This window comes from Magallana gigas, chromosome 2 (assembly GCF_963853765.1).
Source record: "Magallana gigas chromosome 2, xbMagGiga1.1, whole genome shotgun sequence".
NCBI classification, from domain to species: domain Eukaryota; kingdom Metazoa; phylum Mollusca; class Bivalvia; order Ostreida; family Ostreidae; genus Magallana; species Magallana gigas.
Window position 1 is genome coordinate 33,905,444 of NC_088854.1, and position 288,358 is coordinate 34,193,801.

Genomic DNA, 288,358 nt, shown 5'->3' on the forward strand with positions numbered 1-288,358 from the left:
TTTTGTGCGCCGTAAATTGCTGGTGGTTTTTTTTTAGTATGGGAGGCACTGTAGCTCCCAGGTCGTCCATCCGATTTTTTTCAGACCGGGAGCTACAGACCTGCAGCTAGATGAAGTTTTGAGTATGTTGGAGTAACTAATGTTTCGGACCACAGAAATTAGGCGCGTAAGCACCGGTCCTAGCTATGAGTGACATTGCTGGAACCATGCACAGACACATCAATTACGGATGCTCGACCCCAACTCCCTGGTTTTTTTTTTCTACTATGGCCCAAAGCGGGGGTATATATATTGGATATGTGTCGATTCATTGTCTATCTCATCCATATTTCGATTGTAATACAATCAATTTACATTTTTGGCCTCCTTTATACCAATATAATATTTTTGTAAACAGAAAAAAGAAGACTCTGTAATAGTGTCTTTTACTAATTAACAATTTTTAATTGTCAATGAGTCCGTGACTCATTGACAATTAAAAATTGTTAATTAGTAAAAGACAATAGTATGCATAAACATCACAGAAGGTTACAAAATATCTTTATACAGCAAATAGTTGAAGCATAAACATAACAAGTACCTGACATTGTCATGTTTAAATTTTCAACTCTTTTCATTGCTTTGACAGTATCAAAGCATTTTCGCCTGCCAAGGGTCCGATTCACTTTTAACGATCTCCCAAGGGGTAGATGAGATTAAACGAAACGCACCCTTGGCTAGCAAAGTTGCTTTCGAAGGTAGTCAAGACGAAACCGAGACACAATCGCTTGATCGACTTTTTCTGGTGTTTTTTTTCTCAATTATTCGAGTTGCTGTTCCTTTTCTGTGAAGATTACAAAGAATGTTCACAATCAAACAAAAAGTATTAAAGAAATCTTTTGCAAAAAAATGTGGCAATATATTAATACTAAATTTTGTTTCATTCGAAACTACATGGTGCTGCTACAATGCAAATCTACAAGTATGTTCACCCATATCAAAAATATATTACTATATGATAATTTTATATTGCTATCAACCGTATGTACGATATATTATGATACACGTGCTCGTCCTTTGGCTGATAATTCTTCACAACACTCCTCTTTCAAAATACAAACGTAACATACCATTTTCATTGTACATAGCGAATGGGCTCATTTTCGTAGCTAAAAAAATTCGCGGATAAACGCGTAACTTTCACTACATTACATGAAACTTTCACGAAACAACGCGTGTCTCTCGGTATCAAAAACACAATAACATTTCCCAAATACACGCGTACCGAAGAAAACGCGTACTTTCGATATGTAAAGCGTTAGTTTCGCAAATAAACGCGTATCTATTGCGAATAAACGAGAAACATTCGCGAATAAAAGCATAACGTTTGCGGATAAACCCGAAACTTTCACAAATAAACGCGCACTTTGCATACGGAACGGGGAACAATATATAACGAATATTTTCGATATGTAACGCGTTATATTCGCAAATGAACGCGTAACTATTGCGTATAAACCAGAAACAATCGCGAATAAAATCGAATCAAAGCATAACATTTACAGTTAAACCCGAAACTTTCTCAAATAAACGCGTACCTTCGCAAATAAACGCGCAAACTTTGCACTTTGCATACGAAACGGGGAACAATATATAACGAAGAATTTTTGATATTCTATTTCTTTTTTTTAATTGGCTTACAATTAATAAACACCAAATATAAGGTTTGATTCACGTTATATTGTAAAATGTTCTATGATCATGTCATTAAGGATAGATAAATTAAATTATTGATATTTAAGCATATTTCCCAAATTAAAGATATCTATATATTAGTACACATCCACAAGTCGGCGAAAATATCGAAAATATTGCTACTATGAATTCATTGGCTTGATATAATTATCTTTTTGAAGTTTTATCAAATTTTATTTATATCAGTTTAAAAAGATAGAAGGTTCTATCGTTTTGGTAGCGTTAACGAATCTAAATACTCAGTATATAAATCAACGGAAAACGGAAATTATGACTTTTGTATTATTTTCGCATTCGTTTTCATTCAACGTTCCTGATAATGGTTCCTGTTTAAATTAACAATATTTATAATATTGTTTTACCGATAGTTTTGCGTTCATTCGCGATAGTATCGTATTTTTTGCCCCCCCCCCCCCCCCAAAAAAAAAATCCATCATATCGCGATAGTTTTGCGTTCACTTGCGAAAGTTACGCGTTAAAATTTGAAAGTCATGTGTTTACATGTATTTGATTACCTAAGAAAATGAGCTCAGTGGGTTTTCGCATCATTGCGTGTTTAGCGCACAGGATTTAAAAAAAAATGCATGAGCTCACAATATTTGCAGATATTAATTATAATGAGATAAAAATAAGGAAATAATCAAACAAACTATGGGCTACTAGTAAATAGGCATGTACGTCATAGAATGTCAATTTTTGTCAGAATGGATATAAATTTAGTGTTATAAGCAAAAGTATAAATCATGTTTATTGTTCTAATAAATAATTCATCAAAAGAAAACATTACTATGATTTGATGGCACATACTTCAATCGTTTGTTAGTTGTACAAAAGATACGATGAATTATTTAAAGCTCTGATGTAAGTTATAAATAATAAAGTTTTAATTGTTAAGTTAGGTAAATAAACATGGAAAGTACACGTAAATATGTATATTTTATATGAGTTTATCTTACATCAAAAATCCCTGAATCATTTTCGATATTGATCCTGCTGTGTCCGGATATTAAAAAAATTGTATACAGTACAATTTATTCACCTCTAGGAAAACAAAATGAACATAAATAAACAATTCAATTCTTGAATGATGCATGTGTAATTTACGATTTCAACATGGATTGAACATTATCAACAAAGCATCGGCTTCGAACAATATAAAATATAATAGAGGGTTCGTAAGAAAACATACTAATTTTTTTCAAGTCATTTAATAAAATCACAAAAAATCATAAATCCAATTAACTAAAAATAATTACTAGTATCATATCGATATTCATATAGTTATATCATGTTATATCAACATAAATCCTTGACTTGTCTATCGGGAAATACAATCATGTATTAGATTAAGTTTTGAAATTCATAGAATTTAATACAATCCACATAACTTTTTAAATAGTTATAAATAGATAAAGACAATTTTAAATTCTCAGAATTTTACAGCTTTCTATATCTATAACAAGTACGAATTTCGAGGGTTTTTTTTTTTTTTTGCAAAGTTTTCAAAGACAAGACAACGTTGGCGCTTCGAGAAAAAACAGTTGCTTCAATTCTTATATTTACCTCACTACTTATTTTAATAAATTATCATTTTATGCAGTTTCATAAGAAAGTCTAGACAGTAGTATCACTGTGTGTGGTTTGAGTGGAAAAAAATATCAAAAGGCAACCATTATTTAATTTATTCTTTGTATCATTTTCTTCCTACAGGGGTACTATGTTTGTTTTTAAACCATTTTAAGCTAGCTAGGTCACTCTATTGCCATTTTTCTTAATGATCATGCTTGATTGGTTTTCGAGTATTCAAAGATATGCAAATTACAATTAACATGTACATTCTATAACCTACCGCGTATTGTTTATAGTGTTTTTGCAATAATTTTTTGGTTTGTTTTACTCGCTTACTTCGCGCAATTTTGTTTCTCTACTTTCAGGCGCGTAGCATTGTTTTGGAAGTTGAGTTGGGATTTATCCGAAAAACAGAAGAAAGAAAAAAATGAATCCCAAATCTTCAAAATCCTACTCCGTGGTGGTTGTGGTTTATTTATTTCATCAATTTGTTAGGGCTCCCAGAAAAGTGGGAGGGGGGCTCCTTCATATAAATTCCATTTCTATATAAAAATGCTAGAAAATAGTTTGCATTAAAGTAGAGGGGCCAGTCCCCCCCCCCCCCCCCATGTCATTTTTTAAAGGAAATTCCCGATGCGTCTATTTTAAAATACTGTGACGTAAGTTCAAAATAAAAAAAAATCGATTCGAGGAGATTCCCCGAGTATTTGCAGCAGAGCTGAATGCGTAGACAAAAGACGCGCTGAAATTATTCGGGATAACTTCTACAGCAGAATATGGGAGTGAAGTTCAATTACAAGACATATCATTTTACAAGAAGTCGGTTCTGATTGGTTCCTATGGCTGATATCACATTGAAGCTGATCTGGTATCGGCTAGGGGAGAGTTTCGACAAAATGGCGAATGCGGGCCAGGGAATTACGGCTTGGTTGTTTTCAGACTGGGACGATAATTTGTTGGATGTTTTGCTTTTCGGATGGATTGGATGGGCAGTATTAGTCGTTATAATTGTCAATGCAGTGTTGACATTTTTCGGGCCCCTGAAACCCCGTGATAGTTGGGACCAGAGCACAAGAGGGGTTCCAGGGACGATTGTAGTAGAGAAAACCGGAGCGGAATCCTGTCAGTGGTTGAACTCTGCTTTAAATTGGTTTTATTTACATTATGACAAATTTCCAGAGTTCGTGGACGCCTGGGTGTTGGGTTTGAACGAACAGACAACAAAACTTGGGGTAAGCATGCTAAATTCATGAATGAAAGAAGGAAAACCGTCTTGCATTTTTCATGGGGACTGTCTCAAAATTCGAAATACATCTGTCAAGTACCGATAGTAAAAAAAATTATTAAAGTATTGTGATTTTACCATTCATGTTGGCGTATTGATTTTCTGCTATAAATGTTTTCCAGCATCTGCTCGTTTAATTAGAGATAAGGGTAGGTGTTAATAAATGTAATACTAGTAACTGTAGGCCAATGCAGGTGTAGTATCTGCATATCATACATATTCTTTAGAGAAAATTGGCAGTTGTAGCCTTCATCCATAGTGTTAGATGAAGGTTATCCCTGCCCACTGCTCCAGAGTCCGAGAAAATATCTAACATAAAATTAAACTACAACACGTCATGTCAATGCAATCTCTGTATTTGTAAGTGCTACAATCGTTGTATTTATGAATACCAACAACAGTTAACATATATAGTTAAAATTTACTGATAAGCATTTCAATTGAATTAATAAATTCTAGTTGATATAACAATTCAGACTATGCAGTGTACTATAGCAATAAGAAGAGTATTCATATTTAGATGATTTTGTAATAAAATACATCAATTTGGTAAAGAAAAATTATAATAATTTTGATTGTAGCTGACCAATAGGTAATTTACCTCTATGATTAGATGTGTAAGATTTGATCTTGTAAAAAATTGAAGTTTCCATATTTTTTATTTAGAGTTCAGGGATCTATTATAATACATCTTTCTCAGAGAGAGAGAGAGAGAGAGAGAGAGAGAGAGAGAGAGAGAGAGAGAGAGGGAGAGAGGAGAGAGAGAGAGAGAAAGGAAGAAGCCCATTCCCTGGTATTTATTTATTGTGTGGCAGCAGGTACATTCCAAACCTGCTGTTGAAAATTAAATCACATTTCATCCTCTCTGACAGAATAATTACACAAAGTTTCCATGGAAACAGTGATGTAGGATGCATTTGTTTGTAATTGTTTTGTTTGAGGGATTTTTAGGGTAAATTTCTCTTATCCCTTTCATGCCAGATTTTTATGACATAAGGCAAGAATAGGTTGATCATCCTGTTAATTAGAGAGGAATTTGTTAATGATTTAGAAAAAATATGTGCATGCAGTATTATTCTTGTGACTTTTGAAGATGTTCAGTTGCACAGATTCTGGCCCTTATAATGTTTAATAATTTTGATGCCATGTTTATACGTTCAATATGTTATATTTTTGTTTTCTAATGTAACCACAAAAATAAAAAACGCAGAATATGATTTTATACCTGTAAGTGTAAAAAATATAGAGCTTAAGAAAATACCCTTTATGCAATAGCCAGTTTAAGTTTTATACTGGTATTAGTCAGAGGAGATTAGCTATATTAACCTGTAAATTAACTTCTGTTTTGTGCAAGCTCATCAACAGTGGCTTAGAGAAAGAAGACTTTTGTTTAAAAATACACTGTAGTGCAATACACTAGCAAAGATTATCTTAGTTCAGTTACGACATGCATCTGCATGATGAAGATGACTCAAGACATATATATCTGTAGGATATGAAATAAGGACGTTTCATCTGGTTTTTCTCTTTAGTAATGCATGAGAAGATAATGACTGTTCAGTTCATAAATCAATTCTTTGAAAATTATATCTAAGACTAAAGCTGCCAGTTATAAAAAAAAAACCAACTTCATAAATGGGTATTATACATATAGATATAAAAAATATATTTTGTCAGAGTAGTGCCAGCAAATTGCATATTTCTGTTAGCTGTCTTGCCTGTAAGTTTCGATCTACTAGTATATTTGCTAAGTCATCTATCAAATAAAAATGTAGTCAAATTTTTAAAATTTTTTACCCCTCTATTGCTGTAGTTTGTTTCTGTAACAAACAAGCAAATAGACTGATAATGACGATTGATTCTTATTACATGTAAATAATGTGATTGTACATATATGTATATAGATCAAATGAATCAGATTAAAAATGATTTGCCAAGGACATGGAACATTTATTTTCAATGTAAATGGACTATATTAATAAAAATTTGCAAAAAATCAAAATTGCATAATATATCATGTATAACTAAGTACATGTGTTTATGAATCAATGATCATACTGCCCGTACTGTAGTACGCGGCATGATCCAAACTATAACCTTTGATCTGAGGTTGACCCCATGTTGTGAGGATATTCATTAATAATGAATAGATAGTACTGTTTGCCAGCTAGTATAAACATCAGTACCAGAAGACTGAATATGATATATATGTACCGGTATATAAGTTCCTCATTGTCTGCTCATCAAGGTATATAAGTTCTTCATTGTCTGCTCATCAAACGTCTGCCAGGGAGATCTTGGCCCATTATTGAGGAGCAAGCTGTACCAAATGCACAACTGTGCAAATTCCTTGGGGAGATAGAGAATTCAGAGTGTTTAGATAGATGAGGAGGTGTTTCTTCTATTAAAAGGAACTGCACATGGTTCTGATGCAACCCAAAGGGTATCTGGGTTTTGGGGTTATTTATTGATCAAAGAATTTTGGTTGGAAGCCATGGTTTGAGCCTTTAATACAATTACATTAATGAATCTATACAATGTATATGGACTAAATATTGTACACTAGCTCATATTGCATCTTTTATTTTCATGTAGAAAAAACATCTCTGCATCTTATTGCCCTTTTAACTTAAAGAAGAGCAATCAATACAGCAAAGGATTTTTTTTACATTAATTACTAAAGAAAATGATACCTATGGTTTATACCTAATGGTCTGATCTTGCTGGTACTCAGATAAAATTTATTAAGGCAAAATTACCTTCATATCCATTAGCGAAAACAGAACAGTTGGTTTGAAGTGGTAAGAGATGAGATAGTGATAGCCTATTATCATTAAAAGTATCATATATACCAGCTTTATGTGCAAATCTTTAGCCATTTACACATTTTGGCTTGGTCTAATCTTATATCAGTTTCTTTACTCTAGCTATACATTAAAATAGTGCACAGTATTTTAGAGCTGTTCAATTTTTTACTCTGAAAGTCTGCATCAGTATACTGTATTGCAGGCTTTGTTTTTGTGCATTGAAATGTTTTGTCAACTCACATAAGAAAATGATACTATCACCAAAATACAGTAGAATTTAAAGAGTCAATCAGTAGCTAACCGTTTCAAATTGGCCCTGTTTGAAATTCTCCCACTTACAATGGAGGAGAATGGAGTGAAAACAGAAGAAAAGGAATGAAAATTTTACTGTTTATGAAATTATAACATATTGTTTTACTTGCCCGAGCACTTTCAGTACTTTGATTTTCCTTTCAGGGACCAGTACAGTTGAGGTTTGAGAGAGTCAAGTCCGGCAGTCTGCCACCTAAGTTCAGTGAGGTGACTTTCCAAGCTGGCCCCGAGGACAAATATGTGAGTATATTTTAGGCTTGTTTAAACAGAGGATCACAAACTCAGGGGTGTGTGCATCTCTGCTGACCACAGCATGTATATATAGTCTGTAAGCCTACGCAAATCAGTGTACTCAAATTTAATAGGCATCTCTTAAATCAACACAAAAGGAGCTAAAATACAATTTGCACTAGATAAATTATTTATACAGTGTCTGACAGTGACCAAAGGTTCCTTAGGAACATTGGCTTCCTTAAAATAGCACTGTGTAACCCACCTGTTAAGATTAAGGAGAAATTGTTGTTTAAAAAAATAAGCAAACCAGTATTTTCAATTTTCGGTGTTACATCATAGATTGAAGTACACAAACCTTAATCTAATGAAATAAAAGATATCTACGGCACATAATGGATTATATTTACCCACTGGGGTTGTCTTTTAAACTGACAATGAAAGACGAATCAATAAACAGCAAATTCAAAAAACCTAAAGACTCACTGTATAATAATTATAAAATCACTTGTTTGAAACTTTAAATATTAATTACATGTATTATGAAAGTGAGATATTTTAAAATATATATATAGCTTTATCCTCTGACCAAAATAATGCATGACTAAGAGAAGTACATGTAATTGACAAGTCATAATTTGGAAATGTATATATATGTATTACATGTATGGATTCATGCTTTTGACCATTTACTAATTCACCATTTTTGTACATGGTTATCTTTTGTTAAAGTATACATATATACCTTAAACCTGTTACTTATGGTCATTAAGATCTATCATTTGAGTACAACTGTATCGAAAACCTACATGTACGTAATGTATATACCTGGTACATGTATAGACTTATTTAAGGTCAGATGATTTTATAACAACTAGCATTTATACACATCATACCAAAAAAAATGTGTTATATGGGAGAGTTATTGAACAAAACATCTGTGTCATGGATCCAATGGCCAGTGGCTCAGCTTCATCATTAAGCTCTGTCTAATCCCCCAGGAATCCCCTATCTGTCAGCAGATGTGTGACATGTTTTGTAATCTGTACACATTGTAGAAGCCTTATGCTGTCAATTTTCTTGGCTTTTGCCATTCTGACAGACATGATCAGATTTAAATTGCCACTTCTCCACTGTCAAATGAGTTTCTCCGTACAAAGTAGACAAAAAAAAACCCAGCTTGTTGTTGTTGAAACAGTTATTGAAATGTGTCACAAATTGTAGAAATTGTTCCATCAATTTTTAATATTTTGCATGGATTTTGCACAATTTGCCCTTATGTGTTTGTAAGTGAATAAAGGCATTTCTTTTCTACTGGGTACTTTTTAAATTATATTAATTTTTACTGTACAATATAAATGATGTTAATTTTCCGTGGTTGTCCGCAAAGAGTCGCCAAAGTTCTCTTTCTTACTTAAATGTTGGAGAACCTTCAAGTACAATGTATTTCATAGCTGGAACACACAGTGCAATGGTTACATTATGATTAAAGAAATGACAAGTCATTGAATCTTTTATAGGACAGTCAGGTGGAAGGAGTGTTGTCCTGTACTGTTATGTGGTTTGTTTGTAGGTTGTCAAGTGCAAGGTGGACTCCAAAGACCTGTCATTTGCCATTTTTGCTTCCCAGCAGACTTCAGAAGGCGTTAAGCTCACCAACTTGACCACGAGCATACTCAAGCTGAAAGGCTCGGTGAGTGAAGGGCCAGGGACAAATTTCTATCAATCGTGTTCTGCTGATGTTGTTGTTCTATCTATATGAGCTGTATTTTTTAGAATTTTATTTTGCTGTAAAAACCTGCTAGTATGATAAGTCTGCATATAACTTAAACTTTTATGATAAATAAGGTTGGAAAAAATCATTAATTTTCGTCAGAGAAATGATATCTCTTCTAAGGAACATATAGCAAATCAATTTTTGTACAGGACGACAATGAATAATTCAGTTTTGCTCCAATTAAGGCTCCTTAACGGCCTTTTTTCACAAAAATTTGGCGAAAAGAAATTTAAAAACCATGATAGTATTGTCATTTTAGTAGAAAATAGCATTTTCGTTAAAAAAAAAATTTCATCATGAAAATTGCAGCTCATATTGCTTTAAAATTCTTTGTCCCTTAATTACATTGTATATCCTAGCCAAGTTCTAACGAAGTAAAGGAGTTCTTTTGATGATTGAAACTACAATAGTGTTTTACCCCATGGTAGATATTAAGACAAATAAGCAAGTGAACGTCACAATCTATCTGGGCTACAAAAGATCAATTTTGTTCTCAAAGAAAAGTTCTCTATCAATGCAAACAAAGAGGTACAAAGATTTAATTCTTACAACAATGCAAGCCTCAGATCTCATCTTGTCAGAGCTGTGTATCTTGTTAACTATAAACAAAGTGCTCCAAGTAGTGCTCATATATATATATCATCTCCTGTTTTTATAATTACACAGCTTTTGAAATTACATAATTTGTTGGGAGCTTTTCACTTGCTCGAGAAAATAGAGGAAGATAACGCTTATTTTTTTTCAGTGTAGGATTATTAGACTTGGCTTTCAGTGAATAAATGAACTTGAACAGCCAATTTCAGATTGGATCAATTTAGATGTATGGTAAACGTTGAAATGCATCCTGACAGGTGTTATGTAATTTATCCCATATAACACCCTTTGAGTTATGTGCATTTGGCACTCGGCAAATATTGTATTTACTTCCAAGAGATATCTTTGTTTACTGCTTTGATTTTTGCATTTGCCTGTAGATTAAATGCATTTTCATCAATAAACCCTCTTGGGCTCCCAGTTTTTCATTATGGCCCTTTCTGATAATTTTACATTTATATAAGATAAGACTTGTCGCTTAGACACCTTAAGACAAAAATACACTTCTCAATCATAATGATATTGTTTGGTAGTTTTGTTACCATACTTATAGAAATTAAGATATTGATTTACTTGTTTATTATAAACTAATTTTTTGTAGCTTCGATTGGAATGCTTCAACAGAGGAAATGATATGATGGCTAAGGTCGCGTTTGAAGGTCGTCCTGATGTTCGAATCGTTGGAAAACCTGTGAACCCTTACCAGGTATGCACATACCGGTAGCTACTAGAGCTGTAAGATGCTTGCAATTCTTCTATCTCAAAATGCAAGGGAAATATATAGCCTTATGGCCGCCCATTGCTCCCAGCTATTCTGATGTAGGCAAATTCTATCTAATTATAGAATGCCTTATCAGCTGATGGGCTGCGGGAAGGAAATTTTGAGTATTTATTTTTTATGATAGTAGATAGGTGCCACACTGTTAGATTACAGAAGTTAGGAGATTCTGAAGGCTAAAAGAGTCAGACATCAAGGAGACCATGTTTTTCTATCAGCTTAAAGATCCGTCTTGAGTAATAGCTCATCAAAAGTCAGGAAATTTTGACTGCCACCCCGCTAAGTCTCCGAGATTATTTAATGTATTCTTCAACAGCTTTACTGTTTATAACTGTGTCATTTGACATGTTACATGGATATGATTTTTATGTTTTATGTGTTCAACTCACCATTGTACTTGATTAAAAGCAAATTCTTACCAAGTACATATACAAAAACAACACAAGAGAGCCTGTTAATTAGTCTTAATTCTGACACTAAGAAGAGGTGATCACTATTGATCAGGGTGTATTGTTGTTGTACTAAGCACAAAGGGAGGATGAGGTGATTGGAGTATGTGAGAAATGAGGAACTGGCTGGTGATGGCTTACAAGCTTCTCTGACACAAACAGTGGACATTCATTCAATTGGATCAAATAATTGTTTTCTTAAGAGGATACAATACCCTTGATAATTATGTATTATGTAAACATATATTGTGTTGGATTTTGCATATATTCACATGAATTAGAAATTTCTAAAGAGTCTTCCAAATTGCAATTTTTGTGTTGTTTTTCTGGAATGATGTCTAAATCCCCCAGATATTATGTCAGACACTAGAATTCTAATCAGTACAAAGCAGGTAACCATTGGGAGGGTTACCATGGTGATGTGTAAAGAATTGATAGCAGCAGGCGTTCTGTGATGAAGATGTCAGATATGTATATCATTTGAATAGATGTGTTTTCTCACAAGCTGGGGAAACTTTATGTCGAATACTCAATGTTTTTCACATTAGTGGGAAAAAATATGTCTTCTTCCAATTGCCTTGGTGTTAATTAGCTTACATTAGAATTTGATGCTACAGACTAACTGTAAGATCAGGCTATATTAGCTTTCAAAATCCTCGATCTTTCCACAGGGTTTTCAGATTCAGTGGTTTAGGTGAAGTAGATCTATTGAAAATGCATTCAACATGTACAAATAAACTTCAACTTCCCTTAATGTTCACAGACACATCATGATCAGTGTTCAGTGAGTTGTGAACTGATGCAATGTTCATTTGCAGGACATATGTTCTATAATGTGATGATTCATTCTATTCAAGCTAAATAGAACCTGATTGAGTGCAGACCTTTGAAATGAATCATATATCAATAAAGATATATAAAGCTGTAGCTAAATAGTCAAAATTAATGGATGTCGTACCAATATTTTAATGAATTATTTTTTCCACTGAGATCAACACTATTATTAATAAGTTTATGAATATTGCATCAATAAAAGTTATAGGATAATCTTTATATATGGATGAATAATTGAGGTATCATTAATTTCAAGGTGTCTTTTTTTTTTTACAAATATTTCTGGTATATCCTTAGCTTAATGTTATATGCTCTTTATTTACCATAATTACAAGCACATATACATATAATCTTATATTATATTATTTATATTACATATAAATTAGGAGTTATAAACAAATTATTTAAACCAACCTTTTGGGTTTTTATACATGTACATGTACCCTCTGCGTTTTGTAGGACCCCTCAGACCTGGTGGATATTGAAGTGGTGGAGGAGGTGGTTAGGAATGCCATCTGTCTGGCCACCACCGAATTCAACATCACCAAGTGTATAACCGGTCAGTCCCAGAACATCCCCCGAGTGTGTGGTGGGTCCCCAGCCTCCTCCCCCGTCTCTCCCAAGCCCCGCAGCGAGGAAGTATTCAAACCCATTGAGGCCAAGCAGACTCAAAGCACAGTGAGTTCCTTGCAGAAATGATTAACTTCTGCTGTGATCACCTAAAAAAAAATCTTTTACCAAAGCCTGAAAGGATGGGTTTGTTCGTACCTTAGATCATGTCAATTAATTCATGTTTATGAGATGAATGTAGATGAATGTCTATAATCCATCCCAGATAATCCTGAAAGAAAGGAAAAGAATGAGCACATGTGCTTTCGTTATTTTTGCTTGGCATATGTTAGCCACCATTGATGTTATGAGTGATTATAAAAAGGTATAAACTTCTGTTAAGTAGAATTGAAGAGACCTAACACTTTACATTCTACACTAGCTGGTAATAAAGTGTGAAAATGGAGAGTTTCGGCATCATTAGAGGCTTAGTTACCAGAAAATGAGTTTAGTACATTTTCAAGCTCTTGTAATTTACAATACATAAATGACTGCTTTTCGTGATGAGTTTTGATGCTGGATCATTCTTATCAAGATACGCCTACTAGATAAATTGCCCCTAGAGAGCAGTAATTTGTACACTTATTGTGTGTCAATTTGTTTTACAGCAAATTATTGATTTTCAGGGGTGAGGTTCTCAAACTGCATGGTATATTGCTAGTATGTTATTGTTAATGTCACCTAATGAAAAACAGCTAGCTAGTACAAACAATACACATTGACTGTTTCATATCCTAGAAAAGTCTGTGTGTAATCATTTGAAATTGGTTTTCTTGAGTTATATTGTATTACTAATTGAAAAAGATTTTCAAAAATTTCAATTGAGATTTCAGAAATGAAAAATTCCAAAGGATTATTATATAACTTGACTTATAGCTTTGTTGATGAATTCCTTATTTTCAAACTTGCTTGTTAATTTGTAAATTTTCAAGTCTGTGGAAAAGATTCTGTAACTTGTCAATTGAACTTCAATATACACTTGCATTATTAGTAAGTCATTTTTTTGCATAACATGTCTGATATGTTAAATCTCAGATAATTTCTCATGGCTTAGTGGTCCTAGGCATTTTGCCAGTAACTGAAAGGGTTGCTGGTTGAAATTCTGCTGTGGGTATTTTATCCTCATAGTGAAGATAACCAGTAAACATGACATCTGCCTTAACTCAGTGTTATTCTGTTCAAAACAACAACAAAATAAACTCTTTGATGTATTAGTTTCAGTCTCCAAACTCAAGCTTTGCAACCCCTGCACCAAGGTCAAACAGAACTTCGGAGGAGAAAAGACTGTTGGTCAAGGTCATTAAAGCAAGTGGACTGGCTGCCAAAGGGGCCACTGGTAGGATTAAGCAAAAGAACATTTCAGTGATACATGTACATTTGAAGCCTGATGGTATATGTTTGACTTGATGGATGCTAATTTCTCCTTTGCTTTGATTTCCCGCAGGCACCATTGACCCAGCCTGCGTTGTGTTCATGGATAATCCTCCCCAGAGTCAGATTACCAGTGTTGTCAAGACTTCCCTCAATCCTTTCTGGGATGAACAGTTTTTGTTGTAAGTAAAAGATGTATGATACATATATGTGTAATGTCAAAAAGCATGCAAAATATCACACTACGATGGGCAAATGCAGTAAAAATATTCTGATGCTGAAAGTCTACTTTTGGATGAAAAATGTGAAAAGAGCAATAAATTTATAGAAACAATGAAATAACAGAATAAAACTTTAAGCAATTCTATCCTAAATTCTAAAGTATGTGATACATGTTTTGAATTATGCCAGCTTATTACCAATCACCAATTTTTTTTATGTCTCTTTTTATTAGTGAAATAAGTGGAAATACTAAGGAGCTTAAGTTTGAAGTCATTGACAAAAGCAGACCCACTGGAGGTAATAAACTACACACTTATAATTCAACTCTGGGTATGACAAGTTGTCTTCTTCTTCTTCTTCTTCTTCTTCTTCTTCTTCTTCTTCTTCTGATGATGATGATGATGATGATGATGATGATGATGATGATGATGATGATGATAGTGATGATGATGATGATGATGATGATAGTGATGATGATGATGATGATGATGATGATGATGAGAGAGAGGAAATAGTGGTTATACTTATATCATAGTGTTACAGATTGCCTTCTGACTTTATCCTATTTCAATAAAACTTTTGTATATATAGAGAATTTCCTGGGCGAGGCGACAGTGTATTTTGAGGACATTAAGAGAAATGCCAGCAGTCGACAGATCATCCCCCTACAGGGTGTTACAGATGATGGCACCATGGCCAGCGGCTCCATTACTGTGGAGGTGGGTCCCCTGTGATGTGGTGTCTTTTTACATGTTTTCTTGTGTTGATGTACATGTTCAAAATCAGTTTAAGATGTATTGGTCTTTAGAACAATTTAGGACTTTAGGACATTAGCTTATAGTTTGTAACAAGAGATTTGTATCTTGTTATTGTATGTTAACATGCTCAGCATTCTATAGCTATTGGCAAATAGAGTACAAATGCTATCATGTAATAAATGCATATAAAGTATGAAGCACTAGGTAAGGTATATCATCCATTAGGTAGGAAATGAAAAATTGCTTCTGCATTTTCACACACATTTCAAAGAAACATCACAGTAATGTTTTCAATTTTTGTCAGAGATATATTTTTTTTTAATTGAAGAATATAAAAGGTCTTCAGAAGCATAGAATGACATGATAATTAATGAACAAATAGAGCAATGCATTGCTCAGACACATGCACAAAATTTGATGTAATTTTATAGGAACAATGTATATGCATTAACAAACAGCATTTATCATAACCAGATACTGTGGATTTTACAAGCAGTGTTCAAACATAATGCAGTCATCTGCTTTAAAAATTTGACCATGAAAAAATTTATGATATTTATTTTGTGAAATTTTTTCAGTTTCGCCACCCTCAGAAATAGATCTTTTCAACCAACCCCTCCCTTTGATGTATATATGTGTGCCATATTTTTCACGTGTGGATTTCTAGACTCTCTAGTTGTGTTTGTTTCCATGGTTTCCAAGTTCGTCATTTTGAGGATATTTGTTACCTTGACAATGGGTTTTAGTTTTGTGAAGGTGAGCTTGTGATTTAAAGGGATTTGGAATGCTCAGTGTTAAAATGTGATTCGTGCATATCTGCAGAGTAGATGTTAATAGATCTAGATCTTCTGTCCAGTTGTTTTAACAAACATTGCCAATACTTCGTGATGGATAGTGGCAAGAGATGGCTATTAACTTGGTTGCTTTTTGAATCGTACTGTTGACTGGTAGCCATACTTAAAGATGGCTGACTACTGGAAAACAAATCTGAATGTGAAATTCAACTTTACCTTCAGGAAAGAAGCACAGTTTATGTGTTGAGGTTTCTTTTTTATCTCTGTATGTAAAATCCACAGAATCTCTTCTCCATTTATTAATGTACATGTTTGTTTGGCATTTGCTGTTTGTTTGTCCTTATCTCCCCTAAATGTCAGATAAATGAATTCCCTGTGATGAAATTTCACTTGTCTAAAGGCTATTAGCCACAAAATCTTCCACATTTAGCCAAAAAAGTAATGGTTAGCCAAAAAACTCTAACTGAAATGCTCAAAAGTTGAAATCTGCCAAGTTTTTGATTGGCAAATGTCAAACAAAGAATATATTAAGTGTGGCCGCGTTAAAACTGAAATACTTTAAAGATATTAAACACTGCGAAATAGAAACTTGCTGACGCTTCTTCTGCGCTCTTTTCTGTCTTACACATGTAGTCGGCCTTCTTTATTTTAGCAAAGCTCGCACAGATTCTGTCAGACAAAATCATATCTCATGGGCTAAATCTGTTTGCATCTGCTGAAGTGCCAAATAAAAGCGCATCAGAGGTGTATATATATCTAGGGAATATCTTGATGCTCTGCATTTTAAATGCTTGGAATGCTCTATAGAGATCGTGAATGCAGTCGTCGTATTGTGATGAAAAAGGAATGTTACTCTGCATGACAGGAAATTAAAAAAAAACTGCTGATTGTATGGAAAAATGATCATTGGCGCTTTGTTTCTTGATGAGTTCTGAAACTAGTCAAGATAAATATGAAATTGATTTGTAACACTGATAAAAGATAAAGGCATGGAGGGTGTGCCTCTTTGTTTACTTATAACCCTGCTTACGAGTTAGAACCATTAGAGGTCAAGTTCAATATCACAGGTCAAGGTTATACTTATGTCGAATGTTAACTTTCACAAGACATGTCATTATAACAGGTGATTTGATAAGACATAGTCCTGAGTTGATTTATTTGTGTCTGTCACGTCTTCATAAGTTATTTACGCTATGTTTAGTTCAATAGCATGTCTTTTCTAGCTGCTGGAAGCTTCTACATGTATAAAGCTTTCAAAATTATGATGCTTTGGTACATGTATCTCTGTTGCACATTCTGCAACATCCATGGTTCTGTAAACACACATGCAATCCTACACAAACTGACATCATTGGGTAAATACAAAAAATCAGATGTCAATTTAAGTTTAAGTTGGAAATTATCATATTTGTTTACCTTGTCAGAATGAAAATGTTTTTAGAAAAATGTCAGCTGATAAACATTTTTGGGTTGTTTTCAAACCATGCAGACTTTGACTATTTTAACAGAACAGATTGAATGTAGTTCAAAAGGATAAAAAATGTCAGTGCTATAGATTATTGATAACCATTGGAATGATATAAATAACATATGAGTGTATGCTTTATATGTGTACATATAGTTTTTGGCGTCGTTCTGTATGCATATGCTATCTATATACCACCCACCCAATGATAATTGTCATTGCATGACAAAGTATTGAAATTTCTTGTCTGAATCATATAGCAAAATGTGCTTTTATCTTAATTTAATATCACGTTGAGTAGAGCTTGGAACAGATTCTCTGGCCATGCACTTGATACAAAGATCGCGTTCAGTGAACAGTATCTAAATCTACCAAATAGAAAGCACCACATTCTTGTTAGGCCTGTAGTTTAAGAATAGAAGTTTTTCACTTCCATTTATATCAAACGTTAATGAGTTTTTGTTCTGAACAGTTTCTGTTTTTGGACCCCGTTGATACAAATGGCTTAGGCCCAGTACTGAACCAGCAGAGGAATGTCACGTCTCCAAAGAGAACCATCCAAGTGAACCAGGCTCGGACACCCGGGGGCACTCTGGTTACCACGACAACAATGACAACAGAAAGACCAAGAGATCAGAAGCATGAAGCTCCTGTGGATGGTAGGAGAGTCACATACTTTTATTTATGTATCACTAGCCTTGATCAAAACTACATTGATAGAGACTGCACAGGATAGAATACTGGTATTTTCACTGAAAAATACAAATAAATCACAAGATGTAAAGAACCCTCCCAATATTCAGGGAAGCCCCTCATTATGGAATATTGACTCGATGTTCTATGCTATAGAACTTGATGAATATGACTGGATTTCCAAAAAAATATATATATATATTCTTTCAAGTTCTTCCATTTTTCGATATTGAACAGTAATTCAAGATTTAGGCTCCTATTGGTTACCTCAGAAGGATAACAGATATCAAATATCGTAAATGGACACAACTTGCACTAGTATGACTGATATCTCCTGTGCAGTGTTACATATGCGAAATTGTTTTTGTGTTTATTTGATCTTCATTTAGATTGATTGTTTGACTGTATTTAAAGTTGTACATGATGTGTACATTTATTGTATATGTGTGATATTACCCTCAAAATGAAAGTTGGAAAGAGGTTCCACCAAACTAAAGTTAGCAGAAACTGATTTTTTGCCCCCTTTTTGACACGTGTTTTATGACAAAGCATGGTACACAGTCGTAAGATGATCCCAATAGACATTGGTGTTTGACATTGTATTAATAATTATGATGTTAAGTACATCATAGAAATATATGTACTGGTACTAAGTTATGAACAAGATGACAATTATGGGGAGTTTATCAAAAATTTTGTTTCAAATAAATTAAGACTAACTTAGAGCATTTTCATCAGCATGTGTGGTGTGTGTAGGTGTGAAATTATCGTAAAAGCAGAATGTGTGAAAGCTTTGGGTATCTGCAAAGAATGGTTGAATGTACTATATACTGCTTATGATAAAGCTGGCAATATTTTAAAAATGACAATTATTTTGCATGATGTCGTCCTTTTTTTTTCCAGCATCCCCACATTATATAGAGAAGCAAAATGTTTTTGATTTTGATATGTCGGAAAACACAAGTATAGACACTTTGAACACGACCAACGCCAGTCTGAATCAACAGAATTTGTCTCTCTCATCTTCAGGTAATTTTAGACCATCAAGTATATCTTTTTTTTCTAATATAATCATAAGTACTCAAACAGAAACAGGTAGATGTGAAGTTTTTGCAGTATGCTACTGGGATCTTTTGGAGGGGGCTACAATGGGTCACCTTGCTTTTATTTTGCTGATGATCTGTGCCAGCAAGGGATCAATAACTCATGGGTTTAAGCTGTAGAGTTTGAGTTATCAGGTTTTGGAATAATTGTTCAGTAAATAGGCATATATTTATGTCTTATGCATGCATGATTCTGGTTTGAACTTGTAGCCAATATTATATTATTCGTGATTGTGTCCAATCTGTCAGAATGCCATTTTTGTGTTTTTTAATAGAGGTGATAGACTGATGTTTTTGAAAACGTTTGTAGCACTTAATTTTATTTTTACTGTTTTCACTCAATAAGATTCATTCAAAGTCATAAAAAATTAACACTTCCTATGAGTGTAAACAGACATTTTATTTTTTCACGTTTTATTTTTTTTGGGGGGGGGGTGACTCCTATTCATGTTTTTGGTCCATCAATCATTCTTGAAATCATCACCGAGTTTAAGTTTTGCAATAAGTAAATGCAAAAATTGACCTCTTTCCAACTGCAATTTTCAATATGCCCCCACCCCTCTCTCTCTCTCTCTCTCTCTCTCTCTCTCTCTCTCTCTCTCTCTCTCTCTGTACTGTTGTCAACACTGTGTGTAGCACACTGCCTAATTTTCAGACTATGGACATGGCGATGTTCATGTAAGTACCAGAAGAACGATTTGTGATATAAAACATGACTCTGTTTGATGCCTGTTGCACACATACGCACACCTCCCATATGTTCATGCTGTGAACACCCTGCATGGAAAGAACCCACTGCAGCTATAGGACTGAGCCAGCTGAAGTGAAAGCACTCCTTGTTTACTTGTATGAATGATTCACTCAATATGTTAGTTCATAGTTATTATTTTCCCAAAACTAATAAGAATGTTCTAAGGTTTCTCCGAAGAAATTGAAAATAACTCTTAAACTTCCCAATTTTTTCCCCATTTTTGATGTGGAAAATATTAGTTAATTTTGGGGTGAAAGTGGGATTTCATTCAGTTTTTTACATTGATTTAGAATAAAACCCAAACAGTTTTATGTATTATCTGAGGCAAATTTCAAATTTGTGGAGTATTACAACCCATGAGTTAATATGCAAGTTAATAGGAATCAAAATATGAAAGTAAAGAGGAATCTTAATAAGTAACAATATCTTATTGAATATTTCAAAAAGTATGTCAATCATGCATTGTGCATGATGTCCATACTAATCTGGATGTGACATGTTGATAGTACATGTATTAGCTTGATTTGTTTTTGGGGTTTTTTGTTTTTGTTTTTTTATGAGCATGTGTTTTTCACTGGCCTTGCTTCATGTGTTTACAGCAGAAGTAGTAACAATGAATGGGGTGGAATCAGTGACTGAAACAGCCATTAGAGAGTTAAAGAACAGAAAGTTCAAATCTAAAACACCATCTAGGACTAGTACACTCATCATTACAGGGGTCAAAAAGGTAAGACAGAGGGGTCAAGGGTTAAAGAGGTTTAATCATAAAGGTCAAAGGGTTAATTGTAGATGAGGTTTATGAAATAAGGTAAGAGACTGGGCAATGAAGCTTAGAGGTGTAAAAGGTTTTTATAGAATCACCAGGAGATAAAATGCCTGGAAAAAAAATCTAAAATAGTCAGATTTTTTTAATGGTTAGGTAGTAATTTAAGATTGGGCATATAGGTTAAAAAAGGGGCTCACAGCTTGTATAGTTTATAGTAAAAAGTGTAAGGCATGTTGAAAAGTGAAAAGGCAAAAGGACCAAATTAAGCTAAATATGACCAATTTCAAGCATGCTGTAGTGACAATAGGTTTTTAATTTTTTTAGCTCTGAATGACTGCTTTGTTTCTTGTTAATTTACTAAGCAATTATAAATTACAAACAATAAAATAAAACAAACTTTCGAAAAAAAAATTCCTATAATTTTTAATGGAAATATTTGCTAATACCCTTATTGATTGAATTGTTTGCAAACCTTTGAATAGATATATGTATGATGACATCCTTTGCTCTGATTTAGAGCCCTGATGAGGTACAGCAGGAAGTTCCCGTTGTAACGACCCAACCTCCATCACCAGGTCAGCACGATCAAAAAGGTAACATTGGAACACAACAAAATAAACCTGGTGTATCGTATTTTGTGTAAACAGAAGGTCAGATAAATACAGAGATAGTTCTGTATAATGTTCCAGAAATATAGATGTTTCATTTGTATTTTACTTCAATTTCAGAGACACTTCTTTAGTCTGTAAATGCTTTTATTTTATACTTTCCCCCATCTTTTGCTATACATTTGATTTCTTTACCAATCAGCACATGCTGCTTACAAACCAGCGGTTTTACACGTATTACAAACACCACAAAACGTAGGGCACCTTCATTACACTTGAGTAGTACGTAGAACACTAAAGGAGCAAGGCTTAAGTTGTTTGCTTCCTGCTTTGCAGACCGAAAGAAGGGCATGTCCCTTGCACGACAAATCAAGAAAAGGTTTTCTCGCTCAAAGAAGCGCTCACACAGTGCTGAAAGGTCGAGCAACTCTTTGAGAGAGGGCTCGAACTATCTGCAGCCACCTGACTCTGGCCACGGGAAACCACAGTCCAAAGGTTCATCTGCATCCCTTTTTTGTAGTTCAGCCATTGTTGTTTGTGATGTAGTAGATATTCATCAGAGTCCCTTGTTTATACATGTAGTTGGGTGTTGATTTTATGTTTTTGGCTCTCTCTTTTTTATTGGCTCTTTTATTTTTTGCTTGCAAAATCATCCATGGTATAGTGTAATTTTGATTACAGGAAGTTAATTTGATTTTTTAAATTCATATGATAGGTGTTGTTAAAGTCCATTTTTTTTTCTCCATCAACATAATTATAATAAGCATGCAAGCTTATGTTAATAATTGTGTGTGTATGTATTCTCCATTGCACTCAGGTAGAAATATAGTACTAAAATTATTATAGGAAATGACATATATCTATCAAGACATATGGTAACAATGTCAATTTTGAGCATTGATTTAAATGTGAAAGGTTATATAGTTTGGCAAGATTTATCTGGAAGGTCATTGTTTGATGAATTACATTGCAACACAAAGGCCATTTCCAATATTTCTTTTAACATTGAATTTGATCAGAGTTGACATGGATGTATTTTAGTTAGTGTAGTTTAATTGAAACCTAAACAAATATTTGCTCAATATCAGTTTTATCAGTCTTTCAATTTTTTAGTGTTATAATTCATAGAAAAATCATGACAAAGGAAAAAAACCCAGCAAAGAACTATATATGATATTAATCAAATTTGGCCCCTAAAATTCGCTATTTTTAAAATGATTCAGGTACATTAATTTGTTGTGTTATTTTATAAAAGAGATGACATGAAATATGTGTTTCACCTATTTATTTGATTTATATGCACTCACTGGCTGTATATGACGTCAGAAGTGACGCTATTTTTATAATTCAATCAAAATCAATCAAAAATTTACATTTTTCTTATCTTTTTTCGAATGGGAAATATAGAGCGACTCTTTGAACAAGAACGAACTTTTTGTCACTTATAAGTATTGGGGAGATACATCTTTGGTGAAAATATTTTGTTTGTTCAAGCAGTCGCTCAATGTTTCCTTAAAGAAAAACTGCCTCAAAACAAGCCGTTTTATGCTAAAAATGAGAAAATGGCGGGAAAAGGTAAACTTTATAATGTCATATTTTTAAATTGTGGGCTTTAAAATCAAAATAAAAATTATGAAAAAACTCCAAATGTATATTTGTACAAATAAAACAAAGAATTACAGTAAAATGACAATGTTCATTTTAGGGGGCTATTTTAGGCTCAAACCATATATAGTCCTTTATATATATAAAGGTTATAGATTATTTCTTCAATGTATCTGATGTTTTTGTTCACGTAACAGTTAAGTTGTCATTCAATATGAGGCTCTTCCCTTTTGAATGAGCATGCTGATGCTGATTATTTTGGCTTTCTGTGCTATAGCAGCTACTAAAAAAATTGCATTTGAGAATTCTTTTTCAAAAAAGTTATTTTGAAACATAAAAATCAGTGCCCTTTAGAAGTTCATGTAATATATCTACCAGTAAATAAAGCAAGAGGAAAAAACCCTAAAATTATTGTCTATCTACATTGCTCTATTAAAGAAGTGATAATATACCTATTGCTTTAATGATATATCAAACCTGGAATTTAATGCTGGTATTACTTTCTAAATTTGGACCTTGAGAACAAAAGTTACCATGCATGCATATCATGCCATAGAAATTAGAGCAATTAATACAAATACATGGAGAGTGTGAATCATTCACACACATTGTGAGATTCTATTGTAAGAAACACAACTCCCTCTGCTTTATAGCTATCATTCCGTCTGCTCCTTTATTAAAACTTTTCCCCTATATTTGTTTTTCAACACATTTTTTACTGGTATTTAATAAATATTAAAACATTTTTTTTTTTAAGTCAAGATAAATATTTGTTCCTTTAAAATCTACTTTAAAAAAATTAATGAAAAAGGCAAGTGGCAATTTACATCTGCATGCCCTAGAAAGAATTTATGTTTATAACCTGTTCTGTGGTGATTATACAGATGACATAGAATTGGTGAGAGGGAAGGCTGAGTCGCCAGGAACACCTAATCTGAAGAAATCTCGCTCCCTGGGAGGAAGCCTCAAGAAGCTGTTCCGTAGGGGCAGGAAGCAGGACAGATCCCAGGGCGAGACTTCCAGGGAGAGCTCATTCTCGAGATCCTCAACTCGAAACGTCTCGCAAGGACCTTCCAGGGATGGTTCACTTAGTAGAAATGCTGACCCAAAGGATATGCAATATCAACAGACATTAATCTCATAGCATTATGTCATTGTCAATTAGAGAGAAATTTTAATATTTATTTTCTTAAAAAGTGATTATTTATATTAATAGATTAAATCTTTCATGGGTATGTAGCTAGAAAGCTAGTATTCTTACACATTTTGCCTCAACTAACTTTTGATTTGTGATTAAAAAGTGAGACAAGAAAAATATTTTATTTCACCTCATAAATAACAACAGCTATTTCATGGTGTGATAGTTTATTCTCATTTCCTCTGAGCAAGATAAACGAAATTTGATTAGAAAAAAATATGTGTTCAAATGATAGTCCCATGGTATAGAAAATTGATGTAAATACATGTACAGCCAATGCAAAAAACATTTACCAGGGGGTACATGTATCATATTAATTGTATGATGTAATGGATAGATATGAATTTTAAGCTTTTTCATTCAACTTAGCATTCATCCACATACATCTAATTGTCTTGCCGATGAGGTTAGTGCATTATGAAAATCAACAAGTAGCCAGGGTCTTCCTTTGGTTTTATTGTTTAACTGGTTCAGCTTACTGTGAACATGCAGCATACATTGTCCCTTTTAAGGTGGTATGGGGCAACTCTATATTGTGACGTATTTCCAATTGAAATGTACAAAAAAAATCAATAATTATATATTATTGTATTATTTCCAAAATTGTGACTTAATAGCGTTGCACAATCAATTAGAATGCTGACTACAACTCTGAAATTCATGAGTTTGAATCCTGCTGGGACTCTTAAATTTGTTAAATTTTGAAAAAAAATTTGGGCAAATATTGTAAAATTTCAAAATTTTAAATCAGTGAATGTATTTTGGTTATAATGAACATTTATCCACATTACTGTAGTTTCCTAATTAAACGTGAGGAATTAATATCCATATAAAATCGCGAGAAGCACATCTTGCAAATTTTAAATTTTGCTTTTAATTTTCGGACATATGTAACCTACACTAAACTATGATAAACATTCGGCATTCGCGATTTACGTTAGCGCGATTTGATAGGAAATGGTTGACTTGCAGAATTAAAAGTGCTCGCGTAAAATAAGGAATCTACAGTAATATCGGCAGGTGTTCCATACCACTTTAAACTATTTTTTTGTCCTATTCAATGAATGGCTTCAAATTCTAAATTAAAGAAAAAAATGTAAAGAAAGCATATTTTTACCCTTTTTAAGTACATTTTTATTACTCCATTTAGCTTTCATAATCTATGTACAGGTATGAAAAAAAGAACATAGAAAAAAAAAATATCAGTTTTCACATTTACTTGATCCCTTTGTCACCTCAAAATGAGACCATGAGACACTTAGAACATATATTCCTGGGAACCTATTTTGTTTGTTTTTATACACAATTGGGCTGTTTATGCATAATAACTTGTATATAAATGTATTATACTTTGTTTTTATTTTGTTGGTTGCATCCTATTGTGATATCCCCATCCGTTACCTCTGGTATTTCTTTAATTGTTTTGAGCTTTAATTTGCTGTAAGCTAGCTTCCTTTTTTTTCTGTTTCCGTTTCATTTATTTAATTTTTGTTTATAAGAAAGTGTTGTAATCATTTAGAAAATTGTAAAGAGCACTTAAATTTGACTGCATGCGCCTCTCCTGATGTGATCTAAATACATACGAGGGTTGTCCCAAGATAACGTAGACAAGCTGTATTTGTCCTTAAATTAAATTTAAGTCACAGAGAAATGAAACTTGTACTCATAAAAAAAAAAGGACAATATTTTAGTTTTAAAGTTATGAGCTCAGTCTACGGTATTTTGGGATAACCCTCGTATTACTAACAAATTGAATGGAAAGATTTTTTTTTCTTATAGAGAAGAAAATATGCTACAAATTGTCAATCTGCTAGTGAAAAAAACTAAGTTTTTTTAAATGTCTTTATTCTGGATGTCTGTAGAAGCACATTTATTAAAATGAATGATCTCTTTTGGTTTTTTTAAAAGGTTGTTTATATGTTGATGTTGTGATCAGTAGAGTATGTCCTGTGTACTTTATTCACATTCTATTGGGAAATCCAGATACCATATATGAAATTGGTGACCAATGGTGGTGACCAATTCTATCTTCTTTAACAAAGAGCTGTAGTTTTATTTAAAGTATATTCAGATGCACGTTATATAAAAGGTAAAGGGAATGAGATTTGTAATATTACAGAGTTCTTAATTTATCTGTAATAAACAGTATTTTGATTACAATCTAGTCCATTTTAAGTTATAATACATTATTGTGATGTGAAAAGTATACAGGGTTGTGTGTACGTGTTTCTGAACATTTTTTTTTTTGCATTTCAGGACTTGCAACTGATTATTTTTTTAATTGTCCTGATATTTCAGTCACTGGGAAATTGCTGAATAAAAAAAATCAGATTTATTATTCTACATTTGATATACACGGTACTTTTAAAAATGTCCTGGTCCAAGTTGTATTTATACAAGGATAAAAACAAATAATAATCTACCGGTAGGTAATAAGGATAATTGTAGATCTGTTTTTTTTCCCCCAAAATATATATATACCTTCTCTGTGTTTTGATTATTTTTTCCTGACTTGGGTATTTTCTTTTTTCAAAATGATTGATGTTTTAAACTAGCATTTCTTGCTATTGTAATAACTTTAAATAAAACGCATCAAGAATTCTTTATGCTTTTCCTCACAACGATATTTTTTTAAGTATTGCTTCTAACCCTTCTCTGCTGTTTGAATTTTGGTTTGTCAGATTATCTTGCCACTGCATGTGTAGAGGAGCTGACCTTTGTATGTGAGTGTGTGTAGGACCAAAGATAGGTGAATAAAGATGCTATGTACTGTAACCAGAGTCTTGTTATAATTTTGAATATAGGCCTAGATATATTTACACCTACCGAGTAATTTCTTCAAAAAACCTATTTTGATTCATAGCTCCACAGAAACTGACAGAGCTGAAATCTACACGATCCAGTTTTAACAAGTTTATTGATCGGCATAAACCTATGCAACATCACGGACTGCACGAAATAATCATGATGATGTCAGGCTTTAATTCCCATAAAAGCGATTTGGTTATTTACTTTATTTAACGTACTGGTGTACATTAGCATTCATTTTTCAAAACTTATTTTTAAAGATAGATTTATTATTTCGATAAAAGACAGAAGTAAATATAAAGAATAAAATGCTTTATTTGATGGTTCATGTGGATTATGAAGGTAGCGATCATGCAGAAAAAATCAACATAAATAACGCGGGTTATGTATTTTTTCTGCAATGTTGCTACCTTTATATCCCGCATAAATCACGGAAGAAAGCAAAGGGTTGAGATGCATGGTAATTACCAACATGGGAAGGGTGGATCGTAATCAAACTTCTTGGACGTTATCCTTGCATTTTTTGATTTGGTTATGGATACCCGGTACGATAGGATAGACTAAAAATTCAGACACCATGCTAAAATAATTATTTCATTTAAAGGTTATTTTCTTCGGGAGGCCACACTATTTCAGTGACTTTAAACCTTTTTGCGCCAATAACTGCTAATTAACATAAATATTTTTCCCGAAATTTATTTTTAATAAAAAAGAAAATTCGGCCTTCCAACGATATTTTGGTATATTCGAGAAGTTTTTTGTTTGTTTTGGGTTTTTCTTGGTGTACAGAATTTTGCATTGCCCTAGAATTTTATAAAATACATTTTGGAATTGATAAGTGAAGTAATCAAGCTTATAATATGTGAAATGAAGTAGAGTGAACACTATTATGTTTTTATATTTATCAATCTCCGTCTCCTCCCAATAGGAATGGTTACAAATGACCACGTTTTAGCAGTCGATGTAGCTGCTGGTGATGGTGACGTTTTTAAATCAACTGTTGATTTATATGACGTTGATTTCACAGGTGTTGTCTTCAGTGTTGTTGTTCTTGCTGTTGACGGCTTTAATGTTGTTCCAATTGTTGATTTAGTCGTTGATTCTGTAGCTGGTTTTGTTGTCACGGGTAAAGGTTGTGTCGCTCTAGAACTCGACATTGCCACAGCAGACGATGACTGGCTTCCGGTCTGGGCTTGGTGATCTTTGAGTAGAGAGAGAATAAAATTAGAAGAGCATCTCTGCAAAAAGTTTAATAATACATCATCAATATGCGATTTTTAAAAATTAGAACAGCACATCGAACAGAAATCAACTTTTTTCGGGTGTTCAAGGTTTTTGTTATGCATACGCTTATACGTTCGTCATTTATATGCGAGTATAATGTTTATGTCATTTGATATTCTTTAAGTATAATATGCTCTCATGTCCATGCCAAGTCCATGCACACGGACGTTTCATAAGGATCTAATATATTTGATTTAAAAAATGAACATGAAATAATACTTCTGATGGCCTGTTGTATAGTTTCGGTGACACAGTCATTAGTTCTGCAGCAGCGAGTCGAGCTTCCAAAATGAAGAAATTCGTTTTGCTGTGAATTTCTGCATTCCAGATCCTACATATATACATATGTGAAAAACTTGAGTTCGTTGTATATGAAGCTGATCCACTCAGAGACGTTTACAATGTACAATTCTTTAATCAAAATTCCTCATTCATGTAATCGTATTGTTATGTTTTACGAAATTACTACTCTTACCTCAATTCCATCAACTTACACACACTCAGTTCTGCGCAAATAAGGCTCATTTCGTTAACTGGATTTTGTCCTTAAATGCACATTTTCAATACAACATCTTGATTGTTGTTGTTATAAACTTACCATGGTGCACTTGGACTCTAACTTTCCATCTCTGTATCGGATCATACATGTGTTCACACACTCGGTTGCAAATGACTTGCATCGAAACGTCAGATAATCTTCACAAGTAAAACATGAGATGGAGGAAGGTACCGAATTGGTCACGTGATATGGTAACGTTGACGGCGTCAAGAAATGTGGTGTTCTTATTGTTGGCGGCGTCACGTGATGTGGTGTTCTTATCGTCGGCGGCGTCAGTGTTGCTTGGTTAGGAGCCGCACTTAATCCTTGAAAACAATAATCAGAGATAATGGTTTTGAAGGATATATTTTTTTTAAACATATTAAATAATTTTGTGTGTGTTGAACAATTTACAAATACTGTACCATGATTGTGAGTTTTACAAAAGCAAGCGCATTGGACCTCCGCCCAACTTCTGTACACAACGCAAATGATTGGATCATATGTGTAGCACATGGACACTTTGTCCCTACAGGCGCCAGAACCTAAACAGAACACTGAACAATTTTCGTTTCCTCATGATATTAAACTTCCTGTATGCAACATGAATAAATTTAATTTACAGACGATGTTTATCTACAGTATATATTTTACTATGTATATTATAGGATTCATATACATTCTAAACTATTAATACAAGAAGTAGCCTTTACCTGTAAAGTGCTGCTTCGTTGAATGAAACAGAACACAGAGAACCCATAGAAAATTATTAATATTCATAGCAACGGGTCACAAAAAACGCAAACCAATACAGCGCTTTCCAGGACAGACCAATAGATTGGACACTTCTCAGACACCACTTCCAGGGAATAACAGTCCCACGCCGTGTAATAGATGATAACGGTAGCGGTCATCCCCTCGTGTCCAGTCGGTGCGAACACAGAGTTATCATGCTTAGTCCTGTCTGTAAGTACTATAACTGTAGTGCTACTAGAATCGTGGTTATACTTCGCAATGGACGTGTGTACATGCAATAAGAAAAAATCGTTTTCACACAATGAGAGGCTTGTAGACCAAGGTTTGTTATTTTGAATTAAAAAAAGGGATATAATTATCTCTTGCTAGAACTAAAATCATTTATGGTAAATCCATCTAATGTTGTTGGTGTTTTAAACAATCACTTTAAATCATTACTAAACATACATGTTCCTGGTGAATGCGAGTTTGCAGTATTTCATTTTTCTTTAGCTGTTGTTACTTAACAATTTGTTAACTATAATTATCATGTGAAGAACTATAAAAGGGACTAATAAGGCTCGATTTAAGGTCTTAATTTTCAATTTTTTTCCCCGTTTTTAATGTCTAGAATGATTAATGCTTCGTCAAAATTTGAAGGTCAAATACTGACTGACAAGCAAGATACAGAGTTTAATCAAAGTACTGAAATACTGACGGGAGTTGATTTTATCGATTATCATTTATTTTAAAATCAATTTATCTTGCATGGCAATTAGTTTCTAGTTTGTATTTGAATTACGCACTTTTTTATAATATGAATTTTTAGACTTATCCGACAAGAATTTCGAGAAACCCCATCTGAATCATGTTGTGTAATATTTAAAGATAGATTTCAACTACTAATATGTATTAGTTATCGAAACAATTCTAAAAATTGTATGGATCCAAGCACAATTGATATCGAACTCTAGTCTCGTTTAACTAGACGCTCGGCTGTCTCCGTTAATATCCGACAAGCAAGAGAGCACCCTCTCTGCTTGTCGCAGATTTACGAAGACAGCCGAGCGTCTGGTTGAACGAGACTATATTAACTCTGGAGTAGGAATACATGAGACTACAAAAATATCTAAATTGTTCGTAGTATATAAAATCTAACTATTTTCAAAGTGTTTATAGATAAGTTTCCTTGAAAAACAATGCTTCAGCATACATTACATCAAAAAATTTTCTATTATTTTCAAGAACTTAGTCTTGTCAGCGGTGATGATTTGTGCTTAGGTCCAAACACTGTTTCACTTCCGGTTTGCCAGAGTATTTGCATAGGAGAGTTGATTAAAATCAACTCCCAAAAATTCCTTGTTTTGTAAACAAAGCCCGAATCTTGTTATTGTTTTCATATGTGTTTTAATGGCGTGAGTTTCAATCAAATGTTGTTTCTTAAATCTGTTGATGATATTATTCATGAACAAATTGAATCAGTTTATCTTTTCTTGCCACGAGTCATTTGGTCAAAGTATGGCAATTTCATGCATATGCTTTACATTAAATGTGTTTGTAAACAAAGAATTCTAACATCTGTATCTCTCTTGTGACTTCTAACATTCAAATGTTGGTTTATTATTTAAAATGCAGAAGTAAACCTTTCATTAAAAAATATGAAAAAAAAAATTGGATCTGAAATCGTGTCTAGGTCCCTTAAAATAGTATATTGAAGTTTATAATTAGGAATGCTAGTCTAAATTATCTGTAATTGAACGTTTACAATATATTATGCTGATAATAAAGTTTCACATATGTAAAATGTAATTTACATTTTTTTAAAATATCGTTTAGAGTAAATAACCATAGTTTCACAAATTGTGACACTATATTATTAGGTAATATCTGTTCTAGTAATTATAGTTTAGAGTTGTTAACCATAGTTTACAAATCGTGACACCGTATGCATTTCTGTATCAATTATAGTTTAAATTTCTGAAACATACGAAGATTTTGGTTTAGAGATGTGAAATAGAAGTTAACGTTGTTAACTATAGTTTACTGTCGATGAAAATACGTTTAGCTAATTTTTTGAATTTAGCATGCCATATTCATGAATTAAATTAACTGTTTAAAAATATATATCGTCAACAAAAATATTTCAAACGTAAGGCTTATATAAAACAACACAGAATTTTATATTTATCATCCAAGTTTATTTGTGATAGTGATCCAGATTTTGGTGTTTGTTGGTTGAGTAACTGATCCGTGATCTGTTTTGACTGAAGTTGAACCTGAAAAATATAATTGTCTGGGGTTTTTTCTGATTCTTTGGTTCTGATGCTCTCAGTTTTAAATGGCCTTTTTTATTTTATAGAGAAATCAAAAAAGATTGCTCAAGTGATGAGTCCTACCCTGGTCAAATTTACAGAAGCAGGGACATTGTTTCTCGGCCCAAGATCTGTAGAGGGTACAGATTTCAGCCCCGTAGCTCGCGCATCTTGAGATTCTGTCCCTACAGGCTGAAAAATACATGCATGTTGTGCATAAACATACTGTGTTTGTTAATAGCCCCGGTATCTCCCAGAAATTTCATAAAACTTTACCAAGGCTTGTTATTCCGAGACAAGAAAAGCAAGAGTAAGTGTGTTGCTTTAACCAACAATATGCGGGTATATTGTCTTATACTATATAAATAGTGCCTGTTTGGGAGGGTAACAGTTGAAATTGACACCCCGAGAAAACCATTGTCAACCGACGCGAAGCGGAGGTTGACAATGGTTTTCGAGGGGTGTCAATTTCAACTGTTATCCTCCCAAACAGGCACTATTTATTTTGTTATACTGAATGTCTTTTTTAAAATTTTTAAGAAAATTTTACTGCTTTTATATAGGAATAACGTGAATTCTACAGCGAACCGTACGCGCATAATTTTCGCGCATGTAATATTTTTTAATGTTACCCGTTGCCAAGTGCGTTGCTAACGCTGAGGGTAATAGTAAATATTATTAACTGCGTCTTAACCAATCAGATTTCAGTATTTAACATGAAAGTATAACAATAATAAATACCGTAAATGATATTATTTGTTGTAGAATTTTAATTAGGGTTTATTGCATGCAGAAATTGTCAAAATATTAATTTTCATCAAATTTCTCTTTCCCACGTCTCTATGTGAGTGTTATCATTAATTTGTGTAGTACACGAAGAAACTTTCCCTTGGTACGGGAACAGGCCATAACAGTGCCTCATTAACTGTGTTGTCTTTCGCAACAATTTCGATGCGGACTTTCGGGAACACTGGCTGTTGTGTTTCATACAGTGGAATCTTTACCTGGGTTTGTTGTAAACGGAATTGTTGTGGAGATCAGCGGTGGAACAACCTCAGTTGTCGTCGTCGGTACTCCAGTTGATGATGGCGGGACCACCACTGTTGTATTGGCTGATTGCGTAGAAGTGTCTAAAATTCAATCAATTCAAAAACTTATGATAGAATAACTATCACAAAACAAATAATATACATGCGTGATGCATTAATTTAACATTCCTGTACTTCTACAAGTACTATGTAGATATTTAGGATATGTAATGACCTTTTGATGAATATTTATAAATGACATGGAATAATATGCACACTTACTTGGACAAAATAATTCCAGCGGTTCAAAAGTATCCCTTGTATAAGTATTTTTAAGGTCTGTAATACTTTGTGCGTTGTTGGTTAATCTATCAGTCATATTGGTTGTAAAAAGAATGAGAACAATTTTGACGCCATTTCCCAAGAGTATTTCTGCTGGTTCAGATGCATTTTCTGGATGGAATATTCCATCCGTCATCAGTATTAGCACATTATCAACATCCGGGCGATCACCGCCATCTTTCGTGAAACTAATGTTGGTGACAAAATCAAAACCATTCTCTAAACGGGTGAATTGTCCACTCTGTGTTATTTTTTTGATTGCGAGAATTGTATCTACACTCGATGAATACTGATTTAAGTTAAATTCTAGTCTGGCTTTGCTTGAAAAGCTAACAGCGCCAAAGTGCGTGTCTTTATTGTACAAGCCAGATGTTTGCACAATTTCTTCCATAAATTCTAATTGATCTCGAAAAGAGTCGTTGGTTTCACTTCCACTGCCATCAATTAGAAAAACGACATCCAGAGGTCTGCATTCTACAGAAAACGCAAATTGATAAAATATCAACACCCCCTCCAACCTTTAAAAGACCTTGGAATGCCTTTGTTCAGTCCTTGAAAACGAAAGGGTACTTTATTATTGCTAAAAAGTCAATTTAAGTTTATATAAAGTCTGAACTAATCATTTTATTAAAAAAAATTAAGCTTATATATCTGATAATTAAAATCAACAGTCTTACACGCTTGACAACTTAACTGAACTCTTGAAATTACAGTACATGTATATATGGGCAATTTGTGTCTTATCTAAAAGTCAATGATAAAAGATTTGTGTCCTTAAACTATATATCGTTAAGTGATCATGTAACCTCTGGTCATATTGGAACTAGTTTTTTAACGGTTATTTTAACACATTCTTGAAACTTGGTTATTACTTCTTTATTGCATTTGTGATAAAAGGTTGGTAATTTTGAAAACAATACACTGCATAGCTGTGTGAACGTAGATTAAAAACTAAATGCATTTTATTTGCCATAAATGAGAGTCAAATACGTATATATCGTTAAGTGACCATGTTACGTACCTGATGTGAGATTCTGAGAGCCTTCCACCCACAGAAATAGGGGTGTAAGGGAGAGAAAGAAATTGGGTCCAAAAATAAACATGCTATAAAGCAACAGGAAATACATGAAGGTCAAATGATATTCTCGGTCTTGATAGCAGATATTCTATTCCGGCGATAAGAAATATCTATGAACTAAATACACATGTCCATATGCGTATAATTTTAATGAACTAAACAATGAAATGTTGTTCATGAGGTTATGAAGGTTGCAAACATAGCACACCAATCAAAAAACCAAGAATCAAACAGGTATTTATGTTCCTCCTGTGATCTGTTTCACCACCCACCCCCCAAAAAAAACAACAACAACAAAAAAAAAACAAGTGTTTGCCATTGCCAAAAGATTCCTAAAGATTTGCCTTTTAATTAGCAAAGTCAAGATCAATTACGTATAAGTTAAGCATGTACAGCTGTTCGTAGTAATTGCATTGACATGTGATGTTTGACAGGAAGGAATAATTAAAGTTTTATCCAATGTTCCTATCGGAGAACACCGAGCAGACCATTAGCACACTCGGTGTCGTCAGATTGAAATTGTAATTTCCGCAAAATTTTCCCCCAAAACAAACTTCGTCCAGTCGCATCGGACTTCGACCAAAGAGCATAGTCGTATGACGTCAACAAGACTTTGAGGGTGTTTGATAAATACTTGTAGCTTATTTCTTTCCAAACCGCCACAATTATGTTGTTTATTTTTTCATCCAAGCACCTGTTATATGCAAAATTCACCTGAAATTCACACCATTTGCTTTTGGCAAAACTGTTAGACAGAATCAATAAAATACGTCTGCTGAGATTCATGTTGTCAACTATGTTGTCACAATACAACTTTCCTATCTCAAAGTCCCGACATCTCACACACAAACTGTAGCCTTTTCCTTCCAAATATGGCACAACGATTTTAAAAACAAACTTAGTATCCTCATCGGCATAAACTAAAAATACGTCATATTTAAAATCGGGGTCGTCCGGTATGATTTCGTACCCCTTGTTTTTATATTTTATGACGTAAAGCCAGTGACGTATATGCCATCTAAGCTTGTATAAAGCTGCAAACGTGATGAAAATCACCAATAAGGCGGTGCCTGAACTTACGATAGCAATGAACACAGCAGGATTCATTGGACACAGTTCTTTTATGGTGAGATAGAACAAATTTCTCGTGCTCGCATCAAGAGGAACATTGAGTCGACATGTTGTATTTTCAACATGTGATAACTTTTTCTCATTGGCATGCATCCAATTGTAAAACCATAGCGCGTCATCGCAATTGCAAGAGAGTTTATTATAGCTAAGATCCAACCCGCCCTCATCTAATCCATTCAATAGAGTTAGTGGAAAGTTATGTTCAGTGATTCTTTCGATGTTATTGTCCGACAAATCCAGATATTGCAAAGATGGGACGTTTCCAAATACAGAACTCCCGTCCCATGATCCGTTTAAATAGTTTTTCGAAGCGTAAAGTTTCCTTAACATCGGCAAATGACGTGTCAAATTTCTCGGAAGGTAGTGTAATCCTGTATTTCTAATAATAAGTGTTGTAAGATTTTTCAAGTTTTTTATCATCTTTGTGAGTTTGTTTTCCTTTAATTTAAGATGGTTTGCTGAAATATCTAGTAAGGTCAATTTTGGGCAGTATTTGAACATAATGAGGGTTTCTTTGGGGAAATCGGAAAAGAAAAATCCATTATCAGAAAACCTGAGTTCTTGAAGGGAGTTGCTTTTAAACGCTTCTGGTTCAATGTGGGAAAGTTGTCCAGCCAACCGCTGTATGTAAAGTTGACGCAATGACGTTAGATTGGTAAATGTATTGTTATACAACTTTCTTATTGCATGCCCATTTAGATTCAAGGCTTGCAAATTTGTTAAACATTGGAAATATGATGATCTAAATTCAGTTAATTTATTATTCTTAAACGAGATTGTTGACAAATTAGAAAATTTATAGTCACAAAACTTTGGAAATTCTTTAAACCAGTTTCCACCCAAAACCAATTCGTTGATATTTTCAAGACCAGTAAAATTAACCCCATTTTCCGTAATTCCATTGTATGATACGTCTAACTTGCGAAGTTGATTTAAACTGGAATAGTTAGAACCTTCCAATGCAGTGAAATAATTATAGGACAGGGTTAAATTTCGAAGTGATGCATTCCACAGTCCAGCAAAATCAGGCAGTTGGTCCCAGGCATTATGGGAGAATTTGATAAACGTAATGTTGCGAGTGATGTAAGAAAGCATCTCTGATATTTCTCTCCTATTCACTTGGATTTCCCAGCTGATCTCCAATTCTTTTAAATGTTTCAATTCGGATAAAGCATCATGGGAAATGGTGATGATGTTATTATCCAGTAAATTTAATACACGCAGGGAAGAAAGTCTCCTCAAATTACCGAACGTTTTCTTAGTAAGATTTATGAATCGAAATCCTTGAATGATTAACTGGTAAGTATTGTTTGGCATCGAGGGAATAGTATCACTTCGTGGACTTTCTCCTTTATTCACGCACTTAATTGTCACGTAATACTGTTTACCTTTATATTTTGTACATGTACACCCAAGGGGCGGCTTTTCATTTCGCTCACATGGCTTTGGATGTACACTTTCGTACACCAACACAAAAGCAAGGAACAACATCTGTGCTCTGGTCATGGCGATGTTCTCAAAACACAAATATTAGTACTCTGTCTAAAGCTAGCGGTCTTTATAACTTATATATATTTCCTTGTCGTCAAAAAGGGATGTTTTTGATGAAAGGTTCTTTGGCCTATTAGGTAATTGTATTAGAGATCGAAGGATGGTCAAGTGGCCAATTACTGTAGATTCCTTATTTTACGCGAGTACTTAATTCTGCGATTCAACGATTCTCCATCAAATCACGAGAACATGAAATCGCGAATGCCGAAATTTTACTATAGTTTCATGTAGTTTACATGTGTCGGAATATTAAAAGCGAGATTTTAAAATTTGCGAGACGAGCTTCTCGCGATTTTACGCTGATATTTATTCCTCGCGTTTAATTAGGAATTTACAGTAATTTCTTTATTTGAACAGGCTGGCAGATTGCGGAACTGCTTTCTGTGTTTGATAGCTAAAGATCTTACAAAAGGAAACTTTTAACATTTTCTGCCGGGTAATATATTATTTAACTGGATATCAGTATTTTAGCATGAAATCTACGTGGTTCATTTCATGAATTCGTTGGAATATCAGATAGTTTGAGGCCCGTTATGGCTGAAAAGTTGAAAACTGTATGTGTTTTTTAAAAATTAAAACAGAAGTAAATATGATGCACATATCGTACTTAAAATATTGCCTTTAAAATATTATTAGTTGAAAAATTGATGTACATAATATAATCCTTTCCAGTTTTGAGGGATAATAGTACTTCAACAATTTGATATTACATGTAATTTCAGGCTGATAGAAAGGCTCGTTAATATCGAACTGCCAAATGTAAGTTTTAGTCTGCAAGACAAGGGAGTGATATATCACTACAGTAATTGATTGAAATGAATTGAATTATTCATACATACAATTTATAAATATATTTTATTTATTAAGAGGAATGGCCATTGAATCTTTTTTCTTTTCTTTTTTTGAGTAATAAATTTAAGGTCGTAAACAGATTGAACACCGGTTAACAATTTATTCTGTTACGAACTCTCATGTAAAAGTTCAAACATAACTTTTATTCAAATTTGGCTGTAGATTTTGAAAAAAATATGATTTCAACCGGATTGTATTAAAATGTCACTCAAAGGCGTGTTTAATATGGGGTTTTGAAGCTCTTTTATTAGTTCTTTTAACTGTGGGTAAAGAAAACGACCGCATAGATGTACGTATACACTTTTTTTATGGACCTGGAGCCACTCGCCAATGAACCTTTATACATGCACTCACCAAAAGACCTGTATACACTCATTGACAGGCTTGTCTACACTCACCGACAGACCTATATACACTCACTGATAGACCTGGAGGCACTCATCGATAGGTCTGTATGCACTCATTGACAGACCTGTATACACTCACTGATAGACCTCGGGCGTAGCCCTGGGGAAATAGGGAATAAATCTTCACATCTCCCTCTTAATCATGCAATAATTCGTGCAATAATTTATTGTATGATGTGGAAGGTAGGCCCCGCTCTAAATAAGTTTTACCACCCGGTAAAATGTTGGAAATTTTAAATTATATTATTATATCATCGTCATACACAGTGAAATACAAGGTCAAGCTTTAGCTGAACTTTTTGGATACCTAACAAATGAAACTAATTGATCTCAAATAAAAGGCTGTTACACTAACCTGGGGAATAGAAGGAGGCATTTATTAATATAAATAAGTGGCACATGTTTAGTATAAAACTATGAAATTTTGGACCATTCAATTGTTTGTAAAAATAGGTATCCTAAGTTTTATAATTGCTTTTAAACGCCATTGCTGATTCTATTCATTAAGACACTCTTAAATGTATAGCAAAGAGTTCCAGGCACAGCAATCTTGACTTGTTATAAACGTTATTTGTTGTAACAAAAATTATAATTTATTACTTTTGTAATCTACGAGATGGAAAGGTGAACATTGCTACAAGCATGAGTTCGTTATACTGTGTGCGCTCTGACTGTTTATACATTTAGTACTCATAACCGGGTTAAACATGCGTGCACGTCAAAAGACGCTTTGTGCTTTGAAGCACTTTATAACACATCCTCAAAAGTAAGTGTATATGCACATCTTATTTACAGTTACTCATAACCAGTCAGTAAATTTGAATTTACAATACAGCAGTTTCACTTAAACAATACAATGCTTTCTATGGTGATTCATTCTGAATATGAGGGTGGCGATATTTCAGAAAAACTGAATACATAACCCGCGTTATCGGGTGATGTAGTTATTTTTTGCAATGATCGCTACCTTCATAATCCGCATCATACATCAAAGAAAGCATTTGCATTTTATTGTTTATATTTACATCTTTTTTTAACAAACTTGGGAATTCAAGCCTGACATCATCATGATTATTTCGTGCTGTCCGTGTCTTATGTCGCTGTAGGTTTCGATCAATCGGCAAACAGGGCGTGTCAGTACTGTCAGTTTCTATAAAACTATGAACTAAAAATAAGTTTCCGTAAAAAATAGAGGGAATCATACATAGTACTCGGGTGATGTAAATATAAAAGTATATTTAGACCTACCAAGGGTTATTCCCTTAAGGGCTATTTTTACGAAAACTTATAGTTATTTCATAGCTCTATAGAAACAGCGAGACTGAAATCTACTTGCCCCGTTTATCGATTGGTCAAAATCTACAGCGGCTGAAACTAACAGGACTGAAATTGACACGCCCTCTTTATCGATTGGTCGAAACCTACAGCGACCTAAGGAAAATCACGTACTGCATGAAATGATCATGATGATGTCAGACTGAAATTCTCACATGAGACGATTTGCTTTTTTTCGTTTAGCTAACGTACACTACTTGTGTACATTAACAGTAATTTACTGAATTTTACTTACTTTTCATAATCAGTTTATTAATTAAATGAAAGAAAGTTATTATCATAAACAATAAATGCTTTCTTTGATGACTCATGTGGGTTATGACGGTGGCGATCATTGCAGAAAAAAATTACATGACCCGCTAACGCGGGTTATGTATTTTTTCTGCAATGTCGCTACCTTCATATTACGAATGAATCACCAACGAAAGCATTTTATTGTTTAAATATTAACTTCCAATAAGTATGATTTCCTCTAGATCTCACGGAAATTGATCGTAATTCACACGATCCAGTTCTAACCAGTTTATCGATCGCGAACCCTCAGTAACCGAACAAATATCACGGACTGAATGAAATACTCATGATGATGTCAGACTCAAAATCCCATATATCTTAGGCACGTAGGGTCGGAGGGGGGGGGGGGGGGGTGGGGGGCATACAAAAAATATACAACCAACATTAGTGGGTTATGTATTTTTCTGCAATGTTGCTACCTTCATACCTCGCATGAATCACCAAAAGAGAGCATTTCACTGTTCACTGCACTACATTTGTGCGTCAAATTCTGATGTACACTTTTAAGGGGTTCTTTGAATTATTGCAAAGTGTTTTATAATATCTCATTCCAAACTTCAGTTTCATAACGAAGCAGCATTTCTCCTATATTACCCTCACCTCCCAGAAATACTGGTTATCTGATGAGTTTTTCCTGTGGTTTCTTCCATAGTAGAGTTATGAAAGATTATCAAATATTCTTTTATAGACTCACGACTGGCCAGAGTTTGATTCTCGTCGGTACATAACATAATTCTAAAAGTTGTAAGCAAGTTGTGCAAATATCTCGCGAGCTAAAACATAAAAGACTAATGACACAAAAATAAGATTATGCGAAACAAAAGTCGTTGTACATATAAATTACTTCAGATCCGTCATAAATGATAGCGATGATTACACTATAATATAATGACTACATTATACCTTCTGCGTCGGCGTCAGCATCCGGACCTGGTTAAAGTTTTTGAAGTGGGTCCAGTTTCTAAGTTATTTCTTCTCTTATCTTCACAAACATTAATCAATCTAGGCCTGCTAATAAACTTAGAAGACTTGAATGCTGAATCTTGGCCATTCATTTCGGGATGCTGGAGGAGGTTAAGGTTTTTGGAGCAGATATAAACGTTTTTGGAGCAGATGCCCTTTGATGGCAATATCCAACTTAATATTGCTTTCATCTTCACTAAACTTGCATGGATGGCGCATCTTGTGATATTGATGCACTTGACATGCTTTGGTGCTAGATCTGAGCCATAGAATACGGTATTGGGAGGTGGTTAAAATTTTTGGAGCAGGTCCCCTTTGATGGCTTGTCATTTGATAGTCATATCTAGATAAGTTATTATTTGTTAAAGCTTTATCAAACGAAGAATAATGATATGATACTATATTGCATTACAAGTATATTATATGATACTATTACATATTGTATTGTGTAGTATAAAAAAGTATCATACACTTTGTTGTGCATATTTTACGATACCATGATATGATGCAAGATAATACCTCCGCAGAGGCTCTCTAGATAAACATCACCTGGGGTGCCAGGGGCCCCCTGGATCAGTAAATGAATGCTATTCAGCGGTATAAATGAATCATACATCTATATATAACGTACAAATTATTTGTTTTCTTCAGTATTTATAATTGTATTTTTTAAAGCGTAATTAAACGTAAATATGAAATAACACATTTTAATACAAGTAAAAGTAAAGTAAAATAAGAGTACTATTCGGGGAGGTATCATACATTCAATTGATATAATATTCGTATCAATATTGTACATATATTTGTAGAGCATTTATATATATTGTACAAGGTATTTGTTTTCTTCAATATTTATAATTGTATTTTTTAAAGCGTAATTAGACGTAAATATAAAATAACACATTTTAATACAAGTAATAGTAAAGTAAAATAAGAGTACTATTCGGGGAGGTATCATTCAGTCAATTGATATAATATTCGTATCAATATTGTACATATATTTGTGGAACATACCTGTTCATTAAAATATTTTTAGCAATAAATATACAATCGGAACATAAAGCAAATATGCGGCAGGACTAACAACAACATCACAGTCCAAAATTGCCTACCGCATATATGTGAAGAGGGGCAGGTCTCCCTCTTGTACATTACAATAGTACATTAATAAAGTTTATAATATTTCATTTATCATATACTATTTGATAATTTTTCAAGAATGCTTAAGTTAAAATTTACACATTTTGATTTTTTTACAGTAAGATACAATTGCATTAGCGCATTTAAAAAAAACCCCAGCGCATATCTTCAGATGACACGTTTAAGATTCTACGTTTCATTTTATATTTGTAAATTTTGCATGCAATGAATGACAAAGTGTTGTCTAAGATAAGAGTATAATTGTTGCTCGTGAAAATAAAACCAATGACAATCAATTTCCATGTAACATCAATATTTAGTATCAGAGAAATTTTCCGCCAAGGTGGCATTATCAAATCACACTTGTAGATTAAATGTTTTATCTTTTCTGGCGTATTGCAATTATTACAGTTCCCATTAATGTTTTTATCCCATTTACTAACCGATAGATTCATGGTCAACAAGTTGTGAAGTAATTTATAATTAAACTCTGATATAGATTTATCAAATAATGATCGAATCTTGTTCTTGTAGATTACATTAAAGTAGTACTTGTCTATTTGGAATTCCTTACACCATATATTTTCCATAATAAGTTTTGGGGATTTCTTGTTTATAAGAATATTGTAGAAAAATTTAGACTTTTTATTTTAAGTATCTTCTAGCTTTCCTTCAAAATAGAAATGTAACTTAGTGAGCGAATTCGTGAAATTTATGGTTTGTAAATTTATTCTTGAAAGGTGCAACTTTATTGCATTTTTAACTATGAAGTACTCACATAAAAATTACTTGTTGATGCCAAGCATTCTTTTATGTCGTTTATTGTTTTGAAGTCATTCTCATTAAAAAGGTCTTTTACTAGTAATAAACCACGTTTAGTCCAACTTGAAAAAAAAAAAGATTTACCCTTAAAACATATGTTTTTATTGAACCAGATATTTTGATTAGCAAAATTGGTTAATGAAATATCTTTGCATTCGTTAAAGGCCACGAGGACCTCTTTATAGAACACAGGAGGGGAGTCTAATTTAAATTCTTCATATTTTGTAATGCTTGAATTGATCAAAAATGGAATATCGATATTATGTTTAGCTACACAAGCGTTTAAGAGTGAAGATAGAATACTTCTATTTGGAATAATTTTCGAAACCCATGAAGATTTTATAACTTTGAGTTTTGATTCAAAGTCTGTAATACCAATGCCGCCTTCATTTATGTTTCTAATTAAGGTGTTACGCTTGATGCGCTCTCGATTTCCCCAAATAAAGGAGAAACTTATTTTATTAATACTCTTTATGAAAGATTGTTCAGGGTTTTCTAAAATAGTAGCCGTGTACAAGACCTTGGAGATTAAAAGAGAATTTATAAGCTGGCATTTTCCAAAAATAGTTAATTTTCTACTTCGCCAAGAGTCAAGTATTTTTTCAAATTCCTTAAGTTTACATAAGAGAACAAAGATAGAGATATATGAGGCAATCACGTGCTATGTTTAAACCAATGAAAATGTGACATTTCAGTCCAAGGGAAAACAATATTGCATCATTTCATATGATACTGTTATATATTGTATTGTGTAGTATAAAAAAGTATCATACAATTTTAAGTTGTGCATATTTTACGATACCATTATATGATACGATAATGTGTCATATCATGCAATATAATATTTGATTCATATATTTAAGTATTTGGTTTTCATATAACATGGTGAGCATCATCCTCATAAGGGTGCTGCCTAGTCAGGGTGAGCTCTGTAATCTTTAATTACCCATGTTTTGGGGGGTCTGTTTTAATTGAGTGCAGTTTAATTAACATTCAGGTAAATATTGAAAGATAACGAAAACAACCCATCCCTTCAAAAAAAAAACACCACACAAACAAGATAGCTTGAAAGATTGCGATTTTTTAACTGCAAGAAAATGTTTGCACAAATTAGATATGTCCATTATTTAGATTTATAATTTCTATCAAAAACGCACATACAACAACACAACAACAACTTTTTACCCAATTGTTTTGCGATCCACGGATGTAAATAAAAAAGTATCTATAAGTTTTTAGTATCTGTCTATAAAAGCCGGTGTCATGATATTTCCTGTAAAAAAAAAAACGTTACACACGTTTGATGGATAATGTAATCAAATATCAAAATGAATAACATTAAGAAAAATACACATGCATGTATCCGACCCGAGCACTACCTCCTCCCCCTTCTTATATTTGGTAGGATTCGTTAAAAAAATAGTTTGACATGACTATGTTTGTATGTGCGCTAGAAATATCATGGCAGATTTTGCCTTTATTTAAAAACACATCTTATTCGTTATCCCTGGAAATTAAATGATAGGTGTGGGCATGAGATACAAATAGGTACAGCATACAGTTTGTAACCACAGATATTTAAGGACAGAGAATTACGCAGACTTTTGAACGCATTTGTAAATAGGTTTTATTCCATGTTCCTGTTGGAGAACACCGAGCAGACCATTAGCACATTCGGTGTCGTCAGATTGAAATTGTAATTTCCGCAAAATTTTCCCCCAAAACAAACTTCGTCCAGTCGCATCAGACTTCGACCAAAGAGCATAGTCGTATGACGTCAGCAAGACTTTGAGAGTGTTCGATAAAAACTTGTAGCTTATTTCTTCCCAAACTGCCACAATTATGTTGTTTATTTTTTCATCCAAGCATCTGTTATATGCAAAATTCATCTGAAATTCACACCATTTGCTTTTGGCAAAATTGTTAGACAGAATCAATAGAATACGTCTGCTGAGATTCATGTTGTCAACTATGTTGTCACAATACAACTTTCCTATCTCAAAGTCCCGACATCTCACACACAAACTGTTGCCCTTTCCTTCCAAATATGGCACAACAATGTCAAAAATAAACTTAGTATCCTCATCGGCATAAACTAAAAATACGTCATATTTAAAATCGGGGTCGTACGGTATGATTTCGTACCCTTTGTTTTTATATTTTATGACGTAAAGCCAGTGACGTATATGCCAGCGAAGCTTGTATAAAGTTCCCAACGTGATAAAAATCACCAAAGAAGCGGTACCTGAACTTATGATAGCAATGAACACAGCAGGATTCATTGGACACAGTTCTTTTTCGGTGAGATAGAACAAATTTCTCGTGCTCGCATCAAGAGGAACATTGAGTCGACATGTTGTATCTTCAACATGTGATAACTTTTTCTTATTGGCATGCATCCAATTGTAAAACCATAGCGCGTCATCGCAATTGCAAGAGAGTTTATTATAGCTAAGATCCAACCCGCCCTCATCTAATCCATTCAATAGAGTTAGTGGAAAATTATGTTCAGTGATTCTTTCGATGTTATTGTCCGACAAATCCAGATATTGCAAAGATGGGACGTTTCCAAATACAGAATTCCCGTCCCATGATCCGTTTAAATAGTTGTCCGAAGCGTCGAGTTTCCTTAACATCGGCAAATGACGTGTCAAATTTCCCGGGAGGTAGTGTAATCCTGTATTTCTAATAATTAGTGTCGTAAGATTGTTCAAGTTTTTTATCATCTTTGTGAGTTCGTTTTCTTTTAATTTAAGATGGTTTGCTGAAATATCTAGTAAGGTCAATTTTGGGCAGTATTTGAACATAATGAGGGTTTCTTTGGGGAAATCGGAAAAGAAAAATCCATTGTAAGAAAACCTGAGTTCTTGAAGGGAGTTGCTTTTAAACGCTTCTGGTTCAATGTGGGAAAGTTGTCCAGCCAACCGCTGTATGTAAAGTTGACGCAATGACGTTAGATTGGCAAATGTATTGTTATACAACTTTCTTATCGCATGCCCATTTAAATTCAAGGCTTGCAAATTTGTTAAACATTGAAAATATGATGATCTAAATTCAGTTAATTTATTATTCTTAAACGAGATTGTTGACAAATTAGAAAATTTATAGTCACAAAACTTTGGAAATTCTTTAAACCAGTTTCCATCCAAAACCAATTCGTTGATATTTTCAAGACCAGTAAAATTAACCCCATTTTCCGTAATTCCATTGTATGATACGTCTAATTTGCGAAGTTGATTTAAACTGGAAAAGTTAGAACCTTCTAATGCAGTTAAATAGTTATAGGACAGGGTTAAATTTTGAAGTGTTGCATTCCACAGTCCAGCAAAATCAGGCGGTTGGTCCCAGGCATTATGGGAGAATCTGATAAAGGTAATGTTGCGAGTGATGTAAGAAAGCATCTCTGATATTTCTCTCCTATTCACTTGGATTTCATTGCTGATCTCCAATTCTTTTAAATGTTTCAATTCGGATAGAGCATCATGGGATATGGTGATGATGTTATTATCCAGTAAATTTAATACTTGCAGGGAAGAAAGTCTCCTCAAATTACCGAACGTTTTCATAGTAAGATTTATGAATCGAAATCCTTGAATGATTAACTGGTAAGTATTGTTTGGCATCGAGGGAATAGTATCACGTCGTGGACTTTCTCCTTTATTCACGCACTTAATTGTCACGTAGTACTGTTTACCTTTATATTTTGTACATGTGCACCCAACGGGCGGTTTTTCATTTCGCTCACATGGCTTTGGATGTACACTTTCGTACACCAACACAAAAGCAAGGAGCAAAATCAGTGTTCTGTTCATGTTAATGTTCTCACAACACAAATATTAGTACTCTGTCTAAAGCTAGCGGTCTTTATAACTTGCATATATTTCCTTGTCGTCAAAAAGGATGTTCTTTGGCCTATTGGTAATTGTATAAGAGATCGAAGTTTGGTCAAGTGGCCAATGAATTTCTTTATTTGAACAGGTTGGCAGATTGCGGCATTGCTTTCTGCGTTTGATATCTAAAGATCTTACAAAAGGAAACTTTTAACATTTTCTGCCGGGTAATATATTATTTAACTGGATATCATTATTTTAGCATGAAACCTACGTGGTTCATATCATGAATTCGTTGGAATATCAGATAGTTTGAGGCTCGTTATGGCTGAACAGTTGAAAATCGTATGTTTTTTAAAAATTAAAACAGAAGTAAATACGATGCACATATCATCCTTAAAATATTGCCTTTAATATATAATTAATTGAAAAATTTATGAATATTATATAATCCTTTCCAGTATTGATGGATAAAAGTATTTTAAGAATTTGATATTACATGTAATTTCAGGCTGATAGCATGGATAGCAAGGCTCGTTAATTTTGGACTGCCAAATGTAAGTTTTAGACTACAAGACAAGGGAATGATATGTCACTACAGTAATTATTTAAACATGTACATACATTTTATAAATATATTTTATTTATTAAGAGGAATGGCCATTTAATCTTTTTTTTTTAGTAATATATAAAATGTCGTAAAGAGATTGAACAAAGGTTAACAATGTATTCTGTTACGAACTTTCATGTAAAAGTTAAAACATAACTTTTATTCTTAAACATTTTGAAATTTGGCTGTTGATTTTGAAAGTACATATGATTTCAAGGGGATTGTATTAAAATGTCAAAAAAAGGCGTGATTAATTTGAGGTTTTGAAGTTCTTTTATTAGTTCTTTTAACTGTGAGTAAAGAAAACGACCGCATAGATGTACATACGCATACTTATAGACCTGGAGGCACTCGCCAATAAACCTTAAAGTTTATACATGCACTCACCAACATACTGTATACACTCATTGACATGCTTGTCTACACTCACCGACAGACCTATATACACTCACTGATAGACCTGGAGGCACTTATTGAAAGGTCTCTATGCACTCACTGACAGGCCTATATACACTCACTGACATACCTGTATACACTCACCGACAGACCTGTATACATACACTCACTGACCTGGAGGCAATCACCGACATCCTGTATACACTCACAGGCATACTGTATACACTCACTGATAGACCTGTATACACTCATCGATAGGTCTCTATACACTCACTGAAATACCTGTATTCACTCACTGATAGACCTGGAGACACTCATCGATAGGTCTGTATACACTCATTGATATATATATATATATATATATATATATATATATATATATATATATATATATATATATATATATATATATATATATACACACACACTCATCGACAGACCTATATACACTCACCGACAGACCTGTATACATTCACCGACAGTCCAGTATACACTCACCGACAGGCCCATATGCACTCATCGACAGACCTGGAGGCACTCACTGACAGACCTGTATACACTCACTGATAGACATCGGGCGTAGCCCTTTGGAAATATGTTTTCCATGGGGGAATAAATCTTCACACATCACTAACAATCATGCAATAATTCGTGCAATAATTGAATTATGTGGAAGGTAGGCCCCGCTCTAAATGAGTTTTACCTCCCGGTAAAATGTTGGAAATTTTAAATTATAATCATTATATCATCGTCATACACAATGAAATACAAGGTTAAGCTTTAGCTGAACCTTTTGGATACATTACAAATAAAACTTATTGATCTCAAATAAAAGGCTGTTACACTAACCTGGGGAACAGAAGGAGACACACTTATATGTATAGCAAAGAGTTCCAGGCACAACAATTTTGACTTGTTATAAACGTTATTTGTTGTAACAAAAAATTATAATTTATTACTTTTGTAATCTTAGAGATGGAAAGGTGAACATTGCTTCAAGCGTGAGTTCGTTATACGGTGTGCGCTCTGACTGTTTATTCATTTAGTACTCATAACCGGGTTAAACATGCGTGCACGTCAAAAGACGCTTTGTGCTGTGTAACACTTTATAACATCCTCAAAAGTAAGTGTATGTGCACAACTTATTCACAGTTATTTATAACCAGTCTGTAAATCTGAATTTACAATACAGCAGTTTCTACAATGCTTTCTACGGTGATTCATTCTGAATATGAGGATGGCGACATTTCAGAAAAACTAAATACATAATCCGCGTTATCGGGTGATGTAATTATTTCCTGCAATGATCGCTACCTTCATAACCCGCATCAATCATCTAAGAAAGCATTTTATTGTTTATATTTACATGTTTTTTTAAACAAACTTGGGAATTCGAGTCCGACATCATCATGATCATTTCGTGCAATCATTGTCTTATATCGCTGTAGGTTTTGATCAATCGACAAACAGGGCGTGAAGATTTCAGTGCTGTCAGTTTCTATAAAACCATGAATTAACAATAACTTTCCGTAAAAAAAGAGGGAATCAAACTTAGTACTCGGTTGATGTAAATATAAAAGTCTCTATTTCTTACCGAAACTTATGGTTAATTCATAGCTCTATAGAAACAGCGAGACTGAAATCTACATTCCCCGTTTATCGATTGGTCAAAATCTACAGCACCTGAAACTGACATGACTTATATTGACACGCCCTATTTATCGATTGGTGGAAGCCTACAGCGACCTAAGGAAAATCACGTCCGACTGCACAAAATAATCATGATGATGTCAGACTCAAATTCTCACAGGAGACGATTTGGCTGTTCTTCATTTAGCTAACGTACTTATGTACATTAACAGTAATTTAGTGAATTTTACTAACTTTTCATAATCAGTTTATTAATTAAATGAAAGAAAGTTATTATCATAAACAATAAATGCTTTCTTTGATGATTCGTGTGGGTTATGAAGGTAGCGATCATTGCAGAAAAGAATTACATGACCCGCTAACGCGGGTTATGTATTTTTTCTGCAATGATCGCTACCTTCACATCCCGAATGAATCACCAACGAAAGCATTTTATTGTTTAAATATTAACTTCCACTAAGTATGATTTCCTCTAGATCTCACGGAAATCTATCGTTATTCACACGATCCAGTTCTAACCAGTTTATCGATCGGTCGAAACCTTCAGCAACCGAACAAATTCATATATCTTAGGCACGTAGGTTCGGGGGGGGGGGGGGGGGGGGGGCGTACAAAAAATACTCAATAAGCGTTAGTGGGTTATGTATTTTTCTGCAATGTTGCTACCTTCATACCTCGCATGAATCACCAAAAGAGAGCAATTCACTGTTCACTGCATTACATTTGTGCGTCAAATTCTGATGCATACTTTTTAAGATGTTCTTTGAATTATTGAAAAGTGTTTTATATTATCTTTTCCAAGCTTCAGTTTCATAACGAGGCAGCATTTCTCCTAGATTACCCCCACCTCCCCAAAATACTGGTTATCTGATGAGTTTTTCCTGTGTTTTCTTCCATAATAGAGCTTTGAAAGATTATCAAATATTCTTTTATAGACTCACAACTGGACAGAGTTTGATTCTCGTCGGTACATAACATAATTCTAAAAGTTGTAAGCAAGTTGTACAAATGTCTCGCGAGCTTAAAACATAAAAGACTAATGACACAAAAATAAGATTATGCGAAACAGAAGTCGTTGTACATATAAATTACTTCAGATCCATCATAAATGATAGCGATGATTACATTATGCTTATAATGATTACGTTATACCTTCTGCATCGGCGTCAGCGTCCGGACCTGGTTAAAGTTTTTGAAGTGGGTCCAGTTTCTTTGTTATTTCTTGTCTTATCTTCACAAACATTGCATGGATAATGCATCTATAGGCCTGATTATGAACTTAAAAGACTTGAATGCTGAATCTTAGCCATTAATTTCGGAATGCCGGAGGAGGTTAAGGTTTTTGGAGCAGGTATAAACGTTTTTGGAACAGGTGCCCTTTGATGGCCATATCTAACTTATTATTGGTTTCATCCTCACCAAACTCGCAATGATGGCGCATCTTGAGATAGTGATGCACTTTACATGCTTAGGCGCTAGACCTGAGCCACCACTTTTGATCGCTGGAGGAGGTTACTGTTTGGGGGTGGTTAAAGTTTTTGGAGCAGGTGCCCTTTGATGGCTTGTCATTTGATAGTCATATCTATATAAGTAATTATTGGTTATAGCTTCATCAAACGTAGAATATTATTTCATGATACGATACAATATTGCATTCTATCATATGATGATATTAAATATTGTATTGTGTAGTATAAAAATGCATCATACAATTTTAAGTTGTGCATATTTTACGATACCATGATATGATACAATATTGCATTATATCATATGATAATATCATATATTGTATTGTGTAGTATAAAAATGTATCTTAAAATTTTAAGTTGTGGATATTTTACGAAACCATGATATGATACGATATTTTGTCATATCGTACAATATAATATTTTGATACATATTTTTAACTATTTGGTTTTCATGTAACATGGTGAGCATCATCTTCATAAGGGTGCTGCCTTGTCAAAGTGAGCTTTGTAATCTTTCATTACCCATGTTTTTGGGGTCTGTTTTAATTGAGTGCAGTTTATTTAAAATTCAGGTAAATATTGAAAGATAACGAAAACAAACAACCACTCCATTCAACCAAAAAAATCACACAAACAAGATAGCTTGAAAGCTTGCGATATTTTTATGCAAGAAAATGTTTGCACGGGTTTTTTTTTAGCATAATTGAAGTACATGTATTAACAAATCGTTTACTTACAGGTATAGGAAATTACTGCAGCTATTTTCTATATAGCGGTACTATTTATATAATTATACACTTTACGATTCTTTAGTCTTTGCAAAATCACAACCTTCCACGTATAGAGTAAAAATAATCACAAGTGATATGATTTGTTACAAGAAACATAGTAGATATGTCCATTATTTAGATCTATGATTTCTATCCAAAACGTACAGACACCACAACAACAAACACTTTTTACCCAATTGTTTTGCGACCCGCGGATGTTAATAAGTACCTTAAAGTCTATACTATTTATGTGTCTTTAAAAGCCGGTGCCATAATATTTCTTGAAAAAAAAAGTTACACACTTTTGATGGATAATGTAATTAAATGTCGAAATAAACAAAATTAAGAAAAATACATAGAAGTATCCGACCCGAGCACTCCTCCCCCTTCTTATATTTGGTAGGATTTATTTAAAAAAAATAGTTTGACATGACTATGTTACATATGCGCTAGAAAAATAATGACAGATTTTGCCATTTTTAAAAATCACATCTTGATCGCTCTCTCTGGAAATTAAATGATAGGTGTGTGCATGAGATACTAATGGGTACAACAAACAGTTTGTAATCACAGATGTTTTAGGACAGAGAATTACGCAGACTTTTGAAAGCATTTGTAAATAGGTTTTGTTCCATGTTCCTATTGGAGAACACCGAGCAGACCATTAGCACACTCGGTGTCGTCAGATTGAAATTGTAATTTCCGCAAAATTTTCCCCCAAAACAAACTTCGTCCAGTCGCATCGGACTTCGACCAAAGAGCATAGTCGTATGACGTCAGCAAGACTTTGAGAGTGTTCGATAAATACTTGTAGCTTATTTCTTCCCAAACTGCCACAATTATGTTGTTTATTTTTTCATCCAAGCACCTGTTATATGCAAAATTCATTTGAAATTCACACCATTTGCTTTTGGCAAAATTGTTAGACAGAATCAATAGAATACGTCTGCTGAGATTCATGTTGTCAACTATGTTGTCACAATACAACTTTCCTATCTCAAAGTCCCGACATCTCACACACAAACTGTAGCCTTTTCCTTCCAAATATGGCACAACAATGTCAAAAATAAACTTAGTATCCTCATCGGCATAAACTAAAAATACATCATATTTAAAATCGGGGTCGTCCGGTATGATTTCGTACCCCTTGTTTTTATATTTTATGACGTAAAGCCAGTGACGTATATGCCAGCGAAGCTTGTATAAAGTTCCCAACGTGATAAAAATCACCAGTAAGGCGGTACCTGAACTTATGATAGCAATGAACACAGCAGGATTCATTGGACACAGTTCTTTTATGGTGAGATAGAACAAATTTCTCGTGCTCGTATGAAGAGGAAGATTGGGTCGACATGTTATATTTCCAATATGCGCTAACTTTTTCTTATTGGCATGCATCCAATTGTAAAACCATAGCACGTCATCGCAATTGCAAGAGAGTTTATTATAGCTAAGATCTAACCCGTTGTCTTTTATTCCATTCAATAGAGTTAGTGGAAAATTATGTTCAGTGATTCTTTCGATGCTGTTGTCCGACAAATCCAGATATTGCAAAGATGGGATGTTTCCAAATACAGAATTCCCGTCCCATGATCCGTTTAAATAGTTGTCCGAAGCGTCGAGTTTTCTTAACATCGGCAAATGACGTGTCAAATTTCTAGGAAGGTAGGCCAAACCAGTGGTTCTGATTCCAAGGTTTTTAAGCTTATTTAACGGTTTTATCATCGTTATGAACTCGTTTTCCTTTAACTCAAGATTGTTTGATGAAATATTCAAATCGGTCAAGTTTGGGCAGTATTTGAAAATTTCGAAGGACGGTTCTTTAGACGAATTCCGAAAGAAAAATCCATTGTTTGTGAAAATTAGCCTTTGGAGGGATTTGCTTTTAAACGCCTCTGGTTCAATGTGGAAAAGTTGTCCAGCCAACCGCTGTATGTAAAGTTTACGCAATGACGTCAGGTTGGAAAATGTATTGTTATACAACTTTCTTATTGCATGCCCATTTAAATACAAGTCTTGCAAATTTGGAAGACATTGAAAATACGTAGGTTTAAATTCGGTTAGTTTGTTATATTGAAAGTGGAGGAAGGTTAATTTTTGAAGGGTAAAGTTACAAAACTTTGGAAATTCTTTGAACCAATTTCCAATCAAAAACAAGTTGGTGATATTTTCAAGTCCAGATAAATGACGAATGTCTGTTATTCCATTGAATGATACGTCTAACTTTCGGAGTTTCGTCAAATCGGTAATCCAGTGACCATCCAAGAACCGGAAGTAATTGTTAGATAGGGTCAAATCCTGAATAGGTGCATCCCTAAGTCCGAAGAATTTTGGCGGTTCATCCCAGGCATTATGGGAGAATTTCAAGGAACTGAGATTACCCGAGATATTAGAAAGCATCTCTGATATTTCTCTCCTACTCACTTGGATTTCATAGCTGATCTCTAATCCTTGTAAATGTTTCAATTCGGATAAAGCATCACGGGAAATGTTGATAATGTTGTTATCCCGTAAAGATAGTCTATGCAATGAAGAAAGACTCGTTAAATTTTTGAAAATGTCTTTGGTAAGATTTGCAAACCGGAAACCTTCAATGATTAATTGGTCCGTGTTATTTGGCATGTGGGGAATTGTACTAAATGGTGTCTTGTCCCCCTGATTTTTACATCTTATCGTAACATAAAGTTTACTATATTTCGTGCACCTGCACCCATAGGGTGGTTTTACAGATGGCCCACATTGTTTCGTCGTTACACTTCCAAGTGCCAACATCAAAACAAAGAATGAAATCCGGGCAATTGTCATTTTGGCGATTTCTGCAATGAAAGAATACAAAAATACATGTAAGTAATATGTGAAGAAATGAGAGGTATTAAGGCTTTAAATTTCTTTCCTTGTCGAAATAAAAAACAAAGAAATTTGCTAGCTTGTTAGTACATGTATTAGTATAACTTTGAGGCCGATTCAGGTATTTGTGTGAAAGATCCAAGTTTCGCCAATTGGCTTATAACCTCGCTTCTTTGATGGTTACCGTGGTTTGCGGAAGTGTGTGAACGTGTAGAAGTACAGGGGGAAATGAACCTCGGTCGATAAATTTTGTAAAGGGGAAGTTACGGTATGTTTTAATATGTGAATGGTTTATACAATTGTGTAAGAAGATGATTTGAATAATTCAGGGAATATGAATGGATGCACTTTAGAATTTAGATGAATGGAAGCAATTCTGTTTTAAAAGAATTAATTAAGAATATCGTAATTATATATATATATATATATATATATATATATATATATATATATATATATATATATATATATATATATATATATATATATATATATATATACTTCGCAATAGATTGTTAATTATTAGCATTATTGGTTTTTGCATGGGACAACTAATAAGTTATATCTAAGGGTGATAATTAATTGATATGATACCGGTATTGCAAACAAACTTTTTATCACTATCAATCAAAATCTGAAAATGTCCGTTGGTACACTTGAACTTATTTCCTTTTGTGTAAAATTAAAAACAGGTGTGATCACTCGTTGGGTTTTTTTTAAAGAAAGATTTGCAGAATTATAAATGTATTTTATGGTCTACGGTATATGCAGTACATTGAGTTTGTAATGTTTATAAATACTTATTTTGTATTATTACTACACGTTATGTTCTCAGATCTGACAAGCCATTTTAAAACGTCATATCGCTATTTCTGGGTGTATGTATTGTATACATGTACTTGCAGAAGGTATGACATTGAGTTACAACCACAGTAACCTATAAAAGAACATCGGCTTTACAGCATGATAGTAGTTTCACAATCAACACTATTGCACGTCAATGTGTTAATGTTAGAAAATGACTGTTAAATTAAAATATTCGGGAATCTTCAGAGTGACTTACCAGATATGCTACAGTTCCACCATGTTTACAGTCAAAAACTCGGCACAAATTATATTACAATGTCAGACTTTGTACCACTACCATGAAATCCTGCTTTGTAATTTAGGTCCGCGTATCCATTTTATTTTGTTCGAAGGTTCTGATACAGTTGTCAAGTGATGAAAATATTTCCGATCAAATACTAAGTATAGAAATAGACGGCATTTCATCGTGTATATTGAATTACAAGTGCATGCATGATAAATGACTCAATCTGTTTGAACATATCTCTTTATATAATGATTAAGAGGGTGCTGATTATGATGTTTTAGTGATCATTATAATTGTTTTTCTCTCACCATTGCTGAGCTAAATCGACCAATAATTAGTTAAGTCTTCCGCATGTAGGGCCTTTACGCACATCATTATAGGGTAAGTGGGAATATTTCCCCGTCATAGTGCGCCAACCAGAACACATGGACAGATATATGAACCAATGGCGCGTCTTCATTTCTTCCTCCTTCACATTCACCAGTCAAAACATGGTTACGACGAGACAAACTGAAAGCACTACAGGCCCGAAACATCAGTTCTTAAATTGAGAAGTGTATAGGCATAAAGAGTTTGTAAGCATCTTTAATTCTGAGAAAGGTACACTAATACACTGTAAGTTTTAATTAATGTCAGTATGGTAAACAGACAAGAGTGAAGAGAATGCGCGTTAACAAAAGACTTAATTGTTTTATTAACTTACTGTATAAAGTTCATTTTTTACTTAAAAGTATGAGTGCCCCCCCCCCCCTCCTCACCACCACCACCACGACCTCACGGGCGTTCTACAAGTCTGTGCATTATTTGATCTGAAATAGACATGATCATCTACCACTTAACATTAATTTAAGATACCGCCTCGTTCTCATGTTCCTATTTAAGTACATTATTAAACAGTTAAAACTCCTGTCTCAAGACTGGATGTTCGTGAGTTCTTCAGAAGGAGTCACTTGAAACCCTGACACAGTCAGACACACATATGGAACCCTGATCTGATGTGTCCCAGTCAGGATCTTTTAAGCGATATCTTAGATATTGAGTACTACTAATTAATATATATCATATCATTCAAACAGAGACATAAATAACCAGAGTCACATTCTCTTAAATAACCTATAAATTATTTATGTCTCTGATTCAAATGATTCAAATGAGTGCAATATTTTTTTTCTATAAATGAGAAAATAATTTCAAAATGATTCTTTGTCATTTACAACATTCTGCTTAATTGTCTTACTAAACAGAGGTCTCTAATAGAAAATCACACAAAAATACCTTGGACAAATTGACTTTGTTAATGTGTAGGCCCCTGCATCTCCGGAATCGCGCATTGTCATCGGGATCGGTCTTCTAAATATCCAGTCCTCTGACCAATCATCTTTCTTTGCGCCAAAATCAAAAATACAAAGTTAGGGAATTTTGCCAAGTTTATTTATGTATAAAGAAATGTACATCCGGACGACATCTCAGTGACCATGGAGAAAATTAATGCAGCGAAAGTAAAGAAAGGTAAATTTTATGATAAGTGATATGTATCAACATCTACGCTCTAAAGCAAAAACTAAAAAAAACAAGTTGAATCACAGGGGCTCGTCACGAAGTTTTTTCAATCTTTTATATATACCACCTCTATACTATAAAATACATAAAATACATATGTATTTTATAGTATAGAGGTGGTATATATAAAAGATTGAAAAAACTTCGTGACGAGCCCCTGTGGTTGAATACTAAGCCAACAGAGACATAAATAACATTTATTTATGTCTCTGAACGATTATGGAATTGTCAGTCCCTTTAGCGGTTAAATTTTTAAAGTTACTTGTTGTTCATGGCGTCTAGATAAGACGACATATATCAGATGTAATTTTGATTCATTTTCTGATTATCTATTTTAGCTGTTTAATGTTTTATTTTCCCTATAAATTACACAGTACGAGTTGTGTGCAAACACTGAACATGTATAATGTATGAATTGATGACAGTGAATCAGAATTTTGAAAAAAGAATTCATTTTTCAGCTACAGATTTCCTTGAGAAATGGAAGAAATTTCAAGATGAAAAAGGTCAAAGGAGAGTATCATTGGCAACCAAACCCTCATCTCAAGATGGAAATGAGTAAGTCCACAAACCAAAGCAGATGTATTACCCCGAAGTCCTTTTAATTTATCTTTTTTTTTCATCTCAATCTGTTGGAAACAAACCAATCTAACCATCAAATTCCTTCCCCATCTTTTGCCGTTGAATATCATCTCTAGGCTCTGACAGGAGTTATAACCTGTCAGTTTCAGGGGGTGGCATGGCACCAAATGTAGTGGGATGGAAGAAATAATAAACAGGATTTGAACCTCGGCCCCCTGAATTTTATTCAGTCAGGTGCTTTACCAACAGCTAGAGCTATCTGACTGGCAGTATTCGAATTGATCTGACAATCACTTAAATGTACACAAAAGTGAGAACGAAAAATGTCGTACAGAATCAAAGTTATTAAAGCAGGAACTAGTATTTATATCGACATAAGTTCATATGTGGATATTAATGATGTTCGACCATACTTTGAGTCTTTGCATCATATAAACATGCAAAATCAAAAGGTTTACATTTTTTTAATCACTTATTACCAAGAGGGAAGCTTTCAACAACTTACATATTGTATGATGCAAGTGATAGATCAAATTTAATACTGATTCTCATGTGTAAGCAGAGTGTTGGAAACTTTTTGTGTAAGTACTACGGAACACCAGTATATAGCAGGTGTTACCCATAATTTACAGCAATGTAAACACAAAAAAAATTTCAGGTAAAGAAACCTATCTGAAACAAACATAAACCAGGTGGCAAATTTATACATTACCGGTACTAGAATTCAGGTCTGCCATTCAGCAATTTTTCCAATTACAGACCAATCGACAACAAAGATGTCTTCAATACAAACTTAATTTAAATATAAAACCATTTGCTATTTGAAGTCTTATTTCATGATTTTTTAAACAGATGATTTTACTCATTGTGAAAGTACAATGATGAACCTTTTTTTATTGATAGAAATTCTTTACAGTAGTAAAAAGGCAATACTATTTAAATGTCTTTATATGATTTCTCCACCCATGCATTTTCACATGTAATATCCCTGTAAATTTCAGGCTTAAAAAGAAAGCAGGGAAGAAGGTTGTCACTTCACGATACCTAAGTCACAAAACAGAGCCCAATGTACCGAAGCAGACAACAGCCCAGACCAAACCAAGCAATCCACAAAAGAGGATATCCATCTTACCACAGCCGCGACCTAACGGAACACCCATGAGGTAGCCAATGGTTCACTCTTATTGTAATGTATGTACAAATTGGGTACTGGTTAGGTAATTTAAAGTGAATTAGAGACTGTCTGTATTTACTTTATACTCCTTTTATTGCATTTGGACTTGTAAAACTACATTTACATGTAATGCAATGCTTCAAAACCCAGGGACTTAGGACTATTAAAGTTTGTTTTGTCTATTGATAAAATCTATTGATACATATATATGAACATAAAATTTCATCTGTAGCATCAGATTGGAACGATGGAGAAAGCAGAAAGAGGGCCAAAAGGAAAATATCTTAACAGCTAGTAGTGCAAGGTGAGAGAGCTTGGTGAAAAACAGTAAAACTTGAAAAAGTACCAAGAGCACACATACACGTATGTACTCAAGGCTGGTGTCAGTTTGGAAAGTGATGGTAACATAGTAGTCCATACAATCGAAGAAAGAGTGCAAGCTTAAATAGAATTTGGTTTTACAATGTATTTACACTGTATTGTACAATTATTGTACAATAACTCATGGCGAAGTTTTATCTTTCAGAAAAAAGACACAGACACCATTCAAAACAAACAAGAAATATACACATGTGAAATCAAAGATAATGACTGCAAGTACACAGAAACATGTTGAAAAACAAAATACAGGCCAAACAGATTCTGTGAAAAAAATGTTGACATCTACCACGAAACACAACAAGACATACAAAATCTCAGGGGCAAAGTCCAATGCATCGAAAACAACCTCCTCCTCCCAGATCAGGAAAAACCATTCTACACCAGCTGTGATTAATAAGAAAAGCAATGGCCAAGGACCTTCAGTGCAGCATAAGTCGAATCGTTTTCAGTTTAAGGTTAGTGAAGCAAAAAACAACAGAAGACATTCAGACAGCCAATCGCGGAATACCAAAGCTACGCGGAGCATTCTGAAGAGGAAGTCATGTCTTCCCAGTTTGTCTGATGAAATGATGCTGCCAGAGTCCGAGGCACTGAAAATGCCAGGTCATAATGTCAGATTTATCTCCCCTATCCTACCCCACCCCGAGCACCAGTCATTCAGGAAAACCCCGAACCGGCTTGTTCACAGATCCATGAGGTACAGTATTTAAGACAAAAAATTCCTCTACATATTGCAGTTTGAATTCTTACCTTTCCAATGATTTTATGTACTATGAGTGTTTTTGAATAGTATTAAAGTTGTGCTTTTTGAATCGAATACTTATGCATGATGTTCATGAATCTTTAGGCCAAAGAAAAGCTTGTTTCTGCTTTCCCGACTGACCCTAGCTTATAAAGCTGACTCAAATCTTTCTTAAAAGATTTTTGACTGAAGAATTGTAAATTTTGGTATTTGTCCTATCTGAAAAAAAATTAACTCCAAATTCAGGTCACCAAAATGCTTGTAGAGTTTTTTTTTTTAAATCAGTGTAACTCGAACATATTGTTTTAAAATGGCTGTACATCTCCACATGTTGTAGATATTATAAAAACTCTTAGTACTTGCTTCATCCATGGAAGAATCTGATATAAGATTGTTTTTTGTTGTTAGGCCTGCTAAATAGTTAGGCGACTCGGGTGACATCCATGAGAAGATATTATAAAAAGGTCTTGCATATCTGACTATCAGCGTACATTTCTGCCAACCCTCACACATTATGTTAGTCACTTGCTGCAAGTTGCACAACATTACACAATAAACCCTCAGCCCTTATCAAGTGATCAACAGTCGTGGTAGATGGGGTATCGATATATCCACAAAATCACCAATGACACCCTCTTTTTAGCCCAATAATTCTTGATTTTTTTTAAAGTAAAAGTAAACAATGACTTCCTTTTTAATAAACGTTAATCTGACCATGTCAGGGTGTTTGTTGTAAATTTATGTACATGTAGCATGAATTATAATGAAAATAAATATCAAAAAATTCAGGCTTATTAAAGAAAGATAATTTTTTTAATTTTATATACCCATCAGTATTAAACAGGCATGTATAACATACTGCAGTAAGTGAAGAAAATTGTTTGAAGAAAGTATTCAGACCTACCAACCCTACTTTTTTTTCTTTTTTTACATGAAAGCGGAAACCATATTTATCTTAGACCCTTCTACATGTACCAGTAAAAGAAACAAATATTGGTGCTGTAATAAATATTCATATTTAAGATATGCATACATGTACAATTATTTCTTTTGTCCTACTGATTCCAATGTTTGGTCTTTGTAGTAAATAGCATCTGATATAAACATTCACAGGTCTGAGCTGGAAGAATGGCTTAAGAAGAGAGGTAAAACCCCCAGTGGTTTCAGACATCTGCGGTGCTTCGACGCCACATTATCAGCCAAGAAGAAGTCAAGCAACCCAGCATGTAACACAGAAAAGGAGAGTGAGGTAAAATCAAAAGCATACTTTCTTGTTAAAATTACGTTTACTAGATTATCTAAAGCAGAACGTGAGTCGTAAATATCTATATGCTATATTATTATTTTTTTCCTGTGTGACTCTCTGATATCTGTACCGTGGAAAACATGTACGTTTTGCATCTATTCTACCTGAATGATTGCTGGTATTAAAATTAAAATCTTGAAGACTTGTATTATGTAATCCCATTGATATTTGAAGGTATTAGGATAAAGTTTTACCTACTCAGGATTGATTTGTTCATCTCTGAACAACTTGTTACTTTCCAAGATGTTCAGAATATACTTTATTTCACAAACCCTCAAGGAACTATTGATTTGTTTATGTCTTCAAACATAAAAAAGTTAAGCTATGTAGATGAATATAAAAGAAACATGTGACATTGACTTTGATCACAGGCAAATCCTTGGACAAAGATGTGTTTAATGGACCCTGTCACTGGATTATCTTTTGTTTCTCAAATCCATCATACAAAATATGTTACCCTTGATCTCATCATATAAATGTTTGATAGTGTTCATAAAAATACAAGACGACATATTTAAAGTCCTACTAATAATTCATTAAAAAAAAGAAGAAGAAGAAAAATCATACATTGTACAGTATAGGTATTTGAGCGGGATTCGCTGAAATACCTATACTGTACAATGTATGATTTTGTTGTTTCTATATAGAATGTTTCCAAGCCTCTCCGGTCATCAGTTGTACTTAACCTGGAAGACCAGTTTTGTGTGGAGGATTCAATGAACGCCGAGGATCCGGCTGAGGAGGACCTGGACTCCATGCTGGAGGAGTGCTCTACCCTGTACGAGGCTGTAAGTACTCTGTGGTTGGACTAGTTTGTTGACTCATTGGCCCAACATTGAATTTTATTTTTTAAGTTTGCCTGTATTTTGGACAAAAGTTGTTTAGCTTTAAATTCCAGAGTTGTAAAGACTATTTCATCAGGTAATTTCATGTTGCCCATACAAGGAAGAACAAAATTTGTAACTTAAAATTCCTCTCTTTTTTTAGGGTTGTCCCCTTGAGGATACAATGAAATGGCTAGATTCAATTGAAGAGAATATCGACATAGCGAAAACATCTGCCAGGTTTTACATCTGTAAAGCCAGAATTCTCAAGTCTACCAATGACCTTGAGGAAGTCCTCCGTGTGTTTGAGAAAGCAGTTAAGAACTGTGCTCAGGTAGAAATTTACAATATTGTGAACGCGCATGCTTTAATTTTCTTATTTTATATATCTTCATTTTTATATATTACTATCTTTATTGTAGAGTAAATATTCCAACATATGTGTCCATCTTTCTCTACTTTAATTGTCTCCTTGTTTTGTTATATGTTCAGCCAGCTGATGAATTAGCAATGTCCTTGACCCAGATAATCACAGAAATCAGTCTAGAGCGGGAGAGAAAAGCTCGAATAAAGAGTGCTCTTACTAAGGAAGTAGAGGATGGAAATGTATTTGACTCGAGTGCAATTAAGTACTGTGTGAGACAGCTCACCCCACATAAAAACAGGCAAGACTTCATCCAAGTATACATTAAATCAAACATTTATTTTTCCTTGAATACATTACATTTATTACCCTTATTTCATGTACATGTACTTTACAAACACGAATTGTGATCATAATTCTATGAATAACATTCTTTAGGAAAAGGTTGAAATGTAAATTAATAAGGAATAAGGAATCATTCTTTGAGTATTATGAGGTGATAATTTTGGTCGGGGCATGATCAAATCAAATAAAGCCCAAAGGGCTTTATGATAGATTTGATCATGCCCCGACCGAAATTTTTACCTCATAATTTTCAAAAAATGATTCCTTATTACTTATATTTATATAATTCTAAGCCATCGTACGATTAAATATTTAAATATAGATATGCAAACCCCGCTGGCGCCTCATTTATACGTTATTTGAAGTTATGGGTTATATAGTATAAAATCAATAAGTATTGTTATAACAGGCAAAGACACTGGTAAATGTAAATGTAAAAATTTACAGTTCAACCTTTTCCCAAAGAAGTCACAATGCCTTTATATTTGTCATGAATATACCAAGCAACATTTTGGCACTGACCAAAATATTAAAGAGATTATTGGGTGCAGTACCTGTATATCTACCTGTATTTTGTCTTAATATTTATTGTTGTGATCATTTTCAGAAAAAGGCTATCTGGTGCCCACAATGACCTTGAACCTTCACCCTGTAAGATGGTGACCCCGGTACGTAGGTCGACTCGTCGCAGTCTGAGCAGTCTACCAGAACAACTCCAGGACCGGACTCCAGTCTACAGGGCGCTGGAGGACATCCCCTCCCCTGACAGGAAGAGTACTCTGTTCCTGTCCAACCCGGCACTGGGATACCTCTTGGATGAGGAAGGGGCCTTGTGAACTGTTATTGTTATAAACCTGTGTTTTTACTGCACAGAGAAATATTACCATGGAGCTTTGTATCTCTCTCATTGTTGCATGTATAGTGGATTCATAAATTATGAGGAGAGTTTTTTTTATACTCACAGAATATTTATAAATAATATGGTATGGTATGCCCCCTAAATCATTTATCTATGTGAAAACAATATTCTGACTGAAATTCATGCTTTCTTCTTATTTTGAACTTTGTTTTATATATATATATATTTTTAATTTTAGCTATTTAGTATTTTTTTTAAAAAAACATTTCTTCCAGATCATTAGTAAACTAATTAAGTACAGTACTGTGTAATGGTCAATCTTTATACAATCTTGTAATGAGACAAAATAGAATTTGCTTTATTTATTTATGTATGCTAAGTTTTTTTCTCTAATAAAGCTTTTAATTGGCTCTAGTGTTTTACATATATTATTGGTTTGTTTATATTCATTACACCCCACGCAAAGAAGCTGTGGTGGGGATATTGTGTTTGTTGGTCAGTCAGTCCTTTAGTCCTCTGTCTTTTTGGAAGTGCAACTCTTCTTAAACTGCTGCGTGGAATTTAGTGAAACATTTTAAACAAAATAAAGTACAGTTTATTCCCGTGAGTTTAATAGTTAAGTACAAGTTTACTGATAAAATATACACAGAAACAATGTATCTCATTTAACTTTCAAAGCGAAATTGAAATCTGAGTGGGAAAACCCGTTTAACCCGTGAAATGTCTTCAATGTAAGAGATATTGATAAGATATCAATCCATACACGTCTGCAACCTTAACTTTAATATTAAACAGAAAAATCGAGTTTTTTTAATAAAATTTCAAAAAATATATAAATTGTATATTATGCTCCATTTCACTTATTCAAAGCAGAGTTTGCTCGTCGTTTGATAGTCTTTCTATTTTACACCCGTAATTAGTGACGTCAGATTGGACACTCCCTGAGATTACACGTCATTGCTGATACGTCTTCCGGTCCGATGAATATGTGGATCGTTGACGGAGGATTTGTAGATGTTGAAAATATCATTGTGACTTTTGACTGGTTTTAATGTGTCTGTAGTCTCGGGGTGGGACATGAATATTGGCGACACCCGAGCTAGGGGCAGCGGCCGACCCTTAGTGGAAATCACATGCAAAGGATGGAGAGAATTTCTCGCAACATTTATTTTTTCGTCGACTAGTGGATGAACGGAATTTCTTTTCATTCTTTTGTCTGGAAGAGTTACGTCTGGTTTACGGGCGTTTGCTTCTTGGTCGAGATCTGTGGAGAGGGCGTTGATTTGGCGTATTTGTTTTTGATGATAACACCACCAGCACGCAGCCAAAAGGAGCGACAGAAACAAGAAACTCCCCACCACAGGTACCACTATAGACCACGCCTCGGGAGAACTGACGTTGACTCGGATATCCTGCAAATAGGTTTATAAAATCTGTAACTACTGAGTACATGAATGGATTCCGCATTCCTGTTATCTCTCTGTTTGGCCTTTGGCTGTTTGGAGGAGAACAACAGTTTGAATTTTGAGAAAGCCGCCATGTTCAATATGGGGAAAATACAACTCAAAATATTTTTTACTAAGATTTGTAGATCTATATACGAGTTGAATCACTTTCATCAAACTTATAAATTTGAATGCCAGTTTTTATTTTTTGGGTTTTTTTTCAATAAAACAAGATTTGGGTGCTCTTGTAACAGAGTCTAATGACTATTTGATTGAAATATTATACTATTATTAGCTAAATTTGTTTTTGCAAATTGTATTAACCGTCAAAGAATGGAATAAATTAAACGACCTTTTTGAAATCTTCGACAGATGAACGGAATCGAATCTGATGTAAAAAAAAAACACAAAAAAACAAAGAAACAGGTATAAGCTACAGTTGGATCACTTACCGGGTTCTTTGGTGTCTGCATAGAGCAACAACTAGACCCTCTTTTGATTTGATTTGGTTAAGGTTACCCTGCTTTTATGACCAATGCCGGAAGAACCAAGGTTCTCCAAGGCGCCTTGTCTTCCATTCATTGCCGAGTCCCCCTCTAATGGATCTGAATTTCATTTATCATAAATCCCCCATTTGAAGAATTATAAGGGGTGTTGGAGACCTCTCCTATTGTATGACAGGTGCCGATCTTCTAAATCTCGATTAAAGAGGTTTTCATCATTACGATACAATGAATGGTGACGTCATTCTGTTTTTGTGCGTTGTTAAAGTTAATGGTGGACATGACGACCAATAAGATCAAAGAAAATATAGGCTATAATAGAAATGACCATTAAGACCAAATTCTCCATAAAGCTCTAAACTATTGTTCTATTTAAAAGCGATGCCTTAAACTAAATTCAACATTAAAACAACATGGGAATCCGTTTTGAAAGAGGAAGTTGGAGTTTTGGACCTAAAATAAGTAAAAATATATCTGATATATTGAAAGCCACGGTGCTTGTTCATTGATAAATGAGAATCCAGGCACAGATACATGTAATGCGTCAAGAGTCCAATAGTATTTTCTATAAATAAAAATCAATGAATACATATCATTCAGTCTTTATTTTGGTTACATTCTCGACCATTTTTTTTTTGCATCACTTAGGGTGGGGGGTTATCTTATTTGTTTACAAAAGAGAATTGCAATTGCATTATGTCACACCTTTCAAAAGGTCTCATTAGTGCTTTTGTAAGCAATTAAAAGTTTGGATCTGTTCCTGGCAACGAGATACGGTTTCACTTTCTTTACTGAAAGTGACACAGATCGAGACCTTTACATAGTACCCAGGTCTTTCGAACAATAGAGTGTTCTTTACTGTGCAAACGTTTAATCCAAGACATAAATCAATTCAGTATCTTCAAAAGTGCAACCGACTTCGAGCTGCTCTGACTCGTTGGGTCTTTGTATGGTGTACCAATCGTAATCGAGTTCCAACCATCTTCTCCGTTTTTTTGCAGTTATTTCCAAGTTGCCAACCATAATCCTCCTCCCACTTTTCTTGCAACTAATGTTTGACACTTTGTTGTGTTTTGCTACGTCGGTAAATCTAAATCAATTTTTTGGAGGAGGGTCAATCATATAAAAATGTTTAGATGATAAATGGACATCATATGCATGGAGAAAATTATATTGTAAGAGACGGGTACAGATTCACGCGAAAAAAGTGTTATGGAAATTAATGTTCATCAGATTAAGCATGCATGTTTAACATGCTTCTTTGGAAAATACTGTAACCTATGAACGAAGCCGAGAATAATCAAACAGAACAAAATCATTGATTTTCGATATCAATGATTAAAACTGCAAAGACTGTTAAAAAAAAACCAAAACCTTTGTTGGCGTCTTTTTGGACCGCTATTTCTAGAACCTTGAATACTCCGCATTCATTATTTCAGTGACCCTTCATCCCTTGATATAAAACCTTATCTAAAAGATCAGCATCTCTTTGGTTCAAAAATCGAAAGAAAAAGTAGTCGACTCTAGTATATTGCAACCAGAGACAAAAGCTCAGAATTCTTGCATCCCTGCCTTCGTCTCATTGGCCTAACACTTTTTAAACGTACATAGGAATAGCATTCTAAAAGATGTGGCAAGTTAATGAATTTATTTTTTAAAAGTTTCTATTAAAATCATCAAAAGGTTTCAATGAACAAGAAAAAGAGAATCCCTCATCCTACCCCCATTAAAAAAAAAAATTAACAGAAAAGAGCCAACAAAAACTTTCACAACAATAATTTATCGTATCAATTGATGTAGATTGACTAATGTTGGAGTTCGAACAAAGCTTATACGATATAATGAATCCAAAAGCAGAATTCCATATTGACGACTGACAATTAGTGAACCTAATTTCGGGCGACTTTGCGCGAAAACAAATTAAACACCGAGTTTCCAATAAACTAAAATATGTTGGCTCTATGGTCCACACTTTCACCTAATAAATCACTTTCGTGATTCTACACAAGCAAATATCTTCCACCATACATGACTAAATCTCTCAGTTTGGCAGTTATCTTCAAGTATTGAATAATATAAACCGATATCACTTTTAAAGGCTTATACCAGCATTCGATACCATACAAAGTCGCCCTGCAATTAAACTTTGGAACTGCTATGTGCGCGGACACCGCCGACTTTCAGCATGTTTTGCGAGAAGTGAAACATACATGACAACGGACCATCGTCTGCAATTCACGGAAGCTAAAAACCTCGCCCTGTGATTTCTACCAAAACCTGACATCTGTTTTCCTTTTTTTTTTCCTATGCTTGATTTTGCAACCCTATATTATTTGGCAAGTCCTCTGTAATAGAATCGATATTTTGTGGAGTGAATATTGAAGCAGGTAAGAAAGTTTAGTCTGTAGAGAATTGACAATTTTAACTCAGGAATTGTTTTATCACCAAAACGAAAGACCGAGGTTCAATAGGTTTTCCTCTTGTATTTAAAACAATTAACTTGGTACCACGTACCACAATGTTAATAAATATTCATATTACTTTGAAATATACATTTGGATTTAAAGATAGCATATTTTGACCGTTTGCCAGCGATAATGGATTTGAGTTCAAAGACAAAGGCCCCAATGAAAAACGATGCTTTTTAATGTTCAAATGAAGTGTCCAAACCTTTTAACGTCTTAAGAATATTTTATATACAGTAACAATGTTTTGCTTTTTGAAGCTCTTAAGAATTGTTGTATAGAATTAACTGCCTGGTGTTGATTCAGCTAATTTGTAAAACTGACTAAATGAAAACCGATTCTAAATATCCTATTCTAAATCCTTTAATTCTGGTAAAAATCGTCCAACTTTAGATCAACACGGCGTTGTATGTAACTGTTGATATTACCACATCAAAATTCAATACATTCGCTCGGGAACACGAATTTTACTTGCTGAACAACAGCAGAGTTTATTAACATTAAAATTGACCAATGTAAATACTGTACATAACGTGGTTTGCCATTTGTTGACCGATTTTACGTACATTCATGCTAAGATAATGATTATATTAGCAACATAATATATAGATACGGACAAAATACCGTTCAAGAGACAATGTATACTAGCAGGATTTATAACAATAAATACCACTGACATTGTGTCCCACACACAAAATACTATTGTACTACTGACATTTACATCTCTCATTTACAACATTTTTCAAATTTTTTTTTTGGTTAAAAAGAATTTTTAAAAACCCTAATTTAGATCTGACAGTAGGACACAGTTAATTATCACCCTTGTATTTCCTTTTTCTTGTTTTAATATTTTAGATTTCAATCATAAATTCTCCTTAGGAATTGTTTTTCTCCAAGAAAACTTTTTTATGACGTTCTAGAGAAATTCGTGTAAAATGTAATCAGTTATCTAATTTTACTTGATGACGGGTTAAAGAGGTTTAAAGGTATTTTAGTCCTCGTTTTCAAACCACTGTGCAAGTGTATAATTGGGTGATAAAATATGCAATCTTTAGTACAAAGCATAGATTATTTTCATTTCTTATTACACACATAATTTGTGGTCTCGAATTAACTGAACCTTTTGATGTTGTTCAATACAAGACAACAGTTAAATGTTCAGAGATCTAAATTGTGCCGCAAAAAAAACCTCTCAAAACTTTTACCAATTTTATCTCAGAAAAGATTTCAGTTGAAGTAGGCACTTCAATTCCTAATGGAGAAATGTTTTTATATTTTCAAGTTTATCGTCGCTTTCGAGCCATTTATTGGAAAACGTTTTAAAAAAAAAAAAGAAATGGGTCGTTTGAGTCGCTTAGAAGACGAAAATTGTTTCATTAAAAACCGAATGCACAGGTCTAAAATAAAATGGCCCAAGGTTTTTTTGTTAATGACATTTTCGTACAGTAACCATGTTAAGGACAGATGACGCGATTTAGGACATGTAAGTATTTTAATACTTTAAAAAGAATATGCAATCGTTATTTATAGACGTCCAGAGATCAATGAAGCATACACTTGTCCCTATATCATTGATCACACTCCGGCAATCTTTTTTTTTCCTCATGATAACCTCAATACCTAAAATGTATATAAGAAATGTTACGCCGATCATTTGCTTTTCTGTCGTCCAATCTATTTGCATGCCCTCTAATGACGCCAATAATAATTCGATTAATTTTTCGGTCTATCCACTTAATTTTCACCCAGTGCACTGAGTGGCATTTCTATTGAAAGTATTGAATGTATCGAACGCATTTTGTTGTTCGTGGGGCGAGTGTCAATCGTTACATGTGTTCTGGGGACTTCAAACAAACTAATCACCAGATACTTCCGTACTTAACCGAAAATCGACATTTTAATCTCAACGTTTACATTGCCTTTCATTGCCAAAATCTCTTTCTTTCTCTCTCTGCCTCTCTCTCTCTCTCTCTATTCTCATACATCTCAGAATTCCTTTACTTTGGTAACCACGAGGGTTTGTTTTATTAAACTGGAATCTTTAACTACTTTTATGAACTACTTAATACATGTATAAAAGACATTGAGTGTTGCGTTAACCTCAGCTGAGAGAATCAACATAATATATAATTTACATGTATACATGGTTTATAAATAGACTGAGCATACCACCTGAAATTTACTCAATTCATTTATCGTACAGTCATTACTTCATGAAACCATTATTTGAATAAAAAGAAAATCAATTTTAAACGTTAAGCTAAATGCATTTTTCGTGTTTAAAAGGTCCACATATCTTTCCTCCCTAAATATCTCTTGTTGACATAAGGTTAAAAAGGGTACGAGTATGGCCGTAATTCTCTGAGTCGGTATAATGCCTCCCGCCGGCTCGTTCCTTGCTAGCTGCCCTATTGACAGTGGACAATCCCTTGACTTGCCAATTCTTTAACATCTCCGTGGTAAACATTCTAAATCAGGAACAATCCATTCCAAATCCCCCCAAAAAAGTTAGACCAAGGTGTAATGCATTTCCCCGACTTAGATCTACAAAACTTATGCAATTATGAAGATTTTTTCCCCCCTTTCAGGTATTCCGCACTAAAAAAGTATTAAGCCGGCGCACCTGCTTACGTTCTGTCGTTTTCTCAAATATTGTTCGGCGAAAAAGAAATTCGACTTGCTTATATCGATTCATTCCATTCTCAAGGCCGATATATATAGACGAAAGCTATAGAAGAAGGTCTGAATAGGTAAAACTCTTGACTATGAATAAAAACCCGGAACGGTCGCTGCTAACTGTGATATAGTAACAACCCCTGTCCTTTAAATGTTCGGCGATACTTTAATGCGTGAAAAATTTTGATATTAAAATAATCAGACACCATACGAGTCACGGGGGCTAGCATCTCTTTTATTACGTTCGAAGTTACTGTGAAATTTAGCATTTATTTCGGTAAGTATGATTTCTTCTTTAGGATGAGAGTTAAAAAATTTCTGAAGTCGTGCTGAAGTTGTATTTTTTTAAAATACAATATAACAAATGGAATATTTGGATGTTTACTAATTTCAAAACATAATTTCGTTAACAGTTGTTACCATATATCGTCATTAACCAAGATGATTGTTAAAACTTAATTAAAAAGTGACATTCAACATTCGATTTTCAAGTTCCTTAAACGCCGAAAACCGGCCAAAGAAAAAAATCAATTCTTTTGAAAGAGACTTTGAGTTTTGGAATTATGAACATGGGCATAAATATTAAATGTGAAAACATTCGTTTACAGAACATCGATTTATTGATTTCACGATTTAAATACTAGTATACCATGTGCCAATCTCCGTCATACATTTAATAATTTTCGCCATATTCCTAAGACAAAGAACACGTTCTTTGGTTAACTCGTAGACCAGACGTCAATGAGTTTGCCGAGACGTTATGCAAGAGGGAAAATTATGAATTTGTTGTGGTAAGGTTTCAAACAATATTGTTTTTTTTTTTTACACCTGTGTTATCTCCTAGTTAAACATATCAACATGATTTGGTAATATGCGGACGTTGCCATAGAAAAGCAATGATGTTGTATCGGTTTTCAGTACCTAAAGACAAATAGGATCCTCGATATTTCCAGGATCACTGCAAACAGAGATTTGTGAAGACTTCCTAATCCCACGCGCGGCGCCGCTTTCCATAGATAACCGTTTCCCCTTTTCTGTCAGAAAATCACTGCTTTCAAAAATTGTAACACGTGGATCAATCGAAATTCATCTCGAGAAAGAAGTGTTTGACCAATGTTGTTAATTGGTACTCTCCGTAAATATTTTTTTTCTAGAATAAATCTTTATTCAAAACAATTTTTTTTGCCCTGTATCACAAAGAGTGTCCAACTACTCGATCTGTGCTTTCCCGGCTCCTACAAGAAACAGATCGATAGCTATTATACGGGAACGGCAAACGGGGACACCCTTGAATTGCAATGGTGTTAAATATTAATGTGTCGTGATAATTCCTGGATAAATCACGAAGCATTGCGACTCGTTTTAAAATATTTATATGTCATTATTAAACTACTGATTTATTCAATTGACAGGAAGGGGGAGTTGAAAAAATCAAAACACGAGGTCGCCAGGATGCTGAATCTAAACAGTGGAGGTTTGGGAAATAACCGTTTATGATACAAAGTCTTGATGGGAAAAAAGACCGGATGTGAAATGTGAAATTGTGGCAAAAAAAGATAGAGGATTGAAATGCCGTCACATTCCCGGAACAAGAAACGAAACAACCGGCCCCCACCGACCCGAGAGGCCGAGTACAAAGTCATGATAGATATTGTGAACGATGTTTGTCTCGAAATCAGAAAGTTCGCGAAAAAGTACATCAACGACATTGTGCTGAAGTATGACAGCTGTGCCACGTGTCTTAACGAGCTGTTGGCGAGCTGGCAAATGGACTCTTCGCAATTCTCAACCTCCAAAGAATTCTGGGAGAAACATAAAATCAAATTAGTGGACGAAGATATACGGAAAAAGAAAGAGTATAAAGAGTTAGTGTTTATTTGTGAGAGGGCTCGAACATTCGAGCGCATGATACCAAACTTAAGGGAGAGGTTGGTTGAATGTGCGAGGGATCACCTTTACAAATACTGTCGGAGTTTTATCGAAGAAACTTACGACGAAGTACAAATTCGACCCATTATCGAATATGAGGAATTGATAACGACTAGCAAAAAGGAAATTGATCAAAAAATAGACTCCTTGAATAACAATATTCTAAAATACGGTGAAATGAAATCGCCATTCAGTGAGTTCATATCAAAAGGCCATATCCATACGGCCTTGATGGAAGAAATATGTGTTCTGAATATTGAGATCGCTCACGCCATAAAAAAATGGATCGCAGACGATTCATCGTACCCAGAGCGATTGCTTCAAGAAGTCTTTTTCAATAATTCCTACAAGGAAAATCTAGTCGAAAACATTAAAAAACTGGAGGAAGAAAAACAAGTGGTTGTCAAAAACCTGGATAAAAAACATCGAGTGAATTATGCTGTGATGCGAGATCATGCTTATCATAAAAAGGAAAAACACAAACTGAAAAACAGTTTAGAGACTGTCAACTTAAAAATCGAAAAACTAGAGAAACAAATCGAAAATAAAAATGAAGAAATCTCTGAATTAAAGGAGGCAGTGGCGGATAAGACCCCCATGGCTCCAAGGGACCGCCAAGAATTGCGACGGAAGCTAGAGAAAGCAGAGGCGGATCTAGACCGTTTCCATGAGCGAAAGGATGTGATGGAAAGACAGCACGGGCGGCTGGACAAAGAACTCAAGCAAGTCTCGGACAGGACGTATGAACTCAAAGTAGAGGTGGTCACCAACAGGCATGACCAGGAGGAGATGAGACAGGGAATTCTGGGAATTGAAATCGAAATGAAATCCATCTTGGAGCGGCTGAGTAGCATTGACGAAAAGCAAGAAATTCTGAAAAGGGTGAGGGAGCTGAAGCTATCTCCAGATACCCTGAGACGGATTAACACGAGGCGACAGGAGGTTACTACAAAAGGTAAAGGAGTCCAATAATTTCCCCCTGGCGCCCCACAAAAAGAGAAAAAAACAATGAATATGATGTCGATTTTCCCAAAATTTCTTAAAGACTCCGTCTTCAAATACATTTAGTACTTAATTTGTAAAAAAAAATATATATTCAGTTTATTACTTTTAAATTCTAGACCCACGTTCTGCAATATAAATGTAATATCCTGGCTCATGAATGTTCAACACACGACAAATATATTTGTTGGGCAGTATATAGTCTTGTTAATTTCCCTATATATTTGACATTTAATTGGTAGTCAATCTAGAGTGTTTTTCAAAAATTAAAACCTGAATTAAGTGCTTTGTACCTTTGCATTCCTGTCTCCCTTTGGCCTAAAATGTTATATCCTGCATACGTAATACGTAATTATTCTTTCTCTCTGATGAAAGCTCCTATTTATATTTATTAATAATTGCTGGATGATTATCAAATTTCATATCGTCTATCCAAATTATTTAAGCTAGAAGACTGAAAGGTAAATAATAATGATATCTACAGAATTCTTCATTCTCTTGTCTGAAGTCTCTTTCTATATATATATCAGAATAGTTGGATCCAGACTATTATGTATTTATAACATGTCCGTTGCATGCATGAGAGACAGACATAGTTCCAGACTTTCATATTCTTTGCATGCATAGCTACTCGTCACCATATAATTACTTAGCAATGCTTTTTTGGGGTCATGTCTATTAAGAGGTATGAAGCATTCGTGTAGCCTACTTATAGGAAACAAATTTTTACTGCAAAAATTAGACCGAAGACCCAGCACATATGTATAATTCTCTAAAACTTCCCTAAGAAGCTCAGCCGGTAGCATTCGCATTCTGGACCAAATTGAGGGCGTACATTTTTAAAACTATTTGACGATACATATTTTTAGAAGAATTTTAATCCGATTGAATGGACAATATTTTCCCAACATAGTGACCCGGTTTTTGAGAGTTTAAATTGTTTTACTATAGCTATAGAGCGACGCGATCTCCAATCTCGTGTTTAATGTAGGTATGGTTTGTAAATAAAATTGGACATGTTCGAACCCCTCTGTTTGCCTTCAGAAAAGACAAATTTGCACAAGGTTTTGTTCCCTTTCCGACGTCTACTATATAAAGCAGACGACATGTAATTTCTCTACCCTTTCCTAAATCTAAACAAGTTTGATTTCTATCAGTTAAAAATCACCTTTATTGACAACACGCAGAAGTTATAGCAATGATGAATGTAAAACTGAGTCCACTTCGAGACTGCAGTAAAACTTCGGACCAGATTTTAAAAGTGACAGCTTGGTTCTGAACTGAAGAAATCGAGAGTCGATTGACACTTAAGCGCACTTCAAATGACATATCGATTCGGTTCATAGTTGTCACACGCCCCACAAAAAACACAAAAGCGCTTGTCTCTAAGCCGTGGTAATGACGCTTCCAATACACAACACGGTCTGATTCGGGCCGTGTAAACATTTCAGCAGTTTGTTTTTCTTCAAGACTTGGAGAGAAAGAGATAGGGAAATCAAGAAGTTTCACTCTCGTGTGCGAGAAGGGCAAATTCCTTCAGACAACACGGTCTCAAATCAACTTTTTGTACTGTATGTCGGAATCAAAATTGACAACAGGGACATTTAATTTTTAAAATATTTTACCCTGCACTATTTTATCAAAATGTATATATTCTATTGATGTTTTCGTTGATAAGAGAGGGCTTCAACATTCTATTGCATTACTAGTATTTAAACCTGCCCCACATTTCATCGTGGAATCACAATGCCAAAATGTCCAATTTAAGAAAGCATTCCTAAATGGAATATTCAACCTTTTCAGACCAAGAAAATTTTGATGAAGTTTGTTCAATTCTCCGGAATGCTTCTTGCCTTTTTAACAAATACATTTACTATTTTTGTAGAGAAATCGCCATCACCAGTAGTGCATGCACATCATAATGGGCTAGGTACTCTATCTTTATGTAATTATAACGGAGTGCTACGCCTAACCTTGATCCGCTTCCATCCTTATTTAATGCTTCTTGTTTTTGCTTAAATAAGTATATGTATTTTATATTTGTCTCTGTTAACTCTTGTGTGTTGTTTGTGAGAGTTTTTTTGTTTGTTAAATCTAACATAAGGAAGAAAATTATACACCTTTTCAAATTCATTAACTCGAATTTTAATTTGAATTTGAATGGACTGCGATATTGTATGAGTAATTGACATTCTTTACCATTAAGTAACAAAGTAATTCAAAGATTTTAGCTTAAAGATGACAAAAAAACCGCAATATAATAAGTTTTCAAAGATTTTATTGCTTTATGTACACGGATACTTCAATTTATACATGTTTCTTGATAAACTATTCATCAGAACCGTGAATGATAAGTTGATAACATACTGTGTGACTTTTGTCAAACCCCGCGTATAAAGTTAAGCTCAATGAACGGGTACCAATCTACGGGCTTTTGTAATTCATTTTAACGGCCTTCTTTTTTAAAGTACAGTTTGAATAACGATACAGGATGATATCAAACGGATCTTTCATCGAACAGATTCTACCCAGGGGATCAGAGTTGGGGTTGAGGGGGGTCGATTAAGACTGATAACTAGCAAGTCGGGACTACACATAACTATGTTCTACCATAGGGCTTAGACGTGATGATTGTCCGATAATGGCTGACATTTTAGAATTGATATTCATTAATTGAATCGACAGTACGGAACTGTAAAAAAAAAAAATCTTCCTTTGACACAATGATCTTGCGAAACCGTTAGGAAGCGGGCCGTGTCTAACGCCATGTTACAAATGACTGTTCAAATATTTTCTGTAGAGACCAATATCAAATTATCAATATTCTATTTGATTTCTTTTTTTATTTACATCTCTTCCAATTCCGTGTCAATAACTCAACTTTTCTATTGCAGTTCAACTGGACGACGCCTGTCGATATGTCGCCTTCCACATCGGCAAGGACTGGAAGAAACTGTACGATCGTCTGCCTTTCGTGCCCCCACGTGACCCCGACAGACGACAGAAGGACGTGGAGGTCATAGACAACATTTCGGCCCGTCAAGACAGAACCCCCGAGGAATCAGCATTACGCTCCCTAGAAAAATGGCGCTCCTTTAACAGACAGGGTGATATTATCCAACTTATCCGAGGACTTCGTAAACTGAACAAAGTCGAGCTGGCACAGAAACTGGAGAGCAGATTCACTATACAAAATGTCTACGGATAATAAAAAACAATCTCTCAAAAGGCAAAATCAATCAAATTTTACTGTCTGCAAATGAGTGTCCTACCAGACACAACGCGTGCCTTTTGCTTTGTTGCCAACCATCTTGTGATGTTAATTTCTAGTCTTACATGCCATCACGCATAGCCTCCAATTCTTTAATGCTGTCCCTAAGTCTTTTTATCATTTCTTCTGTGTCGGAGATCTAATAAAATAGCCAAAAGCAAATCAAAAACTACAACACAATGCGCATAAACGGAAATGATAAAAAAGTGACATTATATGGAGACACAAAATATTTTCGGAAAGATGTACATGCGTTGTATAATATATATATATATGCTGAAGATGTTTCATGTATATATAATATTTATTGATTGTACCTTGCTCTCTGATATTAGTTGTGGATATTACCTAACTCCTAAGAAACAAAAACCTTGTTCTGATTACCTCGTTTTGGAGTTTCTGGTGTTTCTCTGATGTCATTTTGGACGCTTTCTCTGACGTTTTTATCAGCTGGGCGAACTTTTTCTCTAATTTTCCAAGTTTTTGGTTAATTTTGTCTGTTTCCACGTTGACATCAATCATGCCCTGTTGTTACAAGCCAATAAAACAGTAATAATGAAATGGAAATATATTCGTTTTTATTCATCTTAGAAAATTCTAGAACGCTACGATTTATGATGAAGAAAAATGCATACATCAAGAAATATGAACCGGGTAGCAATAAAAAAAAACCCAAACATTTGTACCATAATAATTTATTTACATCAACTTAGTATATTTTCACTATTTCCAAAGAAACCGGAATGTGTTCATTCTGCTACTGACAGAAATTCCTGTAATCATGTTTGTTCAAACAAACTAAATTTCGTTCACCTATGCATATATACACTTTCCTTGGCCTAATCAAAAATGCATTCTAATGTATTATGTATTGGTGTTCTCTGCATTTATTATTAATTTACCCAAGTAGTTAAGTGAAATCGTTAATAGTTTATAATTTTGAGGTTTACTATGCGAGGTTAATTTTGTAGTCGATCGAACTATATAGGTGTTGTTTTTTTTTTTTTGCACTTTCGTTAACTACAAACTGACTTAAACCATCAATGAAAGAATTGCATTGTTAAGGAGGCCATATATAATATTTAAGAACACAAACTGTTATTAAGTAAAGAAAAAACTCCAAATATTTTAGGTTTAAAATTTGAACATTTTCCTATATCTCTATACAGAACCCTTCGTATAAAAGACGATTGCAATACCACCACCACGAATGAAAACAGAGGCTGGGAATGCTAAAAACAAAAAGAAAGTTCTCCAACAAGATTACTTTGGGTTTTCCCCTCACTTATAAAGGGTATCACCAGTAAGCCCTCAATAACGGACAACCTAACCGGCTGATTTTACAGATTTGAAAGTAGGTTGTAACATGGTCCGTTTCTTTCCCTGACAGTTTAAAAACCTAAAGCTAACGACAAAAGCCAAGTTTTCCTCCCGCGTATCTGACATATACAATAAGTGGATCTTTTTTTCCCCCGTTTTGTCGTTATTTTGACAGTCAAACCAATTCGTGATTTATTATTAATGACACTCGGCAAATATACGTGATGGCAAATGCATAAACAGTTATTCAACTAGGTAAACTTTCAACACAAAGTTGTTTCAATTGATTTAAATAGACAAAACATTTGTTCCGTTTGACGGAATGGGCTCCCAACACTCAAGATATTATTGAACTGACAGAAACTGAGCTCTTATTGAAAGAAAGAATGGTTGATATCGGGTTCCAAGGGCAACATGCAAAAATGAAAACGAGGATAACGACAGGAATTCAATCCGCTCAAATAGGGCGACTTTTGAACCGAATTTCTCCTGGCTGGACGTGATAGCCTATCAGAGCTGGTAGAGGAATAATTGATATGAATAAGATTGTGTACTCCAAAGTAGGCCAATGTTTTTCAATACACACCCAGAGTTTATTTAATTTCTTAGTCATATCTTTCTAGGCTCATTCTCCTCAAAACAGCCTTTCATTTACAACAGTCTTCAATGAACGTTTATTTCATATATCTGTCAATCTTCAACTAGTATTTTGTTCCTTTTATAACTGTGCTGTTTTTACCGAATCTTTCCTTCAGTTGGTTTAAATGATGGTAGAAAATTATAGGTCTCAATAAAATCATATTGGTATTTTAAAGTATAACCGCAAGTATAGCAAGTCTTAATAAAATCATATTGGTATTTTAAAGTATAACAGCTAGTAAAGCAAGTCTTAATAAAATCATATTGATATTTCAATCTCAATATGCTCTTGTCTGTCTGTTTGTCTGTCTGCCCCATTGTTCAGCAAACACTGTCATATTATCTTCCTTGAACATGTTCATTGGTGTCCTATCTAGCGTCATACCCAAAAGGTGGCAAACAAGGCATCGACGAAAGAAGCTTAATTTAAGTACCAACAAAAGAAGCACACTGTTATGTATGTAATCAATAATATTTTATAATATTCTATCCTGACTACCATTCTCCCTCCTCGCTGGGCCCTAATTCCTATAGCTGCCTGGTCAAGTAGGTCTATGTGAGCACTTAGAGATAAATCAACACTCATTATCCCCAATATCAGTAGCCCTTTCCCAGCAACCCTTTGAGCTTTACTGGGTGCATTTCTCATTATGTACTTGATAGTGATTTACAAGTACCAACACAAAGGAAGGAGAGAGAGCAAGAGAAAGGCACTTTAATACTTCAATACAGAGGTAATCTCTTTTTAAAGCGCTAAGCATAGCTCAGCGCTTTATTGTCGTTAGACTTCTATTTCCGGTGCAAGGAATAACTGCCCTCTATGAGCAGAAATATACATCATTTAAACTGGTAAGAGGTATAGGGAACCAGTTATCTGGGTGACGGAAATGGCCGAGTAGATACGATTGGTTTGCGGGGCTTACGTACATCAGCACGGGATGCTACGCAGTGATGAAAAAATATAGTGCGTATTCAGAAGCTAAAATATAGAAAAAAAAAATCGATTCTTTGCCAGAAAATGTCAAAAACTGTGATAAATTACTGTTCAAAAGGTATAATTTGTGATTTTAACATATCTTTTTTCAGGCAAGTATCCATATACAAGTCGTGTTCAGCTTTAATTCACATCATCTTAAGAAAGTAACATATATTTATAAAAATCTGGCCTTCGATACTTTAAATTGATATTCATTAAACATAAACCAAAATTTCAATAAGGCTCATTTCCGCCTACGCTTGCACACAGTAAATTTTCTTAGAACCAAGCTAGGTTAGCGCTTTTCAGTACTTTCAGTACTTTGATTTTGTCAAGATTTTTAAACACTCCCCCCCCCCCCCTCTTGCTCTTTGCTAAATATTCCAACTTCTCTATTTTCTTTTTCTAATTAAGATATCCATACTTTCTCCTGCTTTTTAAATTCCAAATTGATTTCTGTCTTCCTTCTCCCCCCCCCCCCCCTTTTTGGCCATACCACATGGCATCTAACCGCAAACAATAAAAATTGAAATTCTTTGAATGAGTCACTTTCAATTTTAATCAAAATAAATTTATGTAAGTTTAAATTCGTTGAACACCAGAGCTGAAGCAAAGATTTTTTTATGGTGCACTGCAAAGTACATAAACAATCCTATGGGATCATTCTGGTATCTTAAATCGTTTCCTAACCCCAAAACGATTCTGACATCTGACCCCCTATAGAACAAAAAGTGTACTCTAAATGACTGGTGGTGAGTCATTCTGGTCACTTTTCAACTCGAGTCAAACGCCTGTAAAACGAGAGAGATAATATCCCTCGGAGCTATTGCAGAGTCCATTCCACATGTGTTCCCCGGTTGTTGCAATATTACTAATACGGGTTATCAGAACAGTTAGAAAACTAAATATAACTAGAGATTAGGCCGTTTGTACAGTAGTCCCCGCACTGATTGTCGTTGTCAACTGTCGCCCAATGACACAGCAACCCTGGAATGCCATCACCTCACCGCCTTCACTCACCACCCCTGACAACATTTCTCCCTACTCCCCTTGGATTGTTACACCTTCTCTAATGAAAGCAAAGTTTAAAGAGGGCTAAAGAACAAGTGAAACGCCAAAAATGGACCTCGATATTGTAGAAAGGAATTAAGGAGACAAAATCCCGGACTAAATGAATGTGAAAAGATGAAAAGAAATCTGTTTTCATTAATACATCCTCTATATATAGCTATATTAATTAAATCCTGCTATTTAAAGCAATGCTTTATAAAAATAAAACCATTATTAAATAGAGGCTCTTCATATCTGTCTACCATTTACAGATTACCGGTATTCCCCCGTTAGAAAAAGACAGTTGAAAGACACAACTCTTTGAATCCAGCTCGTGGAAAAAACTGGACCAGACAAACAAAATCACATGGGCATGTGAAACGGAAAAGAGACATAAAGTCTGTATTTAGATCGAAAACCTTATGTCAACTTTTCTTTCTCTAATTCTCACTTCACACAATCGCTAGATATCATATCAATGTGTATTTGTCTATTTGCACAGAACCAAAACTAATAAAAAAACACTTGCAAAGGGGGGAAAAAAGGAGTACCAAAGAAAATTATCAACCCCCTTGGTCTAAAAGACAACGTATATATATCAATCAATCTCAAGAATCAGGTGTTAGATGAAACCAGGCCCAGTATTCCTTCTCCATTTCTCACTGTATACAAAGTCCCCCCTTTGGTCTGCTCCCGGCAATATGGCTCGAAATAAAAGTTGCCTCCTTGAGCAGGCCAAGTTGTAAAAAGATTTGAAAGGTTGACAAAAACAGCGCCAGTGAAATTAATTGCCATGATCTCTTGACATATTTGTTTGCAGTGGTCGAACCCTGGAAAGATTGAAATCTCTCCCCATAAGAAATTTCTTGTAACAGGTGAAACTATGTGAATTGTTTGATGATAAAAAGAATTTTTAGTAAATACAAGGCATTTTTTGGAGCCTTCAAATTTTGTTACAGTAAATCTTTAAAAATAAAAACGCTAACAATTTTAGGTCAACATTCTCAAAGGTTTACAATGATAGTGCATTTTTTCCAAACAATCCATTAACTAGGTTTGAAAACTTTTAAATTGACTACCAATACAAAAAAGCATGACTGTCATTTCTTAAAAAAATATTTGGAATTTGGAGAAAAAAATGAACACTTTTACTGGTATGTACACAAATGATAAACTATAAAATCAGCTACATTAGAATATGTCAGTTACTTCTTTAAACCATTCAGATTTAAAAAACAAAATCTATAGAACAAAAGGAAATTTCACTCTAATCATGCTCAGCCTAATTATTTTTTAAACCTCTACCAATTTAGATTATTACTGTACAGAAGAATTACTTAATGACAACGAACTTGAGGTCAAATAATTCTATGGAGGGGCAACTGAAAATGCATTCAGTCTTGCAGTAATCATTTTGTTAGTCTTCTTTTGTTATCCAATCCATACACAATTATAATTCCTGCTTTAATTTACTCATTTCATTAACGATGAATTGCCATTCCATCACAAACTAAAAGATAATAACCCTCAGCTGGTCCAAAAGACACGGCTTCATTTTTATAGTTTGCAGGAAACTAAGAAAGACAAAGGCAGGAAACGGAGATCAATATTAAAATAAAACAAAAAGAACAACTACCTTTAAAAATAGGCCGACATCTGTTTGGTTGTCAAGGTGATACACAGTGTAGTCTGCTGGGATGTTGGAGGATACTACGATTTCTACCGACTGACACCGAGTCAGGATCTGTACCGCCCGGACCAGACTTGGATTGGTCAAGCCACTCTCTGGAGACACTCTGATGCAAACTTAAAACAGAAAATCTATCAAGTTGAAATAAAAAATTGCAGACTATATCAACACGCAAGAAAGATTAAAATTCTTGTAATAAAAGATGATTATAAGTTGTCATTTCCTTGTAACAAATCTAACCCGGCCATGCTGATGTATCAGTTAGTTCTGGCAGAGAAACTCTTTATCAGGGTAAACTTTCCTGAGGAAACTAATAAATTCCTATTAATTATTTTGGTCAAATTAAGGATTTATTGATTAAATTTTCTTAAATTAAGCGCACGTTGAAAATAATGATAAATGATAGGTCATATTTCTTGAGAATTCACATCCAGAAAAATTGATGAGTAAAAAATTTACTTAGATTCTTTTTTTTTTAAACATTTCATTTCAAACGTTACAGAAAACAAGCTTTCATATTACCATAAAACAATTAGTAATACTGCATGCGCAGCTTTTGAAGAATTTAATGTCCATATTGTCAAAAATTGTCAAAAATTGTCAAAGCATTTCAATTACTTTTAATTTGACAAAAAATCATCAGAAAAGGCATGAAATCCTTTTCGTCAATCTGCACAATGATGTATTTTGACCGGTCATAACTACAGTTTTCTTCTTACACGCGTAAACTGATCCATTAAAGAGCTGTCTGTTTCAAACAAAGCAACTTCAAGGGTAATAATCAATAAAAGGGCAATCGGGCCAGATAATGAAGAAATTATGAAATCAGTCGGCTTCTGTTTTCCAATTAAACGGTGCTGGTAACGCTATCTTTCTGGCTGGTGAAATGATCTGTTTGTCTTGCCTCCAGGAGGCTTCTTGTTTGTGAGATTCATGCTCTGATGCTCATATTTCTCTGTGTACTTAAATTAGCCAACACAATAAATCAGAGACAGTCTGTGTATACTCTATTATCAATCAGGAAGAAAATTAAATCTGAGTACCGGTAATTCTAAAACAAAAACGTAGATGAGCTTGGATCTTCTGTTCATAAATTCTTGCTTAATTGAGTATTTGTTCTGAAGACTTTAGATACAGCATGCAATAACACCCAAACCAAGCATCAGGAAGATTAGCTTTTCGTATACTCATCTACATATCATTGTAGACAGTCACACAAGACTGTATGTACAGTAGCATCCAAACTGGTGTTGAATTGTCCATAGTTCAATCAATTTTTTACATAAATGGGGCAAGGGATTGTGTGAAAAGAGTATCAAAGTTTTATTCAGAGTAGGTATGTGTACAGTAAGTAAAGAAATGTCACTGAATAATTTTTCCCAGACTATATACTTTTATCATAGAGGTCTCACACCACAGTTCTATATCGGGGCCAGAGCTACTGTGGTTTCATCAATATTCGTTGAATACTAATTTTCGTGGATTTCGTTGTTAAGTTGATCCATGAAATTAAATGTTCATTGAAGTGCAATTTTCATCAACATTTTATATTGTTTAGGCATTGGCCATGAATTTATGTATCCTTGAAACTGTGAGTTTCACTTTATCCACGCAAATTAATACCCTTGAATATTAATGAAACCACAGTATTGGAATTGGATATTGGAAATGGGATAATCAGTGGCATTTTGGGTAATATTGCATGCATGTATATTAATATTAAACTCATCATAGTTTTCACTTCTGCTTTTTGTAATAAATTATACAATATGTGTTCTTTATTTTGAAGCATGACATGATGTTTTATACTGACCTTTCAGGAGACTGCTCCTGACACTGTAGCGGCTTGAGACAGATAAAACTTGGGTCACTATAGTCTTTACCTGGTCAACAAGCATCTCTGTCTCCCTATCTCTGTATGGAAACTGTAAAATGAAAATCCAAAATTACCAAGGCATATCTTAGCCAACAAATTCAAGGAAATAATACCCCCACCACCCCCCATTGAGTCTAAAGGTCAACCCACCCATTAAGTGTACCTGTGTATCTATGCATATCTTATTTGTTTTAAAAGTATCCACTCCAGAATTCTTCAGAGATTATACATGTATGCACATGCATATTGTCAGATTTTCTCAATAATTGATTGAAAGAAGAAAAATGCCTTAATTTATGCAAGTCACCTCTTGTACAGTAATCTACTAAAATTATCTGAATTAAAAACCTTAAAATAACTAGAGAACTTTATAAAATTGTAGGGGCTGATTTTCTGCTCTGTATACACTTTCTACTGGTAGGTCTGAGTATATAAAGGATTATATATCAAGATAAACAACCGTACGGACACTGCAAAGCAGAACATCTCCTCAGTATAGAGCATATTTCTAAGAAATGATGCAAGGACAGAAAGAAGAATTCAAAACCATATTGCACAGAACTTATAAGTCACACTGGCATCAACCTGACTTAAGCCAGTATGGAAGGGAATGCATTACCGCCAAAAGTCTGTGTATCTTGCTTTTATTCTTATTATGCTAATTTCTTTATTCTTCAGTACATTTATGCATGTATATCACTTTATTGTTTTCATATCCATGCTTGCTTATCAAATTTCACTTTGATTTTTTTTATTGTGCTTGATTCTATGTTGCAATATTATCATCTTATCAGTGTAAATTCTTACATATGTACTTCTTTCTTTTATATTCATGCTGGTTCATTACTAGTAAGATTTTGGTTCTTTACTAGTAAGATTTTTATCTCTATTATCAAATATAAAACTGAATTCATTACTCCTAACCCTGTTATAATTGATTAATGAATGATTGGTATTCAAGCTTAAATGATGTGTCCATTATGATTTGGACGCAATTTCATCAATAAGGGGTACCCATGCAGGGATGATCATGTGATTCTGAAGCCCATAACAATTGTTTATAAATAGTTTTTCACATTGAAAAGACTGAAGTTAACCAAAAAATCTTTGGTACATTTAAAAGTTATATAGAATGCACTTGTTCAATAATTACAGGGACAGAATTTCTGGTACCCTTTAAATCTTGAATGAAACCTAAAATATTCCTTAAATAGGAAAAAAAGCCTTTGCCACATTGTGTTTAATTAAGCACCTTGTAAGATGTACATATAACATGACTTATGATGATCTGTGGATGACCTCACCTGTGTTGTGTCTGGGTAGCGGGCCACACAGATGCTGACTGCCTTGTCCTTGACCAGCAGTCTCTGATACAGTTCCTCTGACAGGTACGGCATGAAGGGACTGAGAGCCCGCAGAAATGTGTCCACGCACAGACACAGTAGCTGAATGGTGCTCTCCTTGTGAGCCTCATTGTCACCACTCAGAATGTGCTTAGAATATTCCTGTATCAAAAAAAAGATAACTTGGTACCTAATAAATCATATATTGAACAGGGGAAAATATGAAAATTAGGTTTTGGTACCTTTGAATGAATTTAAGCATAGTAAGTATTTATTGATTATAAATCAGGTTCTAATTTCATAACAAAACTCAATCATAAAATCCCATTTATGATGTTTTTGTTGGCTGGATTAATTCTAATCTTTAAACAGATTTTTACGTTAGTCTTTAAGGAAAAACTACACGTATTGCACATACCAGGTATATATCACAGAAATCTCCCACCCAGAAATTCTGTAAAGCTTTAGTGCAAAACTGTAGATCATAAGACACGAATCCCTCATGGCAGAGGTCCACTAAGTTACTGAGGCGACTCAGGATCCATTTGTCCATCACATCCACCCCCTGGGGCAGCGGGACACGGAGGTCCACAGCTGTGTCTGTATAGCTGGTCACAAACTTAAAGCCGTTCCAGATTTTGTTACAAAAGTGTCTCTTAGCCTGGACATGTTCTACATTCATTGGGATTTCATCATCTGCAAAAATAAAATTCTGCAATGATGATGTTTCATAAAAATATACTACATGTAACTACTGTCCCATGAAAAAGTAACAGGTCTCTCAACTCATGGGTTTTGAATAATGAAAAACCAGAGATATGCTTCAAAGAACCAAATACTTTTTTAATAAGTGGGGGGCATTTTATGATGTGGATTGTCTTGCTTTCTTTGACTTACATTGATTATCCCAGCACTATTTTTTCATAATATGAATTTGGCTTTTATGCTGAAAATGTGATTCAGAAGTAATCTTGTTGTGTTTAGCATAACAGGTACCGTACATTGTATGGTGATTGACTTTGACTCAGTGATATCAAAGAGAACACCAATACTTTATGACAAATGAATGTGAGTAAAATGTAATATGATAGTAGAAATAATGATGGACCAGACCGGAATTCGAATCCAGGCCCCCTGAATCTTTCTAGTCAGGTGCTCGACCAACTGAGCTATCTGGCCCCAGTATTTGAACCAGTCTGACCATCACACCCCCCCCCCCCCCCATTTTCAAAGATCACTCCAGGCTCTTCCCTGGAAGGAGTTAATCTGTAAGTTCCAGTGGGTGTCAAATGTAACGGGATGCAAAAAATAATGATGACCCTGAACGGGTTTGAACCCAGGCCCTCTGAATCTTTAGTCAGTGCTCTACCAATTGAGCTATCTGGGGCTGGTATTTGAACCATATGACCATCACAATGACATAGAGGTTGGAGAATTGAAAAAGCTTAAGTTAAAATAATATTTACTTTTGAATTTTCAGATAAACAAAAATCCCTTGTGAACTTGTTGATAACTGTACATATATTGAGACTGTTTCAGTGAAAATAGATGTGACCAGACTTAGTATACAGTTTATAAGTTACCATAAGTGCACACCTTTAAAGTTGTAGGAACACAACATGAATCTGAGGGCATCTGTTCCACAGGCCGGGATTCCGTTCGGAAAGTCCCTCCTCTGACCCTCCTTGGCTGTATCCACTTCATGTGGGGCCAAGTTGCTCTCCTCCACCTTCTTATGCAAGTCCTGGAAATAAAACAAAGGAATTTATATAACATGTTCTCCAATAAAATCTTTTAAACATTTTTAAAAAAGAACTGTGGGAAACACTCATCAAAAATTTATGTCCACTTAAGTATGACAGTGAAAATGGAAAGAACAAAATCAATACATTCTATATCAATGACATTGTAGTTCAAATATTCATTGCAGTAAATTACTCATAGCAATTTTCATCTTTTTTACAATGAATATAATACTGTATTATTTATTCTTCATGACAGTAGACATATATCAACATGAGTCATTCTTCATTAGATTGTAAATGCTGAAATATATTGAGAGTTAAATGTTGTCTATCATTTAAAAAATCATATTTCTCATTTCTAAGGAAATATCTAAGATAATAAGTGAAGATGAGAAATAAAATATTCACATGGTATTCAGACATTTGTAACATTTTAAGCAAATTCACTTATAAAAAACACTTATTATATAAAAGAAAAAAAAATCTGATTCTTCTTATGATTGAACTCGACAATCAACTCAAACTTCATTAGAAAAGTTCCTTGATCCAAACAAACTGTTCCCCTTCCCCCCAAAAAACAATAAAATTTGAATTCTTCCCTTAAAGCACTCACCTCCAAAGTGATACCAGATATGACGTCTAATGGATCAATCACATTCCCTAAAGATTTACTCATTTTCCGTCCATGAGCATCTCTTAACAACCCATGAAGCAGCACCTGTATTTAAAATAAATGGAAAAATTTCTTATTTAATGATATTTGTAAACAGTTCAAAAATTAACTTTCTTGGAAGAATTGAAATTCCTCCATAGAATCATTGATTTGTTTGATAAAAGATCAAAATAACCTTAGAAAATGGTAGCTGATTGGTCAATTTCATCCCCAACATCACCATCCTAGCAACCCAGAAAAACAGAATGTCACTTCCTGTCTCCATGAGACTTATGGGATAGTACTTGTTCAAATCATCTGTCTGTGATTTTAAAAGCAAAGCAAATTATATTACTGGAGGAAAACATGTATTGTACTGTAATTCTTCAATACATTACACAGAAAGTCAACAAACCCATGCATTTAACTTTAAAATATGTTTTACAAGAATCCATTTAACTGTAATAAATAAACTTAAAATACCTGATTTGGCCACCCCAAAGGTGAGAATGGAAATAATCCAGAGGAAAACCAGGTATCCAGTACATCTTCATCTTCAAAAATACAGATCGTATATATATATTTTTCAAGTTACATGTTGATTCAGTGGAATTCAGTTTCAATCTTGCATTGTTGATCCCCCTTGATCATCACCAGTGGGGAGCTGACCCATTTACCTTGTTTTATGACAACATCCTCTTCCTTGCCAAGGTTTAGTAATCGAGCTGCTTTTGTGATGGCCTCCTGGTGCGTCCTTGCTGCCACCCAAACATTTTTCCCTGGACCCTAGATACAGAATCAATTTAAAAAATATATCAAAAAATATCTCATTTAAAGAAAAAATACTGTCAGAGTTAGCATACGAAACCTATTACATGTATATGACTATTGAAATTATGAAATCATACATTGGACAAGTGTTACATTAACATAAGAGAATCCCAAAGCATTTTCATACAACCATCATTTGCATGACCCCACCATAACATAGATGAAAAATCAGCATTAAAGGACGAAATACGATAAGGGCCTAAAATGGCCCCCTAAAATGAACATCATCATTTTACTATCATTCTTTGTTTTCTTAGTACAGATATGTATGTGATGTGTTTACATAATATTCATTTTGGTTCAAGTGCCCACAATTTAGAAATATGACATTGTAAAGACAACCTTTTCCCGCCATTTAATTTTTGCATTTTTAGCGTAAAACAGCTTGTTTTCAAGCAGTTTTCCCTTCCGAATACATAGAGCGCATTCTTGAACAAATAAAATATTTTAATCAGAAATGTATCTAGCCAAGACTAATAAGTGACAAAAAAATTTTCCTTGTTCAAGCATGCGCTCTATATTTCCCATTCGTAATTAGATAAGAAAAATGTTAATTTTTGGCTGATTTTGATTGAATTATAGAAATGGGGTCACTTCTGACGTCATATACTGCCAGTGAGTGCAAATAAATCAAATAAATAGATGAAAAATATATTTTATATCAACTCTTCTAAAAAATTACTTAACATTTTATTGCACCCGAAACACTTAAAAAATGGCGAATTATGGGGGCCAAATTTAACTCTTATCACAAATAAGTTTTGTAGAAGCATTAATTGTACTGAACAGATATCTGTCTCAGACCCATTTACTTTTCTAGAAACAGGAGAACTTATTCAGTCTAATTGTTTAAAAAAGGTGTTTAGACAAGTACTGTTAGAACACACAATTACTGGTTTTACCTTGTTTTTATCAAAAGCTATATAGGCGGGGATTCTATGACCCCACCACAGCTGTCGGGAGATACACCACTCACTTTAAAGACAAGAAAAAAAGAATTCATTTTACAAATCAACGCTAACATACATCAAACAGGAAATACAGTATCATTTTAAAGGTATCACATAAAACACATGAAACTGATCTGAAATTTTAATTAAAAGGATTGAAAGGAATTGAGCAAAAATCACTACAATACAGGGAAATATTCACCCCCGTTTTTTTCGTACCTTTTGCCCTTGTTGGTAGAGGGAGAATTTATGATAATCTTTAACACAACTGTGTCTAGGCGTATTCAAGATGGTGCAAAACTGTTTGCAAGTAGCCTATAGTAAGGTGGGGTGAAAAAAAACTCTGTATACAGTATATTGACAGAATAATATAAGATTTGATGGAGAAGCATACTCTGCACTCTTGAGCCAATTGAACCAGACTTTTTGATGATATTCCGGCACAAAAGTGAGCTGCTTGGTTTTCACTGCCTACAAATAAAATTTTCATATCAACAATTTTCAAATACTGTGCATGTTTATAAATAACTTATACAGTGGCAATGTTTATTAATTAAAAACAAACAAACAAAAATGAGATCAAAAATGTTCCTGGTGACACTTACATTGATTCCCATTTGTGACATTTCTTCCATGTTGACAAACCACTGCTCCATTTCCAGGGGCTCAATAACATCTTTGGAACGACTGAATCAAAATGCATAATAAATACATGTACCTTTTAAAATTGAATGATAAATCTAAACACCTTTCTAAGATTCCTCTGGACATATTAGTAAACATGTAGATACTAAATTTTTCACGTGTAATCCTTTCGACCATCAAACAGCATTTTGGACAGAAAAAAAGAATAAAATATAAATCAATAGATACCAACAAACTCTTTTATTTATATGACAACTACATATCAGCCTGGCCTGTATCAGTGACTAAAGAAAGAAATCTTGTTCAGCTATTGCATCAAATCAAGAGAATAGAAAACACTGGATTTCATCTATTAATTTAATACTGTCATAAAAAGAAACTGAGATTTTAAAATTTACAAGGTGTGCTTCTCATGATTTTACATCGATACATCCCTCGCGTTGAATTATAGCTTTACAGTACATGTACTTGCCTACAGATGGGCAGGGTCATGGGATGACTCTTGGAGCCCCGGTACAGGTTCCGCCTCTTTAGATCCCCCAGAACTTCCTTCCTGGCATCAAATCTTTTCATCCCCAGGTATGGCGCACCGACATTCTCCATGAGACCAGAGCGACTGACGACTGACATTGAGGGCAGGCCATGTCGCCGCCCAATGTCATGGTCTATTTTATCATGGGCCGGAGTGATCTTCACGGCTCCTAAAAACAGATTTAATAACCAAGATTAAATTGCCTAAGTATTAAGAATACATGCACCAAACTGATAGACTAAAACTATGACTTGTTTTAAAAGGAATCCCTGTATTACCAGTTCCAAATTCAATGTCAACACTCTCATCACAGATGATGGGAAGATGTCGTCCATCAATGGGGTGGAGAACAGAACAGCCATGCAAATGTCGATATCGTAAATCAATGGGGTGTACTGCAACAGCAGTGTCACCAAGCATGGTCTCTGGTCTAGTGGTGGAAACTATGATTTCCTCGTCTGAAACATAAAGAGGGATAAATGCTTTAGAGCCATTCAGAGAGAAAATTACAATCTAAAGATCACTTTATTTCAATTCACTGGTTATCTTCATCCCTAATTAACTTCAGTATAAAACTTTTAGAACCCAAAATAAATTGAATAGTTTTTCAAGCTCTAATTTTTGTAATAAAATGTGGCAGGCAGGAATTTTAACTTTCATGAAAAATCAAGTTATCTTTCTTTTCATAAATTAGAGAAAGTGATGAAATCACTTTTTTTATCAACATTTTAGCTAAAAAAAATTTGTTTTCCTTTTTAAAATACATGTACATGTAGTTAACAAATCTTAAACAATTCTAAGACAGTTTTCTAAGAGGTTGTGCATTTGAAAATAAAATAAACTTCAATATTAACTAGAGGTACTGTGAGCAAGCTCACAATTGATACCCCCCGCTAAGAAAAAATCATAACTCATGGTTTTTTTTTATTATAGAAATATTGGATGAATCTATTTCATTGTCCATTTTCTAAAAATAACAACTGCTCTTTTTTTTAAAACTGTTAATGCTTATATGAGTACACAAACCAATTTGTATTCTTTAAATTCCATTTTAGTTCAAGTTAACTGTTAATGCATGAGGACATTTGCATCCTTATGTTTACAAACATGACTCGAATCAAACGAAATTCCACATGTCAAGCAGCCACTTAATATAAACATTTTGAATTATTGGTATACTGAGCCCGATTTTTTTTTAACAATGACCTTGAACTTCCTCAATTGACCTTTGGTCAAGGTCATGACACACTCTCAGGTTATAAGCATTCTAGATGTGAATTAAGAACTTCCAATACTTGTCCATTAGAAAGATATGTTCTGGACACAAGTTTTACACTTTTCTGCAAGTGACCTTGGCCTTGACCAAATGACCTTGGGTGAAGGTCATGACAAACCCTTAGCTCATAAGCAATCTTTGTGTGAACTGAGAACTTCCAATGTTTCTCCATAAGAAAGATATGGACCAGACCAGAACTTTGCATTTTTTCTGCCATTGACCTTGACCTTGTCCAAATGACCTTGGGTCAAGGTCATGACACACCCTTAGGTCATAAGCAATCTTTGTGTGAAGTAAGAACTTCCAATGTTTCTCCATTAAAAAATTATGGACCGGACACGAATTTTGCACTTTTTCTGTCAGTGACCTTGACCTTGCCCAAATGACCTTGGGTTAAGGTCATGACACACCATTAGGTCATAAGCAATCTTTGTGTGAAGTAAGAAATTCCAATGTTTCTCCATAAGAAAGATATGGACCGGACACGAATTTTGCACTTTTTCTGTTGGTGACCTTGACCTTGTCCGAATGACCTTGGTTCAAGGTCATGACACACCCTTAGGTCATAAGCAATCTTTGTGTGAAGTAAGAACTTCTAATGTTTCTCCATAAGAAAGATATGGACCGGACACGAATTTTGCACTTTTTCTGCCAGTGACCTTGACCTTGCCCGAATGACCTTGGTTCAAGGTCATGACACACCCTTAGGTCATAAGCAATCTTTGTGTGAAGTAAGAACTTCAATGTTTCTCCATAAGAAAGATATGGACCGGACACGAATCGAACAGACAGACGGACAGACGGACGGACTGACGGACGGACGGACGGACAAGGTGATTCCTATATACCCCCCCAAACTTCGTTTGCGGGGGGTATAAATACTGCAAGATATTGCATGACTTATGGATAGTTGCTTATCTTATTTGCATATATGTTCCTGTAAAAATTGAATTGATAACGAATTCATTATCCCTGACCTTTGCCCACCACTGGATATGCAAATGAGGTCATGGCTCCAAACTCCACTTTCTCTTGATACCCAGGAATGTTGATTTGTGTTCTCTTGGATAAATGTATATTCTCAACCTAAAAGATTAACCTGTTCATAAATGTTTTCAGCATTAAAAAATAACATGACCTATGCTTTAAAGTATTTGAAAATAACGTAAGATAAGACAATTGTACTAAAAATTGCTAGCAGTTGGATTTGAACATACAACCTTTCAACAAGTCAAACATTAACTTGTACCACAACTGAGTAATAATAAAAATTAATTCACCTCAATATCTGAAATCACAGACTGCAACTGGCAAGACCAATTGATCATTTTGTTTTTTCTGTAAATCAGTCCCTCATCATGAAGTTTGACAAAGGCCTCAGTCACTGCCTCAGACAAATTCTAACAAAAAATAATAATTACTTCATGTGAATGCATCTACATACATGTATGTCTCACAGACCATAAGATGAATTCTGAGTTCATACATCACAGTTTTGAGCTACCTTATCAAGGGTGAAGCAAGCTCTGTTCCAGTCCAAGGAGGATCCTAATTTCTTCAACTGATCATAAATGGTTTCTCCTTTGCTGTATGAATAACAAAATGGAAAGGGTTTTAAATATTGGTACATCTTTTTATCAATCATAAGAATAAAAGGAACAAATCTCTCAATCCTATCCCTATGCGCTAATCACATTTTACTAAACAAGCATGTTACATATACGACATCAAGGAATCTTCTTCCCCTTGATGTTACACTAATCAGACAACACCTGACTAACGTGTATAATCAGAGTTAAAACACTTAAACCGGTGAAAAAAATTAATGGGGTATATCTTGATTGCTGACCTTTCCTTCCATTTCCAGACTTCCTGGATGAACGCCTCACGGCCAATGTCATGCCGTGTCTGCTTTTTCTCCTTCCACAGTTTCTTCTCCACCACCACTTGCGTGGCAATTCCTGCGTGGTCACAACCCGGAAGCCACAGAGTCTCGTAACCTCTCATTCTATGCCTAAACAAAAGAGTTTAAAGTCAATGTTTAAACATACCTTTTTGGTTTTTTTTTTTACAGTTTCACTTAAATGCTCATTTATTTGCAAACAGTTATGTGCACAAATGATTTAAACTTTTCAAAGAAATTCAAATGGTAATTCTAAGGAGGTGATAAAATCAAATTTTAAAAAAAAGTAATCGGAACAATACATGTACATTTCAAACCAGAAAATCAATACCATTTTCTTTTCAGTTCTTAATTTTCAGAATACGGTGGAATAATCAACATTCTTGGTGACTCATTTTTTGTGAATATATTTTATCTATGAATTTACAAACCCCATCAAATTATGATTATTTTCTTTATATGTTATTTATAAAAATGAATCAACCAACTTATTTACCCACGAAACTGTAAAATGGCCCCCACAAATTAAGATTATCCCACAGTACATGTACTAGAAAAAGAGATGATGTATCATTTCAAACTCTATCATATAAAAATGTATATAAACTGGATATTTTTGATTTTTACCATCTGACAAGAGCATCTTGAATGGTGTTTGTAATAGCATGACCCAGATGTAGAGTCCCTGTCACATTTGGGGGTGGGAGACACATCACAAACTTCTGCCGAGGACTTCCCTTTTCCTCCCCATACTCTGGTGTAAAAAACCTTTGGGCGACCCACCAGTCATACCAAGCTGCTTCCACAAAATCTGGGCTGTAACTTCTGGGTAAAGGACAAGAAACATCTACAAACAAAATCAGATTACATGTATTATTACTTTATTCAGCTTAATTTTTCAGTTTTAAAACTTATATTTCTAATACACTTTATGGCAAAGATATTTCATACCCCCCCCCCCCCAAACAATGCCAAATGCTGCTGCATTGATCAATCTTAATACTAAAGAGGGAAATGCAAATTAGTGTATTTTTTCCAAATACCGTATTTTTTTCTCTTTCTGATTTCATTGAAGACACTTCTGTGCATTGGATGAATGGAAACATTCCATTAATATCTGAAACTTTTCTGACATCCTTTTATGTACCACTGCATCAGCAAGTTTTTTAATACTATTAGTGTCAATTACTTACTCAGCAGCATGAAGATAATTCACTGAAGCCACTAAAACATATGATGAAATGGACAGATCAATAAACTGCAGCAGCATGTAAATTAATTATTTGAAAAAGGAATATTCTTGCTTCTCTGTAGCTGCATGACTATATTGAATTACTTAATTACAGTTTGGTGACACTAGTTAATGTAGGAAAGATACTCCTTTTCAAATATGGCATGTGCTCTGACTATATAGCTCACAAATGTTCAAGTGAAGGTATCTTGGATAGATTTGACACCTATGTACCTTTTTTGTCTCCTGGTTGAGTTGGTATATCATATGTTGCTGATTCATAAGTAACTGCACCTTTCTGTGGTCGGACTTTTTTCTTTTCAGAGACACCCTACATTTGTGCAATATAATGTCATAATGAATTATAGTCTGTAGTCTTATCTACATGTAGCTGCAGGTCTGTTGCTCTCAGTCTAAATAAATTTGGATACACAACCTGGGAATTAAGGTTCCTAATGTATTAAGAATTTGCAATTTACAGTTCACAAAAACTTGTGCTAGTTTTGGACTGATTAACCTTATTTTCACACAAACTCATATATGGAAAGAATTATTACCATTAGATTCCTCAGATAATTGACTAAAAAGGTCATTGCTTTATTTGTTTCAGAGTTTCTCTAAACCATACTGACTTTGAAACATGAAGTATGTTAAATTAACATGCAGATCTAGAGTCACAATTTTTTCATGTACATGTAAACAAATTCATTACTTAGCTTTACGGGGCTAAGGGATTGTGTTAAAAAGAATATTAGATGCAATACAGGTGAAGACTATCTGTTGTATATTGTGTTCCATTATGGCCACTTGCACCTTTTTCACTTTTGCCTTTAGGGTGAATGTTAGGGCAAAAGTGCAAAGTTGTGAATGTGAGGGAGCGAAAGTACAAAGGCAAAGGAGCGATAATTTAGCTATAAAAAATGGCATCTGTCGCAGGAGGGAAACTTTTTAGAAATAATTTTTAACAACCTACAATCTAAACACTCTGCCAAATACATAATGAAATTCAAATATCAAATTGTGTTTAAATCAGGGTGTTGAATTAAGGTAAACAGACTGGTAAGTTATTGGAGTATGAAAATGCACAAACTTTAAGGTTGACATTAAATACATTTTATTATTCATATGGAGTGCATAATAATTAGGCTAAGCCAGTACTGGTAAAAAGATACATGTATGTCTGATAACCCAGTAAAATATCAATGAATATTAATAAACTTTCACAGTATGCTGTGATTGCTGTCACATTGTCTAGCGCATGCTTACCAATAACACTCGTACCTACATCAAATTATATTGACCGATATTCCACAAATGCATCCAAGACAGGAAGAAAAAATGCGAAGCCAAAATGTACAGTATTGCAAAGGCGAGGAGAGTGTGAAGTTGCAAAGGCGAGAGTGTGAAGTTGCAAAGGCTAAAGAGCGATAGAAGGATCACTGTTTCGCCTTTGCAACTTTGCACTTTCAGCTTCACATTTTCACACTTCATCGTCATATCTTTGCACTTTCACTCATTCGCCTTCACAGCTTCAAACTTTCGCCTTCACAACTTCTCGCTTTTACTTTTGCAACTTTGCACTTTCACATCTTCGCCCTTAAGGCGAAAATGCAAAGGTGCAAGTGGTTCCAATGGAACACCATAGTTGTAAAATGTCAGTGGAATTTTTTTTTGGAATCGGTTATTAGTAAAGAATTTGTTTGGAACTTGGAAGTAAGATTATAATCTGTTCAAAACTAACGCAGTTTATGTGCACCCAAAATTGTAACTTTTAAGTAAGTAAGGAACTGTAGCTCTCAATTTGTTTTCAGACTGCGAGCTACAGACTTGCAGATATACTCATATCTTACAATAACATCGCTTGACAGCATCTACCTGTCTACTGCAGTAACTAAAACTGACCTTGGCGTTACAGTCACAAGTTCAGTGAACACAAAACATACTTACTTTGTTGCTGTTGTCTGTATAACACAATCTACATGAGGTGTACCTACAAATCGATGAGCGGACTGTGAAAGGCTTGTAAAGCTTAATTGAAAAGTCTGTGTAAAATTTTCTCATGTAGCACCAGGAGGCTGACATTTTGAATCAATATTTTACCTCCAAAGTAAAAGAGTTTCAGTCTTCAAAATGCTGAATTTCCGGAAAAAATATCAAAACATACTTTTTAAAAATAACTCATAAACTGAAAAAATATCTGCAAATTGATCTAATGACTTTTTATACAATTAAGACTAGCTATCTTGTATTAATCTCCTAATATCTTAAACATAACAATTTACATCTTTGGTTCTGGCATTTATACAAGTAAGCGTGCAAGTTACATTGATGTTTATTCGGCATGGCTCGGAAGAGATAAATCCTTGTGTTTCTCTACCTACTCCAAGTCTTTGCATTGCTAGGTTGTCGCAATGGCAAGTGTATCAAAGAAGTTAGAATGCAAGGACTTACACGGCTATTTAAAAACTTTACCTAGTACTATACTCGACAAACTTTACAATCACCCCGCTACCTGTCTTGCTGTGTTTAGGTAAGATTCTAGGCCGGTACATAGAATTACCGAAATACCCGCGATTTACCGAAATACCCGGTGAAAACACCGAAATACCCTTCAAAAACACCAAAATGCCCATTATTACGCCATAAAGAGTGTATGTCTAGTATTTTATATAGATAGTTATTGTAAATAAAGTTAATTTTTGGAATAAATGTATATTTATTATAATACTTGAACTTGTGTTATATACGTGTGCAAGAGAAAGGAGCAATTCTGATAGGAATTACGTCTTTAAAATAGTTGCTCTTTTTATAGTTGCTTCCACTCTATATGGATTTTTGATGATTATTATATGATATTAAAAAATAAAAGCTGATAAACTGTGATTTTTAATTCTTAGGAATAAAATTTCACACCTCTATTCGAGTGAAAAGCAATTCATGCAAGAGTTATCGTTCTTAACCCAATGTCTACACATGTTAAAAATCGCTATTTATGTCAAAATAATTACATTATCAAACTGAAAATTGGGGAAATACATTTAAACACTTAGATTTAAACTATGATGTTAAATATTTGTCCTCAAATGAGACATTTCGGTGTTTTTTAATGGCATTTCGGTAAATCACGGGTATTTCAGTAATTCTAGTTACCCATTCTAGGCTAGTATTTCATTAAAAGTGTGTTATGATATCTAAACCGAATTTATTTTGAGGTTTTCAGTTTATCTTGTTTTTTGCAGACAGCTTCCTCAACTTTCCAAACATTATGTAATGCGAATGCTTTTTATCGAGCAACCGGTATCCCAATCAGCTGTAGGACTCTGGGTTACAAATAAACATAATGAGTAAGTAGTAATGTGTTGGCAATTCACAATTTATTCTCATATGTCTGAAAATTGCACGGAAAGTTGAACCCCTTTTAAATGATTGAAGATACTCCTTGATATTCTAATAGTCAGACCTGTTTGTCAGTGTTTGATGGCCCGCATCAGATAGGTTAGTTATTAGAGCACCTAACTTGAGATTCAGGGGGCGGGACTAGGTCTGAATTTCTGTCTCTTCATCAGTATACATCTCTCATCCCATTACATTGAGTGCCATGACCATGCAACCTCTGATCTGTCAACCAGGTAAACTCTTGCCATGGGGAATGAACCTTTGATGTTGATCATCAAGTGTTAAGATAGTTTAAGGGAGAGGAATGTGAAAATCAGACCAATTTGATCACAGGCACTAGAAAGCTTAGTTGCTAGAGCACTTGACCTGAGATTTAGGAGGCCTAATTTCGAATTCCAGTCTAGTCTATAATTATTATTTCTCTCACTTTATTATTTGCTTATAACTCCATCAGATATTTATCTTATTAGACCTTATTGTAGATTTAACCGTGTGTTTGCTTTAAGTAATTTGATATCAGGGTTTTTTTTCCCCTTTATCTATAGTATTTGTTGATGCCTTCAAATGTATATTTAAGTCTGTATTTCAAATGTATTTATTTTCAGGGAACACAAATTTGCTGCAAAAGTTCTCTCGGAGCTGAGGGTGTGGCATGAACAGCAGATGCAGGGAGGCCTCCTGGGATGGGTTTTGAATGGAACTTTTAGATCAAACATGAAAGTTGCTCTCCTGGGAGGGTAAGTGTGTAAAAGTCAAACTAAAAAGTATTTATCTATTGCTAAGTAATAGATATATGTATTTAATAACAATCAATGGTCTCTTCTTCCATTCTTTTTACTGAATCAATTTTATTTGTTCAGCACACAGCTCTAAAGCACATGAACTGTGTAAAACATGTGTATTTGTATTGCAGGGGAATGGACTCGCAGTTTACTGGGGGACCTCTGCCTCCTGATAAACATGCCAAAGATGTTCCCTTTCTTGATAAATATGCTCTTGAGAGATGGGAGGTAGGTTGTTTTGTATTCAGTGATCCCATCATATTTGACTGCTAGAAGCATTATTATCTGGTAGTTTGTCTGACCACTATCTTAAGAGTAAATTGCTTGAAATTTATCAACCTTCACAATTTTTTTTCTTGTACAATCAGTTTAAGTTTACAGATATGTTTCAGTCTTCTGTTCTGACTTTTCAGTGTGTTCTTCATTTTATGGTGGGTTCTACTGAAGGAACAGAGGGAGTCAGTAAGGACATCATTGACGTTCTTCTCAATGCAGGCCTCATGACAATGTAACCCTCAGTTCACTCCCTTTATTATTTGAAAAACTCATCACTTTCTTATCAATCATTGATTTCAATTTTTGCACAAGTGAGATATAAGAGTAAGTATATGAAAGATTTATGATAGATTTAGAAATACAGATATTTTCATTTATCTATAAACTTTAAAAAAAAAAATCCAAGTCCTATACTGACCCTGAGTTTGAAAGTTTTGGAATATAGACATTTGTTGTGATATCTTTCTTTGTGATTGACAGGGATGGTGTGGACCCCATGCCCTCCATCACCCCAGCAGGTTTCCAGTTCTTGCTCATGGACATAGGGTCCCAAGTTTGGTATTTTATGCTGCAGTACTTGGATACAGTTGAGGTAAGAGTCATCTCCCTTCTAACACATAATTTCCTGTTGACAGTTTTGGGTACAAGTGTCCATGATGAATTTTTTTTTTATTTTACAGGCCCGTGGTATGGACCTTATAGACTGTTTATCGTTTTTGTTTCAACTTAGTTTTTCAACACTTGGAAAGGTTTGCCAATGATGAAAGTTATGCTGAATGGAAATTTTTTCATATTCAAGACTCTTAAACCTTTGTATTTGCAAATGAATTTCATATCTTATAATCATATGAATATTGCTTTACAGGACTATTCCACAGAAAATATGAATGAAGGACAACAAAGATTTTTGCAACATTTGAGAGAATTTGGACTTGTGTATCAAAGGAAGGTATAGTTTGTTTGTAATTACAACCTATTTCAGATACATTAAAATCTAAGGCATCCAGTGATAAAATTCATTCCAACCAAACTTTAATATAATTAAAGTTAGGTAAAGTCTGTTTGAATGAACTATCAAATTTTAAACTGTAATGCAACTCCCTGGGTATTGGTAACATTGAATTTACAATATGGAAGGGCATGTTTTTATGCAATATAAAAAGAAATATACCAGTAGATCAATTTGAAATGTTATGGAACACATATTCTCTATTTACAACTTTACCTTATATATCCTTTTAAATTTTTGTTTAGAGGAAAATCCAGCGATACTATCCCACCAGACTGGCAATCAATCTAGCCTCCGGACAGTCAGACTTCACCTCTGTTGGGAAGAACACGGGTTATCTGATGGTGGAGACCAACTACAGGGTGTATGCCTACACAGGTCTGTCACCCCAAACTATATTGGATTTTGAGAGATTGTCAAAAGTTTTTTTTATGAAGAAAACAATAGTTCTGTAAATTAAATTGTATTACTCTGTTGTTTTTTTTGTCACGTTCTTCTACCTTATTATGATTCCTTTACTATACATGTGTTACAATTTAGAATCATATTTTTAGATTCTCCCCTGCAAGTGGCTTTGGTTGCCTTGTTTTGTGAAATGTTGTACAGGTAAGTTACCAAAACTTCATATGATTAAATTTCTGAAATTTTCTAGGTTTTGTTTTATGTAAAGGAGAATGTAAATCAACAGCAAGTCAAGAATGACTCTTTCTTTAGATTATGTCAGCTGTGCTTCTTAACATTGTAAGATTTGTGTTCAGTTTCTCTTTCCTTGTATTCAAATGAACATGTACATTGAGTAGCCTGGATGTTCAGAGCATTGTTTCTGTAGGTTTCCGACGTTTTCTGTGGGGAACTTGACTCGTGTTAGTGTACGAGATGCGTTAATCCGAGGAATCACAGCAGATCAGGTACCTGTTCTCTTGCCAGCTTACTGATGTTAATGCTTACAATCATAGAATACAATCTGGAGTTATGTTTGTTGTACACATTGAAAGAATATTCTATCAGAGAAGAGCAATTTTTTTTATAGTGAGAGTAAAATAGTACTAGTAATCAAATGTTGACATCTTGTACACATATTATGAGGCCTGTATGTTCATGGCCATATTAAGACTGAACTGAACTCCTTGACAAGTATAAAGATATAGGAAAATATGCAAATTTTAAAAGTAAAATATGCTGATTTTTAGCTAGTCTCATTGTGTAAGCAATGGCCAAGCTATAGCTATGGTGCACAGTTACGAATGTTGACTGAACAACCTTTGATATCACTCTAAGCACAAAAAAGGAGAATGTATAGCATGTCTGGATTATATCTGAGATAATTAAACATCACATAGTAATACATATTCTTATTTGTTACATTCTAAATACTTTAAGTAGTTGCATAGTGGCGGAATACCTTGTTTACACTTTAAATAGCCTAGGTCATTCTAAATTTAGAGATCCCTTTAACAATTGTTTTAAGACATGTACAACAGTTAATCTTAGTTGGGTTGTTAAATACATGATATCAACTTAAATATGCATTGATAAGCTTATATGCTCAGTTAATTCATTAATAGTGACTCAATGTGGCCATTTTGTTAATAATAATGTCATTTCATAAAAACGCTGACAATTCACATCAAACGAGCCCACATATCTGTACTTTAAATACTTTCTGTAGTAAATGATATACATTACAAGTATAAAGCATAAAGCATTTTTAGCCATGAATTAAACCATTTGGCTAGATCTGATGGTAACCATGTTGTGTATACACTACTCACAGAAATGTTGCCTGTAAAACACTGTACTTTTTTTGTAGATAATATCCTTTTTAAAAACCCATGCTCATCCAAAAATGACCAAAAATGTAAGTAGATATAAAAAAAAATATCTTTTTGATATCTAGCAAGAAAGTAACTTTGTAAATTCTGATCTTGTGCAAATAGAACAAATATTTCATGCCTATATATGTAGGTATTGTATGGGAACAGGGGTCATGTCTGACACATCAAGTGACTTAATCTCAATTATCATTACACAGATGGAAACATGAAACTTGAAACTTCACATTCTTCTATTAAGTACCCATTAAAAATTCTGAGTAGATAAGAAAGAAAGAAAAATGGAAAAATTTCAGCTCAAATCCTGACCAGGTCACAGCTCTATGCGTTAGTGAGATCAACATTACAAGGAATTCAATAATTATGGTCAAATTCTTTTAGATTGGTAATGATGATTGGTCTCCCTTTAAAAGTGTTATTGCTGAAAAGTATCAAATAAGGGACATGTTTTTCAGCAAGTAAATCTAACGAAACTTGATGATTTGAGAAACCTACTTGTTCTAAATTTTGATCAGAAATAGGCAGACAGGTTGTTTTGTGTATGTCAAATAAGCTCAAATTCTTGGCCTGGATCTGGTTTCAGACTCCAGTCATTCCATCAACAGTGACTGACCAGGTCAGACTATGGGAATTGGAGCGTGACCGCTTTAAATTCATGGAAGGCGTCCTATACGACCAGTTTCTGTCGCAGAACGACTTTGAGCTGCTGAGAGATTATGCCAAGGTACACGGTCACTGGGTCACCTTACAATGGAGATGTTTTAGTTGATAACAATAACGTTATGTTTGTCTCAATTATTGTGTTGGGAGGGGACTTTTGTAACAAAGGACAGCATTACCGTTCTATGATGAAGTTTATCTCTTTGATTCATTCATTAGGTTTTCTTTAGGATTTAACAAACATTCTTTTCAAATGTGTGAAAGATGTACAATGTAGATGGGCAATACTATGGGAATATGTTTATTCAGCATACACAGAACTAAAATGTAATTGTTTTTCTTGCAGGATTTGGGAGTTCTACTCTGGGACAATGCAATCAAGAGAGTAATGGTTGTTACAAAGGGTGGCCATGACGACGTGAAGCGCTACTGGAAGAGACAGAAGCAGTCCAACTCCTGAAAGGGTTGGTTAACATATGTATATAATGATCAATGAATTTAGTAAAATTATATTAAAATCATTCTAAACTTAGCAGTATCAAGTACATGTAATTGCCTAACAATTAAAAATGTAAGTGTAATGTAAGCAAAGTATGTTATGCAGTCCAAATGAAAATAATTCGATTTCTTTATGAAACACACTAGTTGATTGGTTCAGGGAAGTATATTCCCTATATAACAATGATATGCAGTATCAATCAGTTCTGATGCTACCAAATATATACAAATATAAATTGGGCTGGAACAGTACTCTCTTATTATCCATTTCATGGTTTCTAAAGCACAAATAGTCCCAATCATGATTTTCGTAGCTATCATATTAATTCATTTAGTAAATATTTCACCAATCACTTGGCTCGCAATTATCAACTTCAACATTACACACTTCTCAATAAAGGCAAGGATCAGCAGTTTAAAATATAATAGTTTTTTTTTCTGACAGTCTACATCCTGGAGTTGATTTGGACTGCAGCCATCTTGGAAATCCAGACAGTGATTCAGATAAATCCTGTCTGACCAGCAGCAGCAGACAGTTACCATGGTAACGAAGCCCTGCTGTGATCGGACGGAGAGAAAATCAAGCAAACTTAGTGGCAGTTCTCTCCCAAGGAGAGAAAGAAAGCATAATCAAGCCTTGTTAGTGACTGGTGCTGTGCAATACCTCAAATATTACCATTGTTATAGACAGATTGAGTTTACAAAACTTTTTTTTACACATTTATATGAAAAAAGCAATAAAATTGTTTGTCTCAAGATTACGTTGCTTCAGTTTTAATGATTGGTCTCATTTACCGGTACTTCCATAATCTGAACTTCCTTTGAAATATGTTTAATTTTTTTATTGCAACAACATATATATGTTTAAACATTTGTTACCAATAACATAATATGTAATATTTCTTGATGCATTAACCTGAGAAAAAAAACTAGCATCTATATATATATTTTAAAAAAAGGACTATAATATACAGTAATAATTACTCCTTGAGTAGATACATTTATTAACTAGAGATTATAGTACGAATCTTAACTCTAGCACTTTCCCTCTATGTTAACCAAAAACATACGTAATATTTCTTTGATGCATTACCCACGAAAATAGATTGTATCTATATAATAAAAGACCTTAAATATACGGTAATGATTACTTGAATAAGTACAATTGTTAACTAGAGAGTTCCTGTCCATCTCCATGAATCTCAAAGTTGCTTACAATTTCCAATTGAATAAAAATCCTAGCTCCAAAAATCACATTTGTTCAGAATTTGAATTAACTGCATCTGTTGACTCTAGCACTTTCCCTAGATTTTTACATAACTAATTTGATGGTCGCCTTAACGATGTGTGTGAACCAGTGATGTGACCCTGGGTATACTGGGGAGGGTCAGTCTGTTTGCCTGGGGCTCAGGCTCGTGCTCACTGACTGCTCGTTTGCTCCGTGTCCGCCATACTTTATCCACGTGATAACACCGCTTACAATTCCAGTGTCTGTCCTCCCCCGGGATAGCGTACTGGAGCTTCTCCGCCGTGGTGTGACCGGTTGGGTCCGAACGGTTGGAAATATCCCCCTCCCCAAAATCATAGTCGTCACTTTTACGTGCATGAGATTTTCGCGGGAAAAATGAAGGCTTAAAAAGAGACGATAGAGAAATGTCCGTTTCATTTTGCCTCTGCTCTTCTCGTTTTTTCGCCGCAAAGAGCGGTTCCTTCTTTTCAGGATTGGGTTTTTGGGGATACTGAACTCCCCACTTGTCCGTGAAATACTGACGAACCTTTTCTGACATTTTATCGTCGCCCAAAATCATGCCCTTCTCTTTACTCTCTTTCATGACTGTGTCTAGATGCTTCTGTTTCTGAACTTTCGGGTGTCTCTCGGCAATGATGGAGTCCATGTCTTTGTTGAGGGAGCGGAGGGACTTGCCGCCGTAGTGTCCGTACAGACAGCTGTCTTTGTCGGCGTCCGTGTCCTGTCGCCGCAGCTCCAGACATTTCTGGAGAATCCGCTTCTGATTGATGGCCTTTTTGACGGCGACACTGGAGCGCTCCTGGCGGGTAATGTTATAGTGGAGTTCCTTCTTAATGTAAGCGTTGTAGAAGTCGTGCTGGTTCCTGGCTACGTCGTTCATCACACACAGGAACTTCCGGTGGTTGTCCTCCTGCTTCCGTACGTTCATCAGGCGCCCCATAAACATCGCGACGGAACCACTGTATCACTTTCCTCCGCAGAAAAGAAGAATTATGTCATCTTCACCAAAAAAATTAAAACGAACAATCCAGTTCCCATTTACAGCACGTAGGACCATTTTACGAATAATTCTCAGTGGGTGCAACACTGTTGTGTACACTTATAGCTGTTTTCATGATGTGCGCTTTGTTATCCAGTATACAAAGTTATTTACGGTCTTGTACTAATAAAACACACCAGCAGCATAAGACACTGCGCTTTGTGTTCGCTTATTGTTACCACAATAATCAATGGACATAATCTTATTGTTAATCGGGATTGTAGACCAAATACCTAATTTGATGTAATCACATCAGTTTATCTGCGTGATAATTCAGCGTTCAGTGCAAGAAAATCCTGGCGACCGCAAGGGCTCTGCTCCGGTTCCATTCAAGCGCGGACAATAATTGTCCCCGCCAGGTTCATGTTTCCATTTAAAAACTATCAGCAACACTATTTTATTGTTTTCCAATCGATGTAATCATGCAAGAAGTTTGCTGTATGCATTTGATTGAGTTTTAAATCTGCCCTGCTATTAATCATCCCCGGTTTGATTGTCTTGCGTTAATCTGGAGGTGTTCAGCGCTCTCCGAGGAGCTGTCGTCAGTCTATTCAACGGTTTACACATCAAAAAGTCCAATATGTACAAATAAAACTTACAAGGACCCCCTGTAAACCCATCCTTACAAAACCAAGCCAGTCTTGGAACATGTAAATTGGGACAGGATGATTTGACTAATAAAGGTTATTGGGTCATAAACTTTTAACTAGTTTAGCACGAATAATGGTGAATCATGGAATTTAAAGTTACAAAGGACGAAGAGAGTTTGTAGACTGATGCTATATAAAAATCATTGATGACATAGTTACAAAAAATTCAACTTTGCGTACTTATATAGAGACAAAAAGTTACAGTTGTGCATGCGATGTTCTTTTCATTCAGTTTTACAGGTACATGTAAAACACAATGGGTCTTAAATTAAATGCGGCGTTACTTCAAAACTATACAGAAATATTCCATTTATATTTCAAGAATCAAGGAATGATATTTGTATCCCTCGATGAAAATTTTTGAAACTTTGGAAAAATAATATCATTCAAATTGCAAATTTTAAGGTACTTTTTGTGGCTGATTGCGTGCATGAAACAAGTTCTTAACGCAGATCGTGTTCATTTGCAGTGTTATTTTTTACCTCCCATTTGGAAAATAATCCACAGAAACTGTTAATCTATATGTTATGAAAAAAAACATGTTTCAAAGCCTTACGTAAAAAGCTGGCGATGGCGTAAAAAGAACAACGTTGTCAGATTAACGAAATGAATTTCGTTGCAACGTTGCAACATCGCATCATTTTTTCGACATTAAAGAGAATTAGTGATTCAGATTTTTTTCCTTTTGAAGGGTTTATTCGATTTAATCTTGTTTCAAGACATGAACAATGACCTAATGCTAAAGGAGAATACTCCGTGTCTTCAGTCTTACGCAATACCGTCACGTGACGTTAACAGAAATAAACAATAAGTGTAACAAGATTCACTATAAAATTAGAACCATTATAACAAGAGCTTGGACTTTGGGTAGTTGTTTCAAACAGCAATGTGACGTATGCCTGTCTATTTCATTGCTGCCCACTCAGTGAGAGCTAATTGAAATCAACACGATTTGTCTGGCTTTTGAGCTAAGACTACCAAATCGGTGCATATTTCACTTGAATCCAGCGTCATTTTAAACATGTTTTGACGCAAGTAATGATAGCTACGTCCTACGGAAAGTCCAAGGCCTTGTTAAAATGGTTCTATTTACAAATGACTGGGTACAGTATGAATTCGTCTTCTTACGGTGTTATTCCACGTTTTTTGTTTTTGTTCGTTTGTTTGGTTTTTTTGCAAACCCCTCGTAATAATAGCAAAAACACTTGACATTTAAAATTTTCTACTCGCAGAATAGTTGAAGGTGCCAAATTCACCCAAGATACCTCTTTTCTGTATGTACACCCTGCGCAATAAGATCTGTACACGCAGGGAGAGAGAAAGATTTGCGCACTTTTTTTTTTTTCGAATTATGGTGGTTATTTGGATTCTTTAGGACGTGGAGATTTGTAAATAACGTTACATATATGTTGAAATGCATTTTGTGTTATCAAAATAAGGGTATTGATATAGCACCACGACACAATTGATGCAAAATGTTACTTATTTACAGCTGTTTTAAATGATTTCGTAACCTCTTGCGTCTTCTCTCCACGAATTTAAAACGTATAAAGATTACATATTTCAACATTAAATATGCTGCTAAAAAGGGTAAATAAATGACCCAGAGGTGGCAAATATGTACTTTTTAAAGCGCTAAGCATAGCTACGCACTTTATTGTCGTTAGACTTCTACTTCCGGTGCATCAAATACTAGTAACCACCCCTATATATATATATATATAAATATATATCATTTAAACTTGTTAGGGAATCAGTTTCAGGGGTTTACGCACATAGTTGCACGGGCTATTGTGAATATAAGGTTCGAGCTATTGTGAATCTAAGGTGCAGGGCTTAGGTACATCATTGCAGGGGCTGCCACGCAGTGATAAGGAAATAAATTGCTTAAACAGAAGCTGAAATTAAAAAAAATCAAATCGATTCTTTCTAACTAAGCTTGCACGAAGTAAATTTCCTTTAGAACCAAGATAGGAAAGCACTTTTCAGTACTATCGGTACTTTGATTCAATATAATTTTGGGGAGAAAAATAAACAGTCCAGAGATATGACAATGCTGTGTAAATATTACTATATACAATCTGTATGTCCCGGACATGTGATGAAGGGTTAGAAATACAGTTGTCATCTTTATCAGCAAAATCTTCTAGCATTGTTTTTGGTCATTTACACAAAAAATTGAATAAGCAAATCGTAAACCAGTCTATTTTTTACGATTTGCTTATCCAAATGAAATAAACAGTTTAAAGTCAATCAAACCTTTAGTTTAACAATTGTGAAAATACCTGTACATATGTTAAACTCATATGGCATGCAATGCTCTGACATATTAAGAACAAAAGGCTGGTCTGAAAACATTGACAAGAACACATTAAAAGCAAGACCCCCTCCCCCTCCCCCTACTCACCCTCTAGCTACTTCATTCCTACTGGATGGAATAAGATTGCGCAGAAAATATGGCAAGCCTTTCTAATAGTTATGCAAGTGATAAATTAATATAAAATTACAAGGGTCTTTGCTACTTTTACTTAAACAAATCAGCATGCCAAATGTTTGCATTTAAAGCTCACCTTCTCTCAGATAATTATAACTACGACAGATATTTCACAATACTTTAATGGGATGAATCCAATGCTCAAATTTATGATCTAATGGAAACTTACAATCATTTTCAAACAAACAAAAAATAAATCATTTTTATGACAAATAAATACAACAGCAACAGAATCAGAGAGCCTAATATATGATGATTACTAAGGAATGGTCTAGTGGGGGTTTGCAGTACAAACCAAACAGTTGAATTATTTGCAAATCAGAGTAATGTACATCGCATGTTGTGATGAGAATATTTGAATTTTACAATATTATAGTGACTCTTGATACACTCTCTCCCGTAAGGGAAGAATTAAAAACTAAATAATCAGAGGTATTAGCAGTCTTGAGTAATTAAAAAACCAGAAAAAAAGTTGATGTCAAAACAATACATGAAATCTGACAACTGTATTCATGATTTAAAAAGTTCACATGTTCACCTCAAAAATCACAAAGAGAGTAGCTTTGTGTGTAGATTTAAAAAGGTGATAAAATTCACAAATGTTTCAATGCATTACAATGGCATTGAAGTCCTTAAAACTTGTCCTAATCAACATATAAGACAATAGGTCACCAGTAGAGGCCTTGCCAATACACACAGTGCACACAATCAGATTTATATATACAAAATTTTAATATAACTTTTTCTTAGAATGACTATAATGTTTGATATATACAAACAATAAATAAACCCCAAGGGTAAATCACATAATACAATCACATGGCATTACTCAGTGTGGCCAGCACTTTGTTCTCAACTGACTAAATCTATTCCATATATAGGTCTATTTAATATAACACCAGAAACACATTCCACAGCTCCCTTCCCTGGACTCCTATCAGCTCCCCATTCAGTCATTTAAAATAATTAATTAAATGCAGGTTTCTCTAAGTTTTCCCATCGTTAAGTGTCATGAACCACTTCAAGCTGAACACATTTGAGATAATACATGTACTGACATACACAAAATCATCAATTTAAAGTTTGTTTTACAGAATGCTCATAATAGATTTACTGACAAATGACGTCATCTTGTTCACACATACTTATATAAAGTTCTGTCAAAAACCAGTAAACATCTATTGAAGGTAATTTACAAAAATGAGACCTTTTCACCTAATTAGGAGAAAATGGGAGACACCAACCCCAATCATCTACCAAAGGAAACAAAAAATGTGGCTACGTAGGAAACAAACTAATGGAAAATGTTGATGAAAATCTAAGATTATGCAGATGGTGAATACAGTCCAACAATAGATGACTGAAGCACTTACAGTTAGCATCTGGGAAAATGAACCTTCCACCCTATAGCAAAAATTCCCCCAAGAGTTCATCAAAATATTACCATAGTACAATGACATCGGCTAGAGGACATGTATACTTCATTTCTAAAGACAAATATTTCTATCATTAATATACATTGATGACTATTGGCCTTAAAAAGTTAATTTTGTTGTGTTTTAGATATAATTTCATGTACTATTGCACAAGTAAGAGATCGAAGTCAAAAATCATATTTGAAAATGCCATTTTACTGCAGTTACCCCAGGAATATTTTTTACTTCATAAAAATGATCCAGACATTAACAGTGATATTGTACAACAGACCAAAATGCAAATTAGTTGGACAAGATGCCAATTCTTATTTCCAGTATGTAATGAAAACAGTTTTTAAGTGTCACAGTAGACATTGACAGACAGCCTCATTTTGGATACATTCGCCTCTGTCCTGGTTTTAGTCGACCTGATGACCTTGTGGAGGAGGGGCCAGACTGGAATCCCTCGCTCTGACCACTCTGGAACTGGGCGGGGTTAAACATGACAGGCATTCCAGAAGAGGCTGGATTGTTATCTGTGGGGCCCTAAAGAAAAATACAGAGTATTTATAAAATTATATTTGATCATCATCATCATCATCATCATCATCATCATTATCATCATGTTCTTTTTCTTCTCATTGAGAAAAGGACTAGCATACAAAATACTCTATTCAAAGCATCTGAAAAACAGCAACAGTATAAATCATAAAAGTACATGCATATCCTAATTTTTTGTTTATACATGTCGAAATAATTTATTTACAACTATAATGGCGTATCATCCCTTTTGTGATTTTATTCAGTCAATGAATTCCAGCAACAATATTGATATTGAGATTTCGTATTTTATTTTTACAAGTATCTAAAATGTTAAGATCTTGTTAAATGAATTGTGTCAAGAGATATTAAAGGGGAAGGAAACCATATATATATAGGACAATTAATCAAATAATTAATTCCATATTAATTTTGTTTTCTATAAATACCTCGGAATAGTGAATAAATCAAGAAACATCAATTGCTTCATTAAAATTTCACGGCACTATGAGAGCTGCCATTGAGCTCTTTTCTATAACCTCACATGATCCATTCTGATTTGTTTCATCAACAGAGCATCAGTATAAGCTAATTATAATATTCACTCTAAACTGACAACAATATCAATTTAAGACGTTCTTTTTCCCAGAGAAATCAAGAGAAGACTTTCCTCTAAATCTTAAAAAAAAAGTATAGTTGTTCATTTGACAAATACATGTGTGGATGTAGGTCATAAACTAAAACTCAGCGTAAATGTGGAAATTATCAACAGATGCCAAGCTTTGTAGAAAATGCCTGCTGTCATTATTTCGAACCCACAATTCTGAATTTTGAGGACTGTGAGTGCATTTAAAACACATGACTACAAGATAATTATTTAGTTGTAGCAAATCATTTTGAATTGGTCAAAATGTTGACTCGGGGTCGTTTTTCAGTATTGTATATTAAAACCAAATGTGTTTAATTAAGATTCGTGTTAGTTGTAAAGTTAGCAGCAACCTGGTACATGTCTTGCTTTCTTCAAACTGGTTCTGGGATTAACAGCATAAAAAAGTAAAACATGCAGCAATGTTAACAGCTGTCATTTATTCAATGAGATGTACCAGTTATTCACATTAAGTTTTATTCTTTAGCCTTGACATGTTTACATAAAAATCGTCAATTTTGTTCAGTTGGTTACTTGATACAGAAAGGCATAAACCAGCTTTTATTTCAAAGCAGAGTACTGTGTAATGTAAACTGGAATAGATGGTGTGATGCCCAGATAACTGAATGACATTTTAGAGTATCAATACAAAAAAGTTCTACATCATGTCAGCCTCCAGTCATTGGTGGAGAATTCAACTTCTGTAACTTCAAACATGCATTAAAGCTTCTTGTTGTTTATCTTCAAAACAGTATGACCAACTGTAATCATTTAAACCACTTTATTAGTTCAAATTGAAATTTTTTTTTTATAAATTTCTTTCCCCTTTTAATATCATAAAGCAATATGCAGCAGTTCAAAAGAAAGTGTAAGCTCTATGTCATCAAAGGGTTAAACTCATAATCATTAGCAGTGACCAAAGTTAAAAAAGTTAAGTTAAAAAAAAACCAAACATACCACCATTTTAAATTGACTGGAAAAGCAGAGTGAAGTGTGATTTGAAGTTTATCATTATTAATAAGATTCAGTAATAAGTTAATCTATTTACAATGTAAATGCAAATTAAAAAAAAAACCCGATGTGCATGTGTGCATAGTTTATCATCTGCCATTTCCTTAGATGTTAGTAAAATATGGCAAATTTTGCCAGACTTGTCTAGGAATTCACTGGTTACCTGAGACATGAAGTGAAGAACTTCACTAGAAATTGAGTTGATGGAGTTGTTTCGAGAGATCTAAATACAATGTAACAGCTAATCTACTATGTTGTGACATACATGTATTCTAAACATTCACATTCATATAATGACAGCCTCTGACAAGACGCCGGTAATCAGGACCCCTGTTCTTACCTCCCCTGGCGGCGGCTGCTCCGTTCTGTTGTCCGACGAATTCCCCGACTGTCCACTCGTTTCTTGCTGGTTGGAACTAGAATCCACATCTCCACCTACAAACCACAACCTCAGATCACTAAACATACCACCTGGAACATCTTCTTTTTATATTGTTTTGTACATAAGGAAGAACATTTCATCTTTTCTTTTCCATAGACTGATTCTATATTCCATGTACGTACCTGGACTGAATATGGCGGGGGAGGACTGGGAGGAAGGCATGACGTTGAACAGACTGGTCGGTACGTGGGAGGAAGTAGACGATGCACTGCTCCTGTTTAGAACATCCACGTACTTAGGCACGGAACCTACAACCAACCGGTCAAAGGTTATTACAGTAACTACAACTACTAGGCTGGAAATTGAATGTGAACACCGTTAAGCCGAGTTTTTAGTCTGCATTCATCATAACAATCTATAATATCAGTAAACATATGAATAAGTAGGTAAGTAACAGGGCCAGATACATTGTAGGTACTTGTGCATGCTTTGATAACATTTTTACACCAACACCCTGTAATCCTCACCCCAAAACCTTGGCAAAAGTATCAAACCAAGAATGGAATATTGTCCATGTTCATACCGACAGATCATATATCATGTACATATAAATCCCATCAACCAGACTAAAATATAAGCTACCGGTATGTACAAGCAAGTTAATACAGTTCCTTTATTTTCCACGCAAAAGCAAACGATATGCACAGTAAATACCAGATTATCTATGATAGAACGATATTTAATCAGGTGAAAATATTTCAATTAACCAACACTTTTTACAAAGCATGCACCATAAGGAATATTTGACTGAATATATGTTTCTCCTTTACCACTGTATTGTTGAAGCAAACAAAATTTACAAACCGCTGAGGTTCACTAATTTGATTTAAAAAAAAAATAACAAAGCATAAGGTGAATGCAGATAAATAAAAAAAAAAACCAGAAAGCAAGGAAAAAAATTAGAATTTGGGATGCAAATTCAAAGCATATTATTCATGAATGTTATATAACTGTTTCATCATTTCTTTCTCAAAGTATTAACACTGGAATAATTCCTTCTAGATACTTACCTTTACCTTTCCTTAGTGAAAACTTATTCCCCATGGGGGGCCCCCCACTGGGAGGCATTTGTTCTGGAGCACTTTGCTGCTGCATTGTGGATCCCACTGTGTGATGAATAAAATACACTTACATGTATTAGGTAAACTCATGTAAAAACTTTTGTTTTCTTTCTTTTCCTCTGATAACCAAAGCAAAAAATTTAATAAGGAAAACATCAATTTTTTATTTTTAAATTACATAATTATGTTTCAAATAAAGCAGATCATAAAGCAAGAAATACAGAGAAACTGACTGCTGAAATCTTTAGGGGGAGGGGGTGGAGGCTCATTCCTCTGTTCTCCTCCATCTGTGTTTATCCACTGCTTCTTGTTTTCGTCCCATACAATCTGAAATAGGATTTAAATTAAATTTAATTCATATTTAATAGGCTCCATATTCTAAAGAAAAGGAATTTTTTCACGTGATGATGAAGGAAAACTGATAATATCTTTGATTAATTACAATCAACCCTTCTGAATTTTCTTGTCTCTTTATCACACAAACCTTACCTACTGACAGAAATTGATATTACTACACTTATTACAAAAATCATTAATTTCATGGTAGTTAATGTTTTTTATTTTGTGATATTTCAGGGTGTTTTGCAGTACACAATATTTAATTCCATTTAACCCTCCTGCACACTCTGATCTCCCTATACACCTCACCATATACAGATTGAAATTTAATATATGATAACTTATTAGGATATAATGCGGATGTCAATTTATTCAGGATACAAGTATTTCAGCCCTTTGCAGTAAAGCTGGAAGTAAAATAGCCATAGTATTTATTGTTGCAGTAATGGTATAGGTACAAGAGCCCTAATATTTACAGTTTGTATTTTAGGTATAGGTACAATAGCCCTAGCATTTAAGGATGCTAAGTAAAGCAAACTTTTGGATGTTTGAGCGTACCGCTGGTTTCTTGTCGTCAGGCAGCTTCATCTCACTCACATCGCCTGGCTTCTTCTCCTTCTTCCCCTTAAAAGGCCACCAACTCCAGCCCTCCTGTCATAGGAATTCACAACCAATGTATAAACATGCTTCCTAGAGATTTATAATAGCTGGATACACAGGTAAACACAGGGAAGAAATTTTTTCAGTGTGGCAGAGTTTATTATTACAGAAATACAGGTATATTTTACTAGGCTTCATCGGGTTTTATTAAATATTATCAGCTGGGTATACAGAATGATATGCAGAAGAAAAAACTTTCCAGGTTTATCATGAGAGATTTACCTTATTTTTGTTTTTATCCTGTGAGAGACTCATATCTGATCTTTTCTCGGGTATTGTGCCAGGCTTCTTTCCTGACGAGGCAGCATTAGTGTGGGGTCCACCACTCCCGGTGCTGGTCTCCGACACCGTTCTGGGCCTCATATTAGGGGTCACAATCTGCCAGAAAAAAAAACCATATAAACCACACCCTTAAATATTTAATGAGGACTAGACTTTGACCCGTGCGTGCACGGGTTGACATTGACATTGACATTTACGAAATAGGTACATCGACACCCCGTATTATTGACATTTACATAACAAAGCTATTAGCCTACAATGATGCTATTAATTTTACTACACTTCCCTTAGTTTGAATAATTTGTGTCTCAGAAAAGGCCCTCAACACAGTTGGAATGCCTCCCATATACTCGTAATGTAGCAGACAATTGCAGAATTGCTCCGGAACGATTTATGTATATTTGTTACTGTATACAGGGAAATATTCGCCCCCTTTTTATTTTCGCCCCTTTCGTCATCGTTATCAGCTAGCAAATTTAAAACTGGGCGAATTACAATGTTCCAAGTTATCTCTTTAGTACACATGCGTGTCTGGGCGAATTTAAGACGGGGCGTAACTGTTTGGAAGTGTAGAAGGGCAAAAATAACATGGGGCGAAAATAATTCTGTATACAGTATTTAATACTTTCTCTTATAAAAAATCATTAATATATATGAACAGAATATGTATAGCAAAATTCCAAAGAAAAATTACCCGTATTTGTATTATCTTTCTGAGTTTATTCATGTAAATATGATATTGTGGAAACATAAACTAAAGATCCCTTTAGCGTGAATGTATTGCGCAAGCGCAAGATTGTAAAATCCAAAAAATCCAAATGATTTCCGGGATTTTTTTTAGGAATTTTCGTTGATTATTAATTAGCGAAGCTTTACTGAGAACAAATAAAAACAAATTGGTAATCTTCAAGAACCAACGATGTTTAAAATATATAAAACAAAAGACAGTCTTCTTCCGATTTATCGGTATTAAAGACTAAAAATTCGAGTCTATTATTTTAATATAGTAGTATAGATAAAGACACACCCTTGGGGTAGGATTCAGTATTCAATTTAATTCTACCACAAGAGCTATCAATGTGAATACTAATATAGCCTCTTATTTCTATAAGAGGCCAATGAAATTGACAGCTCACCTGGTGTGATTGGTTCCCCACACTGCTGAAGTAATCAAAGGAAGAGCCAGCAGGTGCATTGTGGGATCCTGCCAAGCTGTCCTCTTCTTCTTCTTCATCATCATCCTCTTCATCATCATCGTCTTCATCGTCCTCCTCTGTGTGGTGGGACACTAGGCTATGCCGGTGGTGCTGTAGGCCCGCCTGGTGGTGACCTGTTTGTGTGTCCATACCTGGCTGAGTATCCGTGTTTTGACCTACCAGATATAACCGACAAAACAATGTAGAGAATAAATAAGTGTTTAATATAAATCAATCTATTTAATATTGGAAAGTCATTTTTCAGTTGGTATGATTAAACAAATTTCTAATTCTACTGATATAGATGTTCATTGCATGTTTATAATTATTGATTTAAAAATAAAATATGCATTATTGAAAAAAAAATTTCTGCAGCTTGAGATTTATTTATTATGCACTTCTGTTCCATTAGACTGTCTGTATGGTCCTCCTACCTTGTGAGTTTGGATCATAGTAGCCCTGATTACTAGTATTGTCTGTCCCTGCAGTTGTCTGCTGGTGCCCTAATGCCTGATTTGAATCATATTGCTGGTATCCTATAAATCCAAAGAATATCTGTTATTGAGTATGTCTGCATAAATCTGCTTGTTTTTCTTTTCAAAGAAACATACATGTAACATAACATAAATAATTGATTTTAACTTCTATTACCATTCTGGTGAAATTGCTGTTGGTACGACCACTGAGAATTAGGGTCCACCCCTGCATTCTGATAAGCATTAGGATCCACCCCCTGGTTGTAAGCCTCTGTATTCTGAGTGTATTCAGGCTGGTTCTGGTAGTGTGAGTCTTGTTGTTGTTTCTCTTGGCCTGTCGCTGTGGTCGAATGAAGTTGGTGTTCCTGAGGTACGCCATACTGATTGTACGCAGTTGGAGCCTGGTGATGGGCATGCTCAGCCTGTAAAAAAAAAACAAATCCAGCTCTCTTTAGAATTGCTCAGTTTTACCATTGATCAAATCCATGTTTGCAACTATATCAGTCACATCATGATTCTATTTTTCACTGGTACCTGGGTTGCACTAGGGTCTTGAGTCTGGTGTTGATATGGCTCCTGACCATATGGCACTTGTGGTGGTGGCATCAAGGGGGTGGATTCTCCACCTGCAGTGTAGCCTGCAACTTCTCCACTCTCCGTACTAGCTGCACGGGTTCCATAGCCTCCGCCATATGGAGTGACACTTCCAGACAGGGGCTGTATTGACCCATCCTAAATGATCAAATACACATATACATTAATGATGAACTAAAACCAATAATAGTACTCATACAGCTGTAACATGGTGGACTCTGATTGATGGCCAAAAAGAAAAGTGTTAAAAAGAAAGATAACCTGGAATCCGGCATTGATCCTTGACAGATGCTGCAGCCAGTCTGGGTCTTCATCTTCTGCAGTATGAAGCTTCTGAGGATCAAAGTATTTCAAGCGATTTCCCAACTGAAAATAACAACAAATGATATTTGAGTCAATGTAAATGTATTTTGTATTGAAAACATTTTTTTTTTATACTGTTAGATTTTAACTTCCCCAATGGACAGATCTTACATGATTCTTAAGCAGAGAAACTAAAGACTACATACATGTAGGCATTTTACATAACCAATATGTATGAAATGAGATTGTTTATGGCATCCCATCTCATTAACAGTATTACCTCATAAACAAGCTTGACTAGAATAGGTTGAAATAATGTTGGTGAATTCAGCATCACTCGAGAAATTGCTTCACAATACTGCAAGGCCTGTGATTAAAAAAAAATTCACAACATGTAAACAGTTTTATCCATGATACCAGTGTATAACATAGTTACACATCTATTAACTTCATACAAGCTTTTTATGGGGGGGGGGGCTAAATTACTTACCTCTTGAGCAAATCCATTTTCTGCTAATCTACACGCATACAAGAATTTAAAGCTCTGAAAAAAAAATACAGAAAAAAATATAAATTTGATATCAAGCCAACACCACACCATCATGTACATGTAATTCAGATTGACATCTAGATAACATCTAAGGTGTTTATTTACTACACATAACACGACAGTGTGTACCTGGAAATTGACCGTAAAGTATGACTGGTTCCCGAGGGATTTGGCATACTCGTAGATCTCAGTGCACTGAATGGCTTCATTAGTAGCAAATTCTGACAAAGGCAAACTGAAAAATAAAAGTGCAAGAGTTTGTATCAATAAACATGTTGAAGGTTCATAAACTTAACAACTCTCTTATTACCAGTACAAGTCCAAGTAACTTTACAGAAAATGGGATAAATGGCAATATGTTACCAAGTCAAATCAAAATAAAATACATATAAAATATCTAAAAAAAAAACGTAAATGTTTAATTCTAAACTGTTTGAATTCAAATAATTAACAGCAGTAAAAATAACTTTTTATATGGAATTCAATATTTGCATTTTTGTCCTTATACTGACTGCTTAAAATCATGTACCAGTAGTTTTGATTAAAAAAGAATTTGCACAGGTATTACAAGTATTGATACATTTATGTATTGTACACAAATTAATATTTTATACAAATACCTGTGATTTGATCCCACTAGCACCATTTTTGCAGTTTTCTTTTGATAAGAACCAAAATTTACATGTGCCATCATGTAGCAGAAATGACTAGCATGAAGAAAGCCCTTGGATGCTGAAAATAAACATTGACAACTTAAATGTAAAATCAATATAGAATATAAAAAAAAACTTCAAAAAATTTCATTTGGATTCATAAATTAGTAATGTTATAAAAATATTTTGGGTAATCACTAAAACTCAAATCAAGTCAGGAGCAAGAAGAACATTCATTTAAATTTGTCATATGTAGGAAAAAATCTGCCTAAGAAGTGCTATTACCAAGAGTGTCCCCCAGGGTCATGATTGACTTTTTGTCCATCTCCCGGCCCGTCGGGTTAGAGAGGATCATGGCTAGATGTGGTCGCCAGTCTCCCCACTTCTCATCCACCACGCACTGAAAGGAGGGCGAGTAGTGTTACAGGGATAGTTACCGTACATCCACTTGTAAATTACAGTCTCCTGTTCATTTCTATGAATGTCACATGCAAGCCCTGTCTCTTTATTATAATATATTTACATTTGTCCTGATTACGTAATCAGCTTATCCCTTCAAGAATGTGATAAACAACTTTCGGGGACAAGATCACATGTAAAAGCAAACTACTTAAGGAAGCTACTACTATCATATACATATACTTATGTACAACCAGTAATATGATTTTGTAGAATACGAAACGATTGAAAATTACCATTACCAGCAAGAAAATGAGCAATTATAAAAACTTTCTCTTAGTATGAATACCCTTTCTTTTTTATAATAGACATTCTGTAGATTCTAAAATGATACTTACAGTGACGGCCGCTGGCTGTCGACATGACATGAGCTGGAACAACGTCTGTAGAGGGTCATTCATCTTCATGGCACTGTTGGCAAATCTGCAGGATAATGTTTGCAAGTGTAAATTAAAAAATTATGTAGTGTATGGTTAACATACAGTATCTGAGTGCAAGTGTAAATCTTGGATAAATAACAATTACAACATGTTGATTAATTGACCACTTACCGGGTCATCACATTGGCATGGGCACGACTGTCCATTTTACTGGCTAAAAATAAAGCATGGCCCCAAAGACTGTTCTTCATGGCCCACTCCAGAGCATCCTGTTAAACAATTTGAAACAATTCAGTACAAAATACATGAGAGCATTAGTGGTGTCAACATCTTGTACAATTTCAAAGCTACATTTCACAAGAAATTTACCTTTTTCCTGCCATACAAGAGTAGATGCCTGAAGCGATCTGTAGTTTCCTCTTGGGTTTTTCGGCCTCGGGCAATGACTGACCGATCTGAAGTGACGACAGACATGTCCACAGTTTCATCGAACTCTTCATCCAGCGTATCCGAGCTGGGATTAATCTTCAATCCCATCATGCTGTAGTCTACAGTTGTTGGCTCATGTCCATCCAACAACAGGTCAGCAATATCCGTACCCATAAATGTCTAAAAGGATACAAGTACATTAATATCCATGGTTCAGTCAACATTTGATAATTAGAAACACATTTAACTTAAACATGGTTCTCATCCTAACTAAAAGCTACTTGAATCCAATCAAAGGACTATGTGCGGTATTATGCGTTTTTTGCCCCCAAAATCAAAGTTTTATAAAGCGCTTTAAAAATAAGGTTAAAGATAGTTGAAATTATACTGAATATAGGGGTGTAAAAGGTTATCACCACAGTGACGTCATAATGTAGAAATGACGTCATGAAGATTGCTTTATTTTTGTAAATTGATGTTTTGCAGCGAAATATGGGTGTTTTCCGATGGATTTTTGACTGAGACATCGAGCGCAGACTTGCTCAAGTACCATATTTTAGTAAAATGTATATAACTATCTGAAGAAAAACACCTGTTAAAATTGTACTTGAGCAGACCTGCACTCAATGCAAAATATAAAGCAAAAATGAGAATATTTCATTTTTTTGCAAATTTAGATAAACAGCGAATGAGCAATGATGACTTAAATCAAGATTATAGTGATATGCATCCTCTGTACAATGATTTATGAAGATTTGATTTTCATACAATACTATTTAAAAAATGATTGAAATCGGGGGCAGATATTTGACCATACCGCACATAGTCCTTTAAAACTAAAAAGCTGTGATTTTAACTTTTAGGTAATTTTTTAAACCTTCATAAACACAATTGTTTCCAGCATGAAAACACAGGAGTTGTACTGACCCCGTTTTGTTTGATCAGGAGTTCCAGGAACCTCCAGATGAGTTCCGCGGAGTCTCGGTCTGTCAGCTGGATGTTCTCCGCACAAGTCTTTGCCCTGGCCTGGCAGTAGGTAAGCACATCGTTCTTATGGGTATCACCCCTTTAACAAAAAAATGTTTCTATTAGTTGACAAAGAGCTGAAGAAAACCACAACACTGACAAGGTTTTTTTTTTGATAATTATTGACAGGAAACTTCACACTGTGAAGTGGTACCTCAAAATGATCTTAATAGAAAACATTCTATAAATCATGTAGATTTACATATTTCTTTACATAGAATGACAATATTTGGTACCTGACAAGAGGTCCAGGGAAATCCTTCAGTTCCTCTGTTTCTGGGTTATCCTGTAGCATTTCATTTAGGTCGTGAATCTCTACAGTGGCCGGTTGACCTTCTGCAGGCTGATTGGGAACGACCTTGACCAACTGTCCTCCAGGACCAAATCTGATACAGGCGTGTGGAATGGAATGTTTGACTGGGGTCATTCTGCTGGGGGCTGTTTCTACAACAAAGCAGAGCAAATGCCTTAATTTGGCAATTCTAGGTCCTAAGCAAATTAGACTTTCATTCAAATGATGGAAATCAGAGTAAAAAAAAAACATTCTAGAATTTACCTTGCACATAATCCTGATCGTAACCATAACCATAGCCGCCGCGATTGTAATTGGCATAGTAAGCATCCCACTGAGCACGTGTGTAGTCATCGTAACCTTGGCGACTAGATGACCTTGACCCCTGGTAATGCCTGTATCCATCGTAGTCTCTATGTAACAGATTCAATTTTCATAAACAACAATAATTAAATGTGAGCATATGTCACATGGTATAAAACATAACCATACAAGTTTATAAAAAAATAAGTGATGTTATTCATAGAAAACATATATGCATTTTGTGCATTTCAGAGGCAAAATACAGTATGCATTGTGTGTTAGATTTGTATACTTTGCTAGAATTGATAATAGGAGTTGCTTATATACACAATAATGAAAAATGAATATAATGAATAACATTTTACATATGCATGTAATACACATGAATAATTACATAGAAATGAGCATTCATTGAATACTTTTATTGGTAGCTTCTTATAAATAAATTTTGAAAGAAGAAAAAATATAAAAACCATTTCATCTACCCAACCACCAAAAACAGAGAGAACAAGGAAGATTTAAGATGGATTCCAAAGACAACTGAACAAAACAAGACACGGACAAATACAGGTTTTGATGAATTTATTTCTGAGTGTGTTCTTAAGACTTATAATGTTACGCACTTGCACTTCTGGTGTGTATCTGCATCAAATAAAGCCTGAGACACCTTGTGCTTGAATTCTATCATCTTAACATCAGTTAAACTAATATTATACATGCATGTGTTAAAGAATTCTAAATAAGCATGGCTGTCATAAAAACAAGCAAATTCTGGGCTATTCATAATTTATGAGTGAGGTTGAGGCTCAAGCCAATGCCAAGTGCAGGAGAGAAATCAACGTCCATTTCAGAAACACCATACAGAATGATGTCTTATTTTCCAATGCATGAAAATTCCAAAGGTTTTCTATGCTCAAGAAACGGTCACTCATATTAACCATAAGAACATCTATCGACAAACAACTAATAAATGATTGAGACTTTGAGGAATGAGGTTTGAGAGAGAGTGTGTTTCCAGAGAAAATCTCACGGTAATAGTGATATCAATTCAGTCAACACAAATACATATACCCTGTGGCAGCTTAACTCTATTTTGTTTGTTAATTAGCAAAAGGTATTTTCAATCTCAATTTTAGAGTTTACAATTACAACATTACAGATAATTTCATCAGCACAGATCCTCCCATCCAGAAATCTAAATCTACATCACCGAGTCCTACAATTATTCACAAAATTTAATCCAGATGACTTTTGGCTAGCCCGTCATCTTGCCCATTATTTCCCCCTTGCCCATAATTTACTCACTGGTGCTCTGCTGTGTCTGACAGTGAGCCCGGGGTGTGGACTCGCGAGCCTCTCTGACTCGTAAACCTTTCACTATCTTCGTAAGGCTGTCCGTACTGATTGTAATATTGACTGGGGTATCTGTGGGGAAACATTTACAAGTCATGCATCATTCAACTTCATCAACAAAATGCACTCTCTCCAATTTGGTTAGGCCTGGTGAGCATGCAAGAGATCTAACTACCTGTAACTCCCAATACATTGATGTGTTTCATTATTATGTTACATATCGCCCCAGCCGATTACATGTAATATCTTTGATGGTAAATGCTTAACTTAATAAACCCATTACCAAATGTATTGAAAATAATACATATTCATGTGTATCGACTAGTTTCTCTAGATCATACAAATAATAAAATATACAAGATTGCTACTGTATAATTTCTTGGTAATAAGACTAATTTGAACTACTGATTATAGTATTTTAAAGTGCTTTTAAAATAAAACCATAACATACAAATATTATCTACACATGTTAACATAACATATAATACAAGAGACAAAACACACAACAAATCACACAAACTCTAGCACAAGGGTTTGGTTAAACACAGAGAAGATGCTCTCAGCACACCAAGTTTTTAAATAATGTGCAGAAAATGGAGTGTATGAGTAAGCAATGGAATATACATGTAAAGCTAGCTAGTGGTCAGCGAGAGAACGTGGTCAGTGGCAAGAGGTCGAGCTTGCCTCAGCTGACCCTGATTTCTATGGAGTGCACTGAATTAAAAGCAAGATTAATAGTGTTTATTAAAAGAAGAAGAATCCTTATCAACATTTATCATTTCATTTATTGGTAAACTTTAGTATATTGTATGCTTTATTTGGTCAAAAATATAGCATATTCCAATAAGGGCAAATGAAAGGAGTAAGAAAAAGACTCTTTAATTTTGAACTTTCTTTTTTTTTTGACTTATTATTAACAATTCTTAGATACATCTCAATTTAATAACCAGTATCAATTCTTTTTTTTACTACGGAGTTGTTTCAACTTATCTAAAAGTTAACATTGTAATATCATGGTAATGATCTTAAGGAAATATTCCAAAATAATGAAATAATAGTACATTTTTAGCAAAGAAAGAGACAAATTATTATCATGCAAAGATTAACTGTCATATAAATATGGTATACAAATAAAAAAAAATATAATAATGTTATTGCAACACATTCAGAAAGCAGGAAGAAGAAAAGAAGAACATTTCACTTTGGAATACACTAAAAAGGAACACAAGATGGCCGTGCAGGCTAGTCCAGCCTTACCCGTGTTGCCAGTGGTTATGAGTATGGTAATCAAATTGCAGTAACCTGTTGAAACTGAAAGGTTATCCTTGCTGTTAACTTTAATTCATAATATCTGGGATATCCTATTTCAACTCTTATTGTAGAGCAAAAATGTTGGAAAAATAATATAATAAAAAATTACAAATAGATTGAGAAAGAAAAAAGGTTAATAGTTTTTATTAATTAAAAAATCAGACATATAGTGCATTTGATTTGAATGTGCTGCAGGTTACATGTAGAAATGACTTGGTGATCAAAGATGTACATGTACATATATATCTTAATGGGTCCCACCAAAGTCTATTACATTATTTATATAATGTGCCATGCATGTACACAAAATTGTGACTAAAATTGTGTATGGTATTTCATTAAAATGTTTATATACATGTAGTTTGTAACACAGCAGATTTTACATCTTAAAATTTTACAGCATTTTCTTTAAAATTTTGGCAAATGCAAAAAAAAGAAGAGCTGATGAAATTCAAGATATTCAGATATACATTTTTAATTAAAAGATTATTAGTTCAGACAGTTCATGTCTTAAATTGATGACTGTTGTAATAGGTAAAGAATAAGGTGCACATCATACCTGTCTTCATAATTGCCCCTGCCGTAATAATCGTCATAGTAACGCTGGTCATATTTGTAATATTTGTCATAGTAACCTTGTCTGTCATAGTAACCATGGCGATTGTAATAATCATACTGCTCATAGCCTAAAAGAGAAAAAATCAAATTATCTTAACTTATGAAATCATTTCTTTAATGTTTTTAAAACCAAAAAATCAAAAGTCAAGCCATGCAAATTTTAATATTGGTATATCAATGTGAAAATCAAACAATATAGTACATTCCTTATGCTTAAAAACAACATTTGGTGTCTATTAATTAGTGACAAGAAATAATAACAAAATCCTTCTAAGTACAAATTCAACAAAAGAGAGACATGAGACACAGGCATAATCTTGTTTTTTTTTTTCAATATGCAAACTGTTACTCAGTACATTGTCTTAGAAAAAATCCAAGAAAATTAATTTACATTCAAAATTGTAATGCTTATATTCTAATTTCTAAATGGGGCAAATTGAACATTCAAATTTAATCTTCTGGCATTAGAAAGTGGTAAGTTTGCAGGAAAGGTTCAATCTGAAAATATTTGATTATAGAAAGCAAGTACTGTATTAGTAAAAATAAAAGCATTAATTAGAAAAAAGATAGGCAAAATCAAGAACCAAAGCTTACTAACAAACTGATATAATGGCATATATAGGTAAATTGGTTAAATGGACCAAATTTGTTTTCAATTCTGAATGTAAGTATAATTTCTCTATCATGCCTTTTCATCAAAGGGGGGATTAATTGCTGAATGAAACACACTTCACTCTTAAAAAAAAAAGGATTTAAAGCAGCCATGAGTAGAGATCATCGGTTTCCAAGGAACACAATGTTATTTGTCAGTCTAGCAGTGGTTTATGAGTATCTATAGTTACAGTCATGTGACATGCGTTCTTTCGTGGATGAGTGGTCACTACACCTACTGACCTTCATGGTATTCTGGTAATTCCTCTATCACTGTAATGGTTTACCACAAAAAAAAACATGCAAAAATTCTGCTCTTCTCAAGCTCAAACACACAAAACAATTCTTAAAATTAAGAAGGCTGAGCGATCAACAAATTCCTAGCTACCCTTCAGATCTACCTTAAATTTAGGCCACACCAATATAATTTCTTGTTAGTTGGACATTCAGTAAAAAAGGGTACGAGCTGGCGAGCGATTATAATACCCGAAATTTTTAGGCAGTACAAAAATAAATTTGAATGGACAATTATATTTCTTCTACTTGTTTCTGATTTATAAACTAAAACTATAAAAAATGTGAAAAATAGAGCGAAATAGGACAGAAAACAGCGCAGAATTTCCTGGATGCAGGAAATTAATAATATTAATTGTATACTTTTATTTAAATACGAGCGCGCGGGGTCCAACAAACAAGAAATTATATTGGTGTGGCCTTATGAGTACGATTTGTTACGCTATAAACAACTTTTAAAACAATTACCAAGTAAAGAAAAATACATAAATTTTAGTTTTCAAATTTGAGTGTTTTCTTATATCCTTATACAGTGCTCTTCTTCTGGAGATCGATACAAAATACAGTAAAAATAGCCACGACCAACCAGCCCTCTTGAAAAACTTTTAAAACTAACAAACAAAAACAATATTCTAAAGATAAAAAAACATATAAACAGGATACCTACAGTGGTCTGAGTCAATATATCTCATGAATCTATCTGTACATTTAGTAAATGATAAAGCATTCAATGAATGTCCTTTAGTTCATGCTTTGTTAGTGTTGCATGTATTTTTATACATGTCTCTTCACAGGTTTGAGTCTCCACTAATCAGCCTAGATTTGTCAGTGTTGTCCATATACAAGAAATGTTATACTTGTACATGTATAGCTATACCTTCCACTATATGCCTATATATTTCATTAATGTATACATACATGTACATATATTTTTTAGTTACTTATCAATACATGTATAAATATTCTTTTTGGCTACATGAACCTCATGATTGAATTATTTGTGTATATCCATCACCTTTTTACATGACATGGTCTATCGTTTTTACAATTTTATAATGAGTAGGTGTCTCTAGTTTACCTTTTCCATTTTTCTTTTCAGAATTTTCTGTAAAATACCTTATGCTTTACTACTTTATGAAATGTCATATTTTTTAAGAATAAAGAACAATTCAAAATTGTACAGCTTTTCATACAATACTAAGTATTTGCTGATTCCTGAAGAAGGTTTTGATAATTGTACACTAACCTCTTCCATATTTGTCCCTATAATAAGGGTCTCTGTTGTAGTCTTGTCGTGATCTCGGTCGGTCAGCCTCTCGATTGTAGTCCTGTCTTGATCTAGGTCGGTCTGACTCTTGTCCTTGTCTAGAACTTGATCTGTCATCATCAACTGTAAGTAAATAATTAAAATACATGTTATATACAGTGACAAACTTGCATATTAAATATCTAATTCGTTGCAATTAATTAATCAGTTTAAAATCTTACGCAGTGAATGTCGTGATCTTGGGCGCTCATATCTCTCATCTCCATATTGAGGATCTCGTCGTCTTGCTGGTGCTTGCTTATCATAATAGGGATCATAATCCCGATCTCTGGGATCCCGCCCTCGACTCTTGTCACCTCTATAATAATCCCGTTCTCTATCACGGTAACTCTCACTTTCCCCCCTCCTTTCTTTCTCTTCCATCTTCCTGGTGATTTCTAACTCCCTGTCGATGGATGACCCGCGCTCGTGTCGATCCCGTTGGGAGCCTCTCTGATAGGACCTCTCCTGTCTGTCCTCATGCTGCTTGCTCTCCTGCTTTGAATCAGAAGGTTTGTCTAGCTGCTTCTCACTCATGGTGTTGATCAACATCTGGACAGGGGAGAGAACATCCCTACTGTCCTTGGCTGTTTTCGAGGGAGAGGCTTTCGTTGATGAAGTTGCACTTGAAGAAGGAGTGATGGCAGGTGCTGCTGGAGCCAACAGTATATTGGCCACTGGTAGTGCATCATTGTTTGCCCACAGTGTTGTGGCAGGAGACATGTTGTGCTTCGCCCTTTGTTTTTGTACTTGTTGAAATGCAGACTCGATACGCCTCGGTGACATGACCCCTCTGGTTGACCCTGCTGGAACCCTTGACTTTGTTGTGTCCCTTGGCGGACGTCTGAATTTCTCGCCTTCTTGACCCTGTTTTGAAGAAGTAGATGCAAGAGACTCCCTGGAACTAGATGTCTGACTGGCTATACTAGGTGCACTCTCCTTAGTCTCTTTTTCAGCTTTTGGCAGGTCCTCAGATTCACTAGACTGTGAAGAGAGTGTCCGTCGCCTGTTTGGTGGCTGAAACGGACTTTCTTTTCTTGGCATGATCGGACTTTGTGGCTTTGATTTCTGAGCAACCCTACCGGAATCTTCTGGGCTAGCTACAATAGGACTTGGCATCTGTGAATCAATTGTACTAGTGAATGGCTGTGATATACTTAAAACATTCTTATCACTATCACTTGACACATTTGTTTTGTCTTTTCTGAATGGATTACCTCCCCCATTTGGAGCCCCAATAGGTGGGGGACCTACAAGAGGGGGTTTTGCATCTGCTGCTACATCTTCGTTTGCTCTATTATGCCCTGGAGATATATTGGGTGATGATGTCAACTGAGGTTTAAGATTTTCAGTTGCAATCAGTAGATTTTGGTTGGCACTTTCCTTTTCTTTCTCTGGATCAGAATTATTTTGAGTCTGTAAAGAGTAGCCATATCAAAGGAAAAAATTAGAAATATAAATTGATTATTTATAACACAATACTGCATACTAACGTAACAATTCGGCTAAATTAAAGAAAAAAGTAATGTAAACAAGTAATATCTAATTTCCTTGGTGAAAATTGTGTATTGTTTTATCTTATGACACCAAAATACCTGTGGTGCTGTTTCCGGAGTGTGTCTCGCTGATCCATCGTCCGAGTTCTTGCTAGAGCCAATGAAGAACTGTACATTACTGTCGAGGGCCTCCTCCTGGCTTTGCTTGATTTCCCCTCCTGGAACCTCCAACATCCGACTGGGCTCTGAGGGCACCACTTCCCAGTCACTTAGCCCTTGCTGATCATCAGAATTGGGGCTGCCACCAGAAACATTTCCAGACACATTTCCTGTGCTGTGTAATTGTCCATGCAAAGCTGACTGGTTCACATCATTCCGACTAGGAGGAGCTGGTGTGTTTGTTTCTTCATCCTTTAAGTTTTCTGGCTGCTCCTGATCAGACACTGATATTTGCTGGAACTGATCCGTGACTTGTTGAACATGAGGGGCTAACACAGAATTCATGGCCAACCCAGTGTCAAGAGATCCTGTGGAAAAGTTCACTGTCTGCAAACTTTCACTACTGATTACTGGATTCATCACATCCTCTGCTGGCACTGGTTGTTGAATCTGATTGAAAGAGTTTTGGAGAGACGATCCATGGGCTGAGTTATCACATGTACCTGTGTTAGATTCGGATTCATAATCATCATTCTGAAAAAATCCAGACATTCCTTGACTGGCCGAGGACTGGTCCAGATTTTCAGAATCGACTGACTGATCTGTCACTTGTTCAGGGTGCTGACCATCACTGAATGTGTTAACATGTGTACCTGAACTTTCACTAGCTCCAGGATCAGTGTAGTTACCATGATAATGGTTATAACTGGGATCAAAATTTCCAGATTGGGCGTCAGTATTTGAAATGCCCTGCTGTTCATGGACCATATTTTCTTGGTAATTCACCTGAGCTGGATCATAACTCTGATCATACTGTCCATACATAGGTACCCACTGACCTTGATTTTGATCATAGTAAAAACTACCATAACCATTATCTTGCCCTACTGCTTGGGATTGGTTAGGATCGTAAACCTGTTCATACGTATTTGGATCTGGAGCCATTTGAGTAGGATCTGATTGGGAGTAGTTCCAGTTCCAATTTGGATCATGCCCTGTGTTGTACTGTTCAGGGTGTCCATTAAAAACCTCTGCTGGCTGATGTTGTGCAGAATTTGCATCTTGTGTTGCGGGATTAAACTGGTTAGGTTTATTGACCTGCTCTGTAAACTGAGCTGGATTGAAGAGTTTGACTCCCCCAGGATCTTGGTTTTGTTGCTGGTAGCTCCATGGAGCAGACTGACTCATCTTTGAAGAAAAAAGAAAATAAATGATATAATTTAAGGCACATACTATTCTTGTTCTCATCTTCAACTCACAACACAAAGTATATATATGGAGTTAATGCTAGTTCTTGTTTTATATCGACCTTGGATTGGTATAGAGCTGTCATGTGTTTACGATATTCTATTTTTGTTGCGCAAGTTTTCTCCAAAATGATGTCATTTTCCAAATCACAAGGGACACTGGATGTGCAAAATCTTTTCACATCTATACATATATATCAAAGTTTAACTGGTTCAAATCACACAGTTACTCAAGAGACCACTAAAATAAAAAATTTTGGTATTACTTTAATTAAAGTCACTAAAATTGCCCAAAATCCTAACTATGATATGATATCATTGATATCACAGTATCTTAAAATAATTATCGGCCGGTCAAATAGACATCTGATGATGTATTTATATGCTAAAATTATCAAATGACTTTGTAAAAAATTTCTTAGTTATGAATCCTACAAGTGCTAGAGATTAAGATTCTTCTGAAATAAAAACGTTATTAATAATCTTACAAATGATGGTATAGTAATAATCATATGTGATAAATTGAACTTATTCTTATATCTGAGGTTAAAAATAATAAATTTTCAAAATTGTTCACCAAAGAGACCATCAGTAGTGTTCATGTAAGACTCTCGATCTCGGACATAAACCCATGATGCAAGAAAAATTTCTCTTAATTGAATCAAAACATTTTTGTAACACTTTCTCATTAAATTTAATCAATCTAAATAAAGCATGGAATAATGGTTGTAAGAATCACATGTATATTTCAAGTAATATCAATTTAAAACATGAAATGTTTGTGAAACACTTATGCCCCCTCCCTCATACATTATACTATAGTAGGTTGCACAAGCCTTTAATATGGATGTAAACTTAAAAATCAATAGGAGTCGTCTACCCATTGAGAATTCTATTATTATGATTATTAAATAAGACTTATGTCAGAATATATTTATATCTGGCAGGATTCATAGCTGTCGCCATGTTGCAAAACATAACCAAATAGACAGCTGGGATTGTTGTTGACAATTTATTTTCTTGCCTAAAGAAATGTTCATGTGTACGTAACTGTGCTGTAAAATTCTTAAACAGTTCTTAGTTAATTAATTAGTTTAAGAAAAGAAAAAGTTACCAATTCTTACAGATATACCTTATTTACAACTGCCTTATGTTTTAGCCCAGACGTGGAAAGTTTACCGGAAGTTCACATTGAAAACAGGAAGTTGGCGTATATCGACTAGGACTAATACCCGATTCAATACTCAAAAACCTACACAACATTCGTTTGAAGTTGAGAAAAACGTATTTCTCAGATAAAACGATGCTCATCCGCTGCCCACCTCCAAAATTAGTTCTGATTTTTGTCAAGATATTGTTTTCCCCATAAAACAATTGCTTTCAATATATATATACATTCAAATGGTGTTTTTCAGGTATATTTTGGAGTAATAGATACCCTACATGTAGGCCTATATTAATGTTTATCGTGTTTATTGGGTTAAGAAGAAAATATCTTTGTAATTTTCCCTTACAAAGAATTCAATAACAAGGACTAATAACTATAAATACTGATAAACATTATATATCATATTTTTTAATATGATACTGTATGCAATGGGATACATGTATATTTAAAATATTTCATATTTGGAAAGAATTGCATTTTAATCAATAACCTCGAAAATCGGCTGATTTATTAAAAAAAATTAACTTTATATACAATAACTATCTATATACAATACTAAACATAAACTCATTTTGGCATAATAATAAGCATTTTGGTGTTTTTGAAGGGTATTTCGGTGTTTCACCGGGTATTTTGGTAAATCCCGGGTATTTCGGTAATTCTATGTACCGGAAATGTCACCATACATTGAATCTTGTTGCATAAATCATATATAAAGTAAAATTACGGCATTTATTTAAAAGTAATCGAAAATCGATAATTTTCTTGAAAAATGCGCAATAGTCACAACACTTTCACAAAAATCGCATTATTTCGGAAAAGTTACTGTTTGCGTTTTTCAAAAAGTATTGAATATATATAATTTGTCAACACATTAGGCTATCTATTGTTTGTTTTACTTCTTTTAATGATAGGTTTTTTTTTTACAATGTTACAATGTAATGATTTTTAAAATTTGTTTTTGTCAGACAATCATTTGATTTTTATTAATTATTTTAACCAATAAAATAATTTATTTTATTATCAATTATGATTTTTAATATTTATACAGTAGTGAAAGAAAAAAAAATCAGTTAATTGATGCATTTTTCCATTAACTGATGATAAAAAAAAAAATAGATCAAAAGAGATCCACGCTTACTCCGGCGAATAGACCCACTAATGTCCTCGCTAACGGAATCTCCAAAACGCTTCACTGAACCCAAAAAACATACGATCTTACGCCTGATTTTTAACACTGACACATAATCATCCCCACGTCACCGAAACAGACGTGTCTGACATTTCAAACATATTTAAATGGTTTTAGCGTTCTAATTCTTCAGTCAAGAAAAATGGTGCTCATGACATTGATAGCGAGGGTTGCTGACGCCCTTCCACTAGCGGCGTCCATGCAGGAAGATGAGCAGGTAAAACTAAATCGAGTAAAGTTAAGTAGCAGCAGAGATACGCATGTAAATGCTATATATGTCTCTGGCAGCAGTGATCTGATCGATATATTCAAGGAGGCCTCCGGAATGTGTTACTGCACACACAGTAATGCATTGAAAAATGTTCATCAACTACAGATGGACACCATAAGAAAACTTACAGACAATGTCAATATGAAATATTTAACCGACAGATCTAGATCAATCACAGCGGCTTGTGTAGAAAAGAAAATTGTTAAAAAAAGTGGGTACCTTAGAGGAAAAAATAATAAGGGTGGATGCCATCTTGGATACCGCCTCACTTCATCAGCTGATTTCTCATTTGAAATGGTATACTATAGAAACTTGCGCCAATTCATATTCCTTTACTAATGATTCTTCTTAAATACCCCACCTTCAGTTTAATTCTTTTTAAGTTTACATCAAAATTTTTATCTTTTTCTCGCGTAAACTAAACATTAATGGTGTTCCAATCATCGATTATAACCAAAAATCAGTCGATTGTTACCACATTTTAAGTGCTCAATCATAAAACGTTTCATTCTGATTAATTGATTGAGGTTTTTTCCCTTTCAACCAGCGCATATCATAAACAGACGCGAGCTATCTAAACCCTGAAAAGGCACATGGTCTGAAAATGGTTGACAGACATGGACATGTTAGACGAGCTCCATATCCTTACCCAAGAAATAAAGCTCATGCATTCTCAAATTTGGACGCATTTAGATATCATGATAATTAATGTTGGATTGCCTACTAAAGAAAATCTTTTGAATACAACATTTTTATGGTTAGTAATATATAAATAGTGCCTGTTTGGGAGGGTAACAGTTGAAATTGACACCCCGAGAAAACCATTGTCAACCGACGCGAAGCGGAGGTTGACAATGGTTTTCGAGGGGTGTCAATTTCAACTGTTATCCTCCCAAACAGGCACTATTTATTTTGTTATACTGAATGTCTTTTTTAAAATTTTTAAGAAAATTTTACTGCTTTTATATAGGAATAACGTGAATTCTACAGCGAACCGTACGCGCATAATTTTCGCGCATGTAACATTTTTTAATGTTACCCGTTGCCAAGTGCGTTGCTAACGCTGAGGGTAATAGTAAATATTATTAACTGTGTCTTAACCAATCAGATTTCAGTATTTAACATGAAAGTATAACAAATTAAGATATGAAAGGCGTAGTAACAAGTCTGCAAATTGTAACTTGTTTATTTACATTTACTTAGCACTAAACTATAAAATATAAAAATCTCTGATTATAATCGAGATTTAGTTAGTTGCAGGATCTGATTATCGATTATGAAAATCTCATCGATTCCCATCACTATAGTCTGTCCCAAGTTATTGCTTCCATCAATTTTTGATGATTTTTAATAAAAATACACATACCTGTGAAAGAAATATAGTTGAAATCAATGAAATAAAAAATATCCAAGATATCCTCATTAATAGAATATCTCTTTTCACTCATAAAATTTCACAGGAACGAAAACAAATTTAGTACGGAAATTTATAATGGGAAATGCAATTTACATCTTTTCTCCATTTGGAAGTACTCGGGACACCTCACGCAATTTTTCAACGTTATCATCAGGGCTTATAAATGGCTGATGCAATGCAAAATCCCGTAGACTTCCTATTTTGGGATGTGTATTGAAACCTGAAGCGGGAGATGGGGTGTTTCAAAACTGATAATCTGGACATTTTTCATATTTATGGATGAACGTAGTTTGAGCACAAAGTTATTTATTATCATCGAAATATCAAGCGAAAAGTGGTGGAAGCAAAAACTCGGACAGAGTATAGTAAACATCCAAAATTGTCAACTCCTTGGCTTTTCCCGTAACCAATTGTATGACTGAGATCCCATATGCCTTAATTACTTCTGCTTTCTGCAGAAGCCAGGGAGTTGTCGTTTTTGAATGTTTTTGCAAGAAATCAACAAGTCTATTAATGTTTGTGTAAAAAAAAGAATTAAACTGGAGGTGATAGCTCTAAGAAAAATCATTTTTAAAGGAATACAAATTGGCGCATATGTCTAGTTAAACAATTTAAATGAGAAATTAGCAAATGAAGCGAGGCAGTATCCAAGATGGTGTCCTTCCTTGTTAATTTTCCTCCAAGGTACTCACTTTTTTAACAATGTTTTCCTTTCTACATAAGCCCCTGTGGATCAATGTAGTGGTTTGTTTTACACTGAAACAGCAGGTTACATGTTACCCAAAGTTTAATATGCTTTATGGTCTGACCGTGTGAAATACAACATACAATAAGCTTTCATTGTAATGGCATTGTAATTAGGTCCAGTACAATTTCTTGATTTAGCTATATAGTGTGAATAAGCTATATAGCTTTTTGAAGCTATTCAGAATAGTTTGATAAAGCTATTTATTTGTAGTTTTCAAAGAAAATGTTTATAATAAGAAATAGACAAAAATTACACATTTTCCTTGCAACTCATATTCACACCATTGACCATTAAAAAAGTAACCCTAAAGTTAGTTTTAAATTTTGCAGGTTTTTAAACACTTTTAAGCAAAAAATATATTTCCATTGTTTGGGTTTCTCTTAACCACTTTGTGTGCATTGAAGTGTGGATTAGAATGATTTCTTTTCATTGTGTTGAATTATTACCAATTATCTGATTTACCATAACCGACCTCCTTTTTATTTTATTCAAGAGGTAACTGCATAGCTAAATCAAGTTACTTTGAGTAGCTTAATAAAGCTATATAGCTTATTCAAGCTAAATAGCTAAATCAAGAGATTGTACTGGACCTACTTATGGCATATTCATTATAAATTCATATAGACTTTTTTCAACAACAAAAATAGGAAGGAGCTTTCTGGTTTCACTTATAAAACAAGGGCGAAAATAGAAATAACAAAATGAGTAGGATTTCCGAAATGCCTGTTGAAAAAACCAAAATGCCCATCCATAATACAGAAATATGCCCTTTTTATGCAAGGCTTTGTAACAAAATTAAATGACTCTTATGTCAATTGACAAATTTTTGATGTCCTAACAGCTATTTATGCAATTGTAGCAATTTTTTTCACATGTATATGTACATTAAATGAAGAACAATAACTTTAGCATTTCCACCTGTATCTGAATTAATTAACAGTTATTTTTCCCCCAAGATGGCTAACATATATAGCATTATATCATTGCTCTATAAAATCATTGGAGTCCCCCATTTCAAATCTTCACTTATACTTTATAAAAACACCATTTGTTTAATAGGATAGAAATTATAAGGATTTATATATACACTTATTTAAATGGAGAGTGCCATTTGATAGAACGATAATATTTAGGAATACCGAATGCAGTAAATTACACCTATTATGGCGTAATAATCTTTGGACAGTTTTGTATTTTGGAAGGCCATTTGTGTGTTTTCAAAGGACACTTGGAGCCTTGGGCAAATCGGGGTCATTTCAGTAATTTTACATACTGCACACAAGAGTAAAGAGGACTTGCTTGTACCAGTACATGTAGGGAGAAAAAATTATTTTGTTACGTTTGTGATTTGTCTATATCAAACTTTTCTTATTGCTAAGGTAATTACATGTATAACAAAGAAAGTAATGAAATTTTAGTGAAGATTCAGCGTCAGTCATGATTATTTTGAACCTGATTTACTACATGTATATTTGGAATGACATTTTCAGTTAATATTATAACAAGCAATGGTGTCTCTAACATTTTAATTGTTAGCACTTCAACTCAAGTGAAAAATGTAGTATTAGAGTTATCTCCATTTATTGAGAACTGCTTACTGTTATATGACTATGGAGAGATTTAGGTCTTGTGATAATTTTTTTTCTCTGAACTATTATCACTTATGTACATGTAATGGGGTGTGGGAATATAGGTCAATGCATGAAATGATAGAGTTGCTTTTATCATCACTTGTTTATTTTTATTGAAACAGGAAATCAGTTAGAAACTCTTTCATTATAAAGAAGTGTTCATTTATGTAAAATCTAGTCTTTGCTTTAAACATAGGAAAATGCATGCATTCTTGAATAAAAGAAGCTGTTAGTACAGAATGCCCGGAGGTTAGAAAAAAATAGGGTATATATGCCAAGTTTTCTTTAGTTCTGATAGTCTCTGTCAAAAAATGTGCACTATCCCAAATAGAAATACTGTATTTTAGTATGCGAGTCCGTGTAGAATAGTTGAGTGTTCTTATACCCCTTCTCTGAAGGAGATGGGGGTATATTGTTTTACCCTTGTGTGTCCGTTTGTCTGTCTGTCCTTAACAACAATTTCTGTTGCATTTTCTCAGCAGCTATTCAATGCAGATGCTTTAAATTTTAACACACTATTTGTTAAGCATGCCATGTTGTAGGATATTATTTTTTACCAATCGGACGTCAACTTCCTGTTAAATGACGACTTCGTTTATTTTTAGCCTAAATTTTCAAACAAATTTTTGTTAAAGATTTCTCAGCAACTATTTATCGTAGATGCTTGAAATTTTAAGACACTATTAGTTCAGGTATGCCATATTGTGGGATATATTTTTGTACCAATCGGACATCAACTTCCTGTTAAAGGACGACTTATTTTTTTTTAGCCTAAATTTTCGAACAAATTTTCGTCAAAGATTCTCAGCAACTGTTGATGGTAGATGCTTGAAATTTAAACACACTATTTATCTAGGCATGCCATATTGTGGGATATATTTTTGTTCCAATCGAACGTCAACTTCCTGTTAAAGTCGACTTTTTATTTTGCATATTCACATTAAAGCAGGCGTATTACTAGTAACCATTGGCTCACAAATATCTTGTTATACATGTAGTTTTTTTATATTTTATACAAGCATATTACAGTATCTGTATGTTTGATGCAATGTAATGTTTATATATATATGTTCTTTAAAAGTTATGTAGCCACCCCCCTCCCCCTGGAGTATACTAATAAATTCTTTACATGCATCTAGTACACGACCCTATCTCTGGTGTTTTACAGCAAGGAAGAGACCTTATGGATTACCAGAATCAAGCCAAGCAGCTGTTCAGAAAACTCTCCCAAGACCCACAACCCCCAGCCCGCTGTAGTCTGGAGACGGGACCATTTATATTTCAGTAAGTACATTGTAAATGGGATATTCTAAAGACTCATTCTTGACTGAATGGTAAATACTTTTGACCAAAAGTGTTGTGGCTTTCAATCAGAGTTATCTGTAAAGAAACTGGTTAAATTGGAGCTATCAGTCTCATGATATATTGTCCAAGATTTTATATTTAAAAGACGGCCATATTTCTTTCATACTTATTACCAGTAATCATTTCCACAATTTTAGAGCATATGTATTGTAATCATTTCTTTACCTGTGTGTATCTGTATTTTAGTTACGTCATTGAGAGAGGTGTGTGTTTCCTAGTCCTGTGTGAACACTCTTTCTCCAAAAGACTGGCGTTTTCCTTCTTAGAAGATCTACAAACGGAGTTTACATCAAACTATGGACAAAAAGTAGACTCTGTGTCACGACCATATAGCTTTATAGAGTTTGGTAAGTTGCATCCACCTGTACCTACAACTGAACCTAAATTAAGAAAAGCCATTGATCACAGGCCACAATACTGGGGTATACTTTCAGATCTTAGTTTTTGTTGACTTAATCTTTTTTTTAAATTGTAAAATGTTGTAACAGTTATAATGTTGGTTCTTAATTGCACCTTCTAAAGTATTGAAGTAAAAATCTCTCTTAATTTTCAGACTCTTATATCAAAAAGTCGAGGAAGAATTACATGGACTCACGGGCCAGGAAGAACCTGTCGAACATTAACACTGAGTTACAAGACGTACACAGAATAATGGTCCAAAACATTGAAGATGTACTTGTGAGGGGCGAGTCATTATCTGGTAACACTGCTCTTGTTTTGAAGAAGATTGTTTATGATTGTCCTTCCTTATTGAGACAATTGGGGAAAGTTGAGGGGGGGGGGGTGTTTATGATGCACTTTAGAGTCCTTTTTTGTGTTCTAATAGAGGGAATAAACTTGAATGACTAAGAAGTTTCATTGAGTTCAATCATAGATTGATTCAAGCTGTAATATAGTCCCACACAATGAACAAGTTATAGATTGGGAATGTAATTCATTCCTTTATTCCAGATGAACATTTTTTTTTGTTAAAGAAGGTTTTGCAGCGTATCAACAGTAAGAAAATATAATAGGTCAATCACTATTCCTCTTGTTTTTCATGAAGAAGTGAATTTATTATTATTATAAAAAGCGCTTAATATAATAAAAATTACTCTAAAGCACTTAACAAAAAATAAGTGTATATGTACAATCACATTTCATGATTAAAATAGACCATTAACAGGCATAAAATATGATTAAAATAGATAAATCAGTAATAAGAATTAGAATAAGTTTTGTATGCTTTGAACAGAATCAATAGTCTTGTATGGTCAATATGCTCATGACATGGTGTCTTTACCTTTGGTTTTGTTATTTTTTGCAGCTCTGGACAGTAAGGCCAGTAATTTATCAGTCATTTCTCAGAAATACAGGAAGGACGCCCGCTACCTGAATCTGAGGTCCACGTACGCTAAAATAGCAGCTATTGTCATCGTGATCATCGTTCTGCTGCTCTTCCTGAGGTACACCATTTGGTGATCAGTAATCAGCACCAGTACTGAGAAGGCAGACATTGTGAGGACCTGGAATCAGTGCTGTGTCTTGTGATTGTTTATAAATAGAGATTTAGTTGAAGATGAGGCTGAGACTTTCTGGGAACAGGGAAGTTCATAAAAGGTGCTTTGTACAACTGGTATAAAAGAGGTTTTATGTGGATGCAGCTTGGAATAACACAAGGCAGGTTGCTTAAAAAACAGTCAATTCAAATTTGATTTCCTATCTGTGAGGCTTGGATAGTGAATACTGTGATACACTAAGACAGTGTTTTATAATCTATAAATGGTATTCAGTGTATTTGAAGTATTTCCATGTGTTCATTTTGTTAGTGTTTTTAAGGGTTCTTTGTGTGACAGTACTAGTGTTCATTTCACAACTCTTGTGTGCTCTTTAGTTTGATATGAGTTGATCTCATAATTTAAAAAAAAGAGCTCAATTTCTGTGGTAATTTTGACCAGGTCTTCCAAACCTTATGTAATGCTAAAAATTTGTGAATAAGAAATCTTTAACACATTTATCATAATCTGGGATAGTAAAAATCTGTAGCTTTAAAAATGTTTATTTTTTGGGGGGGGGGGGTTAGTTTCAAATACCGTATATAAGTTTCATAAATGTCCATGCCTGTGTTATAGAGGTTGTTAAGTGTAGTAGAAGTTATTTGTGTTCATAAATTGACGTGAAAGCATGTCCTGTTATTTAATATGAACTATAAATGAAAACATGTATGTTTGTTTTTAACAGGACAATTTTCATTAATTTTTTTTCATGAAATCTGAAATAAAAAAGTAATTAATTCAGATTTTCAAAATACAAAAATACATGTATTATACAAAGCTTGTGTTTATGCATGTAATTTGCAGACAATGGATGTGTATTTATTTTTTACACAGGTTCTTTATTAGACATGACCTGTGCAGTGTATGTATGTGTAGATGTGAGCATGTGAGTGGTGAGTGTGCATCTTCATGATTTGTTGAATACCTTTAATTTGTTATGGCATAATGGAATAAACTGATTTTTCATTCTCATGAAATGAGATTTTTTTTTGGAATTATGGAGAGAAAAAATGTTCACTTTTTAGCTCACCTGAGCCAAAGGCACAGGTGAGCTTTTCTGATGCAAATTTGTCTGTTGTCTGTTGTAGTCATCAAAAACTTTTCAAATTTTCATCTTCTTCTCCAGAACCACTGGGCAACCAAAACCAAACTTTGCACAAAGCATCCTTGAAGGAAGGGCTTTCAAGTTTGTTCAAAAGAAGGGTCATAACCTCTTCAAAGGATAATCAGGAGAGAGTAAAGATAGGGTTGGATGTTTTAAAAATCTTCTTCTCCAGAACCACTACAAATTTTAACCAGAAGGACGAGTTCCTCTTCACAGGGGAGATATTCAGGAAAGATTGAAGATATGGTTGGTTGGTTTTAAAAAATCTTTTTCTCTAGAACCACAAGGCTAATTTAATCAAACTTGGCACAAAGCATCTTAGAGGAAGGGCTGTCAAGTTTGTTAAAATGAAGGACCAGTTCCCCTTCAAAGGGGAGATAACTACCAGTAATAAAGAGTGAAGAGAAATTCTTCTCCAGAACCAAATAGCCAGTAATAACATTAACAATAGCTTTCTGATATATGGTAGATTAAATTTGTACAAATAATGATCCAAGGGCATCAGGAAGAGGCCCCAACAGGGCTAACATTCATAAAATAAATAAATAGAAAACAACATTTTATAATAAAACAAATGAAAAGCTGTCAATGTGACAGCAAATCAAGTTTTCTTTTATGTGAACTATATACATAACCCATGTCAACCCTTAATTGATAAACACTACCTACCATATCCAGTGAAATGGAGCACCCTATTTTGCCAAAAAATAACAATTTTCAAAAGCTGGTATTTTTTTCATAAATTATCAGGAATCAAAATCCTAGCAATATGCACACCTCTGATATATGTACAATTGATCCGTAAAAGAACAACCTCCTATCTTGAAAACTGCAGGAGGAGTTATCCGTACAATGAGGGTACCCTTTTGGCAGCCGTCCGCGCGCCATTTACACCATTTTAATAACCGGATTTTTCCGTTGGAAAACCCGGTTAAAAATAATTCTTCTGAAGAATCAAAAACTATTATTTGTGAAAGTAGATTAGATTAAAGGTAAAATAATAAATTCTAAGTTTATAGATATTGCTTTTATACCTGTGTGTTAGAATGAGGCGATTGGGGGTTGAATTATAGGATTATACATGTAAATAAAAGAAATTCTTCTGAAGCAAACAACTAGTAGCTGGGGGTGACAGATGAGGAAACAAAGCTTAAGATATTTAACAGAGTTTTCCAAAGGACATATTTGGGGAATTGTTTACAAAATAATGTTGCAAGTTAAATTTTCTCAAGTTGAATGTTTCTTTTTGGTAGGTGCTCAGAGTAATAGAATTGAATTAAATTAAAGTGAATAAGCTGGCATAATTTTGTTAAGATGTTGTTGATGGCTTGAAATAAGCGAAAACAAAAAGATTGACACTGAGCACTGAAAGTCAATTGTTTGTATTAGATTGGATTGCCTGTCTTTCATTCCAAACGCTGCCGCTTACTGAGTTATCACCAATGTTATTCAGGTGAGCGATGTGGCTCCTGGGCCTCTTGTTTCTTCCGTTGATCAAAGGTTCCCACTCGCAGATGCTGGAACATTTGATCTACTTAACAGATTTCCACAGGTGCCAGGTGATCAGGGTAATAGGGAACATCTTAAATTTAATCAAAGTGATTAAAGTGAGAATGGGATAAAGGTATAAAATAAAATGCTTTCTTTGGTGATCATGCGAGTTATGAAGGTAGCGATCATTGCAGAAAAAATTGATTTACCCGCTAACGCGGGTTATGTATTTTTTATGCAATGTCGCCACCTTCATATCCCGCATGAATCATCAAAGAAAGCATTTTATTGTTTAAACGGAGTTAGTATATTTGGACAATAAAATGCTTTCTTTGGTGATTCATTCAAAATAGGAAGGTAACGACACTGTAGAAAAAATACAGCGGGTTATGTAAATTTTTTCTGCAACGATCGCTACATTCATAACTCGTATGAATCATCAAAGAAAGCGTTTTATTGTTTATATTAACATCTTTCTTTTAGCTAATTAATATAATATATTGATAATGAAAAGTTAGTAAAATTCACTAAATTACTGTTAATGTACGTAAGTACGTTAGCTGTGAGAAACAGCGAAATCGTCTCCTGTGAGACTTTGAGTTTGACATCATCTTGATTATTTCGTGCAGTTTGTGATTTTTCTTAGGTCACTGTAGGTCTCGACCAATCGATAAAGAGGGCGTGCCATTTTCATATAAATGGGATGTGTAGATTTCAGTCAGGCTGTTTATGTTTTCGTAAGAAATAGAGGGAATCATACTTGATAGATGTAAATATTTGTGTATATTGGAGGGTAAGGGAGTTTTGAAAAAAAAAACCAGCAACAACCAAAAAAAACAACATTACCAGACTTTCCCCTTTTTAATAAAGCCCATCAACACCAGGTGTGTGTTTTTCAGGTCCCTGTTGACTGTACGATGTATATATACTTCAATGGATGAAAGCCATTCAACACTCACTTCAGATTCAGATTTTTTTTAATGACCAAGAACTTAAGTTGTTAAAAATAGAACATAGTTTGAAATAATACCTACTTGACTGAAGATATATCCGTACTAGAAAGGTGAATTGTTGCCATCATATCAAAGCTATCCATTCCAGTTTATAATGAAACATCAAAGATTTAATCTTACGATTTTTCTCGGATCTAGCTTTATATACACAAAATATTCGATGACATCTCTATGATTGCAATCATTGCATTATGATGCGCATTTTACAAAAAATCAAATCGATGACATTAAGGTTTATTCCTGAAAGAAGCAAATTTGTTGTAATGTTACAAATTGTAAATTTTGTATTAACACTCGGGAAATTCCAAATTTACGATATGACTTATGAATAAAAAAATGTTTCTTTATAAAACAATTTACTACCTTTCACGTCGAAAATGGTTTAGTCTGTTTTAGTTCTATCTTTTGCTGGTCTAATTTGAAATAAAAGTTCATGGCAGATAAATAATTGTAAAATTCTGTCAATAATTATTTTCAATATTCTGTAAAATGCAGCTCAGAGAGAGAGAGAGAGAGAGAGAGAGAGAGAGAGAGGGGGGTGAATCACAATTACAATCACAAAATTATAAATCCTTGCTGTTGAAGTTCGTGATAATACTGACGGAATAGTCAGCAGATACTTCTTTCGTGCATCCGTTCGCTTTATTCACGAGGGTAGGACTAATGTACTAACAGAGCTATGATATAATTCTGTGCTCAAATTGTTAAATCGAACTAAAACTTATAAACTTAATACAGGATCTCATAGAGAAGAGATATAAATTAATGGTGATGCCTCTTTGTTTTCCGAAAAGAAGCTTGAAACCCACAACGTTTTGGGTTTGTCATTACACATTCACTGTGTTTTATGTGATCTAATTTCCCTGTCTTACGGCCCCAAGACTGTTTACAAAGAGGTTAAAATTTTCTTCCGGGTTCGGATTTGTCAGTTGCGATGCACTACATTTGGATTTATATCTCTCTGTTATAACTCCTCTAGATTTTTCATTTATTAATCAACCCACTGCCGTTACCCGTTTCACACCACCGTGAATTTTAACAAGACTTTGTTGTTGTTGTTTTTTTTAAATGAAACTGGATATACAAGTTCACTCGGCATTTAACAGGGGTAAGTACACAAGTTTGTCTCTGTGTTTTTATCAGTCTCGCTTGCTAACGATATGTCATTCGGAAAGACAACTGATGTAATCAAATCGAAAGAGACGGCTCTCAAAATGAATTTTGATTTGTTCCATATATATTCTCAAACTTGTTAAATATACTAGCTTACATGTATCACATGACTTCTTCCTAATACTTAAATGACCTACATAACAATCGCCGTATGGGATATGAATATTCAAAGTTTGTTGTAGACATTTAACACGGGTTTATCAGCTAATCCCTTCCATTTGTTTCAATCGAATGTGGTATGACGTTGACAATCGATCAAACGGGAGTGGGTGGGTGGGTGTCAGGTATGTGCATTCCCACCCCCCTTTTCATATTGATATTCTTATATATGTTGAATAGGAAATACATGTACTTCTGAGGCTAATTTTTATCTTTGATGTCTATTTGATTTTATTTTATCGTGATAAAAGTGAAGAACAAGATGACTGGAAGACTGTCGGATTTCCTAGCAACTGATAAATCCGTCGTTGTGTAGATGTTCAAGTACATCTATATATGTCTATATATATAGTCACTTGAATACAAAGGATCAATGAAAATGGAAAACTTCTGTATTTCGTTTGCAGTTTTTTATTATTGAGGTTTCTCGAGAGGTTTTTCTTTGCCCTGAATGACAGAAGATCTCAACCATGATTTGTTTATTTCCAATTTTAAGTTTTCACAAATGGAACGTAAGAATATATATAGGAGTACTTGGATGAATCTGCTAACCAAACTACATGTATGAGCCTTTCTTGTAGACTAATTTATTTAATAAAATGTATGTTATATAGTCATAAAAAGAACCAGATTTTATGAAGGTGGTCTTATGTAATACCGTAAAAAGAAGGCCCCAAACGGTACCGAAATATATAAAATTTCACCCGTGGTAAGATCAATTGTATCATATTATACAGTTTATGAAGGGATATATACAAACACCGTTCAAAACCCTTCTGTTAACACTCGAGCCTGGTCATATCTATTACATATTTTTCATAAATGCAGTGCATTAAATTCAAGGACACTCCTATTTCAATGGAGGAACAGATAGTACTTGTCGTCCCGGCATACGTATTTCGTAAAATAAGGAAACTGACATTGCTTCCTTCCGACCAATTGACAGGGCCAGCAAAATAAATTGTGAGGGACTCATTATCTACAGTCGCAATGGTTAACATACCACTCGCGATGTGTACATAATCATTTATATATAGTGTCAAATTCTAATAATCATACTTTTTGAAACAAGACGTACATTTAACATACCGGTATATAAATCAGATCGCATCGTGTGGTTTTAGCGATATCAATTACATGTACATGTATACGTGGTATTGAATTGTCTGTGTCTTAAATTATAGACATCAGTCTGACTTAAAGGAATCGTCATGGGTTTTTCCCATTACATTGCTATATTTATTTTCAACGACATTAAACATCCTGTCATGTCTAGAATAGTGAACATCATAATGCATATAGATAAATTACAGTCATGTAATGAAAATCAGTAACTGAAACAAGAAGGTATACTAAAAGCGGCTGATTTCAATGCTTATATAATGAAAATTCATTAAACATTGAAATACTACCTCTTCGGTACTTATAAAAGTAGAAATATTTTTTTATATTTTGGGTGCGTACTAAAAATACAATGAATTTATTTAGGAATGTTATGGAATGTACTATCACTTTTATTTTCATAACATTAATTATGTTATAAATTATATCCTTAATCCTTTTAGAGGGTCTAAATCTGTATTGCCTATTTCCAATCTGTTTGTGTTTACCAAATATGTTTATCAAATTGAAAAACATCATCAGGAAATTCATGTCGATTAATCTTGACCTTTATACCTATTTTTGCAGAGTCATGTTCTGAACTATGGCAGCCCTAGCGATGAGTGGAGCACCTCCGCCATTACCCAGCAGGGACGGGCGACCTCCCTCCAACACCCTCCCCCGTAGGGCCTCGGCACACGCTCCCTCCCGTACACAATCACAGATCTCGTCCCCCAGGCATCGTCGACCGTCTGAAGATGAACTCCCTCCCCCACCCCCACGGAGCAGAAATGACCCCCTCCCACCGGTTCCCCCATCGATTCAAAGTTTGCCCCGACAGGACGATTTGCCGCCACCCCCACCCAGGGGTAAACAAGACCCGCTTCCGCCCCCACCCCCGTCCATTGGGACTCTGCCCCATCCTAGGGGAAACCAACAGAAACAAAGTTCTCAATATACATCACAAACTTTACCCAGAAACGCTCGAAGTGACACAAATCTTCAGTCCACAGCAGAGAAGGCGGCCCCGCGACTCCCACCCCGGCGGAATGCGTCCCTCCACGGCGGTCACGCCCCTAGTGTGCATAACCACGTGACAAATGGCTCCATCCCACAACGCATATTAGAGAATTTTGGTATGTACTTTGTTTTAGAGACCTTTATGTTTATAGAGAAAAATCGAATTATTGTAAACAGATATAATAATTTACCTTTTTAGCTCACCTGAGCTGAAAGCTCAAGTGAACTTTTCTGATCACTTTTTGTCCGTCGCCCGTCTTTCCGTCTGTCTGTCTGTCCGTCCGTCCGTCCGTCTGTAAACTTTTCACATTTTAAACTTCTTCTCTAAAACCGCTTCGCCAATTTCAACCAAATTTGGCACAAAGCATCCCTATAGAAAGGTGATTATAAATTGCAGAAATGAAAGACCGATCTTTATTTAAAACGGTGAAAACCTCGAAACCGTAGAAAAAGGGGGTGCATTTTAAAAAATCTTCTTCTCAAGAACTATTGAGTCAAATTCAACGTAATTTTGCAAAAATAATCCATATGGAAAGGAAAACATAAATTGCAAAAATTATTGGCGAACTCTGTTTCAATTTTGAGTAATTAACGAAAATAAAAAATAAAGAGATAATCGCTGTCAATCAGTTTATAAATTCGGGTTTGGTATTCCATATCGAAAACGAAAGTTCATTCTGTAAGGCAGCCAAGTTTGAATGTTGACGCATGGCAAACGAGTCAAACTGACAAAGATGTATTTGCTTGTTGTGCAACAGTTTACATGCGAAGGGATACTTGAAACGTGCTAAATATATTTGGGCCAATTTCGTGAAGTCAATTGAGATTCAATCTTTCGACCTTTTCACTCATGACCGTGGTTTTACGTTGTTTTGAATTTCGTTTATGCTTTTTAACTTGAGAGGAAATATTGCCTGTATTTTGGGATTTTTATGTATCGAATCAAATATAGACTTCGGTAAATCAGGCAGTTAATATTTAACCTGCGCAAAATTTGCATAATCTGATGCACAAACAGCATATCATATTATAAATACTATACATTTTATTGGTAATTCGGTATGATCTCTACGTTATGGTTGATTATAATGCAACGTGTTTTGTTAAGATGCTCTGCATTTTCAGTCTAAACGGAGATTGTTTTTGCTGTTAGAAATATATAGGTATATGTATATTATGAAAAATAAATTGTGCTCTTTCTTTGTTTTAGTGTATGTTTCTTCTGTTTTAATTGTTTATTTACAATTTTCTTTTTACTAATCATTTTCAGCTGATTCAAGTTTCGAATTATAAGCAAGATACAGAGCTTTGGTCCCAGAACTGAGGCCATGCTTTTGTTCATTCTGAATAGGAAATACCAAATTTAAAAATCTTAAGTTGAATGTAATTAACTCTTGTGAACAAAATATTGACTCAAACCAAGCAGAATTGTGAGTTCTGTATCTTGCTTATAATTCTACGATTGACGCTGAAATTTTGATTTATCACTAGAAATGTCTCACTAAACGTTAAGTACTTGTACATAAAAATTAAAAGGATGATATACTATAACAACTTTTTGGGGCCCTCTTCTTATACGATGACTCTACACCAACGTTGATTGTTTTTCAGACACAATTAAATTAAAATTACCTCTTTAAAACAGTTTAAAATATTACTGTTACGGGGATAAATCTATTATCGCTATTCTTAAGAAAAAATTACAGCGGAAAATCATCTTGATTTGTAGCCATTTTTAACGTTATTCTTTAACATATTACATGACAACATTTTTCATTCGAGTGTATTCATCGATCAAGTGAGTAAGGTTATAAAACGTAGCACGAGTTCACGCCTAGTAAACAACAATCGTTTATAATGTGGAAGACCAATTAAATATTTGAATGTTTTTAATTTGAGCACCTTGAGGTACAATTTTCCTCTTTCACATATAGGAATCTTTTTTAATAAAATACAATAACTAGCTAGTACAATGTAGTTGAAGATGAATATGTACCTTTGTGCATATGCACATATATAATTTGATCGTTTTATAAAGTGAGGGGGCAGAACTAAAATATAGAGAATTGGAAGTTAAGAGTGTACCCCTACCAAAATTTTGTTTTCTATCTTGCATAGGATCTAATTTTTGGTAAAAATGGTATTTCATAAGGGTATAATGTCATAGATTAAGTGTAGGAAAATAAGTGTAAAATTTGGATACAGTTTATTTTATGGTATTTTTTTTTCTACCGATGCACAATATCCTTTGAACACCCATATAAAGCCATTGTTGCTTGTTGCTCAGGTGAGCGATGTGGCCCTATGGGCCTCTTGTTTTACGATACTAATATTTGTACATTACAACATACCGCTTATTTTTACGATCAATTTGAACTCTTTCTTTCATAAAATTTAAAGCGATGGTTTCCTCTGAAGGTAATAATTATAAGTCAGCTTGAAAGCTTAAAACAAAACGCAAAAAGCAGCTTTAATTCTTGGTTAAAAGATGCAAAATCTTTTAAGGGGAAACTTACAACTTTCTTGTGTTTGTGATCAACATGCACTAGCTGTGTTGCAGCCTATAAATGAATACCTTTTTTATGCGCTTTTAAAGAAAATTTCGAATAATTTTTATCGCCAGCAATAACGTATAGAAGTACATTGTATTTCTTTTTCATTTAAAGTCATTTTCATTGGAGGGGAGTGGGTTTTTACTGTCTTTTGTATTTATGATATATTTTTTTAAAAGATTTAATATGTTATTGTCCTTCGTGAATAAAATTCCACCGTGTTTGCTTTTCATCCACTGTCTTTGCCTTTATTTCTATGTAGCTTTAGCCAATTTTTTGTGTATACTGTGTGTTGCATGCATTTGATTGAGGGAAATATTAATTTCAACTCCTAATTTGTAATGTTGTGTATATGGTGCCTCTAACACAACCAAAATTCAATATTTTGATCGTTGTTTTGACCCATAATTCGCATTTTACATAAAACTTTGATATCAGTTTTGAAAAAATGCACTCAATAAATCTTTTGAAAATAAGCATAATGTAAGCGCTGAATCTGATATCTGAACGTGCAATCTTGTTTCTTTGACCTGGGGACAGGGAAAATAACACAGATTAAATTCTGATTAAATAATTAGAAAATTAGTCTGAATATTGTGAGGTGATCAAATTCCTTTATTGTATATATCAATCTCTCGTGTCACGTGCTTGAGTCTTTACTTTAATATTTCAGATCTCGAGTCCCGGTTTCCGTTCCACGATGTTAACGAGCTTCCCCCACCCCCAGAATTCAAAGACGTCAAGAAAAAGTATTCAAGCCAGGGTAACAATATGTATAGTTTTTATACCTAACTCAGAAAAAAAAGACTAGCAATGAGTCATACTTGTGTTTCATGACGCCCATTCCAACATTGATTTACATATCATAGCACTATAAACGATTTTTTTTCACGGTGAAACTGTGCAGAACTGTAGCTCTACAAGAAATTCGGGTTGACAGGCCGTAGAGCTACTGTTCCATCCGTACAAAAAACTGTGTATTAGTTGCGCAGAGCTACAGTTCTGCAGCTAGGTGAAACACTAAAGGTAAACCACGATTCAACGATAACTCATACGAAATATACTGCCTGGGATACCATGCTTTCATTGCAGGCAGAATCTATTGGTTTACAATAGCATTATATATACAATGTAGGTACACCGATCTGTATTTGGATCTTTAAATCAACCATTTGATGCATGGTGATTTTTAATTCCATATTTCCCACTAAAAACCGATAAAATTCATTTGTTTACAATGCAAAAAACGACCCTTCATTTTGTGTTGACTTAAGGCCACTGATGAATAATGTACTGTATAAAAACCATGTACCTGTCCGACTTTCTACATTCTGTGAACGATTCGTCTCTTTTTTACCCTATCTTTCACATATTTTAGGAATAAGGAATCATTCTTTGAGTATTATGAGGTGATAATTTCGAAGGGCTAATGATAGATTTGACCACGCTCCGAGCGAAATTATCACCTCATAATATTCAAAGAATGATTCCTTACTACTTATATTTATATTATTTCCAATTTGACTATTTCAAATTTGCACACTTTAAAACATTATTTTAAAACGCGGCGCAGCCAATACCGTTTTCGATGAAGCTTACAGCTATAAGTTTTACGAAGTTATTGGGTTTTATGGTTCAAAATTGAGTTGTATTATATGTTATCACAGATATAAAGTTATTAACTGACAGCACGATTTCTTAACAATGTCAATGTCAAGGCTAAGAAACTTGCGAAGAACGTAACAATTGAATAGCCTCGACATTGTGAATACTATAATGATTTATATTTTACCGTTATTAAAGGCGACCTTTTTATATTCTTTTACCACATTTCATTTTCTGAATCATCTTAGAACATAAAATGACCAGATTTGAATCAATCCATCTTTTGCTGTTTCATTATAGCACTTTTAACATAACCATATCAATAAAATAAAATGAATCGTATTTGAGACAAGGACGTTTGTTTTGCTTCCATGTACGATGTTCATTGCAGTTGTTGAATATGAAAATTTCCGTTGCTTTATTCATGTCAATGCAGTTAAACTTTTTTCAGTTAAAAATAAAAAAAATGAACAAAATGCAAATGAGGACGATCTATTTCCCTATGTATTACATAATTTGACAAATTTTACAAAACTCGCGGAAATTTTTTTTTTATTTATCCAATTATTTAACTATTCATTTGTACCTGTATAATTGTGAATTTTTACAGAATTTGAAAGGCACAGAAGAAGAGGTGCCCCCAATCCCAACAACTGAACTGGATCCTAACCGAGAAAAGACATTCATTCTCTTCACCCATGTTGACAGGAAAAACAGTTACACTGCAAAACATGTGATCAGTGTTAAAACGAAAGTGAAAATCACAGCCATTAGTATGTCAATTTTATACGGAGTTTAGCATTGTGTAAAAACAGTTGTAAAAATGTGACGTGGTTTTATGTTTTATTTTATGTTAAGAATGGCTCAAAAGGTATGTGCTTCTCAAATTATTATGTTGTAGAATTACGCTATGCTTGACATTACAAGTTTACTACGTACGAGCTGTGAGTATCAGTGCGTTACTAAACTAAACAATGCTGATTTGAATGTAATTTGGTATTTTTCCCTTTTATGACAATATTTAATAAAATTAAAAACTATATCCAGAAGGTCAAATACCTCAGTTTTACTTGGTATTGTTACGTGAAAAAACAATGAATTTTACCCTAATTCATTTTGAATGTAAAATACGATGACAGAATCTTCACTACATGGCAAATATTAGAAATGATTGAGTTTAAATATGAAGAATTTAGACTTCAGCAGGGATTAAATCACTTACATAATCAAATATTGTTTTTGTAAAGTCATAACTAATGTTATGTAGTAAAATTTCAAAGTTCAGGGAAAAAACCTTTATTTGATCATAATTGACACAAAATTTGAATTTGATAGAAGTATTAGTTATTGTACATGTATATATATAAACAAATTACTGGTATGATAACCACACACACGCGCGCGCATATACACAAGAATGAATAAAATCACATTTTCACAACAAATTATTCTTAGGCAATTTTCACTTGCTACTTCCCTGAGGCCGAATTCTGTCGAAGTCGACAATATTCCTGAAGCCTGTAAATACAAAAATATGCTCTATATTCCTTGAGTCAAGACACACATCGTTTCCAATAATGTTACCTTTTAGTCTTTTGAAAATAAAGCCCAATGCTTCCCCTGTTTTGGGGATTTGATTCCTATACATGTATTTACCTGAGTGCGTTTATCTTAATGAATCCTCCTGCATCTGTTGGCTCATAGTCACCTTGTACATCCATGCTATCAACGAAAACCAATTAAGGAATAAGGAATCATTCTTTGAGTATTATGAGGTGATCAAATACGGTCAAAATTTATGATAGATTTTATCATCTCCGACCGTATTTGATCGCCTCATAATATTAAATTCATGAAAGTTTCAACAGTTGTGCGATTTAATATTTGAATAGCCGTTGATGCAATGTATTGGACTATATGTAATGTATAAACCAGTGTACACTGCTGTAAACATATTATATTGTGTGTATCAAATGCATTTAATTATAAATATGTTGGACAAGGATGCAGTTTTAGCGGAGAATCTGATATTCAGCAACTATTCAGGTCTTTTCGCTACGAAAGCCCATTTTCTTAGGTAAAAATTCATCGCGAACAAACGCGAAACTTTGGCAAATAAATGGGAAACTTTACCGATTTAAACCGTAACCTTGGCGACTTAACGCAAAACTTTCGCGAATAAACCCGTAATTTTCGCGACTAAATGCGAAAGTTTTGCAATATAACGCGTGACTTTTGCGAATTAATGCGAAACTTAAGTGTTGTTTCATACAAGAACCATGAATTAGAACAATGAGTGAAAAAACACAATTCCCGTTTTACTTTGATTTTTAGATTTGAAGCGAATTAAAATAATATTATGTATTGTTATAACATATAAGAAATATAATGTTAAAGAATTAAACCAGTGACCGTATAATTTGTGATTATTCATAGCCAATTTTAAAAAAAGATCAAAGAATATTTAAACTGATATTGTTGGAAATGCGCTTATTGTCACCGTATCGTAAACAAAATGCAAAAGTTTCGCGTTTATTAACGAATTTTTTTCGTTTCTTTGCAAAATTTACGCGTTATATAGCAAAAATTACGTGCTAATTCGCAAAATTTTTCGTGTTTATTCGCAAAAAAACGAGTTATATCGCAAAAGCTACGCGTTTAATTGCGAAAAAAATAATTATTACTTACGAAAATAAGCTCATTGGGCTTTCATATTTCCCCGATTTAAATGCAATAAAATTAAAATGTTTTATATGTAACTGCTTTCATTCGAAATACAATTTGTGCGACTTCTATTTCGTTTTATTACTTGTATCAATGGTTAAGTTAAGTAACCATAAAATTCACCCGCCACATTGGTTTCAGTGCTGCACCTAACAACACCCTGACTCGGTGTAGAAAAATGTACACATGGGGTATACCAAAAGCGCTTCATCATTGCACTTTATAATTCACAACAGCGTACACGGTGTACAGAAGCGCGCCCATATATTCCATTGTCTGACCTGACGAGCTCTGCATTGTACAACGCCAGCGGCGACTCTCGCCCCAAGATGTACACTCCTCCTTTATATAGCTTGACAGTGACGCTACCAGTCACGTGGTCCTGGCTCTTCTGGATACAGGAGCGTGTAAACTCGCACTCAGGACTAAACCAAAACCCTGTTGAATATTTTATATAGACATAAATAAAATGGTACATGTATGTATTTACACATAACACTCTGGAAGATCTTAGCAAAATATATGGGTCACTTAGGTCAGGAATTGATATAAGAAATTTTATATACATGTATATATATATACACTGGCATATAGAAGGCGCTGTAGCCGAATTTAAAGCAAAATGGTATACTGTATACAGGGAAACATTCGCCCCTGTTTTATTTTTGCCCTTTCACCCTAGCTGTCAGCGGGTGAATTATTCCAATGTCCAATTATCTCTCTGTTTCTGGTCGAATTCAAGACGGGGCGAAATTGTATGCAAGTGAAGAAGGGCGAAAAATACACGGGGCGAAAATAACCCTGTATACAGTAATTTTGAATTGTGTCTGTGAAGAATATCTCCTTATTAGAGATGTCGGATCTCTCATAAGAAGATTAAATGAAATTAGATGTCACTACCTTTCAAATTCATGATCAATACCTTTGTAAACTTGTTCTGAAAAGGTGATATCCAAATTTCGTTTTATCTTCCGTACTTCCTGAAGTATACAATAGGTCCATATAATAGCAAACAAAAATTCAGGCAAATCAATTTAGTACATTTTTTTTTATTTCCTGTAAAACTGATCATTCATTGAACTGACCTTGTCGAGTGTGAAGAGTTCGATGTCGACATGGGCCGCCAAAAGGATGGTTCCCCCGGGGGTCTCGTATAAACCTACAATATTATAGGTGGTGGAGCATGAGTATTATATATATAGTCTTGCTGGCTGCTGTACATTACTAGGACTCAAGCATACATATGTTACAGTCATAATACAGTAAATACAGTCATACTAAAGATAACGGAAGATTTCTTAAGGAATGCAATGTACTAGTATATCATGCGACTTTGGTTCTAGTCATGGTATTGTACATATATAAACATGTTTATATACAGTTATATGCCGATTTATGAATACACGTATATTGATATAGCTTACCTCTCGATTTCATTCCAATAAATCGGTTTTCTACAATATCAATTCGCCCTATGGCATGCTTTCCTCTTTAAAAAAAAGAATATACAGATATACATGTGGTAATAGTTCTTCGACTTTCTCGATGCATTGATTTATATCTTGCTGGACGACTCACCCTAGTTCATTCATGTAAGAGAAAATTCCCAGGGGGTCAGTCTTTGTGGTGTTGTCCCCCAGATTCTTAACACTAACAGGCAAACCTGAAAATAAAACGTCAAAATTTATATCTCTCTCTCTCTCTCTCTCTCTCTCTCTCTCTCTCTCTCTCCCTCTCTCTCTCTCTCTCTCTCTCTCTCTCTGTATAGTACCACTTTTGAATGAAATGACAATTTTCTCAGCTTGCTCGGGAGCTTGTTCTGGGTCCACAGTCATCTGGTAGATCCCGGGAGGGGCGTGTGTCGCCGGGTCCTCCAGTACCCCCGACTCGTAACTAAATGAAGAAAAGTCGGGTACAAACCCAAAGTACTGCAAATGCTGAAACGTGCAAACTACAGACACGTTTACCAATATGTAACAAAAACTGAATTACACGGTAACCCAATGAAGTCCAAGATGGGGGGAGGGGGGGGGGGTAGCTAGGCCTAACTTAAATGTCACAATTTTGTGTTTTTAAGATTTAGAAACATTTGAGCATCAATGGTTTGCCCCCTAGACATACAGGATTATCACATTGATGTGACAGAAAAGTGAGCCTACGTTCAGACAGACATTTATTCATATTCCTGTGTTGTACAGGACACATGTGTTTATCAACTCTATCGACGACTTTACTAGTTTACTACACCGTTCATACCACTGGCTCCAAGCCCTTAACCTTCCTTACGATACAAATGGGCCATCCAGATATAGAGCTGTCTAAACAACTTCATTTCCCCTGTGTTCTTTATTGGGAGCACTTAGAAATATTAAGAGTTGACATACGATCGCGTACTGGCCTCATATAGTGGTGATGTGCCTCAATAGGAAATACTTACTTGCACTTTAATATTATTTGTTTTTTTATAAAAGAAAATTAAAATGTATAAATTTTGCTAGATGTTTAGATAACTGCAGACATAGTGGTGCTTCATTTCTGTTGCAGATATGTTACTGATTTGCCAATAAACCAAAATGTAATGCGCTAAAATTTATCAAATATACAGACCATATACAGTATATTTGTTTTGTATTCATAAATCAATGATAGAAATACAATTAAAAAACATTTATCTCATTCTCTTGGCCAGTATATAAGCTTTTTTTCTGCAAAGAATAAAACCACGCAACTTGGTGAAGGTTTGCAGAATTTTAAGTGAAAGATGTAATATTAAAAATAACATTTGTAAAAATAAAGAACTAAAATAGGGGAAAAGGAAATTGCTTGATAGGAAGTCACAGCTAAAGACTTTATTTAAGATTTGTTAGTTCGAGGTCAAAAAATAGTTGAAATTGTTTGCCTAAAAGTGTATCAAGCATAAATTTTATTGTAGTTATAAACGAGTCTTGTGAATACCTTATGTGCATCAAGTTGGCGTCCATACTCCATGGAGCTTTGGGGGTCACAGGCAAATCAATCCCATGCTCCTACAAAACCCTGACTTATGAATCAAACAGTCATTACATTAATTAATTTGTTAGGCATTCACTCTTTTGGTTTAAATGACGTTCATTCGTGCATACATGCATATTCATGAAAAAATTTTGTTGTTGTGAATGAAAATTTTGTAGGTTGGGGCAAAATACCATGCACACAATTTTAATTATTTTTAAGGGGGGGGGGGGTTGTTCAGCGACTAAAACAAACCTACCTGTGCATATTTGAATAAATCAGTGCGACCTTGGAAACGTTTGTAAAACTCGGGCAGCCTCCATGGTGAAATGACCTGATAAAATTAATGTTAACTTGATAAAAGTTTTTAGAAATACCTGTAATGTAAATCCAACAATTTACTGGAATTAACTGAAAGACTACCTTGATAGTTGGGTGCAAAGCATAAGCCCCCAATTCAAACCGGATCTGGTCATTGCCCTTGCCCGTGGCACCGTGAGCTACAAACTGCGCCTTCTCCCCCACCGCAACCTTGATCATGGCCCTGAAAATTCATGTATACTAAAACATTTTGGAAATGTCCTTTTAAGGAGGAATGGAAGGTTGTGACCATTTTTAGACTGTATTAACCTCCTGTATATGAAGAGTTTTGTGTAAAGGTATAGATATCTGGGAATTCTTTAATGATTAAATACAAATGTAGTTTACGGCCCAAAATATCAGGTTTAAAATTTTTGAGGCAGATCTTATGGTTGGTTTTTTGACCACCCATCCTCCTCAATACAGCGTACATGTATATGTTACCTACTTTATACAGCCTATAAGAGATAGATTCCCGCAGACTTTTTTTTATTTTTTGCCGAGTATAACCCTAAAGTGATAGGAGGGGCACCTCAAAACAAAATTTATGGACTTTTGTTCATTCTAGTTAATTAACGTACGAGGGTCAATCAAAAAATACGAAGACAATGTGGCTGTCTATCATATATTTTTAATTAGAGTCATACATAACAGATTAATCTGTGCACCAACACTTATGTTATTGATATGCGAAGTTTTAGTCCATTTGATGAAACGGTATTTTTGTTACCCCTTTTTAAAAACAACATGTTTTGTCACCACGGCGCACGGTACTGTTCAAAACACGACGTCAAGATTAAACACGCACAGTTTATAGATATACCCCATCTTTTTATCACGCTTAGTCTCTTGTGCCTTTTTCCTTACAATTTAAAATGGCACTGAACCACTTAACATCTTACTTGCACACATCTGTTCGAGAATCATAAGTTAGTTCTTCGAAGTTTTCATTTTCTAACCGTGTATCTCTTAGTTTACAGCAAGGATAACCCTAGAAGTCGGTTGACGTTACTTATTTTTTTTACCAAATATCTACAGATATTCTACTCTCTTTCGGGCTGTTTTATATGCAAAATATAATTATCACCACCCCAACAAAATTTATTACAGTTAAACACAAACTTGCAAATAATTGTTGACTTATTTTTTGCACCATTGAGCATTTTCACAGCTTGTGTCGGCTTTTTCCTGGGTAAATCCATTTTGTTTGTACCTCTCGTTGCGCCGTGACGTCCGGCGACGTCGATGTTTTTAGTCAATTTTAAAGAGGACTATCTGTCTTTAGTTAATAATATCTGTTCGACAAAACAATCTATCCTGTCATTGTTTGGAACTTAGAATACCAAGACAAAACTTAATTTGAGGTTTCAATATCATTTGTTTTTAAGCCCAATTTATAGAGATATTACTTTCAACATTATATCAATGGATTATTGTTGACATTGCACAAATTTTGACCGTGCGCCAGGACCTCATTTTTGCAGGATTAGATTCTAAATAATTCTTAGAAATAAAGGAATCTATTAACTTTTTTCCTTGGAAATTGTTTGAAACTGTTGCTAAATTATGTCTACCAAATTTAGTAATGATATGACGTTAAATAACATAGCTATGACAAAAGTCTTCGTATTTTTTGATTGACCCTCGTAGTTTAGGCATAAAGGTACCGGTATCTATGAATATTAGAATATTACGCTAAAAGTGGAAACAGTAAACTTGCGACAGACTGTAGTATTCAAAATGGACATTTTAATCTTTTTACCTCGCAATGCACGGTCTTGCCAAGGCGGTGCCCAGAAGATACCTATCCTCGTAGGCTGCGTTAGCCTGTATGGCAGGCCAGATGAATTCCTCCACGAATTCAGATTTCACATCAGGAATTATCATCTGAACACACGTATAACAGTAAAACGTATAAAATAAGTACTGTTAAGTACTGTATGTACTGTTAAGTACTGTTAAGTACTGGTATTTCTACTCAAGGTAGACAATTTCAGCAACAGCTATTTTGTCTTAAGTTCAAGCACTTTAAATCAATATTTCTTGATATAAAACCATTTTTTTTGTAATTAATTCAAAAATCTATTCACCTATCATTCAACATTTACCTTCTTGGCGCCGAGATTTAATGCCTTTTCTTTTGCAGCATCGAAATCATCATCCTGTCCAATGTTAGCCTGTGTGAAAATTCATCATAAACATTCTAGACTTGATACATTTTCATGTTTCATTAGTATCAATTCAGCCTTCAGCCTCTAGTATGAAAATAAACTGCTTACGCAGAATGCGATGACGTCATATCCCTGTTCTATGAGCCAGACGAGAATGCAGGACGTATCCAAGCCTCCACTGTACGCAAGCACAACCCTTTTGGATTCGGACATGGTGCTCTAGTTCAGTTTATCTATTTACGCTTACTGTACAAAAACAAAAGGTGCATTTAAATTTGATCCTCTCTGTTTCTTGATGAATTCGAACAATCTCTCAGAACCTTGTCTCTAGACGCATCACATCCAAATAACACTTGTGATAAACAGAACTTCTAGTCTAGAACATAAATAATCATAAACATAAATAATCTACATGTCCAAGTTACGATATGTAATAAGTTGCTGCTAAAATCAATTTGACACAGCCGACTTGAATAACTCTTACGATAGACAGGCAAAGCCACGGTATTAGTTTATTGTTCAGAAACTGCAAAATCTTTTAAGTATCATACAGACACAGTCACTGTGACCATGTGCCAGCTGTGGCAATGTAGTAATACATGTACATACGTTGTATATCTGTTAGCTCCGTCAAATAAACGAGCGTGCCAAGGGCAGCGGGCGACAGTCAGAGACAGATTGTGTGAAATGGTTTTTCTGAACATTCTCTAAATAGTCCCTCGCGAGGCAAAATCTTAATCCATAATCGATTTCAGAAAAAATTGCGATGAGGAATCGAGATTTGCGATAGTGCAAATAACCCAAACAAATTTTCACATTATAAGCAAATTAAGCTGTGAGAGAGAGAGAGAGAGAGAGAGAGAGAGAGAGAGAGAGAGAGAGAGAGAGAGAGAGAGAGAGAGAGAGAGAGAGAGAGAGAGAGTCTTACCTTTCCGATGCCAGGTATTGAAGTGCTTCACAAATCAGTAACGAGGAGTTGTGATCCGAGCAGCCGACGTCGCGATTAACAGCCCGTCGTAATTTACAGAATCGATATCATATTGGAATTACGGAACTCAAAGAGCAAATTGTGGACCAGATTTGTATGTTCAACGAATTAAAAACCTAATCAGCAGCAAGAACAAATACCAGATATAATTTCTCCAGCAGCCCTCTTGTTTGGTCTACGCTTGATAACTAATTCAATTTCTCGATGACGTCGAAGATCTGTCAGGTTACGTGATTCCGAAGTTCTGCAATTTTATGTGGTCTTGTAAAAAGAGCACTTCATCAATAAAAGAGATCAACATATCTCTGTATGTCTGATTCAGGTCTGGCAGTAAAGTAAAATACATGTATCTTCATTCAAAAGTGGCCCATTAAATAGATCGAAAGATTCTAAGGTCAAATAACTTCAACAGTGGTGTTGTAAAAGATGCTCTTACTGACTTCCATTTTCCGTTGTTGCTTGTTTTTACAATGTTGTACAACACACACGTTTGTTTAATTTATGTAACTTCTTGTTAGGTAAAACTAGATATGTACATGTATATAGACTTTCAACAGGCGGCAAGTTATATATAACTTTTAAGTATGCATGCCGACGTGCTGTGGCACAGACTCTCGCATAAATCACTGGTGTACTGACTAAATACCAGACTTAACCAAGATGTACGATAATCTCAAAGCAATGTGTCCGTGCATGAATACAGCAGACCGCATCACGCATTGGAGTAAAGCTTTGCTAACATCTTTCAAGACATACTATGTAGTATGTTGATTATTTAAAAAAAGTAATCTTCGTTTATTCGTGTACATGTATACAAATAATGCTTATACTCGTATTTCTTATTTTATACTCTGTTCAGTCTCTGATAGACTACAATTAAACGTTTGATCGAGGATAGGGGTGGGTTAAGCAAAATCTTTGTCAAGAAAAAGTTTGTTACCAAGTTTTAACACAGTAACATAACCTTTCTTGAATTTTTTATTATTTCTGTGATAACTTAGACACAGGCGCCTGACGTTATGAATATTTTTTTAATAACAGAATTATTCCATGTACTTATAGTATACATGCAGGGGATGATTTTATTTTTAAAAGAAATACACGTATTTTTAACGTCAGGAGCCTGTGATCTTAGCAGGCGTACAGAACAACCATAAGCTGATAATTAACAAATTGATTACGATAAGTAAGTAAAATTCACCAAATTACTGTTAATGTACAGAAGTACGTTAGCTAAAAGAAACAGCCAAATCGTCTCCTGTGAGACTTCGAGTCTGACATCATCATGATAATTTCGTGCAGTCCGTGATATTTCTTAGGTCGCTGTAGGTTTTGACCAATCGATAAACGGGGCGTGTAGATTTCAGTCCTGTCACTTTCTCATCAGTTTTAGCCGCTGTAGATTTCGACCAATCGATAAACGGGGCGTGTAGATTTCAGTCTGGCTGTTTCTGTTATGCTACGAACAGCGACAGCTGTATTAATGGCACCAAACAGTTGGACGTCGGACATGGAAATCCAAATTCAATAATAATAACCGGTCGCTGAAGCAAGTTATGGATTTACTTTGCAGTGCCCGGATATTCAGTGTGAACCCCAGAGAAAACAAGGTTTTATATATTTTCCAATTACGGAAGACATTTCTTAATTTTCCTTATCCACATACGACGCGTACAGATCGATTACACGACTTACGTACTTTGTAGCTATGAATAATTTAAGGAAGTTGAGTGGTTAATTATACACCTTTCAGATCCACCTCCAAATAACGTGTTTTTTTCTCTAAGTCTAATACCATTACCTCATAATAAAAAAACAAACTATATTAACTTCGAATTTTTAAATCTATACACAGTTCCTAACATATATAATGACTAACCGAAGGGCTGTAGTTAAGTATGAAGATTGGGTCCTAACTAAGCGATCCCTCTTTTACATGAATTTTTTTAACCACAAAGAAAGCATTTAGTTGCAAACAATTTACTGGCCATACTTAATGTGAATGTTTGTGTCTCTATCATGCTTTTTTGTGCCTTATGCACTTTGCTTGATGGTGAATCCCAAGTTAAAAAAAACTGACTTAGTTAATATACAATATACTAGTAGTTTTATGGTAATTTCAACCCAACGCCAACTTGGGTGTCTTTTTCTGTAGTTCGCAATGGGTATAGCTTCAGTATACTGACCAGCAGGTCCCCAGTTTGAATAAGTCAGGAACTTTCGCTTCATGAAAAAAGATAGCTGAATTTTCCTTAAAATCTAAACCTTTTTCTATCAGCATCAAATCGAACGCATGCTAGAATTCCAGATATGCAAGGAATGTAGAAGTTAGGACTTGTATGCACAACTTTTCCCAAAGGTGTCAAGGACCCCCCCCCCCCCCCCCCCCGGAGGGATGAATGGTCATTGCAGTTTTAAAACTATTTAATGTCCTTAAAACGAAGAGTTTTGTAAAACAAGAGGCCCATGGGCCACATCGCTCACCTGAGGAACAATAGGTATGATAAAGTCAGCTTAATGGAGTCATAATACAAACAATCTGGACAATGCACAATAATAGATATAGATCCTGTATAAATAAAATCCATTTTTCCCCCTTGGAACTCGGATAGCCCTGATTGCTGCCAATATTTACAAGAGCAGACTTTAATCACCGCTCCTGCACATATATAGGGACTCAAAGTTAAGCAGGCAGGGATGACCGCACACCTACGCAACTCACGTTAACGCAAGCAGAGATAACGCAAGCAGGGATGACCGCACACTTGCGCTAGAAAGGCCAGAACACCAGAAGGGATGACCATACACTAGTGCTCCGCCGCAACCACCACCAAGACAAGCAGGTATGACCGCACACTAGTATTAATGCGATACAGGGCAGGAAGGACTGCACACTCTGTATCATAGTTTAAAAACACGAAGATTAGATAGAGCAGGGGTGTCCACACCCTCAATCTCTCCGTACCTGTTCAAGTTTAATCCCAAACAGTTGCTCGACGCAATGCAATATACACTGTCCCTATATATGTGCCGGCCTAAAATAATTCATAGTATCTAAATATTGGAAATCAAAAATAAACAAACTAATCCGGCCTAACCCAAAACTACTTATGCAGAACAACTTATATACATTGAATATTTATTATTGTATAAAAATAATCATCACAATAATTGGTTAACACTGGATGCATTAATTAAAATAATCAAGAATCAATAAATCAAGGGCAATAACTCAAAACAGTAATACAAAAAGATTCTAATGAAAAAATAGCTGCATGCTTCAATTTTATAGTCATATCACATGTTGAGTATTGCAGTTCTCAAAAAGATCCTTTACAATTGTTTATATATGGAATATTTAGCTACATCAAACTCTGAACCTTCTTGTGAGGCCGAAGAATTGTCCTGGAGCCAAAGTCTTAACAATTATAAAGAATCATCTTGCTGATTAGTTTCTGAGAAGAAGATTTTTAAAGATTTACTCTATATATTCCTATGTAAAACTTTAACACCCCCCCCCCTATGTGGCCTCACCCTACCCCCAAGGGTCATGATTTTCACAACTTTGAATCTACACTACCTGAGGATACTTCCCACAAGTTTCAGCTTTCCTGGCTGATTAGTTTCTGAGAAGAAGATTTTTAAAGATTTACTCTATATATTCCTATGTAAAACTTCGACCCCCCCACCCCCACTGTGCCCCACCCTACCCCCGGGGATCATGATTTTCACAACTTTGAATCTACACTACCTGAGGATGCTTCCACACAAGTTTCAGCTTTCCTGGCTGATTAATTTCTGAGAAGAAGATTTTTAAAGATTTACTCTATATATTCATATGTAAAATTTTAACACCCCCCCCCCCCCAATGTGGCCTCACCCTACCCCAAGGGATCATGATTTTCATAACTATGAATCTACACTACCTGAGGATGCTTCCACACAAATTTCAGCTTTGCTAGCTGATTAGTTTCTGAGAAGAAGATTTTAAAAGATTTACTCTATATATTCCTATGGTAAACTTCGACCCCCCATTGTGGCCCCACCCTACCCCCAAGGGTCATGATTTTCACAACTTTGAATCTACACTACCTGAGGATGCTTCCACACAAGTTTCAGCTTTCCTAGCTGTTTAGATTCTGAGAAGAAGATTTTTAAAGATTTACTCTATATATTCCTATGTAAAACTTCGACCCCCCATTGTGGCCCCACCCTACCCCCGGGGGTCATGAATTTCACAACTTTGAATCTACACTAACTGAGGATGCTTCCACACAAGTTTCAGCTTTCCTGGCTGTTTAGTTTCTGAGAAGAAGATTTTTCAAGATTTACTCTATATATTCCTATGTAAAACTTCGTTCCCCCACTGTGGCCCCACCCTACCCCCGGGGGTCATGAATTTCACAACTTTGAATCTACACTACCTGAGGATGCTTCCACACAAGTTTCAGCTTTCCTGGCTTTCTGGTTCTTGAGAAGAAGATTTTTGAAAATTTCTCGAAATTTTTCATTAATTTCTAATTATATCCCCTTGAAAACGGGTGTGGCCCTTAATTTTCACAACTTTGAATCCCCTTTGCCTAAGGATGATTTGTGCCAAGTTTGGTTGAAATTGGCCCAGTAGTTCTTGAGAAGACATTGAAAATGTGAAAAGTTTACAGACAGACAGACAGACGGGAACAGACAGACAGACGGACGACAGACAAAATGTGATCAGAATAGCTCACTTGAGCTTTCAGCTCAGGTGAGCTAAAAATATAGGAAAATATAGGGAAAATTTATGTCTTAAATACATGTATTTAGGATTTTTTAAAATTGAGGATATAAAATTTATATCTTAATTACATGTATTTAGGAATTTTTTTTATTGAATAGTTTATTTCTAAAGGAATAATGTCTAAAATTTTAAAGCAGATTTTACCAAAAATTCAAAACTTAGGTGGCTGAATTTAGTTTTCATTGCGTGTGTTTTGCACTATCTAGAAAAAATACAATGTAATTATAACTTTAAAGTGTCACAAGATGCATCATCTATCCATATTTGGTAAAGGTTAAACCAACAATAACTATGATTCATCTATCAAAGGGCACCGGCTCCAAAAAACTTTAATCTGCTAAAAAACCTTAACCTCATCAAGCATCAAAGACCTATGGCTCAGATTCAGTGTTCAAGTCGGACAAGTGCTTCAGTATCATAAGCTGCAACAGCCATGAAAGTTTGGTGAAGATAGGAAATGGAATAACTCAGCTGTGGCTATCAAAGGACACCTGCTCCAAAAACTTTTAAACCACTCCAACAACCTTAACCTCCTCCAGCATCTGAAATTCATGGTCCCATGCATATTCAGCATCCAAGTCTTTTTAAGTTTAAATCAAGTAGGTCCAGATGCACCATGCAAGTTTGGTGAAGATAGGACAAGTAATAGTAATAACTTAGATACAGGACCTGCTCCAAAAACTTTGACCAGGTCTGGATGCCGATGCTGGGAGAATCTATTGAACCAATCTACATTTGTAATACTCCAAATATATACTCCAAGTTTGGTGAAAATAGGACAAGTAAAATTAGCAAAATTTGGTGCATTTTTGATATTTTGAGTACGTTTTACATATAAGACATAAACTGGTATGACTTATCACGTTACAATTTAAGCAAAATCGCTATTGCAGTATTTTTCTGCAGAAAATGACAACTTCCTATATATTTCTATAGAAAATGTACCTGTATTATTAGATCTCCCCTAAAAAGAACCACAAGGTAAATTTTCTTGAAACTTCACAAGCTGTATATTACATGGTTTAAAAATAAAAAGTTTTGCTATTGTAGTTTTTATGCAAAAATAACCAAAATCAGCCTCCTTAATTTTACAAGTTGCCAGTGATAAACTGGGCTGAGTTTTACAAAAGAACTTACGACTTAAGACCAAATTAATGAATGCTTATTAATCACCAACTAATCAATGATTTATTCTTATTGCTTGGAAAGATAATAATGGGAATTTAAATATTTGTAAACAAATGGTTTTATGTCAATTTTGTTCTCTAAAGATCATTTTACAAGACTGTATATATTTACGACTTTGTCGCAAGTTCTTTTGTAAAATGCAGCCCTGGTTCACAGTGACTGGTTTTTGTGACTCAGCAATTGTGTGTCATTTCAAACTTTAAAATATATTGAAAGACTGATTTGCATCAAGAAATAATTGAGACTACAAAGTTATCACCATAACATAGCAAAATATTCTTGCATATATCCGTACGTAAAATTTGGTTTACAGTAAATACCTGCTGTATAAACATAACGGTCTATATAGAGTTGGTTTAAAGTAAATACATGTACTGGTATAAAAGGCTTGACTTCTTGTGAAGAAGTATGGTTGAAACTAAAACATTGGCTTACAATGGTGGCACATGTGTTACACAGTGTATCAGTGTAAACCAAATAAAACTGTAAAAAGTTTGATGATTTGGTTTTAATAATTTAATTGATTTACAGATATACAATTTATAAAGCTTTCATCATTTAAAACAATTTTTGTAAAGCAATTTTTGTTCATCAGATAACTGAACATATTTGTCAACATTTAATATTTAATACGGTACACACTTGCCTTTATACAATAAATAAAAAAATGTCAATACTCTCAATATCATAAAGTACGTATCCATGAACACATACATACTATCTGAGCTGGTAGCAAATCAAAAGTTTAACATGAAAGCATGAGTGGAACACAATGTTCTTGTTTGAATTCACCAGTCATCTTCATCACTGCTGTCTTCGTCATCTCTACCTTTGATGGTTTTGGATGTTTTACTGAACCCTAGGATTCCCCCCTTCTTTTTCTCCCCAAACTCTGGTGGGTTCACCAGGTCTCCCTGGTAGTTGATTGCCCCTGCACGCCCCAATCTCCATTCCATCATCTCCGTGGGGAAATCATCCACCCCGCCTAGCTCATCAAAGCCCACTATATAGTCTGTTGTCTTGCCATCAATGGCAATACATAGTGTAGGTAAGACAACAATTCGGAGTCTCTCTACTAAAAACGGACATTTCTCTGCATTGATCTTCACGAACTTGGTCTCCACGTTCTTGGGTGCCAGAATTTCTAAGTGTTTGTCAATAATTTTACACCTGAATGTACTATCCCTGTAAAAATGACACACAAGTTTCTTGCTTCTTTTGCTCTCCTCAAAGAAATCCTTTTCTGATGCAATTTCATAATATTTACCATGACCCTTGGCCATCAGTTCTTGCTTCTGTTTCTGGGCATTCTTCATGGCATCTAGCCTCCTTTGGCGAAGTTTTTCGTAATCATCATCTTCCATACGGTCTAACTTTTCAATCTCTGCATCCAGTTGCTGTTCCACAACCCTTGTTGCTTCAAGAAGATGCTGTTCCAAGGCATTTTGTGCCATTTTATTTTTTCAAATCCTAAGATTGAAAATAATATTTTAGTAATTTGTCGAGTGTTGTCATACAAACTTATGTAAAACTGTAGAAGGCATAATCTGTTGTCAGATACATAAATAACATATTATAATTATATGTTATTTATGTCTGATCTGCTGTTCTCAATGAAAATTAAGACAAATTTTAAATATTAGCAATACTGTACTGTACTGTAGCCTATATAGCAATCAATGTTTTGAACATTTGGAATAAGCCTATCTACAGCATGTACAGCAGCGTACATTCATATCAGTGAAATATTGTTTGACAAATGACAGAGGAATTTCTGGTTATAACAATAGACAATTAAAGAATTCGCCAAAACAGATTTAAATGAATCAATAGAGTGAATACACATTACATACCTTTTCCTGTTTTTTTTTTACAGAGTATACGTAAAATATTAATATGCGACCAACTGAGACGCAAGAATTCGTTCCGTTATATTTCTTGTCAAATGTCGGAATAAAAACTAATACGTCATTGGGCAATCACACACACTTCCGGGAAAATTGACTAATCAAAACTCACTTAACATACACACATATCTCGTGGCTACAATAAACAAAAGCACGTTGAAATGCGTCCAAACAAGAACATGTGTCTACACTGTTGACACTGTTGTCAGGGCAGTGACCTCTTTTATATGTAGAATACATGGCCGAGAAATATCTAGAAAACGTTTGCGTAGAAATAAAAAAAAAAATGCTTTGAAAAAAATAGTCCGAAATATTTTACGTTTTCTCTTGGCCTTTTATTAGTGTTAAACGATTTTGATATTTTACTTTCCAGGAAAGTAAAATATCAAAATCGTTAACAAGGTTTAACTGTTAAAAGAGCCAGGAAAACGTCAACGAAATACATGTATCTGATCTTTTCCTGTTTTTTTAAAAGTAAAATATCAAAATCGTTAAAGAAAAGCCAGGAAAACGTCAGATATTTCGGACTATATACATGTATAGGGCCTATTGAGAGCGTAAAAATGATCTTTATGTGATTTAGTAAATTACATTATACTGGGTGAACACTTAGAAGTTTTGTTGGGCGCAAAATTCATCTTTAACTTGTCTGAATAACGGCTAGCAACCCCATAAAATGACCTTTTTTAATCCAGCAATTTTATTATAAATCTAGTAATATGATTAGTAATAATGATTATATTGTTGTAATTTCCATTTGGGTTGTCATTTGTGTGAATCGACACGCCCAAATTAAGTCATATTAAAAAAAATAAACCCTTCAAGATTAACGATAAACTTCCCTGATACATATATAACAAGTGAAAAGCTGTCAATGTGACAGCAAACCTGATTTACCGGTACTTTTATGTGAACTGAATCCATAATCCATGTCAACCCGATCCAGTGAAATGGAGTACCCTACATGCAATATTTTGCCAAAAAAAGGACTAAGTTCAAAAGCTGGTATTTTTTTCATAAATAATCAGAAATCAAAATCATAGCACTAGCACACCTCTGATATATGTACAATTAATCTGCAAAAGAACAACTTCCTATCTTGAAAACTGTAGGAGGAGTTATCCATACAATGAGGGTACCCTATATGCAATATAGTGCCAAAAAATGACTAAGTTCAAACACTGGTATTTTTTTTTGATAAATTACTAGTAATCAAAATCCTAGCAATATGCACACCTCTGATATATGTACAATTGATCTGCAAAAGAACAACTTCCTTTCTTGAAAACTGTAGGAGGAGTTATCCGTACAATAAGGGTACCCTTTTGGCAGCCGCCCACCCACCTGCCATTTTCACCATTTTAATAACTGGATTTTTCCGCTGGAAAACCCGGTTAAAAATCTAAAAAGTGCATTTAATCTAAATTTATTGGCTTAATACATGTATGTTTTACGCACATTCATTTTTGACAACAACATGTAAAACATGTCATTCATCAAATTGTTATATTCCTAAACTGGATTTTAGAGACTTAATCAATCTTTGGCCCTTTACCAATTTACCAACAAGCACTTTGTATGTGATGTATGAGCCAGTTAGGCCCAAATGAACAAAGATAAATGACTGGAAAACTTTAAAATGATATGGAATCTTTTTCTCTTGTCCTTGTTGGAGAATACAGGTCTGGTATGACCTTGACCTTTTATCTAAAAACTTGATTCAAGGTCACAGCACAGCACTCTGTGAGTAAATTAAAAACAAAATTTTGCAAAGAAGATAAAAAATATGCTCTGGACAGGTAATGCCAGACTGATAGATGGGCTAACTAACTGATGGACAGATTTATCACTTCAGGAATGTAGCCCACAGACCTGCAATGCCCTAGTTATTACAAGCAAAAAATTTGTAAGTATAGAGTCAAATTTTCAATTACAAGCAATCTTGGTCTAATTAATGTTCAGCAGCATAAAATGTATATAAATTACAACTATCTGTACTCTGGTGCATTTTGGAATAGGAGGCCCTCCCAGCAAAAAGAATATTTTTAAAATTTGCATCGTAAAGATTTATTATAATGTATATCCTAATCAAGTCTGATTGAGTAATGGCAAGGCTGCTCTCCAGCCTTGCCGGAGTTTTACAGCGAGTTTATGTACAATGTCCAGATACCGAGGGTCTGAAGCCAAATTGTGATGGTCTTCTGAATCTGTGACTTGAGAATACAGTTCTCTGGCATACACATTATTCCAGTTGACGGTGAAATTATTTGGGTAAAACTGAATCCACTCTGTGTATCTGTGACTGTCAGTTCTGATGGAGTACCCCATGACTCTACTGTCCACTGCTCGCGGCTGGTCACTGTCTGCCTCCGGCTGTAGACTTGGACGAGGGTATTGACTAAACACTGCAGACTTCCAGTTCTTAATCACAGTATGAGGTGATGTAGCATTTTTTATCAAAGGCACAAAACTACAGCCCTCTGTACAGATTGTAATATTAAAAGACGTCTGTGGACAGGTCTTTAGAATTGGAAGTCCCGCAAGTTCCACAAGAGATGGGAAAATGTCCACAAGTTCAACAAGACCATCCGAGATCTTGTACTGATTGTATTTGACCATACTTCTATCCGGCCAGTCTTTATCTGAGGAAGAATATTTCCGAGTACCAGAGAGAGGTTTCCCAGTCACTCCTGGAACAGACACTAACAAAGGCACCCTAGTAGTCACTTCAAAGTTACTGAATTTGGACCATTCCTGATTTTCACCAAGGGCCCAACCTGCATAAAGAATTTTAATTGACACAAATGCATTTATGTAGAATAAAAGCAGAGAATTCACAATGAGGATTGAGTTTGACGTTATACACATGCTGTTATACTTATTCACTTATACCATGATCTCCCGTTAATAAAGTGATGGTGTTTCCAGACAAGCCTTTCTTTTCTAATGCAGCAAACACTTCCCCCAGAAGATTATCTACATAGCTAACAGAGGCATAGTAACTCTGAATCATCAGTTTCTGAAACACAAATTTTGAACTCTTTTAGCAGAGCGCATCTCAGTATTTTTAATAATGAGACCAATTAGTACATAAAAGTTAAAAACTCAAACAAGTGAAATGTTTGCTGTCAATGAGACAGCAAACCGGGTTTTCTTTTATGTGAACTGTATCCATAATCCATGTCAACCCGTATCCAGTGAAATGGAGTACGTACCCTATATGCAATATTTTGCCAAAAAATTACTAAGTTCAAAAGCTGGTATTTTTTTCATAAATTATCAGAAATCAAAATCCTAGCAATATGCACACCTCTGATATATGTACAATTGTTCTGCAAAAGAACAACTTCCTATCTTGAGAATTGTAGGAGGAATTATCCGTACAATGATATATGCAATATTTTGCTAAAATATGACTAAGTTCAAAAGCTGGTATTTTTTTGATAAATTATTGGAAATCCAAATCCTAGCAATATGCACACCTCTGATATATGTACAATTGTTCTGCAAAAGAACAACTTCCTATCTTGAGAATTGTAGGAGGAGTTATCCGTACAATGAGGGTACCCTATATGCAATATTTTGCCAAAAAATGACTAAGTTCAAAAGCTGGTATTTTTTTCATAAATTATTGGAAATCAAAATCCTAGCAATTGCACACCTCTGATATATGTACAATTGATCTGCAAAAGAACAACTTCTTATCTTGAAAACTGTAGGAGAAGTTATCCGTACAATGAGGGTACCCTTTTGGCAGCTGCCCGCCTGCCAGTTTCACCATTTTAATAACTGGATTTTTGCGTTGGAAAACCCGGTTAAAAAAATGTTAAAAATTACAAGGCATATTAATGAGAAATTTTTACTCTGAAAATTTCATCATCATTCATAAGTTATATTAAAAATATAATAATCATTTTAAATCTATACAAAACTTCAACAAGCATTCTGAGAGTATTGCATAACCAATACACGTCCCCTACCGGTTGAGTTTGTGGAAATTGTGAAAACAATGCACTGTTATGCAGAATATCGAACCCGAACATTAAAAAATTGGAATATAAAAAATTAATTTTCTCGAAAATATGTCAACCAGACGCTACAAAAGTGTAAACTTGATCTGTAGTTTGACATTTTGAAGCTGTTCAGCAAAAAACGCATAAAGAAAACAAGAGGCCCATGGGCCACATCGCTCACCTGAGGAACAATAGGTATGATAAAATCAGCTTAATGGAGTCATAATACAAACTATCTGGACAATGTACAATAATACATGTAGATCCTGTATAAATAAAATCCATTTTCCCCTGGATATTCTTATGTTTATAATCATTAGTCCCTTTTCTAACAAGATGATTTTATAGTCTTATCATATGTTGAGTATAGCAGTTCTCAAAATGATCCTTAACAATAGTTTATATATTAGATATAAACGTACATCAAACTATGAACCTTCTCGGGAGGCCAAAGAATTGTCCTGGGGCCAAAGTCTTAACAATTATAAAGAAACATCTGGCTGATTAGTTTCTGAGGCTTCCAAAGAAGTTTCAGCATTGCCGGCTGATTGGTTTCTGAGAAGAAGATTTTTAAAGATTTACTCTATATATTCCTATGTTTAACTTCGATCCCCCATTGTGGCCCCACCCTTCCCCCGGGGGTCATGATTTTCACAACTATGAATTTACACTACCTGAGGATGCATCCACAAAAGTGTCAGCTTTCCCGGCTGATTAGTTTCTAAGAAGAAGATTTTTAAAGATTTACTCTATATATTCCTATTTTAAACTTCGATCCCCCATTGTGGCCCCACCCTACCCCCGGGGGCCATGATTTTCACAACTATGAATCTACACTACCTGAGGATGCTTTCACACAAGTTTCAGCTTTCCTGGCTGATTAGTTTCTGAGAAGAAGATTTTTAAAGATTTACTCTATATATTCCTATGTTAAACTTCGATCCCCCATTGTGGCCTCACCGTACCCCGGGGGTCATGATTTTCACAACTTTGAATCTACACTACCTGAGGATCCTTCCACACAAGTGTCAGCTTTCCTGGCCGATTAGTTTCTGAGAAGAAGATTTTTAAAGATTTATTCTATATATTCCTATGTAAAACTTCGATCCTTCATTGTGGCCCAACCCTACCTCCGGGGATCATGATTTTTACAAATTTTTATCTACATTACCTGATGATGCTTTCACACAAGTTTCAGCTTTCCTGGCTGATTAGTTTCTGAGGAGAAGATTTTTAAAGATTTACTCTATATATTCATTTGTTAAACTTCGACCCCCCATTGTGGCCCCACCCTCAGGTGAGCTAAAAAGGTTAAGTTTACAATACAATAAGTTGTTAAAGTTGGTTTCTGGAAGAACAGACTTTGAAAATTTTCTTAATAAATATTGACAAATATTTTACTTTTTTAAGCTTTAGTTATTAAGATCTGTGTACAAACATAGAATTGTGAGCAAATCGCTGTATCTTGCTTATAATTCGAAGCTTAACACTCAAATATGGTTAGTAAATAGAAATTGTAAACAATTAAACACAAGAAACATGCACTACATGTATAACAAATAAAGAACACAATTTATTTTTTCGAAATGAATCATATATATATACATGTATATACCTACATATTTCCGTCAGCGATATCAAACTCTATTTAAACTGAATAAACTCGAAAAAATGCCGAGCATCTCAACAAAACCTATTGCATTAATCTACATGTACCATTACGCAAAAGATAATGCCGAATTACCGATAGAATGAATTGTATTTCAGTACCCGTCCCCTACATCCGATTTTGCTTAATTTGCGCAGGTAAACAGTTAACTGTTTGATTTACCGAAGTCTCTGTTTGATTTGATACGTAAAAATCACGAAATACAGACGATAGTTTCCAGGTTACAAAGCATAATGAGAACGAAACGAAAATCAGAACAAGCTAACACCAACGTCATGTGTGAAAACTGTCAACGCATTGAAATGTTTAGCCTCAATTTACTTCACAAAATCGGCACCAATATATTTTGTATGTTTCAAAATTTCCCTTCATACGCGAACTGTTGCACAACAAGCAAATTCATCATAGTCAGATCGACCCTTTTTCGTATAATGTCATGGCTGCTTTAAACAAAGAACCTCGTTTTAGAAGTATGGAATCATTTTACCGGATGCCGAACCCGAAGCTATTAAACTGATTGAAACACGCATTTCCTTTATTATTATTTTCTTAATAACTCAGATTTGAAACAAAATTTCCACTTAATTTTTGCAATTTATATTTTCCTTCCCATAAGGATAATTTATGCTAAACTATGTTGAATTTGCCTCGGTAGTTCTTGAGAAGAAGATTTTTAAAAATGCACCCCCCTTTTTCTACAGTTTCAAGGTTTTCTCCGCTTTGAATACAGATCAAACTTTTATTTCTGCAATTTATATTTGCCCTCCCATAAGGATGATTTGTGCCAAATTTGGTTGAAATTGGATAAGCGGTTTTAGAGAAGAAGTTCAAAATGTAAAAAGTTTACAGACGGACAGACGGACGGACAGACGGACGACGGACAAAATGTGATCAGAATAGCTCACTTGAGCTTTCAGCTCAGGTGAGCTAAAAAGTGTGGAAAACTGAAGTGGGACAGACAGACGGACGGACGGACGGACAGACGGACGGACTGACGGACGCAGAGGAAAGCTATAGTCCCCTCCGGTGAAAACCGGTAGGGGACTAATAATAATTTTCTTATCAAGAACTTCAATATTACAATTTGTAACATACTTGTCTGCCAAAAGGCCCTTATATATTGAAGATGCTTAATTTTAACATGTAAATAACAATAACAATTGTGGAATTGGTATATGACCATTCAATAATCATGTGGAAGTTGTCAGTTATCTGAAAGTGCTCTGAAACAGGACCATATAGAAAATCTTTGGTTACCTGAAAGTGCTCTGGAATAGGACCAAATGGAAAGCTGACATTGAGACTCTTGACGTCGTCTCTTTCTCTCAGGTCTGTCCAGGGATTCCAGGCTACAGATGGTAATCCCCGAGGTTTGGTATGAAACTTTGCAAGCTTGATTTCATCAAGAGGATAGAGCTCTGAGAAAAAAAACCCCAACAGAATTACCCTGAGTTAAGTATCAATTAGAAAGGATTAATTCAGATAATCAATAAAATCAACTCCCGTCAGCTCATCAGAACATGTACTTTGATTCTTAACATTGTTAATGTAATACCTACTCAGATACTCCTGAGGAAATTTAAATGGGATATGTGGTTTGTGGTAACCCAATGCCAGAAAAAATGGCTGACTTTCATTGGACAGTTTTTCAATAAACTTCACAGCATGCTGGGTAGACTGGATATCTGGCAGGGTGTGCTCTGGTTGAGTGGACACATTGACTGGACAAACAACATTCATTTGTAGCTTGCCTCCTGCGCCAGGACAAACCTATCATAACAAAGCTAGTGAAACTTTGCTACCATCAGCAGCTAATTAAAGGTCTTTGTTTATAACTTTTGGAAGTGTAATAGTACCAATAATTAACTGAGTACAACGTACAATACACTGACCTTTTTCATTTTGTACTGCTGAGTGGACGGTAAGTAGGGGGGCACTGACCAGCTGTAGGGATAATCTGTTGTCTTTCCAGAAACTATTCCTGTAGATCATCATTTATCACAGTGAAATCAATTATTGAATTCAATCCTATTTGATTATCTGTGATGAGCATTGCTCTTATTAATAAAAAAAAAGTCTGTTTATCATAGCTAGTGTTATATCAGCAAAGCCTCCAGTATTCTATATTCAGACGTTGGGACCAATCTTTTATATTTACATTTTCCAGTGTCTTTGCCTGTGATAACACTACGTATTGATTTTGTACTATAAAATCCATAACTTCAAATGACGTATAATTGAGGCGCCAGCGGGGTTTGCTTATATATATTTAAATATCATTTAATCATATAATGGCATAAAATTATATAAATATAAGTAATAAGGAATCATTCTTTGAATATTATGAGGTGATAATTACTGTCGGGGCGTGATCAAATCCAATAAAGCCTGAACAAAAAATGGTAATGGGCCACTTCCAACTGGAGGTGCCATTCGCAGATTGATTTAAAATATTTGTGAGTCAAATCAAATGTTTAAATTTTAACTCAAATTTAATAAATAATAATAACAACCGTCACTATAATTCATGGAATCCACAATTTACTACATAATTAATATATAAAATTATTTTTATGGGTTCATATATCCCTTAAACAGAACATATTTTATCGAACTGTCAAGATTTGTTTTGCAATTTAAAATTCCGCAAGAATGTAGAGTCTATTACCAATCTTTATCAGTGTGATTATTAAAATTTGAAGTAGAATTCTATTTTTAGCAATATTGGTGAACTACATATATATTATATAAATCAAAAATTGAGCAGAGAATGCTGCTTCCTGATGGAGGCTACATAATGTCTCGTTTCCATGACTTTTCCTGGCAAGTAAAATGTCAAAACCATTAAAAAAAGCCAGTATGCACAAAAACGTCAGATAATTTAGACTAGGATCAGGGTAGAATAAACTTTTCAGTATTTAGTAATGTAGATAAAAGGGGGAACGAAAAACTAATCACATACAGAAAGAAAATAAAGCTGGATTTGAAATTGAACCTAATAATTCTTCTGCAATAGTCAGGAGTACATGAACTTAGTACTGCTAAGCTACCACACTGTCGCACAATGTATCACAACATGACTCCCTTGTAATCCGTGTATTACCTGGGTGAAATATTTTCCCAAAGGACTCTGTGTGATAGCCATGCTCCTTAAAATACTGTGGAAGTGTTGTGTAGTTGCCAGCCGACTTTCGCCAGTAATAATGTACATCCCAAAGTTTTGTGGTGTCTGGCCGACGACTTGTTAAAAAGGAGGTCCTGCTGGGTCCACATAGAGCTTGCTAGTCAAACAAAATATCAGTACATGTATATTAAATTCAGTCTTGTTGAAGAATTGTAGAAAGCATTTTAAATGCCATACTAAATAAATGAAAACCATATGGAAAAGTTTTTTTGGGGTTGATTTAATTTATTGCAATAACTATAAGTTGACATATGAGAATTCAAACTAATTAAATGCTCAAAACTATATTCTTTAAATTCCCTTCATGACTTTTAGAGTGCTTTCTGATTGGCTGAAAATATTTAATTCATTTTATATCTTATAGAGAGTTGTCTAAATCACAATAAAGTAACATCAAAAACGTATCAACTCGCCTGTGGTTAAGCACAATTTATTGTCATATTCATGGTTTATAAAGTGTAAATTGCCCAAATTCAGTTTTATATTATAACACATATAAATTAATTGGTAGCTATTTTTACTCCTTAAGAAAATTTCAGAGTAAAGTCTACCTGTGTGTATGCCCTGTTAAAGACTACTGAGTTCCTAGCCAAGTTATCCATGTTCGGAGCAATAATCAACTGGTTTCCATAACTCCTCATAATAGGCCGAAAATCGTCCAATACGATGAATAATATATTTGGTCTTCCTGCAATACCGAATATCACTAAATAAATCATATATTGTAATCTGTTAAAAAAGACACAAACATGTAAATTACGTTACATCTAAGTTAAAAACTTGAAAGCCTTGAAAGTTCTTTAGAAAAATAATTCTGACAGTTGTAATGATTTATATGTAAGAACAACAACTCTATTTTATTATATATTTGGATTAGGAGTCTGAAATGCATAGTGTGTATTCCATTTGATGGGCAATTGATTACCGATATTATCCCTGTACTCCACTACTAAAGAATACTAGAACAGTAACCAACAGCAATGGATTTGCAAATTCACTAACGTTACACTGCTTTCTTGATTAATGCAGGCAGGAATTTCGTGAAACGCGGGTTTAAATCATGCCACCTTAACTAACAATGCAACTAAGGTGTAACTCTATGGTGGAAGTTCGATGATTTTATCAAATAGTTAATAAGAAATACCATATTACCACCAAATTTAAAAAACACTTCTGAATAATAATACCGCAGCATGTAAACTTTAGGACCAGCACTTGCACGAGAAGGAAAACTGTCTGACGGCCGCCCGCGCACCACTGTGTCCACATCTTTTATTTTCTGTACAATGTGGTCAGGTTTCCATCCTCATACTATATCATAAGTATTGTTTTTGCGTCTGCGCCCATCTCCATACGAGTATTGTTTTTGCGTCTGCACACAAGTCCAAATCTTCTACTTTCAGTTTAGCTCAGTTTTTAATTAATGCGTATATATTATTAGAATATAAACATGCGGGCATAATAAATCCGAATAAACCCAAGTAGGTATAACGTTATGTAACATATTTTTTAGTGTAATTACAAATAAATTTTAATTATATAATTATATATTTTTGTTCAGGAGACGAATTTAAACAATATCTCATATACTATAAAATCAAAGTATTGAAAGTACTGCAAGCTGGGCTTTTCAATTCACTTTTTATTCTGTCCAGAGTTTTTGCTTCCACCACATTTTGCTGAATATCTCGATAATCATAAATACCTTTGTGCTCAAACTACGTTCATCCACTAATATGAAAAATGTCCAGATTATCTGTTTTCGGTTTCAATACACATTCCAAAATAAAAAGTCTGCGGGGATTTTGCATTGCATCAGCCATTAATGAGCCCAGATGATAACTTCGAAAAATTGTGCAAAGTATCCCGAGCACTCCAAATGGAGGAAAGATGTAAACATTTCCCATTATAAATCTCCGTAAGAAATTTGTTTTTGTTCTTGTGAACATTTATGAGTGAAAAATGATAATTGCACAATGAAGATATCTTGGATAAATTCCCTTTTATCAATTTCACATGTATTTCTTTTACAGGTATGTGTATTTTTATTAAAAATCATGAGCATTAGAACCGGGGGGCTAGGGGGGCTTAGCCCCCCTCCCCCACTTTTCTTGCAAAATTAGACCTATCCACCAGGCACATAGCATCAGGGAAGGGCCACCCCCCCCCCCCCCCACTTTTTCTCGCAGCAAACATAATTTTTTCTAAATTTACTATTAAAAATTCTTTATTTTTACTTCTTCTTTTTCTTTTCTTGTGGAGTTATGTCCCCCCCCCCCCCCCCCCCCCCCCCAAAAAAAAAGAAAAAAAAACAAGATTAGGATTTTTAAGATTTCAAGATTTCTGTTTCTGATGATTATTCTCGCCATATCGGAATTATGATACATCATTTGTCAACAACTACTCCTATCAAACATGTTTGAGTGAGGTCAGACCAGGCATTGATAATGGAGATCAGGCTCTGGTATTACATTCTAGTTATCTAGATAAATGCAGGTACTTGAAAGTCATACTTGTAAAATCAAAAGATCTAGATTTTGCTCTTTTTAAAAATATCAAAAAAATTGACAAACAGTTTTCTTACTCTATATTTGTATACAACTTCTGTCCAGTTCAAAGTACCAGTACCATAGTAAAAAGCATAAATTTTATTCATAAGCAAAATATTCTAATGAAAGAAACATAGTGTAACGCTCGGAACGCTTGCCTTGTGTTGAGAACAAAACGATGTAAAGTTTATAATTTATTCGACCATAAATAACATGACACAAATACATGTAACAACGCCGTTCAAAAAGAAAATCAGACAAGTCGAAATAACTAGTACTGAACTAGTAAATATGAATTAAACTAGCGCTATAACTAGTAATAATAATTAATTAAACCCTATTACTATAAATGTACTTCAGTCACTTAGATACTGAAATAGTACGCACCTTATAATATGCTGCAAAATTTGTGTGTACTTCCCGATACACAACAAAAAGGAGAGAGCACCCGTTTCTCAGTGTCCAGGGTATTTATAGAGTGCTAAAAGCAGACGACAAATTACAACCAATAAGATAAGTTAATCCCATCCCGTTAAAAAGATTATCCAATCACAGTTAATCCCCATCCCGTAAAAGAATCTCGGTCTCGTATCAATTAACGTGAAAATATTACAGTACAGTAAATAAGTAAAACAATTTAAAGTTAATTATTAAACACAAAAATAACTAGTAGGCTAATTGTTCGAGAACAATTACAGGTCTTTCCACCTAATATTTTAATGAATTGCTAGATTGCTCAATAAGATATACAAAACATTACTATACCTATGATATATGTTGTACTATAAAATGGGATAATCACAAGGCCATTAATTGATAAATGGTTTTAAAAGAGATTTTTTAGTTTTATTATTATCAAGCCATTTCTTTAAAAATTCCGTGTGGTATATATCGGTAAAGATTTATCTAATTACTTACTATGAACAAAACTGAGCCAAGTGAATATTCTTTACACAATCGTATAAACAGTAAAGCTAACAATAGAAGATAGTGTTCTACAGGCTAGCTGTCTTTGTACAAAATGAATAACAAGTTCCACTTGAGTAGCCACAGGACTTGATGTGATACCTGGCTGACACAATTGAATACCATATTGCGCAATCCAGCAAGCTATTGAAACCCTTACTATAATTCTGTATTTCAAATGATATCAAAATTCATTAATTAAAAGACTTCTAAATGACGTTGACCTTTGACCTTTATGTCATTTTGTTTGGCCAAGGTAGAGGCTTCTATTCCAAGTGGTCCGAAGTCTGTACGACAAATAATAAAAAAGTTGGAAATGATTTTATAGAAAATTAAAAACTTTCAGGGGGAATAACTACTAGAAGACGGCCTCAGATCCTTTCGGTATGAATAGATTGAAGAATCCTCCAAGTGTACTGAATACATTGGTAAAAGTTCCAAGTCTTTATCTTTTATGGTTTCAGAGGAGTAGCGATAACAAGCATTTCGTACAATAGGGGCTATTATAACTCTGTAATTATTCAAAAGTATGAGCTAAGGGGCTATATTTTAAATTGTCTTAAGATGTCCTACTAAATCCATCAAAAAGTTTTTCTCTACCACCCTTAACAAAAGAGATATAAAAACTCATTAATTAACGGCTTCTCAAATGACCTTGACCTTTGACCTTTTGTCATTTTGTTCGGCCAAGGTAGACGCTTCCATCCCAAGTGGTCCGAAGTCTCTATGATAAATAATAAAGAAGTTGGAAGTGATTTTATGGAAATTTAAATACTTTCAGGGGCAATAACTACTACAAGGGGGCCTCAGATCTTTTTGGTATGAATAGATTGAAGAACCCTCTAAGTGTAATGAAGACATTGGTAAAAGTTCCAAATCTCTATCTCTTATGGTTTCAGAGGAGTAGCGATAACAAGCATTTCCTTCTCAAAGGGCAATAACTCTGTAAGTTCTGGGAGTTCTTTGACACAGGGTCAATTGGTACCATAACTTTTAATGAGCAATTACATAAAGTTTAAATTGTTTGGATAACTCTAATAATAAATCAAAGTACTGAAGAACTGACGGGAGTTGATTTTGTCGATGTTTATTTATTTTAAAATCAATGATATGTTATTTTGCATGACAAGTACATGTATACGTAGTTTCTAATTTGAATTACGCATATTTTTAAAATATGAATTTTTAAACTTTTTCGACTAGAATGTCGAGAAACCTCCATATGAATCATGTTAAATAATATTTAAAGATAAAATTAATTCAATCAAACTATGTATCAGTGGTAGAAATATTTCTCGAAAATTGTATGGATCCAAGCAATATTGAACTCTAGTCTCGTTCAACCAAACGCTCGGCTGACACCGTAAATCTCCGACAAGGGTTTACGGAGACAGCCGAGCGTCGAGTTGAACGAGACTATATTGAACTCTGGCGTAGGAATACATACGACTACAAAAAATATTTAAATTGTTCGTACCATTTAAAATCTGACTATTTTAAAGGTATTTGCAAATAAGTTTCCTTGAAAAACAATGCTTTAGCATACATTACATCGAATTCATAAATTATTTTCAAGAACTAAGTCTTGTCAGGAGCAATGATTTGTGCTGAGGTCCAAACACTGTTTCACTTTCGGTTTGTCCGCGTGACTGCATAGGAGAGTTGATTAAAAATCAACTCCCAAAAAGTCACTCCGAGCTAAATAGAAAAAAAGAAGAAGAAGAAGAAAAAACATAAAGAAAACAAGAGGTCTTTCACCTGAAAGGTGGAAAGACCTAATAACTTTAAGTATTTTATAATCGATATAAACAAGTAAATTAAATTTATCCGCCAAAAGGTACTTCGTTACAAAAATAGAATACGGAACTATGGGTAATTCCGAGAAAGATGAAGAAAAATGGCGGCAACGTAAACAACCAGTGGGAAAAACAAAGAACTACAGGAAGTGCACTGCCTGTCGTGACAAACTACTTCAAGTTGGAGATGATTCCCGACGGGCAAAGGTACTAATAAGAAAGATTATTTATTTATATGAAAATATTTAGGCCCTAAATAACAAATGCATAATACACAGGTCAATTCCTACGTCACACTCGTCACCGGAATCATACCGATACACAGGCAAAACACTAAGACATCGAAAGCATTCACACATAATTAAAATAAACGGAATCAGGGCACCATAATGTTACAATAGTATGACTGACAAACAATTTTACAATGCACATTGACAATAAAACAGCAAATAATAATCAACATTAAAAATGTTTATTTCAATTTTTTTTTTATAAACGATAATTCAAAAATTTCAGATTAAATTGTATGGCTACAAAAATTAATGAAACATCCATTTCTAAAATATGTATATAATTGAGGGGTATGGGATAAGGAAAATGCTATTTTCATCAGAAAGTAATACATGCACAAAAGTTAAGGTACCTATAAATTTTGCTATAGTAGTAAACTGGGGTAGTACATGTACAACAAGAGGCCCATGGTCCAAATTGCTCACCCGAGCAACAATAGGCATGATAAAAACAGCTTAATGGAGTCATAATACTTAATCAATTAAGCTTTCAGCTTAGGTGGGCTAAAAATCTTTTAAAAAACTTCCCACCTAATTCAGGTGAGCTAAAAATCTTTAAAAAAACATCCCACTTGATTTATTCAGTTTGCCTGTTAGATGCCCAGTAGTGAAAAAGAAATACTAGTACTGTGGTTTCATTAATATTCAAGGGTATCAATTTTCGTGGATAAGGTGAAAATCACAGTTTCAAGGATATGTAAATTCGTGGCCAGTGACCCTATCAATACAAAATGTTAATAGAAATTGCACTTCAATGAACATTTAACTTCATGGATCAACTTAACAGTGAAATCCACAAGAATTTGTATTCAACCAATATTGATGAAACCACAGTATTACATCCTACATTATAGTTTCTCTAATAGATATCTTGTAGAAGAATTTTTTTTCCATTATACAATAAATTTGTCAATGTTCAATGGGGGATTGGGATCATAATATATTTCAGTTTCAAAAGAAGCTTTTAACCAGGTTTTCCAAAGGAAAATCAGGTTATTGAAAATGGTGAGCGGGTGGCTTATAAAAGGGTACCCTTTATTGTACAGATAAATCCTCCTACAGTTTTCAAGATAGGAAGTTGTTGTTTTGAAGATCAATTGTAAATATTTACATTCTACTTTGTTTTTCATTAAATTTTGTTATCTTTAAATGCCTCTAAATGTAACAACTAATCACTGGGTACTCAAAGGCTAAAATGACGAGTTTTATTGTGATGTCACAAACTTTGAACGTTGTAAACTGCAACGTCACAAGCGAAAATCAAAGGTCGCACTTGTGGGTGTTACTGTGGCTCTTCCATTAAAATTAACTTACCCTTAGGATAAGATAGGAAATTTAAGGTCTAACGCGCATTACTCAATTTGTATGCATGCACACTCCGCTGCAGTTATGAGACTGTATACTTAAAAAAATCATGATTCAATGCTATAATATATCAGAAGTGTGCACATTGCTAGGATTTTGATTTCTGATAATTTATGTAAAAAATACCAGCTGTTGAACTTTGTCATTTTTTGGCATATAAGGTACCTCTATTGTACAGATAACTACCCTAACAGTTTTCAAGATAGGAAATTGCTGTTTTTGAAGATCAATTGTACATATATCAGAGGTGTGCATATTACTAGGATTTAATTTTTGATTCTTTATGAAAAAAATACCAGCTGTATTATTAGTAGCTGACATTGATACAGTAAAACAAGGTTATTACAAAGTGCCAGGGATGGGTGATTTTGCTTTATCATAAGCGTAATTCATTATATTCGTCAAGTTCACAACATAATTATAATATAGTCACGGGGAATGAAAATCACTTCGCTGTAAGCGTCAATTCATTATAAGTGTGTTCATTATAACTGTGTTTTACTGTATTGATATTTATTAGGTCTGACATCATTTAGGTTAACGAGTTTTAAATAATTTTATATCATTATATAATAGTCAGATCTAATCAAAATTGTTTTTAAAATTATCTTTTTATAGCACTGCATCAAAATAAAATAAATTTGTGCTTGTAAACCCTGATTGACAATATTACCCGTTATATCATGCAATTCTTTAAGGAGGCTAGTAGGTGGATAACGTTGCCCATCATTTCTACCTTATGTTTTAAGATATAATTTCTATTTGTAATAATTGTATGAAGTAAAGAAAAATTCTATGTAGCTTTTTAGAAAATATGAATACAATGTACTGTAGAAGCAGAAATATTCGTTGAGAATTAAATTTTGTTATTTTCGTTGGCAGCATAAATCAACAAAATTAAATCCATGACAAATTTTTAACCAAATTATTAATGAATACAAAGAGATTACGATATGACGAAATTAAATGCCAACAGAATTTTATTTGGTTAAAAAAACCCAGAAATTTTGACCCAACGAAAATATGTACTTCTACAGTATGTTCCTTTATCTTTATACAGTGAAAGCTCTTCTTCCTAAGGAGATCAACAAAGTCTGAAAATAACCACAGCCATCCAGCCCTCTTAATCTGCACTTAGCTAAGGCCTAACAAAAAAAATGGTTTGTTTCCGCTTTCATGCTGAAAAAAAGTAGGGTCGGTCGGTCGGAATTTTTTTTTTTTTTTTCAAATATTTTTTTTCCCTTTAATATTGCAGTATCCATACATGCCGGTTAGATACTGACACTGCTGAATGGTATAAAATGAGAAATACTTTTAATATCATTCCTGACTATTAAGATGGTCTTAAGAAAAAACAAAAATGATATTATATATCAGATACTTCCTCTGCCAACATTATTAAAATCTACAACACACGGAAACATACAGCCATTTTGAAACAAAACGTTTGAGTTACACTGATTTGAGAATAGTGGCTGCTTCAAGCGTTTTTGTGACCAAAATTTTGAGTAATTTTTTTTCCAAATCGGATGAAAACGAAAATAAACGATTTTCCATCAAAAATCCTTAAAAAAAAGTTTTGAGTCGGGGGGTAAAAGCTAGGGTCGGTCGGGAAAGCGGAAACAAACACTTTTTTTTCTTAGGCCTAAAGAAAAGTTTGCTAAAAAAAACCTAAACATATAAATTCTAACATAAGAAGTATCCTTATAACAGTCTAAAGACAGTTGTTTAACATTTCAATTTATATCCATCCAATGGCCGTTTAAAAGTGTGGTATAAAAAGTAATTTTTTAAGTATTGACTGTTAAAGAGTTCTAATTCTCTCTGGTGTATGTGATAAGATATTCGGGGTAGCACTGGTTCTTTTCATACACCACAAACTCCCGGAACAACCCACCAGACTGCTGCTTCACCCCCACCACGGAGTCGTAGGTCTGGTGAGATTGGTTAGTACAGCAATCTCTCCTGCAGTGATAACAAGGAGGAAGCTTGTACTTGTTGGGTTTCTCAGTTAAGTACATGTGCCCAAGCAAGAAACGCATCAGAAACATCCTTCCCTTTGTCCCTCTTTTGTCCTTGTCATCTGCAATATGCATTATTCAAAAGTCAATTAAATGCTTACATCAAAGATGAACAAGCTACCATATGTACTGGCTAGTTTACCAGATTTTTACAAAGTGAATATGATCATATAAAGTAATGCTATACCCTCAAACGATTTTAAGATTATCCTTTTTGTTAGGCTTAACTAAATATCACAATCAATTCCAAAAAAAATTAAATTGAACAACATATATTTACATTTTCCAGTGTCTTTGCCTGTGATAACACTACATATCAATTTTGCACTATTTAACCCAGAACTTCAAATGACGCCAAATTGAGGCGCCAGCAGGGTTTGCTTATTTATATGGCTTAAAATTATATAAAAATAAGTAATAAGGAATCATTCTTTGAATATTATTAGGTGATGATTTCGGTTGGGGCATGATCAAATCTATCATAAAGCCCTTCCGGCTTTATTGGATTTGATCACACCCCGACCAAAATTATCACCTCATAATACTCAAAGAATGATTCCTTATTCCTTAAATATACACACACACAAGCATGCATGCACACAAACACAAACACATACAAGAGACCTGCAGTTATACCTAACATTAACATTTGCTATTTATTCTAATTTCCATTACTGCTATACATTTTGTCCATGAAATTAAAATGAAACCTTCTCAAGTCTCTTCATAGTAGGTTTATATTTTAGCAGACAAAATCAAATTTACAAAAATGATGATGAGGTTTACCTCACATACCATAATGAATAAGGCTCAGTTAATTCAATTAAGTCTCAGTTAATTCAATTAAGAACTGAATCATATGATAAAACCATTATCGCTGAATTTTTAATCAATACGTATCTTCACTAGCAAAGGGTTTATGATCTGTTCTTCACTCTTGGAGACGAACAGATTGTAAACACTTGGCTAGCAAAGATGACCAATGTGATAACTTGTCGATCTTTAAATTATAATATTTATCTTCTGAACTTCTCTGCAGGTAGCTTCATTTTTGTAGCCTACATTAAACACCCTTAAATCAGTATCTCATTTAAACAATAAAATGCTAGCTTCCTTAGATGATTCATGCAAGATATGAAGCTGGCAACATTGCAGAAAAAATACATAACCTGCATTAGTTAGCGGGTTATGTAAATGTTTTTGCAATGATTGCAATCTTTATAATCCATGTGAATCACTAAAAGCATTTTGTTGTTTATATTTACATCTCGATCTCTTTTAACAGATTAATAAATTGTTTGTAAAATTCACTAAATTACTGTGAATGCATGTACATCAGTATGTTGGCTAAAAGAAACAGCCAAATTGTCTCCTATGGAAATTTGAGTCTGACAATATCATGATTATTTCATGCAGTCCGTGATTTTTCTAAGGTCGCTGTAGGTTTCGACCAATCGACGGGGCGTGTATAGATTTCAGTCTGGCTGTTTCTATAGAGCTATGAATTAACTGTAAGTTTCCGTAAGAAATAGAGGAAATCATACTCGGTAGATGTAAATATATCATAATATTATTTCACAAAATATGTATGATTCTTAAAATTGTAATTAAATATTCAATAAAACACACACCTGCATACTGATCAGCTTTTGTTGAGCTTTCACAACCATATACACCACGACCAAACATGCCCTCATCACTCCCTAACTTAGGGTCAACCCCTTTAGATATGATATTTGCAACATAATCCTTCTTTGTGCCATGAAATAAATACACTTCATTCAGTTCTGGAATTATATCCTTCATCAGCCTTTTACTATTATTTTTTTCTGTCATTATTTCTCCTTTACTTGTTATATTTTGTATTCCTTCACATCTTGGAATTTTTTCAAGTTTTCGTGGGAAACTTCTCTTATCATTCAGACTGTTTTTCAACATTTCACAACGTTTTATATTGTAAATTTTAAACAAATCTAAGTTTTCAATGATCTCCACTTTCTTCACACGTAATCTTTTATGGTTGAGATTTCTAGCATCAGCTCCCTGCCCCACTAAACTGGGATTGAATGTGTCCTCCACCAGTTTGCAGATTGCTTTAAAAGTTTTGGGATCCACCTCATAACGTTTTTCTGTGGAGCCTTTGATAAAGCCTCTTACGATTTCAAAAAAACTTTTCCCATTCTGAAAGAATTTCCAATACTCTGGAACTGGATTTTCCTCCAACAGATGTTTCCAGTAACTGGAGGTGCCCCGTTGATGACGGTTTTCTTTGCGTCTTGGACTGACAGCTGAACTAGCTGAGGATAATATGCTACCTATCTCTGTGGCTGTTTTACTGACACTGTTTGGGGTTCCTTTCAGGACAATGCAGTGTTTATCTATGCCAAAACATTCACATAAATGATCAAAGATATTTTCACAAGAAATCAAGTAATATATTTCAAGTTCTCTTATTATTTCTGTGCATTGAATTCTGAATCAAAATATTTGCAAAACATGCACAATACCAATATGTAATTACTGACAAAGGAAGTTAAAAAAATTATGCAAATAATTTTGCTAGCATTACACAAAGATTTTACAATTAAGAAAGATAAGAGATGAATAGCCCTGTCTATCATACTGTGGAATCATTAGATTTCGTGGTGGCTCAATTTTCGTACCTCGCATCCACGAATTAACATCCTCCACGAATTAATAAATTAGGGTAATAAAGTCATATACCGGTATCCTTTGTAGGTTTAAGAGAATACACGAAATTACATCCCCACGAACCTGTAAAATTTAAGCAATCCACGAAAATTGGCCCCCCCATGAAATTTAATGATTCTACAGTGTTGTACCTATAACTTCATCTAGGCATTGTTTACCAACCAGAGGATAAGCAACTAATCAGTTTTAAATGTTTACTAAATGCAAGTTTTGTTTTAGAAATGCATCTCAATGATTATTTATGATAAAATTCTTCCTAAGAATGAAGTTTTAAAAGTGAACATTTTATTTTTATTTTTTTTCAACTTTCCATCCTTATTAATAAGACCCTATTAATTCTGATTCCCTGCCTTAAGCTAGATTTCACATAATCTTTAAGAGCTTAGAGTAGTAATATAAAAGTGCTTAGAATTTTCAAAATAAAACTGACTCAACAGTCTAGAAAATGTGAAAAACTAATGACAAAATGTAGAACAGACATGTCACAAATTTGGCTTTGGCATGATTAAACGCTAATGTGGACTAGCTGCCATTATACTACATGTACCTACCTTTATCTAGGGAAACAAATACTCCATGTTTCTGACCAACAGCATACACTCTTTTCTTATCCTCCTTGGATAACTCTCCAGTCTTAATATCCTTAATAATATGTTCATGTAAATATTTTTCTTTTATCATAAGTGAGAGTTCACTTCTCCGAGAGAGCCCCTCTTCTTTGGATATTGCATATATTTCAATCTTCGGCACACAAATGGTTTGGTGTGTGGTATCAGGTCTCCTCCCCCGGTCCTGACCCCCCAGTCTTTGTCCAGTCATTGGAGTGGTGGGAAGATTCATTTTGAGATCAGGTGTGGAATAACTTCTGCCTATACCTAGTTAATCCATCGATAAATTTTGAATTATTAAATCAGTACAATAAAATGTTAAAAAATATTATTATACCTCAATATGATAATTCTACACAACGCGTCATCTTGATGGTCTAGAAAGTAACATGACAGGGTGAACAAAATGTTGTGTCTCATGGGAATAAATATCATATTCTACCTATTCAGAAATCTTGAGATTTTTCATTTCAATGGTATGAAAAAGCCAATGTAAGCATACATTGTACACAAATATGATTAAATTTAAAAAACTTAATGATTTTAATTTCTTTAGAGATAAAAAAAAATCCTTTAAAAAACATGTACCGGTACATATAAATAGAATTTATGAAGGAAAAAGGAGAATATAAGATAGAAAATCAAACATTAATGACGTTATTGCTTACAACAAATCACAAAACAATTCTGTTTACTGTAGAACTTGACATAATTTATATAATTATATATGTTAATTGTTCTGTATGATAAAAAGTTTATTAACTGAATGTTCAGGAATAATGAATATTTATTTCCCAAGAAAAATCAAATGTACCTTAGGCGATGTCCACTGGAAATATGATTTTTCATTGGGAATAAATATTCTCATCTTGCAATAAATTTATAAAATGCAATTTTAAGTGTTCTATTCAATTTAGATTTTCAATCCATATTTCAACAAACTGTGGAAAAAACCCTAAACGTATGGATAATTTCTTATGACTTGAAATACATGTATGTCATTCAATTGTCACTGTACCAATGTGGTACTCAACCTTTTGCACACATTTATTTTCTCCATATAACAGTAATTCTGACCTCACTGGCATTATACCATGAATGAAACTAAATACTATATACAATGATAGGACCCCACTTTGTCTGTTACCCTTATTTCATGCAAGCCATCCAATGGTGTACATGTGTAAACTGTAAATTCCTTATTTTACGTGAGTACTTAATTCCGCCATTCAACCGTTTTCTATCAAATCGCGAGAATAAAAAAATCACGAATGCCGAATTTTTATCATAGTTTCTCGTAATGAAAATATATCCGAAAAATAAAAGTGAGAATTTAAAATTCATGAGATGTGCTTCACGCAATTTTACGCGGGTATTAATTCCTCACGTTTATTTAGGAATCTACAGTATAACACTTATCCCCAATAACACACCTGGAGTCTGTGAAAGACGTTGCTTGAAAATCTTAAAGTTCTTATTTTCATATACAGCAAATGAAATCTGGAAAAAAGTTTAAATGAATTATGTTAGATGTACAAAGAAAGTAGTGACTAGGCTGTTTTATATTACATGGGCTCACCTATCTCTGACCCTAGTCACTCTCAAATTGAGAACAGAGTACATGTGCACATTTAAAAGAGCTGCATGTTCATGATATCATTACCAAATGAATTTAAAATATCATAATTTAATAAAAATACTGGTAAAATCAATGTATACAATCAAATTAAAATCAAAAGTTCAAATTTCAATTGTTGAAAAAGCTCTGCAACAATCTAAATGTACTTTATTACAAAATTTTTATGAACAATCTTAATGACAACTAGCGCACCTTCCACTTGTTGCCCTGTTCAGCCATTGAGATACTCTCCTTGATGAGAACGTCTGCCACACGATCCGCCGGATACCCCAACAGATGGCCTACTCCTAAGCTGGGAAAGGCTATGTCATGATCACCATAAAGTTCACACATTGTGAAACAGCTTTGAACTATTTTTTGTAGTCCCTGTGAGATGCAAAATTGTGCTTTCGATTAATATATGATAACATTCTTCACCCAATTACTCATCTTTGCTAGCCAAGGGTTTTCAGTCCACTTCGAAAACCCTTGGCTAGTGAAGATGCCAATTACCATGCTAACATCTTATTTGTTAAGAGAGATACAGGCTTTTACTGTATACAGAGAAATATTTGCCCCCATTTTATGTTTGTTCATTTCACTCTTGTTTTCTGTGGGCAAATTTAAGACTTGGTGAATTCCAAAGTATCAAATTATCTCTATATTTACACAATTGTGTCTTGGCAAATTCAAGATGGAACGAATCCATTAGCAAGTGTTAAAAGGTGAAAACATGGGGTGTATTAGGGGTGTAAATGAGTTGTCAAAATTTTGACTACCGGTATTTCCATAACTTGTCAAATGCAGTTGGACCAATAATTGAATGATAATAAATATTTGAGTAGCAATACTTATGTAATGAGATCAAACAGATATTGAAAATGGCAAGGCAGATCCTTGCAGCCCCAGCAAAAATATTTTTCTTCCAACATGGCTGATCAAATTATTTTCCTGAAGATTAACTGTACTATTAATGATATCTGTCTCGATCCATTCATTAATTTACGAATCTCTAAATTAATGTGGTAAACTATAAGTATCAGGTAGGTTGTTTTATTGAAATTTATACATCATGAAAAACATTAAATAATGTAAATAATAATAAATGCAAAATATTATGCTAATTTTGGGACTTTATGTACCCGGCTGATTATGGAAACAAGAGCTAAAGTGAAAACACCACAAAATGAATAGAGATGAAAATAAGGAATAAGGAATCATTCTTTGAGTATTATGAGGTGATAATTTCGGTCGGGGTGTGATCAAATCCAATAAAGCCTGAAGGGCTTTATCATAATGATAGATTTGATCACACCCCAACCAAAATTATCATCTCATAATATTCAAAGAATGATTCCTTATTTCTTATATTTATATAATTTTAAACCATCGTATGATTATATATTTAAATATATTTGGCGTCATTTGTATTATGTTTTATAAAGTACAAAATTGATACGTAGTGTTATCACAGGCAAAGACACTGGAAAATGTAAATATATGAAAATAAGACCATAGGATGTTGACATTATAATTAATTGAAAAAAGCTCAAAGAAAGGTTGTCATTATCCACAAAATGCTTTGTGCGAATGTTAATTTTCTTAATACCTTTACCTTTAAACCATAAAATTGATACAGGGGTCATAAAAAAGGCTCAAAAGATTTGCAATATCAAATTTCATTTTAAAAAACATAGGTAATCATAGATTACTAAGCTCACCGAGACGGAGCATCACCATTATGAGACATCACCTTCATAAGACCACCTTTATCATTTTATATGAAAATCATACTTTATGATCTTGGATATTCATGGATTCTGTTTTGACAAAATATCGTATATCATCTGATAAAATTTTTTTATGATAATCATATGTTCATATGTTAATCAATACAATGATATAAAATTAAATATTGTATTATGTCATATTTATAATATATATCATATAAAACAATAAAATACCGTAATAAACAATAATGAGATATGATATTGTAATGTATGATATGACATTGCATTGTGTTATACCTTATTGTATTTGATCACATAATACAATATCATAAAATATAATACAATATAGTATTATATTACAATATCATATTACATAATACATCATAACATTGAAACATATCATATTGTATAATATAGTATAATATTGTATTGAATGACACTGAAACATATTTGATACATTATATGATATTATATCATATAATACAATATAATTTGATTCCAATATTGTATCTTATCAAATGATACAATATTATGTGATAAAGCAAAATATTATAAAATACATTATTATATTATACATATTGTATCATATGACACAATAATATATATTACAATATCATATAATACAATTTCATGTGATAAGATAATATATCATATAAACCAATATCATATCATACAATATCGTATGATACAATATTATATAATATTACAATATCATATAATACAATTTCATGTGATATAATTCTATATTACTGAAACCAATATCATATTATACAATATTGTATGATACAATATTATAGAATATACAATATTGTATCATAGGATACAATTTAATATTTTGCAATATCTTATGTAATTGTATCATGTGATAAAATAATAAATTAAAAATACAATATAATATTATACAATATTGTATCATTATATACAATACTATACATAACAGTATCATGATACAATATCATATCATAAAATATCCAAAAAATTGATACAATATCATATCGTATTGTATTACTTTTTATAATATAACATATGATATCATATTGTCTCATATCAAACAATATTGTTTCATATCATACAATACTATATCATAGGAATCATGTTATATCATTTATCAACAAACACATCTATCTATCGAGCTGGTTTGAGTGAGGTAGGAGATTTCTTTAGCATCCTTGATAATGGAGATCAGGCTCTGCATTTAATTTATAATAAAGTTAAATCAACTATGCAAGCTATCATCTATAAAACATGTGACCTGTTCCAAAAAACTAAACCTCATCCAGCATCCGAAACCTATGGCTCAGATTCAGCATTCAAGCCTATCAGGTGCATTGGTATCATAACACGCATCATCCATGCAAGTTTGGTGAAGTTTGGACCAGTAATAACTAAGATATCATCATCAGAGGGCACTAGCAATTAAAACCTTAACTTCCTCCAGCATCCGCAACCTATGGCTCAGATTCAGCATCCATGCCTGTCAGGTGCATCTGTATCATAAGACACACCATCCATTCAAGTTTGGTGAAGTTAGGACCTGTAATAACTAAGATTTATTTTTTAGCATCCTTGATAATGGAGATCAAGCTCTGCATCTGAAGCTACCTCTGCGATTCATTCATATTACAGTTAAATCAACTATGCAAGTTTGATATAGTACTATCATCTATTAAACATGTGACCTGTTCCTAAAAACTTAACTTTATCCAGCATCCGAAACCAGACTCAGCATTCAAGCCTGTCAGGTGCATCAGTATCATAAGACACACCATCCATGGAAGTCTGGTGAAGTAAGGACAAGTAATAACTAAGATATCATCATCAGAGGGCACCTGTTTCAAAAACTTTATTTAACCAGCTCTTAAAACCTTAACCTCCTCCAGCATCCGAAACCTATTGCTCAGATTCAGCATTCAAGCTTGTCAGGTGCATCAGTATCATAAGACGCACCATCCATACAAGTTTGGTGAAGTAAGGACCAGTAGTAACTAAGATATAATCATCAGAGGGCACCTGCAACAAAAACTTTAACCAGCTCTAAAAACCTTAACCTCTTCCAGCATCCGAAACCTATTGCTCAGATTCAGCATTCAAGCTTGTCAGGTGCATCAGTATCATAAGACACATCATCCATACAAGTTTGGTGAAGTTAGGACCAGTAGTAACTTAGATATTGCTATCAATGGGCACCCACAACAAAAACTTTAACCTGCTCCAAAAACCATAACCTCCTCCAGCATCCGAAACCTATAGCTCAGATTCAGCACTCAAGCCTGTCTGGTGCATCAGTATCATAAGGCACACCATCCATGCAAGTTTGGTGATGTACGGACCAGCAGTAACTAAGATATTGCTATCAAAGGGCACCTGCAACAAAAACTTTAACCTGGTCCAACAACCTTAACCTCCTCCAGCATCTGAAATTTAGGACCCAGATTCAGCATCCAAGTCTTTCAAGTCCATAAGTAGGTCCAGATGCATCACCCATGCAAGTTTGGTGAAGATAGGACAAGTAATAGCTTAGATACAGGACCTGCAACAAAAACTTTAACCAGGTCCGGACGCCGACGCCGACGCCGACGCCGACGCCACCGCCGACGCCGAGGGTATAGCATAAGCTCTCCTTGACTTCGTCTCGGTGAGCTAAAAAATGAAATACTTTTTAAAGATATCACTTGGATATTAAAGTGTTTCATTCAGACACAATGTAGAAATTTATGATCTTGTATATTTGACCTGAAAATAATAGGGTCCTCTTTTGACTCTGAATTAATAAGAGTTGTGAAATCAAATTAGCCTACATTTCCCAGAAACAATGGCATCACACACAGACAGAACAACACAGAGATTAAACAGGTTAATTCTTATCAACTGACATGCTAAATTCATTCTACCGACTTTCAGGGAAACAGGAGCACAAGAAGCTTTCCACAGTGATAATGAGTGCTTTACCTTCGAAGAAAAGTCCCCTTGATATTCTGGAAGGGCCACATGAAGGACAAACTGACAGTCGAGATCCCCACTGGACTGGGTCACTGTCACACTCTCACCCACATATAATTTTCTCAAATACTGAAAGTCAAACATGAAAAAAAGTCAAAACAGCTAGTTTATTCAAACTAAAATCAAAGTCTTACTCAGAAACATACATTGTGCATAATTTGACCTCTTAATCTAGATTTGTGAATATCCAACTGAAAGAAACTACGTACTGTCTATAAACTGTCTCCAACACATTTTACTTTCCCACTTAAGGTGGCTCAACACAACATTTTATGTGATGAATCCATAAAGTATCCAATTTCAAAAATGATCTCACAGATTGACATTGCTTTTAATTTTTTATATTAATTTTATAAATTCTTTTTTTTTTCAGAGAATTTGGAAAAATTGTTTTGGATGCAAAACAGCTATTTGAGAGCTTAAAATTTGGTCTCAATTTATGCATTATATAATTATCTTAATATATATCAAAAAAGGGATTGTAAAATGTCATGATAAAACAATAAAACTATCTAACACATTTTATACATCTAAACAAACATACCTCATACATATCTTCTCCACCCTTTTCCATGAACCTTCTAAATACAACACCCTTTGATGACAAGCCTGATTTCTTATCAAAAAAGTTTACTAAACACTTTGCCTGAAAAAAAAAATAGTTAGAAAATATCCTTTAAACACTACTTTTCTTAATTATATAATTAATCTTAAAAAAAGAGAGCATATTTTAACCTTCACCAAGTAGGGGGTAAATCGCTTTATTTTCAATAATTATGATTTTATTTATTTTTTTTAAAATTTAGGTACCTGTGTAAATACATTGTATTATGTTTAAAATGTTTGGCTGTTAATTTTGTAAAATGTCAAATTTTTATGAAAATGTTTCTAGGTTTACTAATTTTTCCCTGAAGAAATCAAATTGTGTCATAGGTCTCCTTAATTTATTTCACAAGCACACTCAGCAAAATACTGTAAACGTACTACATTTGGCTGTGTATTCTATTCAGCGCTTTTGGCGGAATGCGACCTCCGCTTAATCAAGTACATCGCTAAATGCCATGCATGTTTGTATAAGAATATATAGTCACATTCAAGAATACGCTAATTCAAATCTACGCCTACCGTAATGTCTCGTGTATAATACGCACTCGTGTATAACACGCACCCCCCAAAGTTGACCAAAAAATGGCGAAAAAACAGCAGGTCCTATGTATAACACGCACCCAAAAAATGGCAGAATTAACGGCCGCTATTTCCTCCAAAACTATCGATGTTTCATGATAAATTTACAATCCATGCGCAATTTCTTTAATTTTGTGATCGGAACATTGCACAGACGATGAAAATCGACGGCCGCCATTTTCCAAAATAACTATCGATGTTTAATAATAATTTTATAACCCAAGCATAATTACTGTAATTTCGTGATCGGAACATGGTCCAAGCGATATTAGGGTCAAAGTTCTTACAATTTTACTAAAATTGGACAGCATGATTTACATGGGCGGTATCAAATATCATTTGACACTTCGTAAAGTGTTCTTAAACAACATCGGAGAAGTTGAAGATCATCATATGTAGAGAAGAACGGCAACCGAACTTAGTGCTTAAAAGTAAAAATGTTTGCAGATATAAACCAAAACAACATCAAAAGAAATGATTAAGTAAAGTCAAACCCTTTGATTGTTGTTTAAATAAACATTGTGAAGAAACGCATGTATGTCGTATATCATAATTATCAAGTCTAACAAATGATCGGTGTAATTTCAGCAGTGTCTATGTATTTTAAAGTAATAAAGTTTAACCGCATAACTGGACACAAAGTAATTAAGTTTAATAAAATCTGAATAATTGTTTATCTACATGCACTTGAAAACACCCTGTAAAGTCCGACACGAGACAGGTGCATGCTTCTGACACCGGAAATTGTTAAACAAACATTGACCACACGCCGAGTCAACAGGTGGCTGCTTACGTAATGGCGAATACACTGGCAATATTTAAACTTGTTTGATGCAAGAAATAGTGTTAAGAGAGGATAAATATTTCAATACATGGAAAAAAACTAAAAATGAGGTATTTCTGACGCAGTAAATTTAGTATACACTCATACAACTTGCATAACACGCTATATCGGCAGTCACTACTCCCATGGTTTCAAGAATCACGGCTTGAAAAAATGGGGTAAAATTTTTGTCCTATGTACAAGACACACCCCCAACTTTTGATCAAATTTTGGCTGAAAAAAAGTGCGTGTTATACACGAGACATTACGGTACTTGTTCAAAAACTAATTTCCGCAAAATATTGTACACGCCAAATATAATACGTTTACAGTATTGGACCACTAATGTTAAACTGTGAGTATTCAAACTGAACAAAACAGGCACCACACCTTATACTGTGTAATGTCTTTATTGACCACATGGATCGTTGTTTTTCGGATGGTCACCTGGTCTGCTTCTCTCTGCTGGTCGTATACCTCTGATGGAGGAAACTGCGGAGGTGATGAATGCGCATGTTTGTGTTCATCAAAGCTAAAAAAAATCAAGCTTGAATTTAAGAATAGAATTAATGCATAGGGCTAAAATATCTCTAAGTTTTATACTATTTTTCTGTTCTTACTTTGGGAAGGTAGCAAATTAAAATCACCAATGACGTCATAATAATATGGATGCATGATAAAATCAGACATAAAAGAAGGACCATGATATACATTATACATTCTTACTTGTTCAAGTTTTGACAACCACAAAAAGACAGTAAGTCAGTGTTGTGTACCAAGACTCAAAATCATACTTCAATTAGTGAAATGTTAAAGAATCATTGAATTTCTCTATTTGTTTATATAAAGTTTGCCAACTTGGAGTTGCTAATCAGGATTACACCAGTCTATAAATATCTTTGTACTTAACAAACTATTGTAATGACCAAGTACTGCAAATCGAGCTGGGTCAAAAGAAATACTGTATAAAGACTAACAGTAAAATGTTCGCTTCCATTTAATTTTGGTTGCTTCGCCCTTATTGTCAGTGGGCGAATTTAAGACTGGGAAATTCCAATGTAGGTTCTGTAAATTTATCTCTCTATATAAACACAACAGTGTTTTGGCGCATTCAAGACAGGGCAAAACTGTTTGCAAGTGTAGAAGGAGCTAAAATAACGATGTATACTATTTAGGAGACTGCATTCTGAGAATATTCACAATCTGAAAAGTCAATTATCGACAGATGCACTATATGACCTGAGTTGCAAAACATAAATATGGACTTAAAGTATCTATTCCATAATAACCCCACATTCGATGAATCTCGATGCATAACAGATATGTATGGGTTTCATACTTAGTCTTATTATGCTTGAACATAATTTTCATGTTTAAGTGTCAGTATGTAAGAGCAAAATGTGCCCTTATAAATGACTTTTCCTTTTCTTGAAGAGTTGCTCCCCTTTGCTTTTAATTTATAAAATTTAATTTAAAAAAAATATATATACATGTATTATAAAATTTATTTTCAATAATTTTTGTATTCCTAATGATTAAATGCATCTTTCCACAGAAGCATTATTGAATAAGTGATATTCTTATTATTCATGTTTTTATTTTAAAAAATGTACTTGTCCCCATATATAGACATTAATGCAATTATTATTAATTAATTATTGCTTAATTAATAATAATTTTGAAAATTTCTCTCAGTAAATCTTTTTCTACTTTAAAATGCTTTAAATTAATATCAGCGTATTTTAAAATACATGATTGATATTCAAGGTTAGAAAAATTAGGTCCTAATATGGATCGGATACCTTAAGTCTTGATTATGTGCCCATGGAATTCTAGAGAATAAGCTTCTAAATGTTGAATTGAACGTTAAGACCATATGTGAAGATCAAAGAGTAGTGAAATTTTTCATGCAATGCATTTTCAATCTATAAAATGTAGAACAAAATTAATGAGTTGTTGCTAGTTATTGGCTGTTAAACTTCAACATGATATTTTACCAGTGATCAGATGAGGATATAAAATGTTTGACTCTTTCACTGCTTTTCTCAACCATGATTCCACAAGCTAGAGAGCCTTCTGCCCTAGCTATAAACTCATGCTCACGCTGTAAACCATGTGACATCAATGCAACATCTGATTCTGTAAATATGACATTATACAAGTATCCAAATGAGTCGTGGTTAAATGGCCAAAAAAACAGAGAATGGAAAACAGAGCGGAAAATGGAAAACACAAAAATTTATGTAATATTATTTACTCGAAAAATATTTTATAGAATGCTAGAAAAAATATTATATATTTTATGTGATTTTAAATATCTTTAAAAAGAAACTCTCAATATCATTTTATTTATTGAGGAAATGAATGATTTCCTTAAAATCAATAGTACATGCATTATCCATAAGTCTCATCTTTTTGGATTATATGTAGAAGTTGCAGAAATATATAACCATGCAATCGCTTAGGCAAACATAAAAAATTAACTTTCACTGTTCCATACTATCTTAAATAATAAGAATGATAAAGCATTACTGAGATCAAAAACATGACTGACAAATGTCATCCATGATTATCTTTATGAGGATTTGCTGCATCATCCGTTTTGCTTACTTTAATTGTATCAATAACATTGAAGATGTCTTGTTATATGTCTCCTTTCGTTTAGTCATGTTGTTTTGGTATTTAACACTAATTGTTCAATGTGGATGAGAGTACATAATATTCTAGCTTGTAAAATCCCCAGCCAGTTTCAAAGTTATAATTAACACAACCAAACACTTGAACCAACTGTGCAACACTGTGAGGCCAGCAATACAATAGAAGGGAAATAATTAAAAAATTATAGCTACCGGTAATTTACTCTTATGTGTGTTCATTTCATTTTCCATTTTGTACTCTACTAAACCAAATTGAAGCAATGCTATATATAGTTGATTAACATTCATAAGAATATCAAAAAATAGAACATCAATATGTTAATACATGTACTAATTTGTTAAATATGAACAAATGATACAAATTATAATGTTTTTGTCTAATTTGTATCCTTTTTAAGCTATATATATAATTTTATATTTTCCGCTTTCCTTTCTGTTTTCCGACTGTTTTCCGTTCCGCGTTTTTGCAACACCCTGGTTAAATGGTATAAATGGTGTCGATGTGCAAGCAGTGAATTTTTAAATTTGCTCCCAGAAACAGTCTTGTGATTAATTTATGAAAAATGGCAGTCAACTGTGTTCCTCTCACCTTCTTTACTTATCTTGAACAAATCAAAACTCCCAGTCCACATTTCATTCCTCAACTGCTGCAGTTGTTGATAGTATTTTCTTCCAAATGATTCACCTCCAACTATCTCTATCAGTAAGCACTCATTTTCAATAATATCGAAACTATCACCATCTTTCCTATCTTTCCTGTAAATTAACAAAATATCAATACATGTAATAATTTATTATTGCACAAAAATAAAAGAGATCCATTGTACATTTAACAGATTTTGGTTTTGGCATGGCACATACCATTTTTTTTACTCATAGAATTTGTTAAATGATATTTAGGGGAATATCTTTATAATGTATTGAATTCCTGGGAAGTGCTAAAAAGGTGTCATTCAATTGTACAGCTGTAGGTTAAATATAATGAAATAATCAAGATAATAAATGTACTTCAAAAGTAAGAACTTACAAATATTCACTTTGTAGTTTTGTAACCTTTTTTGACAGGTTTGAGTTCTTATTGTAGCATCTTGTTTGCCCTTTGTCAAATCTGAATTTTAAAGGGACTTTTTCTGTAACTTCCTGTGTCTGACTTTCATAACTTTTCTCACTAAACTTTTGTCTTTGGTCCCATGGCAACTTTTTCTTGTCATATTTGTCATTCCAATGCTTTGTTCCTTTGTCTGGGTTCCAATATGGCTTTGGTCGTTGGGGTTGTCCACCCTTTTCTGCTAGACGCTGCGGGTTCACCTGTAACTGTTTTTTACTTTCCCAATACTGTGGTGCCATGCCCGGTTCTCCATTTTTGTTCACATTTTCTAGTGAAGGATGTTGCTGAGTCTCCCCTTGTTTAGTAATCATAATTGTTCCTAGGCTTTGTCTATTCTTTTCTACTAGATGCTCTGGTTCTAATTGTAACTCTTTTCCTTTTTCACTTTCCCCATACTTTGGTCCTTTAACAAGTTCTTCCTTTTCGTTTGCATTTTTCAGTGTAGGAAGTTGCTGAGTGCCCGCTTGCTTCGTAATTACCAACATTTCTGGGCTTTCTGTTCTGTGGCAGTTTTCCTGGTGGCCATTTTCTTCCTCCTCTTCATCAGAGTCAAGATCAATTAATATCAAGTTTGGTTTTGCCATCCTTTGAGCCTTAAATATATATAAAAAAAACCTTGTCAATTCATCTTACAATGAATATTTGACCTTATGACATTATTATGTACTATTTAACCCTTCAACAAGAGGGCCATGGGCCCTAAAGGTCACCTGATTATAAATGAATACAGTCATGTAATAAAGATCAAAAGAAAATTGCACTCTGTCTCACCATATATACTTCTCTATATAACGAATTTTTGTGAGTGGTAAATAAAGCAAGAGTTATAGGTCTCTGATTTAATTGCACCCTGCTTATAATCTTGCAAATTTCTTAACAGCAGGAAAGTAAGAAAAAAAAAACTTTTACCTTTCTGATACACTTCTGATTTTTTTTTTAAATTACTATTCCAACTACACAAATTTAAATATGATAATGCTTAAATTTTAAAAGATAAATAGGTATACATAATATATAAACATGTATGTTAGATGAAAGAGAGCTAGAACACAATACTAGACAACATTGAGATGGTGACCATCTCAAGGGCCCTGCATAAATAATAAACAATAGGATAAAAAGAATTTTTAAATTTTGCTTTGACCTTGACCTATAACTTAATTTTTCTGGCTGGCATACAACTTCTAATTCAATCTTATCACCCCTTACATACAGACATTTTTAATCTATTTGACCAGGCAACTGGGAAATAATCTATGGACTAAAACTGATTATAAAGAGATCTGCTATGGCCTTCACATTGACTTGGTTCATGGTCACTGTACGCCATTAACCAAAAATCTCTGTTCAGGTAAAGTATTAATTAGCCAAAAGGGGCAAGTAGAGAGTATATATATTTACTCTTAAACTAAGGATTTTTGTGTAATCTGATATGACCTTGACACTTGACATACAACCATCATTCAAGGTCACTGCATATCCTTTGATCAAAGGCACAATGTGGGTGAAGTATGAACCAGATTAGACCAAAGGGAGAGAATATATATTCAACACAAGGATTTTTCATATAATTCTGCTATGACATTCACATTTGACCTGAAACTTGGTTCAAGTTCACTGCACACCTTTTACTCAAAAGCTCTGTTTACCTGAATTATGAGCCAAATAGGGTACATGGAGAGTTGAATATGTTAAAAAAAAAAAGAATTCTTACTTGCATGGTCCTATATGACCTTGACTCATAATCTACAATCTTATTCAAAGTCACTGCACACCCTTTGACCATAGGCACTCTATGAGTAAAGTATGAGCCAGATTGGATCAAGGGGAGAGAAGATATAAATATGCTCTGGACAAGATATCTCAGACGTCCAGGAGGATTGAAGGAAAAGCGGATTGAAGGACAGATGGACAAGCAGACAAACTGATCACTATAAAGCACCGCAGAGCAGGACCCTAGTTAATGTATGCAAAATTGATAATACTGTGCCACAGTATACTATGGTTTCACTGATATTTATTGAATACTTACCAGTACTACCTGTAAATTTCAAGAAATTTGTTGTTGAGTTAATCCACAAAATTAAATCTTCATTGAAGTGCAATTTCTAAGAACATGTATTCATAACTAGAATTATTGGCTACTAACTCACTGTGATTTTCACTATAAATCCACAAAAATTAATGCCCGGCATTATTGAAACCACAGTATATTCATTAAATGAGTTCTTGGACAACGATGTATGAATTTTTTGGCCTTATATAGTTTTTCAGTCTCAAGCAACAGTTGGTCCTCAAGAATGACAAATTCTGACCAATTTATGCCCGTTATAGCTGTCAATTTTCTCAGAAAAATTCTAATAAGGAAGTCCTAGAGACATGAACGTTTATAGTTCCTAAAATACAACCAACATTCTTTATCTAAGGAATGAATTCAATAGCTGCCCAATTTATTTGACGTGTATAAACTAGGCTAAGAGTTTACACTTTATGATTTATGAAGCTAATATGATATCAACTGAACTTAATTTTCTGCAATTGATTGTAGAAAAAAACCTGCAAATAGACCTTTAAAATGGTACTAAATTTTACATAATTCAAACAACATCATGAAGATACATTTTTGAAGTCTTAAAAATAATAAACACTACGAGGTAGCAAATTATTTTTACAATATAATCTTATCTTTTTTTTCAGCTATAATCAGAAAGCACATAACAAACAATTGAATTATATAATTTCCTTATATCAACATTCGTTATATTTTGCAAATTTAACTGTATTATATATTGTATTCTGTCCCAAGATGTTTATGCAGTACATTTTCTTAATTTATTTGATATTTATAAATACCTTTTGGTTCAAACGATGTTCACATAATAGTATAAAAAATCTTTAGATTTCTCCTTTGAAACACCCCCTCCAGCTTGTCAGGTCTTCATATATGGCTAAAAAATAAAAAGTATATGGGGATTTTGAATTGCAACAGAAATGAAAGTACCTGAATGATAACAAACATTGAAAACTTGTGCAATGTATTCCGAGTGACTTCCAAATGGAGATAAGATGTCAAGATATACCATTATAAATCTCTGCAACTTTTACAAGTGAAAAACGATCATGAGTTCAATGGAGATATCTTGGATATCTTCCCTTTTATCGATTTAAATTGCACTTAATTCTTTCACAGGTATGTGTATTTTCATTAAAATTATTATATAAAAAATCATATTTAATTATTTTTATTAATACACAGTAGATTGGATATTGTAGTGTGGGTTAACACAATATCCTATAATATCATATAACACAAAATTTTTACATTATATTTAAATTTTATACGATACAATATTTATCAATAGACTATAACTGTAAAACATGCTTAATATAACAAAGTGCTGGAGATTGGCAATTTTGCTGCGGTATAAAAGTAATTTGTTATATCCAATAGCGTCACAGTATGATTAAAACCCACACGGTATGAAAATCACTTCACTATAAATGTCGATTCATTTAACTGATAATGGAGATCAGGCTCTGTATCTGAAGCTAGCCTTATATTTCTAATCGAAAGTTACATGAACCATGAAAGTTATATCAGGACAGCATTTTTGCTGACATTCAAACCTTCATTTAACGACCGTACTCCAAAATCTTAACAATTAAGCTCATGCATCAAGATAATCAAGATCAAGCTCTGTATCTGAAGCTACCACATCTATTTACACATCCATAGTTATATTAACTGCAGTATTGACGTATTGACTAGGTATGAACAGAATTTTTCTTCATTTTATAGTCATGCAACTCCAAGACTTAACACAATTTGAGTTGTTCCAAAATCTTAAACCTGCCTATAAGCATCTAGATAATCAAGATCACTCTCTGTATCTATAAAGCTACCTTTGTGATTTATTTATATTGTTAAATCAACAATCAAATCCAAAAATCTTAACCTCCTCCAGCAGGTTCAGATTCAGCATCCACGTCTGTGGTGTGCATCGGTATCATAAAATGCACCTGCTCAAAAACTTTAAGCTAGCTCTAAAATCCTTAACCTTATCCAGCATCCTAAACCTATGGCTCAGATTCAGCATGCAAGCCTGTTAAGTGCGTAAGTATTATGAGATGCACCATCCATGCAAGTTTGATGAAGTTGAGATCGATCAGTAGTGACCTAAATATTGCCATCACATATGGCATCTGCTTCAAAAACTTTAACCTGCTCAAAATCTATGGCTCAGATTCAGCATTTACTAGACAAGCCTTTCAAGTGCAGAAGCCACACTATTCCTTGCAAGTTTGGTGAAGATAGGACCAGTTTTAACAGTAGTAACTAATATATGGCTATCAAAGAGCACGTGTCCTAAGCTCCTTTTTCAGCATCTTTCATTTGTGGCAAAAATTTAGCATCTAAGTCTTTTAAGTCCATTAGCATGTCCAGATGCACCATCCATGCAAGTTTGGTCAAGATAGGAAAAGTATTTACTTAGATACAGGACCTGCTCAAAAACTTTATCCAGGTCCCAATGCCGATGCTGATGCCGAGGTTATAGCATAAGCTTCCCCCCTCCTCGACTTTGTCTCAGTGAGCTGAAAAGGATTTCTCATGGTTTGGGATGGTTTATTTCTCAGGTTTATTCAATTATTTAACAAAAAGTCTTAGGAAAACTTGACAGACATCTCATGGTTTGTCATATGGCATATGATTTCTTTATCCAACTCATTGAGTGATTTCTATCCCAAAGCATGAGGATAGAAAACTCAGAACTCATGTGATAAAAATCATATCTCATCACAAAGCAAGAGAGATCCTACATGTATGTCAAGTTTTCCAAAAACATTGTGTTAAATAAACCTACACAATTACTTTTATTTAAAGCTGAATAAGTGATTTTCATTCCCCATGACTATACACCGGTAATTTGGTGTAAACTTGACGGATATAACGAATTACACTTATAACGAAGTAAAATCACTTGTCCCTGGCACTTTGTTATAACCATGTTTTACTGGAATTACAGTCAAGTCGTACCCAACCCGACTCGCACCCAAACCAACTCGTACTCAAATGGTCAGGTCGTACCCAAAACTATGTGGTTCACTCGAGTCCTAGTCCTAGATCTCAGTGTATTTGAATACGGGCGGATCAATATTTATTATAAGAAAATAAAATGAATGGCTTTTATTCGTATGTTGTTATGTTTTGTATATTATCGATAACATTAATATGCGAATTGTATAACAAATTTAAAACCCATACCAAAACATTCTCACAAATTGCTCATGAGCAGCTCACGTGAGGACTAACAAGATTTCCTCACGTGAGCTGCTCATGTGAGTCTTATGTGCAATTTAACATGCAAATTAGGTAAAATGCTCACGTGAGAAAAATTCTGCACACAAGCATTTTTTGCTCACGTGAGGAATAGATCTGCTCATTAAGAGTTTTGCTCACATGAGGCTCATGAGGCTTATGAGACTCATGAGGCTCATGTGCAACAGTTGCTCACTTCAAAGACAATGGACAAAAATTGAAATTAAAATCATCAATATATATTTACATCAGTCATTTTAAAAATACAATTTCATACATTGTTTAACATTACATTTACATAAATCTTTAGAAAGTTTACCAATAATAAATGCTGGCATGTTGAAACTTGTATTGCAGTTTGATCACACAAAGCAATGTAGCACACAGACGGACTTTGAAAAAAAAATCACAGTTCACAGTAGGCAAAGTTCAATTTAACCATACAAAGTAGTTCATAAGTGCTGCACGAACACTGGCTGCATTACAATCGATCGAAGCATTGGTCTCCAACATTCCAAATGTCCTTTTTTTGACAGTGCAGTCTCGTGTCTCACATGCTCTCTGATTTCACACATAAACAACCACACAAACAGCTGACTACCAGAACATCACAATAATATCCAAATTGACACAACCAGACTTCAGCATGTATAACTTCTCCATTACTTAAATTACGTCGTCACTTTTTTTGTTGCATCATTCATAAAATCAGCTAGCTTTTCATGGTTTTCTTCAGGTCTGTGCAACTCAGGGCAGGCCTATTTGAAAGATAAATAAATTTGATATCAGTGAAATTGATAAAAGTTTTCATATTTCAAGCAGTTTTTAAGAAAATCATTATATAATACTGCAACTATTAATATTATCAGATTCTACACAAGAAGAACATGAACTCTTTTCTTTGTGTCATAAAATCGTTAATCAGTGTTAATAATAAAAAAAAATGTAGTTAGAATTATTTGTTCATAAATTATTGTCAAGTAAAATGTCAAAGAAAAAATAATTTGTGTTTTATTACATTCGATACACCGGTATTTGCCCGATGGTCAGTTGTAAATTGTTCAACCCCGTTTTAAAGGTAGATGCTAAGATCACAGTATTTCGTTTCATATTCATTCTAATTACAAACACGTTTAACTGCCATTCAAGTGATTCAAAGAATATATTTTAACAAGTTAATGCTCAACTTACTTGAAGTACTCATACAGAAGATGCAGGGGGTGTCGGCACTCGATTCATTCATTCAGATTCTTCCTCTGTTCAGCCGTACGCCGTGGATTTTACACACTAAAACACTCCATTGACGATTACCCCATTGACAACGTAGTTTTTAACCTTATCAACCGGTAGTACTGTACAGAATCAGATAATTCCCTTTTTAATTCATTTCACCGTCATCTGTGATGGTAGACAACATGGCGGAATCGAATATGAAAATTGGCGGCTGGCATTTAATCGACCAATGAGCGCGCGCGTAGCTTAGACTGGTTCCCCCGCCACTGCGATATTTACTTTGTTTTGGGCGGGAGCGAGAACCAGACTAGCGGGTAACTTTACATTAAAACAAAAGTAAAAGTAGAAACAAACAGTTTACGAAAAATCACAATATCAAGCGGTTTTGTCAGATTCTCATATCTAAATAGTAAGTTGAGTGATAATTGAATTTAGGCAAAAAAGAATATACCGTTACCCAAAAAAAAAAAAAAACCTGACAGTTTGGTGTTCACGAAAAAAAATGGGGTGGGGGAGGGGGTGTCAAAATGTACTTAACAAAATTTTGCAATTGCTTACGTGAGGAAAAAGGACGTAATTTTTTTTTTCATTTTGATTTAACTTTGATACTGCATATACTGACTAAGTCCAATTTCCTAACATCTTGCTCACGTGAGAAAGTTGAACTTAGAAAAAAAATCTACCGAAAATGTATCTGTATACCCTGTTGCTTACGTGAGCAATTCGAATAGAATTTTGCTCATGAGCAATCAGGTGAGCAAATTTTTGCACATGTGCATTTTGGTTAGTATTTTCCTCCCTAACAGAGACTAACAATCTGCACATGAGCAAAATGAATTCCTACCTAATTTGCATACATTTCTTACTAGATTCTCATGTGCTTCTCATGAGCTGCTCATGAGCATTTGTTAGAATGTTTGGTACGGGAAGAATTTGTTATAAAAATCTAGTATACTATAGTTCTGTACTTGAATGCGGACGGATCAAAGAATGATTATTAGCAGGTTAACTATCATCAATTAAAAATAAAATTAATTGCTTTATGTGATTTCGTTCAACCGATCAACCAATGAGTTTGTCAGCACAAAATAAACATGCTGCTCATAATTAAGAAGAAACGCACATTTTTATCACTTTTGAAAGATCAACATGGTTCATAACATATGAATAAAAACTATTGTATTTTATTTTCTTAGTATAAATATATTTTTCCTGTGGGTACGAGTTGACTAGTGAAGTCGTACTCAAATATTTGGGTACGAGTTGGTTTGGGTGCGAGTTGGGTTGGGTACGACTTGACTTGATTCCTTTTACTGTATATTGTACATCATGCATGCATCCAGAAAAAATTTCTGGAGGTGGGAGTTGTTCCAAAATGCTCATATACATGATTGTCCATGTCCATGTTGTATGATACATGCATGTGCACGACTGGTATATAAAAAGGCAAAAAGCGTTTAAATATCTTATTCAATCTACTGGTATTTTGTACAGTTATTTGAACAATAAAATGCTTTCTTTCGTGATTCATTCCGGATATGAAGGTGGTGACATTACATAAAAAATACATAACCCGCCTTGGCTATGGCATGCTAAACTCACAAAAATGAGATAATCATAGTTTCACAGCCGATAAACTAGGTTTAAGGGTTGGAAACCATAGTTTACAGACAGAAAACTGTAGTTAACATCATTAATCTATATTTCACATCTGTAAACCATAGTCAACGCGATCATCTATGTTTCAGATGTGTAAAACTATAATAAACACTGAAAACAACAATTAGCGATTACAAAACATGATTTATCTGATAATAATTCACAACTGTGAAACTATGATTAACAACTCTAAACTATAGTTAACGAATGTAAATTGTAGTTTACAGATAAACTTAGATTATCATTCGTTAACAATATAGATTACAGCTGTGAAATATAGTTTTACAGATGAAAACTACAGTCAACGAATCGTTAACTATAGTTTGTGGTTCCTAAACTATAGTTACCTGTTGTTAAACCTAATTTATCAAATGTGAAACTATGTTTAGCTCATTTTTGTTGATTTGGCGTGCCATAGTTGTAGGGTTACGTAAATTTTTTCTGCAATGATTGCTACCTTCATAACCCGCATGAATCATCAAAGAAAGTCGTTGTAGGTTACGACCAATCGATAAACAGGGCATGTTGATTTCAGTTCTGTCAGTTTCAGCTGCTGTATATTTTGACCAATCGATAAATTGGGCGTGTAGATTTCAGTTTGGCTGTTTTTATTTAAACAATAAAATGCTTTCTTTGGTGATTCATTCGGGATATGAAGGTAGCAAAATTTTCTGCAATGATCGCTACCTTCATAACCCATATAAATCATCAAAGAAAACATTTCATTGTTTATATATATTAACAGATTTCTTTTAACTATAATTAATAAGTTGGTTATGAAAAGTTTGCAAAATTCACTAAATTACTGTTAGTTTACATAAGTACGTTAGCTAAAAGAAACAGCCAAATTGTCTCCTGTAAGACTTGGGGTCTGACATTGTCATGATTATTTCGTGCAGTCCGTGATTTTTCTTAGAACGCTGTAGGTTTCGACCAATCAATAAACTGGGCGAGTCAATTTCAGTCCTCTCTGTTTCTTGTCTGTTTCAGCCACTGTAGATTTCGACCAATCGATAAATGGGGCGTGTTAGATTTCAGTATGTACTTCTATAGAGCTATGAATTAGCTATAAGTTTCCGTAAGAAATAGAGGAAATAATACTTCAGTTGGTAGATGTAAATATAGATCTATGAATTGACTCTAAGTTTCCGTAAGAAGTAGAGGGAATCTTACTCGGTAGAGTAAGAGTCTAGGTCAATTAAGAGAGATTGTATCAGTGTATGTCATTACCATGATTGTGCTGATCTAAAGGGGGTGGGGGGTAAGGGGGTCCCGACCTTTCAAACCCCTCTCGAAATATAAAATTTCATAAATTTACAAAGTAAAAGGGGGTGGGGATGTATCTACACATACTATAGATAGGGAATATATCATAAATTATATAAATTTCTCTCTTCCCTAATCTCTGACAGCGATATATTCCTCGAGACTGAAAAGTTTTCAGGCTGAGATTCTCTCCCCATACATTTAACGGCTTTAGAACCATTTTAACAAGAGCTTGGACTTTGGGTAGTTGTGTCAAACAGTAATGTGACGTATGCCTGTCTATATCATTGTAGGCCACTCAGCCATTGCTCTTTGTTCAAAATCAACAAGATTTGTCTGGCTTTTGAGCTAAGGCTATACCATCGGTGTATATTTCGCTTGAAACCAGCGTCATTTTAACTTGTTTTGACGCAAGAAAAAGATAGTTACACCCTACTGAAAGTCCAAGGCCTTGTTAAAATGGTTCTAATATTGACATGTGGATCGTCATTCAAGACAAAGCACAGGGGCTCGTCACGAAGTTTTTTCAACCTTTTATATATAACACCTTTATACTATAAAATACACATTGTCAATATATTGTCAGCTGATTATATTGCACATAAATTATGATTCAAGAGATTCTGCCTAACCAGATAGACCTACAAAGACAAAACACCGCAACAGAAATTCGGGAATTAAACAAATGAAGAAAATTATTATAAAAATTACCTTTGTGGCATTCCTTGGACAGAACTTTTCACTTCTTTCACTTTCTTTTCTAATTCGCGGATTTACCACACAAAGCTAAATATAGCTCGAGTATTTCGCAGGTAAATCAAAGTACTGAATGTACTCAAATCCAGGAAGAATTTCTTTTAAGTGGGATCCTTTTTTTAAATGCTATCATCCTGTCTGTTATTATACGTTACACGTGCATTTGAAGGGAAGAAGAAGTGGCCCTATTGTTCTTACTCTTACTTAAGGATGACGTTTACTCAGAATGAAAAAAAATTCCACTGATGATAATGAAACCCCATCTATTGTATGTTATAGACCTTTGATTGTAGTGTTATTTTTCACTTTCAAAAAAGTAGGCCAATGACCTACTTTCTGAGTAAATGGCCATTGAATATTTTTTGAAAAATCAAGAAAAATCCCATCAAATTTTACACTACAATTGAAATTTTCTTAATTATAAATATATTTCAAATAATAAAGCACTTCAAAAAGTGTAATACATTTTATGAATGGCAGTGGCACTAAATAGGTACAAAACATTAAGATTTCAGCTACAATTTGAAAAAATATTCCAGTCCGAATTTCCTCTATCAGTTTTCAAATTCCTACCCATTTTTGATCTAAGTTTACAAAAAATTGAATGATGATAATACAGAAACATTTATAGCATTGAACTACTTATATTGACCTTATTCTGTTGGCATAAAATTTATATGAGGTCAATGATCAAAATTTTGAGATATGGTGTCTTTTATCGTTTTTAAGCATTTTTTAATATTTTCGTAATTCGTGCCATATAATTATTTTAATGAATAAGTGAGATAAAAACCAGCAGAAAATATGAAAAATTATATAGACTAAAATAAACAATCTTAACTTTCAATATTAGAGTACTGCCAAAAATGTTTTTGCGGAAAACAAAATCTACAAAATTTAGTCCGAATTTCCTCTGTTTGGCTAAAAGTCTATTTTTGTTTGAGCCTAATTGCGTAATAAAGTAAAAATATCAAATGTTTTGTCAATAATAATTCATTTTATTTATACTTTTTTTGTTTAGAACAAATTTTACTCATTACATTGAACTTTATAACAATCCGAATTTGAGAACTCAAACCCTGAGTAAACAACACCCTTAACGAGGCCGAGTACAGAACGAGTACGCACGCTTTCGCGCAGCGTCGTTTCATTTGTATTGTGACGTCATCTTTTTGCTTTGTTGACGCCATGGCGTGATAGCTTCAACTGCAGATATTCAGCGAAATTTGTTGAAAATAGCTCGTTTGATGCGTAAAATTGATATTATATTGTGGAATAAACATAAACGTCTCGAAGTATAAGCTATATTTGGGCTCGGGTTGAAAACGTGAAGAGGGTTCAGCAAGCCTAGCCCTCTGTCACGTTTTCTTAACCCGCCTAAATATAGCTTAATTCATATATTTCAAAACAGTAACCATGTATTTTATTTTAATGACCTTTAATGTGTGATGTTATATATTTATTTAAAACTAAAATATGACTGAATGTTTTTATAATATTATAAAGATCACCATTTTCGTCTTTGTCAAATAAAAAATAGCCATTATCTGACAAGCTGGAAAATTGGGCATACAAAAAACAACTTTGATAAGACCCCTGGAACAAACCAGGAGGTAAAAGGTTTTTTTAATTTGACCATTTGATGCCTGTTAGCAATAACTTTAATATGTAGAATAGAAAAAGAAATCCCTAGGGCAGAAGTTTAAGAAATTTTTAAAAAATGTGCAAAATTGATACATTTCAAGCAAAATCCCATAGGGTCCTATGTTAAAAATTAAAACTTTGAGATGACCCCTTAAACAAATGGTGTGGTAAATGTTTTATTTTTTTATCTTAAAATAATAATTATATCAGTAGAAATTCATGGAAACAATTTCATTCAAAAATCTAGGGCAGAAAAAATTAGACCCGGCCTCGTTAATGAAATTTTACCTGAACTTTTTTTCTTTTTTGTCATTTTCACCATTAATTAATTAAGCTTCCTATGTACAGTGTTAAGTTTATATAGACTAATATCAATTTTGAAGTATTAACTCGGTCCATTATATTTAATTTGTTTACTGTTAACAAATAATATGATTAGAAAAATTGTCATAATTTTAAAAATGTGTAATATGGGGCTTTTTTGTTACACATAAAATTGTGTTATACAAATAAGAAGGTCACGTTTTTTATATCCAATATTTAAACGTTAAATATCTCAATGTTTTAATTCAATTTGCATTTGATTTTGTATAAATTTACTTATAGTTTACCATATTTCCTGATAAAGTAACATGCTATCCTAATTTCAATGCCGATTCTTTATCATTCCGCGGCCCTGGTAAGAACATACACTACATATAAATGTAGTACTAGTGTGTTCTATACATGTGGGAGTTGAGAGAGAGAGAGAGAGAGAGAGAGAGAGAGAGAGAGAGAGAGAGAGAGAGAGAGAGAGAGAGAGAGAGAGAGAGAGAGAGAGAGAGAGAGAGAGATTGCATTGGTTTTGAAATAAAAGTTACTAATACTAGTAGTTTACCCGTAAATTAATTTCGCGTAAAAATCAACTCTCTCTCTCTCTCTCTCTCTCTTGATTTATCAGGGGGAAAAACCAATAGCCATCGATTGCGATTTACATGGGCTGACAGGGGTGCACAAGGGATGACAGGGAAAGCAGAGTGGATAACTGGGAAAGACGGGATTTTAATAAGGACTGGGTTTTTCAGAACCAGTAATGTCAGTAGAAAGTAATTTATCACATTTTTTTGTCTCGTTGTTTCACACATACGTGTGCAGGTTTGGATAAAAATCTTGTCTACTCAAGCTTCAATGTAAATGGATAGGGTTCATTTCCAGAATTATATTATTTCACAAAAACAAATAACTGTTATTTTCTGATAAACACGTTTGGCCTCTGTAAAAGCACTTCAAGCTTACCGCTATCACATGTAAACGGAAACACAGCGCATTGATTTAGTTTGTAAAATGCGCGGACTCAAAATCATTTCAAAAGAGTAGGAATGTTGTTAACATTTCCGGGGGGGGGGGGTGGTCTGAGCCATATTTATGCAAATTAAAGAAATTAGATTTTTCCATGGAGAGTGCAAGGGAGGGGACCAAATCCCCGACCCCCTATAAATCTGCAAATGGGTAATATGTGTAGATTGAATGCTAATATCTACCGGTAGGTGCTGTTATGGGTAATCAAGTTTATTGATGTTTAGCTCAAGAGTGTCAATTTTTTTTACTGACTTTTCGTTTCAAAATAATAATCAAAACTCATGCTAACAACATAAATATTACAAATTCCGCCAAATTCTTTTACTTATAAAAATGAGATTTTCATTCAAGAAAAATGTTATTTATAAGTTTAATAATCATTGAATTCTATATTATAATTAAAAATACGTTAGTAAATACAATTTCACACCTTTAAGCTCTAGCGGGAGTAACAACAATATAATGGTATCAGTACTTATCAGTGCTTGTCAGTACTACTCTAAGTTTTTTCAGTACCGTCAGTAAAAAGTGTCAGTATGTCTCTATGTTTATCAAGACTGTCTAAGTTTGTCAGTACTTTTTTTAAGTTAATCAGTACAGTCGGTACATTGTCAGTAAATGTCTAAGTTTATCAGTAAAACATAGGAATGTCGGTACTTTTATGACATAAGTGGGTGTAATTGTGTATATTTTTCATACCTTGGTTAACTGAAATTTAAAATAATTCTATTTCATATTTAGAACATTTTCGTTATGCAATCCTTTGTTATTTTAAACTATTATATAGCATAAAGTACTTGAAGATTTGAAAACAAATCCAAAAAGTTACCTGTAAGTGTCCAATAAGTTTAAAAAACTGTCCATTATTTTAAAGAATGGACAGTGAAATCTGCCCAGTAAAAAATAATGGATAGTAATTGTAAACTTATTGGACAGATACAGAGGACTTGTAATAAAACAAATACCATGCAAAGCCATACATCTGAGAACAAAATGAAATTTAATTAAGCATGCTTTGAAATATTATAATCCAAATGAATTGACACAACTCTGTAAAATAATTCAAATGCACTGGTACATGAGTGGAAAATAATCCAAATGCAGTTGTATACATGTATACATGTGTGGAATCAGGAAAATCCAGATTTGACTTTGCCTCCGTTTTCTTAGATAAACCACTCCGTATTAAGTCATCCAAATCCTGCTGATTCAGAGGTTTTAAAAACCTATTATTGCTCCCTACCTCTTGACTGGCGTTAATCATATCTTCATCAGAGATATCAGAAAAGACACAGTTCTGAATTAAATCAAAATCTGGCCCAGCCTCCATATCTAGAATGTCACTTAGAACACCATCCGTGTTTGGATGATTTTCATAATCATCCTTGCATTTTGACCGAGTTATTTTTAGAAAATGCTTTCTCCATCAGAGGAAGACATCTCGATACTAAAACACAAGTTGTGTGAATGAATGAAAAATCATGCATTTCAAGTTATACCTAAAAAGTCACCAAGAAGACAATAGAAACAGAATTCTACTCAGGACTGCGTTTTTGTTAGGGGTGGTTATAAATAGCTCTATTTTCATTGTCTACTGGTGTACCTGTTGAAGTCCATTCTTAAAACAAAAGAGGAGAATGTTTTAAGTCGAATATAAGCCTCAAACTGTCCATTCTGTGAGAAAAAGAACCGATCTCGGCCCTCCGGGCCTCGATCACAGTTCTTTCTCTCACAGAATGGACAGTTTTTGGCTTATATCCTTTACATATATTAGAATATATATATATAGATATATTTCCATTCCAATCGCAACTTCTCGGGCCTTTCCCGGTAGGCTCGGAAAAACACCTCGAATGTATTACAATTACCGGATATTAGAATTTTATACAAAATGGAGTTGCTGAACTCATTACCTCATTAAAATAAGTATCGGCTAGACAGCCTTTTAAGTCGCTTCTGTGTTATATTTTAAGGTATACCATTTACTTTATTGAAGTCTAGCTTACATCTCAACAGATCGTAAAATGTGTTGCATTTATATCAAGTTTTATAAAAAGGGGGGTTGTCATGGACGCATATGTAATACGAGCCTGCAGGAAAGGCCCGAGAAGTTGCGATTGGTTTCCATTCTTGTTTATGGAGTCTCCTACAATCTCGTATGCATAATACGGATCATAGATTTAGATGAACTAGATTCAAAGTACAGTTTCTTTAATTTAGTATCTTTTGATGAAGTATTGCCATTTTGATTAATTCAATAGCAAAAACTATGACGATACTATTTTTTCATATTCCTATACATGTACACTATACACAGTATACACTATGACAAAAATTACAAGGTATGCACACATATATGCATATGTGTATAATTGCACGCATAAATTACAGAAATAATATCCAAAATAATTATTTAATCCCCATGCATTTCCATATCATTCAATAGATTACATGAATTATCTTTTACTGGACATGATTGAGAGGGTGGCCATCTCAAAAGCCCCGCTTAAATAAAGGAAATTAACATGTAAAGCATTTTAGAGCACTTTGCTTAGACTTAAACCTCTGACTTTGAAATTTATTCTTATATTATTGCACATTCTTAAAACAACAAACACTTTAAGTATGTATACATATACCGGTAAAACTGATAATTTAAATACAACAATATGGCAGGTTCATACATCTCTAGTGTTACAATATCAGAAAAACTAAAAATTCCTATCAAATACTAGTTTTATCCCATGTTATCGGTGTCTGATCGCCAAACATGAATTTTACATAAATTATATAACTATTCTGCTAATGCTTTCATATCAATCCAACAAAAAATATGGTCCTTTTTCGCTTCGATTTTATGTACAATTAAAATCTCTTCCCCTATTTTTTGCTCATTTCTGGCATAAATATGAAATATTTCAGAGTTGTGGTATGACAAGATTGTGTAAACTTTGTGTACTATAAAAACCTGTCCCAAGATATCCTCGCAGCTCATTTAGCTTATTATTTGATGAATATTAATACCTTTGGTCTTAAACAATGTTCGTTAAAAACTGAAAAATTGCAAAATTATATAACACCCCCCCCCCCCCCCCCCAATTTGGTCCAAAGCTACCCCCCCCCCCCCCCAATGATCATAATTTTGACAAACTCAAATCTACAATATCTGAGGATGCTTTCACAAAATTTATCTTTAGCTTTTCTGACCATATGGGTTTTGAGAAGATTTTCAAAAAAATTATCTCTATATATTCCTTAAAAAAATTCGACCCCAGATGGTGACTCAACCAAAAGCCTCGGATATCACGATTTGATCTTGTAAACTTGTATCTTCACTACCTAAGGATGCATCTACACAAGTTACAGGTTTTTCTTTTTGGACAATTAGCTTTAGAGACGACTTTAAAACAATTTTAGCAAATTTACAACAATTAATTCTTTATTATCTCCCCTAAAAAGAGGACGTAACCCTTTATTTAAAAAAAACTTGAATTCCTTTTACCTTGGGATTCTTTGTGACAAGTTTGGTTAAAATCAGTTTAGCGGTCCTGGAAAAGTCAAGAGAGTAAAATGTTTCCAGACAACAAGTCATCAGCATAGCTCACATAAGCTTTAAGCTCAGGCGAGTTAGAAAGGATGAAATCAAACCAGATTGGGGTCTGCATTAAGTATAAGAATTTTGACTTTCAGATCTGTAAATCCATGTTTCTGCAGAAAATTATATATTTGCTTTATATCTTTCTTAATGCCATCAATTTCTTTCTTTCAAAGGTTTTGAAAAATTGATTTCTCTGTAACCCCCCAACCCCTTGAATTTGTTGTCACTCTATGTGTTACCTTATGAACAAATTTAAAATATTCTCTTTTGAATCAATTTCACAAAAGAAAAACTTCTACTTGCTTCAAAACATTCCCCCCTCTCCATATCTTTGAATCCCTTCCCTAAAAACAACATGTTGTATATTTGTACATTCACTTAATTGATAATAAAAACCAGAACACAAATGGTAAATGGTACAATTTATACTGGATTAAGCATTAAACCAATCACTGACAAATATTATGATATAAATTATAATAAATAAAGTTCAAACAAGTTTCTAACAGTTTATAATGATTATCCCACATCTGATATAAATTATAATAAATAAAGTTCAAACAAATTTCCAACAGTTTATAATGATTATCTCAGACCTCAGGCATCCACTATACTGCAGTGTCTGAGCTTTGACTTTACTTGATGTCACACAAAGCAGCAACTCCTCTCAGTATCCAGTGATCAGGACTCAGATTGGTCTTTAACACAATAAAAGTAATGTATGTCAGATCTGTACGGTGGGGCTTTTTGTACACTGGACACTGATATAAACGGGGATCTTTTGGAGCGGTGGAGTTGATAGCGTACATGTGTACAACAGGCATAGGTGTGAATAGAACTTTGGGTGGTGGTTCACACAGACGGCAGTTACGTTTGTCCCATCCTGCTCCATCCAAGTACAGCCCATACACATACACTCCCTCCTATAACATAACAAGTAATATCTAATCAGTCAGAGCAACATAATGTGTCAAACTATGTCAGTATAAAAATAGTGCCTGTTTGGGTGGGTAGCAGTTGAAATTGACACATTAGCAACACACTTAGCAACGGGTAACACAACGAATTGTTACATGCGCATAAATTATGCGCGTACTGTTCGCTGTAGAATTCACTTCATTTCTATATAAAAGCAGTAAAATTTCTTTAAAATTAAGACATTCAGTATGATAAAATAAATAGTGCCTGTTTGGGAGGGTAACTGTTGAAATTAACTCCCTTCGAAAACCATTGTCAACCTCCGCTTCGCGTCAGTTGACAATGGTTTTCTCGGGGTGTCAATTTCAACAGTTACCTTCCAAACAGGCACTATTTATACAGTGTTACCCATTGCCAAGTGTGTTGCTAACTCTATCAGGGTAATAGACTAAGAACGGATTATCAACTGCGTATAAACCAATCAGATTTCAGTATTTAGCATGAAAGTATAATACATGTAATACAAATATATTCAGTACAAACAGAATCAATATAGAAAATTGGAGGATTTAGCAAATACGCTTTAGGATCTTTGTTAAGACAAATTTAAACCATTAAAAAAAATTACCATTTTAATAATTAAACCTTGCTGGTAAAAATTTCCAAGATATAGATACTGGATTTTGGGTTGTGATTTTGTAGAGGTTATGAAAAACAATTTTGACAGGACCTAATAATTAAAAATTGTACTGATACATTTATCAATTCTCACAAGTACATGTATCATGCTCTTCTTATTTACAATAGGTTTTCGAAGCAACTTGCAAATTTGCTTTGAGACTTTTTACTATATAGCAAAGTAAATTAACAGGTCCCTTAAACTTCACTTTATCAGAATTTTAGTTACCTTAATTAAGCAAAGGGTTTCGAAACACTTTAAAAGAAATTCAGTTTCAATAAAAGACCAAAAACCTAGTTAATATAACTCTATGATATCATATCTTTGATTTCATATGTGTTGCATGCATTTCTCCCACCAAACCATTCAAAAGAGGCCCACTGACCATTTTGTTTTTATGAGCAACAGTATCTTTTGACCTGTAGGTATATATTACCCTTACTATTTCAAATATTGCATTTCTTATCAATTTCACACAGTTATGAACATAAAAAACATCATCTTTTCATGCCTCTTTAAACATGTTTGCTTCCTGTTCAATTTTACAAGATTTTTAACTATAAATTGGACCCCCTCCCCAATAATGGCTACAAGGGAATATCAAATTATTTTTCCCATTAAAATTAAAAAGATGTTAAATCTTTTTAATTTTTTTTTTATCATAATGGTTATACCAACCCCCTTCTTCTTAAAATGGCTGTAATGAATATTTTCCCCTTATTGTAATGCCTTTCAGGTAAAAAGAAATTACATAAAAAATAAAATCCATTGCAATGGTAACAAGGGATATAACTAGAAAAATTGAAATTAGGTGAAAAATTTTCTTTAATCCAAAATAATATGTTTGATAAACATACTGCTGGGGGTGCAGAGATGTCCTCCTTTACAGCTTTAATGACTTCATTGTGTAAGGTGACTGAATCAAGTGCCCAGCCTTTGTGTGCTCTTGTTACTTCTTGCCTCATTGCAGTCAAAAATCCTTAAAGATAATATTTTTTAAAATATCAAATACAGTTTATTGTCTTTATGCTAGCCCCCCCCCCCCTTTCAAGTATTTAACAATGCAGTATAGTCAAGGAATATATTTTGTTATTTTGCAGTACAGTCAAGGAATATCTTTTGGGTTTTTTTCCCTCAATTTTTTGTCATTTGCTCTCCTTAAAAGTTTATTAACATACAATGTGATTGTCCATTCAGATATACATATTAAAAATAAAACATATTAAAAATTTCCTGCAAAGATTTGCAAACATTCATCTTTTCCCAGAGGTTAAAATGATTGCCTTGACTTTCAAGAAAAAAAATTTTGATTCCAACCTTGTGGGTTAAAGAATCCTGTCATCCAAAATGAATCTGGTCTTCCTACAAAAACCCAGGAATAGAATTGATCATTTCTTTCCAAGAGCTCTGTGAACCAAAATCCTAATGTTGATGACTGCCATGATATTTTTCTCCACAATGTGGGAACTTTGGCATCAAACATGTTGTCCAGAGCATCTCTTAGGTTCTGCAAGGAGACAACCAGATACAAGTTAAACCACCAATAACTTGTCCACAAATATCAAAATCTCACATTACTGAAGATTTATAAATAGAGACAATTGAAATAATACCTCAGACATAATAATGGTACCATCAATAGCAAGCTTAAGGTCTGTCAAAGTTATTCGTACAGTGGAAATGACACGCTGCATTCTGTCAATTTCTTGCTTCAGGAAAATATTTAGAGGATGCAGATTGCCATACTTTTTCAGCCTATCTCTGACCTAAAACAAAACACAATTTTTACAAAATTTCAGCTAACACCACAACAGCATTCAATTTTTATGCAAAAGCCTGCATGATTAAGGTGCTTCATCTCTTCTAGTGGTACTTGCAAAAGAACATCCTTAACAATAAACTTACCAAGTAACTTTCTAAACACAATTTAGTATAAAGTCATCTTGTATCATCAACATGTCTAATTTTTTTTTATAATTTGGGTGTACCTCATGTGGCAGGTAATCAGCTGGGAGTTTGGACAGCATGTCTGTGGCCAGTTTGTACACTACACTCTCTCGTGTCTCTCCACCACCCCCACCACTGTCCTTGGGTTGAATGCTCATTATAGTATCTAGGATATCTTTAGATAAATTGGTCTGATATCTAAAGATTGACAAAAATAAATGAGAATCACATATTTATATAATCACATCTTGAAAGTTCTTGTTTGACAATTTGAAAAATCTCCTTCAAATTAACAATCTATAAATTATACATTATTGCTGATGTTTGAATTCAGAGCAGTTAAACTTACCGGTAAAATTCCACTATATGTTGCAATGAAACTAATGATGGAGTTGACTTTATAGAAACAAGTTTTGATTATAATGAGTTCTCATTTGTATTCATTGAAAATTAAATACTTGTACTGCTAGTCACTCTTCCAGGTACTACATGTACTAAAAACTAATATCTATAGATTAACGTACGTGATATCAGCATTGGGATGTAGCCCAAATGCTTCTGGGGAATCCACTAATGGCAAATTCTCAATGAAGGTCATCACATCAGTTAGAAGTTTCATGTTTGGTATTTTGTATCCAACATAGAACTGGAAGCTGGGTTGGAACATGAAATCTCCAAACCAAACCTGAACAATAAACAAATGTCAATTCACTAAAAAAAATTGTTTCCATGGATATCAAACTAAATCTAAGGTATGATTATGGAAAAAGAGTCTGAATACATACAGATTAGGGCTGGGACGATACTGTACTGAGCCGATTCGGTAAATATCACGATACATGAGATGCGATACGATACATATCACGATACATTGCAATTAAATGAAAACATGAATAAAAGTTTAAAATTTATTCAACCTGCCGATGTATTACCGCATGTCCAAAGTTATTTTGTTATATTTATAATGAGCGTTGCACAATTTACAAATTACTTTAGTCTCGTGTACACTAGTTTTTTATAAACAAGTACTCCAAAAGTTTTCCACACTCCATATTTAGCTTCCTAACAGTTTTGACAACTTTACGAGGTTTTCGCCATCTTTGTACTTTCATATTAGGCGCGCGGACTAAAAATAGCCGATATATGAAGCTCGGATATTTTTGAAATATAAATAAAGTTCGGTAAGGTATCGTTGTATTAATGGTATATGCATCGATCCAAATATCGTCAAAATAAATACCGCGATGCACCGGTGCATCCGTTGATCGTCCCATCCCTAATACAGATCTTAATACATTTAGTTGACTCCAGATATATATACATGTACGATATAGATCTGTGATAGTTATTTGATATGCTTATATCAAAACTTCACAAAAAAACCCAAAAGTTCATTTTGCCTGGTTGATGCTCAGAAGTAAAGCTTTATTGCATGTTCACTATTCTGTTCTGTATTACATCAGAACCCACCATTTTCCCAAATTTTGGAAAGGGCTTCCTTGTTCATCAAAACAAGTGCTTAGTTTGCTAAATGCCAAGAAGTATATCTATGAGACAATCTTTAGAAATAGATAAGATTTCACTCAAAACACAACTCCTTGGAGGATTGGGAAGGGTTTAGAATAATGAATTTTACAAATTTTTTCTTCCCATACATATGCCATTACATCAAAATATATAGTTGAAAATGGCAACAGTGTTTCAGAGAATTTAACAAGTTAGAATGTCAAAAATCTACAATGACTGACAAACACTGATGAGCATCTGAATGACTTAAGTGACCTCAATATGTGAACCGAACATCTATACACCAGAGTTGACAAAAGATACCAAATGGTACCTTATAATTCAGGTAATATTGCAAATTCTTACCCTTGCAAAAGTATTCAGCAGTCGTTTGTCATAATCATCAGTGACTCTACCTCCATACTGCACTTCACCGAGCATGTATCGAACTGTTGTCCAAGAAATTCCCTGGATAGATGAAAAATTCAATGCTTGATTACATTGTTTCAGTTCAGAGTACAAACATTATCTCTTTGAATCTCATGATGTGTGTTAAGGTGGTATGGGACACCTCCATACTGTGACGTATTTCCAATTGAAATAAACAATAACCTCAAGTATAATTATAAAAAAAATTTCTTTTCTCTAAATTAATATCTGGCAGCCTGGTGCAATTGGTTAGAGTGTTAACTAAAAACCTGTAAGACGTGAATTTAAATTTTACTGGGGCTTTTCAATTTTTAACTTATTTTTTCATCAAGTATTGTGAAATTTGATATTTCTAAAACAGTAAAAGTATTTTGATTTATTGTAACCACATTAATATCGACAGGTGTCCCATACCACCTTAAAAACCCTTGGACAAAAAGAGTTCTTGCTTTCAACAATCTTTTTAAAATATAAAATGAAAATCTTGAACACATGATACACATACCCTCTTTACATCCAAATCATCCAAATGATTCTGCACAAACTGCACACTAGCAGTCCAGTCTGAAGAATTGAATTCATATGGAATATTCCATCCAAGTGGACCAAATTTTCTTCTTTCCTGAAACAAAATATTTTTTTGGTGTTCTAAAGATTTCCATTCACTTCATATTCAGTGCATCTTTTAATAAAATCAAGTAACATTAAGAACACTCCCTGGGCATATGCAGAACATGTATCCCCGTCCTTGCAATAAGAATTATTTTCAAAATCAGGAACATTAAACATGCCCACAAGTTTCCTCTATTGACTAAAATATACTTAAAAATTAATTAATTTATTCATTAAAAAATAAAGTTTGAGTTTTCCTTAGGTTGCAGGGATAAACTCCAAGGTCAATTGAGAATTTTTTTTTTTGAAATAACAATGGTGTAATTAAACATGTAGCCAAGTCTTATATATTTCAATCATTTCAAACCATCCAAGAACAAGAACTATCTTTTCTATACTAACAATTTAGAATTTCCGCATTTCCTCTGCAGTATTTCCTTTATGATAGTGAGACTAACAAGGTCAATTATACAGACAACAAAGGTGTTGGAAATGGTTTACATGAGAATTGATTGCAGACTATTGACCATATTGACACATAGGCAATAGTCATTTTATTGGACTGTCTATAGGAAAAGTGGGTATACAAGAGATTTTATGATGTACATGTTAACAATAATTATACACTCAATTTCTTCTTCTTAAATTTAAAGTACAAATACATGTAATATAATGTGAAATTCTAATTGATTTGTTGAATTGTATTTCTCTGGTAATGTTGCAGTAACAAACATCAAAAGTTAAATTAATTTTCTCTTAGACTAAAAATGGCATATTTTGATTTACCTGTACAACAGTGTGAAGGAAAGATACACCAAAAAGCATTGGTCTCCACTGAACCATGTTGCTGACATCAAGGAAATCCTGGGTGATGCCTGCATATGTCCTCTTTAATCCTGCTTTAATTCCTTGGGGTGGTTCATTTGTGAATTTGATAGAAGTCTACATAATTGAAAAAGTACATAAAAGTTAATTAGACATCATCAAGACGGTGAATATCTCAAATGACCCAGCTTATATTTCCCATTCATAAAAATATAAGAAAAATGTCAATTTTTGACTGATTTTGATTGAATTTTAGAAATACATGTAGCATCACTTCTGACATCATATACTGCCAGTGAGTGCAAATAAATCAAATAAATAGGTGAAAAATATATTTTACATCAACTCTTCTAACATTTTATTGTACCTGTAACACTTAAAAATGCAAATCATGGGGGCCAAATTCAACTCATATCATATATAGTTCTTTGCAATCGAGATTTTTAAAAAGTAATTGATGTACATATGATAAAAATGTATTCAAAGCTTTTAAAATCTCAGGTCATAAGCAATCTTTGCATGAAGTAAGAACTTCCAATGTTTCAATGTTTATGGAACGGACACAAATTTTGCAGACAGACGGACGGACCAACGGCTAAGGCGATACCTATATACCCCCCCCCCAAAAAAAATTTGTTTGCGGAGGGTATAATGACTTGATTGATATAATAACTCCAATTCTTTGATTATTGTTAAATAATGTCTTCTTTATTACCAAGTCGTACGAATGATCGATCTGTTTTTAACAGTTCTGTGTAAAGCAATAGCGTTTAACCGGATAGGGTACAAAAAGTGAAGTTTTAAATCCAATCATAACACGACATGTTTGTGAAACACTTTTGCTCCCCTCCCTTTGAGACCTTTGCGAAGAAAATGAACGGAAACTGCAATTAATTGGAACTGGAACTCTGTCAAAAATTGCTTGATTGTTTTTAAAATCAAACCTGACTTAGATATTTATATGATAAATCTTTATGCCAAATTTCATGTCAGTAGGTGCAACCACTGCGGTGAAAATGAAGGAAACTGTAAATAACTGTAATTTTTCGAAGTCCAATGGGGCATAACTTTGTCAAAATTGTTCGATCGTACTTAGAATTAAACCTAATCTAGATATATGATAAATCTGTATACAAAATTTCATTTCAGTAAGTGCAACTTCTGCAAAGAAAATGAACGGTAACTGATGAAGGACTGACTGACTTACCGACAGCAAAGCAATATGCCCTCCCTTCTTTGAAGAAGGACATGATCATTGCTCAAATAAAACTGAAGTCCGACATGAGATAGGCACATGTTGAACAAACATTGGCCACCTTACAATGTTAACAGGTGGCTGGTTACTAATGGCAAATTAGGGTTAACTTTAGTCAACATAAGTAAAATAATTAGATCACAGGTAATCAGCCATATGAAATAAATAATGCAATCACATTTATCAGCGGGACAATACTTGCCTGCAAAAGACTGATTGGAAATCCTGCATGTTCTTCTGTTGTAATCCAAACTCGGAAAGCCTCATGAATCTGAGGAGTATCAGTTATGGTATCCAGCAGTTCATTCATGTAATCCAGACCCAAATGACAATTCTGTAACAGTGCCCAGCCACCCTACAAACAGTGTCAACTCAAAATCTGATTCATGCAAGTCTTTTTTTTTTTTTTATCTCGGGGTTTCATAACAATAAATGTAGTTCATTCTTAAAGTAATATCTCCGTCACTTCAATATTTAATGACTCTTCCACATTTAAGTAACTAATATTCCCTAAATCAAAAATGCACATCCAGTTAAAGGTGTTTTTCATGACCAATGATATTTGATGAAAATCATATTATGTGTAGAAACTAGAATAATTGGCACCATTTATATTTTAACACATATGGTCTAACAACCAACAAACATTAGCAAAGAACACATGATCTTCTAATAGGGCATACCAGTTGCCTACACCTTGCAGATATTGAATAACAGATAATTTTGCATGTTGAGAAAAACAAATTTGGAGTATTCACTCAAAAAGCATGCTTGAGTACAGTAATTTACGGCAATGTCAACAGATATGAATAAACAACCAATTCAAAGTAACCAAGATGTAAACAAAGAACAAAAACTATTAGGCTGTGTTATCTTACAGTGTGCATGAACTGAGATATTAACTTTCTAGCATGGACCTCTTGTCCTTGGCCCATTGATATAGCTCTGAAATCTTTGTGAAAAAATCACATTTAGTGTACAATAACTTTAACAGTTATGTGATACTGGTAGGTAAGTGTCAGGTAAATCTTGCTATTGTAATAGAACAGTTATACTAACTTTTTATTAAGTAATGTTTCAGATATGTATATACCTAAATGGCATTTCTTTGACAAAGACTCAATTTGATTGGTTGGGTCCGATCCCATTGAGAGGAGACATATAAGAGGTGTTCTGGTATCACTTTCTTCCCAAGTCTGGGTCAAGTTAAGAATGACTGACTCTGCATATCTTGGGCCCATAGAGTCAGCAATGTACTTCCTGGCTTGTGGTATAGCTCTGTCTGGACACCAAGATCTACAAACAAAGTTCTATGTAAGAGAACTGTCAAGCAGAACATTCCCCTTTACAACAAGTAATGTATTTAATAGTGATCATCAGACAGACAGACTGTTCATTTTTAGATTCATATGTACTATCATATTAAACATCACGAAACAATAATGATTTTAATGGTACCTAATCAGCAGAAGCCTGCGGTAAGCATCAAGTGAGGTATGATAACCATCTGGGATATGCTCCTCTTCAGGGGCATCTGTATCGTACCAATTTTTCCAAGCTTTTTCATTTCGTGATACCTTTAACAGTCAAATTATGATTCATAAATAAAGATTGTCACAAGTTGGTATAGTGTACTACTATTAGTATTGCATGTATATAATAAAAATCATTTATGGATTGTAAATAAAGAGTCAATACCCTCTGAGATGCATTTTTGATAATAATATGGTATTATAAACTTGTTTTTAATGAATTTAAGGCTTTAAAAAATTCTTCTAAAGTCTTGTAAAACCTGATTAAGAATTTCTGAAAACTGCGACAGTCCACTAAGCTGAACCAAGTTTAACCATGTCATATCCGATATCCACCTTGAAGGTTTTTGCATTACAGCATTCAAGTCAAGTGCTGCTCCACCTGTAAATAGCAGAGAATTAACATAATTCATGGTTAAAAAATAAATTGAAACAAGAGGCCCATGGGCCACATTGCTAACCTGAGCAACAAAAGCCATAACTGATCAAATCAGCACTACAGTATGAAATTCAAAATATTTTGACAAGTAAGTACAGTAGATCTTGCACAACAAGTTTCCCTTATAGTACGACAATGGAATGGTAGTAGATGGAAGTGCAGATCGAAAGACAAATGGACAAGGTGAATCCTATACACCTGTCCAAACTTTGTTTGCAGAGGGTATAAAAAGGAAAGGAATCAGCTTTAATGCTGAAAGGTTATATGAGTGATTCACTTTTCATTGCGAACTTGCATATTCAGTCTGATGCTATCGAGGAAACTGTTAGGATGTTGATAAAATATCATCTAACAGTGTCTAAAATAGAAAAACTGGAGACCTTTGAACCTTACAATAAATGGGGAATTTTGGCTATCCTGCGTACAGAACCATTTTATAGACTTGTACACTAAAGGTTTCTAAGACACTGTCTGTAAACACATTGTTATAGGTAACAAGATGATATTTACTTGAATTTCAATGAATAATTGTTACATTGGATTTTCTCTGCAATACTGAGGTAGGAAAAAAACCCTACAAACTTGCCTTTGATAAATGTCTGAAATTCTTCTGGTTTCACCTTTCCTTGTTGCATATCAATTTTCAAGGTCATGAGCAATGTGAACAGAAACTTGTGGGACTCGTACAGACCTCTGCAAGTGTATCTGAATACTTCGAAAGTTAGATACTCAATGATGTTGCCAATTCTTTTAGCAGGCACTGGACTCTTCTCCGACCTGATGGATGCGAAAAGGATACATGAACATCAAAAATACATGCTGTGTTCTTAGTAGGAAATAATAATTATCAAAAGAGCAAAATGCATCATGCAACATTGCTACCTGAAAATTAGCCCGAATGTAAGTAAAACAGAATGCATGCATAATTATTAGTTTAAAGAAGACAGATCAACAATCACTGCAATATGGCCAACAAAGGGCATCTGCTACAAAACCAGTAACTCGTGACAGCTTATCTACTTGCCTTGTCATTGATAAATCAAACAGTCCCAAAAACTGCTTCAGAGAAGTTTGGTACATTCTGTTTACCATACTCAAGTCACAAATTAGAAAGTAAAGGATGCTGCCTCGTGTTGCAACTACAAGAGAGAATGGTATCATCAGAAAGTCAATGAATATGATTGTCTACAGATGATATGCTTAATGCAAATCAAATATATAAAATTTCATACAAAAATCCTTCAGCTCTATTAACATCAATGATTGGAATACCTGGTCTAAACTCCTCACGAGCTTCATTAATTTTGATTTCTGTCTCAGCTGCAACACTTAACTTTTCACTGACCTCCGCTGCAGTTACTTTTGTTACTGACAACACTTCAATCAGGGATTCATCATCAACAAGTGATCCCTGCAAATGCATACAAAATAATACTTCTGCACGAGCTAAACTCATTCATGGATGTTTTCATGAACAATAAGAATGAAAAGAGCACAGATTATAAGAACAAAACATATAGTTTATTTGTACTCATTTCATCCTAAATATATAAATAAGAGCAAGATATCTGTGAGCCACTGCTGTTCGGTGATACCCCCCACTCTGATGCATGTGAATATACAAAATAAGCAAGTGGACATTTACGAGGGCCTGATGGTTGTGGCCATTTTCAAACTTTTTTGAACTCCTTTAGAATACCCAAACTTAAAAGGTAAAATATATCAATTTTTCTTTACTAAATGATAGTTTATTGCTAAACTAACCATATCTAAAATAAAATTGAGGTAGATCTGATGGCTAATTTGTTGACCATCAATCCTTCCTAACAGGAAGTTGACATCAATTCAGTTAAAAAATTAATCCTACCATATGACCTGCCTTAACAAAGAATGTGTTTAAATTCTAAGCATCTATGATTGATCGTTGCTAAGAAATCTTTGACGAAAATTGTCATTGAACAGGAAGTTGATGCCTGATTATTCAAAAAATAATTCCCACTATATAACATATCTTAACTTGCACGAAGAGAATGTTGAAATTTGGACCAAATGCAATTAATAGCTGCTGAGAAATCTGTGACAAATATTTGATTGAAAGTTTATGCTAAAAATAAGCAAAGTTGTCATTTAACAGGTAGTTGACATCTGATTGGTTAAAAAATGAATCCCACCATATGGCATATGCCTTTAAAAAGAGTGTGTTAAAATTTCAAGCATCTGTGATGAAAAGTTTGCGGAGAAATCTGTGAAAACAATTTGCATGAAGCTTCAAATAAACAAAGTCATAATTAAGCAGAAAGTTGACATCTGAATTGGTACAAAAATGAATTTGACCATATGTCATACCTTAACAAAGAGTGTCATTAAACTTCAAGCAAATTTAATTAATAGCTGCTGAGAAATCAGTGACAAAAGTTTTTTACAGACAGACAAAACTACAGATGGACAGACAGAAACACAAGGATAAAACTTCTTCTTAAAAAACCAAAACCTTTAAAACCTCTTCCGATCTTCATATTACTGAAAATCTCACCTTGGTACTTGTCAATTTGTATAAGAGATTGTCTTCCAGTTCTTGCATTTTCCTTTTGTTGGTGTTGACATCTAGCATCAATTTTGCTCGGTCAGCTTCCAGTTCCTAAAGTATCAATTTACATATCAGTCATAAAACATCTAATATTAATACGTATTTAATGTATATAGGGTCATTTTTGACAAGTTACTTTCACTTTATCAGTCTTGCAAACGGCTTCATCCCATCTTAATTTGCCTAGATTCAGTTGTGTTAAAAGAGATACAGCAAAACTCATTGAAAGCAAATTTCATGGGACTCTAGAAAAAACTTCATTATTGCCGTAATTCATTATACATTTATAGCGAATTCATAAGATATTTAATCATTATAGAATAATCAGCTGACAGCAATTCAAACTATCGTAAGTTATAAAACAAATTTTACCATCATTTACGAAAAATGTCAATATGACCTTTTCACTTCAATTGATAAAAAAATGGTATACTATTTGAATTTGGATATTTTATATATGCATCTTAAAATTGCATGTACTTTCAATTAAATGACTATATTTCACTTGGTCAATTATCTGCCCCCGATTTTAACAAATTTTTAAATGGCATTGTATCAAAATCAAATCTTCAAAAAAATTTAATACAGAGGACGTCTATCACATAAATCTTGATATTAGTCATCAATGTCCAATAGCTGCTTACCTATTACGTCACAAAAATGGACAAATTCCCGCATTTTTGCAAACAAATGAAAATATCATTTTTACTTCACATTCTGCCTTAAATAGTATAGAGCGCAGGTCCTCTAGTACGATTTCAACATAATTTTTGCAAATATAATAATACACATCATAGTTTAAATGGTACTTGAGCAAGCCTGCACTTGATGTTTCCCAGTCGAAAAAACTGTCAGAAAAGAGCCATATTTTGCTAAAAAAACATTAATTTATCATATATAGACGATCTTCACGTCATTTCTACATTATGACATCACTGTGGTGATAACTTTTTCCACACTTACTTTCAATAAGACTTCATGCAACTATCATGCACCTTATCTTTCAACCTCATTATAGAACTTTAATCTTGAGGGCGAGAAATGCGTAATATAGCATTGAATCGTGATTTTTTGAAGTATACAGTCTCATAACTGCAGCGGTGTGTGCATACAAATTTTCATAACGCGCTAATGCTAGTCTTAAAAATTTGCCCGCTGATAACAAGGACATAGGTGGCGAAAATAAATGGGAGTAAATATTTCTCTGCATGTATGCAGTATTTTGATGTATATTTGTATGAATAATGGATGGAATAGGCATAAAGCATGACATTTACTGGGCTTCTGCTGCTAAACATAAAGTGCTAGAAACTTTGCTAGGAAATCTCTTCTACGGATTGGATTTAGACTCCACTAAATCATTGTTTTAACTATTATAATTTTTCTGTAATTAATTTTGCTCCCTTTCAAGTTTATATTCAATTTAAAACTTACATTCTTTTCTTTCAGAATTACAAGTCCAAGTAGTTGATCCTCCAAACCTTTCATGGTGACAGTGAAGTCAATAATAGATGTCCTAGCACTCACCTACATAGAAAAACACAATCCATTAGTTGATTTTCCTTTGTTTTCAACTTATTGGAAAAAACCCCTGAAAAATTCATACTAATCCAAAGACAAATCTACTTGTACTCATGTCTAGAACAGGTACATGGTCTTTGATTTATACTGAATATAGGAATTACTTTGTTTTAAACATAAATAATGCTGTAAATATGACATTTCCATTTTAAAAGCAATAATAGTGATGGCCTATTTAACCAAGGCCACTTCTCTCAATATATCACAGACATTGCATGACTGTTATAGATAACAATGCTTTATACATGCATTTCTGCATTGTAATGATTTGAAGCTTTTAATGATATCATGTACATGGATAAATGTCTTCAATATCTCTGTGAAGTAAATCATATCCAATATTCATGTGATTTCTTACAGCATTTGGAAAAGTATTTTGCATTTTTGACTAGAAATTAGTGAAAATCACAGAATAAACACTAAATTTCACAGAGAAGTTCTGTTTTCAACTTACTTCAGGTGTGTAAGCTGGATTTGCCAGTTTTGTTGTCATGTACAGGTAAAAGCCTTTCATGATATCACATTCTTTATCTCCAACTTTGACCTGTGAAAGTTGTTCACTTATTTATTAAATTCATTGTTATATAATAAAGATGGTTTCTATATATCAACATTTCAAAAACAGATTTATGGTGATAGACTAACAGTATATTTTCAAAAAACAAGAGATGTTTGTGAAACACTCATATGCCCCCCTCCCTTGGAGACCTTTATGAAGAAAATGAATGGAAACTGCAAAATATTATTATATTATAAAATACTATTAAAATTTTTTTTTTAAGTCCAAGGGACATAGTTGCTCGATCGTACACAAAACCAAACTTGACCCAGATATCATATCACTTCATTCTTTTTCTGAATTCATCATTTTAGTTCCTAATAAAAATTGGTGCACACGAAACAGACAGGTTACCTTGAATGTAGAACCTGATTTGATAAAATTTTTCTCCAACACATTGTCTAAAGCTGGATCCAAGTCCTCTTCTATATCCTCAATCAGGAGGGGTCGCCCAAGTGACAAGGCATCTTCCAAATGAGCACGAAAGTACTTATGATTCAATGAAGTCACCTAAAATAAAGTTGAAGTACTACATCAATTAAACAATCAAAATTGTACCTAAAACATTCTATGGCTACATAAATTTAGGAATGAATTTAATAGTAAACTAATCCGAGCTCATACAAATAGAATATACCTAAAGGCATAGAAAGGACTAAATTGGGTATTGTAAAATATCTACCCCCCATTTTAACCAATTTTTACATAGCAATGTATCAAAATAAAATCTTCATCAAACATTATACAGAGGATGTCCATCACATTAATCTTGATATTAGTCATCATTTATCGAAACACCCATATTTTGCTCCAAAATATTCTAGTAATCATTAAAATAAGACAAATATGACACTACTACTTATGCTACATCTCCATGATGTAATTTCTACATTGTAACATCACTGGGGTGATAACCTTTAATATATTTATTTTCAATATGATTTCAACTATATTCTCAATCTTATTTTTAAAATCCTAAAATTTTAATTTGGGGGCAAAAAATGCATAATATCGTGCGTACTCCTTTTGTCATCAAAACTGACGGTAAATTGTACAAATAAACTAAATACTAATTATTTTGACATTCAAATACTGAACAAAAATCAGAATTTTTTTTTTTACCTGCAGATCATGATCTTTCTCTCTGTTCCTTATCCAGGATTTTCCTTGACCTTGAGGGTCAATCAATAGTGGATATCTTGTGGCTTTTGTTGTGATGATACCATTTTGAATAGACAGCTCATCATTTGGTAGACCTTGAATGTTCCATTCTCCAATCTGTTGAAAAAGATTGATATTAGGCCACATAAAATTAATTCTCTGGTTCTCAGGCCAAATTTTCCAAAATTAGATGAGGGAGGGAGGCTTTTTTTTTTCTTTTTTATTGGTAAAAAAACAGATGAGGGAGGCTTTTTTTTATTTGGGAAAGAAATTAACTACCAAACATTTAAAAAACAAGATTTTCTTTATTCAATCTGCTGTTCTATTATTTAATAAGGAAATCTATTAAATATACAGTCCAACTTTCAAAGTACAACAATGATATTTAATATTTAAGTCAAACAAAAAAACATTTATTCTTTTATAAATGAACTGTTTGTTTTCATTTTTTTTCTGCTTCTTTGCCTTGGAGCTTTGAACATTCTTCCGTTTTAACAGGGGCTGTCGTTGTGAAACAACACAATCATGACACATCGGGTACTGTCCTTCTTCTGTATCAGTGTCTTGTGTCCAACAGTGATAGCATATTGGGGGGAATAAACCAGAGCTGTACATGTAGTAGGGGGTCTCAATTGGAGATACACAGGTCAAATTTGATCTCATATAAACGTTTTACAAGAGAGCGCATATTGAGGGTGCTTTAATTCCTAAATTCAGATCCACATGAAAACTAATAAAGTCTAATGATTTTGGTAAGCAAGGCACTTTCTTGGGCACCAAGTTGAGTGGCACTATATAACTTATAAGACTCTGGGTTTCTGGCAATCTATGCAGGTTCCCATTTGTTTCACTGTTTTGGCAGTCTGAGCAGATAGACTAAATGGAATTCCATGTCTGCTTGCAATTGATTGTGCTCGTTTATATAATAAAGAAGGACAGTGTTCCTCTGTAGTATTGGTTCAAAAAACCTCACTGAATTCTTTGTAGTGTCCTTCTTCTCCTTTAATAAATGACAGGCATTAGAAAATAAAGAAAAATACCAATCCACTTTACAAAACGTAAAATGACATAAATGATGTTTATTCTAAAATACCTTGCACTGGATCAGGAAAGTTGTGTAACTGGCTAGAGATATCATTATGCAATCTTGGGTGTCCGACAGTTACTAGGACCACATTTCTTCACAGTTAAGAAGTAAGTCCTGAATACACAGCAGTTATCAATAAACCCCGCAAGTTTATAATGGTTAAAATCGCGGCGTCCAAACTGTTCTTGTGCTTGCAAACTGACAAAGAAACCGAGGCACCAAGAAATATTTCTGGGGAGGTCCAACTTTCACAATCGAATTTCATCGATTTCACTCATTCGTACAGGTCTAACAAAAAACAACCATCGGAAAAACTCTCAATTATAGTCCACGGCAGAATTAAAAGGGTTCCATGGCGGATACAAATCGAAACAGCAGACATTTTGATTCGTTTTAAGTCGAAAATTTCCATCGACCCCATTTTTACTAGTATCGTCTATATCATCGTGAGGTTTGGATCATAAAGTTTTTACTCAGGAAAATAAGCGACTTAATGATTAAGACTACACCGGAAGCTGCGTATTAGAAACGAAAGTAAAACTATATACAAACCGAAAGCGGAAACTTTTTTTCCCCGGATAGGTCTCCGCATTATCAACTTTTTATTTTATTGAAAATGCAATAAAATTTGCAATGCGGCACCCTCAAAACGGATGCGCGCGGGCCTGAGAACCGTAATTTCAATTTTATTTAGCCTTAAATATCCCAAGATATTTTTTGTTTTATTCAATTTTTTTTTAATTTCAAACCTTGCAATGAATCAATTCCAGATAAATAACATCACTTACAGTAGCATTGTCCACAAGCATGGATATCAAATTCAAATCACTGGTAAATGGTATCTTTCTTTGACCCAATTCTTTTTGCCAGTTAGAAATTAACTTATTTCTGAATTCTTGATTGAATGGTCCTGAGTAGGACAAGAAACCAGTGCAAAGCAAAACGTCTCCAACAAGTCTGTAAAAGATTGAACAACGATTTCTATTTCCAACAGGAATACACAATATCAAAACTACACAATTTGATTTTAAAAAATCCATAATCTGTGTGACAGACTTATAAATTTTAAATGGCTTTCAACTAAAAAGGACTATTAATAAAAAAAAAAAGCACATGTTTTTAGGCCTTACGGACAATAAATTGTTGCCATTAGGTACATCTGATGATCGGAACTAAATTTTGTATATATTCACAGTGGAATACTTGACAGATCTGTCTTTAACTCTGAGCATTATAATCTGTACACTACCGATCAATCTGGGACTTGAACTGTTTGCTTTGCTCGGTCCATCTTATCTTTTCACCACCCAGTCCACCAATCAGAGCAGAAGCTGCCTGCATTCTCCTTCTACACGACTCTGCATCTTCTAGTAGAGCCTAAACCATAAAAACAACCCACTCTACTATAACATTCGCCTTGCACAAAGTCATAAAGGCAAATATTAAATGAACCACAAAAAAATCTTCAATAATCATGCACCTGTTTTTCAGCCATAGCTGCATCATACATTGCTTGGACCTTGTCAAGTTCTGCTTGTTTCTCATCTAGTTGTGCTTGGGCTCCAGATAACTCTTTCGAGGCCACTTGAAATCTTGCTGCTTGTTTGGCTAAATTAGCCTTAATTTAATTTTAAACATTTAAAATGGATTTGCAGTAAAATATAATTAATCTACAACAAAATTGTATCGACATTAAAAACTGAACTTAAATAACTTAAAAACTTGACATTAAAACAAGTCATAAGCAAATGAAAATCTAGCAGATTCTAATAAAAGTTTTAAAACTATACAGAATAAACAATGCACAAGTTTATAACCAATAACTGATTACAGGAAAATCGGTTTCATTCTCAAAAATTTTAATTAATCAGCTGTTAAAAATTAAACTCATTTAAATGAAAAATTCCAAGCAGTTCCTTATAAGCATAATTTATTGTAGCATGATTATCTCATGGGTAACATCAAAAGTTTAAGGTAACATAGTGGCTCAAAATAGGTATTTAAATTTCTTAATAGGACAACGGAAATTAAAAAAAGATTATTTATAAGATATTGATATATATAACTTATACATATCATACATTCTAATTTATTTACTATCAGTGCACAAGCTGCCAAATATTCATCTAAAATTACATGTTAACAAACCAGGTTGTTTAGACATTGATTTGTTTTGAGATATCAGTGATTATGATTGCTGTCTAAAAAGAGGGGAAAAGAGGGAATGATTGTGAAACAAGAAGCAAAGGGGCCACCGTGCTCACCTGTGCAACAATAACCTTGTTTGATCAAATCAGCTTTATGCTATCAAATACAAAGCATCTGGACAAATAAGCCAAGTACGGTTGTAGCGAACACCCTTATAATGAATAGACATCTATGGCGAAGTGATTTACATTCCAAGATACTTTATAACATGTTGTAAACTTGATGGATATAATGAATTACGCTTTTAGCCTTTTAATAAAGCAAAATCCGCTGTCCCTGGCACTTCGTTAAAAGCATGTTTTACTGTAAATCTTTATTATTTATTTTCCAATCTCTCCACAAAATAACATCGAGCCTCCCTTTTCTAGTTTCAGTTTTTGATTGTTCTTTATTTATTTTTATGTAAAAAATGCCCATCCCCCCCCCCCCTTTGTGGCCTCATCCTATCCAAACAAACTTGAATCAAAACTACCCAAGAATGTTTTCATACAAGCTCTAGCTTTTTTGGCCAAGTGGTTTTTGAGAATTTTTTTAATATAATTGTGCTTTCATTTCAGTTGAGCTAAAAAGAATCCTCTGCACTTTGCATGATCATAAAGCAGATGGAAAATTAATTGTCTTTGTGTTGGGCCAAACAGTAATTCAGATATTTGCTTTTTAACTGAATTTATTTACTTTTCATATGAGAAATAAACAATTTGAAAAATCATTTTAAAGAATTTGATTTTGAGTAAATTAGTGGGTTTTTTTAATTATGCTGATCACCTTCTATTCAAACACATTTGAAACTGTATCTGTATATGCATCTAATGCCTATTCAATCAATCTACAACTTTCATTCTACAACTTATTTTTAAGATATGACTCATAAAGCATGGTTATTTTTGACAAAATAAATCCATGCACAAAATTGATGACATTTTTGTAAGGAAAATTTACTCTAATCTTTCAAATCTCATAAATTTCATATGAAGCCATACCTTTAGGGGCAAAACCTCTTTGTTAATTCCATAGAAGAAAGCCATGGCAGTGGACCAAGACAGCAAACCTGCAACACTCCCACAAACTTTCTTTGCAGATTCAAAAGTGTAATCTTCCATGCTCAAGTACGGTTGAAGGAGTTCCACTGTTTCTTCATTTATTGTGTCTTTTGGAAAGGTTTGCAAGGAGTTTAAAAATCCTGATCCACTCATCAACTTAATAAAAACAAGATTTAACTTGAATTATAAGACTAAAGATGGATTTTCTAATAATGACACTTTGATAGAATAGTAGCAAATTTTATGTCAATTTTTTTTTCACTTAGTCTGCAACTCTGCTGTCAGACTATCGTTTCCAGAAGATGATTTCATAAATTTTGAAAAAAATGTCATATCTCTTAGATCAATTGTAGCTATATGGAAAAATACCTTGAGAGACTCTCCCCATGACGGTTTTGGGCATGGTCTATCAGGATCTTGTGTAACAGGATCCAATCTCTTTTGGAAAAGAAGTAATGCACAGTCCATGATTCTCATGATCAAATGTGGGGGCTTTCCAAGTTTCTTCACTGTGGCAATATCAGCTGGTTTTAAAGTCTAAATTAAAAAAAAAACCCCCAGATAAAAGCAACTCTTCATGCAAAAAGTTACAGAAGAATAAAAGAAGTATAGACTTTTTTTACTTGTATATAATATCCTCTGCTAATACATATGAAGCTGATTACATAAACATCAAGTTTACAAAAGTATTTCTGTAAGTTAATACATATTGTACAGAACAGCTTAAATATACCAATATTGAGATATTAAGCAAGTTAACAGATTTGTAAATCTTCAAACCATTTCTTAATACCTTCATTTTAAACTAGTTGTGTCATAACGTCATGAATGCCCCTGCAGGATGCCAAAGTTTAACATGCCAAATTTAGTATAACATTTGTTTGATTACAGTAGAAGTTATAAATCCCTGAAAATTACTAATTTTTTTTTAAGTTAAAGAGACATAACTGTGTCAAAAATCATCAGACTTGAACTAGATTTGAACTTGATCTGTATTTTCTAATAAATTAACTTTATATAAGATACTAACTTAAAGTTTATATATATCCATCACTTCTTAAGTTAGAGAGCGGAAACTAAGAATTTCCAATTTTTTTTCTAATTCAAGAGGCTGTGTCAAAATTTATTGGACCAAAACCAAATTCCAACTTGACCTGTATTATTTAGTAAATAACCTACATATGAAATATCAGCTTTATATATATAAGCATCCCTTCAAAAGTTAAAGAGCAGAAACTGAGAAATTCTTAATTTTTTCAAATTTCAGGGGGCATAACTCTGTCAAAAATCATCAGAGCAAAACCAAATTCAAAACCAACCTGTATATTTATACAACACATCCATATATCAAATTTGAGTTAAATGTATGCAACGGTTGTTAAGATAATGATCGGAAAGTGAATGATGATGGAATGACAGAAGGATAGAATGATGGAATATCAGAATGACAGAACAGGGTAACACTATATGCACCCAGCCATGAAAAAATATCTATAAAAGCAAACATATACCTAAAAATTTGCATTTAGTAATGAAATTCCAAATTAAAGCAAGAGATTTTTCTTAACCTTCAAAGCATCTTCAGCTTCTTGAAGAGCTGGTTTGGCTGCTTCAAGCTTGAGTTCAGCTATCTTTTTATCCTCTTCAATTTCATCAACAATCTTCTGGGCTCTGTCCTTTACCTTTTGCACTTCACTTTTAACTTTCTCTGCTGCAGTTGCACTCACTGTAACTTCAGCTAACACCTTAATATATGAATTTACCATTTACTTCATTTCATGAACATTAAAAAAAAATTTCTTAAACATGTGGATTCAAATGAAAGTGTAGACTACTTATTAAATTAACTCAAGGAAGAAATATATAATATCCATTTTAAATTGCAAGTACAACCTCTCGCAAATTTAAAAATCTTGTTTGTGTTTATTTTTCTACCAGTTACCCACTAGCTGTTAAAATAATTACAAATGTTTGGTACTCCGTGGCAGAATCATGGTAATAAATTGGCTAAACATCTACTCAGGTACAAAAATAAAACATGGGGAAAGCTGTCAATGTGACACCAGGTTTTCTTTGATAGTCTTGATGATCAAGACACTTGATTCAGTTTGTATGACAAATGTCACACAAACACTACCTAAGGCCAATCCCAACCCATAATAATCATGGTCTGAATTTTGTTTCACTTCAAATTCGAAGATATTCAAAAAATCAAAGTAATATGCTAATCTCTATGGTGAATAGATGTCATTATTCTCATAAATCACAAAAACAAAATACCAAAAAATGAATATATACATTTTGCATATATGTACAATTAAACTGCTAACCAAAAATGTTTTATCTTGAAAACTGTAGGAGGAGTTATCTGGACAAATGGGGTACTCTGTATGACACTTCTTGTTAAACAAGAGGCCTACAGGCCTTGACAGTCACCTGAGTGCCACAGCCCTGAGAGAGACCAGTCAGAGATTCTCACGTTTGCACTTTAAGCTTCATTTTGGAGTCTAAACCTTAATCTGAGACTACGCCGACTGTTACCCCCTCTTTTTATTATTTGACATTTTTAACATCAAATCAAATGGGGTGGGAGTGGAGGAATGGGTTTTGAAGAGTCAGAGGAATCTCTGATTACCTATACTCTAGCTAGCTCCAGGAGACAAAATTTGGTATTGTTAATTTGGTAAAAAAGAGACCTGCGGGCCTTTAATGGTCAATTTTTTAAATAATATTCAGTTTCATTTGTAATGCTCAAAAGCAAACAATGCACAGGAAATTAAAGATTTCCTATAATAGATCAATTTAAGAAGGGGACATTATGGAAAAACTAAAAATGCATTTATCTTCCCCAACTAAATTTAAATGTAAGATTTAACATATTTTCACTATATGGCCATATTGGCTCCACCCCAGGGCCTGAACTCCTGAACCAGGGGTCATGAATTTTACTACAATTTTGGTGCCAAGCTTAAAAAACATCCTAATTATGCATTAAGTTTATCTTCACTAATGTGGAAGTAGAGAAAGAGATTTTTTAAAATTTAATACATTTTCACTATATGGCCATATTGGCCCAGCCCTTTCCAACAACCTGAACCCCTGACCAGGAGACACGAGATGAAAATGACAATATTCTACAGCTGCTGGTATTTTTCACATAAATTATCAGAAATCAAAATCCAATTAATAGTATTCAATACATATGTACAATTGATCTGCAAAAAAAATACGTCCTATCAGAAAACTGCAGAAGGTATCAAGACAAAAGGAGTACCCTTTTGGCAGCTGCCCGCCCACCATTTTCACCAATTCAGTCACTGGGTTTTTCCTATGGAGAACCCGGTTCAAAATTAACAAATGTTTACAACTAATGGATTATAATATTTTACTGGAGTAACCCAACAGTTCTACTGATTAACTAATGATAAAAAAAATCATTTAAATATAGAGTTCACATATGACTGTGAACTCCAATACGTGGCCTGGGATCTAACGTTCAACAATACCTGGGATCAGGAACTAAACCAAACCTTATGATTTGTTCTATGCTATTGGTTTGATGTTATTAATTTGTGATTTTGGATAAACTTACTTTGTCTGCCTTTACATTAGCAACAGCCAACTCCTTTTCCTTAACAGCTAATTCTTTTGAAAGTTTGTCGACAGAGGCACTTGCTTCTATAAGTTTTTCTAAACCTGTGTTCATTCTGCTAGCCATTTCATTTATCTCTGAATGCTTTCTACTGTACAGGGTTTTGTATCCATCCAAAAAGGACAGGTATGACTTTGGTGTCACATGGGTTTGTCTTCGAAATCTGAAAAACAATATAAATATTTACTGGTATGTTTTCTTTTGACTATTAGACATCAATTATACGTCTCAATAAGTTACAATGTTATCAGATTGTTTCAAGGTGAATGTGCAAAAATAAAGTTTTTCATTAGATTTTACTGATGCTGAATGCACAAGATTGAAGATTCCAGTCTAAAACCAGAATCTTAAACTTTTTATCAACAAATTCCAATTTACCTTTGGAAATATTCGACACACACAGAGGCCACATCATCATGGACAACTCCCATGGTGTTGACAACCTGTTCTTTGATTTCTTTATTGCAGACAATTGGGTAGGTATTAAGGAAATGGCCAGACACAGCTATTAAAGCATCTTTGGGCCATCGGCTGAACCAATCCATTGTGCAACCAGATATTAGTCCAGGGAATTTTAAGGCCCTTGTTCTGAACTTCTCTCCAACCTTTTGAAGAAGAAAGTTTTCATTATATCACTATTGCCGTTACATCGTTAACTTGAGTGTTAGCATTAATATGACTTTTAGTGACTGTAATTTTTTGAAAACAAAATTCCTAGCTGTTACAGCATATGTTATTATTTTCTTGCAAACTATTCTTCAGAATCAAAGAAAATTAAAAACAATAAATGTGTATACTGTTTAAAAAAAAAAAAAACATCATCTAAGACGATTGAGACCATTTAATCTTTTTTAGATCAAGCTTAACAATTTTAGAAATTAAAGTGATCGATGCACCAAATTAACATATTTCAAATAAAAAAAATTAATTTAAATACACACTGGAGAAAAGCAGAGAACTGTGTGCAAGTTTTTTCTTGCTCTGGAAATGAAAAAGTCGTAAAGGTTTTCAAATGTGGGGGGACATCTTGGTAGCTCTTTTTTCATGACAGCAATCAATTCCTGGGTAATTTCATCAAGTTCATCCTTGGCAAACAAGTTTGACACCTGTTGAAAATATGCTTAATGAGATTTTTTCACATATGCTTCATGAGATTTTCCAAATACTATAATATGGCTTAGATCTAATATGGTTCATATAATTATGTAGGATTTGCTCACCTCTCCAGAACTCAAAATATTGTTTAGGTACTCTAGGAAAGCTTCATCCTTGATTTCATTGTCAGTAAAGATAAAGGTGATCCCTTTCCCTTCACAGCCTGCAACCCGGTACATGAATTTCAAGTCATCCATCAGATTGCTCACATTGTAAGTTCTGCAAAAACCATTCGCATTTTCTTTATACAAAAAAATATTATTAAAATCATCAAAGCAATTAACTGATCTCTAAAAATAATTAAAAAGCATTAAAATGATTAAAACTTTATGATGAAATCAAAATGGTCTCTTGTCCCCATGTTACCTAATTAACAAACAAGTATAAAGAATAAACATGTACCTTGAGAGTGTAATCTGGAATATTCTGTAGCCAGCAATAAATGAGGCCAGGCGTGTAAGGGACTGCTTCCCAGATCCTCCTACTCCCACAAGTAAAGCATTTCCTCTTGGCGTACCAATGATTCGAGATATCTGTTGGTGATTTTTTCAATGAGGATTTTCAGGCATACGCAACATCTCAAGCAGATCATTCGGTGTTTTGAAATCACCTGATATATAACTCACTGTATATCAAGTGCTTGTTGAGCTGCTTTTTTGTAACAAGGCTGTTCAAAGCTTAATCTATACCTAATGTCATTCCCCCACAACCAGAAATTTTTGTTTTGAAATATTTTCTTCCAACTCAAGACTGCAACTAACTAACAACCTTTGTTGTAGCTGCTTATATACTCTCACATCCCATGTGATCAACGGGGATCAAAAGGGAGTAACTAATTGGAAGTACTTATTACTCAGCTAGAATGAGATAAATGATTTCGATTCCAACATTTGTTTTAGTTGATTATCACATGGAATGTTTTTATAACTGACAGGACAGATCATTAAACAGGTAGTCTACATCTATCTTGAGCATATCAAAATTTTTTGTATACTTAACAATTTTGTTTGTTTAAATCAATCACATTTTTCTAGATTTTTTTTTATCAAATTAAATGGAAAACTATTGCCCAGCCTCTAACAAAAAGGCCAGTTGGCCACATAACTAACCTGAGGGACAGTTTTTAAATGTACATGTAATTGAGTTCTATAATTTCTTTTTATTTCAACATCAGAACTCAGGGAAAGGCATTAGAGGAAAACTATTAAAGACATTTTTTTTAATGAAAGCGTTTTGAGAAATAGCTGTTGTCTTGGAATACTATAAACTTACTATTGTCAGTAAAAAGGCCTGATTTTCATAAATTGCAAGCAACTTTACATAGAATGTAAGCTCATTTATACATCAATATAAACATAAGCATACATTTATTACAATAATAGAACCATGACCTTAGGTTTTTTTTCCCTCATTATATAAGCAATCTGATCTGTTCCATTTCTCCCTCTTTTTCTACATCTATAATGTAACTGTTTCTCTCTTTAGCTACATTTATCAAGTAATTATACATTTATTAAATTTCCTAAAAGTGGTTAAAATAGCTTCCAGCAGGGCAAAAAGGTTTGATACATGTTCATGAGAGCTTTTGATGTTCAGGAGTTCTCCTTACCTTTATCAGATGCACCATAGCATCCTTAAAGAAGACAAGATCCATATGAGCACCTCTGACTAGCTCATTGTACTGCTCCATGAAGGTTAACAGTTTTTCATTCAAAAACTCATATGAAGGTATCTGCAAGTGTGGTAACAAAAAACAGAATTTGTCATCAAATTTTTTTAAGATCGAAGAGAAAAAAGTCAACCTGTAATACACTGAATTCATAATGTCAAACAGCTCAAGTGTTAATTTGTACCTGTTCATAAATTTTTGGGGCATCTAACACAGCATCATCAGCTTCTTCCCCTGTGGGTTCTGGTGCATCCCGCAGAAAGTCAACAAAGTATGGCTCTTCATGACATTTATCAACCAGTGTCTCATCAATATCACGGATAACGGAATTCAAACTCTTTTCAAACCAAGCTTTGTCCTCTGCATTTGTAAATCTGACAATAAAAACTTTAAAATAACTTACACTGAATATAATATAAATAAAGGAAATAAAATAATCAGTTGCACAGGCTTTTTTCTATGTTCTTTGTTATAACAGTTAAATTTTGCATAGATTTGTTAAGAATTTTGAAGGAGATTCCACACAAAACTTATCCATATCTGGGATTTCGCTATATCCATTTTCATACTAACCAAGTTTTACTCTATTCGAATGATTTATCGGAATCAAATACAAATTAGTTTAGACAGATCATACAGTGTTGCTAAAGCTATAGTTCATATCTTTAACTATAGAAAATATAAATGCAGTAATTCAATCAATTTCATGCTATTACATGTATTTCTGAAAGCAATAGATGCAAGATTATAATAAATGATTGCAAGCTCAACTTTTCTTATTGTATTTTTTGTCAAGGCTTGTATAAGGTTCTTCACCTATAAGAATTGGCATTATTTTTATTGTTTAAATACCCTACATCCATAGTTGTTTCTATCTACACACCTGTCAGAAATCACCCTTGTGCATTCATGTTTGAAGAGTGCTAGTATCATCAACTGCTCTTGACATTCCTCTCCTTTGATCTTGAGCATTCCTTCCCAGATACGAGACAGATCTCTTAAGTTGAAAATATAATGAAACTTCGCTGGTGTTGGCAACATTTTAACCTAAAAAGACAAGGAAAAACGCATAAGTATCATTGAAATGCATGTATAATCTTAGATGGTCATTTCTGGGTCCATTAATTAAAAGCTTAAAGATGAATACATATAAGAGTATTATCTATAAGAACCTTTGTCATCTGCCAAAGAGTTCGAGTAGCTGGAACAATTTTTTTCACTATTTCACACACTTCTGGATCAAATCGACTTGGACAGAAATATCCACATCCAATGATTCCTGTAGAAAAATGATAATTAAAAAACTGACAAAATACCTTCCAAATTCGTAACATAAGAGAAAAACAGATTTTAAGTTATAACCTTAGGACGTCATCATAAACTGTTTAAACAAGCACAGAATTGATAAATAATTTTCCCTCAAGTTGTTTGACAATATATACAGTCTTAATGCAAACCTTATCCTCTGTTGCATGTAGTTACTTATCTTAGTTAAGTAATGATCAATAAGAGCTGAATATGAACTTACCGAAGATTTTGTCAATTGAATTGTTGGATGGAAGAGTACAGTTGAAGATGGAAAACTGTCGTTTAAGCCTCTGTGGAATATCATTTCTTCCTCCTCCTGGATGAATCATGGCAGAAATGAATTGCATGTCAACAATTGAGATGAAATCTCCAGGTCTGTCTAGGCTGTACATGCCATGCATCTCCATCATTTGTCGGGTAATTTCATTTGTGATCTAGTATTTGATAAGCAAAATAATTACGTTATAAAAAAGGATTTCCCAGTTATTGCACATAAACATATTCAAAGCCGATAGATATGTTAACTCACATTTTATATATTGAAAAGGGATATGTTTACAATATTTGTAATCTTTACTGAATAAGGGAATTATCTTTTTTAAATTCAACCTGATCCCCCCACTCGTTGATGACAGGCATGTTCACATCATCAATGAAGACCGTCATTCTTCTGCCTCCAGGAGGTCCATATGTACTGCCCATCCTCTTATCAACATAACTTTCTATTGTCCTCTATGAATAAAAAATCATATGCATTCAAACAGAAATTTAAAAATAATTAATTTTAATCTACCAGTACTAGCTTTTAAAAATTACCTATATATATGCTAAGGAAATAAAATATTTAGAACTCTCAAGTTATCTAAAATATTTTGAAAAAAATCTTATTTTAACATAGAGTATTCACATTTGAAAAAATATATAAGTACCTGAAACATAGAAGGTGTTGAAGCAGAAGAAAAATTGAAACTTTTACTAAGATGACTCTCTGGGTTATACTGGGCCATATAACCTTTGATCATCACAGTCTTTGCTGTTCCTTGCTCTCCAATCAGCAAAACAGCCTAAACAATCAAAACTATGTGTCTAGTATATTTCATTTGGGAACATCCAAAACTAAGAATATATGTTTTGATGCAGGAGAGTCTATAAAACATTTACATACTTTGTTCTGTTTTGCAATGATATCAATCAAGAAACTTGTTCGAACATTGTCAACATTTGGAACTAAAATGGATGAAAATTCTGGAACAACATCTGAGGGATAGATGTACTCATCAACTCTCAAAGACCAGTGCTGCCATTCCCCTGTAAAAGACAATGTTTGTTTACATTTTTAAATTTGTATGCAGGGTCGTAGTACAATTGGAAAAACTCATCTCATACTACCATGGCCATGCATTTTTAAAAAATTATATATATCAATGGATTCTAAATATATATAACATTTTTTAAAAATATTTTACACCCCTACAATAATTTCTTCATAATTCTTCAGAGCAGTACCCAAACATGGTAAATATCATTACCATATACAAGTTACAGTATGCCAATGCTTCAATTGAAAGAAAACTGGGGCAAAAAAACTTATTATGGTATACACTAAATACACACCCCTATCTCATTAAAAACATTCCAGGGAAAAGTTTATATTTATAAATATAAGCCTATTGATGGTACTCTAAAACCTCCATAAAAGGCATTAAATTAATAACTTTGTAAGCAAGTATTTAATTTAATCACACTGCTATTAATAATGGTCATATACCATGATCATCCACAACATATTCAAATATAGTCTCTCCTTCCTTGATGGGAGGTAAATCCAGAGCACTTGGATGTTTTGCAAGGAATTCTTCCATTTTTGCACGATCATCCAGCTCCAGCAATGCACCCAAACTCCACATCAGGGCAAAAATGAACAGTTTCTCAAGGTGGAAAGCAGGAAGAGTGCCTTTGTCATCCTTCTTTGGGATCAATCCCTCAAGTAAATTGCAAGCCTTCAAAAATCAACATATTTTTCATAAAATATTACAAAATATATTGCAATTTTTTTTTTCTTCATCAATTATAGTTATTTCTCAGTTTACTTGTATTTACATTTTACCTGCATGATTTGGTTGCACTGCAAGGTCTCCATTTTTGGTGACAAGGTTGTGTTGATGTAGTGGTACAGATCATCAAATATTTTGTCAAAAAGAGTCAAAAAAAATTCACTTTCCTGGGAATTTCTTGTCAGCAGCCAACCCTTAAAACAATGGCAAAATATCGTTTCACTACAGATTAAACTGATTTCATCAATATTCAGTGAAAGCTAATTTTTGTTTTTGAGCAATCTACAAAGTCAAATGTTAATTGGAGTAAAATATGTCAATGATGCATTATTCATGCAGTAAAACCTTTAACCACAAATATATACATATTGTTGTAGTTGTAGAGATATGGACTAAGGACATTGGCCTGGGTAACTCACTGGTAGACCTCCTGACTAGAGTTGCAGGGATCCCAGGCTCGATTTCAAGTCCAGCCATATATATGTTTTCAATTTAGCATTGAATGCTTATTTTTGGATGTCGTTAGTCATATAACACACTAAGGCTATGCAGACAAATTGAATACCGCTTGAATACTGTTTACATCTTTGGTATTTCAACACATATGTGATATGACGTTCATAAGCTACAATTGAATTTTACCATATAAGTAATTTTTCTAAAATTAATAAAAACTTACTTTCATTTTCGATAAACCAGCCCGAAAGAGCAAAAATGAGAGTAAAAAAATGAACAGGCTTTCACGGATTCAAGTCGGTGCGAATTTGCATCAAAATATATGCTTGCAATGAAATAATATTAAATGATTATGTAAAGAGTGAATATATTTACTGAGTTCTTCGATTTTTTTGTTATATACTCATATCGTGAGATACCGGTATTTGATTTTAATATCGCAATATATTGTCAGCAAGAATTAAACCACAATATACCGATAATATTGCACACCCCTAATAATAGGTACAGCTGCCTGAATTGATCACCATCCTGCCTGGTTAGATACCGATACCCACTGTTAGTATATTATGTCATGAAAGCATGGCATTTCAAAAAAATGCAGCTCAACGGGCTAGTGCAAACATCGTATTTTGAAAAAGAGTGTGCGGTTGGGGCGGAGAGCAGTTGGACAGAAAATGTTGATAAACAACTATAAAAAATAAAAATATATCACTCCACACTTTGATGTTTTCTGTTCGGTAATTCAAATGTTATCAAATGTTTTTTGTTTTAGGAAAACTTGCGGATCGTATTTGTAAACTCCCGTACTGATAACTTACATTCGATAAAGTGGAGGTGATGCATACTTGCTATAAGGGGAAGATAACTCTTTCAGTAACAATGGAAGAACGAATTGAATCTAGGTAGAGTAGAAAATATCTCAACCGTCCCTTGACATGAGAGTGGAGAATATTTATAATCTTTTGGTGCATACAATTACAAATCCATTACAACCTTCAGATCAATGGTAAGTTTGGCCTCTTAAAATGGTACAACAATCATTTTAAAAGTGTTTAATCAAATTGTACCTGGCAAGTAAAATATGTCCATATGTGTACAGGATACTATTCAATTATTCAATCCTGTTTTTTTTTTGTTGGGCTTGGTGAATATTGTACTTTTAAGTAGCTAAATCATTGTATTGATAAAAATAAATTGGCATTATTTATCTTATTATATGATTCAGAGACGAATTGATACAGATATATCAAACTGAGTGTTATTAAGCAAAGAAAACTTCATCACCTTTGAGTTTAAAGCCATAGCCAAACACATTGAAAAAAGTGATATTTCATTGGACGATGCAGGAAAAATAATTATCAATTGTAGCATTTTGGAAATTCCTGATTCATTTTTAGTCCAATGTAGAAAAAATCAAATGTTGTATTCCCCTTATACAGTAGGTCAAATGCAGGTGAATATAAAGTGTATTTTTTCTAGACTGTTAAATATCAGCTCTGTTCAGCTATCAGAGTGCTGGAAATTAATCAGTCATATAATAAAAGCACTTAAAAACTATTCATCAATAGGAAGTCGTTCCATCAGCCCAAAGTGATATGATGATGAAAATGTAACCATTAAGGACTTACCATCAAAATTGGTCTCCAGTCTAGTGCTGAAGAACTCATGTACACCATACCGTTTCTGGACACAGTAGCTGGTGAAGCATTGTCAATGTTGTGGACTTCAAATACAACTTTACAGGCAGGAGACATTGGGATACGATCACCATTGGCCAGAGTCAGGGTTTTATTGTCATCAAGAACAGAGTTCAAGTTTTCAATCCAAATTGCATCAACAGGTCCATCTAATACAATCCATATATTTTCTCCTAAAAAAGATATAGTTTATTGTTGTTTCATTTTTGGAGCATAAAATTTTCAAAGATTTTTCGTTATTTCCTCCAAATTAAACATTCACACAACTAATTGAAGCCCCCCCCCCCCCCCCCCCTTACACCAGGGGATCATGATTTGAACAAACTTGAATCTACACTACCAGAGAGTGATTCAATACAAGCACATGTATCAGCTTCTCTGGCCCAATGGGTTTTTAGAAGAAGACTTTCAAAGATTTTTCTCAATCTATTCCTATGTAAAAATTTTACCATCATTGCTTCCTCACCTTATCCCAATTGTTACCATTTGAACAAACCTGAACAACCTGAGAATGCTACAACCTAGCTGCAATAATGTAGCCCTCTTCAATTTTTATATATCTGCTATTTTTAGTCCACGCGTCTAAGATGAAAGTACAAAGATGGCAGAAAACCTCGTAAAGTTGTCAAAACTGTTATGAAGCTAAATCTGGAGTGTGGAAAACGTTTGGATTACTTGTTTATGAAAAAGTAGTGTATATGAGACTAAAGTACTTTGTAAATTGTGCAACACTCATTTTAAATATAATAAAATAACTTTGGACATGCGGTAATACATCGACAGATTGAATAAATTTTAAACCCTTATTCATGTTTTCAATTAGTTGCAATGCATCGTGATATGTATCTTATCGCATCTCATGTATCGTGGTATGTACCGAATCGGCTGAGTACAGTATCGTCCCAGCCCTACTCATTAAGGCAGTAAATAGGTATATATTTTAATCCTCCTTTTTTCTTTAAAACTAACATAACAAAAATGAAACCTTTTTTGGCTTTCAGTGTTCTCCTCCAGAGAGTAGAGAAGATTCCATCTGTCCAATCATTTGTAGCCACATCCAGTCGACCAAACATTTGGGGAGCAGTAATAGCTTTCGGATTCATTCTCATTTCTCTGTGTGGTGCTCCACATTCAGTCATAGCCTTCATCAGCACATGAATACAGCAAGTTTTTCCAGCACCACTGGGCCCTAGTGTCATCATTCCATGTCGCACTCTTTGGGTTTCATATAGCTAATACATTATGAAGAAAAAAGTATTATTTTAAATTGCATGTTGTGGTTTTCTGGAACTCATCTTTCCGAAGCTTTTCAAAAAACATTTTAATACAAGAATCACAAAGCAAAGACATAGAAATAAGAATGCCGCAAAAATTGTTGTTTTTTTTTAATACTTGCACACTTACCTGTACAATTTTCAGGTTCCAGGATGGATGATTAATCAGAACAGCATTTTCTACCTGTTTGGCAATGGCTACCTGCAGTTCTGCATAGGTAGCACTGTCCAACACAATTCCAGGGAACAGATCAGCTATCAAGCTCATGAACAGTGGTTCATCTTCATCGACCTGACACAAAGCAAAATTCCTTACAAAAACGTAAAGATTAAAAATACCAAAAAGTCAAGTTAAAGCTAATGACAGTCTGCAGATTTCATTTTGACCGGATAAGGAAGGAAAAGATTGGTGCACAAAATGACCACTGATGTCTTTTTATTCAAAAAGTAAGAAATAATTACCAGCTTGGATAAATTCATGTCCCTCAAAACTCTCATCACAATTGTGTTTTCTGTATCATTGGGGCGAGCTCTCTTATTGGCTCCCAAAGTTCTCAGTACTGACAATATATTCCTCAACCCAAAGTCATAATGAACCTACCAAAAGAAAATTGTAAATCCTTGGACGTATATGTACTGATGAAACAATTCAGTCATTTATATTTACCAGCCATATAATACATGTACATGCATTGCAGAATAATACTGTACAATCAGTAATGATTTAAAAAAAAAATAAACCAACTACTGCACTCACTTGCTTTGACAGTTGTTCTTCACACAGTTTGTAAAGAGTATAGAATTTTTGGGCTAAAAGAACATTTTCCAAAAACCCACAGCTAGCAAGTTTGACCCGCATGATAATCTGTCTGTCTGGGACCATCATGGCCACTGTTCTGAACTGAACTTTCAAATTTTCAGGCAGTTCTTGTCTACCTGCATATCCAGGATTCTGCAAAGGATTGAGTAAATATTACTCTAAATGCACTGAATGCACAAAAACATCACAAAGGATAGATTATATGATTTATGGAACCCACCATTGTGAGGAATATTCCAAATTCTGGATTCAATTCAACTATATCTCCATCAGTGAAGATGAACTCCCTTTTCCTGTCTTTCTTAGCATTAAGGACAATATAGATTTGTTGAGCTGCTACAGATAAGACAGGTAATTCAATTCTGTTGAACTCATCAAAGCATCCCCAGGAACCAGACTGAGCTAAACCTTTGATTCAAACAATAAGATATGGGTGAGCCAATGCTTACTAGAAATACCCCCGCTAATAGATGTGAGTATACAAAATAAGCAAAGTCTACTCTTAACTGGAAGTTGATGTCCAATTGGCACAAATATAAATCCCACCAAAAGCATGCCTAAACAAAGTGTGTGTTAAAATATCAAATATCTGCAACTAATAATTGCTGCGAAATCTTCGACAAACATTTGTTTGAAAATTTAGGCTAAAAATTAACAGTCATCCTTTTACAGGAAGTTGACATCTGATTGGTACAAAAATAAATCCACAATGTGACTTGCCTAAACATAGACTATGTTAAAATTTCAAGCATCTGCAATTAATAGTTGCTAAGAAATCTTTGAAGAAAAGTTGTTTGACCATTACAGCTAAAAAATAAACAAAAGTTGCCATTTAGCAGAAAGTTGATGTCCTATTGGTCAAAAAATATATCCCACCATATAGCATGCCTTAACAAAGAGTGTGTTAAAATTTCAAACATCTGCGGTAAACAGTTACTGTGAAAAATTTGACAGAATTTTTTTACAGACGAACAGACAGACACGAGGGTAAAACAGTATAACTCCTCTCCTTCAGAGTTGGGGAATAAAAAAGATGAAAATTTTGGTTAGTTGCATTTGAGAAGCTAAAAAATTAAGATGACAGAAGGCAACAGACATATGGATCATAAAAGGTCAGATTCCAGTGACTTAATAATGCAGGAAACTTTTTTTGTTTTATAGCGCGTCTAATACTGTTACTGGAATTATCATTTGAACAGAAAACAACTGAACTGACTTAAAATTTGGTCATCATGAAGAAAATCCAATGAGCCAGATCAAATCAATATGAAATATTCATGGAGTGTTATTTTTCAAATTAGCTCTACCTTTGTATATCCTTCCAAGTCCCCTGAAGTCCATTTGATCTGAACAGTTGAAGACCACCACATACTTGCCCAGAGCTTTGCCCATGTCTTTGGTGGTTTCAGTTTTGCCCGTTCCTGCTGGTCCAGCTGGAGCTCCTCCCATGGACATCCCTAAAGCCTGGGCAAGGGTAATGTAGCACCTGTTTCACAAAATGTATATCTATATGTTGACTTTTCGTGATTTCAATACTGTGTTAGTTTACTTAATATGCAATGACAAGAGAAGTAACTCTTGTTTATGTTTTACTTATCTCCCCCTAAGGGAGCTCTTCATCCTGTAAAGTTACTTTTAGTGAATGAGTTGAATAAAGCACATGGTCTAACAATGGTAGCAGAGCGTGGTTGAAAGAAAATTAGTGATTCCTAGTGTTAGAAACAGTGTAAGCGAGGTGTGACAATTAATTACTTGTTATTCAGAGTTTGATAAATGTGAAAAACAGTGGTGTTAGTGGACTGAGAAAATGTCAACAAAAATCAACCCCCCTTTGTACAATCCTAAAATCAAAAGTTATGAACTCTTCAAGCAAGAACTTTTAGCATGGAAAGAGGTCACTGAGCTAGATAAAAAGAAACAAGGTGTTGCTATAGCATTGTCTCTTCCTGAAAATGATGAGTCCCAGATAAGAGAAAAAGTGTTTGATCAGCTGAATTTGGAGGATCTCAAAAAAGAGACAGGTTTGAAAACATTGATAGAATTTTTGGACAAACATTTGGCCAAAGATGATTTAGCAGATAGCTTAGAGAAATTTGAAGACTTTGAAGATTTTAAAAGGTCTGATGGACAATCTGTCAATGAATACATTTCCATTTTTGATGCTAAATACAGAAAAATTGAGAAGAAAAATATGAAATTACCTCCAGAGATTTTAGCATTCAAATTACTCAAAAGATCACAAATTAGCAAAGAAGAAAGAATGATTGTTTTGACAGGAATGAATTTTGAAAATAAAGAAACTCTGTATGAGGAAGCTAAGAATTCCCTTAAAAAATTCAAAGGTGAAACTTGTGAAGGACATTCTTCTTCTACACCAATGTCCATTAAACTTGAACCAGCATTCCTTGCAGAGAACGAAGAAGCGCTGATGGCAGCTGGATATGCTAGAATGAGGAACAACAAATTTTATCGAGGAGGGGGAAGAAGTGAGCAGATGCGGGGCAGAGGATTTCAAAGTGGCCAAAGTCGAGGCTTTTATCGAGGTCAGCATGGGGGACAATCACGTGCAGGCAGTTCAGCAGTTAAAAAGAGTATGAATCCATCAGGACCAGATGGAAATGTGTTGACATGCAAGTCTTGCGGGTCATATAGACATCTGATGGCAGCATGTCCTCATAGTTGGGAAAATATGGCAAAAGTAAATGCATGTTCAACTGAAGAAGAAGAATTCGTACTGTTTACAGGTTACCAACCAAAGGAAATAAGACACCTGGGGATGGAAGCTAGAAATTGTGCAGTCCTAGACAGTGCCTGCAGTAGTACTGTGTGTGGTAGTGTATGGATCAACACATACATCGATTCACTCAATGATTTGGACAAAAATAGAGTTAAGAAAACTGAAGGCAGAAAAATGTTTAAGTTTGGAGGGGGGACTCGTCTGAAATCTGAAGGAGAATTTGCAATTCCAGCTCGTATAGCAGGGAAAGATGTGACCATAATAACTGATGTTGTTGATTCAGACATTCCGTTGCTGTTGTCAAGAACGGCTATGAAAACTGCTGGTGTGAAGTTGAACTTAGAGGATGACACAGCGGAGATTTTAGGGAAAACAATGAACCTTAATGTGACCTCTTCTGGACACTATTGTATTCCCATAGATAAAGCAGAAATGATACCTGTTGAGGAAGTTTGCTCAGTCAGGATTGATGATGTAGACCCAAAAAAGAGATACTCAACTCTGTTAAAACTGCACCGACAGTTTGCGCACCCACCAAAGAAACGACTAGTATCCCTCTTACAGGATGCGGGTGCTTGGCGAGACAACTTTGACGAGGATCTTGAAAAAATAGAAGAGAGATGTGATGTGTGCAAGACCTATGCAAGAACCCCTTCACGGCCTGTTGTGTCATTTCCAATGGCGACTTACTTTAATGAGAAGGTGGCCATGGATCTGAAGTACTGGAGATCGAGGAAAGTGGATCTTACATTTGATTGACATGTGGTCCAGATACACAATTTCCATTTTTATCCAGAGGAGAAAGACAACTGATGTCATTGATAAAATCATGTCTCACTGGATAGGGATATTTGGTGTTATGGGTGCAATTATGACAGATAATGGAGGAGAATTTAACTCTGACGAAATGCGAGAAGTGGCATCAATTTTGAACGTCAAAGTGTGCACATCCGCAGGTGAAAGCCCATTTCAGAACGGCTTGTGTGAACGAGTGCACTCCGTAACGGATATGATGCTAACAAAATTGGAACAGGACTACAAAGATGTAAATGAGCAGAGCTTGTTGTGCTGGGCTAACATGGCAAGGAATGTATTACAGATGTGGAACGGCTTTAGTAGCCACCAGCTTGTGTTTGGATGGAACCCCAATCTACCCAACATTATGACAGACAAGTTACCAGCTTTAGAAGGCCGTACAGTGAGTGAGACTTTTGCTAAACATCTGAATTTACTGCACAGCACCAGACGAGCATACATAGAGGCAGAAGCTGATGAGAGAATCAGACGGGCATAACTGAACAAAGTGAGGGCAGCTGAACAATGTTATGAGAATGGAGATTTGGTGTACTACAAGCGTGAGGGTAGAGACAGATGGCTTGGACCTGGTAGAGTTGTGTTTCAGGATGGAAAAGTTGTTTTTGTTCGCCATGGGGGAGTTTTTGTTCGAGTGTCCCCTAATAGATTACAAAAAGCAACTGCAGGCTGTACTCATATCAGACACTGAAACTACAGGCACAAATAAAGAAAGAACACCACACCAAGGAAAAGCAAGTGAAAAGCAACTTAAAAAGTGTACAGTTTCTGAATACCTGTCAGAGAACAAAGAGGAACAGAAGTTACCTTTACCTCCTCAACGCAGTTTTGCACTAAAAACAAATGACAACATTCAGTATAAGATGGGATCGGAGGATGAAAATTGGATAAAGGCAACAATTCTTGGCAGAGCAGGCAAAGCTTCTGGTAATAACAGAAATTGGTATAATGTAAAAGATGTTGAGAGTGAAGAACAAAAGAGCATAGACCTAAGTAGGCTCCCTTGGGAAAGAATCAGCGATGAATGTGTTAATTCTACAACATGTGAAAATACAAGCTGTGACAATATATCCCTAGCTCAACAAAATGAACTAGAGAAGCTCAAAAACTTTGACACATACACTGAAGTTCTGGATGAAGGACAAAATAGACTATCTACAAGATGGGTTATCACTTCAAAAGAAGAACAAGTAAGAGCAAGACTTGTAGCACGTGGATTTGAGGAGGAATTTGATATTCCAAGAGACAGTCCGACAGTTGGAGAAGGGGGTCTTAAGATATTTTTGACAATAACAGCAAGTAAATTCTGGGATGTCAAAACCACAGACATTAAGTCAGCTTTTTTACAAGGAAAAAAACTTGATAGAGATGTTTATCTTCAACCTCCAAAGGAAAGTATCACTCCTGTAGGAATGATATGGAAGTTAAAACACTGTCTTTATGGACTGAAAGATGGTGCTAGACAGTTTTACTTAAGTGTTAAAGAAGAACTTGATAAACTCGGCTTTGAACAGTGTAGCGTAGACCTGGCTCTCTTCTGCTATAGAAAGGATGGAAGGCTTCATGGAATCATCTGCTCTCATGTTGATGATTTTCTCCATGCTGGGGACGAAATCTTTGAGGGGCAGATTTGCAGGTTTCGAGAGAGGTTTTCAGCAGGAAAAATTGCTGAATGCCAATTTCCATATATTGGTTTCTACGTTAAGCAAACTCAAGAAGGGATAGAACTGGATCACACTAGTTACATGGAGAAGTTACAAAGTATAGAGATTGATCCCCTGAGAGCATATCAGAAGGAAAGTCAGCTAAGCACTGAAGAACAGACTGCATACAGACAGATCATAGGGCAGATCAATTGGGCAGTGCAGGGGTCAAGACCAGACCTTGCATTTGAAATGATAGACATGAGCACTAAGCTGAGAAGTGGAACCATGGCAGACTTCATTAGAGCAACGAAAACCATAAATAGGCTTAAAGACTTCAAAAGTATTCTGAGATTTCCAGCTTTAGATCTCACTTCAGTGAAGATAATGACATTTACCGATGCATCTCTAGGAAACCTGAATGATGGAGTGGGAAGTACTCAAGGAGTCATTATCTGGATTATGGATAGACAAGGGAAATGCTGTCCCCTTTTCTTGCAGGCTAAAAAGATAAGAAGAGTTGTCCGCTCCACGCTAGCAGCAGAGGCGCTTAGTCTACAAGAAGGACTGGAGGCAAGTTTTTACTATCGACACATGTTAGAGGAAATTTTAGGAGTCCCCAGCAAATCCATTGAAATTTATGCATTTATAGACAATAAGAGTGTGATAGAATCTGTGCATTCGACAAAACTGGTGGAGGACAGGAGACTTCGTATTGATATCGCTGCATTGACTGAAGCAGTTACTCAAGGAGATGTGAGGAAAATTCAGTGGTGTTCTGGACAAAAACAGCTCGCAAATTGCCTAACAAAAGCAGGAGCAAATGGTTTATGTGTTTTGAAGATTCTTCAGACAGGACGGATGTTGCCAGACTTTGTGTTTTAAATGGACAGAATTACTGTTATTCTTAAACCAGACACATTCTAATTAATTCTGAACTTTTGTCATTTTTAGTTTTGTTTACCTGTACATTATGCTCAAAAAAGAGAAAAGTATAATTAATGTTAGTTTACTTAATATGCAATGACAAGAGAAGTAACTCTTGTTTATGTTTTACTTATCTCCCCCTAAGGGAGCTCTTCATCCTGTAAAGTTACTTTTAGTGAATGAGTTGAATAAAGCACATGGTCTAACATACTGATCTATAACAGACCTGTTAGAAAGGATTAATATCCTGCCTTCTCTTTCTAAACTAAATGTTGTGTTGATAATTATGTGACCTTGACATAATGACATCAAGTCAGGGTCATGACACACCCTCAGTTCATAATATTTGTGCCCAATAAAAGCTGCTGGTATGTATCTTATGACCCAAACACAAAAATGGGATGATGGATGTTCAGGATTCTCTTAAAATTGGGGATATAAATGATAACCTCTTATAGGCTTTACCTATCTGTGAGTGGAGTGATGACAAGTCTGTCAGTACAACCAAGGAACTCATTCTGATAAATGAAATCTACATCTGTTATCTGAACAATGCACTGATCTGTGTCCTCCTTGAAATAAAATCTTGCTTGTTTCAACCACTCGAAATCTGTGGGGGATTTTATATGCATCCTAGTCTGAAAAGAAGAAATTATAAATCAATTCAAAATGCAGGCATTGATTGATGTAAAGACAATACTTCTTTTTAATTATCATTCATTCTTTAGCAAAAAAAAAATTAGGAAGATATACAATATCTATAAGACAATCTTAAAAAACAACATTCTAATAAAAATGTATTTGGAACTATACCAAGTCATCAAAGATGTCTCTCTGATGCACATGAATGGTAACAAGTGTTTCATATTTCACTCTTTCCATTTTTGTCAAGTCATGTGTTGTTTGTTCAATCAAGCGGTTCAACATGTCAAGGAATCTTTGATTTGTAGTGGGCATAATTTTCTTGTCTCCTCTTGTATGCTGCAAAGCATATTCTGCATCCTTTGTCCAAACCATTTGGATTCCAAGAAGTCCAACCTAGACAAAGTATAAGAATGAGAATTACTTTAGACATAGGATTATCTTCTATTTATTGCTTTTTATAAATCTGCCTTCACAGAATTAAAATGACCAGATTCATACTTCATCATCATCTTTCAAGGGCCTTTCAAAAATTACATCTTCTTACTGCATATACTGTAAAGTATCTTGTATATATAATACACACTCATGTAAAATCAGGGACTGTATTATTATTCACAGTGCAAAAAAGTATGAAGGACGCAACATCAAAAATCACATAGAAGTCCATCCACACAAAAATCTTGAACCAATTGTAGAAAGTGTCCGATACATTCCTGAGGCATGTTCAACAGAGTTTTCCTATACCTGCAACACAAATTTTGGCAAGCACTCTCTCTCTGTTGAACACTCCTCTAGAGTCATACCTGTTTGGTCATACACCAATCAAGCTTTGTTTTCCTGAACACTATAATAAATTTGATAAAGATGCATGGCTCCATGCTGACACTTTGCTATTTTTTGCTCAGGTGAGCTAGAATCACTAGTGAGGGTAAATAGAAAGGGAAGCATAGTTTACATTCATGTTTCTAGCTTGAGGAAGGGCACAAACAAGGAATTAATGGTACGCGATAAGACAATTGAAGCTTTACAGGTCTGCAAAGAAAGGATATTATTATACTTTCATGTTAAATACTGAAATCTGATTGGTTTAGACGCAGTAGATAATCCGTTCTATTACCCTCAGCGTTTGCAACAAACTTGGCAACGGGTAACACAACGAATTGTTAATGCGCGTAAATTATGCGCATACGGTTCGCCGTAGAATTCACGTCATTTCTATATAAAAGCAGTAAAAATATTCTCTAAAATTAAGACATTCAGTATAATAAAATAAATAGTGCCTGTTTGGGAGGATAACAGTTGAAATTGACACCCTGAGGAAACCATTGTCAACCTCTGCTTGACAATGGTTTCCTCGGGGTGTCAATTTCAACTGTTACCCTCCTAAACAGGCACTTTTTATATAATGTTAAAGTCTTCATTTTGTTTCAAAGCAAAAACAAGTTTTACCTGTGCAGGAAAATTTGCTAAGAATCCCATTAACTCAAACTCTGGGGTGATAATGTTTCTCCAAGCATCACGTATAACTCCATGAAGGGATTTCTGTTGTTCCTTGAGCAGGTCTCCAATCCATACTTCTACATTTCCTTTAGCAATGACAGCTGATTCCAGCTTTAAAACAAATAATCAAATGCATGGAAATCAGCATCTTTCATATTTTATTTAAAACCAGTTTCAAACAACTATTCATCTTCATCAATAAATACCATAATCTTTTCTCCCTCTCTCGATACAACGGAAAGAATCCTGTCATAGTCTTTTTCATGAAACTCTACTTCATTGACATTTTCAAAAATGCCTAAAAGGTGAGACTGAAACAGAGAAATTTAAAATATTACCTGTAATATAACGGCACATTTTCAAACATTAAATAAGTAACACAAACATTATTGTTACACTTTCATGTTAAATACTGAAATCTGATTGGTTAAGACGCAGTTCATAATCCGTTCTATTACCCTCAGCGTTAGCAACGCACTTAGCAACAGGTAACATTACAAATTGTTACATGCGCGAAAATTATGCACGTACGGTTCGCTGTAGAATTCACGTAATTCCTATATAAAAGCAGTAAAATTTTCTTAAAAATTAAGACATTCAGTATAACAAAATAAATAGTGCCTGTTTGGAAGGATAACAGTTGAAATTGACACCCCTCGAAAACCATTGTCAACCTCCGCTTCGCGTCGGTTGACAATGGTTTTCTGGGGGTGTCAATTTCAACTGTTACCCTCCCAAACAGGCACTTTTTATATAATGCTACACTATAAAAGAAAGTTTTAAGAATCAAATGTATACCACTTTTAAAATTCATGTACTTCATTTATGGCAGCATTAAGATAATGAGCAACGATGTTATTCCTATCAAATGATTCATGGCTTTCTCCCTTTAATCATAAAATCTCATTTCTGTCTTGGTTTTACTTGCCCAAAGACTTAAAATTCTTCATGCAAACTATCAGCTTACCTGGATGGTATGAGAATCACTAGCCTGACCAAGGATTTCTAAAAGAGCTGGATCAGATATGAAGAAAAATCTTGGAAAAACAAGTCTTTTCTTTTCTAGGTAGCTGTAATAGGACATTCATATATCAAATGTATACAATACTGTACTAACAATACAACAATACAAAAAGCTCACAAGTCTCGTATTGATTTAAAAAAAACAAGTAACTGTTAAAAAATAGTTTGAAATCTACATTGTTTGAAAAAGGAAGGACCTACCCTGTCAGTGATTTCTGGCACAACTCCAGTTGTTCAAGCAGATGTGGCAGAAGCTGGCCAAGGGTTTCATCTCCAACACAACAATGAACTACATTGGTACACTCATGAGCACGCTGCATTATCTTCACCCAGGACTTGTCAATGTTTTGAAACCTTTTTGCTTCCTGAAGAAATCAAAAAGATCAATTTCGCACATATACTTAATCAATTTCACACATGTACTCATTAAATTAATATTTGGATTGGCCAGCCCCCACAATTGTTAATGAACTTTTAGGTAAAAATGTTAAGTAGTCTCAAAGTTCTTCTAAAAAGAGAGAGATAATGAGGTACATTGCTATAAAAAAATATTAGCTAAGGTTTGGCAGATTTGGGACAAAATCAGAATGCTTAGTTTAAGTACATTACCTGAGGAAGTTGTTTGGCAATATCCCCTCCAACAAATACTGCTTCTAAATACACCCACAAATTCTGTACAATGAGCCAGTTCTCAAGAATGTCAGTTGTATTTGACAGTTTTGCTACCCACTCCTGAATTGTCTTCTTGAAAGGAGCATTATATCTGGAACAAAACCAACAAACATTTTCAACTTTCTGGTACACTTTGCACAAGTAATCTCAAAATCTAAATTCCTAATCAATTCATGGAGGACTCCCACCTAAAATATAAAGGTACACTTTCAACTGCATATGTTGTTATAACTTAAAGTGACAATAGCATGTTTATGTTTAAAACTAAACTAACCAAAACTACTCAAAAAATGTCTCTTAGAGGCCCTAAAAACAGCATGTCAGTATTTTTCACATACCTGTTACTGAGCAGGGAGCTCAGAACCATTAAGCTGTCCTCCAGAAATGTTATAATTTCTGATGTTTCGCCCCCTTTCAGCAGGAGTTCTCCTCTGGCTTTGAAATTGGAGAAACTGAGGATCCTCCCTGTCCAGTCATTGACCACCTGAGTCAACTTGGCCTCTATGTCCTTCTCTTTCACGGCAGAAATACACACATCCTGAAATCAAAATATCATATTTATGCTTTCTATGGTAAGGATGGTGATCAATTGCAGAATTGCAAAATGTTTAACTTCAATTCATTCTGAACGATTAACCGGTTACTCATATCAAAATAAGGAGATTTTTTACAGGTTTTTATCATTTTTAATAATTGTTGTTAAGTGTAAATAACACAGAAAGAACAATAGGAATATTCTGTTTATGTGTAAATTAAAATATAATATCAAAATCAAATCTCACAATAATTATTAAAAAATAGTGTTGGTGCAATTTTGCAATCAGTTCAACTTCTCAAAGTGATGTCTGCCAATGTTATAGATCTTGGTTTGAAATTATTATTCTTTCAGATAGTAGTTATATATATATGTTTCTGCTAAAATTTACAATTGCATTTTCTATGTAATAAATTGATAATGAAAATCAAAGTACTGACAGGAGTTGATTTTATTGGTTATTTTTGTCTTAAAATCAACGATATGTTATTTTGCTTGGTAAGTAGTTTATAATTTGTATTAGAAATATACACATTTTTATATGAATTCTCTGACTTTTTCGACAAGAATTTCGAGAAAACCTCTGATGAATCATGTTGTGTAATATTTTAAAAATAGAATTAATTCCATCAAACTATGTATCGGTATTCGAAATATTTCAAAAATTGTATGGATCCAACCAATGATAAACTCTACTATCGTTCAACCAGATGCTCGGTTGTCTCCGTTATAATTCAGACAAATAAGAGATACCGGGTCACATGATAGCTTGATGATGCGACCTCTAAATATAGACTGACTCTCTGGTTGTTGAAGATATACAGAGACAGCGGATGGTTAAATGAGCTAGACCATAATGAATACATACGACTGCAAAAAAATTTCTAAATTGTTCATACTATTTAAAATCTGACTATTTTCAAGGTATTTATAAATTCCTTTAAAAAAAAATGCTTCAGCATACATTACATCGAATTTATCGATTATTTTCAAGAACTAAGTCTTGTCAGCAGTGATTTGTGCTTAGGTCCAAACACTGTTTCAGTTTCAGTTTGCCAGAGTAACTGCATAGGAGAGTTCATTAAAATCAACTCCCAAAAATTAAAATAAACACTTGAACATAGGTACAATAATGCTAATTGTAACTGTACTTAACAGTGATATTTATAGTATTGATTAATGATTTATGAAAAGCTGAATAGACAAGTCACTGACATGTTGTTTTAACAGTCATTAAAATTACAACTACTGACCAATTTTCATCCAAGAGCTCAGTCTCCAATGTAACTTGTAACTTGTTGTATACTTCAGTGCAAAATCATGACTTAGCTGTTGCGGCTATGTATGTCATTGTATCATTGTTACGGCTATGTATGGGTCATTGTAACATTTGAATAAGGCGGAGCATCAATCAAGCGTGCAAATAGTAAGCATAAGTATATTATAGTGTGTTTGAAATGTTTATTCACTTCTTTTTTAATTGATACCAAAGACAGCAATCTAAAAACCCTCTTTGAGCTTGAGACCGACAAAATACATTAACTAAAATTTAGATTTTGGTGAGTTTTGATACTTTTTTGATTTTTGATCACGTTGTCGCATAAAGGTGTGTAAACAACATACCCCAGCTATATAATTCAAGACAATTATAATGCCTTATTACAGTATAAGAAATTGAAATTAAAAGACCTCAATGTTTAAAGAAATGGGTGAAGCAATAACATGTAGAAAAAACCTTTACTTTCATTCCTTTGCAAATTATAGGGGTCAATTTTGGATGTTTAGTTGATTCATTTTTTTAGCATAATTCTTAAACATGTACCTCAATATCTTCTTTGTATTTCAACAGAGGAGCTTTCATTATGTCTCTGAGACTGAAATTTTCAGAATCAAGGTCAAAAGTATGGCCTGTAAGCTTAGCAATTCTGTCCCAGTGGCGTTCCTTCATAGCTTTGTTGGCCATTAATTCCAAGAGGGGACAGGATTCACTGAAATCATCTATCTTTTTCTTCAAGTCTTGATAGGCTTGCCACTCTTTCAATGCCTTTGGAAGCCTGCGGCATCTGTATATAACACAAATTAAAGAATCAAAGTTTATAAGCAATAAATTAGGAGCCCAGCACAAATTAGCCCAACTACATATACCATGCACTTGTCCCGGTAATAAGTTTAATTACCTATATGATAAATTGAGATCAGGAAGATTTAACCTTAAGGTTTTTTAATATTCAAAGTTTGTTCTCAATTTAGGCCAATTAATTCCTCCCCCCCCCCCCCCCCTTGGAAACTCTTGCAAACAAAAATCTGATATATTGTAAAAGCTGGACACAATTGCTGTCTGAATTCTAATATGATTCCAGACTGATGAGGCCACAATTAATTAAATTTGGGTTACAACACACCTTCTCTGTGATGCATATTAGCCAATCAGGTTGATATATATAGTCCTAGGCAAAACAGTGGCAAGATACCACCAACAAACTTACTGATGGATGGGAAATAATTTATAATTTAGCCCATATACCATATAATACAAGTATCCATAATGCATGGTAATGTAATTCATGATAACATATTTGCAAAACATCAGGAATATATTACTTGTTTTGCATGTCACTGAGTTCACTGTTGATTTTTTCGATATCCACCTCAGTCCATAAGATATCAAAGTAGCCACTGATGACAGTCATCACACTGGAGTACAATCCATATAGTTTCTGTAGAAGCCCTAGTTCTTTTTTGATTCTCATTAGCCCAGGATACTCTGTCACAGGAAGTCCAAAGAGCTGTTCTCCAACAGAGTAGATTCCATATTTGTTGTATAACTCATCAAACTGAGCCTGAAATATGATTTGAAGTGAAATAATGTTCATCTGCAGTATATGGTAGCAAGCAAGTTTTCATATATCAAGTTGTTATGGAATACATCCTTCAAATACCTGATACACAGTCAGTCTGTCATTAGCTTCTGTTGGAGAAATTCCTTCAGACATTGGCCCTTCCTAAAATCAACCAAAGCACAATATAAATAACCTTCAATGACTTTTAATTCAACATTGCCAAATGAATTCATTTATTTCAATGCTTCATTGTTCCGCATATTTGGTTCAGAAAGACACTATAAATACTCAAAAACATGTAAAGGAAAAAGCTTTAAAATACTATCATCTCCTTCTTTCACTCCCCTTAGCATCATTACTTACAGTATCATAGCTTGTTCCAAAATCAGTAACATCTTTCTGGAAAACTTCCACAGAAGTCAGAAGTTCAGATTTGAACCCTGGTTGCACTCGCACTAATTCATCTTGTACCTTGTTCTGTAAACAACAAATTACATCTTGTGTAAATCTAAAAGGTTATTTTAATCCCTTTTCACTTGCAAATGGTTTCACCCTTCTTAAATTTGTCCAGGCAAACTTGTGTTTTAAGAGAGATTATCTGAAACATTTGAATTCGCCCACTCTTAAATTCGCCTGACGACGACGGGGACAAAAGAAAACAAGGCCAAATATTTCCCTGTATACAGTATTGTTGTATAACTCATATGATTTGAAAGTCAATTTTCATTGCAAATAATCAATACAGGTGACTCTCGATGGCTTAAAGTCCATGGGACCGAGAAAAAACTTTTGAAAAAATCCCTTTTTGAGGGATCAAAGTTCAAGTTTTCAAGAGTTTGGAATTTTCCAGGTTGACCGACGATTTTAAAGTTAGTTTTACCAGATGTTCTGATTTTGCTGTTTATTTCAGTGATAACTGTATGCATGTGCTTGAACAACATTTTAATATTCAGATCTGAATGCTTTTAAAACTAAATAGAAACAAATATTGAATAAATTAAGTCATGATAACAATTTATTCATGCATCATATTAAGACCAGATTGCTTAGTACATGTAGTACTAAAGATAACTGAGTATCACACACTGTACAATTCCTTCTCCAGCTGTATGAACTTGTTTAGCAATAATCGTTACAGCACCCGAAACGCCATTTTTTCAATCCTATCCTATCGTATCGTGTATCAATCCTATCCTATCGTGGGTGTATACTGTTCTATCGTGCGTTAATGCCATCCTATCGTGCGTTAATCCTATCAGGTTTATCGTTCAATTTTAACAGGTTTTTTTTTCGTTTATCCTATTGTGTTAATCGTCTCGTGCCTTTTCATAAGCAAGTAAATTTATTTCAATGTTGAAAGTCATTCAGAGCGCAGTATTCAAACTTTATCGAACAAGAAAATAATGTACAATCCTATCCAATACTCTATTATGATACTAATTTCCTAATTCTTTAGATCAAAATGGGTGCCAGTCAATCCGTTCTCAAACAAAACCGTCCCGGTCAATCTGTCCCTTGGTTTTTGGCTTATCCGTCCCCAATGTTTGGTCAATCCGCCCCAAAATTTTGTTCGTTATCTGCCCCCAAGTTTGGTCAATCCGCCCCCAAGTTTGGTCAATCCGTCCCCAAGGTTTTGTTTTCATTTTCTTTTTCACATACATAATGTGTTTCTATTTCACATATTTTTTGTTTCCATTTATTTTTTTCAGAATGTACATGTACATTGAATGTGTTCCATAACTTAATTAGAATAATGTGAGATTTACGTAGAATATTCGGGTTTTTTTTATATCAGTGTAGTGTTTTGTTTTTTACTGTCTCTGTATTCTAAACTTTGACAAAATACGAATCGTGTTTCAAAATCAATGTATAGTATTTACCTTGAATATAGAAGAGCGTATATTTAATTAAATTTGATCAGTGTATAGTGTTTTGTTTTTTACTGTCTCTGTATTCTAAATTTCGACAAAATACGAATCGTGTTTCATAATCAATGTATAGTATTAACCTTGAATATAGAGGAGCGTATCTTTAATTAATTTTGTTTATTTTTGAATAAAATTCTTCCAATCTTCAAGGAGACGGGCCAAATTCATAATAATCGCTAAATACCAAAGGTGGTTATAGTTTTCACACACTAATAAAGACTGTACAGGCCACAGGTGACGCTAATTGTCAAAACAACAGGTGGGTATATATAACTACAAGAGATGGTGTCATAAATTTGGATATGGAGATTTTCACAGTATACACGTCTAGTCAAGGTATTGCCATGATTGCAGAGTAGTGATGGGAAATCGGAAAATTTTCATAATCGATTATCGGAAATAATCGGAAGTGGATAATCGATTAAATAATCGAAAGTTTTAAAATTATGTTTAATTGAAACAATTCTCTGAACAAAAACTTGCGTCTTGCGTTGTATATACAGTAATATACATGTACTTGTTTCAGTTGTTTAAAGCTATCAAATATTTATTCAAATAAATCAAATATGTTAATAAAATTCAATCTTATTTACTGCACCTGGTTAGAATAAAAGAAAACTAGGAAATAAAAATATGTTGTACCATTTATAGTAACTAGGAAGTTAGGAACAAGTTTAAACTTCAAACAATAAACATAAACAATTTAAAATATTACAAATTAATTTGAAATTCAGAGTTCAAATCCCATTTCAAAAACATTAAACAAAAACAATTTTAACTGTTTTTAAACATCATAACTAGAAAGTTCACATCTGACCGAGTCACATGACATACAACTTCATGCAGTGTTTCACCAGTACCTTTCAAGGTTTTTATTCAAGAAAATGAGCAAGTCAACATTTGCACAATGTAGTCTATTATTTATTTTATTAACTATTTCCCCTGCTATACTAATTGGATCTTGATTTGCGGCAAGCATCTGCCTCGTCCGTGAGGCTTGCACATGGTGCCGCCATTTTGTTTAAACCTATTTTCGTTTTGATGTTTGAAAAAAAAAAGGTGAAAGTGTACGAAGAATTTTCGTAAATTACGGTTTTTAAATTTTTTTTAAACAATCGATTTTGAAAATATTAATCGATCATCGACATCGGGAGACATTTAGCGACCAACTTTCGATTGTCGGCGATAATCGGCCCATCACTATTGCAGAGACATACTAGTACGTAACATACGATTACATTAGTATATATACGTCCCTAGGTATTGTCATGTTTTAAATTTTGAATTTACTGGGTGGATATAAATACAAAATTACCAACATGACAATAAGAGGCCCTAAGATGATGAGAACCTTACTGGTCGAAAAAGATTTATTTTTACACTTTCAATTGACTCTAAAAATGCAGTTAATTTTAACATAAATTATAATGTGTGGTTATCATAATTTCAATATACTGTAGAACCAGCGATTACAGGCCCTACCCACGACCCTATCCACGATACCATCTCGTACTCTTTCAATGAAACAGCTGAATCCTTTGGACCCATTGAGCAAGTGGCCCAGAATGAAGAAGTGTAAAGCATTTAAAAACTATTCATACAGAAATACACGTTCTATTGATTGCAAAATCCTATGGATTATTAAGACATTTTTGGGTTTCTTTTTAGATCAATTGCCGAAGTGGAACCGATGGAAGTGACCATCAATCAGCCCATCACGTAGCAAATAGAAGATCATGGAACGAACCATCGAAAATTGTCGGACAGCAGAGGTTTCACTTACACGGTGAAAGTAAGAGATTTCATCTGACACCCCAAAAAACCCTTTTGCTTTACACAGAAGATTAATATATGTAATACGTATATTTTTTCAGCGTCTACGGAAAAACAACACCATCATGGATTGGTGTTGCAGTGTAAGATCAAAAGCCCATTGATGTCCAGCAACCGTTGTTCAGAACGGCGATAACTTTAGAAATGGGCCAAGTGCTCACAACCATCAAGCAAAACCGGGAATTGGCACTGCAGTAAAGATCATGGCAGAGGTAGGAACAATATGAATTAAAGTATTTATATGATTGGGCAATTAACACAAATTTAAAATGTGTAATGTCTAATATTTTTTACAGGTCAAGGCACACGCAAAAAATGAAGTTTTCACGTCTGCCGCCACCATTGTACAAGACGTACTGCAGGCCAGAGTCAATGAGAGTGAGCCAGACAACAGCAGACCTGACGTGGAAAAAAAAAATGCGACCAAAACATCCCGTCAACCTTGAAGATTTCCGGGTATAAAATAATTATCATACAATTATTTAATATTTTAAACTTTAAAAAATATTATCATATTGAAATGTAATTATATCACAAATTTTAGATGAACCATGCGTTTATTCCCGATTACTTCTACTTGGAAGTAGCCAAAGTTGACGACCGCCGCCATATCCTATTTGCTACACCGGACGGATTCGAGTCCCTGGCAAAAGTGAAACGTTGGTATATGGATGGGACATTTGAAATTGTACGGGCTCCTTTCTACCAGCTGCTGACAATCCATGCGTTCATGAAATCTGCTGACGCAATGAAACAGGTCCCACTGGCATTTATTCTGATGTCCGGAAAACGGAAGACGGATTATGCTAAGGTGTGAAAACTTCTTAAATAATAAATTATTATGAAAAGGTAGATTGTTGGCAATGACATATTATAATTCATATTGGTCTGTTTTTCAGGTACTCTCGGTTCTTTTGGACCACATGGAAAGACAACCCAAAGTTGACAGCATAGTTGTTGATTTTGAGGCGGGTCTCTGGCAAGCCATACGAGAGACAATGCCGGACCTTGAAATCCATGGAAGTGTGTTCCACTGGACACAGGCAGTATGGCGAAACGCAACAGAAATAGTATTGTCTTCAGCATACCAACATGACGGTGGGACTCACGACCTGATTCGCATGGTCCTAGAACTACCCTTCCTTCCAGAGAACCACATAGCACCAGCTTTTAGACAACTACGTGGACTGGCTACCACACCGCAATTAGAGGTACATTGAATTATCATATTCTCATTAATACAATATATGAGTAAGTATAATTATGTTCAAAAACTATGCATGAAATTTATTCTTAATTTTTTTTCTTTTTTTCAGGAATTGATGACGTACTTGGAGGAAACCAATGTGGCCAACCAAATGCTGGTCTGTGTATCGGCAGTCCATTCGGACGAACAATGACGTTGAAGGTTGGCATCGTTGCCTCAATGACAAGTCCCCAAATGGACTTTCAACATATTGGTGACACTTCTCCACCAAGAGGCGTCACTACTTCCCCTCCAGCGGAAACTGGTATCGGAAGGAAAGCTTTGCCGCCAACAGAGGAAAACTGGCCAACAGCAGTGAATCTTTCGTTTGTGGGACAAGTATGAAGACAAGCAACTTCGTTCTCGTCGGTTCCTCTTCCTCTGTGGTAAAGTCATTGGACCAATCGACAAATAGACTTAACATTACTGACTGACAAGAGAGTTCTTCAGATTCTTTCGTCGCCTCGCTGCTACATTGCGTTATAGGATCTGAAATCTCTCAGAATGACAGTTCACTGGTTGGGTTTGTATATGTGGAATTAATTGCGAGCATTGTAAAGCTTAAAATTATTCTCAGTTCTGTATTGATTAATCATATGTTCTTTTTCAGATTTTTTTTTAATTTCACGTTCAACTTGTTAAATATAGAAATAATTTATTTTGATAGTTTTGGAATGAAATTTTTTTATACAGACCCTGAAACGTACTACTACACCACACGCTCGCTGCACACTCGCTACCCGCTCGCTGCACGCTCGCTAAAAGGTTCACACGAAACGCTGAACGGTTTACACGAAACGCTGCACGCTTTGCCCGAAACGCTGAACGGTTTACACGAAACGATTCTCGCACGAAACGATTTGCTCGCTTTCCACACGCTTTGGACACGCTTTTATCCTGATCGATTCGGGTCCTCTCGGATTTTTACCCTGACTCTGTTAGTAAGAATTAATTTTAAGAAAACACGAAATAATAGAAATACTGATATTAGAAACATATATCTACAGAAGTATTGAATTTATTAATTAAATTAATTTGGTACTTATATTTAAAGCAAAAAAATTTTTATTCACAGAATTCGCCAAAAATATTAGTTTTATAAATATATTTATTGCTCAAAAGAAATATCCATGATTCTTATTAGATTCGTAAATAATAAAAATTCCAGAGAAAAAAGTTACCGTAACACAATATGCAATACCAAAGATAAAATCCGTATGATTACCAACTGAAATCGGTTTTTCAGTATTCGGCGGGATTTGTTTTTTCTTCTCACGTTAATATTTTTATTGGTTTCAGAGAATATGATGTAAAAATACTAACTGTAAATAAACCTGTAATTATTTACATTGATAATTTTGAAAGTTATGTAAAATGAAATTAGTCACATAAGTTAGAAAATGCTATAAAACAACCGATTATTTTTTTTTATGTCGAATCATTCGCGTAAATAAATGTTCCGTACATAATATCACAGAAAAAAATCAATGGATTAAACAATAAAGAAAGTTGTCATTACTATTTCGCATTTCGGAAAGAACAAAAAATAAAAAATGATTTAGATTTTTGTCTCAATATTCGTATACATAACCGGCGCCCCGCATAACGGCGTACAATATATCTATCATAATTTATTTGAATTAAGTACCATGCATATAGATTCCCATTATAATTAATTGCATGTGTACATTTTAGGAAAATTTCAGTGTGTTAATTACTTGTAGTTTTCCGTTATCAGTGTTTAAATAATTAGAATAATAACTTGTAGAACTATTTTTAATCGGGATTCAGAAGAATTTACTTCCCGTATTTCATAGAAATGAACAGTATATTTTCTTTCTATGTTTACATTTAATTTTGTTCAAATTAATGTTAAATAATCTATCATTGAAATTGTGTGCATCATCAAATACTGATTCCGACTACCTTGAAGTCATTAAATTTCTATTGGCTATTGACAAAAAAAAAGAGACGCGTGACCATCCAATGAAAACGAATACACAGAGTTTGATTGACAGGTTCAGCCAGGTGCAGGTCTACCCGATGTTCGAGATTATGTGTACTGGTTGTATACAGCCGAATAGTCTCAGTCTTCTTTTAATACGCGTACTTTTCTTTTGTTTGTTAAAAATTAATTCAATTTTGTAAAAAGATAAGTATATAATTTCTTATACATGTAGATTTTTTTCACGAGAATATCTCAAAGGAGTTTTGCCAATCACAAACAGTTTAAAGTAATGTTTAACACGAGCGCTTATTTGAAACAATTAAATTGTCAGAGTTCCGAATGAAATCTGATGAACGTTTCACACGGTTCTCGCACGCTTTGCCCGAAACGATTTACACGCTTTGCCCGAAACGCTGCACGCTTTGCCCGAAACGCTAAACGGTTTACACGAAACGCTTCACGATTCACACGAAACGCTAAACGGTTTACACGAAACGCTAAACGGTTTACACGAAACGTTTCTCGCACGAAAGTCGCACGCTTTTTTTGTGTAGTAGTACGTTTCAGGGTCTGTATATTTGAGATGAAAATTTCAGAAGCATTTTTATTCCCTTTTTCTGATAAGAATATGTTTCTTAGCTTTTTGGGTTTAATAATTTATTTTTTCCAATGAAATTTTAATTTTTACCTTAGGGTTTAAATTTTTATTTTTTACATTTAAAATTATGGCTCTTAAAGAGGAGGCCTCCACGTGGCAAGAGCTGGGCAACGGTATCAACATTCCTTCTCTCTGGGTAGAAATGAGTAATAACATGATACCGGCAGACATCCTCATAAATTATTTATATAGCTATTTGGAAATGATAGATTTTTATATTACTTTAAATATCATTAATATAGCCATTTAAATATGAATCCATTTAAATAAAAGCAAAATAAAACAAAACAAAAACTAATGAATCTACCGGGGGGCGGATTGACCAAAATAATGTGTTAATTAACATTATACCAAAACTAAGGGGCGGATTTACATTGCCTATATAATTATACGATGGGACGGTTTGACCAAATTTTGGCGACGGATTAGCCAAAATATAGGGGACAGATTGACCGGGACGGTTTGATTTGGGTACGGATTGACTGGATTTCAATCAAAATTAACCAATATAGAATGTAAATCATATCTATTAGCTGTGGAAATAAAAAATTAATGCAAACTATCGAAGTTCTTGGGTACAAGGTAACATGTTTACCTGTATATCGAATATATTTAATCGTACGCGGAGTGTATACCTGCATGAACATTAACTTGTATGTAATATAATTCGTTTTTGATGCATTCTTGTTTTACAGAAACAAAAGTATTTATGATATATTTTATATTTACTTAGAACAAGAGTTGTATTTTAATTAAACCCGCTATTTGGTCATTGTTAAACATTCTGTAAATGATGCAATATTGATTAACAACGTGGCATTTGTTATTAACAAGAAATTCCACATGTCTTTATTCATATGTGTTCTTTCCCAAAATTCTGCCATTATCAGGTTAATCGTGAAGATCGTTAAATGCGATCATACCTTTATCATGGACATCGTTTATCATTTCCTATCGTGCGTGCGTTAATCCTAACCTATCGTGCGTGAATCCTATCCTATCGTTTATCTTGTAAAAAATAATGTTGCGTGTACTGTATAATGACAAAGATGATGATTTACATAATATCTGCAGATTTGTAATTCATTAAGCTTTGACTCAAAATTATCGTCTAGTCTCAATTACATCAGCTCATGCGTCTCATGCCTGCAGCCATTTAAATGACCAAGTATCAGTGTTAATTAGGTAACGCTTGCATATACACAGCAACTTTGAGGTATCAAGAGTAAAACGGGACTGCAGTTTGACTTCGATGGAACATGAGATTTCGAGAGATCAAGAATTTGAGAAATCAAAAGTAAATTTGCTTAGTTAGGCTGTTTAAAATTAATTCTACGTTTAACGTAACCCGCGCTCGTAGATTTCGGTGAAATTGTCGTTTTGAAAAAACAAACAAATTCGGATTTGAAAAAGTCGTTCCGGTTTGGGTATTCATTTAGCGACTGAATTCTACATCCTGTATGAGAGAAAAACATGCTCAAAGATAGCATTGAGGTATTCAGTTTTCACAATACGAAGAACATGAAAGTCTACGCCACTATCAAAGTAAAAAACCAACAATAATGGATCAGACAAACACATGATCGAAGTTGGCAGTAAAAATCTTATTTGAGATTGTTTAATGTCGGTTGTCAAGTCACAAAGCCTGAACCATGCTGAACCAACTTCCGCCCAAAAAGACAAAAACGAGGTTTGTTGTATATATTTATTTAAGTGATCCATCAACAACTGAAATAACTACCCATCTTATTTAATAAAAACTCAGAATGTGTACGGTTAAGTTATTTTTGCATTTTTTTAAAAAGGGGGAAGCTTAAGCAATTTCTTACCACCGCTGTACTGAAAAGATATAAAAAGAGTTAAAAAAATTATACCTTTCTCCATAGACTTCAATATTAGCCTCAAGATGTGATAAATTTGTTCCTTTTTAACTTTTGTTCAATTTCAAAGCTGAATGACCCTATAAAATCATACAAAGATTTCAGTGTTCGAACTACCAATATTTGGTTTTAAATATAATGATTGCGGATGTAATACCTTGAAGTGAAGCAATGCATTTAAGTCAGCATAATTTACTGATTTAGATAAGAGTTTTGACATGATAATGACTGCAAATCCCTTTCATTTGAAATGCATCTACATTTTTAATAACATGTTCAGGAATAACAATTCATTCATTCACAATGTATAATAGGAAGAAACTAACAGGTGGCCCAGCTAAAGTGGAAGAATGGAGAGAAGTGGAATACAGGGTGGCAGTTATTTCAAGAACCCTGTCTTGAGTTCTTAGAAGTAGGTACAGTGAATCTTACAACACAACTCTGATATGTTAAATTTTAAAATGTGTCATTATGAAAATGTATGAAATAATATCATTATTTTGATTGTAGATAATCTGTGAATCACATGTGTTGTGCAACATTTTCCCTGAAAAAAAAAAGTTTTCCCTTCGGTTGCTATGTTGATGTAAATCCATTGGATGTACCACTTGATGTGCTTGCAAGTCATTCCACTTCTCGTGCAGTATACATGATGTACCCACAGAAAGGATATAAACATAAACTAGAACTGTCCTAATGGGACTAATACCCCCGCAAGGCTAATTTCAAATGGGACATATAATTGAATTGATTAATAAAGGTTTGGAACACATACAAAAAAAAATTTCTAGAATTGTAAAAAAAAAAAAATTAGTTAACAAAGAAAAATTAAATTTAAAATTGTTAGAATTTCACTGTAAATACATATCTATAACAGTAATACATTTACAAATGTATGTATCTAATGATATATTTTTTTAATTTAATCGATTTAAAGAAAAACCAACAAAATGACAATAACCCCTCCCTTTGCAGTGAATAGAAATACCGGTAGCCAAGCAATGCTCTTCTGTTGATAAAACTTTCAATATCTTTCTAATAAGAGTCTTGACAGATGCAATTAGTTGTTTCAAATTTTCCTCACTTTCTCCTATGGCACAATGGAACTCCATATCAGAAAATTGATCCCATAGGACTATGATTTTCTTTGATGAACTTGTAAAATTTAATAAACTCCCAAAACATTACCATAATTACCATACTATGTAAAAATATATAAAAAAAGAAAATTTAATATTACAAACAATTTTAAAATTACCAAAACACTACAATCATATCAGTAATTTTGAATTTCATTTAAATTAATGCCCAATAGGGTCACTTCATCAATTTACTTGACAAATAAATTTAAACAACCTCTAAAAACAGTTTAACTTCTTTATTAATAATTATATTATACATTTCCTTATAATGATAGACCTTTTGGTTTACATGAAACAGTTTTAAAATAGCCCCAAAACCATCACCCATTTTACAGATTATCAATTTCCCCTAAACACATGCTCCATCTGAACCATGGCTCAGATAATGGCTCCCTTGGGACAAATGAATTCAGCCACACTTGTCTTTGATGTTCTTATTAGCTCCTAAGAATTTATCATTGACAAACAAAAACTTTGCATTGTCAGTTGAAAGAATACTTATAAAAAAAAATTTTTTTTATTAATTAAGACATAAAGACAAAAAACTACATCTGGATGTATTTATATAAATATATTTTAGAGTGTTTTCTATTAATTAATTAATAAAATCTGTAAGGATTACCTCCCTTACTTTTCAACATTAGTGTACAATATATAGAATAAGGAAAATGAAAACTGTCATAAAATCATTAAATCTTGTCTGATCTTAAAAAAAATTGCAGGTGCACATCTTCAGATGGTGTTCAACATATGTAAAAATTTTCAAACTGTTCCATGCAATAATAAAAAATTCTATAGGGGGGACAAAGTTGCGTCTACAGACAGACGGACACACGGACAGACAGACGGACGGACGGACGGACAGGGTGAAACCAATATACCCCCCTAAACTTCGTTTGCGGGGGTATAATTACACAAAAGTATATGCTTTGAAAATGCAAAAATTAACATGGACTGATTCTTACCATATGTATTATATGAAGTGTTGATATATTGATAACTGAATGGGTGACTTTCAATAAATACACACTTGTTTGAAATTTTTGTTTATTTTTTTCCTCCCTCCCTCGTAGGTTTTAAATTTTCATGTTACGTTAAACGTAGAATTAATTTTAAACAGCCTTATATAGAGAAGGAAATCGAGAATGGAGACCCATTTGGAGCGATCAAGAACTTTGAACGATCAAAGTTCCAGCCATCAAGAAATACCTGCACAATTACTTTAACTACTAAAACATAAAAATTACATCATACCGACTGCGACTAAACACCATTGAGATGGTGACCATCTCAAAGGGCCAGCTTAAATAAAGGACAATGGGATGAAAAGAATTTCAAAGAATTTTGTTGTGACCTTTACCTATAACTTAGAAATTTTATAGCTGGCACAGAACTTCTAATCCAATCTCATTACCCCTTACATACAGGCATTTTTGTTAAACCTGAGAAAGATTAGACAAATGAGAAAGACATCCTTTACTCAAAAGCTCTCTTTAGAAGTATGAAGTATGAGTCAAATAAGGCTAACTGGAAAGTACTTATACTCTGAAAAAAGATTGCTGCATGGTCCGATATGACCTCGACCTACAAACTTCAATCAAGGTCACTGCACACCCGCTAACCATAGATGCTCTGTGAGTTAAGTATGAGCCACAGTGGACCAAGGAGGGAGAAGATATGCACTGGACAAGGATTTTATATATAATTCTGCTATGACCTTAACCTTAGACCTAGAAACATAGTTCAAGGTCACTGCACACTCTTTACTCAAAGGCACTCTGTAAGTGAGCAAGATTGGGCCAAGAGGAGAGAAGATATACAGTAAAACTCGTTTAGTACGAACACGGATAAAGCGAATTTTCGGATATAGGAACTTTTTTGGAATCCCCGGTAAAAATCTTAACAAATCTATGCAAAATTTCACGGCTATAATGAATTCGGATATAATGAATTTACGGATGTAGTAAACTGATTTTGAGTCCCGTAGAGATGAAATGTAACGAAATATAACACCTTTATAACAAATTTTTTACACTTTAAAAAAGTTTGCACTACCAATTAATAAAATAGTTTGAATTAATTTATTTTCATATAATTATTCAATTCACAATTGGATTATTAAAGGTATCAAAGTAATGAATTTTTATTTTAAGCCTCAATTAGTGAAATTTATAGTTTGGTGAAAGAAAACAAATATATAGTGAATTCGCTTTAGATATTATTGCGAATTCGTTATACAGATATAACGAAGTAATTCCATTGGACCCTAGGACTTTGCTATAACCAAGTTTTATTGTACTCCGGACAAGTGATCTTGGACGGACAGACAGATGGAAGGATGGAAAGACGGACGGACAGACTGATCACTTTAGGGCAACCACAGAGCGATACCCTAATAAATCAAAATTGAATTTATAAGATCATGCAAATCTATGGAAAAAAATCTTTGAAACTCTATTTCTTGACTTACTGCACTTGTTAACAATTTTTGGAAGGAATAGCGTAAAGAGTCCACCATGTCTGTTTCCTCTTTTTTGACAACAACTTCAAAATCATTCAGCATAGCATAGGATTCCTAATTGAAAAATTTAATGGCAGATATAAGACTCAACAAAAATAGAAGATTATCTCCCATAATAAAGTACAGATATCATATCCGGTGAGTCAATTGTTAGTTTTAATCTATCTCTCATCAAATATTAAACCCCAAATACATTGTCAATTTCACTTTTATGTGCTAGCTATGAGTTGTTTTATGACAACAAACACTTTATCCAAATATTGCAATGTAAACTGCATGCAAAAACACAAACATACATGCACTAAGTCTAGAATTAAAAATATTCAATACAACTACATGTAATAGATTACTTAAAAAAAACAACCAACAGTATTAACTACTATATGACAACTCTAATCATTTAGGCTAATTCTGGGAGCAATATTATGTTTTGAGTTAAAATATAAGGAGGTGATTTTTTTTTTTAACAAATACTGTAAACCAACTTTTATTCGCATGCGAGAAATGTTCGCGAGGTTCACGAGAGCCTTGTCATCGTGAATATTTCTAGCCGCGAACCAGTTTTTATCATATGGTTGTTATAACAAAATACGGGTCTGGATAAGGCTTGGTCGCGAACATTTGTCGTCGCCAACCAGTTTATTGGAAGTAAATTGCGAAATAATGTCGCCGCAAAAAAATGTTGGTTTACAGCACCTGTTATTCACCAGCAATTTATCTGAAAGGGAGAGCATTATCTTTTTTCAATTGTTTGAAGTCAATCAATTTAAAATCCTACATATAGACAATACCTCAATTGGGCCCAGTTGCATATCAAGAGCGATCTGGTTTTCTCTGATATCATTGAGGGCAGACATTGCCTCTCGAACATCCTCTAGATCCCGAATTGGTCTAGCAAGTCTTTTGGTGTAGTCATCCACAAAATTCAAAACTCCTTCCATTTTCGCTCTGTACTGCTGGTTAAGTTCTTTCCCAAACATCAATTTCCAGGCTTTAATTTCAACTCTCAATGCAAATTTTAAAGGATCTAAAAGAAAATTGCATCATCTGATAAGCACAAACTGTCACTTTGAGGTGAAATATCTGTTTACCAATAAGTTTTGAAATGACTGAATTACCAGTGAACAATTCAATAGGTCCAACAATTTCAGAAGTCTGGATATCATCAATGTTGTTCTCGAGATTTTTGAACATCAAGCATTTTGCTTTGAATTCAGAAAGAATGGGTTCCTCCACCATGAATTCCTGTAAAACATACATATAATATCGTCTTCTTATTTGCAATACTTCTGCTTCTTACATTCCTTTCCCTGTTTACCACATATCTGAACATACCTGACCTTAATTCTTGCTGTCAGTCACATAGGAGACAGCTTGGACTTTCTCTTTTTAGGTTTTAACTTTTTAGGTGAACAAACAAGTCATGTAGTGAACCATTTTGCTTTCAATCAAACAAACCAATTTGACCTTAACTTTATATAAAACTTAACTGACCATTTACCTTTGGCCTTCCATGACCCTAAAAGGTCATCATGTGCCCTATTCTTAATCTTGTTATGTTCAGAAGTTTGACAGAAAATTAAAGATTTTAAAAGGAGAGCAAAAAGAAAGACAGAATGAAACCCATCTTCCAATTCGCACCATATGCATGATGTGGTAAATTATGCAATGATACTTCACCTTAACAGCTTCCACTCTATCTTGCTTCCACAAGAAAGAGTAATCCGAGTATCGCTGCAGTGCATCTGTCACTTCTGGTTTAAGTGTACTGAGAGCAGACGACATCATCATCACATACTTGGACACATCTTTATTGTCCACTATGCTTTTGTGGTAGTGTTTTAGTGGTACATCAATGTGCTTGATCAGGTTGTGCATATCTACAGCAATTTAACCACAGTCAATATATAAAATCTGCATAGATGATATAACTACTGTAGATTCCTTATTTTACTCGAGTACTTAATTCCGAGATTCAACTGTTTTCCATCAAATTGCGAGAACAAAAAATTGCGAACATTGAATTTTTATCATAGATTTATGTAATTTACATATCTCATAAAAATAAAAGCGAGATTTTAAAATTTGTGAGATGAGCTTCTTGCGATTTTAAGCGGATATTAATTTCTCGCATTTAATTAGGAATCTTCAGTATGTTATGCAGTTCACCATATCAAAAAGGAAGCAATTATTTGGGCTACTATACTTCTATTCAAATTTTCCATTTCATCTTTAATAATTTGTCTTTATTTATAAGCTCCTATCAAAACCTTTTATTCAGTCTGTATTTAGTGCATTTTGCTGTTAAAGAAGTTTGCATCTGAGGTTTTTGAATCCGCCAGGCAAAGAAAACAGTCACAATAAAGTCATAGTGTTGTAAAATATATAACTAAATAGAAAGGTATTATGTTTATTCATCTGAATCAAACATATCGATGTTCCAGACATCTCTTTCGTTTGGGACGATGATATTGTTTAAGTCACTTTCATATGGAAAGTGCCTAACAGACGTCAAATTAGAGTTCTCTGGCTGCTTTATTTTGCAAATATAAGCAAACTGTCAGAAACTTTCTGAGATGGGCTCCACTCAAGCAAATGAGTCTTTGAATATGACTATTGCCTCAAAAGCACCAAAATGCTGCCATTTCAGTGGATCAGCCAGCCTGAATAACCATGTGGCTGCAGGAGAAGCACAGAAGAACATTGGACATGGATATGTTACTGAAGTAAGAAATTTATAAATGATGATTTATTAATTTATGGCCATAAAATAAACCAATTTTCTGTGCTGTCAAACAAAAAAGAAACTAGAACTGTCCTAATGGGACTAATACCCCCGCAAGGCTAATTTCAAATGGGACAAATTATTGAATTGAATAATAAAGGTTTGGAACACATACAAAAAAAAAAAATCTAGAATTGTAAAAAAAAAAAAATTAGTTAAAGAAAATTTAAAATCAAAATTGTCAGAATTTCACTGTAAATACATATCTATAACAGTAATACATTTACAAATGTATGTATCTAATGATATATTTTTTTTAAATTTAATTGATTTAAAGAGAAACCAACAAAATGACAATAACCCCTCCCATTGCAGTAAATGGAAATACTGATAACCAAGCATTGCTCTTCTGTTGATAAAACTTTCAATATCTTTCTAATAAGAGTCTTGACAGATGCAATTAGTTGTTTCAAATTTTCCTCACTTTCTCCTATGGCACAATGGAACTCCATATCAGAAAATTGATCCCATAGGACAATGATTTTCTTTGATGAGCTTGCTAAATTTAATAAACTCCCAAAACATTACCATAATTACCATACTATGTAAAAATATGTAAAAAAGAAAATTTAATATTACAAACAATTTTAAAATTGCCAAAACACTACAATCATATCAGTAATTTTGAATTTCATTTAAATTAATGCCCAATAGGGTCACTTCATCAATTTACTTGACAAATAAATTTAAACAACCTCTAAAAATAGTTTAACTTCTTTAATATTAATGATATTATTTATTTCCTTATGATAGAACTTTTGGTTTACATGAAACAGTTTTAAAATGGCCCCAAAACCATCACCCACTTTACAGATTATCAATTTCCCCTGAACACATGCTCCATCTGAACCATGGCTCAGATAATGGCTCCCTTGGGACAAATGAATTCAGCCACACTTGTCTTTGATGTTCTTATTAGCTCCTAAGAATTTATCATTGACAAACAAAAACTTTGCATTGTCAGTTGATAGAATACTTATAAAAAATAATTTTTTTTATTAATTAAGACATAAAGACAAAAAACCTCCATATGGATGTATTATATAAATATATTTTAGAGTGTTTTAATACTATTAATTAATTAATAAAATCTGTAAGGATTACCTCCCTTACTTTTCAACATTAGTGTACAATATATAGAATAAGGAAAATAAAAACTGTCATAAAATCATTAATTCTTGTCTGATCTTAAAAAAAATTGCAGGTGCACATCTTCAGATGGTGTTCAACATATGTACAAATTTTCAAACTGTTCCATGCAGTAATAAAAAATTCTATAGGGGGACAAAGTTGCGTCTACAGACAGACGGACAGACGGACAGACAGACAGACGGACAGGGTGAAACCAATATACCCCCCTAAACTTCGTTTGCGGGGGTATAATGAAATATGTAAATTCAGAATTTGTTTTAGCTGACCCTGATCATCTTATTGATTAATAATTTAAAGTATATTAAATAAAACTATTTAGGTGAACTCAAAGAATTGACTGTCTCCTGGTGTGTACACAAAGAAGATACATCTTCTACAAGATCTTTAACGTTTGAAGAGGTAAGCCATTGCCTGTACCCAGCAAGTCAAAGAGAAAAGTATTGAACTAAAAGCTCGCAAATAAGCATTTAAAATCATAATGATTCAGCCAACATTTTTGTGTACTTTCTAATATGGGTTTAAAATATTTTCTAAGATTATAGAGCAATGCTTGTCAAGAAAAGAAGGAGGGAACAACCTACTTATCAGAAGTTGATCTCTATGCAACAGACTCAAAGGATCTGAAAATTCCTCTTTGCCACGGTCCAACAAAGGAGCCTGTGAAGTACAATCCAGAGTCACATATTCCTGTGCTTTTTGACTTGGAAACAACAGGCTTGGGTAATTTAAGATTTTTTATGCACTTTCTTTTACAAATTGTAAGAGATTTGAATACAATGTAGCATTACTTTCAATAACAGGTTTTTCCCCCCCAGAGTGCCACCCATTTGAAAAGAATAATAATGATTTAATATTTGTATTGCTCACTTTCAAAGTTTTCACATCAAGTCTAAACAAAATGTATCTTTCACACTGAAAGGTTTAGCTTGTGTATTTGCTATATTTTTATTTTTGATTGTTTTTCATAAATATGACAAAAAGACAGCACACTTCATGTATTGTTTGGTATGAAATACACATTTTACTTTTGAATTACAGGGAGATATTCACATATCACCCAGATTGATGCCATGAGAGAGGATTAAGTTCAGCTGCTTTGTGTTTCCAAAAGTTAAAATATCAGCTGAGGCCTCATGAATAACTGGGATAAGTTTAAGAAATGGCAATTAAGCTGTTTCACCATACCAAAGAAGTGGAAGGGAAAACCATTCAAGGTGCTTTGGACAGTTTTCTAACTTTTCTTTGTAAATGTCAGAAGAAAGTATTGCTTGTTGGTCACAATATCCAGTTATTTGACTGTCTGGTTTTATTCAACGCATTGAACTCATGTGGCAAAATGGAAGATTTTTCCAAAGTAGTCGTCAAGCTGTTCAAGCTTAAGAAACCTGGCCTCCCATCATATCGGCAAGGTTTCCTGTGCAAAACCTTAGCAAACACCGAATATGATGCACATGAATCAAGGTATGATGTCAAAGTCCTTGATGTGCTCTTTGGGTATTAGTTTTGAAAGCACTGATGCAAAGGTCTCATCTCTTGCATTTAACTCTGCCAAAAGTTCCTACGATTATTTCAAACTCCAGCCCTTGATTAACCAGAAAATTATCTGTCGGGATGGGAAGGAAAATAGCAGGAAGTGGACTAAATTATGAGAATCTTCATCTGCCAGGCTTTCAAAATGGACCTCACAGACAGAAAATCCAAATTATGTAAAGAACATGCAGGTCTTGTGCGTGACACCAAAAGCGAAAAGATTATTGACAAAATTGTTGATTGATTTCTTTGTAAATCTGAATGAGATTTCATGTTTCATATTTTAAGCACTGAATGCTTAATTTTGGATGTTGTCGGTCCTATAACACACCAAGGGGTGCAGACAAATTGAATACTGCGCCTTTGCCCAGTATGATAATTATTGGGGAAAGAGTTATCTTTAATTAATAAGAGTTTTTGAAATTTGACTTGAACAAAGAAAATTCCAAGAAAAATCTAAATTTGTGGCAATATTTGTTCCTTGCAGTCTGTTTAAATAAACTTAACCCCATTGGCTTAAATAATACTAAAACAGTTATTTAGGACTTACCTTGACCAAATCCATGCAGCATGGTGGGTGAGTTTCTCCTAGATTCATGATGGATTACAGTGCCATGCTGTTTTTCCCTATCTTGTCCCCACTGGTAAACTCCTTTGCTGATATCCAATACTAACTGTGTTGCTTTGTTCAAGGCAGTCTGTATATCTTCCAAACTTGGCTGCATTACCTTAAATGTTTTTAAAAAAAAATTAGTGAAGACTTTAGCAATTAGTTATTACTGTAGATCTACATTATAATTCAAATTGAACAAACTAACAATAATCTTTTGTTTTTAATGTTCTTTTACTTACCACATTGGGAATGGCAAGAGTGATATCTGCTATAAAGAAAGGCATTCTACTGCCATCATTGATTCCTCCCATATTTTCATCAAAATGCAGTAGGGAAGATCTCCTGCCCCTACAAATACATGCTTCATAAATGTGCAATGCTAACAATTCACAATATGAATAAAAAATTTCGAAATCTCCATAATCTTAATAAATCTTTAGACTGCATCGAAGTATATCATATACATACTACAAAGATCAAACATTAAATTGAAATAACTTTCAGATAAACATTTATCTGCCCATAGAGAATATGGAAGATATAAAATGCACAAGAAAATTTATGACATTGGAGCTTCACATACAGTAAAACTCGGTTATAGCAAAGTCCTAGGGACTAATGGATTTACTTTGTTATATCCTGAATAATTCCTTAATACATTATATCCGTATAAGGAATTTGTAATAATAACTATAGCGAATTCACAATATACATGGTTTCTTTTACCAGTGGACAATTTTTGCTAATTGAAGCTTAGAATGAAATTACATTCTTTTGATACCTTTAACAATCGGATTGTAAATTGAATAGTTTATTTGAAAATAAATTCCTTCTAAATATTATATTAAATGGTAGTGCAAACTTTTTAAAACTGTAAAGAAATTTGTTATAAAAGTGTTAAGTTTTGTTATATTTCACCTTTACAGGACTCAAAATCAGTTCGCTATATCCGTGAATTTGTTATATCCGAATTTGTTATAACCATTAAATTTTGCAAAGAATTGTTACAATTTTTACCAGGGATTAAAAAAATTATGAGATTTTGCTATCTTTCTTTGTTATCTTTTTTGTTTTCAACTTCACATCATTAAGTTTTTTTATCATTTCACTAAAATTATGAAATAAAATGAAAACAAGAGATGTTTGTGATACACTTGGCTCGATCATACCCAAGAGACAATTTGACCTAGATTTCTTACAATGATTCTGCATACCAAATTTCATTTCAATGTGAAACCTCTGCAAATAAAAACGGAAACTGTTTGTGGACCGACTGAACTACAGGTATCACACCGGTAATCGGCCAATCAAAATGAACTTAGTCAATTGTAGTTCCATATATACTTCAGAATTATTTTTTTCCTTGACTGCATTTTTACATTTTCCTTTACTCAGTTTTAAAATTTTTTGTACCACTGAGTAGGATATTTCATGTATTTTGTTAGGTGATGATTTTTTTTCACAGGAACTACTTCTTTCAGGGCTCATGCAGCAGCTTCCTGGGGAGTGTGCAGTCTGTTTACATACAAATGGAAAACACGTGGTTTTGAGGGTAGACCTGTTTGGAGCTAGATATTTTGAGAAAATGCAGTATCGCTTGCCCTTTTTATGGTGTTAGCTGATGAGATAGGTAACAAATAACATTTCCTTCGAATATTTTGTCATGAAAAATCCAAACTGATTTTTAAGAATTTTTTCCCCTCTATAGTGTTATATAGTGAAAACAATTACCGGTGTGATACCTTGAAGGGCTGTGTGTCAAATTGAAAAAATGCATGCAGGTGCCAGTTTTCAGTATTTTATGTCAAATCTTGTTAACAGAAATTAGTTTCTGTAGTCTGAAGATAGAAAAATGCTTTTAAAATTTTGTAATGAAAAAAATATGAAAAATGATGATTTTTGGTGTGGAAAACATGTAATTTTTAATATATAATAATAAAAACCTTTAAAAATGGATGATTTGTAGTCACTGGAGCTTAGAATATTGGTTTCTGTGTTCTAGATGCTGTAAAAGTGTGCAGATCAGTTGTCGCAGTCATATTTGATGCCCTCAGACTTTGTCGTAAGAGCACGCAGCGACTAGTTTTTCATCGAATGACCAATTTTGAGTTTACGTGCAAGTCTCAGAATTAAGCGACAAGTGCTAAACATTGCGAAGAGGAACATGAACAGTCTATCGAAGGATTATTTTGACAAAAACTTTAATTTCTTTGATTTCTGCTCACCTTATGTGAGTTTTAATTTCATTTCCTACATAGTCCTGATTGAAGGAATTAAGGGATTTGGGCAAATATGTGCTATGTTTATGTTTATTTTACACTGAATTACCCATTTGTAATAGTTTAAGGCAAAAACATGCTTTAACACCATTTACAAGATCACACAGATGCATATTTTGTGTAGAAAAGAGGTTTCATGCATTTAGTTGAGAAGGTCATTATGAGTCAAGTATATATAATATCATCATGATTGAATCTAGGAGCTTTTCATGGTTTTCATCCTTAAAAACTGATGA

At 34.0% G+C, this 288,358-nt stretch overlaps 17 protein-coding genes and 3 long non-coding RNA genes across 50 annotated transcripts in view; 7 read left to right on the forward strand and 13 right to left on the reverse strand.

Annotated features, from left to right (window-relative positions):
* Positions 1–3,965: 3,965 nt before the first annotated feature.
* LOC105336682 (phospholipid transfer protein C2CD2L) lies at positions 3,966–27,088 on the forward strand. Of its 8 annotated transcripts, none has more exons than XM_034448428.2 (15): positions 3,966–4,535; positions 7,852–7,947; positions 9,512–9,631; positions 10,911–11,015; positions 12,830–13,048; positions 14,195–14,315; positions 14,424–14,532; positions 14,805–14,869; positions 15,164–15,291; positions 18,062–18,248; positions 19,186–19,311; positions 20,041–20,063; positions 21,420–21,495; positions 21,847–22,005; positions 24,000–27,088. In XM_034448428.2, exons 1-15 carry the CDS (start codon positions 4,143–4,145, stop codon positions 24,257–24,259), a joined length of 2,187 nt encoding a protein of 728 aa, XP_034304319.2. In that variant the 5' UTR covers positions 3,966–4,142; the 3' UTR covers positions 24,260–27,088. The 8 variants fall into 8 exon arrangements, with proteins under 8 accessions (XP_034304319.2, XP_034304317.2, XP_034304325.2 ...); XM_034448426.2 differs by lacking the exon at positions 20,041–20,063 and adding an exon at positions 20,736–20,863; XM_034448434.2 differs by lacking the exons at positions 20,041–20,063; positions 21,847–22,005 and adding exons at positions 20,736–20,863; positions 21,631–21,647 and having other exon boundaries at positions 24,000–24,141.
* A 1,094-nt stretch (positions 27,089–28,182) lies between these two features.
* LOC105336683 (uncharacterized) lies at positions 28,183–29,906 on the reverse strand. Its single transcript, XR_010711034.1, has 5 exons — positions 29,657–29,906; positions 29,369–29,488; positions 29,004–29,269; positions 28,625–28,736; positions 28,183–28,322 (listed from the first exon to the last, which is right to left on the reverse strand). It is a non-coding gene; the product is annotated as an uncharacterized lncRNA (long non-coding RNA).
* A 1,929-nt stretch (positions 29,907–31,835) lies between these two features.
* On the reverse strand, positions 31,836–34,496 carry LOC105336684 (vitrin). Its single transcript, XM_011441113.4, has 5 exons — positions 34,382–34,496; positions 33,301–33,834; positions 32,995–33,120; positions 32,075–32,182; positions 31,836–31,954 (listed from the first exon to the last, which is right to left on the reverse strand). Exons 1-5 carry the CDS (start codon positions 34,485–34,487, stop codon positions 31,866–31,868), a joined length of 963 nt encoding a protein of 320 aa, XP_011439415.4. The 5' UTR covers positions 34,488–34,496; the 3' UTR covers positions 31,836–31,865.
* A 319-nt stretch (positions 34,497–34,815) lies between these two features.
* On the reverse strand, positions 34,816–37,233 carry LOC117680334 (toll-like receptor 13). The gene has a single exon (XM_034444432.2). It carries the CDS (start codon positions 37,073–37,075, stop codon positions 34,904–34,906), a length of 2,172 nt encoding a protein of 723 aa, XP_034300323.2. The 5' UTR covers positions 37,076–37,233; the 3' UTR covers positions 34,816–34,903.
* Positions 37,234–44,443: 7,210 nt separating this feature from the next.
* LOC105336694 (toll-like receptor 13) lies at positions 44,444–47,155 on the reverse strand. The gene has a single exon (XM_020070799.3). The coding sequence runs from the start codon at positions 46,743–46,745 to the stop codon at positions 44,526–44,528; it is 2,220 nt and encodes a 739-aa protein (XP_019926358.3). The 5' UTR covers positions 46,746–47,155; the 3' UTR covers positions 44,444–44,525.
* Positions 47,156–52,067: 4,912 nt separating this feature from the next.
* LOC117681412 (toll-like receptor 3) lies at positions 52,068–56,143 on the reverse strand. 2 transcript variants are annotated; one of them, XM_034445812.2, is made up of 3 exons: positions 55,907–56,143; positions 55,569–55,749; positions 52,068–54,474 (listed from the first exon to the last, which is right to left on the reverse strand). In XM_034445812.2, the coding sequence occupies exon 3, from the start codon at positions 54,461–54,463 to the stop codon at positions 52,298–52,300; it is 2,166 nt and encodes a 721-aa protein (XP_034301703.2). In that variant the 5' UTR covers positions 54,464–54,474; positions 55,569–55,749; positions 55,907–56,143; the 3' UTR covers positions 52,068–52,297. The 2 variants fall into 2 exon arrangements, with proteins under 2 accessions (XP_034301703.2, XP_034301702.2); XM_034445811.2 differs by lacking the exon at positions 55,907–56,143 and having other exon boundaries at positions 55,569–55,847.
* Positions 56,144–56,888: 745 nt separating this feature from the next.
* LOC105336686 (cytoskeleton-associated protein 2) lies at positions 56,889–64,145 on the forward strand. Its single transcript, XM_034445815.2, has 10 exons — positions 56,889–57,107; positions 57,620–57,716; positions 58,742–58,903; positions 59,147–59,218; positions 59,441–59,992; positions 61,151–61,286; positions 61,991–62,131; positions 62,331–62,501; positions 62,660–62,832; positions 63,484–64,145. The coding sequence occupies exons 1-10, from the start codon at positions 57,074–57,076 to the stop codon at positions 63,710–63,712; spliced, it is 1,767 nt and encodes a 588-aa protein (XP_034301706.2). The 5' UTR covers positions 56,889–57,073; the 3' UTR covers positions 63,713–64,145.
* A 3,643-nt stretch (positions 64,146–67,788) lies between these two features.
* Positions 67,789–76,973, forward strand: LOC117680431 (uncharacterized protein MCAP_0864). Of its 5 annotated transcripts, none has more exons than XM_034445818.2 (4): positions 67,789–68,070; positions 72,237–73,708; positions 75,641–75,685; positions 76,650–76,973. In XM_034445818.2, exons 2-4 carry the CDS (start codon positions 72,394–72,396, stop codon positions 76,961–76,963), a joined length of 1,674 nt encoding a protein of 557 aa, XP_034301709.2. In that variant the 5' UTR covers positions 67,789–68,070; positions 72,237–72,393; the 3' UTR covers positions 76,964–76,973. The 5 variants fall into 5 exon arrangements, with proteins under 5 accessions (XP_034301709.2, XP_065932367.1, XP_065932368.1 ...); XM_066076295.1 differs by lacking the exon at positions 75,641–75,685 and adding an exon at positions 74,202–74,216 and having other exon boundaries at positions 67,790–68,070; XM_034445817.2 differs by lacking the exon at positions 67,789–68,070 and adding an exon at positions 70,885–71,101.
* Positions 76,017–97,789, reverse strand: LOC117681416 (valine--tRNA ligase). The gene is made up of 23 exons (XM_066076294.1): positions 97,633–97,789; positions 95,920–96,016; positions 95,082–95,301; positions 94,401–94,565; positions 94,056–94,137; positions 93,832–93,951; positions 93,529–93,637; positions 91,554–91,733; positions 91,216–91,444; positions 90,704–90,785; positions 90,493–90,569; positions 90,051–90,123; positions 88,995–89,103; positions 88,801–88,871; positions 88,514–88,639; positions 88,279–88,383; positions 87,517–87,664; positions 86,339–86,616; positions 85,882–86,082; positions 84,515–84,626; positions 82,648–82,817; positions 77,411–77,551; positions 76,017–77,165 (listed from the first exon to the last, which is right to left on the reverse strand). The coding sequence occupies exons 1-23, from the start codon at positions 97,765–97,767 to the stop codon at positions 77,088–77,090; spliced, it is 3,108 nt and encodes a 1,035-aa protein (XP_065932366.1). The 5' UTR covers positions 97,768–97,789; the 3' UTR covers positions 76,017–77,087.
* Positions 97,790–98,007: 218 nt separating this feature from the next.
* Positions 98,008–104,896, forward strand: LOC117681418 (general transcription factor IIH subunit 4). The gene is made up of 15 exons (XM_066076297.1): positions 98,008–98,215; positions 98,925–99,029; positions 99,687–99,818; positions 99,995–100,091; positions 100,277–100,371; positions 100,620–100,731; positions 100,820–100,888; positions 101,005–101,088; positions 101,394–101,526; positions 101,703–101,754; positions 101,978–102,056; positions 102,959–103,006; positions 103,564–103,704; positions 103,987–104,104; positions 104,584–104,896. Exons 1-14 carry the CDS (start codon positions 98,097–98,099, stop codon positions 104,098–104,100), a joined length of 1,380 nt encoding a protein of 459 aa, XP_065932369.1. The 5' UTR covers positions 98,008–98,096; the 3' UTR covers positions 104,101–104,104; positions 104,584–104,896.
* Positions 104,897–109,674: 4,778 nt separating this feature from the next.
* On the reverse strand, positions 109,675–132,334 carry LOC105336693 (protein transport protein Sec16A). 13 transcript variants are annotated; one of them, XM_066076303.1, is made up of 34 exons: positions 132,195–132,334; positions 129,756–131,003; positions 128,343–129,576; positions 128,101–128,244; positions 127,933–127,959; positions 126,804–126,833; positions 125,851–125,977; positions 125,238–125,291; positions 123,933–124,052; positions 122,589–122,737; positions 122,269–122,476; positions 121,934–122,072; positions 120,947–121,186; positions 120,749–120,846; positions 120,536–120,620; positions 120,024–120,138; positions 119,706–119,817; positions 119,215–119,320; positions 119,026–119,079; positions 118,816–118,902; positions 118,494–118,598; positions 118,173–118,370; positions 117,814–118,060; positions 117,597–117,698; positions 117,103–117,338; positions 115,907–116,062; positions 115,583–115,675; positions 114,919–115,012; positions 114,635–114,730; positions 113,747–113,872; positions 113,523–113,617; positions 113,346–113,405; positions 113,129–113,144; positions 111,391–111,531 (listed from the first exon to the last, which is right to left on the reverse strand). In XM_066076303.1, exons 2-33 carry the CDS (start codon positions 131,001–131,003, stop codon positions 113,136–113,138), a joined length of 5,994 nt encoding a protein of 1,997 aa, XP_065932375.1. In that variant the 5' UTR covers positions 132,195–132,334; the 3' UTR covers positions 111,391–111,531; positions 113,129–113,135. The 13 variants fall into 13 exon arrangements, with proteins under 13 accessions (XP_065932370.1, XP_034301715.2, XP_034301718.2 ...); XM_066076298.1 differs by lacking the exon at positions 113,129–113,144 and having other exon boundaries at positions 109,675–111,531; positions 114,641–114,730; XM_034445824.2 differs by lacking the exon at positions 113,129–113,144 and having other exon boundaries at positions 109,675–111,531.
* Positions 132,335–133,456: 1,122 nt separating this feature from the next.
* LOC105329842 (vesicle-trafficking protein SEC22b) lies at positions 133,457–141,366 on the forward strand. The gene is made up of 5 exons (XM_011431307.4): positions 133,457–133,639; positions 138,658–138,773; positions 139,041–139,201; positions 139,408–139,554; positions 140,161–141,366. Exons 1-5 carry the CDS (start codon positions 133,565–133,567, stop codon positions 140,313–140,315), a joined length of 654 nt encoding a protein of 217 aa, XP_011429609.2. The 5' UTR covers positions 133,457–133,564; the 3' UTR covers positions 140,316–141,366.
* Positions 141,367–144,713: 3,347 nt separating this feature from the next.
* Positions 144,714–152,650, forward strand: LOC105329841 (WAS/WASL-interacting protein family member 1). Of its 2 annotated transcripts, XM_034445838.2 has the most exons (5): positions 144,714–145,106; positions 147,020–147,567; positions 149,852–149,869; positions 150,677–150,766; positions 152,219–152,650. In XM_034445838.2, exons 2-5 carry the CDS (start codon positions 147,036–147,038, stop codon positions 152,263–152,265), a joined length of 687 nt encoding a protein of 228 aa, XP_034301729.1. In that variant the 5' UTR covers positions 144,714–145,106; positions 147,020–147,035; the 3' UTR covers positions 152,266–152,650. The 2 variants fall into 2 exon arrangements, with proteins under 2 accessions (XP_034301729.1, XP_034301730.1); XM_034445839.2 differs by lacking the exon at positions 149,852–149,869 and having other exon boundaries at positions 144,719–145,106.
* A 238-nt stretch (positions 152,651–152,888) lies between these two features.
* LOC105329888 (argininosuccinate synthase) lies at positions 152,889–161,067 on the reverse strand. Of its 3 annotated transcripts, XM_034445835.2 has the most exons (15): positions 160,783–161,062; positions 159,963–160,100; positions 159,792–159,860; positions 159,446–159,570; positions 157,747–157,867; positions 157,583–157,657; positions 157,288–157,358; positions 156,104–156,225; positions 155,911–155,995; positions 155,757–155,821; positions 155,418–155,491; positions 155,255–155,312; positions 154,614–154,770; positions 153,265–153,330; positions 152,889–153,126 (listed from the first exon to the last, which is right to left on the reverse strand). In XM_034445835.2, the coding sequence occupies exons 2-15, from the start codon at positions 160,065–160,067 to the stop codon at positions 153,078–153,080; spliced, it is 1,242 nt and encodes a 413-aa protein (XP_034301726.2). In that variant the 5' UTR covers positions 160,068–160,100; positions 160,783–161,062; the 3' UTR covers positions 152,889–153,077. The 3 variants fall into 3 exon arrangements, with proteins under 3 accessions (XP_034301726.2, XP_065932380.1, XP_065932381.1); XM_066076308.1 differs by lacking the exon at positions 160,783–161,062 and having other exon boundaries at positions 159,963–160,178; XM_066076309.1 differs by lacking the exon at positions 152,889–153,126 and having other exon boundaries at positions 153,261–153,330; positions 160,783–161,067.
* A 6,241-nt stretch (positions 161,068–167,308) lies between these two features.
* Positions 167,309–168,787, reverse strand: LOC105324234 (thioredoxin domain-containing protein 9). Its single transcript, XM_034445841.2, has 2 exons — positions 168,661–168,787; positions 167,309–168,277 (listed from the first exon to the last, which is right to left on the reverse strand). The coding sequence occupies exon 2, from the start codon at positions 168,259–168,261 to the stop codon at positions 167,596–167,598; it is 666 nt and encodes a 221-aa protein (XP_034301732.1). The 5' UTR covers positions 168,262–168,277; positions 168,661–168,787; the 3' UTR covers positions 167,309–167,595.
* A 1,969-nt stretch (positions 168,788–170,756) lies between these two features.
* LOC105329839 (iduronate 2-sulfatase) lies at positions 170,757–179,014 on the reverse strand. The gene is made up of 8 exons (XM_034445842.2): positions 178,768–179,014; positions 178,132–178,268; positions 177,500–177,677; positions 176,289–176,377; positions 175,956–176,166; positions 175,654–175,814; positions 171,607–171,733; positions 170,757–171,491 (listed from the first exon to the last, which is right to left on the reverse strand). Exons 1-8 carry the CDS (start codon positions 178,847–178,849, stop codon positions 170,803–170,805), a joined length of 1,674 nt encoding a protein of 557 aa, XP_034301733.2. The 5' UTR covers positions 178,850–179,014; the 3' UTR covers positions 170,757–170,802.
* A 4,070-nt stretch (positions 179,015–183,084) lies between these two features.
* LOC105326697 (protein mono-ADP-ribosyltransferase PARP15) lies at positions 183,085–212,368 on the reverse strand. Of its 3 annotated transcripts, XR_010711037.1 has the most exons (14): positions 212,195–212,367; positions 204,862–204,956; positions 201,928–202,601; positions 201,490–201,656; positions 200,241–200,382; positions 198,634–198,775; positions 196,780–196,881; positions 196,185–196,304; positions 191,719–191,892; positions 191,321–191,387; positions 189,831–190,154; positions 188,199–188,945; positions 186,192–186,629; positions 183,085–185,684 (listed from the first exon to the last, which is right to left on the reverse strand). XR_010711037.1 is itself a non-coding variant. In XM_034445843.2 (13 exons), the coding sequence occupies exons 3-13, from the start codon at positions 202,590–202,592 to the stop codon at positions 186,361–186,363; spliced, it is 2,919 nt and encodes a 972-aa protein (XP_034301734.2). In that variant the 5' UTR covers positions 202,593–202,601; positions 204,862–204,956; positions 212,195–212,367; the 3' UTR covers positions 183,085–186,360. The 3 variants fall into 3 exon arrangements, 1 of the variants encoding a protein (XP_034301734.2); XR_010711038.1 differs by lacking the exon at positions 204,862–204,956 and having other exon boundaries at positions 212,195–212,368; XM_034445843.2 differs by having other exon boundaries at positions 183,085–186,629.
* LOC136272957 (uncharacterized) lies at positions 207,543–209,482 on the reverse strand. Its single transcript, XR_010711036.1, has 2 exons — positions 208,517–209,482; positions 207,543–208,083 (listed from the first exon to the last, which is right to left on the reverse strand). It is a non-coding gene; the product is annotated as an uncharacterized lncRNA (long non-coding RNA).
* Positions 212,369–219,228: 6,860 nt separating the features above from the next.
* LOC105329886 (dynein axonemal heavy chain 8) overlaps positions 219,229–288,358 on the reverse strand; it is a 102,496-nt gene continuing 33,366 nt past the window's right edge. Inside the window, exons 23-90 of one of the 2 annotated variants that reach the window (XM_034445845.2) lie at positions 286,083–286,191; positions 285,781–285,958; positions 281,444–281,643; positions 280,882–281,008; positions 280,555–280,790; positions 279,713–279,817; positions 266,971–267,084; positions 266,707–266,769; positions 266,369–266,607; positions 265,590–265,830; positions 263,571–263,770; positions 263,170–263,323; positions 262,762–262,925; positions 262,505–262,607; positions 261,744–261,848; positions 261,487–261,648; positions 260,206–260,430; positions 259,858–260,030; positions 254,580–254,758; positions 253,493–253,680; positions 253,210–253,404; positions 252,915–253,049; positions 252,583–252,744; positions 252,164–252,410; positions 251,110–251,351; positions 249,076–249,216; positions 248,737–248,968; positions 248,134–248,276; positions 247,898–248,032; positions 247,578–247,700; positions 247,189–247,402; positions 246,833–246,939; positions 246,544–246,707; positions 245,845–246,034; positions 245,601–245,723; positions 244,394–244,524; positions 244,057–244,210; positions 243,778–243,942; positions 243,215–243,441; positions 242,777–242,999; positions 240,753–240,929; positions 239,554–239,721; positions 239,125–239,340; positions 237,417–237,554; positions 237,186–237,313; positions 236,725–236,893; positions 234,811–234,966; positions 234,043–234,198; positions 233,584–233,673; positions 232,983–233,075; positions 231,495–231,599; positions 230,234–230,372; positions 229,986–230,100; positions 229,548–229,738; positions 228,783–228,904; positions 228,449–228,567; positions 228,084–228,286; positions 227,869–227,942; positions 227,193–227,345; positions 225,697–225,852; positions 224,804–224,920; positions 224,236–224,337; positions 222,888–223,048; positions 222,405–222,561; positions 222,030–222,182; positions 221,734–221,923; positions 221,274–221,395; positions 219,229–219,742 (exon numbers count right to left, since the gene is read on the reverse strand). In XM_034445845.2, coding sequence (XP_034301736.2) covers positions 219,455–219,742; positions 221,274–221,395; positions 221,734–221,923; positions 222,030–222,182; positions 222,405–222,561; positions 222,888–223,048; positions 224,236–224,337; positions 224,804–224,920; positions 225,697–225,852; positions 227,193–227,345; positions 227,869–227,942; positions 228,084–228,286; positions 228,449–228,567; positions 228,783–228,904; positions 229,548–229,738; positions 229,986–230,100; positions 230,234–230,372; positions 231,495–231,599; positions 232,983–233,075; positions 233,584–233,673; positions 234,043–234,198; positions 234,811–234,966; positions 236,725–236,893; positions 237,186–237,313; positions 237,417–237,554; positions 239,125–239,340; positions 239,554–239,721; positions 240,753–240,929; positions 242,777–242,999; positions 243,215–243,441; positions 243,778–243,942; positions 244,057–244,210; positions 244,394–244,524; positions 245,601–245,723; positions 245,845–246,034; positions 246,544–246,707; positions 246,833–246,939; positions 247,189–247,402; positions 247,578–247,700; positions 247,898–248,032; positions 248,134–248,276; positions 248,737–248,968; positions 249,076–249,216; positions 251,110–251,351; positions 252,164–252,410; positions 252,583–252,744; positions 252,915–253,049; positions 253,210–253,404; positions 253,493–253,680; positions 254,580–254,758; positions 259,858–260,030; positions 260,206–260,430; positions 261,487–261,648; positions 261,744–261,848; positions 262,505–262,607; positions 262,762–262,925; positions 263,170–263,323; positions 263,571–263,770; positions 265,590–265,830; positions 266,369–266,607; positions 266,707–266,769; positions 266,971–267,084; positions 279,713–279,817; positions 280,555–280,790; positions 280,882–281,008; positions 281,444–281,643; positions 285,781–285,958; positions 286,083–286,191 — 10,876 coding nt within the window. In that variant the 3' untranslated portion in view covers positions 219,229–219,454. Of the gene's footprint in view, positions 219,743–221,273; positions 221,396–221,733; positions 221,924–222,029; positions 222,183–222,404; positions 222,562–222,887; positions 223,049–224,235; positions 224,338–224,803; positions 224,921–225,691; positions 225,853–227,192; positions 227,346–227,868; positions 227,943–228,083; positions 228,287–228,448; positions 228,568–228,782; positions 228,905–229,547; positions 229,739–229,985; positions 230,101–230,233; positions 230,373–231,494; positions 231,600–232,982; positions 233,076–233,583; positions 233,674–234,042; positions 234,199–234,810; positions 234,967–236,724; positions 236,894–237,185; positions 237,314–237,416; positions 237,555–239,124; positions 239,341–239,553; positions 239,722–240,752; positions 240,930–242,776; positions 243,000–243,214; positions 243,442–243,777; positions 243,943–244,056; positions 244,211–244,393; positions 244,525–245,600; positions 245,724–245,844; positions 246,035–246,543; positions 246,708–246,832; positions 246,940–247,188; positions 247,403–247,577; positions 247,701–247,897; positions 248,033–248,133; positions 248,277–248,736; positions 248,969–249,075; positions 249,217–251,109; positions 251,352–252,163; positions 252,411–252,582; positions 252,745–252,914; positions 253,050–253,209; positions 253,405–253,492; positions 253,681–254,579; positions 254,759–259,857; positions 260,031–260,205; positions 260,431–261,486; positions 261,649–261,743; positions 261,849–262,504; positions 262,608–262,761; positions 262,926–263,169; positions 263,324–263,570; positions 263,771–265,589; positions 265,831–266,368; positions 266,608–266,706; positions 266,770–266,970; positions 267,085–279,712; positions 279,818–280,554; positions 280,791–280,881; positions 281,009–281,443; positions 281,644–285,780; positions 285,959–286,082; positions 286,192–288,358 lie in introns of those variants that run through there. The other variant, XR_004596080.2, reaches the window with a different exon arrangement.
* On the forward strand, positions 275,604–276,914 carry LOC117682796 (uncharacterized). Its single transcript, XR_010711040.1, has 3 exons — positions 275,604–275,910; positions 276,415–276,512; positions 276,611–276,914. It is a non-coding gene; the product is annotated as an uncharacterized lncRNA (long non-coding RNA).

Bases quoted from the DNA above. Each gene is read 5' to 3' on its own strand.
- LOC105336682 (XM_034448426.2), top strand. From the start codon at position 4,143: ATGGCTGATATCACATTGAAGCTGATCTGGTATCGGCTAGGGGAGAGT. The intron at 14,533-14,804 runs GTAAGTAAAAGA...TCTTTTTATTAG, and splicing joins TGGGATGAACAGTTTTTGTT to TGAAATAAGTGGAAATACTA. The intron at 19,312-20,735 runs GTAATTTTAGAC...ATGTGTTTACAG, and splicing joins TTTGTCTCTCTCATCTTCAG to CAGAAGTAGTAACAATGAAT.
- LOC105336684 (XM_011441113.4), bottom strand. From the start codon at position 34,487: ATGTATTTCCTGTTGCTTTATAGCATGTTTATTTTTGGACCCAATTTC. The intron at 33,121-33,300 runs GTAAGTGTGCAT...ATTGAATTTTAG, and splicing joins GCTGGAATTATTTTGTCCAA to ACACTTCTACGCAATCAGCC. The intron at 32,183-32,994 runs GTAAAGATTCCA...TGTATTTTTCAG, and splicing joins TCCGTTTACAACAAACCCAG to CCTGTAGGGACAGAATCTCA.
- LOC117680334 (XM_034444432.2), bottom strand. From the start codon at position 37,075: ATGACCAGAGCACAGATGTTGTTCCTTGCTTTTGTGTTGGTGTACGAA.
- LOC105336694 (XM_020070799.3), bottom strand. From the start codon at position 46,745: ATGAACAGAACACTGATTTTGCTCCTTGCTTTTGTGTTGGTGTACGAA.
- LOC117681412 (XM_034445812.2), bottom strand. From the start codon at position 54,463: ATGACAATTGCCCGGATTTCATTCTTTGTTTTGATGTTGGCACTTGGA.
- LOC105336686 (XM_034445815.2), top strand. From the start codon at position 57,074: ATGGAGAAAATTAATGCAGCGAAAGTAAAGAAAG. The intron at 57,717-58,741 runs GTAAGTCCACAA...TGTAAATTTCAG, and splicing joins TCATCTCAAGATGGAAATGA to GCTTAAAAAGAAAGCAGGGA. The intron at 62,502-62,659 runs GTAGAAATTTAC...TTATATGTTCAG, and splicing joins CAGTTAAGAACTGTGCTCAG to CCAGCTGATGAATTAGCAAT.
- LOC117680431 (XM_034445818.2), top strand. From the start codon at position 72,394: ATGCCGTCACATTCCCGGAACAAGAAACGAAACAACCGGCCCCCACCG. The intron at 73,709-75,640 runs GTAAAGGAGTCC...CTATTTTTGTAG, and splicing joins ACAGGAGGTTACTACAAAAG to AGAAATCGCCATCACCAGTA. The intron at 75,686-76,649 runs GTACTCTATCTT...TTTCTATTGCAG, and splicing joins TGCACATCATAATGGGCTAG to TTCAACTGGACGACGCCTGT.
- LOC117681416 (XM_066076294.1), bottom strand. From the start codon at position 97,767: ATGTCAGCCTCCTGGTGCTACATGAGAAAATTTTACACAGACTTTTCA. The intron at 94,566-95,081 runs GTAAAAATCAAA...TCTTTTGTTTAG, and splicing joins CAAGATGCTCTTGTCAGATG to GCATAGAATGAGAGGTTACG. The intron at 94,138-94,400 runs GTCAGCAATCAA...TTATTCATACAG, and splicing joins GTCTGGAAATGGAAGGAAAG to CAAAGGAGAAACCATTTATG.
- LOC117681418 (XM_066076297.1), top strand. From the start codon at position 98,097: ATGGCAAGTGTATCAAAGAAGTTAGAATGCAAGGACTTACACGGCTAT. The intron at 100,092-100,276 runs GTAGGTTGTTTT...CTGACTTTTCAG, and splicing joins ATGCTCTTGAGAGATGGGAG to TGTGTTCTTCATTTTATGGT. The intron at 101,755-101,977 runs GTAAGTTACCAA...TTGTTTCTGTAG, and splicing joins TTTTGTGAAATGTTGTACAG to GTTTCCGACGTTTTCTGTGG.
- LOC105336693 (XM_034445824.2), bottom strand. From the start codon at position 131,003: ATGAGTCAGTCTGCTCCATGGAGCTACCAGCAACAAAACCAAGATCCT. The intron at 119,080-119,214 runs GTACACACTGTC...TTTTTTTTTCAG, and splicing joins ACTTTACGGTCAATTTCCAG to AGCTTTAAATTCTTGTATGC. The intron at 113,618-113,746 runs GTACGTACATGG...TGTGGTTTGTAG, and splicing joins CCCCGCCATATTCAGTCCAG to GTGGAGATGTGGATTCTAGT.
- LOC105329842 (XM_011431307.4), top strand. From the start codon at position 133,565: ATGGTGCTCATGACATTGATAGCGAGGGTTGCTGACGCCCTTCCACTA. The intron at 133,640-138,657 runs GTAAAACTAAAT...GGTGTTTTACAG, and splicing joins CCATGCAGGAAGATGAGCAG to CAAGGAAGAGACCTTATGGA. The intron at 138,774-139,040 runs GTAAGTACATTG...TCTGTATTTTAG, and splicing joins ACGGGACCATTTATATTTCA to TTACGTCATTGAGAGAGGTG.
- LOC105329841 (XM_034445838.2), top strand. From the start codon at position 147,036: ATGGCAGCCCTAGCGATGAGTGGAGCACCTCCGCCATTACCCAGCAGG. The intron at 150,767-152,218 runs GTAACAATATGT...GAATTTTTACAG, and splicing joins GAAAAAGTATTCAAGCCAGG to AATTTGAAAGGCACAGAAGA.
- LOC105329888 (XM_034445835.2), bottom strand. From the start codon at position 160,067: ATGTCCGAATCCAAAAGGGTTGTGCTTGCGTACAGTGGAGGCTTGGAT. The intron at 159,861-159,962 runs GTAAGCAGTTTA...ATTTTCACACAG, and splicing joins ATGACGTCATCGCATTCTGC to GCTAACATTGGACAGGATGA. The intron at 154,771-155,254 runs GTATTGATCATG...AATATTCAACAG, and splicing joins TTCAGAACAAGTTTACAAAG to GGTTTTGGTTTAGTCCTGAG.
- LOC105324234 (XM_034445841.2), bottom strand. From the start codon at position 168,261: ATGGCACAAAATGCCTTGGAACAGCATCTTCTTGAAGCAACAAGGGTT.
- LOC105329839 (XM_034445842.2), bottom strand. From the start codon at position 178,849: ATGTGGACACAGTGGTGCGCGGGCGGCCGTCAGACAGTTTTCCTTCTC. The intron at 177,678-178,131 runs GTAGACTTTACT...TTGTTTGACTAG, and splicing joins TTAACAGGGCATACACACAG to CAAGCTCTATGTGGACCCAG. The intron at 171,492-171,606 runs GTATAAGTGAAT...TTCTTTATGCAG, and splicing joins TTTATTAACGGGAGATCATG to GTTGGGCCCTTGGTGAAAAT.
- LOC105326697 (XM_034445843.2), bottom strand. From the start codon at position 202,592: ATGGCAAAACCAAACTTGATATTAATTGATCTTGACTCTGATGAAGAG. The intron at 201,657-201,927 runs GTAAGTTCTTAC...GTTAATTTACAG, and splicing joins AAACTACAAAGTGAATATTT to GAAAGATAGGAAAGATGGTG. The intron at 200,383-201,489 runs GTGAGAGGAACA...TCATATTTACAG, and splicing joins GTTCAAGATAAGTAAAGAAG to AATCAGATGTTGCATTGATG.